The 230,677-nt window shown below is 49.7% G+C and overlaps 1 protein-coding gene and 1 long non-coding RNA gene across 13 annotated transcripts in view; both read right to left on the bottom strand.

Moving 5' to 3' along the window:
- Positions 1 to 28,523: 28,523 nt before the first annotated feature.
- Positions 28,524 to 154,937, bottom strand: LOC144737355 (NACHT, LRR and PYD domains-containing protein 3-like). Of its 12 annotated transcripts, XM_078620014.1 has the most exons (17): positions 154,761 to 154,937; positions 139,941 to 140,082; positions 132,880 to 133,019; positions 124,455 to 124,841; positions 119,060 to 119,479; positions 111,846 to 112,265; positions 110,221 to 110,280; positions 107,575 to 109,228; positions 82,343 to 82,426; positions 74,383 to 74,466; positions 73,048 to 73,134; positions 61,556 to 61,639; positions 60,337 to 60,423; positions 51,656 to 51,739; positions 50,098 to 50,184; positions 39,576 to 39,659; positions 30,926 to 31,266 (listed from the first exon to the last, which is right to left on the bottom strand). In XM_078620014.1, exons 4-17 carry the CDS (start codon positions 124,819 to 124,821, stop codon positions 31,185 to 31,187), a joined length of 3,684 nt encoding a protein of 1,227 aa, XP_078476140.1. In that variant the 5' UTR covers positions 124,822 to 124,841; positions 132,880 to 133,019; positions 139,941 to 140,082; positions 154,761 to 154,937; the 3' UTR covers positions 30,926 to 31,184. The 12 variants fall into 12 exon arrangements, with proteins under 12 accessions (XP_078476142.1, XP_078476147.1, XP_078476140.1 ...); XM_078620015.1 differs by lacking the exon at positions 139,941 to 140,082 and having other exon boundaries at positions 154,761 to 154,916; XM_078620016.1 differs by lacking the exons at positions 30,926 to 31,266; positions 132,880 to 133,019; positions 139,941 to 140,082 and adding an exon at positions 28,524 to 29,493 and having other exon boundaries at positions 154,761 to 154,916.
- Positions 154,938 to 229,993: 75,056 nt separating this feature from the next.
- Positions 229,994 to 230,677, bottom strand: part of LOC144737363 (uncharacterized) — a 4,508-nt gene continuing 3,824 nt past the window's right edge. Inside the window, exon 2 of the long non-coding RNA XR_013588962.1 lies at positions 229,994 to 230,677. This exon is cut by the window's right edge and continues 2,588 nt beyond it. This is a non-coding gene — a long non-coding RNA (uncharacterized LOC144737363).

Below are 230,677 nucleotides of genomic sequence, written 5' to 3'. Positions count from 1 at the left end.
GGAAACTCCTTGACGGGAACACACTTCTTTTATTAAATCTTGACTTGTAACGATACAACGCGTGGCCTCTCTTCTTCACAATGCGGTCACCATACAACGGTACAACTCGTGACCTCTTCTCTCCGCCCTACGCTTCTCTTGACTCTCTTAGATTCTGTGCTGCTGGCTCTCTGTGCCTCGTGTAGACTCCGCGCCTCGGCTACACTCTTCTCTCGTCTCGTGTAGACTCTGCGCCTCTGCTACACTCTCCACTCGCCTCGTGTAGACTTTGCATCTCTCTCTCTGGCTACACCGTATGCATACTCGGCTCGTGTAGACCTTTCTCTCTCTCTGGCTACACCGTATGCATACTCGGCTCGTGTAGACCTTTCTCTCTCTCTGGCTACACACTATACATCACTCAGCTCGTGTAGACCGTTCTCTCTCTCTGGCTACACACTATACATTACTCAGCTCGTGTAGACCGTTCTCTCTCTCTGGCTACACACTATACAGTACTCAGCTCGTGTAGACCGTTCTCTCTCTCTGGCTACACACTTATACCTTACTCTCCTCTACTCTCCATTACTCTCCATTACTCTCCTCTCCGGGCTCTATCTCTGCACCTTCGTCTTCATTCTTAGATGGTTCCACTTCCCCCCCTGCTCCTCTGTGCATCACCTTATATACCTCCTCTTCCCGGGAGACGGAGCGGATGCGGACCTCAACGTCGGCACCGCTCCTCAGTTACCCAATCCCCACGCGCTATCTCTACGATCCGGTTCCGCTCAGCGCGTGTTTCCACTCCCCGACCAATCACACCGCGCTGCTACCCGATCACTCCCTCTGGGCGCGTCACCGGCATACAGCCAATCAGCAGCACTACCCCCACCCGCGCACTGACGCCTGCTCCTCCCCGTCAGCGCGCGTCACCACACACACACCCGTACATACGCGCTGGCACACGACGTATACACCCAGCGCGTATCACCACTACATCACCCCCTCCCACATAGCTCGCAGCCGGCCCGGCTGCTAACAACAACCAACCGCTACGATAAGATGACAACCAACCAAAAAAAACCCCGTAACCTCCCAGTGTGCCCCGTAACATAACAACAAGAACAACAACAACAAGAACAACTATGTACAAATTGACAATGAACACGAAAAGTCAACAACAACACAATACAAGCAAATTCCAGAAAACGAACGCGCCCCGCGCCCCTGCGACTACACGCAGTGACGAGGCGCACCAACAGCCCCGACTCCTCACGAGGCGGGTCGCGCAAAGTAGCACGACTTGGCGCGAGTCCGTCTGGCTGGTCCGTCGTATGGGGCGGGACACTGACGACCGTCCGACGGTTCCGGCTGCTCCAGACGGCGCGGAACGGGCCTGAAAGGGCCGGCCCCGCCGCGGAGATCCGGCCGCCGGTGGTCGGCAGCTGTCAGATCCGAGACACCTGGGAGCAGATCAGGCGAAAATACGCGTGGATCAGGCAGAGACAATTCCCCCTGTGGGTCGCCGGTCACGTCACACGCTCGGCCATGACGACACAAGGGGAGGCCATATGGAGGCGAGAACGGTTTCAGTCGGGAGGGGTGAACGTACCAACGGCGCTTTCCCCACTTTATCTGAACGCACTGGGGTCGTGCAACGCGCACGACCTCCACGGGTCCCCTCCACGGTCTCAACAATTTAGGCGACGTAGCCAAGGGTGCCTGAGGGCAATGCAGCCAGGCCCTGTCACCTGGTTTCCAATCGTGCCCGGACACCTTCCGTGCCCGCAACCGTTCATTAGCAATTTGGCGAGCCCGCGAATTAAGCCGTGCGGCCTCCCTCGCCTCTGTCAGCTTGTGAATATTAAACTTAATATGTTCTGCCAATTTAGAATTAGTTCGTGGAGCGGACAGGCCAAGTTGCGTTTCCATTGGCGGGTCAGCTTCCCGACCGTACATCAAATAGAATGGGGAAAACCCCGTAGCTGCATGGGGGGCCATTCTATACGCGGCAAGGACTCCCGGGACCTGCAGGTCCCAATCTACATGTGCCTCGCACACCTGCTGGCACAGCATGGAAGTCAAAGTTTTGTGGAGTCTCTCCACCATCCCGTCTGTCTGCGGGTGGTACGGGGAGGTACGCACCTTCTTGGTACCCAACAGATCGTACACCTCTTGCAACAATTTACTCGAAAATTTTTTACCTTGGTCGGTCAGCAGGCGTTCGGGAGCCCCCTTGTCCAGGACATAGCCCTGGACGAAGGCGTCCGTCACAGCCGCTGCCGACTGGTTAGCGAGAGGCCACGCCATAGGCCATCGGGTAAAGTATTCGACCCCCACTAACAAATATTTATTCCCCCTCGGCGTGACTGGGAAGGGCCCCAAAATATCGAGTGCAACGAGCTCGTTAGTACGCGAGACCTGAATAGATTGCAGCGGTGGATTAGCTGCCACGGGCGGTGGTTTACGCCTGGCGCACTCAACGCACCCCTTCAGAATATTTACCACATCACTTCCCATTCCCGGCCAGTAATAGTCACGCTGAAGCAGGGCAAGCGTCTTGTTAACTCCCAAGTGCAAGAGGCGTTCGTGTGCCGCCAAGACAACCCTCCCCCTTACAGCGGAAGGCACCACGAGTGCGTTCCGCCGGGACAAACTGTCCCATCTCAATAACATGCCCTGCTCAAGTACATAGGAGCCGGTACGCTCCTGGTCCCCCTCGGGACCCCCAACCTTGCGGCGCAATGCTAGCAGCGAGCTGTCCGCCATCTGGAGACGGCCCCATTCGCTGAGCGACAACGAGAGCAGCGAGTCCCGACCCTGAGAGGCAGTGGAATCATCCACGATCGGTGCGCCCGCTGTCGCAGCCAGTGCCCCCATCTCCCCCGCAAGCGTCGGTTTACAGCGCGCCGATCCCGACAAACACGCGCATTCATCACAAGGCAACAACCGCGACAAGCAATCGGCATTTGTGTGTCGCAACCCCTTACGGTACGTAGTCGTAAACTGATAGTCCTGGAGGACTTCCAACCAACGCGACAACTGGCCCGAGGGTTGGGCGACCCTCAATGAATACTGTAGCGCCGCGTGGTCCGTTCGGACCGTAAAGTGACGACCATAGAGATATGGCCTAAACTGCTGCACAAAAAAGACAATGGCAAGCAGCTCGCGACGGGTGACGCAGTAGCGCTGCTCCGCCGGAGACAACACCCTACTACCGTAGGCGACAACTCTTTCGACACCCCCAACGACTTGGGATAGCACCCCCCCAATGCCCGTGTTGCTAGCATCCGTGTCCAGCAAAAAGGGACTCGCAAAATCGGGATAACACAAGGGTGGGGCACCCACCAAGGCGTCCCGGAGGGAGCGAAACGCGGCCTCCTCCTCCGGTCCCCATTTGAACTTCACTCCCTTCGCCGTTAGAGCGTGCAAGGGTTTTGCAATAGTGGCGAAGTGCTCAACGAACCGCCGATAATAAGAAGCAAACCCGATGAAACTACGCACGTCGGAAACGGACGTAGGTGTCGGCCACGAACCGACACAATCCGTCTTCGCGGGATCGGTGGAGATCCCCGAAGAATCGACAATGTGACCCAAGTATCTAACCGACTTCCGAAGGAGGTGACATTTGGCCGGTTTAAATTTCAGCTTAGCCGATCGCATTCGCAAGAACACCCCTCTCAATCGCTGGAGGTGTTCTTCAAACGTTTTACTGAAAACAATGACATCGTCCATATAAATCAAGCATGTATCCCACTGCAAGCCCGACAAAACCAACTCCATAAGTCGCTGAAACGTCGCTGGAGAGGAGTGAAGTCCCCTGGGTAACCGGTTAAACTGGAACAGCCCCCCTGGAGTCCGAAATGCTGTCTTAGGTTTCGACTCTTCGTCGAGCGGCAACTGCCAAAACCCCGATAACAAATCAAGAGTCGAAAAATATCGCGCACCAGACAATGCATCGAGGGACTCATCCATCCTGGGGAGCGGATACGCGTCAGCCACAGAGATCTTATTCAGGCGACGGAAATCAACGCAGAATCGCAGGGACCCGTCCTGCTTCTTAACCAGCACAATAGGCGCTCCCCACGGGCTAGAGGAGGGCGAAATAATATCGGCTTCTAGCATTTCGTTAACAGCCGACTGAACATGTTCCTTCTCCACGGGACTCAGTCGGAAGGGATTTAGCTTGACCGGCGCCGCATCGCCCGTTTCAATGTGGTGGTGCAACAAATCTGTGCACCCAATGTCATACTCATGTTTACTGAACACATCAGAGAATTCTATGAGCAACTCGCGCAGCGCACCCAACTGCGCCGCCGACAAATCGTCCGAGGCGGCGCATAGCGAATGGACCCACTCAAGGTCTTCCCTTGGCTCAACGTTCCGCGCGGGGCTCGAGCCCACCTGCGCAACCAACCCATCATCCACAGGGACCCGCGCCGCGTGAGCCAGCACGGTGCCCTGTGGAATGACAGCTGGCCGCGACCCCGCGTTCAAAACCATCACAAACGGATCCCTGTCAGCCCGCACCAAAGTGTGAGCCACCGATAAATCAAGACCCCCGACAGCCTTGTTAGAAGGACCCAAAAGCATACTTTGTTCCGAAGCCTCCCTCACCCATGGTTTCCGCAACCGGAGGGGAATCAACATCTGTGAACCCGGGGGCACATGCACGGTCTGTGTCGCCACCGCTTGTATCGTAGCGCACGCCGTCCGAATGTCAGTAGGGCTCGTCAAAAATGCAATCCGGCGACCCGATGGCAGTTCAATGCATCGTTGATCGATAAGAATTTTAATGGGCATTTTAGCCAAAAAATCAGTGCCCAAAAGACACGGAACCGCCAAAGAAGACGAAACGAAAACGGGTCCCGACAATTTGATATTTCCAATGCAAATGGACGCCCTAATCTGACCGATAATGCCCAACGATCCCCCATTAGCGGCGTAAAATGGCACATCCACTGGAAGCAGCGGACGACATTGGACTGGGAGAATATCATAAATGAGGTCCGATATAATAGTTGCCGATGCCCCCGTGTCCACTAACACCCTAATCTCGACCCCATCAATAGATCCCGTAACAACGGACGAACCCGCCAAAGCAGCCACAATTCTATGCCCCAATTCCGCCCATTCGATGTCTCCCTGGTCCCGGCCGAACCCCCCTCGCCGAACCGAATCCCCGAACCTTAACCGGCCCTCCTCCGCCGCAACGCGGCGTCCCATGTGTGCCGAATAAACAGGCCGAGCGTGTGAGGTGCCGCGACTTGCCGGGGATTGTAGAGATGACTTGGGATCTCGGTCGTCGTCCAGCCGAGCACCCATGGCGCGCTGACGCGGAGCGCGGCACCCGGACGCCACGTGGCCCGGGAGGCCGCAGTTATAGCACGTGACGAGGGTCGGAGTAGATCTTGGATGCTCCGACTTTCGGCCCGATCGCAGAGGCGACCGAGCCCCCGGCCTCCAGTCCCCTGGTCGTCCCGTGGCGAACGCCTCCTCTCGTGGGCTGACGACTTGGGGTTCGGTGACCACCGAACCCGGAGCTGCGACGACAGCAGCGTTGCAACCAACTCCTTGTTTCCGTTGTAGGGCCTCGTGCGCTTGAATACTCGTGGCGACTCTCAAAGAAGAAATATCAATCTCGTCAGCTGTGTTGATAGGGACCCCCAGGTCCTGCGCCAACTTAAGCAGCTGCTCCAAAACCATCGCGTCTTGGCCCTCCTCGTCCATCCGAGGGAACGCAGCATCAGCAAGAGCCAGCAACGCCGTGCGATAGGCCAGCGCGGTCTCCGTGGCCGCTTTCCGTCTTGCGTAGAAATGATGGCGGCACGCCGAGGGAGGTCCGTAGACCCTGGCCAACAAACCCAGCGCATCCTTCAGCGTGGAGCGGTCCGACTTCCGTGCAGACCTGAAGGCCGCGAGCGCGTCGTCGTCCAGCAGGGCAGGCAACGCCCGCAGCGCCGTAGCATCGGACCACGCTGACATCTCTTGATGCGCCAAAAACCTTCGCTGAAATTTGCCCCAGTCTCCGCCTTCCGCCTTGAAGGCTGACAACGTGGGCAGACGCTGCTGAAAAATGAAGTCATCCGCCTCGTGGTTCCTCTCCGCCTCTCCGTCGGTGTGTAAGATGGCGGCTCCAGCGGCAGACGTAAAATGGCGGACCCCCTCGCGCTGATGACGTCGATGCGCGCGCTTGGGAACCCACCACCACGTGGCGCTCGCCGTTCCCGCCAAAAGTAGGCCCAGGCGCAATGGCGGGAATCCCCCATTCGTTTTGGCGGGAATCTGCGGGGCGACCTTGTAAAATGTCCCCCACCGTCCCCGCTCCTCCCGACGAGCTGATCTCCGCCAAGATGGACGCGGCGGCGAGCAGCAGCTCCGCCAGTCGGGAGTGCGCCTCACGAAGCACGGCCTCGGTCCCCGGTCGCTCGGCCGGCGCCGTCGACGGATCCTGTAGCGTGGGCAAGTCTTCCTCCTCGCCCCCCGCCACCAGCGGCCCCGAGTCGTCCAGGTTTTCCTCGCGGTCAATCCCGTGGGTCCTACGGGTCTTCCTTGTCTCCATGCTTGGAAGCCCGTTTCACTTCTGACGCCAGATGAAGTATTGGAAAATGACGGCAGGAAACTCCTTGACGGGAACACACTTCTTTTATTAAATCTTGACTTGTAACGATACAACGCGTGGCCTCTCTTCTTCACAATGCGGTCACCATACAACGGTACAACTCGTGACCTCTTCTCTCCGCCCTACGCTTCTCTTGACTCTCTTAGATTCTGTGCTGCTGGCTCTCTGTGCCTCGTGTAGACTCCGCGCCTCGGCTACACTCTTCTCTCGTCTCGTGTAGACTCTGCGCCTCTGCTACACTCTCCACTCGCCTCGTGTAGACTTTGCATCTCTCTCTCTGGCTACACCGTATGCATACTCGGCTCGTGTAGACCTTTCTCTCTCTCTGGCTACACCGTATGCATACTCGGCTCGTGTAGACCTTTCTCTCTCTCTGGCTACACACTATACATCACTCAGCTCGTGTAGACCGTTCTCTCTCTCTGGCTACACACTATACATTACTCAGCTCGTGTAGACCGTTCTCTCTCTCTGGCTACACACTATACAGTACTCAGCTCGTGTAGACCGTTCTCTCTCTCTGGCTACACACTTATACCTTACTCTCCTCTACTCTCCATTACTCTCCATTACTCTCCTCTCCGGGCTCTATCTCTGCACCTTCGTCTTCATTCTTAGATGGTTCCACTTCCCCCCCTGCTCCTCTGTGCATCACCTTATATACCTCCTCTTCCCGGGAGACGGAGCGGATGCGGACCTCAACGTCGGCACCGCTCCTCAGTTACCCAATCCCCACGCGCTATCTCTACGATCCGGTTCCGCTCAGCGCGTGTTTCCACTCCCCGACCAATCACACCGCGCTGCTACCCGATCACTCCCTCTGGGCGCGTCACCGGCACACAGCCAATCAGCAGCACTACCCCCACCCGCGCACTGACGCCTGCTCCTCCCCGTCAGCGCGCGTCACCACACACACACCCGTACATACGCGCTGGCACACGACGTATACACCCAGCGCGTATCACCACTACACATACAATGAAACAAAAAAATGTAAAAATGAAAAAACAGAGCAATGTCATACAATACACTATTAGACATGATTGTAAGAAAAAAATAAAAAAATCCATCCTATGTCTTAGTGAATTTTAAAATATTTTAGGCAGGAAAGTCGTTTTCAAATTTAGATTTTTTTTTCTGGGGGGGGAGGACCCCAGACCCCCTGGAAGATTTGGTCCCCCCAATGTTGACTCCATGGCTACGGCCTTGCTACACTCAGATTGAGGGAAGCCAAGTGGTAGCGCACTCTCTATTTATTGCAGAAGTTCAAGGTACAAATCCGACAGGCACCCCTGGCTACTCCAGTTACATTTGTAGTGACATAAGAAGGGAGGGGCTGCTGGGGGCTCTGGGTCCCTGGGAGGGCCAGGCTCTTAATTCCCTTTGGCGCCAGGCGTGGGTTCTCAGGCGGGTCAGACGCTTAAGCCTCTTGGCGTCAGGCGTTGGGTTCCCAGGCACTTAATCCCCTTGGCGCCGCCAAAGGGGGGGGCTGTGTGTGCTCTGTGGGAGATCTGGGGGCGCACACGGCCCCACCCCTCGTTGGGGACTAGTTATAAAAGCGGAGCTCCCTGGACGATCAGTGCCAGTCGTAGCTCAAGACCCAAGACCCAAGACCAGCCATCGGAGGACCCTGGGACGATGTGAGAGCCAGTGGTGGGACTCTGGAACTCCCGATCCGACGACCTTGTGAGGGCGAGTTCCAGAGCGTAGCCAGAGTAGAGTATCTAGGCTGTGTACCTAGGCTGTGTACCTAGGCTGTAACAGAGTATCAGGACTGTTGGAGTGTTGTATTGTAATAAAGGAGTTACCTCTACAAGTGTCTCCGGAACCCATTACATTTGGCGTCAGAAGTGGTAATGGAGACAAGAAGTAAGCCACGTACCTTCAGTCCTGACGGCGATGTTGAAGAGCAAGCGGCGACGGGGCAGCCAACTCGGGCCGACAATGACGCCGCACCGCCGGCTGAGCAGTCGTCCACCACACCTGCCGATCCTCCTCCAGCGTCGGGAGCAGCAATGGAGGAAACGCTGCTTCGCCTCACCGAGCTGCTCCACGCCACCGTCTCCATCCTGGACATGCGTCGCTCACAGGCGGAGACAGGAGGGAGAGAGGCGGCACAGCGGCCGCGCCATTCCGCCGGCTCCCGCACAAAGATGGCAGCCGTTCCCGCCGCAAATACATCCGGGTGTGTCGTCACTTCTGCCGGGGGGGAGCAATGACCGCTGGGAGCGACGTCACTTCCGGGCCCAGCGTGGGCCAACCCGACGACGCCGCGTCATCAGCGCTGCGTCCCTCACCGCCGGGTGACAGCTGTTTGCAACCTAGCAACGCCGCGTCATCAGCGCTGCGACCTTCACTGCCGGACGACAGCTGGCTTCAACCTAGCATACCGCGTCATCAGCGCTGCGACCGGACAGTGAGGGCGCCATTCTTACTGTAACCGGCGCCGGGGCCGGCACATCGACCGACACGCTGGTCGCCGCCTTTGCTGCTCTGGCCAAAGGTTGGAGGTCGGGAGACCAGGCCCCTGACACTTCGTCCATTTACGCGCTCCGGATTAATGATTTTTTTTTTGACATTTTCTTCGTTGTCGTCGGGGAGTCGTGACTGTTGTTGGGTAAACTGTGTGGAGCTTCGCTCGTTGTCAATGTGTGTGCGAAACTTTGCTTGTGATTGTTAACAATGTATGGTTTGTATTGAGCTTTGTTCGTGATTGTTAATGTATAGCTTGTGCTGTCATTGTTAACGATGTATAGACTGTATGGGGCATTTATCTTGAGATGATGACATGCTGCCAAGGATTTGGAATTGTCAAGCTGGCTCTCAAATATCTTGGGGTGCAGATCCTGACCAGGATGGGCCAGCGGGTGTTGCGTGTCTAACACGAGAGTTGTGGTCCCGTCATGCTATGGCTGACGGCTTGACCTGACAGCCCGGAGATAGAGACACTCCGTGGCATGTCTAGCCTAGTGGGCTGTGTGCTCACATGGCTCGGAGAGTGTGGTCCCGTCATGCTATGGCTGACGGCTTGACCTGACAGCCCGGAGATTGAAACACTCCGTGGCATGTCTAGCCTAGTGGGCTGTGCGCTCACATGGCTCAGAGAGTGTGGTCCCGTCATGGAATCGCTGACGGCTTGACCTGACGGCCCGGAGGTTGAGACCCTCCGTGGTGCGTCTGGAGCAATAGGCTCGCCCTGACGGCCCGGAGATTGAAACACTCCAAGGCGCGTTGAAACAGTGGGCTGGAGATTCGTGGTGTTTAGGTGTAGTTGTCCCGTTACGTTGGGACTGTATCCCTCAGTTGTTAGGGTGCATGTTGTGCAGGGAGTGAACGATGGGTCGTCTCAGCTCGGTCGGTACAGCTATATGCTGCGATGCGAGTCTTGGAGAGAGATTGGGTCTCAGCTCGTTCGGTACAGCTATATTCTGCGATGCGAGTCTTGGAGAGAGATTGGGTCTCAGCTCGGTCGGTACAGCTATATGCTGCGATGCGAGTCTTGGAGAGAGACTGGGTCATCTCAGCTCGGTCGGTACAGCTATATGCTGCGATGCGAGTCTTGGAGAGAGACTGGGTCATCTCAGCTTGGTCGGTACAGCTATATGCTGCGATGCGAGTCTTGGAGAGAGATTGGGTCTCAGCTCATTCGGTACAGCTATATTCTGCGATGCGAGTCTTGGAGAGAGATTGGGTCTCAGCTCGGTCGGTACAGCTATATGCTGCGATGCGAGTCTTGGAGAGAGACTGGGTCGTCTCAGCTCGGTCGGTACAGCTATATGCTGCGATGCGAGTCTTGGAGAGAGACTGGGTTGAAATTCCCCCGATATGGCCGACGCGTGCTACTGGTTGTGACGCCGCGTCGGAAAGGCGGTGGGGTGGTAACACGGAAATTCCCCCCCGATATGGCCGACGTGCACGGTTTTAAGATGGAGACGCCACGTTGGAAAGGCGGGGGGTCCTAACGGTTGACATGTAATGTCAGTGGTGGTTCTCATTGAGGGCTGCTGGGACGCAAGCACGGGATGCCTTGGAGATGCGGTTCGCGCGTGCGGCCACCATTTCTGGGCAGTAGCAGGCAGATTTATTTTGTTTGTGTCATGTAAATTTTATATATATATTTAAAAATGTAGATACTGGAGCAGCCCTGAAGTGCGACTTCTTTTGCCCAGTACATGTGTAGAGGTGTAATTGTGTAGATGTATGGGCACGGATGGGTAACAAACACAAGGGGCGTGGTTAGGGCTGTACACGGAGGAGGTGCTCGCACCGACGTCCGCACCTACATCCCCCACGGGCCCCTCCCGGGGGCCGAGTGCTATAAAAGGTGGTGAGCCGGAGGGCTCGAGGTCGAGTGTTAGCTTTAACCAGCGAAGAGTGAAGACCAGCTAGAATAGGCCCCGGAGCTCCCCTGGCTCGCTGTCCTTGTCAGGACCGACCAGGGCAAGCCGGTGGCGTGGCCCCGAGAGCCCAGACTGACGTTCTTATAAGAGCCAGTCTGGAGACTCAGGGTGCCGGGATCCCAGCTTGACCAGGGCTGGGATAGGTAGCCCCCCCTAGCTCCGTAGTGGAGGACTCGGGCGTAGGTTAGCGGGGTTAGACGTTGTGTCTCCCTGTTAGACGAGTGAAGGGGACGATACCCTTTCAAGTGTTGTGTGTACCCGTTACTGTACACAAGTTCGTATTTATAAATAAGTGTGCCTCCGACCCCGTCGTCAAAGCCTCCTAAATACATGGGTCGACCCTGAAGTACGACACATGGGTCGACCCTGAAGTACGACTTCTTGACCCGGGACGTAGACAGACGTCCAGATTAGTGCGTGTAGAGGGATGCTCGACATGTTGGTCTTCGCCTTCTCTCCACCTGACGGATGGGAGGCTGGCAGGGTGGTGTGGAACCCTGCCATCCATGCGGTGGTTGTGCATCCAACGCGTCGGAATCTGTATATTTGTTGTTGTTAATTCCCCGTTTTCTATGCGGATCCCGAGGAGGGCTAGGTGTGCCGCGGGTCGTTTGTTCACGTGTCATTGCTTCACCTTTTTGTTGATTGATGCTTGTATATAGTGTAGAGTTGTACAGGTTGGTTATGGTATTTATGGTTGCTTTCTTGTTCTCTTTTCTTTTCCTGTTGAGGCTCGCGTATTTTTTTTCTCTCTCTCCCTTTCGTTAATTTAAACTTTCTAATTATTGACAGCCTGGATGGCTGGAGGCTACATAGAAGGGGGTAATGTAGTGACATAAGAAGGGAGGGGCTGCTGGGGGCTCTGGGTCCCTGGGAGGGCCAGGCGCTTAATCCCCTTGGCGCCAGGCGTGGGTTCTCAGGCGGGTCAGATGCTTAAGCCTCTTGGTGTCAGGCGTTGGGTTCCCAGGCGCTTAATCCCCTTGGCGCCGCCAAAGTGGGGGGCTGTGTGTGCTCTGTAGGAGATCTGGGGGCGCACACGGCCCCACCCTTCGTTGGGGACTAGTTATAAAAGCGGAGCTCCCTGGACGATCAGGGCCAGTCGTAGCTCAAGACCCAAGACCCAAGACCAGCCATCGGAGGACCCTGGGACGATGTGAGAGCCAGTGGTGGGACTCTGGAACTCCCGACTCGACGACCTTGTGAGGGCGAGTTCCAGAGCGTAGCCAGAGTAGAGTATCTAGGCTGTGTACCTAGGCTGTGTACCTAGGCTGTAACAGAGTATCAGGACTGTTGGAGTGTTGTATTGTAATAAAGGAGTTACCTCTACAAGTGTCTCCGGAACCCATTACACATTAACCAAAATATGCACTGTCTGCTTAACCGATGGATGTAAAACTGACTATTGTGTCCTAATAAACACAAAGGTCTTTGCATGTTGGTGTCATTGTCAAAATTTGGGTAATTCCAAATATTATCTAGAAATAACACAACTGAGATTACACATCAATTATAGCCCCCTACTGACAGACTCATGCCCACATGCAGGCTGGTACTGGGCCACCTTATGCCACACAGAAGCAGCTGCCACTTAGGGGTGCTCTTCGAGTGTTTGTGATGAGATATGATACAAAACTCCTAATTGCTGAGGCAATTAAGCAAGTTTAACACGTAGGCTTTCGCAACCAAAATCATCCAGAGTTTTTTTTGGGTTAGATCACATAATTATAAATGCGCTCTCTCTAGTCGTCTAGCCGAGTCTAAAAACAACCCTGACCATGTAACACCGATGGTGCTGACCAAAACAGCCAATTATCCGGCCGCGCAAAATCTTGCGAAGACGGCAGCGATGAAGGCAGCAAAGATGACAGCAACGACGATACGAGCCCACTCCCAGAACCGACAGGCCTAAGCTCCCGCTCTCAGCTGTTTTTATGCTACCCAGCGAAGCCTGGCTCTGCCTTGGCCGCGCCTCCCTTCTCAAACCCACTAGCAGGTTCCAGGGGCTTCCAGATGGGGTCTTCGTGACCCTTGCCCCAGTTCCTCTGCCCTGCCGACACACCCGTGTAAATGCTCACTGGCGTGTGTACTGTTTGTCGCTGCAGTTGCCGTTGCTGGACAACAGTCAGCATTATTACACTACACTAGTACAGCACACCGGTGTATTGGAGAATAAATCGCGTGGTGGCAGGTTTCACCAAACATTTATATTTATGCGATCTAACCCAAAAAAACCTCTATTATGGGCAATTAAGCACCATATAAATGCAAAGATTATTATCATAACATAGTGAATGATTGGGAGCTTATTGGCCCTGGCTCCTGGTTAGAGATCTATCCAACCCACAGGTCCACAAATACTGGCCGCTCTTACTCTGCAGGTTGAACTTAGGAATTGAGTGTTCAACTTCACATTGTTTCATAAAAGGTCTGTGACAAAGGTGAATCTATTGGAGCTTCATTGTCTCAAGCTTACACGTCTACCGGGTCTCAATTTGACTTTGTATTGTCTAAGAAGTCCAGCCACACGTCCACCTACACAAACTGGTGGGAGTTGCCTGGCTCTGCCTCAGTCATAATTCTCCTCTTGCTTCACATTGCCTCCATCGATGTGAAGGTCTGATTTTGGAGTTGAAGCTTCATCTTCACATTTTACCTTCACTTCTTCGCTCTTCACTGCCACTTCTTCACATTTCACCTTCGCCTCTTCATATTTCACCTTGATACCTTTTAAATTGTCTAAGCTAGGATTTTCTTTTATCATTAAGGATGGGCGCCTTGCAGCACTTTGACTTTTACAAGCCGATTTCAGACTCCGCTCCTTGGGGATGTTCTGAAAATTCCTTCCCTCACACTGCACTTGAAGGGTTTCTCTCCCGTGTGTGTTCTCTGGTGGTTCTGAAGAACTGATGACCGTGCAAATGTCTTCTCACACAGTGCACTTTAATGGTTTCTCTCCTGTGCGAGTTCTCTGGTGCTGTCAAATTTCCAGTATGATCCGTGCTGGTCATATCGTTGATTTTTTTGTACCGAGCTGGGTTGAGTGCCTTTGCTGCATCAGACCAATTCTGCAGAGCACAGTGGCAGGGGAAGCATCAGCTGCAGACAGAAAAAAATATCAACATCATCTATGTCAGTATCAAGTCATATATATACAGTCACACATGACTTACACGTCTGTACTTATTCATATACTCATATGAATATGTCCGACGTGCTGGGGCGCTTGGCTACGGAAACTGCACTCCAGAAGGAAGTTGTGCCGCCCACAGTTTCCACGCCTCCAAAGCCCGGGGTGTCCCAAGAATCCGTCACATGGCAAGGAACCGAACTCGGGAGCCCGCTCGAGTTCGTCAAGGGAGGCCGGGGATGAGCCCACATCCCTTAAGGGAGTTGAGTTTAACGCCCGGGACGGCACAAAATTCTGGAAAAGACAAGGGACCGGTATCGAGAACCCACTCAAAGTGCGTTAGTAGGCCCAAAACCAATCCAAGGACATTCAAGACCCCCCCCCCCCCTTGAGCTACGTGCGGATGGTTTGTTGTTAAATGGGTTGTTATTGGGTGAGTGGAGTCACACTACTTACCCCTTAAAATAGGCTGTTGAGCTCGCGATCGTCACACGTCCGATTACAAAATTCCTTAGTGAAGTTCTGCCCTAACGCACGGTCCCGCTAAAAATGGTTATTAACCGAGACGGATACTGTTTTTAAGGGGGGGGGGGGGTGATGAAAAGACTGTCAGCAAGTCTCGATGTGAAGACAGGGTATCAGCGAGGCTGGATGAAAAGACAAGCCGCCAGCAAGACTGGAGGATCATGGTTGGGAAATTCCCCCAGAGGTCCTTGGTTGGTAAATTCTCCAGAGTGCCCAAAATAAACAGCTGGGTAAATTCCCCCAGAGAATCCACGAGGATAAAAGCCGGGCAAGAAGGCATGTTCGGGGTTGTTGCGAGGGACTCGGGCCATCGTCGCTGTCTTCACGTCTTCACGTCGTCACTGTCTGCTCGGTCATACGATCTCCAAGTCGGCATTATCTCATGACGACGTGGTCCTAATCTACATTACGTGCAATAAAATAAACCTATAAAGCTCGAGTCCGGAGTCGTTACACAATGAAGGCTGGCCTGCCTATGATCCATCCTCTATTAATCAAGACTATATTATATTTTAAGCTTACATATCCTTAAGATATCAATATAGAATATAATCAGTGAGTCTCTTTGGCAGGCAAGGCTGCATTGGTTGGGTCATGAATCCTACATTCCCAGACACCGCATGCTCAAGCAGTTTCTGTTAGTCCATATATTATGAGTTAACATGTATGGCATTGGCTAGAGAAGAGATTGGAGGATGTGGAGGTGACCGGACCTGTCGATGACTGGTACCAGGAGTGTCAAGATTGGCCTCTGTGGAGGAGGCCCATGAGGTATGCTGCAGGGCAGTTGGAGGCATTTGCTGCGCAACAACGATGAGGTCAGAAGAGCGACGCTCACGTGATTGGGTGGAATGCTGGGTTCCTCAAACCCAGCAAGATAGTGGGGAGCACAGCTGGTGCAGCTGTCAGTCTTCGCTTGACACCTGGATCATTCCCATGACCTGCTGACACGTGATCACACTTACATGGCCTCAAATTGCACCTATCATTGCATGAGCACCTATTAATGCAGGAGCACTGTGACGAGGCTGCTTCCAATTCGTGATGGTGATTTTTGTTTATATCTGTTGCTTGTCCATTTGAAATGTATTTACATGTAAGAGTTTATCTATGTGGGGAGCGGTGACATAGTTATTTCACTATATTATGAACTCAACATTTAGAGTTTGATTATTGCCGACAGCAAAAATGATTAATAGGTGAAAACTGAACGTATTGTGGGCCTCTGCTATGTTGATTGATCCTCAATTAATTACATAGTGAAGTGAGGAAGAATTAATACTGAGCAGATTAAGGCAGCATGGCATGGTTCTGGACACACCACCACCTTTTTACCATGCCAATGTGCGACCGTATAAAGTTTGCATTTGCTGTCAAGTATATTAACTCTCTTGAACACGGAGGTTATATCATAATATTTATTTTGTTATTCTTTGGAAATGTTTGTATCAGAATGGAAACAGTCAGGAAATTAACACCTCACATATGCACAGCTCTAAGATGCGATTGAACATGAATTTATACATTTCTGCATAATACAAATCGTATTATTTTCTAGCTGATTTTTTTTTACACATTCCTTTCGTAGCTAGAAGGCTGAAATTGTATGCTTGGATTCTAGATTTGAAGCTTTCATGACTGCAAGGATTCATACTGTTTTTTTCAGTAAAGTCACGTTGGTAAAAATAAAATAAATGATTTAATTTAGTTGTTTTCATTTAATTTATTTTATTTTATTTTTTACCTAAGTGACTTTACCGACAAAACCAAAGAGTATGTATGCTTGGAGTTTTGGGTAAACATTCATTTTGAAGATAATAGAGCGTCCAGGCATATTTATGACCATTTGCCCTCTCATTGTGTGCCTTAAAAGCTCATGGGATGAATTTGGGAATGTCTTTCACTATATCATGAATATATATGAATAAGTATAGACGCTGGGCTGCAACGGTGCATCCTTTTGGGACATGCTTTAGAGGGTTTCGGTCTATACCCGAAACCCTAGCTAGCATCGCTGTAGTTTAGATTATGGTGGGGCTCCTGTTTCACACGATGCCCCAAATGCCCATGTGCGGAATATAAACAAGTATAACCCGTAAAAACAAAGTTTTTCACTATACATCCTTTATATGCGTGGCGGCTAGAGTCCTCTCGTCCTCTGGCTTGAGATGGCTGCCACCTATGGGTCAGATGATTGCATTGCACCATTAAGCAATTGGTAATTAAATATAATATTTTTGTCCTAAAAAGTGTAAAATTTTTGAAAATTTTTTTCACGAACATTAATTGTCACGCACAACGAGTCTGTGTGGAAAATGTCAGCTCGATTGGATCACGGGAAGTGGGTTAAAAACGACCGAAAGATTTACACGGTCGTAAGCAAGCAAGCAAGCAAGCGAACTTAATAGAAAGGATTTAAAAAAGACCACTGCCGGTATACTCCAGATTTATAGTGTTTTCTTAGAATTTAACTTTTATATAAGTTTTAAATTGTCAAATGGAAACAGGCCTGCTACTTCTCCGGAGGAGTGCACACATCACGAGCAATTATACCAACCCAAATGGCCCGTGCAACAGCACAACAGTCACACAACAACCCGACGGTCACGGCTTCACAGATTTCCTCCACCACGAACGCTGGTGGGAGAAAGCTGCCGAGCAACCCCCGAAGGTACGCACGAAATATCACCCGGCTCTGGAACGGACTAAACAAAACGTTCCAAACACCACCTCAGAGGATCACCTCCCTTCCTCCCCGCACACAGTCCTCACGAAGCAATTCCTTCACAGCAGCAGCAGGTGGTTCCCCATGGTGCTCCACCCCTGGCTCTAAAAACGATGGTTGCGGAGATGACCCACTGGTGAATGGACCAGCCGTCCACTGCAGAACCACGGTCGATCGCGCCCACCGGCCAGCATGTGGTCATCACCCCCAGCCTGGACTCCAAGGCGATGGTTGCGGTGCTGACCCACCAACACGGCGGGCTCCCGGGCCTTGGACGAGGAGGGGTTTCCCCGTGGTCGGCAGTCTCACGTCTCCAGCACAGTAGTGTACAATTAATTGTAGGTGTATCTTGTAATTTTATTGTTTGTTGCGGTTGCACCCAAATCAAGAGCCGAATGGCTCACAGGGTAAATCCTAGTAAATGAAACTAAATGAAACTGAAACAGAAGCCGCATCGAGCAGGATGATGAGCGGAATGGAATTCCCATCCCCGCAGTCTCCGCGGTGGGCCCTTTTATTGAGTCACAACTATAACCACAACTACCACATACACCACAACTATAACCACCACATCCACATACACCACAACTATAACCACTACAACCACATACACCACAACAATAACCACCACAACCACATACACCACAACTATAACCACCACACCCACATACACCACAACTATAACCACAACCACCACATACACCACAACTTAACCACCACAACAAACATAACGTTAATCACCACAGCACATTAATGTTAACACTTACACCAACTACACAACCACTGTATCAAGGCTATATGTCCCTGGGTGTGTACTCACGTGTCCCCGTGTGTACCCATGTGTCCCCTGATCTCAATGTGTCCCCGTTTGTCTCCACGTCTCCCCGTGTCTCCGTCTGTCCCCGTGTCTCCGGGAGCACAGTTTGTGCATCTGTCAGTCATCTCAGTCAGTTAACCTGTGGCACCTGCTGGGTCTGTTCAGCAACCTTGTGCCAGCCACTTAGTGGTGAAAGGCGGTTGCTTTTGTGGATTAGTGAGTGGGTGGATTAATTAGTAGGTGGGTGAGTGAGGCTGAGTCATGTCGTCTGCATGCCCAGCCATCGCATGCCGAAACAGTTTTTGTTCGGCCAGAGAGAGGGCGCTAAATGGGTGCGGAACGGGATAGAGAAGAGATGGAGTTATGTGGTACAAGAGGAGGTGGAGCTGAGTGGACTTACCAATAACTCCTACTAGCGATGTCAAGATCGGCCTCTGTGGATGAGGCTCAGTAAGGACGCTGATAGTGGGCAGTTGGAGGCAGTCGCCCTCCAGCAATGACAGAGGGCAGAGGATCAACGATCACGAAGAGCAGAGCGCCGGGTAGCTAAAGGACAGCAAGTTGGCATTTGACACTTCACGTCGCCTTAACGTGCACATAGCCTGGAGAGGTAGGAGTAGAGTACGTGGAGGTGGTGAGTGATGAGGTGAGAGTGGAGAGCTAGGAGGAAATTGCGTTGAGGTGGTGAGTGGTGAGGGGGGAGCTAGGAGGATAGTACGTGGAGTTGGTGAGAAGTGAGGTGAGAGTGAAGAGCTAGGAGTAGAGTGGTGGAAGATGGTGAGTGGTGAGGAGAGTGGGTGGAGGTGGTGAGTGGTGAGGTGAGAGCAAGGCGGAGAGTGCATGGAGGTGGTGAGTGGTGAGTGGAGAGCTAGGAGTAGAGTGGTGGAGATGCTGAGTGGTGAGGTGAGAGCTAGGAGGAGAGTGCGTGGAGGTGGTGAATGGTGAGGTAACAGGGTAAAGCTAGGAGGAGATTGCATGAAGGTGGTGAGTTGCTGAGTGGTGAGTGGAGAGCTATGAGAAGAGTGCGTGGAGGTGGTGAGTGGTGAGGGGAGAGCTAGGAGAAGAATGCGTGGAGGTGGTGAGTGGTGAGAAGAGAGCTAGGAGGAGAGTGCGTGGAGGTGGTGAGTGATGAGGTGAGAGGGGAGAGGAAGGAGGAGTGTGCGTGGAGGTGGTGAGGTGAGAGGGGAGAGCTAGGAGTAGACTGGTGGTAGATGGTGAGTGGTGAGGAGAGTGGGTGGAGGTGGTTAGTGGTGAGGTGAGAGCTAGGAGGAGAGTGTGTGAAGTTTGGGAGCGGTGAGGTGAGAGGGGAGCTCTAGGATTAGAGTGTTAGAGGTGAGAGGGTAGAGCAAGGAGGAGAGTGTGTGGAGGTGGTGAGTGGTGAGGGGAGAGCTATGAGTAGAGTGCGTGGAGGTGGTGAGTGGTGAGGTGAGAGCAAGGAGGAAAGTGGGTGAGATGATGAGTGGGGGAGAGCTAGGAGGTTAGTGTGTGGTGAGTGGTGAGGTGAGAGGGGAGAGCTAGGAGGAGAGTGCGTGGAGGTGGTGAGTGGTGAGGTGAGAGAACGGAGGAGAGTGGGTGAGATGATGAGTGGGGGAGAGCTAGGAGGTGAGTGTGTGGTGAGTGGTGAGGTGAGAGGGGAGAGCAAGGAAGAGAGTGCGTGGAGGTAGTGAGTGGTGAGGTGAGAGGGGAGAGCTAGGAGTAGACTGGTGGAAGATGGTGAGTGGTGAGGAGAGTGGGTGGAGGTGGTGAGTGGTGAGGTGAGAGCTAGGAGGAGAATGTGTGAAGTTTGGGAGCGGTGAGGTGAGAGGGGAGATCTAGGAGTAGAGTGGTAGAGGTGAAAGTGTAGAGCAAGGAGGAGAGTGTGTGGAGGTGGTGAGTGGTGAGGGGAGAGCTATGAGTAGAGTGCGTGGAGGTGGTGAGTGGTGAGGTGAGAGCAAGGAGGAGAGTGGGTGAGATGATGAGTGGGGGAGAGCTAGGAGGTTAGTGTGTGGTGAGTGGTGAGGTGAGAGGGGAGAGCTAGGAGGAGAGTGCGTGGAGGTGGTGAGTGGCGAGGTGAGAGAAAGGAGGAGAGTGGGTGAGATGATGAGTGGGGGAGAGCTAGGAGGTGAGTGTGTGGTGAGTGGTGAGGTGAGAGGGGAGAGCAAGGAAGAGAGTGCGTGGAGGTAGTGAGTGGTGAGGTGAGAGGGGAGAGCTAAGAGTAGAGTGGTGGAAGATGGTGAGTGGTGAGGAGAGTGGGTGGAGGTGGTGAGTGGTGAGGTGAAGGAGAGATTTAGGAGGAGTGGTGAGGTGTTGATTGGTGAGGGGAGAGCTATTAGTAGAGTGAGTGGAAATGGTGAAGTGAGAAGGGAGAGCAAGGGGAGAGTGCATGGAGGTGGTGAGTGGTGAGGTGAGAGCAAGGAGGAGAGTGGTTGAGTTGCTGAGTGGTGAGTGGTGAGGGGAGAGCCAGGAGGAGAGTGGGTGGAGGTGGTGACTGGTGAGGTAACAGGGTAAAGCTAGGATGAGATTGCATGAAGGTGGTGAGTTGGTGAGTTGAGAGGGGAGAAGGGGTGTGCGTGGAGGTGGTGAGTGGTGAGGGAAGAGATAGGTGAGTAAGTGGAGGTGGTGGGTGGTGAGGGGCGAGGGGAGAGATAGGAGAATAGTGAGTGGAGGTGGTGAGTGGTGAGTTGTGAAGGGAAGCTAGGATAAGAGTGCTGGAGATGGTGAGTGGTGAGGTGAGAGGGGAGAGCCAAAAGGAGAGTGTGTGGAGGTGGTGAGTGGTGAGCTAGGAGGAGATTGTTTGGTCCAGGGATAGGGACCCCCAGTAGGAGCTCCTGGTTCCCTGTATCAGGCACCATTTCGCGGCAGAGGGGGCAGAGTGGGAGAGACCGGGGGGGGGGGTAAAATTAGTTGACGACAATGGTGAGTGGGGATGAAGGTCGGCGAGTCGAGGAGTGATGATAACCGTGTCAAAGGCCAAGCGTCTCATTCCAAATGCACCTTGTGAATAGTCAACACTCTCCTTTACCTCCAGGTCCAGCTGCACATTGTTACACTCGCTGCACTTTTACTCTATCTCCCTGAACCCTCTATCGGCTGCAGATTGCAATGGCCCTTATTCGGTGCGCTGGCGTCACAAGGCCCATTGACTTACACGTGAAGTATGTGTTTTCTATACTCGATAAAGTTAATGTTACTCTTAAAATGTCACTCACACACTGACTCTCACGATAAAACACTATCTCAATCACACTCTCACATTCGAAAATGTATCTAATTTATATTTGTAGTGAATCAGTTCAGAGACACTAATAGGAAGAGGCACTCTCATTTATTCTAGCCATCACAGGAAACAGGGGATAACTATACTCAGGTCAGGACAGCTGGCACACTGCCTCACCAACAACGCCAAGAAGGTGAAGACGAGAATGAAGACTTGCGTAGCACGACGGGTTCTATTCCAGAAGACAGCCCCGACCCTGAGTTGGGGCCTCCTTTTTATCCCCCCAGCGTGGCCTGGTTCCGCCCTCGGCCACGCCCCCTTCTGGAACTTACCAGAAGGTTCCCGGCTTCACCTCACGTGTCTCTTTCGTCACCTTTACCCTACATCTCTTTCCCCGGCCTATCACGTGCCCCACTGGCAGACCGGGCTGCTACTCCCACAAATCCCCCTCTCTGCAAGTAATCAGCGCTACGGGCCCTAGTGGCCCATTTTATGTCACTACATGTGTATAAAGTGCCTACATTCATGGCAGTTGACATTGCTCAAACATTGCAGTGACAAAATTGAATTATATCGATGGCAGGGCCATGCAAGGATTGCGAAATGAGTTAGAGCTATATAGGGTACTTAGGGATCACAGGACTGGAAGGAGGGGAGGGAAGATGAAGAGAATGGCCAATGGAGAAGAGGGGAGGCTTTAAGAGAGGAATGGAAGGAAAGTTGATTCCAGTGCGAGGGAGAAGGACCGTAAACAGGATTGGACACAGGGAGAAGTGACTGAGAGAGACAGAGAGAACATTGGAATTGAAGAGGGCAAGAGGGGACATTAATGGAAATTAGAGGCGAGATAAGGTTGGGAAAAGTCATGGAGAGTTTTAAAGACGAGCTTCAGGTATTTGAAAAGACAGCGGTAGTAAACAGGAACCCAGTGGAGTTGAAGTACAGGCGAAGTGTGAAACTTAAAGGGGAGATAGAAAATAACTCGTTCAGAAGCAGTTTGATTTTGTTGGAGGGGAATGAGGGCAGAGGTAGGGAGACCAGTAAGAAGAAAATTACAGTATCCCAGAGGGATAAAGATCAGAGCATGAATCAGGAGTGGGGCTACTGGAGGAGTGGGCGGGACAAGTGATAGAGTGAGTGGGGCTAATGTTGGGAGTAGGCATGGCTCGTGGTGGAATGGGCGGGGCTCGTTGCAAAGTGGGCATGGCTAGGTGGTGAAGTGGGCAGAGTTACTGAAAAAGTAGGCAGGCCTCGTGGGGGTGGGCGGGGCTTGTGGCGAAGTGGACGTGGCGATTGCAGGAGAGGGCGGGCTAACGGGAGAGTGGACGTCGCTGGTGGTAGAGTAGGCGGGGCTAGTGCAGGAGTGGCTCTGTGTGAGTCTCTGGATGCCTTTGTAATTTTGTGGCTCTGTGTTATTCTAGGAGTCTCTTTGTGAGTCGTCTCAGCATCCCTGTGTATTGACATAAAAGGCATCACTATAGGGCAGCAACAGTACCAAGTGAAGAATGGTAGTGTAGGCAGAGGTGTAAAGTACTTGAGTCATTTTACTTGATTACTGTACTTAAGTATTATTTTTGGGGATTTTTACTCTACTTGAGTACGAATAAAAATCAATACTTTTACTTAATTACATTTTTTTTGAAAAAAAGTACTTTTTACTCCTTACAATTTTATTTACAGTCAAAAAGTACTTATTTTTTGGAGATCACTTCATTCTATTTTCCCTTGCTATTACCAAACCAATTGAATTGCGCTGATGCCCAGTTTAATTTAAATGTTATTTATTCTGCCTATGAAAATCGTTTTCACATTACATGAAATTGATTCTAGATTTGAAGCTTTCGTGACTGCAAGGATTCATATTCTTAGATTTTTTCGGTAAAGTCACGTAGGTAAAACATTGAAATTAATAAAAGTAAAATAAAATAAAAATCACGACGTTTCGGAGGCAACACAAGCTTCCGTCGTCAGGTGGAACCGTCACAGCCACGACAGCTGTATCAAGTAAATGAGAGATTGCAAGAGCTACCACTCCGTATATATAATGGTTGGAGAGGGGGGAAGGGCCAAGTACGGCACACTTTTTATTCATATGGTAAGGTGAGGCTTAAGAGGGTGAGCCTTTGTTATGGAGAGGTACGGTTTGTGACTACTTGATACAGCTGTCGTGGCTGTGACGGTTCCACCTGAAGACGGAAGCTTGTGTTGCCTCCGAAACGTCGTGATTTTTATTTTATTTTACTTTTATTAATTTTAATGTTTTACCTACGTGACTTTACCGAAAAAACCTAAGTGCATGAAATTGGTCAGACATGTTCATTGGTCCTTTGGAAGTGACGTCATGTCACATCTATTACCACAATGCACAGCACCTTGATCTAGAAATTAGAGAAATTATAACAGTCAATCAGTGGAAGAAAATGGAGGAAGAACGTGAGTCAGCTGCGAGCACAGTCCAAAATCAGCCACAGGATCAAGAGCACCCGTGGCCGTATCTTAGCGAATTCTTTTCTTTTAGTGGTATTAATAAGGATTCATTCAAGATGAAATGTGTCCTTTGTCTCCCGCTTAATAGGGAAATATCGGCCTTCAAAAGTCCGCCATCAAACTTAAGGAAGCATATTGAGGTAAGTACGTTAAGTATTTTGTTTTACTGATAGTTTTTTTTGCGTGTGCATGTTTTGACCTTGACGGCGCGCCTTTTATATGTGTAGAAGGCCTATTTTCACTAATGCATGCGATTGACAATATAAGGCTCACGTAATAAAATGCTAAAATGCATTTGTAATTGTAAATTATTTGCTATGGTAACGTTAGGTCCACGGGAAATTTGGCGCCTATAGCAGTATTGCTTTGAATCATCATTATCGTTCCGTGCTCTCATTGTGTTTGAATTCATGCACAACACAAGAAAACCAAGCGAGACATTTTTATTTTTAATAATTACCAAACATCATGTTGTATTGTCAAAACGGTAACACTTTACAATAAGGTTCATTAGTTAATGTATTAACTAGCATTAACTAACCATGAGCAATACATTTGTTACTGTATCTGTTAATCTTTGTTAACGTTAGTTAATAGAAATACAGCTGTTCATTGTTTGTTCATGTTAGTTCACAGTGCATGAACTAATGTTAACAAGATTTTAATAAAGTATTAGTAAATGTTGAAATTAACATGAACAAAGATTAATAAATGCTGTATATGTGCAGTTCATTATTAGTTCATGTTAACTAATGTAGTTAACTAACGAACCTTATTGTAAAGTGTTACCGTCAAAAATAATGTAATGAAATCAATTCACCCTGTCATGTCAGCCTTACAGTCCTGTGTTTTTGTCAATATAATCAGAAATAAAATTAATGTTTGATAGTCACTAAATGCTACTGTATTTCTAAAATCAACAAGTATTTAACATTATAAAGTGTGCAATTGGATGCAAATGTCAGTTTTATTAATGCTGTAATCAGAGAGTGCATGTGTAATTGTTACACCCAAATCACCTCAAAAACTACTCTAAATTGACAGCACAGAAGAGAAAGATCGGGACCTCCACCCATGCTTCCAGCAGTAAGCAACTGAAAGTTGACTCAGTTTTCCCAGTCAAACATGTGTCTCCAGTCACTGTGAACAAAGCTATATTAAGGTACATCATTCAAGGACTTCATCCTTTCAGCACTGTTGATCTGCCATCATTTAAAGAGCTGATTAGTACACTGCAGCCTGGCATTTCTGTCATTACAAGGCCTACTTTACGCTCCAAGATAGCTGAAGCTGCTCTGATCATGAAACAGAAAGTGACTGCTGCCATGAGTGAAGTTGAATGGATTGCAACCACAACGGATTGTTGGACTGCACGTAGAAAGTCATTCATTGGTGTAACTGTGATGCCGCCGCCACGAAGCCGTTCGGCAGGCACCCCATCCCCGACCTCACCACCACCAAGCGACGGAGCCAACCCCTCGTCCCCCTCACCTCACCTCACATGAACACACCCGCACGCATTCCCCCCCCCCCATAGAGCTGGAAGGGGAGGACACCTGATCGACCGGTTGAAATACGTGACAAGGTTGTTTGCACAACCACAGACAGTGGTTCCAACTTTCTGAAGGCTTTCAGAGTTTTTGGTGTGGAAAACAATGATATCGAGACTGAGGCAAGAAGGTGTGAAAGTGATGATACTGATTCTGAAGGCTGTGGTGAGGGAAGTGATGGTGTGGAATTCCAAGATGCCTCTCGAGTCCTGGACCAAGACGATGGCTTCGAATTCCAGCTACCAAAACATCAAAAGTGTGCCTGTCACTTACTTAACCTAGTCTCAAGCGTTGATGCCCAAAAAGCTCTCTCAAATGAACACTACAAGAAACTCTACACATCTGTCTTTGGCAAATGCCAAGCTTTATGGAATAAAAGCAGCCGATCAGCTCTAGCAGCTGAAGCTGTTGAAGCAGAAATCAGGCCAAACCAAATGCGGTGGAATTCAACTTTTATGGCTGTTGACAGAATTCTTCAAATTTGCAAAGAAGCAGGAGAAGGCGCACTTAGGGATATATGCACCTATCTTGAGGTTCCAATGTAAGGGTTTTTCCCCTCTATTGATGTAAACAAATGTGGGTTGTTGTTGTTGTATACTCGTTGATTATGCCGATTTCTCCTGTAGGTTTAATCCAGCAGAAATGCTGTTCTTGACAGAGTGGGCCAACACAATGCGTCCAGTTGCAAAAGTACTCGACATCTTGCAAGCGGAAACGAATACACAGCTGGGGTGGCTGCTGCCTAGTGTCCATCAGTTAAGCTTGAAACTTCAGCGACTCCACCATTCTCTCAGGTACTGTGACCCACTTGTGGATGCCCTACAACAAGGAATCAAAACACGATTCAAGCATATGTTTGAAGATCATGAGATCATCGCAGCTGCCATCCTTCTCCCTAAATTTCGGACCTCTTGGACAAATGATGAAACCATCATAAAACGAGGTAAATGAATGCAAGCAACATACACTTGACGAATTCTAATCTGGGCAACATTTGAGCCATACCAATATTTTTTATTTGTTTGCACTTTTTAGGAATATTATGATCCGATCCTTGGCTGTGATCTCAATATGAATATTGATGTATAGTATTCTTGCAGCAGGTTGTAGTTATCCCTCAGTATTTCTTGAAACAAAACTCTCGTATCATATGTGGCTTGGAAATGCTGTTAGAATTTATGCTAATGTAATAACAGCCACAGAGGGTTCACGTGGGGATTGGCTTGCCGGTCTTGCTTGTAGCCAATAAGGGTTGAGATAGGGACCATGGCCCATGCGTCATCATGACAGGCCATCAGGGGGATGGGCTTAGCCATCCGGGGCCCCAGCTAATGGGGAGCCGGATGAGGGGCGTGGTCCCGGGATTGACAGGGAACCATCGAGAATGGTCGGAGCTGTCCATGGATGATTGGCTGGGGGAACCACGTGATGAAGGTGTTAAGAGCGAGGGGAGGAGAACGATCGGGAGCAGACTGGAGCAGGAGAGCAGGGTCACGCGCGGACGGGGCCGGGGGTTGCCACGTGCGCGGCGGGGACTTAGTGGGTGGTCTGTCCTCTCTCCGTTGTCTGCCAGCAACGGAGAGTGAGTGAGCAAGGTGTATCGTGAAGTGAAAATAAAAAGGACCGATTCCGAAGCCGTCTCCTGAAGGATTATTACACTAAAATAAGGTATTTTCATGATTTTAGACATTTAGATGTAGATGACTGCACGTAAATGTAGTTAATGACAAAATCCATAAAATTTGTTCCCAGTCAGAAGCCCCTCAACCAAACCTTTGTTTGTGTCTGCTCACTCTGCTTGGAGGCATGGACTACATCAGAGTGCATCTGGAGCCTTTGGACCACAATAAAGAATTGGCCAACAGTTCATCTGATGATGAAGATTTTTGCTTCTTTGAAACCGACAACACATGAAGCCAGCAAAGAGTTGGATGGATATCTGGCCTGTGTTTCAGACACCAGGGAGTCTCTGCTCACGTTCCCTGCTATTTGCAGCCTCTCTATCAAGACTAATACACCTCTTCCTGCATCGGCTGCCTGTGAGAGGCTTTTCAGCACTGCAGGATTGCTTTTCAGCCCCAAAAGAGCTAGGCTTGACACTCACAATTTTGAAAATCAGCTTCTGCTTAAGTTAAATCTGAGGTTTTACAACTTTGAGTAGCATGTTGCATACTGGCATTAGATAGACTTATAGTTTGATAATTAAATACAAACAGTTCTAAAGCAGGATAAAACATTGTATGCATTTCATTTAATGTTTTTTGAGATTAAAAGCTGAAAAAAGAATCTCTAGTTTTCATTCTTGCTGTTACTTTTACTTTTTTAATACTCAAGTACAATTTTAATGTGGTACTTTTTTACTTTTACTCAAGTAAGATTCCAGCCAGATACTTTTACTTTTAATTGAGAAAAATTTTCCCTTAGTACTTGTACTTTCATTTGAGTAACATTTTTGAGTACTTTTTACACCTCTGAGTGTAGGGGCGGAGCCTTTCTCTAGCACCAAGGGTGTGGATGCCATGGAAGGGTTATCTAGGGGGAATAGCCCTGGCAATGGTGAGAGATAGGGCGGGCAAGGACATGGCGCTTTTGGTGAACCCGAGAGGGCACGTGACCCGGTGCGGGGAAGCAGGTGCGGCTGTCCTTGAGAATGGAATCCGCCAGCCAAGCCTTCGGTCTTCGATCTTCGGGCATCGGACAAGCCATCGGGAGCCAGGCAGCATGTTAGCTGACCTGGCCGATTATATAGTATTCCCCTGTATGGTTATGTAGTTCAATGTGGTGGTCACCACCCTTCATCAGCATCCCGTGTGTGGTTATGTATCAAAATCCCGTGTCGTTACCCCGTTGGGTCCGGAATAAATGTGCTGCCTCCAGGTTTGAGCGTGGACCTCAATTCAGCCCACTACACCTGTACGACTAGATGAGTGTGAGTCTGTATCTCCGTTAGTCTGTCCCTGTAAGAGTCTTTCTATCTCAATGTGAGTCTGTGGAGCTGTACGTGAGTTTATGGGTCTGTGCCTGGGCCTTAATGTAACTTGAAGGCATTTGTGTGGGCCAATGATTATCAAAAAGGATCACGCTGCTCCGTAAGATTTCCAAACAGATTAATTATATTTATCAGTCTCGTGATGCCGTTAGCACAATCGATGATAGCATGGAGTACAATGACAAAAAACATTTAATGTTTTAAAATGTACAAAGCAACGCCGCATGAGTAACCAGGAGACTTCATCTTGTGAGTTACACTGAAATTGTATTCTTCAGTACGTAGTCCATGTGAGACTTTCGAATGCATGACAAGCAAGAGCAGTGAGTGATGTGAGACAACCACTCAGCACGTTCGATTATGGGAGGCGGAAGAGTAGGAGACATTGGGAGTGAGTCTCTTTCTTCTGTTTTCCCGCATTTTACCATACCATCACCACATACAACACGGTTGTCCCCCACACATGAGTACAACATAAATCTCCCATGAACGCAAAAACCACACACAAGGCAAACATACACAGATCCCCCGATGTAGCCTACAGAGGCTGTTGGGGAAAATACAGGTCTTGAGCACCTAATCAGGCTGACAAGGCACACGAGAGTGTGGAATGGCCAGGAAGATGCTCAGTCACCTTTGTCTCCCCAATGTTTATGTTTACATACAGCAACGGGTACCCATTGAAGGCTGAATATATTCAAATATCCACATAACAGCAATAACAGGCAATTAAGGCAAGTGTTGTAAAATGAGTACATTCTGTATATGGACATATTGGCGGTGCACGGCATAACACACCGATCCTAATAAGTCTGAAATCTATATTTTAATCAGCAAATCTATTTTATCGGTCGTTAATTGACCCTGTTGTCAAGTTTGATGCGATTCGAAGGTGTATTCAGTCCACTGAGACTTGTAAGAAAAAGGTCAATCTTTACCATTGATTTGGGTCCGGGGCACGCAATTTTGTTGGGCCGACCAGGAGGGCGAGCACCTGGAGCAACAGCAGCTTCATTGCGTTGCCTTACGAGCCTGGGGTGGCACTGGAGCATCATCTTCGTTGTCGTCTTGAACCGCTGATGGATAGTATGAAAAGTAGAGCTTTGAGATCGTTAGCGTTATGGTTATTGTGTAATGAGAGAGCACACCGACGGGTGACAGAAGGCTGCATAGGCGTTGCCTCATCGGCGATAGCAAATCAGGGCTCTGGGTTCCATCTGGGCCGAAGTTCACGGGCGGAGCTCGCGGGGGTATGCGGGAACCATCGGGAAGGTTCTGAGGGGGCATGGTTAGAGGTGGGGCTTCGCTCCGCCGGGAGAGATATAAGGGGAGGCGAGAGGGGGACTCAGGGTTCGGACTGCGTCTCCTCTGCCTCGTCAACCATGTGGCAGCCTCGCGGACAGTGGGCGAGTGGTCTCCGACACCACCACGAAGTGGGGTGCGGGGAACGTGAGGGCGAGAGAAGCAGCGAGCGCGTGCCACGGTGTGAAAAAGAGAGAGAGACCATCTGGGGAGAGGGTGTGAAGCCAAGCAGTCGCAACTAATAAAGAAAGACGCAAGTCACAACAAGTGGTAGAAGTCGTTTATTACAATTGTAATGGCAACAATAAATGAGGGTAAAATATAAATCTGTCGTGAACAACCAAATGCTATTTAAGAACAATATCTTCCAATATAGGCAGAATGGTTCATGAAAGGTCAGAGTTCGTATTTCTCTAACCATAACCTAATCCTAATCATCCGAGCAAGTTAAGGGCACGAGTCAAATCTGTGGAAGGCACAAGTCAAAACATGGAGCCAATCGTCATCAGGTTGGGTGTGAAACGACAACAAACTGGGATACTTCGTGTTCAGCTGTTCATAACATTCGTCTTATGACTGCTTCGACATCACGATAACTGATTTTGATGCAACATCACCCCGCAAATAAAATAATTATTGCGAAAAATGTGCTTTTTTATACCGTGTACCGCTGTACGGCCAATACGTTCATATAGATATGTATACATAAAGATAGATATAGCAAGTTTATTGATTTAACAAGGTTTTTTTAAGGTGACTTGGATAGCCTCATTTGCAGCGTGACCTGGGATACCAAAATTACAAAAGCAAAACAAATACATTATAGCAATGAAGCAAAGATAAATCAAGAGCAAAACTTACATGCGAGAAATCGACAGTATTGCACAAACATATTCATTAATACATTCCCTGTAGCGCAACTTGGCCTGAACAGATTATTTTTAGACCAATCATAGCGCAATAACGGATATAAAAATACATAAATATAAAACAGATATAGGGTGGCTAATTGGACTTATACATAAAGAGACAAGGAAATGTGTACGACTATGTGTATACACCCCCTGTGTACACACATCCATGCAAAACATTCGGACTCGGAGTGAAACCAGGGCGAGCTGCCAGAGCTTTTAAAATCCATCCTCCCTCCACCTCCTCCTACCTCCCCCATCACCCCTCCCCTACATCCCCCTTCAACTCCTCCCCTATATCCCCCAACACTGCTCCCCTATATCACATGGTCATAAACAAACGTACACATCATCATAGTCATCATCATCATCATCACCATAATTTCCAGTATCATGAAGCCACATTCACCCTCGGCTCCATGTGGAGCTCACAGGGCTCCCGCTCGTCTTTCGGCGATCAGAGCCCCGGGAGTGAAATGAGCCGGACTGCTGTGTGAGTCGCGTGTGGGGCAGCTCCGTCTGCTGCAGCGTCAGCGTCGCCTCTCAGCTTAAATCTAAATATTCAGGTCTCTTCTGTGAGTCCATTTTAACTTCATCTCATTCATCTTCTTCTCACTGAAGCCATTCTCTTTGATCCTGCAGCACAAAGAGAGAGGCTCACGCTGACACAGGGTTCACGCCGGAGCCTCAGGCATCCCCTCACAGCTTGTAACCAGCGCAACCTCAACAACAACCACACTCGATGAAGGTCTCCCCACGCTATTGGAGCTGCTTTGCCATATTTCACCCCGTGGGACAATGCAGGTCGGTGATGGCAGGGGCCACAGATTTGGCACCATAGTACAGTACAATGGTGTACTGTACTGTAAATTGCACTTTGTTGCCCACAGTGTAGCATTGCAACCTATAACACCTGTTTTTAATGACCAGTAGTCGCCCATCCAAACATTATCCAGGGACAATCCTGGTTATCTTCCAGTTTTGATGAGATTGGGTGCATTTAAAGTGGTTTTGTCACGTGGCAGGGTCTGATATAATGAATATTAAATGTGTAATGTAGTAACTCGGCGGGAGACGACTTCACGGGTAACACACTCTTTATTTTATCAAACTTGGTTACAGGTGACTAACACCTACTTTGTATCTCGGGTGACAAACACCCACTTAGCTACTTGGCGACTAACGCCCACTGAGCTACTCGGATGACCAACATCCACTTAGTACTCGGGTGACAAACACCCACTTAGCTACTTGGCGACTAACGCCCACTGAGCTACTCGGATGACCAACATCCTCTTAGCTACTCGGCGACTAACGCCACTGAGCTACTCGGATGACCAACATCCACTTAGTACTCGGGTGACAAACACCCACTTAGCTACTTGGCGACTAACGCCCACTGAGCTACTCGGATGACCAACATCCACTTAGCTACTCGGCGACTAACGCCACTGAGCTACTCGGATGACCAACATCCACTTAGCTACTCGGCGACTAACGCCTCTGAGCTACTCGGATGACCAACATCCACTTAGCTACTCGGCGACTAACGCCACTGAGCTACTCGGATGCACTAGGTCTTCAGCTCCGTCTTCGGGTCTTCAACTGGGTAACTCTCCCCGAGTGCTCTCGCGCGTCCCCCTTTATACCCCACCTGCGGACGTCGCTGCGAGCACCCACTTATTCGACCAATCGCCGGGCGCTGGTTACGATCCTCATTTCCCACATCTCATCGTGCCTCACCACTCACTCCGCGCCGCCCCGTCATCTGTCACTCCCGGCGCGCGCGTCCACACCACGCCCACAACGCGTGCCCAACCCCGCACCCCGCGCCGCCCCGTGATCCATCACTGTCACAGTCGGCGCACGTCAATACCACCACTACATCACCCCCTACCACATAGCTCGCAGCCGCCCCGGCTGCTATAAAAATATACAAACCCCCCCTGTGTGCCCCGTAACACAACACAACAACAAGAACAACAACTAAGCTAACAACACAACACGACGCGAACACTACCATCCGCAACCCTCAACCAATGCCACCGCGACAATAGAACAATATATACAAACCGGCGAGTGACAATAGCAATGTGTATGCAAAAAAAAATAAATGGAAATTTTTTTTTTTTCTTCTTTCGACTCGTGCAGTGTCCCCTTTTCTTCCGAGCGTCCCTACAACGGGACATTACCCCGGCAGAGGGGAACACCGGGCGAGCTCGGTGTAGAGCAAAAAAACGTCTTCATGAAAATTGTTGAGACCTAGCCCGAGTCCGCCTTGCCGGTCCGTCGTACGGCACCAGACGCGGTTGAACGTCCGGTGGTGCCGGCGGTTCAGGAAGACATCGGCCAGGCATCGAGGACTCGTGCGTGCCCCGGGGTTCAGGCTCTCGACGGTCAGCAGCCGTCAAGCCCGAGGCACCTGGGGGTGGGTCAGGTGGAGACACGTGAGGAGCAGCCTGCGACACCTCCCTCCCCGAGTCGACGGTCACATCACACGCCCGGTCGTCACGGCACAGAACGGGGTCACACGGTGCCGCATAGGGCTTCAGTCGGGAGGGGTGCACATACCAACGGCGTTTCCCCCATTTAATCTGTATACTCTGGGGTCGTGCAACCCGCACAATTTCCACCGGTCCCCTCCAAGGTCTCAACAACTTGGGGGACGTAGCCAACGGTGCATGTGGACAATGCAGCCAGGCCTTATCGCCTGGTTTCCAATCATGCGTATGCACCCTCCGCTCATGCAATTTCTCGTTTGCAATTTGCCGCGACCGCGAATTCAACCTTGCCCCCTCCCGCGCTTCAGTCAATTTGGCGATATTAAATTTGATGTGGTCTGCCAATTTAGATTTTGCACGTGGCTGGGAAATCCCCAGTTGGACGTCCATGGCCGGATCGGCCTCCCGCCCATACATAAGAAAAAATGGGGAAAACCCTGTCGCCGCATGAGGGGCCATTCGATAGGCCGCGAGTACCCCCGGCACCTGTAAGTCCCAATCAACCTGATCGTCGCAGACCTGTTGGCACAACATAGACGTAATCGTTCTGTTCAGACGCTCAACCATCCCGTCAGTCTGCGGGTGGTAGGGGAAGTACGCACTTTCTTTGTACCCAACAGGTCGCACACCTCGCGCAACAAAACGCTCGAAAAATTCTTCCCTTGATCCGTCAGCAAGCGTTCGGGGGCGCCCTTGTCCAACACATAACCCTGGACAAAGGCGTCCGCCACCGCCGCAGCCGACTGGTTGGCGAGCGGCCATGCCATAGGCCATCGGGTGAAGTATTCCACGCCAACCAGCAGGAACCTATTTCCCCTTGGTGTAACCGGAAAGGGCCCCAAGATGTCCAACGCTACCAATTCGTTTATACGCGAAACCTGAATGGATTGCAGCGGTGGATTAGCTGCCAATGGTGGCGGTTTCCTTTTGGCGCACCCTACGCATCCCTTAAGAATATTCGCCACGTCGTTACCCATCCCCGGCCAATAATAGTCTCGCTGGATTAGGGCGAGCGTTTTGTGAAAACCCAGATGCATGAGCCGTTCATGAGCTGCCAGAACAACCCTACCCCACATAGCAACAGGCACAACGAGCACGTGACGCCGGGACATGTTGTCCCACCTCATCAACAGGCCCTGTCTGCACACCCAGGAACCGACCCGCGCCTCCCCTTGTTCGGGAGCGCCAACTTTCCGACGCAGCGTAAGTAGGGAGCTGTCAGACATCTGGAGGCGGCCCCACTCAATGAGGGGCAACGACAACAGCGAATCCCTCCCCGTGGGGGCGTCCTCTCCCGGGGTGTCAGTGGCGGCGAGCGCAACTCCCGGGGTGCCGGCGACCGGGGGTTTGCACCGCGCTGATCCCAACAAACATGTGCAGTCCGTGCCCGGCGGCAACCGCGACAAGGCGTCCGCGTTTGAGTGCCGCAACCCCTTGCGGTAAATCGTCGTGAATTGGTAGTCTTGAAGGACCTCCAACCATCGGGACAATTGGCCCGATGGCTGTGCCACGCGCATAGCGTATTGTAGAGCCGCATGGTCCGTCCGGACCGTAAAATGACGGCCGTAAAGATACGGCCTGAATTGCTGTGTAAAAAACACAATGGCTAACAATTCACGACGAGTTACGCAATAGCGTTGTTCTGCGGGGGAAAGAACCCTACTACCGTAGGCGACCACCCGTTCAACCCCCCCGACCACCTGTGAGAGCACCCCCCCGATACCCGTATTGCTGGCGTCCGTGTCAAGCAAAAACGGTAGTGTGAAATCGGGGTAACACAAGGGGGGAGCCTGCACCAAAGCGTCACGGAGGGAGCAGAACGCATCCTCCTCCTCTGCCCCCCAGTGAAACCTCACACCCTTAGCCGTCAAAGCGTGCAGGGGCTTGGCTATGGTGGCAAATTGCTTGACAAAACGACGGTAATAGGAGGCAAAACCAATGAAACTACGAACCTCCGTGACCGAGGTTGGCGTTGGCCATGAGCTGACGCAATGCGTCTTAGCAGGGTCCGTCGAGATCCCTGAACGACTCACGATATGGCCCAAATACCTGACCGATTCCCGAAGCAGAAAACATTTAGCCGGTTTAAATTTTAGCTTAGCGGAACGCATCCTGAGGAACACCGCTCTCAGTCGCTGGAGGTGCTCCTCGAAAGTCCGACTAAAGACGATAATATCGTCAAGATAAATCAAACAGGTATCCCATTGGAGGCCCGACAAAACCAATTCCATGAGTCTCTGGAACGTGGCGGGAGCGGAATGTAAGCCCATGGGCAAACGGTTGAATTCAAATAGGCCCCCAGGTGTCCGGAAAGCAGTTTTAGGTTTTGACTCGTCATCGAGTGGCAATTGCCAAAATCCAGAAAGCAGATCGAGTGTGGAAAAAAACTGCGCTCCCGCCAAGGCATCCAGCGACTCATCCATCCTGGGGAGCGGATACGCATCCGCCATCGAGATTTTGTTTAAGCGGCGGAAATCGACACAAAAACGCAAGGACCCGTCCTGTTTCTTTACTAGGACAATAGGAGCACCCCACGGACTAGAAGAGGGCGAAATGATATCGGCCGCCAACATATCATTAACCGCCGATTGCACATGTTCCTTCTCGGCCGGGCTGAGCCGGAAGGGATTCTGACGAATAGGGGCCGCGTCCCCTGTAGCTATGTGGTGGCGCAACAGGTCAGTGCAGCCGATATCGTACTTATGTTTGCTGAACACGTCAGCAAACTCGATGAGCAAACCCCTCAATGCTCCCAATTGCACCCCGGACAAGTTAGCAGAACCCGCACACAGCGAGTCCAACCACTCAGTCCCCTCATCACTTTGAGGATGCGACTCGACAGTAAAATCTGCTTGAGCCACGAGCCGTTCCTCAACGGGCAGCGGCGCGGCGTGAGCCAGCACCGTTCCCTGCGCAATTACGGCCGGCCGCGACCCCGTATTCAGGACCATTACGAACGGCTCACTGTCCCCTCTCACCACGGTTTGAGCAACCGCTAAGTCGAGGCCCTTACTGGCTCTGTTTGACGGCCCCAACAGCACCCCCTGTGCCTCCGCACCCACCTCGAGTGGCTTCCTGAACCGAAGGGGTACTAACATTTGCGATCCCGGGGGTACCCGTACAGTGTGAGTCGCCAGCGCCTGCACCGTCGCACAAACCGTGCGCACTTTGATAGGGCTCGACAAGAAGGCAACCCGCCGACCTGACGGAAGCTCTATGCAGGCCTGATCAATAAGAATTTTTATGGGCATTTTTGACAAAAAGTCCGTACCTAGCAAACAGGGAACGGCCAGCGATGATGATACAAAAATAGGGCCCGCTAATTTAATGTCCCCAATGCAAATAGTCGCCCGAATCTGGCCGATGATCCCCAGGGATCCCCCATTCGCCGCATAAAATGGCACGTCTACTGGCAGAAGGGGTCTACTTTGGACGGGAAGAATGTTATAAATAAGGTCCGAGATGATGGTGGCCGACGCACCCGTGTCAACAAGCACCCGGACCTCAACCCCGTCAATGAACCCCGTTATCACGGACGACCCGGCTGACGCAGCCACGATCCTGTGGGCCAATTCGGACCACTCGACTGCTTGCGGGCCGCGTACGGACCCCCCTCGCTGAATTGAACCCCCGGCACCCAGCCGCGAACCCCCCACCGCGAAGCGGCGACCCGAATGTGCCGTGTTTGTGGACCGAACGTGTGAGGTGCCGCGACTCGCCGGGTTTTGTTGGGATGACTTGTGGCCCTGGTCGTCGTCCCGACGTGGTCCTGCGGCGCGCTGACGCGGGGCCCGGCACCCGGCTGCGACGTGACCCCGAAGGCCGCAGTTGTAGCAGACGACGGACGTCGTAGGTTTCGGTTGCTCCAGCTTGCGGGGCGAACGTGTGGGCGAACGACCTCCCGTTCTCCACTCCCCCGGACGCGATGCAGCGAAGGCCTGCTCCTGCACCGCAGCTGGCTGAGGTTCGGCGATCGTGGCGGCCAGTGCCGCGTTCCCCGGCCATTTGCAGACGACCCCCGGCTTGCGTTTGAGGACCTCGTACGCGTGAATGCTCGTGGCGATCGCCAGGGAGCAGATCTCCATCTCGTCTGCCACGTTGATGGGGACCCCCAACTCGTGGGCCAACACCAGCAGCTGCTCCGTCACCATGGCGTCCTTCCCCTCCTTATCCATGCGGGGAAAAGCTGCGTCCGCCAAGGCGAGTAGTGCCGTGCGGTAGGCTAGCGTCGTTTCCCCAGCCACCTTCCGCCGATCGTAGAACTGGTGGCGACACGTGGAGGGCGGCCCGAACACCTTCGCCATCAGGTGTAGTGCGGCCTGGAGCGTAGAGCGGGACGACCTTGCAGCAGATGTGAAGGCTGCAAGCGCGTCGTCGTCAAGCATCGCTGGCAACGCACGCAGGGCAGTGGTGTCGGACCACCCCGACATCTCCTGATGAGCGAGGAACCTTCGTTGGAAGGCTCCCCAGTCGCCCCCATCCGCCTTGAACGCCGACAGCGCGGGCAATCTTTGCTGGAGGACCCGATCGTCGTCGACGTCGGAGAGATTTTCCCGCGCTCCGCTGGAGTTGTGTAAAATGTCGGCTCGGTTGTCAGGCGCAAAATGGAGGGCTCCGGCGCGCGCTGATGACGTGGGCTGCGCTGCGCGGAGGTGTCCGGCCACGTGGCGTCCGTCTTTCCCGCCAATCAATGGCGGCCCCTCAAAAACGGCGGGAACTCCCAGACTCTTGGCGCGAAGCGCCTTTTGGCGGGATCCCGCCAGCCTCGCTCCTTCCTCCAACCCTGCAGCCGTTTTCCCGCCCGCTGGAACGGAGATCTCGGCCAAGATTTCAGCGGCGGCGAGCAGCAACTCCGCCAACCGGGAGTGTGCGTCTTGGAGGCTGGTGTCGGAGGCAAGCAGAGCGTCGGCCATCACCGCGAGGTGCTGCATCGGCGGCCACTCCTCGTCCTCTCCTCCCGAGGTTGGTGTCCCCGGTACGCCGTCGTCGTCCCGACCTCGCTCGTGGGTACGGGTAGTCTTCCTTGTGTCCATACTTCTTGAAGACAGGTTTACTTCTGACGCCAGTTGTAATGTAGTAACTCGGCGGGAGACGACTTCACGGGTAACACACTCTTTATTTTATCAAACTTGGTCACAGGTGACTAACACCTACTTTGTATCTCGGGTGACAAACACCCACTTAGCTACTTGGCGACTAACGCCCACTGAGCTACTCGGATGACCAACATCCACTTAGTACTCGGGTGACAAACACCCACTTAGCTACTTGGCGACTAACGCCCACTGAGCTACTCGGATGACCAACATCCTCTTAGCTACTCGGCGACTAACGCCACTGAGCTACTCGGATGACCAACATCCACTTAGTACTCGGGTGACAAACACCCACTTAGCTACTTGGCGACTAACGCCCACTGAGCTACTCGGATGACCAACATCCACTTAGCTACTCGGCGACTAACGCCACTGAGCTACTCGGATGACCAACATCCACTTAGCTACTCGGCGACTAACGCCTCTGAGCTACTCGGATGACCAACATCCACTTAGCTACTCGGCGACTAACGCCACTGAGCTACTCGGATGCACTAGGTCTTCAGCTCCGTCTTCGGGTCTTCAACTGGGTAACTCTCCCCGAGTGCTCTCGCGCGTCCCCCTTTATACCCCACCTGCGGACGTCGCTGCGAGCACCCACTTATTCGACCAATCGCCGGGCGCTGGCTACGATCCTCATTTCCCACATCTCATCGTGCCTCACCACTCACTCCGCGCCGCCCCGTCATCTGTCACTCCCGGCGCGCGCGTCCACACCACGCCCACAACGCGTGCCCAACCCCGCACCCCGCGCCGCCCCGTGATCCATCACTGTCACAGTCGGCGCACGTCAATACCACCACTACAAATGCACTGGATATACTCCACTACGACTCCCACTTCAGGCAATGGCCCTTCTTTATAGCAAACAAACGTGCTATGAAGACGGGCCATTTGTTTTTAGGAGTAGTAATAATGAATAATAATAATAACAGTGCATTAGAGTCTATATGCACCGTTAGTGAACTAGTGGCCATGGGAGGTAATGACAAGGGAGTCAGCCGACAGTGCGAATGCACTAGTGGCCACGGGAGGTAATGACAGGGGTATCAGTTGTGAGTGCGAAGGGACTGGTGGCTACGGGAATGATCGAGAAGGGAGCGTGGTCAGGTGACGGAAGAGTCTGCCGGTGGAGCGAGCGTCCAGAGTGAGCAAGAATGATCGAGAAGGGGGGTGTGGCCTCAATTGGTATATAAGAGAGATGTGCAGGAGACTCGGGGCTGTTGCAGTGGGGTCTCCACCTGATGTCAAGTGTCTTCAATAAGACAAGTACCATCTCAAGGGAAGTGTGTCAAGTCGTTATTACACTTACATAAAACATGTGCGAGATATGAGCAGCAGAGCTTACCAAAGACTCCTCAATGATTTGTTGGTGCTGATGATGGCACGGAGGGCCGGGATCGATTTGTCCGTCAGTGAACAACGCTGCAGACTAGAGGGAAGAGAAGAGACGTTGAGTGGGGGCTGAGAGAAGTAGTGAGGGTTGTGAATCGAGTGGGGGGTGGGGAGGGGTGAGCGTGTGAGGGGCTTGGTTGTGTAAAAATGTGGAAGATTCGTGTGTGTCATTACCTACTGTGTGTGATCATTGCATGCCAGCTTTAAAAGGGCCAGCTTGAAAAGAGAAAATTGCTGTTGAGGTTAATGGGGTTAAACTGTGATATTTGTACACGTGTGTGGGGGTGTGTTCATGTTTCTTGACAACTGTGTGAATCTGCATTTGTATGTGTGAATGTGTGTGTAATAAAGGTCGTGGAAGCGACTTCTGGAATCGGGTCTTTATTTGTCTTTCGTTCACAACACTCCTGTCTTACTCCTTCACGCTGCTAACAGACAGCGTGAGAGGGAGAAAGAGAGAGACACGCGCGGCCACGTGGCAGCCTGGACCCCGCTCCAGCGTGACCTCACCCTCCGTTCGTTCCAGATCTGACCACGTGTTGTCCGTCTCCACCCCTTTTAATACCCGGGTCACGTGGTACCTTTCCACCAATCCTGGTTAACCTCCATGGAATCTTCTAGACTCCATCATACGATCCCAGGACCGTGCCTCTGACTCGTCCCCCCATTGGCTGTGGCTAAATCCAGCAGATCCAATCCTCTACTTACAGATGTCACCTTCCCATTACGTCAGTGACACGCCCCTAGACTTCCCCCCATTGGCTATGGGCCAGGACTGGTAGAGCCAATCATCGTAACGAGGCGTGATCCATCAACCACCCGGATATATCCTCACATTACATCACCCCCCCCCCCCCCCCGATGTAAAAAGTCAGCCGTCTCGGCTGGGGAAAGAGTTATAGCCCGAAACCTTTGAATAACATCTTAGGACATCCATGACGCATTAACAAGGTAAGGGGAGTAGGGCACCAACGCGCAGAGGAATTAAAACATTACAACCGTAAAAACAACCGACATACATTAGGGTGCCCCTGTAGCGCAGTAACACCAGGGCCACAGACCGCAAGGACAACAGTATTAGCGAAATGGGAGAGACTTCGACCGCGTACGCGACGCCGGACCCTCTCCTCCCCTTGCGCATGGTTGCCTCGCCGACTGTTCAGCAGGAGGTGGGTGTAGTGGAGAAGAAGAATATTTTTCGGTTTCCGTTTATGTCTGGGACAGGCCCCGCTGGAGGTGGAACGTCCGGGGTCTCGTCATCCAAAACCTGTGCGTCTGCGGGGGGTAGAACACGGCCCCGCTGAGGATCAATCGGCGAGGCAAGTGGCACATTCGGCATGCCAGACCCTGGCAGGTCAACAAGTGGGGATGAAGGGCCAGCACGTGGGTCAACATAGGGCTTGAGCCGCGACGAATGAACATACCAACGACGTTGGCCGTACTGGATGCGAACACTCTGGGGATTCCGAATGTCCACCAGCCTCACAGGCCCCCGCCAAGGCCTGTGCAGTTTAGGGGACGTACCCACTGGCACCTGAGGGCAATGGAGCCATGCCATATTGCCCACCGACCAAGGAATGTCAGTTCGTGATCGACGCGCACACCTCTCATTCCTTGCCTGCGTACGGGCCGTCGCACATTTGGCGGCCTCTCGCGCCTCCGTAACCCGTTTAAGCGAGTCTCGCTCATGGTCAGGCAAGGAAGGGGACGGTTGTTTCCCCGCTGCACCAAGTTGCACATCAATCGGGGGTACATTCTCACGGCCATAGATCAGAAAAAATGGCAAATATCCTGTGGACGCGTGCAGAACCATGCGGTATGCCGCCAGGACGCCAGGTATTGTGACAAAGCATGACCGAAAGGGTGCGGTTAAATCGTTCCACCATGCCATCCGTTTGCGGATGGTAAGGGGAAGTGTGGATTTTCTTTGTACCCAAGGCAGAGCACACGTCTTTGAGCAATTTAGAGGAGAAGTTACGTCCTTGATCCGTGAGCAGCCCTTCAGGTGCTCCCTTATCCATGACGTACCCATTCAAGAAAGCCTCGGTGATGGATGAGGCCGTTTGGTCAGGTAGAGACCAGGCCATAGGCCAGCGAGAAAAGTATTCGACCCCGACCAAAAGGTATTTATTGCCCCTAGCCGATGGAGGGAACGGCCCAGGATATCCAGAGCAACCAGCTCATTAATACAGGACACCTCGATCGATTGTAGGGGCGGGACATAATTTTGACGTGGCGGTTTCCGCTTCGCACAATCATGGCATGACCGGATAAAGCTAGTGACATCCGCCGTCATGCCTGGCCAAAAGAAATCCTTCTGCATCGCGGCCAATGTTTTCTGCACGCCAAGGTGCATCAGCTTGTCGGCGTGCAGCGCCCGGATCAGATCGTGGCGAAGGGACGTCGGCACAACCAGGCGTGAACGGTCCGACAACCCATCCGTACACATTAGTAATCCCGCCTGGCCCAGAAACAACTGCCATTTCCATCCTGCCAAATGAGATCTCGGTTTCCCGACCAATTCCCACAGTGGGGCCAAAGAGGCATCAGCCTCTTGCTCGTGTAGCCACACCAAGTGCGGAAAATGCAGCGTATTGTCGGTGCCAACGGGTTCATCCTGGCCTTCATCCTTTGACATCGCCCCCATGACCGGACAGGGCGGGGTAGGCAGCGCCGCACAGCGGTGCGTACCCATCAGACAGGCGCAGGGAGGGGTCGCGGGCAACCAGAGAGAGCATCCGCGTTGCCATGGTGAGTACCCTTGCGGTACGTGATCTCGAAAGAAAACTCCTGCAGCGATTCTAACCACCGAGCCAATTGACCGGATGGTTGTTCCAATTTCAAAGAATATTGCAAGGCAGCATGGTCAGTACGCATGAGGAATTTCCTTCCATACAGATACGGCCGGTACTGGCGAACAAAATGGACGATTGCCAGCAATTCCCGTCGCGTCACGCAATAGCGCGTCTCGGCAGGAGACAGAACCCTGCTGCCGTATGCCACCACTCGCTCGACCCCGTCTTTCCGTTGCGACAAAACGGCCCCTATGCCGATGTCGCTAGCATTCGTGTCAAGGATGAACGGCTGGGAAAAGTCTGGGTAGTCGAGTGTTGGAGCGGTGGCCAGGCGATCCCGGAGAGATTGAAAAGAGTGCTCCTCTTCTGGGCCCCATTTCAATCTCTGATTCTTCCCTGTCAGAACATGCAGCGGCTTAGCCAGTGTCGCAAAATTCTTAACAAATCGGCGATAGTAGGATGCGAACCCTTTAAACCGCCGTACGTCGCCCACTGAAGTGGGCGTGGGCCACTCTCGGACATAAGACGTTTTCTGAGGGTCCGTGGACATACCGTCAGAGCTGACGATGTGTCCCAGGTAGTGGACAGATCGTTGCAAAAGGTGGCACTTCTTTGGTTTAAATTTAAGGTCAGCCGACCGCATCCTTTGAAAGACAGTCTCCAGCCGTTGGAGGTGTTCTTCGAAGGTGCGACTGAATACAATTATAATCCTCCAAATATATGAGGCACGTTTCCACTGCAGCCCCGTTAGCACCAGTTCCATCAGGCGTTGGAACGTCGCCGGTGCTGCATTCAAGCCCATAGGTAGGCGGTTAAACTCAAAGAGGCCCTGCGGCGTGCGGAATGCCGTTTTCGGTCTGGACGCGTCATCGAGGGGAAGCTGCCAAAACCCAGACGACAGGTCAAGAATAGAGAAGAAATTTGCCCCCGACAAAGCGTCCAACGAGTCGTCCATCCGTGGCAAGGGGTATGCGTCCGCCACGGATATCTTATTCAATTGGCGGAAGTCTACACAAAACCTCATTCTGCCATCCTTCTTTTTAACCAACACCACCGGCGCACCCCAAGGACTGTTGGATGGCGAAAATGTATTGGCCGCCAACATGTCGTCCACCACGCCATGCACGTGTTTCCTTTCTGCAGGGCTCATGCGATGCGGGTGCATACAAATCGGTCCCGCCGCACCGGTGTCGATATGGTGTGACAAGAGCGAGGTATGGCCCAAATCCAAATCGTTTTTACTGAAAACGTTAGCGTACTCTGACAATAGTGAATGCAAGGCACTCCGCTGCGTGGCCGACAAGGACATATTTTCCCGGCACAATTCTGCGATCCATCGATCGCCCGAACGATCAGATTGTGGCATGCCAGCGGCCATTTTTGTGGGTTGGTGGCTCTCAAAGCTGGTGAAATCGGTAGTGACGTGAGCCAATACCGAGCCAGCCGGAACGACCACCCGGTCCGGGCCCCCATTTAACACTGACCAGGCCGAACGATAGTTTGAGCCGCCATTAGGGAAAACGACTTAGCCACAGAGTTTGACGGGGACAACAACACACCCGTCGCATCGTCCATGGCTTCCAACCGCTTTCGGTAACGCAGCGGAATAAGCATTTGTGTGCCCAATGGTACTTCTACCATGACGGCAACAATCGAGTTAACAGCGTTTCCTGGGGGCAAACGGCCCAGTAGGGACAGCAGGAAGGACATTCTATGGCCCCCTGGCATTTCCAAGCAACCTTGATCGACGAGTATTTTAACGGGCATCCGACGAAGAAAACGGTGCCCAATATGCATGTGACGGTCAATGAACGCGAGATCAAAACTGGTCCCACCGCGGTGATATTCCCTATAACAATGCGCACATCTACTCGTCCCAAAATACCCATCCTACCCCCATTCGCAGCAACGCATGCATCGTCAGCCGGTCGGATCCGCGACGTAGGAATGGACAGGAGATGAAAAATAACATCGGAAATGATGGTTGCAGACGTACCGGTGTCCACCAAAATACAGACATCGATCCCATCAATAGTGCCCCGTACCGTCGAGGACCCCGACGTGGCTGCCACCAACTTTCGAGCCAATTTTTTCCATTGTGTAACCGAGTGCGGCATCGACCCAGGTGACTCACAATTCCCTTCAGGAGTGGAAACATGGGTGCGAGTGGATGCGTGATGTGTCAAGACCTGCCGGGTGTCCGATATGTGCCGACTTGCCCGAGGGTGCCGTGGATCCGCGTCCGGTGGAGGAGATGGAAGTCGGCCCGACGGGAGCTGAGGAGGTTGAAGTTGGCAGCGGCAATCCCGGGCGAAATGGCCTCGTTGGCCACACTTGAAACATGTGGCCGCCTGCGCTCAGCGGTCGGTCGCTCCGGTCCCCGTTCGTGGACGTCCGGCCCCGTCACGCTGCTCGCGCGGCCGGCGTTTCGGGACCCAGCGAGGAACGGCTGCAATAACCTCGTCGTCGCTAGAGTCGTTGGAGCCATGGACGACACGACGTGGAGCCCATCCCAACGGTGGCCCGTCTATCTCAGGATCTCCCGTCCATGCAGCCATCTGGTCCCAGCGTTTGAGGTTGAACTTGGCGTCCAAACAGCGCGCCGCCCATCGAGACGTTAGCGGTTCGTGGCCGCACACCGGTAATGATATGTTAAGTTCCTGGGACAACTCAATCATTCTAGAAAGGATGAGAGGATCCAGGAGATCGGCTGACGAATCGGGGTAGGCGGCCATGGCAAGCGCCAACAGCGCCCCTCGGTAGGCCAAGGGCGATTAATCCGCTCCTCGATGCCGCTGCATTAATTTTCTGGTAGCCGCCGTCAGCGGCTTATAGAACTCCGCCATTTCCGCGAAAGCGTCACGCAACATTTTTTTCTTACTCGCCGGGATGGAGCGGAAGACTGCCAAGGAGATGTCGTCCAATAGCGTGGGCAAAGTCTCCAGCGCTTCTGCCTCCGTCCATCGCACCGACCGAAACGCTGACTCGAACCGCCAAGTGAACGCGCTCCAGTCGCCCCCGGCGACAAATTCTTTAATTTGAGGAAGGCGATGGCCGCGGTGAATATCCGAGGCCTCGGGCGTGTCAGATCCCGCTCCCTGCGTGGCAGCAACCCCGCCCAAGATGGCGTCCAGTGGCCGCGTGGCAGCAGCCCCGCCCAAGATGGAGGCCTCCCCCTCCATGGCAGGAGTAATGGTGGATGACGTTTCCCGCTGAAGATCATGGTCATCGGCCCTTGGGTGAGTTCCACGTGGCCGACCGAGGGCCGCAGATGACGCGACTGCCGTTGCAAGATTTAGCAGGATCGCACGGAGCGACTCTATCTGCTCCGCCACCCGACGCCACCCCTCGTCCGCAGCCGGAGACGCCTCATCGCCAGCCTGTCGTCGATGCGCGGCGTCGGGGAGAGCGGCAGACGGCGGTAGAGGACGCGTGGCTCCCAGCAGCTCGTCCTCGTCCGCCTCGACATCTTCATCCGACGGAGGGTCCGGTGGGTTTCTTTTCTTGAGGTGCTTGGACATTTTTAAAAATAATTGTCGAAACAGTCTCAAGAAGCACATCTGTCACCAATGTATTAAAGGTCGTGGAAGCGACTTCTGGAATCCGGTCTTTATTTGTCTTTTGTTCACAACACTCCTGTCTTACTCCTTCACGCTAACAGACAACGTGAGAGGGAGAGAGAGAGACACGCGCGGCCACGTGGCAGCCTGGACCCCACTCCAGCATGGCCTCACCCTCTGTTCGTTCCAGATTTGACAACGTGTTGTCTGTCTCCACCCCTTTTAATACCCGGGTCACGTGGTACATTTCCACCAATCCTGGTTAACCTCCATTGCATGTTCTAGACTCCATCGTACGATCCCAGGACCGCGCCCCTGACTCGTCCGCCCATTGGCTGTGGCTAAAGCCAGCAGATCCAATCCTCTACTTACAAATGTCACCTTCCCATTACGTCAGGGCCACGCCCCTAGACTTACCCCCATTGGCTATGGGCCAGGACCGGTAGAACCAATCATCGTAACGAGGTGTGATCCATCAACCACCCGGATATATCCTCACATTACATGTGTATGTGTGTATATTTCTCAGTCAGTCGACCCGTGGCACCTGGGTCTGCCCTCCTGCCAGCGGGCGTTCGACACTTCATGTGGCCTCAAGGTGCACCTAGCCTGGCACAAGCGTCATGGTGATGTCACCACCACTTAGTGGCGAATGGCGGTTGTTGTTATATACCGTTTAGCAGTTAGCGTGCTGCACTACAAACCCGGCGATCCGAGTTCGATTCCTGCTCAACACCAGTGATGAGTATCTGAATCGGTCATGGGCATCCCCTAGGTCGACTCAGCTTCAAATGAGTAACTGGTGCTATGTGTAAACATTGCCATGAGGGAGAAAACGGCAGCCGGGCATGATGCTGGCCACAAAAAGCCACGAGTAGTGGCCAAGTGGAATGTGTGAACATTCGCTGTGGAGGAGGGGCTGACACTCCTGTGTGGGGAGCTGGACTGGTACTGCCTCGATCTCTGTGGCAGATGACATCTGCCTCAGTAGCCCGTGATCACTAATAATTATTTAATTGAATAAAACAAGTCAATGGTAGTGCCATACCTATCACCACCCAGAACCCACAGGATGGGTTCTGCAGGACTGGAACGTAGCCCTGGTGGAATGCATGTTTAAAAAGAGGGACTGTATTAATTGCAACAACTGCTGGGACATATCACTTTGCCAAACATGCTGAGGAGAGGTTTGCGGAGCCCCAATGTGGTTTTAGAACGGGGCTGTCCAGCAGGAGTGTAGGGAATTTCAGCAGGACCTACATCGCTGCTTTATTGACCTGGACAAGGCCTATGATACCATCAATATAATGATACCATCAATATGATGATACCATCAATATGATACCATCTCTCCCCCACCCATCCACCGCAACGCTGCAACACTCGAATTGAGGAAAACAGTCGCCTCAATACCGTCCCTCGTCAGCACTTGAAGTCATGCCAAGCCCCTTTGAACCACATGCGCTTAACCTGACATAATGCGAATTCAATCCTGATGAAGCTTGGCGAGCTGAATAGAGTTCAAAAGAACTCACAAACAAACACCTTGTGAAAGACCCAACGCAGAAGATCCCAGGGTTTGATCTTCCACGAAGCTCATGGTCCACCCTAAACCGCATCCACTGCACAGATCATGGCAGATGTGGATACCTGATGCACAACTGGAAAATTATAAACTTTCCAGTGTGTGACTGTGGTCATCCAGAACAGTCCGTTCAACGTGTAATGATATAATGCCCTGATCCACAAATACGAAGGAGATATCACAGCGATACACTCTGCTGGCTTGACCACCTGAATTTGCAGTTGTTGCTGTGCATCTACATCAGCCATACTAAAGAAGATGACCATCAATAGGCCTGGGCTCTGGGTTATTCTTCGTGGTGTTGGGGTACCTGACTCTCTGCTCAGACTCAATAAGGACCTTCGTGATGGTGGGCAGGCCTGGATAAAGCTTCGTAGCCAGGAGTCAGAGCCATTTCCTCTTCACATTGGGGTTTAACAGGAATGTTCTCTGGCTCCTACATTATTTCACATATTTTTGATCACATAGATCTTAGGGAATTTCCATCTGTTATACATACAATGGTCAACCGTGTTATGTATGTTGACCTTTAAATTGCTGTTGACTTTGAGGAGTTGGAAAATCTGCTGCTAAATCTTGTGCCACTGAGAGATGGAACCTCACCATTAGCCACACAAAAAAGCACCTCCCTGGGTATTGTGTCAATTGAACACTCCATCCCCTCAACTCCTCAAGAGCGGTGAGGCAGTTGAGGAGATAATGCAGGAGTTCTCATACTTGGACAGTGTGCTCATAACTATTTCCAGTTTGGCAGCAGAGGGTTCAATACAAATCAGTCGAGCGGCGTTATATTTTTATCATTTGCATCATGCTGCGTCGAAGCTGCCTGGCCTGACGCTCCACACAAAGCTCCAGTCTTCTCAGCTCCAGTTATGCCCCTCCTTCTCCATGCTTGCTAAATCTGGACCCCTCTGAGGGAACATCTGCACTGGTTTGACACATTCAGGCCAGCCTCCCAACAATCCATCCTGTGTTTAATTAGGCTGGATTGTGCGAGGAACTCGCATATTCTTAAAAGATCTGGACACAGTCTCATCGGTGAGCTATTCTGGCAGGCAAGGCTGCGTTGGCTATGTTATGTAACCTGCATACACACCCACTGCATGCGCAATACGTTTTTGTTGGCCAAATACATGGGGATAAACAGCTACTGCACTGGCTAGAGAAGAGATGGGCTGATGTGGTACAGGAAGATGTGAAGCTGTGTGGACTTGCTGATGGATAGTACCAGTGGTTCAAGATCTGCCTCTATGTCATAGGCTGGTGTAGGCTGCTACAGGACAGTTTAAAGCAGTTTCCCTCCGAAAACAATGGAGGGCACATAAATCGATGCTCACAAAAATAATCTGATTGGCGGCCAGCTATAACGCAGCGAGATGGCATGGAGGTGCAATTGCCATCCATCTCGATACGTCAAACCATAAAACCTGGGTCTATTAAAACTCAACTATTTCTTTTTACAAGGAAAGGCCTACTGTCCTATGTAGCTCTTTTTCAGAAGTGACCTAGCCACAAACGATCACTGAACGAAGTGGCTTATTACGTGCGAATATATAGCAGCCAACCATTCTAAATGCATAATGTTGATTCTAAATGTGGAGGAAAAAAACGGAGAAACTGTAAAAAAAATGGAGAACCTGGAAAAACAACCCACACGACCATGGAGAGAACATGCAAACTCCAAATATATATTCTAGATTTGAAGCTTTCGTGACTGCAAGGATTCATACTCTTAGTTCTTTCGGTAAAGTCACGTAGGTAAAAAATGAAATTAATAAAAAATAAAACAATAAAAATCACGACGTTTCGGAGGCAACACAAGTCTCCGTCATCAGGTGGGACCGTCACAGCCAGATTTGCTGCATCAAGTGAGGCAAGGATTCAAGATATAATCCCTTAAATGCAAGTTGAGGGGGGAGGAGAGGGGGGGGGAGCTCATCAGAATGTGGTAGACAATGAACGGAACGTATCGGGAGGGAGGGGGCGCGGCTAAAAGAAGGCACGAAGTGCTACGTAGAACGTATCGGAAGGGGGAGAGGGCAGGGCCAAAAGAATGCACGACGTGGTACACGAGAGTCGGCGACGTGGACGTGGTTGTGCGCAAGCAACTATTGTTGCACACGCCAACGTATTGGACGGAGAGGGGGAGGGGAGGCCAAAAGAGAGTGTGGGGTGCAAGTGTACGTGGACATGTGTATGTACAAGCACCTGTTGATACACATGATAGAAAAGAACGAAAATGCCCATGTTTATACCAGTGCTGGCTGAACAATAAAGAGAGTACTGTTAAACACTGGGGATGTTAACACTCGGTAAAGTAAAGTAGGCGTCAGGGTCAGTATCGAACCCACAACCTTCTGTATAACAGGCAAGATAGTTAACATCTTGCCAGCGTGACGTCTGTCCAGTGATCTCCTCTCAGCAATCCTTCAACACCTCACAAACGATGTGGCAACATCACCCCAACTTAGTAATGAATGGCGACTGGTGGTTGTTTCATAAGTACGTTTGTGTGTGCATCAGAGCAATACTCACTCTAACGTTTCCAAACTTCCTTCTCTCCCCACCATTCCGTCTGCCAAAAATTTGAGGCCGCTGTCTGTAATCTTGTTGTCACTCAGCCTAAAACCACATGGATAGGAAAATCATACTAATAACATACTAATCAATACACAACCAAGTTCCACCTTGCATTAGAAACATACAGATCAAGCAAAACAACAGATCACTTTGCTCTTCAATCCAAACACTCCTGCAACCACCTAAACCCATTAAAAAAACACGAATTTGGATGGATCTTTCTAATTTGCAGCACCACACCTCTGGAACAACCTCCCCGAAGCAATCCGCACACTCGACTGCATCACTACATTTAAGTAACAACTCAAAATCCATCTCTGTGCACTTGCATACAAAAACGAACTCACAACTTGATTTTTTTTACTGTAGATAGTTTGTATACATATATTCTTATTGTTTAGAATCTTTATAATTTATGTTGAGTTTGAGTTTCACGTAATTGTGCTTCTGAGTGACAGATTTGTGCCAGAAAGGCACACACTTTTTTTACTGTAGAGAGTTTGTAAAACATTTTTACTTGACTTATACGTTAAGATGTTTTCAGCCATATAGACAGTGTGTATACATGTTGGAGGGAACCAGGGTACTTGGGGGACAAAAAACCTACGCATGCGAGAGTTGAACATTCTATCCTATACAGAAGAGACAAAGGATATTCGGCCGCGAACTTTGTTGTACCTCTTTCTGTTGGCAACCCCAGGATATGCCTCCTCGATGACCATGGTGAGTTTCACAACATGTCGTTTTGCCCGATCTTCTAAACCCTCGCCTCCACCCCCCTCCACAGTGCTGGATTACAGGCATGTGGAATTATCTCATCTATACGTTGCTATACGTTGATCAAGTGGAGGAAATTTGAGATTTCTATGCAAAAAAAAGCGTTGAAATGTGAGACCTGTATGCTAATCAAGTGAAGGAAACTGAAGATCTCTATGTGAGTAAAGCGTCGGAAGTGTTATATCTCTATGATAATCAAATGTATTCATCAAAGAAGTACAATACCACAATGGATTTCGCTGCCCTTGCCTCTAGAGCCTATAAAACCTTGTTATGCATGGTGGTCACCCATCCAAGCTATATGAAGGCACAATTCTGATTCAGTTCAGGGATCTGAAGAGATGCGATTTGTTCTGAGTTAATAATATTGTTCAGGTTTTCCGGTTTTTGCTTTCCAGATTTAGAAACATGCGTTTATATTAATTGGCTGCTATAAATGCCAATATATGATAAGCCACTTCGATGAGCTATTATCTGCAAAAGAGCTAATATCTCAGTTGGCTTTACTCGATAAATAAATAACACAGTCCAGTATCCAGGCTCTATCCAGATTCACTCCGAATTCAGTTCTGAATCTGAAGCGATTGGTGCATTCTAGGCGATTACTCAGCTTTGTCATGTAGAGGCAGCAGGATTGCTGCATTCATATTTCAATGTTTACTTCTGAACGTGTTGCACCAATCATAACCACGGTGTGCACACAGGGCACGTGTGAGAAACGAGCAGCAAAGCTTACGCGAGATTCTTCAATCCTGTGTTGGCCACGAGGATGAGGCCGAGCGAAAAGACCGACTTCTCCGTCAGTGAGCATCTCACCAAGCTACAAATAGAGAAGAGATGCTGACTGGGGGGTTAAGAGGAGGGATGGGGGGTTGTGGGCAGAGAGTAGGGGATGATGAGGTGTGAAGAGGGGTGAGTGGTGGTGGTAAAAAGGGGTGAGTGGGTGAGGGGCCTGGTGGTGGAAACAGTAGAAGACTCACGTCTTTGTGTGTGTTTGTATGTCAGCACCTATGCGGGGAGCAGTAGTGCAACGGTTAGCCTGCTGTGCTACGGACCAGGCGACCCGAGTTCGATACCTTTCTCATGCCCAAGAGAATCAGTTCTGGGCCCCCCCTAGGTGACTCAGCCTCAAATGAGTACCTGGTGCGATGTGTAAACATCGCCATTGGGGAGACAAAGGTGGCCGGACGTGGTGTTGGCCTCTCACCTCTTCGTGTGCTGTGCCAGCACTTGCCCCAACAGTCTGTTAAGGCTACACGGGGGAGATTTGTCTTTATGGGTGATCACTGCATGTTTGCTTTAAATGGTACTTGCAAAACAGCAATTATTGTTCGTGTTTAAGGGGTTTAATAATGATCTGTGCCTTTGTTTTTGTTGTTCATTTTGTTGACAACTGTGTGAATCTGCATGTGTGTGTGTGAATATAAACGGCTGAGTCGACCTAATTAGCTAAAGTACATGTTTGTGTGTCTATATTCGTTTTTTATGTGTTTTTGTGTGCATGAAATAGGTACAATGGGTTCAAATCTGACATTTGTGTGTGTATGTGTGTACAGATATGAGTACATTCATGTTTGTGAATCGTGAATCTGCATGTGTTTTTTTATGTACGTGTGTACGTGGGGATCAATAGTGGTTATCACACCGCCCTAAGAATCTGGCGACCCGAGATTAATTCCTGCTTAGGGTCAACACCAGTGGCGGTTATCTGAACCGGTCCTGGACCTTCCCTAGGTCGACCCAGCCTCCAATGAGTACCTGGTACGACGTGTGAATATCACCACTTGGGAGACAAAAGTGGTTGGGCGTGGTGCTGGCCACCCACTTCCTCGTTGCCGTGCTGACCTTCATAGGTGCTACTCGCTAACAGCACTTACTGCAAAAGTCTAAAGCTATACGGGGCATCTTTGTCTTATGGCTGTGTGCACTTGGCACAGCGCTTAGCACATTTGACTATGAAGCAGTCTCCGATATGTGCTTTACATCACATCTTCTCAACACGGTTGAAAAGGAACCCCCAGTGGAGTTGTCACTCTGGGCACAAGATAACTTTGCATATGGCCATTTCCTCTGCAACGCTTCCAATTTCAAATTCTCTCTCTAATGCCTCCCGTTTCCTAATTCCTATTTATCTGCGTACGAGTGTGCATGCATGTGCAGAAGGAATGGTGGTGTAGTGATTGGCGCATGGAGCTACAAACCCGGCGACCCAAAATCGGTCACCGCTCACGGCCAATATCGGTGATGAATATATGAACTGGTCTTGGACCTCATCTAGGTCGATTTAGGCTTAAATGGTAACTGGTGCAGTGTGTAAACATCAGCATAGGGGAGAATAACATGGCTGTAGATGGTGCTGGTCATCCATTCCCCCGTGTGTCATGCCGGCCATATTACGTGCTCGGCCACAGCACTTGCCTGTCAAGGCTATAAACAAGATATGTGTATATGTGTAGGTGGCTTGTATGTGTAGTGGTGGTGTTGACGCGCGCCGGCAGTGAGAGATCACGGGGCGGCGCGGGGTGCGTGGTTGTGCGCGCTGACACAAGGTGGGAAATAGGATCGTGGGCAGCGCGCAATGATTGGTCAACTGGGGTGGGTGCTCTCAGCGACGTCCGCAGGAGGGACTATAAAGGGGGACGCGCGGGAGCACTCGGGGTTGTTGTTAACCAGTTGAAGATCGAAGACGGAGTTGAAGAAGTAGGGCCCTGAGACCCTTAGTCCCGCTGTCCTTGTAAGGGCTGGGACCCTGTGTGGCTCGGAGGCGAGACTGTGGGACCCGTGGTCTGACGTCCATGTGGGACGAGGCTGTGGGACCCAGAGTCGAGATGGACACCCCAGTCGGGTGGGTTCCGAGAAGCTACGGGGCGTAAGAGCCCGTGTGGGTGTAGCCAGGGGAACCCCGTGGGTTAGGCTGCAGTTAGCCACCTGTGTAATATAAGTTGGTGTTAATAAAAGAGTGTGCTACCCGTAAGGTCGTCTCCCGACAAGTTACTACATTACAACTGGCGTCAGAAGTAAACCTGTCTTCAAAAGGATGGATACTAGGAAGACTACCCGTACCCACGGGCGAGATCGGGAAGACGACGGCGTACCGGAGCCACAAGCCTCGGAACGCGAGGATGAAGAGTTGCCGCCGATGCAGCACTTCGCGGCGATGGCCGACGCTCCGCTCGCCTCCGACACCGGCCTACAGGATGCACACTCCCGCCTGGCGGAGTTGCTGCTCGCCGCCGCTTCAATTTTGGCAGAAATCACCGTTTCAGCAGGCGGGAGGACGACTACGAGGTTGGAGGAGGGAGCGCGGCCGGAGAAATCCCGCCAGAACGCGCTCCACGCCGAAAGTTTTGAAATTGGCGCCATTTTTGAGGGTCCACCATCGATTGGCGGGAAGCGTGGACACCACGTGGTCAGGGACCTCCACTCTACATGGCCCGCGTCATCGGCGCACGCCAAAACTCTCCACCATGCGCCTGCCGACGGAGCCGACATTTTCGTCAACCACAGCGGCGCGCGGGAAAAGCATTCATCGGAGGACGACGACCAGGTCTTCCAACAAAGACTGCCCGCGCTGACGGCGTTCAAGGCAGACGGGGGCGACTGGGGGGCCTTCTAACGAAGGTTCCTCGCACATCAAGAGATGTCGGGGTGGTCCGACACCACTGCCCTACGCGCGCTGCCGGCGACGCTCGACGACGACACACTTGTGGCCTTCACATCCGCCCCAAGGTCGTCCCGCTCAACGCTCCAGGCCGCGTTACATCTCATGGCTAAGGTGTTCGGACCGCCCTCGACCTGTCGCCACCAGTTCTACGAACGGCGTAAGATGGTTGGAGAAACTACGCTCGCCTATCGCACGGCGCTGCTCGCCCTGGCAGACGCCGCTTTTCCCCGCATGGACAAGGAGGGGAAGGACGCCATGGTGACAGAGCAGCTGCTGGCGTTGGCTCACGACCTGGGAGTCCCCATCAATACGGCAGACGAAATGGACATTTGCTCCTTGGGGGTTGCTACAAGCGCAAGCGGGCAGTCGTCTGTGCATCGGCGGGGATCGCGACACCTGCCGCGACGGTCGCCGAGCCTCAGACTGCTACGGCTCGGGAGGAGACCTTCACCGTGTCGAGACCGGGGGAGTGGAGATCGGGAGGTCGTTCGCCCATACGATCGTCCCGCAAGCTGGAGCAACCGAAACCTACGACGTCCCTCGTCATGTGTTACAACTGCGGCCTTCGGGGTCACGTCGCGTCCGGGTGCCTGCTCCACGTCAGCGCGCCACGGGACCACGTCCGGACGACGACCAAGGCCCCAAGTCGTCCCAGCTAACCCCGGCAAGTCGCGGCACCCCACACGCTCGGTCCACATACACGGCACACTCGGGTCGCCGCTTCGCGGTGGGGGGACCGCGTATGGGTTCCGGGGATTCGGTTCAGCGAGGGGGGTTCGTACACGGCCCGGGAGCAGTCAAATGGTCCGAGTTGGCCCACAGGATAGTGGCTGCGTCGGCCGGGTCGTCCGTAGTAACGGGTTTTATTGACGGGGTTGAGGTCCGGGTGCTGGTGGACACGGGTGCGTCGGCCACTATCATTTCGGACCTTATTTATAACATCCTCCCCGTCCAATGTCGACCCCTTCTTCCGGTGGATGTACCGTTTTACGCGGCGAATGGGGGTTCTTTGGGAATCATCGGACAGATTCGGGCGACTATTTGTATTGGCGATATCAAATTGGCGGGCCCTATTTTTGTGTCATCATCTCTGGCAGTTCCTTGTTTACTGGGTACGGACTTTCTGGCTAAAATGCCCATTAACATTCTCGTCGATCAGGCCTGCATTGAGCTTCCATCGGGTTGGCGGGTTGCATTTTTAACGAGTCCTACCAAAATACGCACGGTTTGTGCAACGGTTCAGGCGCTGGCAACTCAGACTGTGTGGGTGCCCCCGGGATCGCAAATGTTGGTACCCCTTCGATTCCGAAAACCCCTCGGGGTGGATGCGGCGGAACAAGGTGTTCTGTTGGGGCCGTCAAACAGAGCTGTTGGGGGCCTCGACTTAGCGGTAGCTCAGACCATGGTGCGGGCGGACAGGGATCCGTTCGTTATGGTTCTGAATACGGGGTCGCGGCCAGCTGTAATTACACAAGGCACGGTGCTGGCTCACGCGGCGCCGCTACCCGTCTGAACAGCTCGTTGCACATGCGGATTCTAGCCTCGATACGCATCCTCCATTGGAGGAAGGGACAGAATGGTTGGACTCGTTGTGTGCTGGGTCTAGTAACTTGTCTAGTGTGCAGTTGGGAGCGTTGAGGAGCCTGCTACTCGAATTCGCTGACGTGTTTAGCAGACACAAGTACGATATTGGCTGCACGGACCTGTTGCGCCACCACATAGCGACGGGTGACGCGGCCCCTATTCGGCAGAATCCCTTCCGGCTCAGCCCAGCCGAGAAGGAGCATGTGCAGTCGGCTGTTAATGACATACTATGAGATCTCTTTTACCAGTGGCAAAATATAATGGTAGGTTTTTACCCTTTTAACTGGTACAAGGAGGGGAAGGAATAAAGGTGTCAGTTTTGTACCAGTTAAAAGGGTAAAAACCTACCATTGTTAATGACATGTTGGCTGCCGACATCATTTCGCCCTCTTCCAGTCCGTGGGGTGCTCCCATCGTCCTTGTTAAAAAACAGGACGGGTCCTTGCGGTTTTGTGTGGATTTCCGCCGCCTAAATAAAATCTCGATGGTCGACGCGTATCCACTCCCCAGGATGGATGAGTCGCTGGATGCCTTGGCGGGAGCACAGTTTTTTTCGACGCTTGACCTGCTTTCAGGATTTTGGCAATTGCCCCTCGATGAGGAATCGAAACCAAAGACCGCCTTCCGGACACCAGGAGGCCTATTTGAATTCAATCGATTGCCCATGGGCTAACATTCCGCTCCCACCACGTTCCAGAGGCTCATGGAATTGGTTTTGTCAGGACTCCAATGGGACACCTGTTTGATTTACCTCGATGATATCATCGTTTTCAGCCGGACTTTTGAGGAGCACCTCCAGCGATTGAGAGGGGTGTTCCTCAGGATGCGTTCCGCTAAATTAAAATTTAAACCGGCTAAATGTCACCTGCTTCGGGAATCGGTCAGGTACTTGGGGCATATCGTTGGCCGTTCAGGGATCTCTACAGAGCCTGCTAAGACGCACTGCGTCAGCTCATGGCCAACGCCAACCTCAGACACTGAAGTCCGCAGCTTCATAGGATTCGCCTCCTACTACCGCCGTTTTGTCGAACATTTTGCCACCATAGCCAGGCCCCTACACGCTTTGACGGCTAAAGGGGTAAGGTTTCACTGGGGGCCGGAAGAGGAGGCTGCGTTCTGCTCCCTTCGGGACGCCTTGGTGCGGGCTCCTCCCTTGTGTTACCCCGATTCACGCAACCGTTCCTGCTTGACACGGATGCCAGTAACACGGGTATCGGGGGAGTGCTCTCACAGGTGGTCGGGGGGGTCGAACGGGTGGTCGCCTATGGTAGCAGAGTTTTGTCACCTGCGGAACAACGTTACTGTGACACGTCGTGAATTGCTAGCAATCGTTTTTTTTATACAGCAATTCAGGCCGTATCTCTACGGCCGTCATTTTACTGTTCGTACGGACCACGCGGCTCTCCAATACGCAATGCGGGTGGCGCAACCCTCCGGCCAATTGTCCCGATGGCTGGAGGTCCTCCAAGACTACCAATTCACGACGATTTACCGTAAGGGATTGCGGCACTCGAATGCGGATGCCTTGTCGCGGTTGTCGCCTCGCTCGGAATGCGCATGTCTTCTGGGATCGGCGCGGTGTAAACCCCCTGTCACCATCCCCGCGGAAGTTTTGCTCACCGCCACTGACGCTTCGGGGGTCGACGCGCCCGCCGCTCCCACGGGCGGGGACTCGTTACTCGCGTTGCCTCTTATCGAGTGGGGCCGTCTCCAAATGGCCGACAGTTCCCTACTCACGCTGCGTCGGAAGGCAGAGGCTCCCGGGGGGGGGGGGGGGAGACGCGGGTCGGTTCCTGGGTGGTCAGACAGGGCCTCCTGATGAAGTGGGACAATATGTCCCGGCGTCATATGCTCGTTGTGCTATCTGCTATGCGGGGTAGGGTCGTTCTGGGTGCTCACGAACGACTCATGCATTTGGGATTTCATAAAACGCTCGCCCTACTCCAACGGGACTATTATTGGCCGGGTATGGGGAGCGACATGGCAAACATCCTCAAGGGATGTGTGGGGTGCGCTCAAAGAAAACCGCCACAAATAGCGGCTAATCCACCACTACAATCCATTCAGGTTTCGCGCACGAACGAACTGGTTGCGCTCGATATCTTGGGGCCCTTTCCCGCTACACCTAGGGGTAACAAGTACCTGCTGGTTGGCGTAGAATATTTCACCCGATGGCCCATGGCGTGGCCACTCGCCAACCAGTCGGCTGCGGCAGTGGCGGACGCCTTTGTCCAGGGCTATGTTTTGGACAAAGGCGCCCCCGAACGCTTGCTGACGGACCAAGGAAATAATTTTTCGAGCGTTTTGTTGCGCGAGGTGTGCGACCTGTTGGGTACGAAGAAAGTGCGTACCTCCCCGTACCACCCGCAGACTGATGGAATGGTTGAACGTCTAAACAGAACGATTACTTCTATGCTGTGCCAACAGGTCTGCAACGATCAGGTTGATTGCAACTTACAGGTACCTGGGGTACTCGCGGCCTATCGAATGGCCCCCCATGCGGCGACGGGGTTTTCCCCATTTTTTCTCATGTATGGGCGGGAGGCCGATCCGGCCATGGATGTCCAACTGGGGATTTCCCAGCCACGTGCGAAATCTAAATTGGCCGACCACATCAAATTTAATATCGCCAAACTGGCTGAAGCGCGAGAGGCTGCGAGGTTGAATTCAAGGTCTCGCCAGATCGCTAACGAAAGATTGCATGCACGAAAGGTGTATACGCACGATTGGAAACCAGGCGATAAGGCCTGGCTGCACTGCCCACATGCACCGTTGGCTACGTCCCCTAAATTGTTGAGACCATGGAGGGGACCGGTGGAAATCGTGCGTATTGCACGACCCCAGAGTATCCAGATTAAATGGGAAAAACGCCGTTGGTACGTACACCCCTCCCGGCTGAAACCCTTCGCGGCACCGCATGACCTCCCTTTGTGCCGTAACGACCGAGCGTGTGATGGGGCCGTCGACTCGGGGAGGGATGTGTCGCAGTCTGATCCTCACGTGTCTCCACCTGACCCACTCCCAGGTGTCTCGGACCTGACGGCTGTTGACCGTCGTGAATCGGAACCCCGAGGCACGCGCGGATCTCCGATGCCTGCCCCGTGCCTTCCTGGACTGCCGGCACCACCGGACGGTCAACCGCGTCTGGTGCCATACGACGGACCGGCCAGGCGGACTCGTGCTAAGACACGACACTTTTCATGAAAAAAAAAGAAAGAGGGGAGGGCCCGAGATTGCAGCTCGCCGCCGCGTTCCCCTTCTGCCCGGTATAATGTCCCGTTCAAGGGGCGCTCGGAAATGAAGGGACGCTGCACGAGTAATTTTTTTTTTCATACACATTTATTGTTTCCGCTCGCCGGGTTGTACATATTGTACATATTGTTCTTGTTGTCACGGTGGCATGTTCTGATTCTTGCGGATGGCGGAGTTCTTGTTGTGTTGTGTTGTTGTGATTGTTGCTTGTGTTACGGGGCACACACGGGGGGGGGGGGGTAATACAATTTTTTTTATAGCAGCCGGGTCGGCTGCGAGCTATGTGGTAGGGGGTGATGTAGTGGTGGTGTTGACGCGCGCCGACAGTGAGAGATCACGGGGCGGCGCGGGGTGCGTGGTTGTGCGCGCTGACACAAGGTGGGAAATAGGATCGTGGGCAGCGCGCAGTGATTGGTCAACTGGGGTGGGTGCTCTCAGCGACGTCCGCAGGAGGGACTATAAAGGGGGACGCGCGGGAGCACTCGGGGTTGTTGTTAACCAGTTGAAGATTGAAGACGGAGTTGAAGAAGTAGGGCCCTGAGACCCCTAGTCCCGCTGTCCTTGTAAGGGCCGGGACCCTGTGTGGCTCGGAGGCGAGACTGTGGGACCCGTGGTCTGACGTCCATGTGGGACGAGGCTGTGGGACCCAGAGTCGAGACGGACACCCCAGTCGGGTGGGTTCCGAGAAGCTATGGGGCGTAAGAGCCCGTGTGGGTGTAGCCAGGGGAACCCCGTGGGTTAGGCTGCAGTTAACCACCCGTGTAATATAAGTTGGTGTTAATAAAAGAGTGTGCTACCCGTAAGGTCGTCTCCCGACAAGTCACTACATTACATATGTATGCAAGTGCAAATTGTATTATGCGCAAAAACATATATGTGGTTTGTGTGCGGGTGTTTTGCATCAGGACATGACTCACTCTAATTGCTCCAAGCTCCATTCTCGTCCAACCATCCCATCCACCAAAAGTTGAAGGCCACGGTCTGTAATCTTGTTGTCACTCAGCCTAAACCCACGTGGACGGGAGAAAGGGACAGCCCCTGAGCCTCCACGTGAACCGCGGGGTCAAACATGCGGTGAGTGGACATTCAAAATCCTGGTGGACATGACCCGCCCACACACGTTCATGAGCTAGCTGCTACCTGTTTATGCAATTGTTATGCATTTGATATATAACAGGTGACCATCAAAGGTATCACGATCCTCACAATCATTTGTAATCTTATATGGCACTGTACCATTATAATCTGGAAGGGTTTGCGTTTGTATGAATACAATGTGAAGTTATTTTGCATCCAAGAATACATGGACTTTTTTTACACGAATAAAATAAATGCTTCTGCGATCAACATGTTGTGAATTTACAGACTGCTTTAATATTACATAAGGGTGATGGTGAAACCTCCTGAAGTTTGACTCTGGTAAGCAGGAATTGAGGGTAAGTCAGAAGCCTCCCAAAAATAAATAACACATTATGCAAAAAACTTTTTACCCAAAAACATCTCAGTAGAAAACTGTTCACATGTGCATCAAGCTGCGCAAGGTAGTTTGCAGCATTCGTTGTGCCAATCAACTGTAGGGCATGGGAGATCTCTAAATTAATAAAGTGTAGAGAAAGTATGCAATCTCTATGTTAACAAAGTGCAGGAAGTATAAGCTCTCCATGCTTACAAAGTGTAGGAAATTACAGATATCTGTGCTAATCAAGTGTAATAATTTGTATACATTTGCGAATACAATGTAGAAAATGTGAGATATCTATGCCAATCATGTCTAGTAAATGTGTGCTAACTGTGGTAATCAAGTGTAGGATATTGTGAATGTCTATGCTCATCAAGTTTAGTAAATTAAATGTATCCCTGTTCTTGACAGAATTACAAAATAACTCTCTCAACTTTGATTCCCTGCCCTCAAGCACCCACAGAGTTTCCCTTTAGCCTATCCGGACAATTTTGATTCAGTTCCGGGATGTGCATTCTTAATGACGTGATCATTGTCTATAATATTGTTCATACTTGTAACATAGAAATTAATATTGCTGTGCTGATGTTTAAATGTTACATCACAACGTGTTGCACCAATTATATGCACAGTGTGCACACACAAAGCGCGTGTGAGAAACGAGCAGCAGAGCTTACTCGAGCCACTTCATTCCTGTGTTGGCCTTGAGGATAACACTGAGAGAAGAACCCGACTTGAACGTGAGTGAGCACCGATCCAGTCTACCGGGAAAGAAGAGATGGTGAGCGGGGGAGGGAGGGAGTCAGGCAGGGAGGGAGCCAGGGAGGGAGGGGATTGTGGACAGAGAGTGGGGGATCGTGAGGGCTGGTGGTGGGTTATCAGCATATTTGTGGAGACAGTTTGTGAGGAGCTATTAAAGGCATGCCCACTTTAATAGCAGCTCGCAAATGGCAATCGCTGTTTATGTTTATTGGATTAAAATGTGATGTTTGTTTTGTGTGAAAGTCTACTATATGTGTTAGCGTTTGTTCATCTATGCGTTTGTATGTGGACCTTTTTGCATGTGCATGTAAGTGCCTATGTTTAAATTTCGATTTAAAGCTTTCGTGACTGCAGGGATTCATCTTCTTGGTTCTTTCGGTAAAGTCACGTAGAAGGGAAATAATAAAGTAATAAAAATAATTTTATTATGTTTAATTTATTTTATTTTATTAATTCCCTTGAGCAACAAACATGTACAGTGAGGGAAAAAAGTATTTGATCCCCTTCTGATTTTGTACGTTTGCCCGCTGACAAAGAAATGATCAGTCTATAATTTTAATGGTAGGTTTATTTGAACAGTGAGAGACAGAATAACAACAACAAAATCCAGAAAAACACATGTCAAAAATGTTATAAATTGATTTGCATTTAATGAGGGAAATAAGTATTTGACCCCCTCTCAATCAGAAAGATTTGTGGCTCCCAGGTGTCTTGTATACAGGTAACGAGCTGAGATTAGGAGCACACTCTTAAAGGGAGTGCTCCTAATCTCAGCTTGTTACCTGTGTAATAAAGGACTCTTCCACAGTGTCGATCTCCGTTGTCCTTTATTTGGGTTCGTGTAAAGCTCGCTCCCACGGCGTCCTCGCTCAGGCCCACGTCTCCTCCGTCGAGCTCTCCGCAGCCACACTGCTGCTCCGGCCTGCAGCCACCCTGCTGCTCCGCTCTGTAGCCACACTGCTGCTCCGCTCTGCAGCCACACTGCTGCTCCGCTCTGCAGCCACACTGCTGCTCCGCTCTGCAGCCACACTGCTGCTCCGCTCTGCAGCCAGCCTTCCACAGCCCACTAGCCCCCTGCGCCCGGACACCGATGGCCGACGGTGCCGAGGTCTCCCAACACGTGGCGATCGCGCCACCCTCCCAGTACTGCCCAGCGTGGCCTCCTCCCGTTTTCACTCCGTCTTAACTCCCCGATCCCCTTCCGGTTCTCTCCCTGAATCCTCTCCCCCACGTGACCCTAACTCCTCCCTCTCCTCACGTGACCCAGACTCCGCCCCCCTCAATCCTTGCTCGCATTACACGACCCCCCCCCCCCCCTGATGAAAAACCCAGCCGTCCCCGGCTGCAACAGAACAAAATAATGCGAGCAACTTTCAACCATCGGGCATCACCGGACAACGGAGATTATAACAAGACGATAACAAAGAACAACAAAGAACAAGAACAACAATCAACGAAAGGAATGGGATTTGGAACGCGTGCGGGTCGCCGGCCCGTCCCGAACGGGCGGCGGCCCCCCCACAGACCGAGAACGCGACGGGGTTTTAAGAGTGACGGGATTAGAACCGCCCGCCGCTGTTGGAGGCCCGTCAACGCCAAGGTCCCATTCCCCAAAGAGACCCGAGTCCGGGGTCTCCCGCAACCGTGTCTGTGGTGGGATTGGAGGGGCAGCGGGGTCAAGTGTCCCCATCGCCGTAGTAGGCCCACCCAGAGCAGGATTCGCTGGATCCGCCTGTGTCACGGCCGGTTCGTCTGTAGAAGGCACGACAGGCGCGCTTGCAGGGTCAACAGGCAAAGGCAGAGGTGCGTCGGATGCAACAGACACCGGCAAGGCAACATCAGGAGATGACGCATCCTTCAGCGGGGCCACATAGGGTTTCAACCGAGACGTATGGACGTACCAGCGCCGCGATCCGAACCGAACACGCGCGGACTGCGGGTTAGGAACCTCAATAAACTTAACCGGCCCCTGCCATGGTTTGTGCAGCTTAGGGGAGGTCCCCGCCCGCACTTGCGGGCAGTGCAGCCAGGCCATGTCCCCCACTCGCCAGGGGCATTTCCCATTCGAGCGCCGAGCGCAACGTTCGTTCCGGGCCTGGGTCTTGGCAGTAGCCAATCGGGCCCCCTCCCGTGCCTCGGTGACGCGTCGAACAGTGTCTTGAATGTACTCGGGGAGAGGCTTAACAGGACCCTTCGCCCCCGTACCCAGCTGTACGTCCACCGGCGGCACATTCTCGCGGCCGTACATTAGAAAAAATGGAGAATACCCTGTCGACGCATGAGGCGTCATCTGACACGCGGAGAGTACCCCAGGGATATGCAAATCCCAATCAGCTTGTTTCTCGTTAACCGTGTGACATAGCATGTCCGACAGCGTCCGATTAAGCCGTTCCACCATGCCATCCGTCTGCGGGTGGTAGGGAGACATACGAACCTTCTTGGTTCCCAGAGCAGCGCACACTTCCGCCAACAATTTAGAAGAAAAATTTCGCCCTTGATCCGTGAGCAGCCTTTCCGGCGCCCCTTTGTCCATTACATATCCAAACAGGAAGGCGTCCGTGTTAGACGCCGTCGACTGGTCGGGTAAGGGCCAAGCCATCGGCCAACAGGAAAGATATTCCACCCCGACCAGCAAAAATGTATTGCCCCTAGCGGATGGCGGGAAGGGTCCCAAAATATAAAACGCCACCAACTCGTTAATCCGAGACACCTGTATAGACTGCACTGGCGGCACATATGGGTTTTTAGGCGGCTTCCGCCGGGCACACTCGGGACACGCCCGAATGTGTCCGACAACATCCGTTCTCATGCCGTGCCAGAAGTAGTCTCGCTGCAACGTCAACAAGGTTTTCTGCACCCCGAGATGTAATAGTGTCGCAGTCCGAATCAATTCGTACCGTAACGACGACGGTACTACCAGACGCCAGCGATTGTGCAACCCCTCCCTCCACATCAGCAACCCATCCCGGAGAGCGGCCCCCGGCGTCCCACCGGACAGCAGTCCCCCCGTTCCCTTCGCAGCCCGACTCCGTAAGGCCCCCACACAGTCATCAAGCAACTGCTCGCGAATCCATACCAAGCGCGGCAGGTTCAGAACCCCATCGGCCGGTCCCGGGCATACGGGAGCCTCGGGCACCTCGACAGCTGACACAACAGGCCGAGGGGGTTGCTGAACCGGCGTACACCTATTCGTACCCGAAGAGCAAGCGCAAGGGGACCCCTGCGGCAACCTGGAGAGCGCGTCCGCGTTCGCATGACGCGACCCCTTCCGGTACTGAATTTCGAAGGAAAATTCCTGCAGGGTTTCCAACCATCGTGCCAGTTGGCCAGATGGTTCGTCAACTCTCAGGGCATATTGCCAAGCCGCATGGTCCGTGCGAACAATAAACGACCGGCCGTATAGATACGGGCGATATTGGGGGAGAAAGTAGACAATAGCCAATAGTTTGCGGCGAGTAACGCAGTAGCGGGTCTCTGCCGGCGACAGCACGAGGCTACCGTAGGCTAGCACGCGTTCCACGCCGCCCTTGGACTGTGACAGAACGGCCCCGATCCTAGTGTCACTAGCGTCCGTATCCAGAATAAAAGGGCGATCAAAATCCGGATAGTCCAATGTCGGCGCCATCGCCAAACAATCGCGTAGGCCTTCAAATGCCGCTTCCTCCGGCGGGCCCCAACTGAACCTCCGGCCCTTCCCCGTAAGGAGGTGCAGGGGCCTAGCGATCGTAGCAAAGTTCGGAACGAACCTGCGATAATATGAAGCGAACCCAAGGAAGTGACGTACGTCCCCTACCGAGGCTGGGGTTGGCCAGCTGCGAACGCACGCCGTCTTCTCTGGGTCCGTGGCCACCCCGTCCGCACTGACTATGTGTCCCAAATAGCGCACGGATCGTTGCAGTAGGTGACACTTTTTGGGTTTAAATTTCAAATTGGCGGAGCGCATCCTAGCAAACACCGTTTCCAATCTCTGTAGATGTTCATCAAACGTGCGGCTAAAGACGATAACATCGTCTAAATATATCAAACATGTCTCCCACTGCAGACCTGTTAACACCAGCTCCATCAACTGCTGAAAAGTGGTGGGGGCAGCATTCAAGCCCATAGGAAGACAATTAAACTGAAATAAGCCCTGCGGCGTACAAAAAGCCGTCTTTTCCCTCGAGGACTCATCCAGGGGAAGCTGCCAGAATCCCGAGGAGAGATCAAGATCAAGCGTAGAAAAAAATTTCGCCCCTGACAAGGCATTGAGGGAATCATCCATACGCGGCAGGGGGTACGCGTTTGCCACGGACACTTTGTTTAACTTGCGAAAATCGACAAAAAACCGCAATTTCCCATCCTTTTTCTTCACAAGGACCACCGGCGCGCCCCACGGACTGTTAGACGGGGAAATTATGTCAGCAGCCAGCATGTCCTCCACTGCGCCGCGAACATGATCCCGCTCCGTCGGGCTCAACCGATGCGGGTTCATCCAAATCAGAGCAGCATCCCCTGTATTAATGTGGTGGGAAAGCAAGGAGGTGCGTCCCAAGTCAAAATCATCCGAGCTGAAAACGTCGGAATAGCTTAGCAACAGCGCGCGAAGCGCGGACCGTTGTTCCCCAGTTAGGGATGAATTTTCCCCGCACAACTCGGCAACCCAGCGATCATCCTGCTCCGTGGGGCCCGAAACCCCCCCTACCAGGTCCCGGCGGCCCCGGTCGTCATGGGCTGTGAAAGCAGTCGTGGCGTGAGCCAAAACCGTTCCGGCTGGTACGCTAACATTATCCGCACTCCCATTCAGCACTTGTAAAAACGGAGGCTGACCCGGCCGGACAATCGTCTGTGCCCCGACCAGCGCCGAGCCGGCCGTTATAGCCATGGACGGCGATAACAAAACACCCACCGCTCCCTCAATGCCAGGCACTGGTTTCCGATACCTCAACGGAATAAGCATCTGCGAACCAGGTGGAATATCAACAGATACCTCGGACAGCGCCTGCACCTGGCAGACAGGGGAAGACTGGCCCCAGGGCGACGGCAAGAACGAAATTTTCCGACCCCCTTCCAATTCAATGCAATTTTGATTCACCCTTATTTGAATGGGCATTTTTGCCAGGGAATCGATCCCCAACAAACAGGGCACCGCGAGGGACCTGGAAATCAACACGGTCCCTGAAGCCGACACCCCCCCGATCGATATGTTGGCGTCCACCTGGCCCACAATGCCCATACTTCCCCCGTTCGCCGCTATGCAAGAGTCATAAACGGGTCGCACCCTTCCCGGCAGAATGCCTAAGAGATGAAAAATGACGTCTGAGATAATGGTCGCGGACGCACCTGAGTCCACCAAAATGCGCACCTCGACCCCCTGAATAGAACCAGGCACAGTGGACGACCCAGTAGCGGCCGCAACCACCCTCTGTGCCAATTTCCGCCACTGCGTCAGCGAGCGACATGGGTCAATCGGCGGCCCCCCGTTGTTAATGACACACGGACCCCACGGCGATGGTGATGCATGAGGTGACAGGCCTTGCCGGGTGTCTGATGCGCACCGACTTGCCTGTCCTGGATGGTCCTTTCACGTCATGTCCGTGGCAGAGGCCTCCTGCTGGGGCGGCCCCGGGATGCGAGCCCAACAATCCCTGGCGAAGTGGCCCTTACGGCCGCAGCGGAAACACTCCAAGTCGTTTCGGCGCGCAGCACCCCCTCTGTCCCGACGCTCCCGCGTCGGCGGCCCGGAGCGCACCCCTGCTCCCCCTCGAGCAGGCCACTGGGCGGACGCGGCCGTCAACTCCTGCGGACCCCTGTCGTCAGGAACGTAGACAGCCTTCTTGGGGTCCCACCCTGTAGCACCGCCTTCGACGATGGGGCCCCCCATCCAAGCCGACACCTGTTTCCACCGTCGAAGGTTAAATTGGGCATCCAAGCACCTAGCCGCAACACGGGACGTCAACTTCTCATGGCCACACACCGGCTTGGGAATCCCCAAGTCCCTAGATAACTCCAGCATCTTGCCCAATATGAGGGGTTCCAACAAATCAGGCTCCGTTTCAGGATACGCAGCCATAGCTAGCTCTAGAACGGCGCCTCGGAATGCCACTGGCGATTCTTCCGGCGCCCGTTGCCGCTGTACGAATCTGCGATGAGCATCGTCCGGAGGCTCATACGCGTCCGCCATTTCCTCAAAGACCCCCTGTAGCGTCCTCTTCTTTTCGGCCTTGATGGAGTGGAAGAACCTGACGGACTCGTCGTCGAGAAGTGTTGGCAGGACCTCCAGGGCCTCCGCGTCCGTCCATTTGGCGGATCGTAGAGCCACTTGAAAACGACAGGCAAACGCGCTCCAATCTCCGCTGATGGAGAATTCTTTAACAGTCGTTAGATGACGGCTGTGGGTCCTTGCTCCGCCGTCCTCCATCGATGGTGACTCGTGCGGCAGCGACAAGATGGCGTCACTCCGCAACGTGTTCAAGATGACGGCTCCCCGCGGTGGAGGGCGTAAGATGGCGGCTTCCCACCGTTCCTCCTCGGCCACGCCCAAGATGGCGGCTTTGTGCCGCGTGGTGTTCCCCGCTGGGCCTCCACGAAGTCGTCGCCGGCGTCACGAGGTCGCACAACTGCGTCAACACCGCCTTCAGTGCCTCCAGTTGGGCCGCCACCTGTCGCCATCCTTCGTCGGCGTCCACTTGCGCGGATGGACCCACCGAAGCGGCAACGTCCTGCACCCCCGGACCGTCGCTCGTCCCTGCGTCGCTTCCCCCCTCCATCGTCAGTAGCGCCACCGCCGGAGGGAGGTCGTCTTCAGAAGATGCTGCAGAAGATGGTGCAGGGACATTCTTTCTTCTGAGCTGTTTTGACATGCCGTTTCACTTCTGACACCAATGTAATAAAGGACTCTTCCACAGTGTCGATCTCCGTTGTCCTTTATTTGGGTTCGTGTAAAGCTCGCTCCCACGGCGTCCTCGCTCAGGCCCGCGTCTCCTCCGTCGAGCTCTCTGTAGCCACACTGCTGCTCTCGGCCTGCAGCCACCCTGCTGCTCCGCTCTGCAGCCACACTGCTGCTCCGCTCTGCAGCCACACTGCTGCTCCGCTCTGCAGCCAGCCTTCCACAGCTCGCTAGCCCCCTGCGCCCAGACACCGATAACCGACGGTGCCGAGGTCTCCCAACACGTGGCGATCGCGCCACCCTCCCAGTACTGCCCAGCGTGGCCTCCTCCCGTTTTCACTCCGTCTTAACTCCCCGATCCCCTTCCGGTTCTCTCCCTAAATCCTCTCCCCCACGTGACCCTAACTCCTCCCTCTCCTCACGTGACCCAGACTCCACCCCCCTCAATCCTTGCTCGCATTACACCTGTATAAAAGACACCTGTTCACAGAAGCAATCAATCAATCAGATTCCAAACTCTCCACCATGGCCAAGACCAAATATCTCTCCAAGGATGTCAGGGACAAGATTGTAGACATACACACGGCTGGAATGGGCTACAAGACCATCACCAAGCAGCTTGGTGAGAAAGTGACAACAGTTGGTGCGATTATTCGCAAATGGAAGAAATACAAAAGAACTGTCAATCTCCCTCGGCCTGGGGCTCCATGCAAGATCTCACCTCGTGGAGTTGCAATGATCATGAGAACGGTGAGGAATCAGCCCAGAACTACACGAGATGATCTTGTCAATGATCTCAAGGCAGCTGGGACCATAGTCACCAAGAAAACAGTTGGTAACACACTACGCCATGAAGGACTAAAATCCTGCAGCGCCCGCAAGGTCCCCCTGTTCAAGAAAGCACATATACATACCCGTCTGAAGTTTGCCAATGAACATCTGAATGATTCAGAGGACAACTAGGTGAAAGTGTTGTGGTCAGATGAGACCAAAATGGAGCTCTTTGGCATCAACTCAACTCGCCGTGTTTAGAGGAGGAGGAATGCTGCCTATGACCCCAAGAACACCATCCCCACCGTCAAACATGGAGGTGGAAACATTATGCTTTGGGGTGTTTTTCTGCTAAGGGGACAGGACAACTTCACCGCATCAAATGGACGATGGACGGGGCCATGTACCGTCAAATATTGGGTGAGAACCTCCTTCCTTCAGCCAGGGCATTGAAAATGGGTCGTGGATGGGTATTCCAGCATCACAATGACCCAAAACACACGGCCAAGGCAACAAAGGAGTGGCTCAAGAAGAAGCACATTAAGGTCCTGGAGTGGCCTAGCCAGTCTCCAGACCTTAATCCCATATAATATCTGTGGAGGGAGCTGAAGGTTCGAGTTGCCAAACGTCAGCCTCGAAACCTTAATGACTTGGAGAAGATCTGCAAAGAGGAGTGGGACAAAATCTTTCCTGAGATGTGTGCAAACCTGGTGGCCAACTACAAGGAACGTCTGACCTCTGTGATTGCCAACAAGGGGTTTGCCACCAAGTACTAAGTCATGTTTTACAGAGGGGTCAAATATTTATTTCCCTCATTAAAATGCCAATCAATTTAGAACATTTTTCAGGATTTTTTTGTTGGTATTCTGTCTCTCACTGTTCAAATAAACCTACCATTAAAATTATAGACTGATCATTTCTTTGTCAGTGGGCAAACGTACAAAATCAGCAGGGGATCAAATACTGTATAAGGTGGTGGTGGCTTATACTCCCACCGAAGGTCAACATGTTGTGGAAGAATGCAGGCAAGGTCGATGAGCCAGATGCCTTCTGTGGCCTCCTGTCACAGGTGCTAGCTAAAGTGGCCCCTCGGGATACAGCCATCCTTTTAGGAAACTTTAATTCCAGAGATGGTCATGGCACAGGCACCTGGCCTGGAGTGATTAAAAGGCATTGGCCAGATCAGCTCAATAACAACGGTAGAAGGCAGCTAGACTTCTGTGGAGCCTATTAGTTTGTAATTACCAACACGCTGTTCCAGCATCGGTGCATCCACACAACATTATGAACGTTTTCCGGGTCCAAGCATGAACATCTGCTGGACTATATAGTAATGGAACAGCATATGCGGGCCCATGTCCTGCTGACTTACGATCGTCTTGTGATCTGTAAAATACACGTGCCATTCTTCGACTCTGGTGGTGGGTGTACACCCAGGACCCCATTCAAACCTACAGTCGCCTGGTCTCAAATAGCTGAGACTAGGCCACTTTTATCATCGCTTGCAGCTGGGGTTGGCATTGTCCCCCTCCTCCTGATGCCGAGGGGAAATAGGTGAGGTTTAAGACTGTGGGTCATGCAGCTGTAATGGGTGCTTTGGGTACGAGGTCCAGACTTTCCCAGAGACCCTTGCTGGCAGAGGTGTTCCAGCTGGCTGAGAAAAAAGACAGGCCCACTCCCATCGTCTACAGCATCCTACGTCAGAGAATGAGGAGGTTTCCGCAGCCTTTGCTCTGAAGTTCGGACGGTCATGCGATGCTACAAGGATGAGTGGTGGTTGCGGGTTGCTGAGGAGATGCAGTCTGCCTCAGTAGCCTTCGATAACAAATCACGACTTTTACATAAAGCGTAACTTGCAGTGCCACACCAAACAGCATCTTCTGCGGAAATAAAGGTGATCCGATTGCTGACTCCCAGGAACATGTTTGCAGGTTTGTTGAGCATTTCTGTGAGATCTTGGGGGAGAGGAAATACCTCAGCCAAGGAAACATCATGGGGCATGGTAGGGATGAAGTAGTCACCCCCTACTATGAGTGGTTGATTGAGGTGCCATCTGTTGTGGAAGTAAGAAAGGTGATCCAAAGTCTGAGACCAGGAAAAGGGCTGGGCAGAGATGATCTCCCAAGAAAACTACTGAGGGAAGGTGACATGTGTGCAGACTGCCCTGTTTGATATCATTATAACACTGCACCACTGAATGGGTTCTGCAGGATAAGAAGGACACAATGATAGCCCCCCTCTTTCAGAGGGGGTACCGCACTATGTATGTATATTGAACTTCTTTCACACAGTACGTAGCCAACCATGCTAATCAGAGGTGTTACAACAATTGTAACATCTACTGCGGAATCTCCTCAATGTGCTGGGAAAGGTCCTGGCAAGGTGTATTCAATATCACCTTACCAGGTACGCTGAGGATTGATTTGTGGAGCCCCAATGTGGTTTTTGAGGACATTTCCATGGCTGTACCAGAGGGATATCCATCTGGTACAGATATAATGGGAGGTTGATTGATGCCTGGGTGCAGTGAATGGATGGGTCCCTATTGCTCAACCACGTTATGTATGCGGATGATTTGATAATTGCTGCTCACTCTTAGAGGGGTTGGAGAATCTGCTGCTGAACCTGGAGCATGCCATTTAGAGATGGGGCCTTAATATAAGCCTAGGACTGGTTCAAATATTTGCCACAGATATTGGTTATGGGCAGGAATCAAAATTGTGTCTCTGGTGGTGTAGGGCAGTGCGCTATTACAAATGTCATTCACCACTAAGAGTGGGAGGATTTAGAGAGGGAATGGAACAAGTTTTATGGAATAGGAGTCATAGAGGAAATTGGAGCAATCAGATAAAAAATTAGTTTAAGGGGAAATATAGTTGTGATGAGTGTGGAGAACATTCCAGACCTGGAAAATATGCTCATGAACATGTCTGGTTTGGCAGCAAAGGTCTCGTGCCAAATCAATTGAGCAGCACCATATTTTCATCAGCTGCGGAACACTCTGTGGAAGCTGCCTGGACTGTCGTTCCACATGAAGTTTCGGGTCTTATCAGCCAGTTATGCCCTCCCTTCTTTATGCTTGTGAAACATGGATCCCTCTAGTAGGACATCTGTGTTTCTTTGAAACATTTAGGATGGCCTACCTATAATCCATTCTCGGTTTAACTAGGCTATATTGTGTGAGCTCACAGATCCTTGAAAGATCCCACCAAAGAGCTCCTCCAGCAGGCAAAACTCGGTTATGTAGCCTGCATGTCTAACCACTGTATGCTCAAGCAACTTCTGTTTGGCCAGATGGAGGGGGTTAAATGGGCACAGCACGGGTTAGACAAAATAATGGATGTGGTACAAAAGAAGGTGGAGATTAGTGGACTTACCAAATACTGGTACCAGTCGTTTTCAGATTTGGCCTCTTGGAGGAGGCTCGTGAAGGACGCTACAGGGCCGATTGGAGGCAGTTGCCCTCCAACAACAACGGATGGCAGAGGACTGATGCTCACCGTAATGAGTGGAGCGCCGGTCGCTAAAATGTAGTAATTTGGCAAAATTGGAAACACGGGGGTGCATCTGCTATCCATCTCAATCAGTCAACCAATGCCATCTAGGTCTATCCTGTGAACTCCTTTCAGTGTACCTTCGACGCTTCATGTGTCCTCAAAGTGCACATCACTTGGGACAAGCCCTAAGGTGACGTCACCACGACTGAGTGGAAAATGGCTGTTCATTATTGTTGATGATGATGTTGTGTGTGTGCATCAGGACATCACTCACTCCAACTCCTCCAAATGCACTTTTCTCCCCGCCATCCCGTCCGCCAGATGTTGGATGCCGCTGTCTCTTATCTTGTTGCCACTCAGCCTAAACCCAAGTGGACAGGAGAAGAGACAGCCTTGATGCAATGATCCCACGTGATGGATACGTGGCGAGTAACGGACACTTACACTCTAGGTGAACATGACCAACACGCACACACGCATGTTCATGGGACAACTACTTATTTGTTAATAATTTAATATTGAACAGGCAACATTCACAAGCTTCATTCTCCTCACGATCATTTGTATTTTACTGCACTGTACCTTAATAATTTGGAAGAGGGTGCGTTTATATGAACACAATGTTGCATCAGTGGCTTCGAGAGGTGTTTATGATGAATGCATCTGCTATCAATATATGGTGAATTTGAAGATAGCTAAAATAAATGTGAACATGACAGTAAAACATCTTGATAGTGGAATCGAGTAAGTGGGAATTCTGGTAAGCCAGAAAAGCCTGTGAAAAATAAATACCTGATTCAGATTTTAAAAATTGGATATGCCTCGCCAGAGTCTTCTCAAATTGTATGTCTTGGCCAGAGTCAAATGCCACCTTCAAATCAATGTAAACAATGTACAGGGGTAGCTTGAACTCTGAGTGTAGTTCAGAGAGCAGGCAGAGTGAAATAAGAGCATCCATCTTGGACCGAACCAACATTAATCTATGGTAATCAAGAGTGGGAAATGATATTTATAAAATATGCTAATCAAGATTGGAAATTGGATATCTCTATGCTATTGAAGTGTAGGAAATGTAAGATATCTTAATCAAGTATATAAAATAAAATACCTCAATGCGAATGACGTCTATGAAATCGAGATGTCAATGTTTATCAAGTGTTGGACTTTCGAGATCAGAGAGATAAAATATAGCACTGGATATTGCTTCCCGAGCTCGCAAAATGCCCCTGTCGCCTATATCGCTGTGTTACTACATTGTGATCATCCATCCAGGGCGTCACGGTGGCGAATAATCTCCCTCAACCTGTATATTAAGAGTTTGCACATTCTCTCTCAGTGGTCATGTAGATTTTTCTTCGGGTTCTCCGGTTTTCCCCTCCATATTTATCTCTATGTGTGGATAGGTCGCCTCTTGAAAAAGAGCTAATATCTCAGTTGGCTTTACCTGGTAAATAAATAAAACAGTCAAGTGAGCAGTGCATTCTAGGCGATTTGATCATTGTCAATGATATTGCGTTCATATTTCAATATTTACATGACACTGTGTTGCACCAAAAATAAGCACATTGTGCCCAACGAGCGCATGTGAGAAACGAACGGCAGAGCTTACACCAGCTTCTTCAATCCTGTGTTGGCCTTGAGAATGTCTGTGAAAGAAGAGCTCGACTTGTCCGTGAGTGAGCAGCACTGCAGACTGCGGGGAGAGATGAGACGGTCAATGGGGGCGAAGGGGAGGGTGGTGATGGGTGGTGAGGGGTAGTGGTGGGTCAGAGGAGTGTGGTTGAGGGGTGTGTTTGTGGAGACTGCTTGTGAGTAACTATTAAACCCATGCCCACTTTAACAGCTGACAAACAGCTACCACTGATTAGGTTCATGGGGTTAAATTGTATTGTGTATGTGTGTGTACACAAATGTGTGTGTGTGTGTAGTAGTGTAGTATAGTCCGGCAAAACAACCCCCTACCTCCTCGTGGTGCCGGACGGGCTCACGCTGTCGTGGACAGTACTGTGGTGGAGGGCCAATTCCGATTGGCCTTTCCCCTCATGGCGTTTGTAACCACCCCAGCGGCCAAATGGGGGCTCTGGACGGGTGCGAGGGGCTGGAAACCCCTCCACCTTCAATGAATTACCACTACACCACGACGACAAAATTTTATAAATAAGCTTGTGCCGGAGGCCCCGGGGGGACAGGCGTCTATGACGTCTCCTGGCCAAACCCCATTTGGTGGAGCCAGGAAACTGAATCCTTACCCTCGGGGCTCCTCCAGAAACAACAAAAAAACACTTTGTGTGGCCATGTGGAATGTTCAAACGCTCACTGCAGAGGAGAAGCTGCCACTCCTCTGTCGGGAGTTGGACCGGTACCGCCTGGATCTCTGTGGTATTCATGAGGTCCGGTGGACTGGCTCTGGCTCATGCCACCATGAGGGGTGGACAGTCCTCTACTCGGGGCAAGCGACTGCCTAACAACAGGGTGTGGATCTTCTTCTGAAAAAGTAATGCAGGGGGCGTGGGAGCGTGGCGGTGAGGTGTGAGAAAATGCGAGGAGTGGTGGTCATGGTTACTTATGCCCCCACTGAAGACGAACATCCGTGGAGGGATGCAGGCAAAGCCGATGAGTCAGATGCCTTCTATGACCTCCTGTCACAGGTGCTAGCCCCTCGAGATAGAGTCATCTTGTTGGGTGACTTCAATGCCCGAGTTGGTCATGATGCTGGCACCTGGTCTGGATTAACTGGAAGGCATGGGCCAGATCAGCTCAATAACAACGGCAGGAGGCTGCTAGATTTTTGTGCAGCCCATGGGCTTGTAATTACCAACACGCTGTTCCAGCATTGGCACATCCACACCACATCATAGATGCATGCCGGGTCCAAGCAAGAACATCTGCTGGACTACATAGTGACGGAACAGCGGATGCGGGCCCATGTCCTTTATACCAGGACCTACCGTGGAGCTGATCTGCCCACTGACCATCGACTTCAATCTTAATTTGGAGCTTTCGTGACTGCAGGAATTACTCTTTGGTTCTTTCGGTAAAGTCACGTATAAAGATAAAATAATAAATTAAATAATAGCATACTACGACGTTTCGATTGCAACACAAGCAATCATCATCAGGTATAAAAGAAAGAAATAGCAACAAAAATCTAACCAGAAAACTATAGACAGACATATAAGCAGACAGATATCACAAAGATACACAGAGAGAGGACACGCATCGGCACAAAGAGAGAGATCGTCTCTGTGACGGGGCCTTAAATAGAGAGAGGGGGGGGCGGGGTCGGAGAGAGGGAGGGGGCAGAGGAAAAATTAGCATGTCAATGAGTAGGGCGACATGTGGTACGGTACGCAAGCTTGAAAATTCGGAGAAAGGGAGAAAGACACACTAAAATTAAATAACCTAGCAAAATATCGAAATGTAATGTAATGCAACACAGAGAGTCGGTCAACACACAATTAACGCATAGCCTGGTCGATTACGTATTTCAAAGATTGCTAAGTTAGAATTTAAGTGTGAAAATTCCAAAGAGAGGACACAAGCAGAGAGAGAAAACAAAAAACCCAGAGAGAGAGAATAAATAAACTTAAAACTTCCCCGTAGAAGTGGTTCAATCTTAATTTGGAGCTTTCGTGATTGCAGGAATTACTCTTTGGTTCTTTCGGTAAGATATCTGTCTGCTTATATGTCTGTCTATAGCTTTCTGGTTAGATTTTTGTTGCTATTTCTGTCTTTTATGCCTGATGATGATTGCTTGTGTTGCAATCGAAACGTCATAGTATGCTATTATTTAATTTATTATTTTATCTTTATACGTGACTTTACCGAAAGAACCAAAGAGACCATCGACTTGTCATGTGTAAGATGCGCCTGCCATTCTTCCACTCCGGTGGTGTGTGTACACACAGGACTCCATTCGAACCCTTAGTGGCATGGTCTCAGCTAGCTTACCGCAGCCTTCGCTCGGAGGTTCGGAGAGCCGTGAGGTGCTGCAAGGATGGGTGGTGGTTGGGTGGTGGTCGCGGGTTGCTGAGAAGATGGAGTCTGCCTCAATGGCCCGCAATCACATATCGCTCTTTAATTCCATAAAAAAGTAACCTTCAGTGCCACACCTATTACCATCATTAGAGGAAAGAACGGTGATCCAATCTCCGACCCCCAAGAACAGGTTTGTTGATTTGCTGAGCATTTCTGTGAGGTCCTGGGGGAGGATAAATCCCTCAGCCAGGAAAGCAACGTGGGACAAAGTGGGGATGACCCTGCCGTGGCTGCGGTGCCTCAAATATTGGAAGAAGAAGTCACCCCCTCTGAGTGGTTGGCTGAGGTGCCAACTGTGGAGGAAGTACTGAAGGCGATCCAGAGTCTGAGACCAGGAAAGGCACGGGGCAGAGATGATTCCCAAGTGAAATGCTGAGGGAGGGTGGCATTTGTGCACAGACTGCTCGACATGACATCATAAAAACAGTCTGGACCACTGGCCGGGTCCCGCAGGATTGGAAGGATGCCCTGGTAGTCCCCCTCTTTAAGAAGGGTGACCGCACAGACTGTAACAACTACAGGGGCATTTCACTCCTCAGTGTGCCGGGAAAGGTCCTGGCGAGGATTATTCAACATCGCCTTGCTAGGCACACTGAGGAGCGGCTTGTGTAGCCCCAGTGAGGTTTTAAGAAAGGGCGGTCCTGCACAGATGCCATATTTTCTGTCCGTCTGCTACAGCAGAGGTGTAGGGAATTCCAATTGTACTGACATCTCTGCTTTATTGAACTGGTCAAGGCCTATGATACCATCAGTCGGCCTGGGCTCTGGGTTGATCTTCATGCTTTCGGAGTCCCTGACCCTCTGCTCACGATCATTAAGGGACATTCACGATGGTGAGCGGGCCCAGGTGAAACTACATGGCCGGGAGTCAGATCCATTCCCTATACACCTTGGGGTGCGACAGGGATGTCCTCTGGCTCCCACATTATTTAACATCTATTTATGACCACGTAGTTTGTGAAGCCTTCAATAGCTGTACCGGAGGAATTTCCATCTGGTACAGACATGATAAAACACTTCGACGACAATTGACTGTGTCTTATTTATTTATTTATCCGCGTTCTTCCACACTATCTCCGTCGCTCTGCGTGACGCAGCGTGAGTTGGTATCCTTTGCGCACGCTCGCTCACTCTCTCGCTTCCGTGCACCGCTGGCAGACGGCGCGCAGGGCGACCGTCTCTGGACCGCCACGTGGCTGATGGCGTCCCGGAGGCGCGAGACGTGGTTCCGCTTCTAGACTTCCCACACTGATCCCGAGTCCCTTCCGGCTTCCCCTTATAACCCGCTCCCGCGTCACCAAGCCCCACCTCTAGCCACACCTCCTTACGAACCTTCTAGATGGTACCCCACTAGCACCCTCGGGCTCCGCCCTTGAACTCTAGCCCAGATACTACCTGTCACCCGATTGGCTTAGAGGCTGAAGCGCCGAAGCTTATCCCACCATTCGGTGACCATAAGCGTACGCTCGCATGACACAGATACAGTGGGAGGCTGATCGATGCCCGGGTGCGGTCAAGGGATGGCTCCCTATTGCTCAACCATATACCGATGATCTGATAATTGCGGCTCACTCAGAGGAGAAGTTGGAGGCGCTGCTGCTGAACCTGGAGCTTGCCACGAAGAGGTGGGGCCTTACCATCAGCCTCACCAAAACCAAGCACCTGCTTGGGTATTTGTACCATCGGGTACTTCACCCCCACAACTCCCAATTGGTGATGGGGCAGTTGTGGAGAGTGAAGAGTTTCCCATACCTGGGCAGTGTGCTCATGCCCGGCTCCGGTTTAACAGCAGAGGTCTTAATCCGAATCAGTCGAGCGGCATTATCTTTTCATCAGTTGCGTAACGCTGTGTGGAATCTACCTGGTCTCTCGCTCTGCACGAAGCTTCGGGTCTTCTCGTCCACAGTCATTCCCTCCCTTCTCTATGCTTGCGAAACGTGGATCCTCCTAATTGAGCGTCTTCGCCAGTTGGAAACATTTAGGCTGGCCTGCCTATGATGCATCCTGGGTTTAACCAGGCTGGATTGTGTGAGCTCACAAATCTTTGAAAGATCTGGACAAGGTCCCATCGGTGAGCTTCTACGGCAGGCAAGGCTGCGTTGGCTGGGCCATGTAGCCCGCATGCCTAGCCACCGCATGCCTAAATAGCATTTGTTCAGCCGGATCGAGGAGGCTAAACGGGCGCAGCACGGGCTAGTGAAGAAATGGAGTGATGTGGTACAGGAGGATGTCGAGCTGAGTGGACTTGCCGATGACTGGTACCATCGGTGTCAAGATCGGCCTCTGTGGAGGAGGCTCGTGAAGGACGCGACTGGGCAGTTGGAGGCAGTCGCCCTCCAACAACAATGGAGGGCGGAGGAGCGATGCTCACAACAACGAGCGGAGCGCCGGGTGGCTAAAGCACAGCAAGTTGGCACAGTAGGGGGCACAGGTGGTGCATCAGCCAGTCGAATCAGTAGGTCGCCCTGTGGCATCTGGGTCTGCCCTGTGACCTCCTGCCAGTGGGTGTTCAACACTTCACGTGGCCTCAAGGTGAACATAGCCTGGCACAATCATCGTGGGGTGATGGCACCACCACTTAGTGGCGAATGGCGGTTGTTGTTTCTTATTAGACAAATAGCTTTAGTTAACAATTAACAGGTTTTTTTTTTAAGTGTGTCAGTTTTAACTGTTTATGTTTCCATGCATTTTGTGAGCATGTGTCATAGGTGTGAGTTAAAGTGACCCCTTGAAATATAGTTATCATTTTGCCTACTCATCTGAAGAGGGGGAAGGTGGGCTGAGCCCCTCCTCTTTCTTACCACCCATTTCATTGTCATTGTCATCATCATGGTTAATATTAATGGAATAAAAATGTACTGTAATCCATAATACAGTTTTTTTGGGTTAGATCGCATAAATATACCAATGTGTCGTTAAACCCACCACCACCCGACACAGCCAATTCGTTACTAGCACATCGGTTGTGTTGGACAGCAAAGCCACAACATTGACCATCCGATTACAACGTTTCGCCAGTAATTACAACTAGCTTTATAAGGTGACAGCCAGATTTGTGTAGAAATCCTCCTGTTTCATTCCTTAAATAGAGGGGTAGATGTGATGACATCACTTGTGAGCCCTTCTTGAGCGAAGTGGGGGGGGGATTTATGAATGCATACAAATAACAATGGGTATCAATTGCCAGTGGGTTATTTTTTGCTAATCAACGTAATTTATGCATGTGAATTATGCAAGCCCATTGTTCTTGTACCTCCTGTCGATTGTGTGCACTAAAATAGCAGTACCTGTTATTTTCTGTTCAACGGTAATCCCCATTGAATAGGCATGCATTTAAACAATGTATTATTTGATGATTCGCTTCCAAGCAGCACTAAGCCTGTAGCTATCCGAATAGTTAAAAAAATGTTTCTATAGATTATCTAATTAGTTTTGGCCAGTAGTAACTGTTTTGCACATAACTTCAACATTATCAAAATCAATTGAGTGTCCTTGTTGGCACGCTTATTATGCCCCTGCCAACAGTTGTATTTGGGAGTATTTCATATTCCTTTGGTGTTCTTTTAGTCCCGTGCTGATCATTCGTCCTGTCTAACAAACATATTTTTTTTTCCACAAGAGCAATTAATCCGGTACAAACCTTGTTGATCGCTTCGATAAATACATATTTTGTACCAGATATTAACGTCTGTATTTTATGTACTGTGCCAAATCTGACTTGGATGTTTTGTTTTTCCAAACATCTGGCCAGTTTATCAGTTACTCCCGCAATGTACAGTATTTTAAAAAGTTTTCATTATTTGGTCAGTTTCAACGCTCGTGTTATTTGATTAGGTTTTGGCATGCAGTGCCCTGTTGATTTGTGCATCATTGTGTAATAAAGGGTGTTGACAACACACAGCTTGGTCTCCGTCTCTGTCTTTATTCTTGTTATGCCGCTCACACTCCGTCGGTCCCGACCGTGGACCGGCTGTTCTACTGGCGCGCCCCGCGCGCTTTCTGTCAGTTGCACTCCCCTCTCCTCCCGCACATTGTTGGCTGACAGTGTGCTTGGAGTCGTCTCCAGCCACGTGACCAATGGCGCCGGAGACCTCCCACGGCTCAACGTGGTCCCACCTCGTGTCTATCCCAACTGCCTCGAGCCACTTCCGGATCCCCCTTATAGTCCCCTCTGACGTCATCCTGTTTCCACCTTCCACCACGCCCCTTCCGAACCTTCCAGATCACGCCCTTCACTTAGCGCCCCCCCGGCTCCGCCCCTAGGCTCCGCCCCTGATCATCCGGGCATCTGATTGGACCGGAGGTGGGCGGCGGACCTCCCCATACGCCCACCTTACTGGGCCCCGCCCCCAATACTCCGGGCCGTCTGATTGGCCCAGAGCTGAGCGGCGAAACCTCGCTTACGCTCGCATTACAATTGTAACCGTTCAATTGCAGCGCTTCTTTAACATGTTTAATTTAACTTCTCAGACTATCACCATCTGACACTTTCTTATCCCACTGTATGAGCGTCTTGATGAGAGAGGATTTCTGGGTGGGGTAATGGTCCGACTGCATTCAGATAGGCGTCAGTGTGTGTTTTATTTCGGTAAACGCTGTGTTATTTTGCCATTTCGACCGCACCCGAGCAGAATATCCAGAAATGGCAGAGTTATGTCAGCTTCCACTTCCGTGGTGAACTAGATGGACGGGTTTTGCGAGTTGAAATTATTTAGAAATTCGTTAAGTGTATCTTTGCCTTCTTGGTTCTTTCGGTAAAGTCACGTAGAAGGGAAGTAATAAAATAATAAAAATAAAACAATAAAACAATTCTCACGACGTTTCGGCCACAACGCAAGTAGCCGTCCTCAGGTGAAAACCAGGTCTGTCGAGGCGACAGCGTCTCAATGAAACAGCACACGTGCTTGGAGCATGTATATAAGCTGGGTTGGAAGGCGCCCCTTTCCCCCCCTACCAAACCAGCTTATATACATGCTCCAAGCACGTGTGCCGTTTCATTCAGACGCTGTCGCCTCGACAGACCTGGTTTTCACCTGAGGACGGCTACTTGCGTTGTGGCCGAAACGTCGTGAGAATTGTTTTATTATGTTTTATTTTTATTATATTATTACTTCCCTTCTACGTGACTTTACGGAAAGAACCAAGAAGATGAATCCCTGCAGTCACGAAAGCTTTAAATCGAAATGTATCTTTGCCGTGTGGCCAGACCACCAACGTGTCATCCATATGTATTATGGATGATATTGGTTGCGAAAGCCTACATGTTAAACCAAGTTAATGTAATGTTTAGTTAGATTTTATTATGTTATTGTATAATGTACTGTATTTCATTTGGTGTTTAGTTAATAAACAGGCAAGTTAGTTAAGCTATGACAAGTTTCACCATGGCCCTGGTTTCCCTAACCGCCTATACTTTACCAACCATGGATTTGCCTACCACGGCCTTTTCTAGGAATCTAATGCCTGCAGTTGGCGAGGGATTACTATATATGCGTACATGTCTGTGTGCATTGTATCAGGAGATCACTCACTCTAACTTCTCCAAACTTCCTTCTCTCCCCACCATCCGGTCCGCCAGAAATTGGATGCCGTCCATCAGGTTGTTTTCAATCAGCCTAAACCCAAGAGGACAATAGAAGGGACAGCCCTGACTCACTGTGTCCACGTGACCTGCAGGTTAAATACATGGCGAGTGATGGACACTCACAATTCTGGTGAAGATAACCAGCACATACACTCTTTGGCTCTTTCGGTAAAGTCACGTAGAAATAAATAAATTAATAATAGAATACGACATTTCGATTGCAACACAAGCAACCATCATCAGGTACAAATCTATGAGAAAACAAACTTAGTAAACTTGGAAATATAATGCAATACAACACACAGAGTGGGCCAACAAAACAGTCAACACCCCAACTGGTTGATTACGTTCCTCCAAAGATTTCTAAATTTGAGAGAGAGACAAAACATTGACACGGAGACACACAGACAGACACACAAGCAGAGAGAGACTCACACAGAGACAAACAGAGAGACACACACATAGGCACACAGAAAGACAACGTCTCTGTGCCGAGGCCTTAAATAGGGAGGGGGGGGGCAGAGGGGGAGTTGTGTGGAATTCCTGCCCATATAGCGGACGGACGAGAGAATGGACTTAAAAACAAGAAAGGTAGAAAGCAAATTTTTAGTAAAATTACTAAGTGTAATGCAATGCAACACAGAGAGTCGGTTAGCACACAGTTAACGCATAGCCTGGTTGATTACGTTCTTCCAAAGATTGCTAAATTAGAAGTTAAGTGTGAAACACGGCAAACCCTCCCCATAGAGGTGGTTCAAACTAGATTTGAAGCTTTCGTGACTGCTCACCGACTCTCTGTGTTGCAGTGCATTACACTTCCTAATTTTACTAAATTAACTTTCTACCATGCTTGTTTATAAGTCCATTCTTTCCTCCGGCCGCTGTGGGCAGGAATTCCACACAACGCTCCGTGCTTGTTTGTTTAGAAGTCCAGTTTCCAGCTCATCTGTCCCCTATGGGCAGGAATTACACGCAACTCCCCCTCTGCCCCCCCCTCTCTCTCTATGTAAGGCCTCGATACAGAGACGTTGTCTTTCTGTGTGCCTATGTGTGTGTCTCTCTATTTGTCTCTGTGTGAATCTCTCTCTCTGCTTGTGTGTCTGTCTGTGTCTTCGTGTGTCTATGTTTTGTCTCTCTCTAAAATGTAGCAATCTTTGGAGGAACGTAATCAGCCAGGTGGGGTGTTGACTCTTGTGTTGGCCGACTCTCTGTGTTGTATTGCATTGTATTTCCAAGTTAACTATGTTTGTTTTCTCATTCATTTGTACCTGATAATGGTTGCTTGTGTTGCAATCGAAACGTCATATTCTATTATTTTATTTTATTTCTTTCTACGTGATTTTACCGAAAGAACCAAAGAGTAATTCCTGCAGTCACGAAAGCTTCGAATCTAGTTTCAGCACATACATGTTCATAATCCACCAGCTCATTATTTAAGGCAAGTTTGGTATACATTGAGAAAAACAGGTGACCATGGCAAATATCACGATACTCAGTCATTTGTAATCTTACATGGCATTATATATAACTGATAACATTCAAACACTTTACTCACATTGTTTTACTATTTCACACAATACACAAAATGTACAAATATAAAAACCATCAAAATTCCTACGTGGTCCTCTTGTCTTAGGTTATAATAATAACCTCTATTTTATAAAGCACTTGTCATATCGAAATATATCAAAGTACTATCCATAGAAAGAATATTTAACTACACTCACACGTATAGATAAAATATAGGCGAATTATAAAGCTGATAATAACAATATCAATGACAACTACAATCGAAATGCAATAACAATTAAGAACAAAACTATGATAAAAGCGAAAAAATATCAATTACACAGTAATCCAATCAGGAAACAGCATTAGGTACCACACTGGTGCTAAGTGATTCACTCATTATAGACATTGACCAGGGGACAAAGTGACATGAAAACTGATAACAAACAGAGCAGTTCGTATGGGATCTAGGGAATAAGTTGCAGGTTTTACTTTGAAGGTAAGGTCTAAAAAGTATTATGGGGGTAGCATGGTGAATGCAGTCAAAGGAATATCAGAAAAAATAGAAGATTGTATACACGTGACTCAGGAGTGGAGGGGCAATTAATGTTTTTCATAATGGTATCAATTTTGGAATGAAAACATTCAAGAAACGTATTAAATGTGGTGATGGAACCAGGTAAGATTCGTTTCGAATTTCATTTTAACATTTGATCAATTGTAGACAAAAGTGTTCTTGTGTTCTATAGCCACCTTGAATGAGCATAGAGTAAAATGGGGGCCTTGCGGAATTTAATGCGTCCCTATATATGTAGTGGCATAGCGCTTGCTGCTGGCGAAAAGGGTAACTGCAGTGTATGGCAGTACCCACGTCAGCAGGCCACGATAGACACGAGAGGGGGACATCTAGGGGAAAGGTCACAGAGGGGGGCCCATCGGGAAGCCTCGGGAACCCGCTAGTTCCAGAGAGGGGGCGTGGCCGGGGCGGAGCGAGGCCACGCTGAGAGTATAAGAAAGGCCCCTGTGAGGGACCTCGTGGCTGTTACTGGAAGTAGGCTCCCCATCGTGCAGTTCAAGATCATCGTTACCATCTCGTCGTCGCCATCGTTGCTCTCGTCTCGTCACCATCGCCGCTGCCATCTTCGCTCGATATTGCGCTGCTAGATAGTTATTGGCTGTCTCCATTCAGCGCCGTCAGTGTTAGACGGTTAGTGTTGTGTATAGGCTAGCAACAGTAATAGTGTGTACCCACGTAGGGTGTGTATTATCCCGATGGTGCTCGTTAAATAAAAGAAGTGGCTCCAAGTCTTACTGCCTTCCGAGTTAGTCACGACATATACACTGATGTTGCTTCCAGATCTGAAAATGAATCTCCAGATCTGTATCCTTCCATCTATGCTCAAGCTCTCTCCCAGATATTTTTAAGGAGCGCAGACGATCAATATACAAAGGAGATTTCCGATTGCAGGAAACAAGATGTGATTTAATTGGCACCAAAAAGTTAAGAGTATTGGAAAATGTTGAATTATAAAGAAGAACCTTATGGTTATTTCGGTAAAGTCATGTAGGTACAATAAAATATAGATCACGACGTCTTCACCTGAAGACGATTGCTTGTGTGGCGATTGAAACGTCGTGATTTATTATTTTTTCTACCTACGTGACTTTACCGAAAAAAACAAAGAGTATGGATTCCTGCAGTCACGAAAGCTTCAAATCAAGAAAGAACCTTATCCTCCAAAGAAATAAACTGAAAGTTTGACTAAGCAAACTTAGTTGTATTTAAAAATTAAAAAGTTCCATACTTGATGGTACGTTTGATTTCAATAAAGAAAAGTGGCAAATCAAGTTAAAAAGAATGCAAAGTATTCAAATACAGCAACATTGCACAAAATTAAATGTGATATGGCCAAGCCAGACGTAATAACTAGATCAAGCGTAGAACGAAGATTGTGAGTGGGAAAATTTACATGCTGGGAGATATGAACACAATTCAGAAGGGCAAAACATTTGATCCCTGCAGAGGAATAGTTCGGAGAATTGACGTAAAAATTAAAATGACCTAAGAGTAATATCCGATTGTAAGTAGGATATAAAAATTACAATAAGTTGAAAAACTCTATAAAAAATATGGCTTTAGACTTTGTTGGGCAATAAAGTTAAAATAAAGCTGAAAGGCACTGTGCATGTTACCTTCAGGGCCAAGCACTCAAAGGAATTAGAAACCGGAGTATGTCAGGGGTCAAATTTAAATCAGGACAATAGATGACAGTGAGGCTGCCACCTTGACCAGAAGATTGCGCCTTTAATAATAATCAGAGCTGGCTAATTGATTCAGCAGGTAAAAGTAATCCTGCCTGTGCCATGTTGCAGTCAGACAGAACAGGTCACACCTGTGGTCGAGAAAAAAATAATGAAGTAGTAACATCACCATTAAAAACAATTTGAGTGAATGTGACTGAGAGCAGCAGGAGTAATGCTGTTGATAGACCATTGTGTGCAAGTTTCATCCTTAGTAGGACTCATCAGCACAACTATACACCAATGCTCACTGCTGCAAAGTTTTCCTCTGGATGACCATATCTAGGGTCCCAACTATCACAATATGGGGCCCATTATCTATGGACCCTATATTTCCTAACTACCTAGACATCTCCAATCTGCACTGTGACATTAACCTTTTTGCAGATGACAGCCCTTATGTGCGTGGAAGTGTTTTAGTTTATGTAACTATATGTAAGGCTGTGTATGGCAGTTTATTTTATGTATTTATGTGTGTACTTTGAGTCGTTTTTTCTTCTTCTCGTATGCTGTGCATGCTTTTGTAGAGGAGTAGAGGAGAGTAGTGGCGTCGTGTGCGATGTCCGGTGCGATGACGTCACGGGACGTGGGGTCACGCGCGCTGGACAGTGCACATGACGACACAGCTCCTCGATGTTAAAAGGGGGACCCCGTGACGTAAGCGGGGTCGTAGCTGGAGTCACGGGTCGAGAGAGTGTGAAATGGGGAGCCAGGGTCAAGAGGGTAGGGACAGTGGAGATAGCACAGCTCCAGGGCTGGACGTGGCTGTGCTCCTCAGTCGGCCGTGTTGGATGATCCCACGGCCAGCGCAGAGGAGACAGCACAGGGCAGCCGGCTGTGTTGGGACCCAGTGGGACCTATCCCGGGACCCCTAACCCCTGGGAAGTGGTTCACCCCTCCCGTGTGTTGTGTAGCCCTTTAATAAACGGCGGAAGCCCTTAACCTCACCTCCGTCTCCAAATGAGTCGTTGCCAGCTCAACACTTTTACCAGGACATGTGAGAGGCTGGTAACCCCTACATTTTTATCAAATGTATCCATAACCATGTTGTAACACGATACTAAGCTTGTGCAGGGACCAAACCCCATTTCGTGAAGCCAGGAGAGACTTCTGTGCAGCCCATGTTCCAACACTGGCACATCCACATGACATTATGGATGCATGCTAGGTCAAATAAATAATATCTGCCTACGTGTTAAACTAACATTTGCTGACACCGTAGAGTTGACCATCAGCTTATCATCACACCAAACGTCACCAATGCAGCTGTGGGACTCACCAGTAAACTCGGCGCAGCATCCAGCGGTTCATCCTACGAGTTCTGCACAACACTGGGCTACAATCTGCTGTGGAAATGCTGACCCTGACCCGACCATGCATGTCACTTGCTGCAATGCCTCGCAAATGGTTGTGCTGCAGATCTGGTCAGTTCTTCTTCCTCCCCATAACCACACGATCACAGAAGAGTGCCTTCATCGCCATTTTTCTGCTGATGTCGGGTATTGACCCAAACCCTGGAGCAGGGCTCCTCAACTTCGGAATAATCAATGCACTCTCCATAGTCAAGAAGACAGCACTGATAAAGGATCTGATCAACAATTGGGGACTCGAGATATTGGTTGTTCCCAAAACCTGGGTATATGATTACTCACCGGATGTCAATTAGCATGAGACTGCACCCTAAGGGATACACTATTGTACATCAGCAACGTCGCAGGAAGCCTGGCACTGGCAGCCCACATGGTGGTGGTATCACACTGATATACCGTGGAGACATCTACGTGAAAAATCCTGAGACACTGAATATCACGACTTTTGTGCAGCCCATGTTCCAACACTGGCACATCCACATGACATTATGGATGCATGCTGGGTCAAATAAATAATATCTGCCTACGTGTTAAACTAACATTTGCTGACACCGTATAGTTGACCATCAGCTTATCATCACACAAACGTCAGATCTAATATCATGCGGGAGTTTACAATCGCTGTCATCTATCAACTGCTGTCTTCACCCGCTGTCAGAATAATTTCTTGAGTTTTCCGGTCTGCTGGACTGTCGGTCACTTGGCTCTCGCTATGTCATCTGTGGTGACCTAAACTGTTCCAGACTGACTGGTTCTTGTAGTAAAATCAATAGTGATCTCGCCGAGATAATCGACAGTCACAGTTTAACCACGCACATCAGCGGTGCATCATGTCATTCGGGAAATGTGCTGGATTACATTTTCACATCCACCGACACCATAACTATGACCAACGTTGTTATCAAAGACATGAGTATTTAAGATCACAGTCTTGTGACATGCAAAGTGGCATGAGCAATTAAGTATTTATACTCTTAGGTTTTTTTCGGTAAAGTCACGTAGGTAAACATTTTAAATTAATAAAAGTAAAATAAAACAAGTTAAAAAATTCACGACGTTTCGAAAGCAACACAAGCCTCCGTCTTCAGGTGGAACCGTCACAGCCACGACAGCTCGTGGCTGTGACGGTGAATTTTTTAATTTGTTTTATTTTACTTTTATTAATTTAAATATTTTTACCTACGTGACTTTACCGAAAAAACCTAAGAGTATGAATCCTTGCAGTCACGAAAGCTTCAAATCTAGAATTAAGTATTTGCTCACCCATCACAATACTATACAGAGACTGAAAACAACTGGACCATGATGCTTTCCATCAGATGACCTGATCATCAATCCTGCATCAACGGTCTATTTATTTGCAGCTCCATTATAAAATGACATCACTGCTTTTCTTTGATGAAATAGTGGCCACTTGAAAAGCACAAAAAGAGCAGGAAAAGCGCGCGGTAACTTGCTGTCACCGGATGCAATTACTGCAAAGCAAAAGCAGAGGAGGCTGGAATGTATTTGGAACAAAACTGGTTTCGAGACTGTATGACTTGCTTACAGAGCAGCCTGCAGATCTGCTAACCGACTCATTGTTGGAAATGTATAAATTGAAGGCAACGCATTCTCTCGGTCTGCCATCTGAGTTGATCAACTGGGAACCACTTTAAAACTCGAGATCCTGGTACGAGCATCAGTGGCAGAGGTGTTGATGTTCAAAGCATGGCCACACAAATAAGACATCGCCGTTCGACTCCATCCACACGGCGATTCTCAGATCATGCTCAGATAGCGCTTGTGCTGTCGATTGTCCACCTGGCAAATCTTTCATTCAACGAGGGCTGTTTTCCAGACCAGCTAAAAATGGCGCAGGTAGCATCGCTCCTAAAAAAGTTCGCTTGAGCCAGTAACCCCGCAAACTATTGCCCAATCTCAAACCTGAGTGCTATTTCAAAGGTCATAGAGCACCTTTTTCTGAAGCAATTATTTCCCAACGTCGCTTCAACGGGAAGATTCAACCCATTGCAGTTGGCGTACTGGAAGTTCCACAACACTTAGACAGCTCTACAAAAGATCACTTATGACCTCTACAAGATCATGGATGACTGGTGCACCACAACATTAGTTGGCCTCGATCTCTGATCTGCCTTTGACATTATTGACCATGATATACTCATTGGGCAGCAAAGGTCAAGGTTCGGTGTATCAGGTACAGCACTGGGGTGGAAACCTACATGGTCGATCACAGTTCGTCAAGCTGGGCGACGAACAGTAAACACGTATGAAGGGAGGGCGCCTCCCCTTGAGATAGCAAACACCATGAAGAAATTCCAAACCACAACGGAAGGGCTGTAAACATCGCTCAATACATACCTTGAGCCACTTGCAGAGTCAAAACTTCATAAAGTTGAAAAACTAGTAAAACACACTTAGGGGCAATTAAAAGAATCTGTTTCCACAGATGGCGAGATGGCTGGAGGAAGGGGACAGGAACCAGGCCTTGATGTGACTTAACAGATTACTTCAATAAATTAGAACAGACACACACACCCGGACAAACAGCTGCCCTTTGTGAGGAGGCGAGCCGAGGTGGGAGATTTTAGAATATAATGACGAGCAGAAACCACGCACTTCAGTCTTGCTGCGGCGAGCACCAGGGGTGGGCCCCGCAATCGACTATGGATGACGAGGCTTGCAGAGGAGCGACGTGTCGCCGAGTGTGAGTTCGGTGCTGACAGATGAAGTATCGCTAACAGTTTTATTCTACATTGAGTGCCAGCTCCCACCAGCAGCTACAGCAAGAGAGAAAGAGTGACAAGCAACGACAAGCAATCAACCTGGAGAAAGGGCGGAATGCGCCAAACATCGACCAAGCGAGCATCGCACAGGACCAGCAGCAGCAGCGGCTAACGACTAACCACGAGCATCCGGACTCAGAAGCCGAGCACACTCCTGCAAAGGTCGAGGCTACGAGGATCAACCGTGCCTGGTGCAAGGGAGAGAGCGTGACCGGCGCAACCGAGAAAAAGTGTCGGCGCTAGCGACCAGCGGACGAGCTGCAAGCGCTATCGGGCACCACTGAAGGCGAGCATTGCGCCGACTCAACAATCACCTAGCAGTTAAATTTCGATTTAAAGCTTTCGTGACTGCAGGGATTCATCTTTTTGGTTCTTTCGGTAAAGTCATGTAGAAGGGAAGTAATAAAATAATAAAATTAAAACATAATAAAATAATTCTCACGACGTTTCGGCCACAACGCAAGCAGCCGTCCTCAGGTGAAAACCAGGTCTGTCGAGGCAACAGCGTCTGAATGAAACAGCACACGTGCTTGGAGCATATATATAAGCTGGGTTGGAAGGGGGGGAAAGGGCGCCTTGACAAAATAATTTGCATATCAAGAGGAATTTAGCATATTTATGGGAAATACAGGTATGTGATTAGTACTACTTATGCCCGTGCACTATGCAGGAAAGCAGCATCAAAGGGAGGGGATATGGGAAATGCATGTATGTGAATAGTACTAATTATGCCCGTGCATTATGCAGGATTAGCAGCATCAAAGGGAGGGGATAGGGGTAGCATTAATAAAGGGAAGGAGTGTTAATAGTATGTAGCTGCAGTAACTAAAACCACCACGTAAACAACTAAAGTATAAACTACATAGTATCATCAGTATACTAAATATACTCTACAATAAGCTGAGTTACTAACAGTAAGTAATACATTACAATTCTACGTCGTAAAAAAATATATAATATGCTTCCATCTAAATTTTATTCTCTTACATCACACGAGTCTACACCGTACTATATACTTCCATAGACAAACCCAACATTAAATTACATACTGTATTGCTATAAACCACCTTATACATTGTAAATTTACACTATGTATTATTCTACCCACCCTAATGTATATCACACTGCTGTATATTCACTATACAATTACGATACTATATATTACTTTGTACATTGTATTAAGCATATAAATGCTATACTATTTGTTATTATACACTGTACCATTGACCGTCGTGTGAAAGATACTAAGAGGAAGCAACGAAATATGTCAATGGGAGAGTAATAGTAGGAAACTTGCAGCGGAGCAAAGAATCCTTTCCCTGCGGAGAATACAATGCCAGTGAGTGGAACGCGGTCTGAAAGTCACCGTAAACGTGAACACAATCAGTTAAGATCCGAAATGGTTTATTACGTCCTTCCAATGATTGCTAAGCCAGAATCCATATTCTCGGTTGAAATTTTCTCTGTGTTTGTATATGTGGATCGCCTCATAAACGAATCTCTCACGGTAGCCAGATGGCTTGCAGAGAACCTCTGTCCACATATACAAACAGAGACAATTTCAACCGAGAAGATGGATTCTGGCTTCGCAATCATTGGAAGGACGTAATAAACCATTTCGGATCTTAACTGATTGTGTTCACGTTTACGATGACTTTCAGACCGCGTTCCACTCACTGGCATTGTATTCTCCCTTCCAACCCAGCTTATATATATGCTCCAAGGACGTGTGCTGTTTCATTCAGACGCTGTCGCCTCGACAGACTTGGTTTTCACCTGAGGACGGCTGCTTGCGTTGTGGCTGAAACGTCGTGAGAATTATTTTATTATGTTTTATTTTTATAATTTTATTACTTCCCTTCTACGTGACTTTACCGAAAGAACTAATAAGATGAATCACCTAGCAGTGGAGAAAAGAACGTGACCAGCGCAACCGAGAAAGAGTGGCAGCGCTGGCGACCAGCGGCCGAGCTGCGAGCGCTATCGGGCACTGCCGAAGGCGAGCATCGTGCCGACTCAACAATCATCCATTAGTGGAGAAGCCTGGATCTGCTGTGTGTATGAGAAAGCGCCGTGTGTATGACACGCCCACACACGCCCAGCAGGGGTATTTTTAGTACAAGGAACGCCCCACCTCGGCGCCCGCTTAACACAAAGTGTTGAGCATGAAAACAATACACCCGCACACACATAACGCACATATCGGGACTAAAAAGATTGCTCCAAAGTTTTTCTGGTGGTTCGAAAAGGGCCATCCTAAGGTGTCGCGCGTTAACTATTAGCTGATCGTGAAAAACATTGTTCGGTCCATTGAGCTGCATGAATATGGTTATTTCGAAGTATTTTAGTCATTCGGTGTGTTAATTGCATAGCTTTACCAATGAATCCATCGACGCTAAAACTTTAAAAGCATCGATGTCACGAATCTACACACTCACAGGAATACTATTGTGTTGAGATTTCTTTCTTTTGATCACAGAATCTTGCCCGCGAATCAATTGAAGCCCATTAGCCAATTGATAAGCATCTATTAGGCAAACAGGTACACTGCCGCACATTATTGTTCAGGGGCATTTAGTTAATTGCATAATCTTACCAATGCATCTTCTTGGTTCTTTCGGTAAAGTCACGTAGAAGGGAAATAATAAAAGAATAAAAATAAAACATAATAAAATACAATTCTCACGACGTTTCGGCCACAACGCAAGCAGCCGTCCTCAGGTGACGAACAAGTCTGTCGGAAAGACGCTGTCTACACTGCCGCACACCATTGTTCAGGGGCATTTAGTTAAATGCATAATCTTACCAATGAATCTTCTTGGTTCTTTCGGTAAAGTCACGTAGAAGGGAAATAATAAAATAATAAAAATAGAACATAATTAAGTACAATTCTCATGACGTTTCGGCCACAACGCAAGCAGCGGTCCTCAGGCAAAGAACAAGTCTGTCGGAAAGACAGCGTCTTTGTTCGGTCCATTGAGCTGCATGAATATGGTCGTTTCGAAGTATTTTAGTCATTCGGTGTGTTAATTGCATAGCTTTACCAATGAATCCATCGACGCTAAAAGACAGCGTCTTTCCGACAGACTTGTTCTTCACCTAAGGATGGCTGCTTGCGTTGTGGCCGAAACGTCGTGATAATTATTTTATTATGTTTTATTATTATTATTTTATTATTTCCCTTCTACGTGACTTTACCGAAATAAACAAGATGAATCCCTGCAGTCACGAAAGCTTTAAATCTTAACTTACCAATGAATTCATTGAAAACTACTTTTGCCTTGGGCACATGTTTCTTTACTACTGTTCCTATGAATAGTGTCACATTAATTGAATATTGTATGAATATTGTCACTTTTTCCTATCACCGTGTATGATCGCTTTACTCTGAGGAATTAACCGATTGTTTTGTTACCCAGTTTAACAAATGTAACCATGGAGGGTTAATCAATGAGTAGGACATCTCCAGGAGTACTATGTTGACAATTCCTAGCATAAGTGTTAGCATATTAGAGTGTTTTGTTTTTCAATATTAAAGTTTCTTAACACAGAAGAGTCTGAGTGTCCCTTCCTAAGTTCATGCGTAATAATTTTAATTATAAGAACTGTATCCTGCGGTGAGATCTGAATTCTGAGACCTGACATAAAACACTAACACATAATCAGTAAAAGTTAAATCGAGAATCATTGTATTATTATAATACAATTGAGAATACAACCCTAGACAATGAAGCCGAACCTAATTAGCATAATTACTGCACTTGCATAACGTCATACATTTACACCTTCATTTTATGATCACGATTGATAATACCCCGAGACATTAGGAAGAACCTAATTAGCATATATGCATAATTAGCATACTTACATGCGTTTGCATAATTCAGTAAAATTACATTTCTATTAATTTTCAAGACCTAATATATATGTAGTGAGTCGCAGGCGTTGTCTTGGGAGCAACACTATTTATTCAATAAATCAACATAACATAACACAACCTACACTTGGGTGTTGAATGCTCATCTAGCCACGCTAAGGCAGAATTAGACATGGTTCCCTATCCCGGCCTAGACCACAAGCTGTGTCCCGGACCACGTGGCTAGAGGCTTCTTTTACCCAACGTGGATCTTCATCACCAGCAACACGAAGAACCCCCGAGCCCCTCACGGAGCTCCCATTATATCGGCCTGGGCTGGGGCTGGTTCCACCCCTCGCCCCGCCCACCTTCTAGATCTCTCGAGCTCTTTCCCGAAGGCTTGCCGAGAGCTCTTTTATACCACGTGACCGCCCACTGGCCCTCGTCCACCGGTGGCCCCTCTCCAATCTCATCTGGTCACGTGTCGGCAGGTAAACCAGCGTATTATGCCCCAACGTAACCCTGGATGGCTGACACTCCCTCTCCCTCCCTCACCGGGAGCCCGCACCGCACACTGTACGTGGTGCCTCCGCGCTGACCAGCGCTCACCCAAGCCCCGCCAGGGCTGGGTCTACGCCCAGTAAGCGGGCTACACATACTGCCAACACATTATCCGCCGTGGCTTCGTAAGCCCGGCACCACACAGTGACAATCACAGTCACTACATATACAACAAGGCTTTGTTAAAATTAACTTGGCAGATAATATCAGGACCTGGGTAATTATGATAAATATCGCTACCAGAGATAAATGCATTGCATACCCTTTAACACTTGACGAACAAATGCAAGATCCATTACGCCAACCCATCTGCTACAGTAATAACCAACGGACTACTATCTCCAGGCTTTCCTCTAGTCAGAGGCACCAGGCAAGGATGTCCCCCTCTCATCTCTCTTTAGAAGCAACGAGAATGTGAAGGGAGTATGCAAGGGGGCAAGCAAGAAAAAAATTAATCTATATGCTGATGACATCTTAGTTACATTAATATAGCAAATGACCTATATCCGTACTGTCTTATCTCTGATCACAGAATACGGATAAGCCTCAGGCTATGAGTTAAATTCAACAAGATTTGAGCTAATGTCCCTCTCCCCTGTCTTATTTAAACCCCCGGAAGGACTTTCATCACTCAGATGGTGCCCGAACAAATTAAATACCTCAGGGGTTACAATATCTTCCCATTAAACTCGTTTATGTTAACATGCCAATCTCTCACTTTAATGCAGCTGCTGTGCATGCAGCGACGTTGCTCGTGTGCAACGACGGGGCTCATTTCCCATTATACTCGTTTACATTAACGTGCCAATCTCTCCCTTTAACACAGCTGTTGTGTGTGCGTACGGCGACAGGACTCCTTTCCATCTCTGACCCCGTCTACTTACCCTTGGGTGACACCCACCTCAAACCTATATATATAACCTCTTGTTGCAGCAGCTTTTCCTGTTCAGCAGTTCTACTGCTGTATCTTACCACCTGATGACAATTGCTTGTGTTGCGATCGAAACGTCGTGATTTATTTTTTTATTTTTCTACCTACGTGACTTTACCGAAAAAACCAAAGAGTATGGGTTACAATAGCTTCCTCACTCGCATATCTCTTCCAGAGAAATGCCCCAACCCTGCTTCAAGAGACAGTGACATTGTGATGCCGCCACCACGAAGCCGTTCAGCAGGCGCCCCATCTGCGGCCTCGCCACCACCAAGAGACGGAGCCGACCCCACGTCCCCCTCAACTCACCTCACATGAACACACCCGCACGCATCCCCCCCCCCATAGAGCGGGAAGGGGAGGACACCTGATCGACCGGTTTTTATCCGAGAAACCCTTATCGGGATTAACTCTCACGGTTTCCGGCGATCAGGGAATTGGATGACCTCCCCCGACGCTACGTTGCACCGCGGCGCTGCGACCGGCCTTAATATGGTGTGGCCGCGGCGAGGGGCATTCGGCCACCACGGTTGAAACGCATCCCCCACACACACCCCCCCCCCCATGCGTCGACGAGGCCAGCAGGGGAAGGACGGGACAGCATGAGTAGCAGGACCGCAGGGGCTCTTGCGCGCAGGCACAATTGTTGGGGAGGGTAAATGATTGAGCTGAAGGTATGAATAGATCGGGAGAGGGGAGGCGCGCGGGGAGCCTGTGCACAGATTCCCACGGCAAGCCTTTGTGACGGACGCCGCCGCATGAACTGCAATAATGGGGGGGCCTGCGTGAGAAAGGGATTGATTGGAATTTGCGCCGCGCAGGTTGAGCATTAATTAGCATATCAAAAGCGCCCGGAACCGCCGTGCGCGTGCCAGAGGGTCGCGAGCCTATTGTTCAGAGCCGCATCCCTTTGAGGTAGGGAGGATAAATAGGGAGCGCAAAGGGGAAATCGCGCTCTTGTCTCCAGCGCCAGAGGACCAGCAGCAGCTCCAGCCAGCGACCCGGACGTCCGAGCGACGCACCGAGGTACGCTGTTAGCACAAGGATCAGCGGACCGCCGTGGACACTTGACGGTGAGTGGGGAGGTGAAGTAGGATAATAGCCGATAGATAGGGAATAGGTACAGGTTTAGTGGAACAGGCCAGCCTCATCGACTCACTGATTTAACATCAATTACCAGGTAGCAGATAATAAATCATTAATAGCGAAGCGTGGCCTCGCGTGATCTTGTCGAGCAGTGTGAGCGTGTGGGTACGCGGGTGTACACAGTGGTTCGCCACGTGAGTGAGCGCTGCGCGGAGCTGAGCGCGTGGGTGAGCGTGTGTACACAGTGGTTCTGTAGTGCTGCGGCTCGCCTCGGGGGAGCGCTGCGCAGAGCGGTGCGAGAGTGGGTGTCGCGTGTGTTCACTCCGTGTGTGATACAGGTGCGCGATCATAACGCGAGTATTCAGTGGTGAGTGAGTGCCGTGGAGAGCTGTGTGGGTGAGTGCGCATACGTTCGTTACGTGTCGGATACGGATGCGCATTGGTAACGTGGTTATTCGACGTGGAGGCGAGTGCCGCACAGGGCTATAGACGGGCACACGCTCGCAGTGTGCGAGAGCTGTACGTAGTGGTGTAAAGAGGGGGAGTGTGGCGTTTGATTGATGATGCTGTGCGCACGTATGCTCGCAGCTTGGGAGCGCGGCGCGAGGCTGTAACAGTAGGGGCGTCGCGTTCGAATGCCGGCGAAACCGTAGCGGGGAATAGGGAGGTGGGGTAACGTAAACGGAATAGGGGATGCAGGCGGGAGGGACCCCGGGGGCCAACGGCCCCCACAACATCACCTGAGGTCTAGAAGACATACCTCTCTCCCTTTCTAATCGAGCCCACTTGATGAAAATTGTTATCCTTCCTCCTATACCACCTACGACTGCTCTTTACCCACATTCCTAACGTTTTTTTTGTCCATTCACGTTTTGCTTCATTCATATGGAACCACAAGATAGCGAGAATTGACTTTCACTCACTTTCACTCACCAAGAAGGAGGGGGGCTTGGCCCTCCCCGATTTTCTTAAATATCACTGATCAGTTGCCCTCCTCAATATTAAACACCAGATGAACTCAGAAATTAGGGGGTAATGGAAGAAATGATAAAAAAAAGTTCCGTCAGTCACTGGACTCTCGCAGGGATTACTTTAGCCCCTACTAAAGATAGTAGGGGCTAAAGTATGAGCAGCAGCGCACTGGGGGAGGAGGGAGTGGGCAGAGAGCCCACTACGGAGCCGCCACCCCTCCCCGGGCGTGTTATGTGTGCGATCGGCGAGGGCATCTCAGGAGGGACTGTCCTCAGGTCGCCCGAGCTAGACAAGAGCTAAGGTCAAACACTAAGGCCCCCCTAGAGAGGGGACCACTGGGGGGTCAAATCGACGTAGCCCCGACACAAACAAGCTGTGAGAATAATGGCGAGCGAGTGATCTCCACACAGGTTCCAGCAACAATGCCAACGGAAACGGTGACTCATGGCGACTGGCTACGGGAGCTGGTGGCGGGGATCACGGGGGCCACGTCGCTGGTGGAAGGGGAGGTAAACAGAGTGCGTACCCGAATCCTGCTGGACACGGGGGCGGTGGCCTCGCTCGTGAGCGCAGCGCACTGTAGCGCGATCGGGGTCGACGTGCGTCACCTGCAGGCCCCGGACCGCGCGCTGCACACGGCGAGCAGAGCCGGAATGGGGTTGCTGGGGAGAACCACCCTAGAGGTCCACATAGGCAGCCAGGTGTGCACCCAGGAGTTCTACGTGTCGAGTGCGTTGTGTCACGAGTGTATTGCAGGTACCGACCTCTTAGAAAAACTGGGACTCAACGTGCAACCCCGCCAGCGATGCGCCACCATGGAGAGCAACGGCGAGCGGATTCCATTCCTGGGATGAGAACCAACGCTCCCCCGCTTCGCACCTGTGGCCGCTATCCTGGCGACGGCAGTCACCATCGGGCCGCTCACCGAGATGCTGGTGCCGGTGGCAACATCCCCCACCGACCCCGCACTCCGACCATCAGGAGAGGTAATGCTAACTCCTCACCCGGAGTTGGCAAAACGGTATGGGGTCGTGGGATCTGCCACGTTGGTAAACGCAGATGGGGACCGATTGTTTATGCGGATGTTTAACCCGCACAATACCCCAGCGATACTGCGACGGCGCACCCCGATCGCCACTGTACACCCCCTGCACGCACGCCACTCTGACGAATCGGTGTTCGCACTCTGGGCTGAGGACCCCGGTCGTTCGGAGGGTGACCAGGACCTGGCCTGGCGAGTCGGCCCGACTCCCCGAGCCGAGGTCGTCCCCCTGCTCGACGCGTTACATGTGCCATGGGCGGATTTACCTAAGGGAGAGGCCGATCGGCTGCGCGAGTTACTGCGGGAGTATGCCGACGTGTTCAGTGAACACGACTCGGACATGGGTCGGACCGACCTTGTTAAGCACCAAATTGACACCGGTGCAGCCCGACCCATTAAACTCCCTGCGTACCGAGTGGGCGCACCCGAACGCGCCCAAATCAAAGAGGCAGTTGGGGACATGCTTCGCGATAACATAATTCAGCCCTCGGCGAGCCCCTGGTCAGCCCCAGTGGTACTAGTAACGAAAAAGGATGGGTCAACCCGGTTCTGCGTCGATTACCGTAAACTGAATGCAGTCACGCTCGGCGATGCCTTCCCCATACCCCGCATCGACGACACCTTCGACAGCCTCGCCGGAGCGCGATATTTTTCCACCCTCGTTCTCGCGTCCGGGTACTGGCAGGTGGAGATGGCGGAGGAGGATCGGCCGAAAACCGCATTCGCCACCCCGATGGGGCTATTCGAGTTTCGAGTACTCCCGTTCGGACTCACCAATGCGCCCGCGACGTTCCAGCGGCTGATGGAGTTGGTGATGTGGGGCTTGCAATGGGAACAGTTCCTGATTTACTTGGACGATGTGATCGTGTTCAGTAGATCTTTGTCTGAGCATTGGTCCAGGCTACGAGAGGTGTTCCAGCGACTGCGAGCGGCTCATCTCAAGCTCAAGCCACGTAAGTGTTACATCGCACAACGCGAGGTGGGGTACCTCGGGCATCGCGTCAGCGAGGCAGGCGTGCGCACCGATCCGGAGAAGGTACGCGCCGTAGTGGAGTGGCTACGGCCAAGGAATCTGACGGAGATCAGATCATTTTTGGGGCACGCCACCTATTATCGTCGATTTGTAAAGGGATTCAGCGAGATTGCACGCCCCCTCACCCAACTCACCTCCCCTAAGCACCCCTATCAGTGGACGGGGGCCTGCCAGACGGCCTTCACCACTCTCAAAGACCACCTCACCCACGCCCCCACCCTCGCTTTCCCAGATTTTACCACCGATTTTATTTTGGACACCGACGCCTGCAGCAGCGGGCTGGGCGCGGTGTTGTCACAGGTACAGGATGGGACGGAACGAGTCATCGCGTACGCCAGCCGGACCTTGAGTGGGGCCGAGCTGAACTATTGCGTGACCCGCCAAGAGTTGTACGCCGTGATTTTCGCATGCAAACAGTTCCGGCCGTATTTGTACGGCAGGAGATGTCGCGTACGCACTGACCATTATGCTCTGCAGTTCCTTCTTACATTCAAGGAGCCACGGGGGCAGATGGCCCGGTGGTTGGCGCAGTTGCAGGAGTACAACCTGCAAATCGAGTATCGGGCTGGCCGGACGCATGCAAACGCGGACGCCTTGTCGAGGCGGCCCACGGTGTACGCCGAGACAAGGGCGGAGGAGGCCTGCCCGTGTTTCACGGGGGGACGCTGCCGGCAGGCAACAGACCCCCGAGAGGCCGCGGCCACTGACCTTCCCCCAGCGAGAGAGAGTGCAGTGTGCGCCACAGAGACCCTCACAGGTGGCACCAAGGATCCCGTCGACCGCCCGGCAAGCCCGGGACCCGCGGCTCGGGACCCGATTGGACGATCCAGGAGGACGTCGGCTGCGCCTTCCCGGGCCTAAACAACGAGCAGCTGAGACAGACCCAGCAGCGAGATCCGGATCTGGCGGCAGTGGAGGCGGCACTGCGGGAGGAAAAAAGCGCCCTACCAGGACCCTGGAGCGGTTTGTATGCCCGGTTGTGTGTGCAGAACGGAGTGGTATGGGAGTTAACCGAGGCCGGCCAGCCGGGGTGTATCTGTGTTCCTGCCCAGGTGCGACCCCAGCTGCTACGGCTGGTGCATGACCACCCACTCGGGGGCCACGATTGGGAACGACGCACTCGAGAGACCCTGCGTCGTCAATATCTCTGGCCCAAATTGGCACAAGACGTGGCGGCCTGGGTACAGGGCTGCCGCGCCTGTCAGCAGTGCGGGCAGAAACCGGCACGATACCAGGTACCCCTAAGGCCGTTCCGCGTCAGCCGCACGAATCAGCTGGTCGGGATCGACCTACAGGGGCCATTCCCGCGATCCCATCGAGGCAACCGGTATATCCTGGTCGCAGTAGAGTATTTCACCCACTACCCCGTGACAGTGGCCATCCCTGATAAAACGGCCTTGGTGGTGGCCCGGGCATTTGTGGAACATTACGTACTGAAGCACGGGATCCCAGAACGAGTCCTCACCGACCAGGGTAGCGAGTTCGAGGCCGAGCTGTTCCAGGCACTGTGCCGAGAATTCGGAATCCAGAAGGACCGAACCACAGCGTACCACCCCCAAGCGAACGGTATGGTAGAGCGCATGAATCAGACCCTAGCGGGGAAACTCAAACGTATGGCGGCCGCAAATCAACGGGATTGGGACGAACACCTCCCCTACGCCCTTTTCGCCTACGCCACCACCGTACACACGTCGACGGGACAAACCCCGTTTTTAATGATGTTCGGCCGTGAGTCTCGTTTACCCGCAGATCTGCTATTCGGCGTCCCTTTTCCCCCAGCCGGAGGAGGGAAGCCGCCCCGTGGAACACCTGTTGGAGACCCTGCGAGAAGCCCGAGGCCGAGCATACCCGCAAGGGGAAGCCGCGCATCGGCGGCAGGAACAGGGCACCCGACCCCGCATGGAACCCCCCTTATTCCTGACAGGCGCTAAGGTGTGGCTACACACCCCTCGCGTCGGGGCCGGGCAGGTGGGGAAACTGACGACCTACTGGCGGGGACCCTGGACCGTGGTGCGACAGATCTCCCCCTGGACGGTACTAATTTATGGCGGGGAGAGGGATCGAGAGACGGTGGTCAACGTCCGCCGCTTAAAACCATGGAAAGCGGCCCCGGCGAGAGAGAACCCCGTCACCCGAAGGCCCCCGAAATCCCGGAGTACCCGCACCCCTCGTGTTGGGGGGCCTCGCACCCTACATGGGCCTCGCCGGGCCCCCGAGACGCCCCGATCCAGTCAGGAGACAACGCGGACGACGGCCCCTAAACCCTTCCGCTGCTGAGTTTGTGCCCCAGCCCACAGGTGCCGGAGGACGGGGAGAGCCGCTGGAGTGGAGGAGGAGGCCGCCGCAGGAGCTACAGAGGACGGAGCCACCCGCCCCGAGACAGCCACCAGGTCCGGACGGATCCCCCGGACCCCACAACGTTTCCTCGTGGGCGCGGCCCAAGCAATGTGCTCCAGTCAACCCGGGATGGGGACTGGCACCTCGGGGGGCTATGTGATGCCCCCACCACGAAGCCGTTCAGCAGGCGCCCCATCTGCGGCCTCGCCACCACCAAGCGACGGAGCCGACCCCACGTCCCCCTCACCTCACATGAACATACCCGCACGCATCCCCCCCCCCCCATAGAGCGGGAAGGGGAGGACACCTGATCGACCGGTTTTTATCCGAGAAACCCTTATCGGGATTAACTCTCACGGTTTCCGGCGATCAGGGAATTGGATGACCTCCCCCAATGCTACGTTGCACCGTGGCGCTTCGACCGGCCGTAATATGGTGTGGCCGCGGCGAGGGGCATTCGGCCACCACGGTTGAAATGCATCCCCCACACACACCCCCCCCCCCCCATGCGTCGACGAGGCCAGCAGGGGAAGGACGGGACAGCATGAGTAGCAGGACCGCAGGGGCTCTTGCGCATAGTCGCGGAAGGTTGGGATAGTTGCGCTTGAGCGCGCAGGCACAATTGTTGGGGAGGGTAAATGATTGAGCTGAAGGTATGAATAGATCGGGAGAGGGGAGGCGCGCGGGGAGCCTGTGCACAGATTCCCACGGCGAGCCTTTGTGACGGACGCCGCCGCATGAACTGCAATAATGGGGGGGCCTGCGTGAGAAAGGGATTGATTGGAATTTGCGCCGCACAGGTTGAGCATTAATTAGCATATCAAAAGCGCCCGGAACTGCCGTGCGCATGCCAGAGGGTCGCGAGCCTATTGTTCAGAGCCGCATCCCTTTGAGGTAGGGAGGATAAATAGGGAGCGCAAAGGGGAAATCGCGCTCTTGTCTCCAGCGCCAGAGGACCAGCAGCAGCTCCAGCCAGCGACCCGGACGTCCGAGCGACGCACCGAGGTACGCTGTTAGCACAAGGATCAGCGGACCGCCGTGGACACTTGACGGTGAGTGGGGAGGTGAAGTAGGATAATAGCCGATAGATAGGGAATAGGTACAGGTTTAGTGGAACAGGCCAGCCTCGTCGACTCACTGATTTAACATCAATTACCAGGTAGCAGATAATAAATCATTAATAGCGAAGCGTGGCCTCGCGTGATCTTGTCGAGCAGTGTGAGCGTGTGGGTACGCGGGTGTACACAGTGGTTCGCCACGTGAGTGAGCGCTGCGCGGAGCTGAGCGCGTGGGTGAGCGTGTGTACACAGTGGTTCTGTAGTGCTGCGGCTCGCCTCGGGGGAGCACTGCGCAGAGCGGTGCGAGAGTGGGTGTCGCGTGTGTTCACTCCGTGTGTGATACAGGTGCGCGATCATAACGCGAGTATTCAGTGGTGAGTGAGTGCCGCGGAGAGCTGTGTGCGTGAGTGCGCATACGTTCGTTACGTGTCGGATACGGATGCGCATTGGTAACGTGGTTATTCGACGTGGAGGCGAGTGCCGCACAGGGCTATAGACGGGCACACGCTCGCAGTGTGCGAGAGCTGTACGTAGTGGTGTAAAGAGGGGGAGTGTGGCGTTTGATTGATGATGCTGTGCGCACGTATGCTCGTAGCGTCGGAGCGCGGCGCGAGGCTGTAACAGTAGGGGCGTCGCGTTCGAATGCCGGCGAAACCGTAGCGGGGAATAGGGAGGTGGGGTAACGTAAACGGAATAGGGGATGCAGGCGGGAGGGACCCCGGGGGCCAACGGCCCCCACAACATCACCTGAGGTCTGGAAGACATACCTCTCTCCCTTTCTAATCGAGCCCACTTGATGAAAATTGTTATCCTTCCTCCTATACCACCTACGACTGCTCTTTACCCACATTCCTAACGTTTTTTTTGTCCATTCACGTTTTGCTTCATTCATATGGAACCACAAGATAGCGAGAATTGACTTTCACTCACTTTCACTCACCAAGAAGGAGGGGGGCTTGGCCCTCCCCGATTTCCTTAAATATCACTGATCAGTTGCCCTCCTCAATATTAAACACCAGATGAACTCAGAAATTAGGGGGTAATGGACGAAATGGTAAAAAAAAGTTCCGTCAGTCACTGGACTCTCGCAGGGATTACTTTAGCCCCTACTAAAGATAGACCATGGGGCCTTAAACCACTATGGACGGTCTCTTACACTCTGGGAATTTACAGAGACAGGCAGATCCCGATTCTCCCTTTTTTCCACAACCCTCTATATGGGGATATCCATCCCTTAAAATAGAGAGCAAAGGTAGTAAAAGGCCGACATAAATAATGGCTATCATTGACAAGAAAGGGGACTTACTGATTTAAGATGAGACAATTTACTCATTCAGGGATGCCAATACCAAAAAGAAATACGTTGCTATCAATACCCACTCCATACTTACTCCCCTTCGCACCCTATGGGGCATAAGGCCGCAACAAGCCCACACCATGCTGGACGGTATTTAGCAGCTTTCTCTGCTTCACCCCAAGACAGGCCCCATAATAGACTCATTATTGGGAGGAAAGGAGACGTATAAACGAGCAGATGCATATCATCTCAAATCTTGCGAGTAACGATTCATATAAAAATTTAAACATTTTTGGGAAACGCTGATGGGTCATGACATCCCATCGCATGTCATGACCCAGCTGAGCCCCGGTAGCTGGCCTCAGATTACTCGTATGCATGGAACTTACCTGACTAACGAGAAGGCAACATTTTCTTATTCTACCCCAGATAGCCTGAGGTGCCCACGGGGGACCACTGCACATGCCTTCTGGCTGTGCCCAGATATCACCGAATTCTAGGAGGACATTGCCTAGTACTTTAATTCTATATATGACACACATGTTAGGCTCTCAGTAGATTCATCCCTATGGGGCTTGAAACCCACAGGGGTATCCAAGCACCAGAACACGTTACTCCAAGCCTTCAACATAATGGTGAGGAAAAGTATCTTAGGCAATTGAAAGGACCACGAACCCCCTTCTGGGAGACCCTGAAATACAGTGAGGGAAAAAAGTATTTGATCCCCTGCTGATTTTGTGCGTTTGCCCACTGACAAAGAAATGATCAGTCTATACTTTTAATGGTAGGTTTATTTGAACAGTGAGAGACAGAATAACAACAACAAAATCCAGAAAAACGCATGTCAAAAATGTTATTAATTGATTTACAATTTAATAAGGGAAATAAGTATTTGACCCCCTCTCAATCAGAAAGATTTCTGGCTCCCAGGTGTCTTTCTTACAGGTAACGAGCTGAAATTAGGAGCACACTCTTAAAGGGAGTGCTCCTAATCTCAGCTTGTTACCTGTATAAAAGACACCTGCTCATAGAAGAAATCAATCAATCAGATTCTAAACTCTCCACCATGGCCAAGACCAAAGAGCTTTCCAAGGATGTCAGGGACAAGATTGTAGACCTGCACAAGGCTGGAATGGGCTACAAGACCATCGCCAAGCAGCTTGGTGAGAAGGTGACAACAGTTGGTGCGATTATTCGCAAATGGAAGAAACACAAAAGAACTGTCAATCTCCCTCGGCCTGGGGCTCCATGCAAGATCTCACCTCGTGGAGTTGCAATGATCATGAAAACGGTGAGGAATCAGCCCAAAACTACACGGAAGGATCTTCTCAATGATCTCAAGGCAGCTGGGACCATAGTTACCAAGAAAACAGTTAGTAACACACTACGCCGTGAAGGACTGAAATCCTGCAGCGCCCGCAAGGTTCCCCTGCTCAAGAAAGCACATATACATGCCCGTCTGAAGTTTGCCAATGAACATCTGAATGATTCAGAGGACAACTGGGTGAAAGTGTTGTGGTCAGATGAGGCAAAAATGGAGCTCTTTGGCATCAACTCAACTCGCCGTGTTTGGAGGAGGAGGAATGCCGCCTATGACGCCAAGAACACCATCCCCAGCGTCAAACATGGAGGTGGAAACATTATGCGTTGGGGGTGTTTTTCTGCTAAGGGGACAGGACAACTTCACTGCATCAAAGGGACGATGGACGGGGCCATGTACCGTCAAATCTTGGATGAGAACCTCCTTCCCTCAGCCAGGGCATTGAAAATGGGTTGTGGAAGGGTATTCCAGCATGACAATGACCCAAAACACACGGCCAAGGCAACAAAAGAGTGGCTCAAGAAGAAGCACATTAAGGTGCTGGATTGGCCTAGCCAGTCTCCAGACCTTAATCCCATAGAAAATCTGTGGAGGGAGCTGAAGGTTCGAGTTGCCAAACGTCAGCCTCGAAACCTTAATGACTTGGAGAAGCTCTGCAAAGAGGAGTGGGACAAAATCCCACCTGAGATGTGTGCAAACCTGGTGGCCAACTACAAGAAACATCTGATCTCTGTGATTGCCAACAAGGGTTTTGCCACCAAGTACTAAGTCATGTTATGCAGGGGGGTCACATACTTATTTCCCTCATTAAAATGCCAATACATTTTTTACATTTTTGACATTCGTTTTTCTGGATTGTTTTGTTATTATTCTGTCTCTCACTGTTCAAATATACCTACCATTAAAATTATAGACTGATCATTTCTTTGTCAGTGGGCAAACGTACACAATCAGCAGGGGATCAAATACTTTTTTCCCTCAGTGTATATCATTATCTACTGTGGCTGCGATGGAGCACCTTCGTTATAAGTTTAAGGGAAAAGAACGGGATTTCTAGACATATTGCATGGAGCACCTGAGGGTAACATAATAGATAAATGGGAACCAATGGGAAAGATGAAGAGGTTGGGGAATGGGCCACAGGCAGAAGATGCACACACCAAATATACAGGCATCAGGGTCAGGATCAAACCCACGACCTCCCGCATACCAGGCGAGGGAGATGACATTTCGCCACCGCGGCGGTTACCTGAGAGTCATACTTATGGTTCAACACATTTTCCAAGCACATAAACTTTCCAAGAAAAAACTAAGCCTACATTTTAACTATAGTATAAGAAATAATAAACTATTGTACAGAGGTATTCACTACTCAATTGTAGAGCACTCTAAGTTGATTGTAGAGTAGTGTATCCGTTTAGAATACAGTATACAGTACTGTATGTACAGACTCTGGCTAGCGCCACCAATTGGTAGTGCCCTGAATCTTCGGTAAACAATATATATGATAAGCACACGGCAAGATGCCTGATGGCTGTTGGAATTTTTCCAGATATGTGAAGGAAGATTTGTATTGCTGTCTATGACAGATGCCGGTTAATAGAGCATTACAGATGGTTAAGTGCCAGATAAGATAGCTTATGCTGTATACAGTTTTCTCTCTCTCACTTACACATGCATCATTTGTGAAGTAGTGAACTTTAGGTATGCGACTCTTACCATAGCTCTTTACATTTCTGCAGTGCAGGCTGGAGTCTCTTCATTTCCTCAGTGCCAATGCCGCAGCTCTGCAGGTTGAGTTTCTCAATAGGTTCCTCTCGATGCTGCAGGATCCAGGAGAGGACAGCGCAGTCTTGCAGGGACAGCTTTGTGTATGACAGGTCTATCTCGGTCATGGGTCGAGTAATATCACTCACGGCCTTGTGATCCTGCAGCTCGTGCAGGGAGTGCAGGAGACTAATGAGCCTGTGTTTGTTTGTATTCTGAGTATCCACTCTGTGCTTGAGCCACTCAACGATCTCTTTTGGAGAATTCCCAGATGGAGGATCCAGGATACCCTCAAAGATCTTCCAGGGAGCATTTGATGCCAGCCCACAAAGAAACCTCTGAAACACATCAAACCTCCCATCTTTGCTGTCTTCAATCGCCTTGATGATGTCACTCACTGACCGGGTAGGATGTGACAGATGCATAGCTATGGCTGCGAAGAATTCCTGTATTGTCAAGTGTGAAAACGAATAACAACTCCCTTTTCTAATTCCCTCACATGTGAACACTTTGTTGAGGAATGTACTGCCTAGTTCAGAAGAACTAACACCAAACTCTTCTAGATCTCTTTCGCTGAACATCTGGACGTTTTGTTGAACCCCCTTCAAAGCCATGTTAGCAAGAGCCGATACGACTTCCTTGGCGTCACTCCTGCTACGTCCATGGTGTTCTATGAGCCCACACAGGTACTGTGTGAAAAGGTCAGTCGTTGATTTTAGACTAATGTCAGAGTTTGGATGCTTTTGTAAATGTTCCATCAGTGTAATGGCTGTTATCTGACAGAATGAGGGGTTATGGCACAATATATTCACCGTTTCACTTTGCTGCAATAGCTTGAGTGCTCCTTCTGTGAGACTCTTGTCTTTGTAAAATTTGTTGAAGAATTCTATTTTATCTTCTTGAGAAAACCCGGTGATTTCAACAGCTCGATCAACATTCGCTTCACTCAGCTGCTCCATTGTAATGGGTCTGGTCGTCATCAAGACAGACGCTTTAGGCAAGAGGTTTCCAATCACTAAACTAGCGATGATGGCTTCTATGGTTGTGGTCTCATGTGGATCAGTGCATGCCGTGGCATAGTCAAGGCGCTTTCCAAACTCATCCAACCCATCCATCACGAAGAGGGCTCTCTCTTGGTTTGCGAATACCTCATCAGCCCTCTCTCCCAAGCACGAGTGCAGAAGAGAAAACATCTCTGCAAGTGATGTCTCTCCAAGATTATTTAACTGCCTGAATGCTATGAGGACAATGTGCTTGAATCGTCGTGCAAACACCCTCCGACCTAACAGCAGGCTGTGCACAATGAATTTGCTCAACATGGTTTTACCGCTGCCTGGAGTCCCAACTACAACAACCAATCGGGGGTGTGTTTTCTTCCCCATTGGACCAATGAGATCAAAGAGCTTCTTGTAAGTCATCCCTTCTCTCTCAGCTCTCTCCATCATCTCCTCGTGCTTTTTGCCTCTCGCCATTAAATCGTGGTAGTAAAGAACCAGAATCGGCTTCACCAACCTCTCCAGCAAAAACACTGCAGCTTCTCCAGGTCGTGCGTTGTAATCTCGTGTTAATGACGTCAGCTTCAATAACGATTCTGTGTAGTTATCATCTGGTTAATCGAAATAAAACACATGGAACAATATTAAACATACCTATACGCATTGTCCATTGGTATGCTAAATTCCTCTTCATATGCACATTCTTTTGTTAAGGCGCTCCTCCTCGCTACACCTATATAAGCTCCTAGCTTGATAATGTTCTCATTCTTCGCCTGAGGACGGCTGCTTGCGTTGTGGCCGAAACGTCGTGAGAATTGTTTTATTATGTTTTATTTTTATTATTTTATTACTTCCCTTCTACGTGACTTTACCGAAAGAACCAAGAAGATGAATCCCTGCAGTCACGAAAGCTTTAAATCGAAATTTATACCTATAGCAGAAGAATCGGTTTAAATTAAAAACAAATGATAAGCACATTGAGTTTGTTGACCACGTACATCACTGATTATTGTGTGAGGAAGTGTGTCCGTCGTTTTCTACATATATATGTACGGCAATCCCTCACCAACTAGAGAGGTTAGGTTCCTGGAAAACCTGGAAAAGGCCGCAGTAGGCAAATCCATGGTTGGTAACGTACAGGGTTTATGGGAAATAGGGGGTGGGGGAACCACGGCCACGGTCAGACTCGTCATAGCCAAGTTGCATATTAACTAAACACCGAATAAAATGTAGTATATTACACAACATAATACAAATAAACATTACATTAACTTTACATACCTTTAATATGAACGATGATGATGACAATGAGATGATGGGGGAATGGGTGGTTAAAAAGATCATGTCCCCCCCCTCGTCTTCTGGGACACCAATGACATATGAATGGGCAAGTGTACACATCATCGGAATGGGCACAGAGGAGAATCGCTGCCCTACCAAATTTGTAAGTGCGTGTTGTGGACCCGTGCTTACCCGTGGAGACTCAAATTTTCAGACCACGGTTGTTACATTGGTATAAAAATAGTGAACCGTGTATACATGAATCCGCAGTAGGCGAGTCCGCGAGGGATTGCTGTATATGCAAATGTAACAATCACTGTACCTTCGGATTTTTTTTTTCTTTTGACAAATTTCTTCCAAGTACTTGGATTCTTTGTTGTACCTGTAAAAAGAGTGTCAACACGTGCAGCATTACGATGCATTACACAAACGTATTCCGTATTCCCTGAATGGGAATAGTCCCATGATCATGTTGACTTCTACCCTTCAGAGTTGACTGTCCGAGCCACCCTGTGGATACGCTTGCTCTATGCTCCTCTTCTGCTTGCCCGTCATCATTTATCATGGCATCATGTGCGCATAAAATGTACTGCCGACTACTCCTACAATGTTTTTTTGTTTATTGGTTAGCATGTTGCGGAATGTTGTTTCTTGGTTATCTTTCACTTGCGTTGGGGCTGTTTTTCCCTGTACACCTCCTGACTCCTGCTATTCTGCAGCATTTCCCCCCTTTCTTCCCTCAGGGACGGCTTGAGTTGCACCACAGCGCTGTAAGAGCTCTGCTCGGGTTTCCACAGATGCAGGGGTGCGGGAGCCTCTCCTCCAGCCTTCATCACGTGGCATGGGGACACTGCTGGGACCAGCTTGGATGACATTGTGAAAGCATATATTTTTACATTTTAACCTTTACGAACTTCCCAAACTGGTGTTTTTGAACTTAATACTAATAATGGCAGTGATCTCTACTGAGATAAGGCTTCATCATGTGCACATACATTTCACAATAACAATATCCACTGCACTTTGACACAGGGGAATTTGACCATTTAAGTTTTAACTTTAATTAGTGTACATTTACTTTGATTTTTGAAGACGTTGTTTGACATCAGGCTCTAGCAGAAGTAAGCTACACAAATGTCAATTCAAAACCGAAAAATAACTGTGTTAACATTATGTGGTGATTTTCCAAAGCCCCGTATTGTAAATTTTGATGTCCAACTATGAGTCAATCAATCTGTTGTGCGAAAGGGCACTTACTGAAAATATGGCATTTGTGAATAAAGGTGCAATAGTTTGCAGTAATTTAGTTACAGATGCACATATACAACTACACAACACTGTCAAGATAATTGCCATATTTTTAGCGACATTTAATTGAGTAAACATTTATTTTATGAGGGTCCTGGACTGGAATTTTTACCAGTTCTTTCATGTAAATAAGGTTTGTAGGTGGAAGGAAATGCAAATGCTCTGTGAAATGCCACACATATGAGAGAATAACAAGTAACCGGCCAGATGTGTCGTGTGGTTTAGACTCCCATCTCTTGCAAGCCTCTCATCTTACAATGCAATACAATATGGGTTTATATGGTGAATATGTGCAACTGCATCTTAATTCATATAAAGAAGCAGTCCGTCAGACAAAGTAAAAAAATGTCTTCAGCCTGGACTCTATCATAGGCAGGAATTCGACAGCAAAATATCTGGGGAAGAGTGGATTTCTGGTAATTTCGCAAATCTACACGACCCACCAGACTTTTTGTCCAAATTTCTGAGCCCATGTACGTGTCCTGGTGGCATGTTAATATCGACTTAATGATGTCGATACTCACGTGTGGTAGTGGTGCAGTTTGCAAATATCACATCCCAATGAATCCCAGTTCAAAGCCATTACCGAAAGACACGTAAGACATGGAAACAGTAGGGCTGAAAAGAGGCATAACTCACGGGAATCTGCTCCAGAAATGTGTGGAGTGGGGGATGATGCTGCTCCAGGGATGGCTGTGTTCCCGCCCCTGTTCAGGTCGATGCCAATCTCCTTTATGTGCTGTTCATTCTCTGATATCCACTGATCCAAAAGAGGTATCACGATTCTCATCACCACCAGCACAGCCTGCAAAAACTTCATGCAGACTCCGTTTCCCTTGCCGAGCACCAGGTCAAACAGGCCCCGTGTTCTTTCAACAGGGTTAGTCTCACTTTTAAGGGACCTGTATTCTTGATCATCCACTATATCTGCTTGAAGCGAATGGTCAAGTGCGTCTGAGTACTTCGCTTGGAGGTATGTTTGTAGTTTCACTTTGTTGGATTTAATTATCTGATATGCAGGACCGTTTGCTTCCATCACCACCAATGCTCCGAAGTCATCTAAAGAGGAATACAAATCCTACTTGTTAAACAAACCACAGGTTCTTTTCAATTTCCCCTTTGTGTATTATTTAAGCACTGGTATGGCATTATAACTTGATTCATGTGCATGATACTTGTCTGCGCACAACAACAATAACAACAGTGTGTATATTGCCCTGCTTCGTATCTTAATGGATAGCAAGCACTTTCATATTTTAACCAATGTAGTTAAACTATCACCCACCAAAGCATTCGACTGATACTACAGAAATACATGAACTCACTCGCACTCAGCAGCCGGCATGTACAAAGTAGACTTGATTATACCACGTGTATGCATGAGCTCACTCACTCCAGGTGTCACCATTAATGCAGCTGCAGAACCTCAACACATTCCTGCGGAGGGAACTGGTAGGAACGTTGGGTTGCTCGGTCAATGGCCAGGGTCAATGGCAGCGTGGTGTATTCCGCAAATATGGCCAATTGTGAGCTGGCGTGAGTAGGTTATGACCAGCCCCTCCCCACCCAGCCCGTCCCCACCCTCCCCTCTCCACCCAGTCCCACCCCTCCCCTTTTTGGATGCACGACGGACGGACAGACACAATAATCCCCTGTGGGCTGGTGATCCTTTTTGGCCGGACTCAGGGGTTAAGGATTTTGCCGAATGGTGGCTCAACAGAGATGTCCGACCGATATCAAATTTAGATTTACTAAAAATGCATCTTTGGGTCTGGACCCAAAGTTGTACGGGGACGCCGGCAGGCAGAGGACGCGTCCCTCCTTAAGTTGCGCCAGCGTGTCAAGAAGACCGCAGATGGTATGGCTCCACGGGATGTTAATTAGTTTATGCTGCGGGGAGGATTGCTCATGTGTAGTGACATAGAATGGTCACTACTGTGTCGGCCTGTACGAGGGCTGGGGGCCCCAAGGGGGTGCCTGGGGGGTCACGTGCTGGAGGGATCCAGACCTTCCCAGAGGTGGGGGAAGTGAGGCGTGTCCTGGGAAGGGAGGCGTGGCCTGAAGAGAGCCAGCCACGCAGGGGCGGAGCCAGCCACGCCAAACCAGATATAAGCGTGGTGTGAACGCAGAGCGGGGCTGTTGTACTGTACTCCGAAGTGAAGACATCATCGGTCGTCAAGTCCCGAGTCGTGGTCCTGGGCCAGGCAGGCCGTTGCCTGCCTGGTCCAGTCTGTGTCGCGTTCCAGAGTGTTAGTGAGTTGAGGAAGGTGGTCACCACCTCATGTACAGCGTTATGTTACTTACCGTTTAATAAATAGTGTTGCCTCCAAGCTGCGTGTGTGTGCACCTAATTCGAACCCACTACACATGTATAGGGACAGAGGATTGCGCCGTTACGCTGTTGTTGTCCCTACCGCCATGCGGGGCGGGGTTGTGTGGGCTGTGCATAGACAGCTGTTGCACCTCGGAGTGGATTTTTATTGGCCGGCCATGGCCTCCGACGTTGTGGAGGCCATGGCCGGCAATGTGGGATCACAATACTCTGGTTAACACGTAGTGATTCGTTCCTTCATCCATACAAAACACTGTCTGCGAGAGATCCCGGCGAGCCACCCATTATGTTGTATATGCCGGATTATGAAATTTTAAAAAATGCGTAATTCGCATGAATTATGTTAATGTATGTAATTATATGCATAAATTATGATAATTACTGATATAATCGTATTAATGTATGTGTAGTAAGTTGCAAGAGGCTTGGACGATGGGGTCGGAGGCACACTTATTTATTAATACCAACTTGTGTACAGAAACGGGTACACACAGCATTTGAAGGGGTATCGTCCCCTTCACTCGTCTAACAGGGAGACACAACGTCTAACCCCGCTAACCTACGCCCGAGTCCTCCACTACGGAGCTAGGGGAGGCTACCTATCCCAGCCCTGGTCAAGCTGGGATCCCGGCACCCTGAGTCTCCAGACCGGCTCTTATAAGAACGTCAGTCTGGGCTCTCGGGGCCACGCCACCGGCTTGCCCTGGTCGGCCCTGACAAGGACAGCGAGCCAGGGGAGCTCCGGGGCCTATTCTAGCTGGTCTTCACTCTTCGCTGGTTAAAGCTAACACTCAACCTCGAGCCCTCCGGCTCACCACCTTTTATAGCACTCGGCCCCCGGGAGGGGCCCGTGGGGGATGCAGGTGCGGACGTCGGTGTGAGCACCTCCTCTGTGTACGGCCCTAACCACGCCCCTTGTGTTTGTTACCCATCCGTGCCCATACATCTACACAATTACACCTCTACATATGCAAAAGCTTGCGATTATGTTAATGTGTGCAGTTATGATAATTAGGCGTATCTTCGTTATCCAGAGTTGTATCACTCAGGATAACCGATTATCTTTGATTAAACATTTATTGATTATCTTAGTGTGTTTATGTTATGTTAGGTCTCCAAATTCATATCTCATCGCAGGTTACAGTTCTTATGAATAAGACAGTTTTGCATGGACTGGGAAATAAGCACTCGAACACTTGGTGTTAAGCAATTTTAATTCTAAACAAACATATGACACTCTAATATGCAAAGGCAAAAGTATACGTCAATAGATTCATCGGCAAGATTATGCAAATAACGAAAATAAATGACTCAAACATTTCTTAGTCATGTAACTCGACGGCAGCAACTGCTTTGCACGATCAGTTGATATTGAACGCACCACCTTGAAATGGCAACCCTTTTTGAAACACAAAGATAACTTTTTGAAAGTCTTATTCGTGTGCGTGTTGTGTGTGCGTTGTCCCCTTGTAAAATTAATATTTTAAGCAGAGGCAGGGCGCTGTGTCAGAGCTTGTGGGGTGGGGGAGGGGATACAACCCGCTCTTCAAAGGTTACTTCTCGCTTGGGCGTGGCCGCAGCGAGCCCGTCCTGCTTTCTCTCTCCACTGCTAGATTGAGCGGCGTCGGTACGACGCTCGCCGTCGTGGCGCGCGATGACTCCGCCGTCGGATAGCGCCGTTCCTCCGCAGCTGGATGACGAGTCGGCACGACGCTCGGTGACGCCCGGGTGTGCTGCCTGTGCACTCTCTCTCTCCACTGCTTGATGAGTGGCGTCGGCACGACGCTCACCGTCGTGGTGCGCGATGATTCCGTCGTCGGATAGCGCGCAGCTCCTCCACCGCTGGATGACGAGTCGGCACGACGCTCGCCGTCGTGGTGCGCGAGGATTCCGTCGTCGCTGCTGGACGTCTTGTCTGTTCTCACTGGGTGTTGGTCGGTGTGTGTGTGTATCAAACACACGGCGCATTCGATGGCACTCTCTCTCTCTCTCTTGGTGGCAGCTCCAGTCTTCTCCACTGCTGGATGATTGTTGAGTCGGCACGATGCTCGCCTTCGGCGGTGCCCAATAGCGCTCACAGCTCATCCGCAGGTCGTCCGTGCTGACACTCTTTCTCCCTTGGCATGCAGCTACCAGTTTCACGCGGGTACTCGCTGATGCCTCTCCCGCCCTCACTTCAGGGGTTTCGTTGGTTCAGGTTCTCTCACGAGAATGATAGCTGGAATTTCGCAAGCTTCACTCGCATTTAACCACACCTCGCCACTTCGTTCTGCGAGAAGCGACACCGGCCATCGGTATCGGTGTTTGTTCCCTCACGACGCTCTGCCAGCCGGAGCACGGCTGAAACCCAGCCTCGACCTAGGCTGAACTCAGACTTCTGCGACACGAACGACCCCTCCTCGTTCCATCTCTTCTCGAGGCACGACTCGCCCCAGCTCCCTTGCGATGCCCCGTCGCAACGCCGCGTCGCAAGCCGAGTTGCAAGACTGAGTGCGACTCGAACCAGACTGCACACAGACTTCTGCGCGTTTGTGCTTAAACTCAAAAACGTGACTCCCCTCTGCGCATCTCTTGCGAGAGAAACAACATACCGAAAAAAAACAGACACCCTCCCGACCCCTCCTCGCGACCCTTTCTAACCCCCTAAGTATTTATGGTGCCATCTGTTTGTGCCGGACCGTTGGAGACAAAGGTGGCTGAGGAGATTTTGACGTTTGTTGTCTATCTGTATTCAGGGATTGCACTGTTTTACTCGAGTTATATTTTAATGTCCTGAGGTTAAGTGTAACTAAGTTTCCACTTAAGCTTTCTTGACAGCTGGAATTCGTATTCTTTAGTTTTTGGTAAGGTCATGTAGATAGAAACATACAATACAAAATAATATATATGCAGTGAATACGAGTAAAATAAGGGAATTACTAATAAAAAAAGCCCCTATTGTAGGCTGCAGTCTTATACCGTTGCTTGATTCTTTTGTTAAGTTTCTACTTTTCGTTAAGGAAAACGTTAAAGAAAACGCGAGTTGCAACAGTTGTTTTTCTCTGCTCTGCACGTTATCCGTGCATCTCCAGACGTCTTGGGAAGGTTAGGCCATCGACCTTTTGTCCATCTGGATGTCTCTGACCTCTCTGTGCTCCGAAGTCTTACCGTTTAATGGCCCTCCCCGTTTCACAGATTCCTGGTGTGCTTGTGAGGAGTAGGGGCTGTTTTCATTATTTAATGAAAAAAAAAATATATAAAAAAAAAAATTTGGCCTAATTATTCTTAATATTAATTTTTGAGAAAAGGGGCAAAGATACAACAATCACCCGCAAACGGATGGCATGGTCGAACGCCTACACCGGACTCCGACCTCCATGTTGAGTCACTTGGTCAGTGAGTCAGAGGTCAATTGGGATTTGCATATCCCTGCGGTTCTTGCCCCTTATAGGATGACCCCTCACACGTCCACCGGCTACTCTCCCTTCTTTTTGATGTATGGGAGAGAGTATTATCTTCCCATCGATGTTCAGTTGCAGGCTGCGACTGCCCCAAATGTGTAAAAAAATTCTGACACAATTCGGTTCATGATGGGAAAACTTTAAGAGGTTTGGTAAGCCGCCAGTGTTAACTCTCGGGCCAGGCAGCTGGCCAACGAGCGGCTCAAAGGTGTCAATGGGATTGGTCGCCGGGGGACAGGGCCTGGTTGCATTGTCCACAGGTGCCAGTGGGCACATCACCTAAATTGCTGCAACCTTGGAGAGGACCAGTTGATGTGGTTCGGTTTGTGCGGCCACAGTGTGTCCAGGTTCGGTTTGGTAAGCGGAGCTGGTTTGTGCACCCCTCTCGCCTTAAACCGTTTATCACGCCGTGTGAGTTTGTTTCATCTCCATATCGAAAGGGCCGAGTGTCGGGTGTGCCCAATGAGATGGGGCGTGTGTCTGCCAACGTGGGTTTCTGTTCCGCCCCCGCGTTACTGATGCCTTGTACGTGGCCGCTCGTGTCAGCCTCGCGTGCTCAGACATTGAGGACCCGACGACCCGGCCTACTGCTCTCCGTGAGGAGCCAGCTTCATCGGGTCGATTTATTGCCCCCCCGGCCCTACCAAGGTGGTCGAGCCCAACCCGTCTGGAGGACCGGCGTCACAGCCTTGTTGATTTGCGTAACTCCCACACCGTCATGGGCTGTCGCGTTCGCGCGAGTCGTGGTGAGTATTTGGCTGATCCTGCTCGCCATCGAGCTCACGGGTGTTGTTACACGTTGTAGGTGGGAGATGTTGATTGTGGGGATTTCGTGCGCCGCGATTGTTGGTTTGACCGTTCGTTTTTTTGTGTATATATTGTAAAGTTGGGTTGGGTAATTTATTGCTTTGTTATGTTGTTGGAGCACACTTGTTGTTATGTTCTGTTGACTATACGTTGGTTGCTTACTTGGGGGGGAGTTGGCAGCCAGGATGGCTATAACCTACGAAGGGGGGGGGAGGGGGTGATGTAGTGAATGTGCTTGTCACTGTATGGTGTCGGGGCTTACAAAGCCACGGTGGGTAATGTGTTGTCATTATGGGCAGCCCGGGTTACGGGATGTAGTACCAGCCCGAGCGGGGCTTGGGTAAGCACTTGTTAGCACGGAGGCACCGTGAGCAGTGTACGGTGCGGGCTCCCGATGAGGGAACGAGAGGGAGCATCAGCCAGCCAGGGTTACCTTGGGGCATGATACGCTGGTTGACCTGCTGTCACGTGAACAGATGATATTGGAGGGGGGCCACCAGTGGACAGGGGCCGTGAATAGTCATGTGGTCCAAAGGAGCTCTCGGGAACCTTCAAGAAGGAGCCCGAGAGACCTGGAAGGTGGGCGGGGTGAAGGGCGGAGCCAGCCCCAGCCCGGGGGCATATAACGAAGGCCCCGTGAGAAGCTCGAGGTTCTTCGTATGCTGGTGTTACAAAGATCCACGTCGGGGAAAAGAAGCCTCTAGCCACGCTGTCTGGGACCCTGTTTGTGGTCCGGACCGGGATAGCAAACCGTGTCTAGTTCTGCCGTAGCGTGGTTAGATGGTCATTCGAGACCCGAGTGTCGATTGTGTTATGTTACGTACTGTTGTGTTGCTCCTAAGATAACGTCTGGGACTAAGTTGGACTCATTACACAAGCCTCTTATCTTACAATGCAATAAAATCTGGATTTATATGGTGACTATGTGCACTGAATCTGATTTAATATAGAGAAGCAGTCCGTCATAGACAAATAAAAAAAAGTATTGAGCCTAGACTCTAACATAGGCAAGAATTTGACAGAAAAATATCTGGGGAAGAGTGGATTTCTGGTAATTTCGCAAATATACATGACCCACTAGACCTTTTTTCCAAATTGCTGATCCCCAGTATGTGTTCTGGTGGCATGTTAATACCCGCTTAATGATGTCAATACTGCTGTGTGGTAGTGTTTCAGTTTGCAAACATCACATCCCAATGAATCCCAGTTCAAAGCCATTACCTAAAGACACGTAAGACATGGACACAGTTGGGCTGAAAAGAGGCATCACTCACGGGAATCTGCTCCAGAAATGTGTGGAGTGGGGGATGATGTTGCTCCAGGGATGACTGTGTCCCCGCCCCTGCTCAGATCGATGCCCATCTCCTTTATGTGCTGTTCATTCTCTGATATCCACTGATCCAAAAGAGGTATCACGATTCTCATCACCACCAGCACAGCCTGCAGGAACTTCATGCAGACTTTGTTTCCCTTGACGAGCACCAGGTCAAACAGGCCCCGTGTTCTTTCAACAGGGTTAGTCTCACTTTTAAGGGACCTGTATTCTTGATCATCCACTATGTCTGCTTGAAGTGAATGGTCAAGTGCGTCTGAGTACTTCACTTGGAGGAATGTTTGTAGTTTCACTTTGTTGGATTTAATTATCTGATATGCAGGACCGTTTGCTTCCATCACCACCAATGCCCCGGAGTCATCTAAAGAGGAATAAAAATCCTACGTGTTAAACAAACTACAGGTTATTTTCAATTTCCCATTTGTGTATTATTTAAGCACTGGCATGGCATTATAACTTGATTCATGTGCATGATACTTGTTTGTGCACAACAACAATAACAACAACGGTGTGTATATTGCCCTGCTTAATATCTTAATGGTTAGCAAGCACTTTCATCTTTAACCAATGTAGTTAAACTTCCACCCACCAAAGCATTTGACTGATACTACACAAATACATGAGCCCACTCGCACTCAGAAGCCGGCATGTGCAAAGTAGATTTCTTTATACCACGTGTATGCATGAGCTCATTCACGCCAGGTGTCACCATTAATGCAGCTGCAGAACGTCAGTTCGGTAGACTGGCCTTGGTGGAAACCAGATTGTCGTGGAGACCATTGTGGGAGAGGTGTGTGAAGTGGTGGAAGAAGATTCATATTTCGAGGGATTTTCCAAGGTAGGTTTGTGATAGGACAAACTAATGCAGAAATGTCTTGATCTAGTATTTAATGTTGGTAAGCTTCACAAATCTGCATGATCCACCAGCACAAACCTCAAAATTGCTGATCAGAGGTAGGTTCCCCTATTAGGTGAAAGGGACCACGTGGGGCGAGACCAAGGCAACATAGGGGCCACAGTGAGTAGGGCGTAAAGGTGGCAGATTCCCGTGCTCTTCACAATTTCACCTGCAGATTCCAATACCCTGCCACTAATGTCAACAGTTCCGTGTCGTAGGGGTGCAGTTTATATAAAATTACTCAGGTGGCTCGTCCCTACTTGACATCCTATGAACAAATTCACCCAGTAAATGTTAAAAAGTTGGATTCTTAGGTATCGATCTCAGTGACCAGGTCAATATCTTTGGCATTCAGTAAACAAAAAATATATAAAACACCTTATGAAATAATTATAAAATTATCATTGAAACGGTTTAACCGTCAAGCATTTATACACAACACTCTCCATTTTTCTTCTTGGTTCTTTCGGTAAAGTCACGTAGAAGGGAAGTAATAAAATAATAAAAATAAAACATAATAAAATAATTCTCACGACGTTTCGGCCACAACGCAAGCAGCCGTCCTCAGGTGAAAACCAGGTCTGTCGAGGTGAAAACCAGGTCTGTCGAGGCGACAGCGTCTGAATGAAACAGCACCATGCTTGGAGCATATATTTAAGCTCGGTTGGAAGGGAGGGGAAAGGGCGCCTTGACAAAATAATTTGCATATCAAGAGGATTTTAGCATATTTATGGAAAATGCAGGTATGTGATTAGTACTACTTATGCCCGTGCATTATGCAGGATTAGCAGCATCAAAGGGAGGGGATAGGGGTAGCATTAATAAAGGGAAGGAGTGTTAATAGTATGTAGCTGCAGTAACTAAAACCACCACGTAAACAACTAAAGTATAAACTACATAGTATCATCAGTATACTAAATATATTCATAATCAACGTTTTTGGGTTTAGATCGCGTTATTTATAAATGTGTCGTAACCCTCCACCACCCGACACGGCCAATCAGTAAAAAAGTGTCACGTTGACAAAAGACAAATTAGTTCACTGCTTAAGCCCACCGGTGTGTTGAAGCGTGAAACCACAACATTTACAATTTGAGTACGACGTTTCGCTGGTAATTGCATCCAGCATCATCGGGCAATTCGCCCGATGATGCCCGATGATGCTGGATGCAATTACCAGCGAAACGTCGTACTCAAATTGTAAATGTTGTGGTTTCGCGCTTCAACACACCGGTGGGCTAAAGCAGTGAACTAATTTGTCTTTTGTCAACGTGACACTTTTTTACTGATTGGCCGTGTCAGGTGGTGGAGGGTTACGACACATTTATAAATAACGCGATCTAAACCCAAAAACGTTGATTATGAATAATATTGGTCGCGAAAGCCTACGTGTTAAACATACTAAATATACTCTACAATAAGCTGAGTTACTAACAGTAAGTAATACATTACAATTCTACGTCGTAAAAAATATAATATGCTTCCATCTAAACGTTATTCTCTTACATCACACGAGTCTACACCGTACTATATACTGCCATAGACAAACCCAACATTAAATGATATACTGTATTGCTATAAACCACCCTAAACCTTATACATTGCAATATTACACTATGTATTATTCTATCCACCCTAATGTATATAACACTGCTGTATATTCACTTTACAATTACGATACTATATATTACTTTGTACATTGTATTAAGCATATACATTTTATACTATTTGTTATTATACACTGTACCATTGACCGTCGTGTGAAAGATACTAAGAGGAAGCAACAAAATATGTCAATGGGAGAGTAGCACGGGAAACTTGCAGCGGAGCAAAGAATCCATTCCCTGCGGAGAATACAATGCCAGTGAGTGGAACGCGGTCTGGAAGTCACTGTAAAGGTGAACACAATCAGTTAAGATCCGAAATGGTTTATTACGTCCTTCCAATGATTGCTAAGCCAGAATCCATCTTCTCGGTTGAAATTGTCCCTGTTCGTATATGTGGATCGCCTCATGAACGAATCTCTCATGGTAGCCAGATGGCTTGCAGAGAACCTCTGTTTTGGAGAAGTCAATATCATGTGAGCCCACTGAATTGTAACAGTGATCTGCCATGGCTGAGGTGTTTGTCCCATCGTGTTTCAAGTCTGCTTTATGTTCACGGATGCGGTCCGAGACATGTCGTTTGGTTTCTCCAATGTGACTGCTACCACAGAGGCAACTTAGTTTGTAGACGCCAGGGTACTGTATGTCTGGAACCACATCTTTTACAGACGGGACCAGATCACGGATTTTATGTACTGTGTTGAATCGGACCTGGATCTTGTGTTTTATCAGGATTTTGTAGATCTTTTTTGTGACCCCAGCAATGTAGGATCCTTCTTGATGGTTGGAGTGATGGCTTTGCGGATTGTGTAGTCGGAGTAACCATTAGCCTTTAGAGCTTGGCGTACGTGTTTGAGTTCACTGGCAATGTGTTCCTGGTCGGATATGCATTGGGCTCTATGGTATAGAGTCTTGATGAGGGAATTCTTCTGGGATGGATGTTGGTGGGAATCCGGTTATAGGTAAGGATCCGTATGGGTGGCTTTCCTGTAGACAGAGTGGCTCATTGAACCATCAGGTCTCCTTTTAATTAGGACATCCAAAAGGGGTAGCTTGCCATCTTTTTCGACTTCCATGGTGAATCTGATGGCTGGGTGTATGGAATTGATGTGGTCGAGAAATTGGTCTAGAGCAGGCCGGCCATGTGGCCAGAACACAAAAGTGGCATCTACGTACCTCTTCCATAAGGTCGGGCATAGAGTGGCAGTCTGGATGGCGTCCGTCTCAAATTTCTCCATGAAAACGTTGGCTACAACCGGAGATAGGGGGGAGCCCATTGGGGTGCCCTCAGTTTGCTTGTAGAAAGTTCCATTCCAGGTGAAGTATGTATTGGTTAAGCAGTGTCTCACCAGGGGGGGTACCCCAGTATTCAGTCCTTGATGAACCAAGTCTTCAATGATTGCGATGGTGTCAGGTACAGGAACTTTGGTGAATAAGGAAACCACATCAAAACTGACAAGCAGGTCGTCTGGGGACAGGAAAATCCCCTTGATTGTCGATACCAGGTCAGTAGAGTTTAGTACCGCAGAGGTGGTTTTTCCAGTGAAAGGCCGTAGGATTTCAGACAAAAACGACCCAGTTTGTAGGTGGGGGAGTTGATAGTAGAGACAATGGGACGAAGAGGTATATCTTCTTTATGTATCTTTGGCAAGCCGTATAATCTTGGTGGCCTGGCTGCAGAAGGTTTCAACGAGAACTGTTTGGTCTGATCAATTAATGCCGTTGAATCAGAAATGATTTTGTTATTAGTTGCTGCGGCGCCATATTATTAACATTCCTTCCCTTTATTAATTCTAACCTTACTCCCTCCCTTTGATCCTGCTAATCCTGCATAATGCATGGGCATAATGACTTTAAACCCCTCGCCAAACCTCCTACGCATTTCACAAGTAGTACTAATCGCATATCTGCATTTCCCATAAATATGCTAAATTCCTCTTGATATGCACTCCGCAGGGAATGGATTCTTTGCTCCGCTGCAAGCTTCCTACCACCACTCTCCCATTGACATATTTCGTTGCTTCCTCTTAGTACCTTTCACGCGACGGTCAATGGTATAGTATATAGCATATTGTATAATAATAAATAGTATTAAAGTGTAATGTTTAATACAATGTATAAGGTAATATAGAGTATCGTAATTTCATAGTGAATATATAGCAGTGTGGTATACAATTGGGTGGGTAGAATAAAACATAGTGTAATATTACAATGTATAGTCTATAAGCATATTAGTTGCTGCGGCGCCATATTATTAACATTCCTTCCCTTTATTAATTCTAACCTTACTCCCTCCCTTTGATACTGCTAATCCTGCATAATGCATGGGCATAATGACTTTAAACCCCTCGCCAAACCTCCTACGTATTTCACAAGTAGTACCAATCGCATATCTGCATTTGCCATAAATATTCTAAATTCCTCTTGATATGCAAATTATTTTGTCAAGACGCTCTTCGCCCCTCCATCCCAACATAAATAGTCGCTCCAAGCCTGGGGCGTGCCATTCAGACTGTCTACATGACAGACCTGTTCTCCACCTGAGGACGGCTGCTTGCGTTGTGGCCGAAACGTCGTGAGAATCATTTTATTATGTTTTATTTTTATTATTTTATTATTTTCCTTCTACATTACTTTACCGAAAGAACCAAGAAGATGAATCCCTGCAGTCACGAAAGCTTTAAATCAAAAACCAATTATCACATTTAGTGACATTTTACCATGTTTTCATATCCCATACTGTACAAGCATATCTGCGAAAAGTGATCTGTCTAAGTGTGATCAATGTGCACAGGCCACGCGTTCAGTCATGTTCACGGGCAGCGTTCACTCACAGAAGGCCGCTTCGTAGAGGACCTTGTCGCCATCTCTGCCGAGCGTCAGGCCCAGTCTGCACAGCAGCTCCTCATTGCACGCGACCCACTCCCTCAGTTGGGGGATCTTGGACCCAAGTGGCAGAAGCACCTCCCGCAGGAACTGGGTGCAGCTTTCCTCCCCCTTGTCGAGCACCAGGTCAATGAGGCTTCTGATTTGGTTAATGGGATCCTTTTCTATCATGAGTTTTGTGTATTCTCTGCGCCGAATTATGTCGCCTTGATCTGAATGGCTAAGAACATCTGCCGCGAATGGGTAAAGGTGGTCTTCAAAATATACTCGGTGCTTTTGAATAATTTTCCACGTGGGACCTTCATTTGAGGCCATGGTAATCAGATGAGCATCTCCTAAATGAAAACACATTGAGAAATTCTCAATTAATATTACAATTTTTGTTTAGATTCTGTATAGATGACGCAATCTTTTTTCATAATCAACGTTTTTGGGTTTAGATCGCGTTATTTATAAATGTGTCGTAACCCTCCACCACCCGACACGGCCAATCAGTAAAAATGTGTCACGTTGACAAAAGACAAATTAGTTCACTGCTTTAGCCCACCGGTGTGTTGAAGCGCGAAACCACAACATTTACAATTTGAGAACGACGTTTCGCTGGTAATTGCATCCAGCATCATCGGGCAATTCGCCAGAATGGTGAGGCTCTGCTGTGTCTCCCGTTCTTATATAGAGCAGCAGCAGGGTGACGTCATCATTAACTCATTAACTCATCAGGTGCAAAGATTTGAGGGGGGAGTTATTGTAATTATATACTATATTAGTAATCAGGCTATTGTTACGATGCGAGTTGTAGATTAGTAATCATTTGGAATGTGTTTTATTGTGATTATGCTACATTAGTAATCAGTTAGTGTTTGTTTCCCTTATAAGGAATTGTAATGTATCTTATTTAATAATACGCTTTCAGGCCGCACTAAGCCTGTAGCTGTCTGAGCGATTAAAGTTATTTCTGTTTCTCTCAATTTCAATCGATTCTCTAATTAGTCTTTGCCAGTAGTTACTAGTTTTACACAGCACTTCAACGTTGTCAAAATCAATTGAGTGTCCCTGTTGTGATGCATGTTCTGCCACTGCCGACAGTTGTGTTTGTGATAATTTAATATTTCTCTGGTGTTCTTTTAGTCTTACACTAACGTTACGCCCTGTCTGTCCAATATAGCATCTGCCACATACACAATTAATCCGATATACACCTTCTGTTGATAATTTAGGTAATTCGTCTTTAGTGCACGTTACTAGTTGTTGCATTTTGTGTACTGTACCAAATCTTACTGTAATGTTTTGCTTTTGCAAAACACGGGCTAATTTGTCAGTTACTCCTGAGATAAATGGTATTTTTATTGTTTTAATAATCTGATCGCTTTCAGCAGTGTTGCTTTGCGATCGTGATTTGGCATTTAGTGCTCTGTTAATTTGAGCATTATTGTAGCCATTCTGTCTTAGTGCTTCTTTAACATGTTTAATCTCTCTCACTAGACTTTCACCATCTGACACTGTTTTAGCCCGATGTATGAGCGTCTTGATAAGAGAGGATTTCTGAGCTGGGTGATGATGCGAATCTGCATTCAGATAGGCATCAGTGTGCGTTTGCTTTCTGTAAACGCTGTGTGTTATGTTACCATTTAGGCCATGCCCAAGTAAAATATCCAGGAACGGGAGTGTGTTATTCACCTCCATTTCCATGGTGAACTGAATGGCCGGGTTTTGTGCATTGAGATGATTTAGAAAATCGTTAAGTGTATCTTTACCATGTGGCCAGACAACCAAAGTGTCATCCACATATCTAAACCAAAAGGATGGTTTTAATGTGCTCGAGGCAAGTGCTCTGGTTTCAAAGTTTTACATGTACAAATTTGCTATAGCAGGAGATAAAGGAGATCCCATTGCTGCTCCCTCCCTTTGTTTAAAGAATTCGCCTCTCCATAAGAAGTAAGTGTTATTTAAACAATGGTCTGCGAGTTTCGGAATATCTTTTGGTAAACCTGTATTATTTACCAGTGTATCAAGTAATTTAAGCGACTCGCTCACTGGAACCTTAGTGAATAGCGAAATCACATCAAAACTCACCAAAATATCATTAGGGTTAAGTTTAATATCTTTGATCATATTCACAAGATGTTCTGAATTTCTTATGAATGATGATGTCCTACCGATGTAAGGCTGTATTTGTTTAGTTACATATTTTGCTAATTTACATGTGGCAGAGCCAATTGTACTGACTATGGGTCGTAAAGGGATGCCGTAATGAACTTGACTAACACTGATTTAACCACTGACATGATTTCTGTCCTTTCTAAAGGCCTTAACTTTGCCGTTACCCCACGCACAATTCCAGTGGATGAGATAATTGCTGAGGTAGAATCAGCAGTAAGACTCCTTCCACATAATGAGGCAGAGATGACTAGACACGAGGTTGCCAAAATAATTGAGAATAGTAAAGTACCAAAAGTAAATATTAGCTCGAACGAGGCAAAAGCTTTAAGAGAGCTTCGTCTAAACAAAGATATTCAAATCCTAGCAGCTGATAAGGGCCGCACTACAGTAGTGATGTCACGAGGCGATTATGATAATAAAATTAAATATTTATTAGAGGAAAGTACCTACATTAAAATTAAACGAGATCCAACTAATACTTTGGAACGTAAGACTACTGCAATCATTGCAAATTAATTAATCCCAAAAAATGAGCAATTCCTAATTAAGCCAAGGGCTTCAAAACCACCTAGACTGTATGGGCTACCAAAGATCCATAAAATCGGCATCCCTTTACGACCCATAGTCAGTACAATTGGCTCTGCCACATATAAATTAGCAAAATATGTAACTAAACAAATACAGCCTTACATCGGTAGGACATCATCATTCATAAGAAATTCAGAACATCTTGTGAATATGATCAAAGATATTAAACTTAACCCTAATGATATTTTGGTGAGTTTTGATGTGATTTCGCTATTCACTAAGGTTCCAGTGAGCGAGTCGCTTAAATTACTTGATACACTGGTAAATAATACAGGTTTACCAAAAGATATTCCGAAACTCGCAGACCATTGTTTAAATAACACTTACTTCTTATGGAGAGGCGAATTCTTTAAACAAAGGGAGGGAGCAGCAATGGGATCTCCTTTATCTCCTGCTATAGCAAATTTGTACATGTAAAACTTTGAAACCAGAGCACTTGCCTCGAGCACATTAAAACCATCCTTTTGGTTTAGATATGTGGATGACACTTTGGTTGTCTGGCCACATGGTAAAGATACACTTAACGATTTTCTAAATCATCTCAATGCACAAAACCCGGCCATTCAGTTCACCATGGAAATGGAGGTGAATAACACACTCCCGTTCCTGGATATTTTACTTGGGCATGGCCTAAATGGTAACATAACACACAGCGTTTACAGAAAGCAAACGCACACTGATGCCTATCTGAATGCAGATTCGCATCATCACCCAGCTCAGAAATCCTCTCTTATCAAGACGCTCATACATCGGGCTAAAACAGTGTCAGATGGTGAAAGTCTAGTGAGAGAGATTAAACATGTTAAAGAAGCACTAAGACAGAATGGCTACAATAATGCTCAAATTAACAGAGCACTAAATGCCAAATCACGATCGCAAAGCAACACTGCTGAAAGCGATCAGATTATTAAAACAATAAAAATACCATTTATCTCAGGAGTAACTGACAAATTAGCCCGTGTTTTGCAAAAGCAAAACATTACAGTAAGATTTGGTACAGTACACAAAATGCAACAACTAGTAACGTGCACTAAAGACGAATTACCTAAATTATCAACAGAAGGTGTATATCGGATTAATTGTGTATGTGGCAGATGCTATATTGGACAGACAGGGCGTAACGTTAGTGTAAGACTAAAAGAACACCAGAGAAATATTAAATTATCACAAACACAACTGTCGGCAGTGGCAGAACATGCATCACAACAGGGACACTCAATTGATTTTGACAACGTTGAAGTGCTGTGTAAAACTAGTAACTACTGGCAAAGACTAATTAGAGAATCGATTGAAATTGAGAGAAACAGAAATAACTTTAATCGCTCAGACAGCTACAGGCTTAGTGCGGCCTGAAAGCGTATTATTAAATAAGATACATTACAATTCCTTATAAGGGAAACAAACACTAACTGATTACTAATGTAGCATAATCACAATAAAACACATTCCAAATGATTACTAATCTACAACTCGCATCGTAACAATAGCCTGATTACTAATATAGTATATAATTACAATAACTCCCCCCTCAAATCTTTGCACCTGATGAGTTAATGAGTTAATGATGACGTCACCCTGCTGCTGCTCTATATAAGAACGGGAGACACAGCAGAGCCTCACCATTCTGGCGAATTGCCCGATGATGCTGGATGCAATTACCAGCGAAACGTCGTTCTCAAATTGTAAATGTTGTGGTTTCGCGCTTCAACACACCGGTGGGCTAAAGCAGTGAACTAATTTGTCTTTTGTCAACGTGACACATTTTTACTGATTGGCCGTGTCGGGTGGTGGAGGGTTACGACACATTTATAAATAACGCGATCTAAACCCAAAAACGTTGATTATGAATAATATTGGTCGCGAAAGCCTACGTGTTAAGCAATCTTTTTTGTGATCCGATTGCGCGATTACATTAACATTGTGTGTCCTACACCCTATCTAGCCCTGAAACAACCAAAGAAAGGTGTTATGTGGATGAACACGCACATGTGCACACACATAAACAAACACACAGATGCTATAAAATATTTACACAAAAACAACCGCCGTTCGTCACAAGTGTCAGTGATGTCGCCACAGCGCTTGTGCCAGGCTAGGTGCACTTTGAAGGCTCGCTGACAAGTCATGGAAGAGACCCAGGTGCCATGGGTTGACGGTGATGACTGGCAGATGTACCACCTGTGCTGCCCACTATGCCAACTTGCTGCATGTTAGCCGCTCAGCACTTTTTGTTGTGAGCGTCGCTCCGCCACACTCCAATGTTGCTGGAGGGTGACTGCCTCCAACTGCCAAGAAGCTTCCTTCACAAATCTTCTCGACAATGCCGGTACCAGTCATCGGCAAGACCAATCAGCTCAACATCCTTCTGTACCACATCAGTTCATTTTTGTAGCCCATACCACTCCCGCTTAGTCTCCTCTATCCAGCAAGAGATGCTGTTGGGCATGTGGTGCCTGGGCATGCGGGCTACATGACCCAGCCAAGGCAGCTGTGATGCCGCCGCCGCGAAGCCGCTCTGCGGGCGCCCCATCTACGACCTCGCCACCACCAAGCGACGGGGCCGACACTGCTTCCCCCTCACCGCCCCCCACATAAACACACCCTCACACATTTCCCCCCATAGAGCTCCGAGGGGAGGTCACCTGGCCGACAGGTTTTCACCCGGAAGCCCTCTCATAGGGATAATCTTCACGGTTTCCTGCGTCCAGGGAATTGGACGATCTTCCCCGATGCTAACTCACACCGCGGCGCTGTGACCTGGGTTGATATTACATGGTCACGGCGGGGGCTATCCAGCCACCACGGTTAAAACGCACCCCCACACACGGATCGGCAGGCAGGTAGGGGGTCGCAGCCACGAACGGCGAGGAAACCAGGGTGGGCGGTTGATTAGCATAGCAAATGTGCTTGTGGACCACCGCCGGCGCCCCAGTCAGCGGCGGGCCCTTTGTTATGGAAACTGGGCGGTGGACGGCGATGCAGAGCACGAGTGCGGCTGAGCAAGCACAGCGATCTGATTGGCCGAGAAGGCCCTCGGATCGGCGGCGGCTTTCTTTGATGTGGGTTAGCCATAAAAGGGGGGCGCAGAAAGGTAGAAGCTCTCTTGCTCCTAAGGTCAGCGCCCAGTACGGTCCCCAGTTCGGCCACTCGAACGTCCGTGCGACGCATCAAAGTGTGCAGCGAGGACGAGACCACCGGAGCGCCGTACGCATCGAACTGTGAGTAAGAGGAAAGAGAGTATTGGGATTGAGTCTAGAGAAACCAAAACCACTTAGAGCCCATCAAATTAGAAAAATCGGGTACAGACCCTCGGGCGATAGTGTAGGCCTGCCTTGCCGATTCCTACTGACCCAACAGCGAATCACAGTCAGCCGGTAATAAATCATTAATAACTAATCGCAGCCTCATGTGGTTTCGACGAGCGTGTGAAAGCGCGAGGTGCTGTGTGTACGTACACTCACAACGTGTGTAGTCAGTGCTCCACGGGTGTGCGCTTCCTCTTGCCGCTGCGGACCCCCGCACCGCGTACGGACTAACCCCCCTTGCGAACGCCCACCTCACAGCCCTTTAAACCCCCCGTAACTAAAACCCCAATCGGCAATGCAGACGCGAGCAACGTCATTCACCCTCCGACCCCTGATCCCCCGTTCAGAGCGTGTGATTGCTGCGCGGGGCTGTGTGAGGGGAGGCGTCGAGTTTGAATGGCGGAGAGGCAACGAAGTGTTTACAGGCGAACTTGTGGGGGTGCGACCCAAGGAGGGGAGCCGTCGGGCGACAGCCCTTATCCCGCGAGCGATGAGCCCAGCGGCGGCAGCAGCTGTTCGCACACCAGCGAGGGATTGGGAGATGGCGGGACCCCTGCAGCCGGCGCCCAGCAGGGAGAGGCCTCGGGGGCCAGCGGCCCCAACACAGCATCACCTGCTGAAGGAGCTCGCCGATGAGACTGTCCAGATCTTTTAAGGATATGTAAGCTCCGCACACAATCCAGTCTGATTAAACCCACGATTGTTCGTAGGCAGGTCAGCCTGAATGTTTCAAACCAGTGAAGATGTTCCTTTTAGGGGGCTCAACATTTCACAAGCATAGAGAAGGGAGAGCATAACTGTGGCCGAGAATACCCGGAGCTTTGTGTGGAACGATATACCAGTTAGCTTCCACACCGCACTACACAGTCAATGAAAAAATTATACTGCTCGACTAATTCGAAGTGAGACCTCCACTGCCGAACCAGAGCTGGTCATAAGCACACTACCCAGAGGTATGGAAACGTCTCCACTCTCATCCTCATCACTCATGGAGTGTGGAAGGAGGGGAGCATTCGATGATGTAAAATACCCAGGTATGTTCTTTGTTTTTGCTCCAGGTTCAGCAGCAGTGCCTCCAACTCCTTCTCTGAGTGAACAGCAATCACCATCAGCATACATAACATAGTTGACCAAAAGAAAGCAATTCCTCGACTGCACCCAGGCATTGATCAGCCTCCCATTGTATCTTTACCAGATGGAGATTCCTCCGGTACTCTCATGGAAGGCATCTTGAACTGTGTGGTCGAAAAAGATGTTCCATAATGTGGGTGCCAGAAGACATCCCTGCCTAAGGTGAACGTGGAATGGAAGTAGCATCTCCTACTCAGAGTGTGTATGTGGAGGGGTGGGTGGTTAGGGGGTGGGTGGCGGTGCTAATTAATTGCAGACAATGAGTGCAGGAAGTGGCACATCATCTCGGCATCCCCGCATCGTGGCTATGAACCCAGAAACCCTGGTTCTATTCCCAGCCACGATTAACACCAGTGGCGAGTGATATTTGAACCGGCGGTTCTGCATGGTCCAAAACGAACATCATCTACTACCCTTCAAACAACATAAATGCCAGGCGCCTGCAAGCACTTTGATTAGCGCATCGTGTAGAGCACGTCAAGAGAAATAGATTGCCGTATCGTTCGCCTTCAACAGACATAAAAGGACGTCGCAACGCAGTTTATGCGAGAGCCGGAGGCTTATGGGACCCCGGGATCCCGCCATAAGGTTAATTTACACGTTAATTTCTCAGAACCATGTTGGGTCAGCCAAAGGGGGTACTCGATTGAAACACCATTCAACCAGGGGGGTACAGCAGTTGCCAAATAAGGTTGAGAATAACCACTGATCTAGACCAGCCTGCTGTGAACGTGTCTGCTGCTCTTTGCGAGTTGGTCACGCCACGTGCGTTCAGTATTTGTCTATTGATGGTGGTGGGCATTACTAACAGATGTCGATTCTCCTGTCATTTGCTTTTTCTTTTTAACACGTAGCAGGCTTTCGTGACCAATATCATCCATAAGAGGTTTTTTGGGTTAGATCGCGTAAATATATAAATGTGTCGTTAAAACCCGCTACCACCTGACACAGTCAACAAATAAGAGTTGTCACGTAAACAGAACGTGCCAATTCGTCACTAGTACAGCACTAACCAGTGTGTTGGGGAGACCAGCCACAACATTTACAATCTGAGTACGACGTGTTTTCTTGCTCTTGGAATCTGATGATCTATGAAGCTCGTTTTCACAACCTAAATGAAGATAAAACACCCTGATTCTGATAAGAGCTAAGCAATTCCCAAACCTTGAGCCGCGTTCTCGCCGCTCACCTGAAGTGTCTCTACACTCAGCCGCGCCCTCCCCGTCACTTCTTCAGTGCTTTACGAGCGGCTCCTCCACTTCAGAGGCAATGCTCCAAAGCTTCAGGATCCCATAGAGTCACAGGATCCAGAGACAGAGAAGGGTCCAGCTAAAAAGAAAACACATACACAGGAGTGAAACCCACTCGTGACTCTATAACTCCAGACATCTCCGTGAACTCATAGCAGCAGCAGCTGCATGGATTAGATTTTCTTGCAATGTTTATTGCACCCGCAGTCGCCACTCTTTCTTACCCTCCACCCCTCCCGCCGTCTGTTTCAGAACATGGAATGTGGTACAGCCACATCCACTCGACGTGTACAGCGTTTCTGTCTACCCACTGGCTTCAACAAAGAGGACTGGTAAATAACTTATGTCGCACCTACGATTAGCACGGTTGGCTACGGACGGTGTGAAAGAAGTTCAACGTACATGCGAGGCGAATTTGTGCTGAAGCAGCCAGACAGGCGGGTGCAGGGGCCCTACGGTGGCTAGAAGATGTTAACTACCTCACCTGGTATGCAGGTACCTATTTGAGGCCAAGTCGACCGAGGGGAGGCCAAGTCGACCTAGGGGAGGCCCGGAACCCATTCAGATAATCGTCGCTGGCATTGGTCGTGAGCGGGAATCGAACTCGGCTCATCAGGTTTATTAGCACAGCGTGCTAACCATTGCGCTGCCGTTCCCCACACCCACACACTTGGGCACACCCACGTGTGTGCGCACGCACACAACAACAACCGCCATTCACCTTAGGCAGGTGCCAGAAGACATCCCTGCCTAAGGTGAACGTGGAATGGAAGTAGCATCTCCTACTCAGAGTGTGTATGTGGAGGAGTGGGTGGGTGGTTAGGGCGTGGGTTGCGGCGCTAATTAATTGCAGACAATGAGTACAGGAAGTGGCACTCCATCTCGGCACCCCCACATCGTGGCTATGAACCCAGCAACCCTGGTTCTATTCCCAGCAACGATTAACACCAGTGGCGAGTGATACTTGAACCGGCGGTTCTGCATGGTCCAAAACGAACATCATCTACTACCCTTCAAACAACATAAATGCCAGGCGCCTGCAAGCACTTTGATTAGCGCATCGTGTAGAGCACGTCAAGAGAAATAGATTGCCGTATCGTTCGCCTTCAACAGACATAAAAGGACGTCGCAACGCAGTTTATGCGAGAGCCGGAGGCTTATGGGACCCCGGGATCCTGCCATAAGGTTAATTTACACGTTAATTTCTCAGAACCATGTTGGGTCAGGCAAAGGGGGTACTCGATTGAAACAACATTCAACCAGGGCGGTACAGCAGTTGCCAAATAAGGTTGAGAATAACCACTGATCTAGACCAGCCTGCTGTGAACGTGTCTGCTGCTAGATTTGAAGCTTTCGTGACTGCAAGGATTCATACTCTTAGTTCTTTCGGTAAAGTCACGTAGGTAAAAAATTAAATTAAAATTAATAAAAATAAAATAAAAAATCACGACGTTTCGGAGGCAACACAAGTCTCCGTCATCAGGTGGGACCATCACAGCCAGATTTTCTGCATCAAGTGAAGCAGGGATTCAAGATGCAAGCTCTTAAATACAAGTTGAGGGGGGAGGAGAGGGGGGTGAGCTTATCAGAACGTGGTAGCCAATGAATGGAACGTATCGGGAGGGGGGGGGGGGCGGGGCTAAAAGAAGGCACGAAGTGCTACGTAGAACGTATCGGGAGGGGGGGGGGGCTAAAAGAAGGCACGAAGTGCTACGTAGGCATCGGCGACATGGACGTGTTTGTGCGCAAGTAACTATTATTGCACATGCTACGTATTGGACGAGGAGGGGGGGGGGGCTAAAAGAGAGTACGGGGTGCAAGTGTACATGGACATGTATATGTACAAGCACCTGTTGATACACATGATAGAAAAGAACGAAAATGGCCATGTTTATACCAGTGTAATAAAGGACTCTGTCAGGTGATGTAGGTCTCCGTTCGTCCTTTATTGGGTTCTTGTCTCGCACCCCGCGGCGTCCTCGGTCGGACCCGCGTCTCTTCTCCCGTACACACCGCGCACGCTCCATGTGCCCCGCACACTCCGCTAGCTCCTCACACTCCGCTAGCTCCTCACACTCCGCTAGCTCCGGCTACCCCACGTACACTGCTGGCCGACGGTGCCGTGGCCTCCGACCACGTGGCAAATGGCGCCACTCCTCCACCACTGCCCAGTGTGGCTTTCCCCAATTTCCACTCTCTTACAACTCCCAGATCTCTTCCAGCTCTCCCCCTATATCCTTCCCATCACGTGACCCTGACTCCTCCTTCTCGTACTGCCCCCGTCTCCGCCCCCCGTTCACCCCGTCTCCCATTGGAGCCGAGGTGAGCAGTGGCTCCTCCCACATGCCCCACTGACCAGGCTCCGCCCCCCAATACTCCGGCCTGCGTGAGTGGCGCGGAGGCCAGCACCCACCCTGTTCTTGCTCGCATTACACCAGTGTTGGCTGACAATAAAGAGAGTACTGTTAAACACTGGGGATGTTAACACACGGTAAAGTAAAATAGTGCCTGTCAGATAAGATGGTCCAAAAATGTGTAGTTAAATAAGTTTACATGGTTAATAACATCTTTCCAATGATTACTAAGTTTGTACCCATCATCACGGTTGAAATTATGTCGGTGTTTGTATATCTGTATATCTGAATGGCTTCGTGTACAAACGTTTGATGGTAGCCAGAGGGTTTGCAGAGCACCTCAGATATACAAACACCGACATAATTTCAACCGTGATGATGGGTACAAACTTAGTAATCATTGGAAAGATGTTATTAACCATGTAAAAAAGATTTAACTACACATTTTTGGACCATCTTATCTGACAGGCACTATTTTACTTTACCGAGTGTTAACATCCCCAGTGTTTAACAGTGCTCTCTTTATTGTCAGCCAACACTGGTATAAACATGGGCATTTTCGTTCTTTTCTATCATGTGTATCAACAGGTGCTTGTACATATACATATACACTTGCACCCCGTACTCTCTTTTAGCCCCCCCCCTCCTCGTCCAATACGTTAGCATGTGCAACAATAGTTACTTGCGCACAAACACGTCCACGTCGCCGACGCCTACGTAGCACTTCGTGCCTTCTTTTAGCCCCCCCCCTCCCGATACGTTCTATGTAGCACTTCGTGCCTTCTTTTAGCCTCGCCCCCCCCCCTCCCGATACGTTCCATTCATTGGCTACCACATTCTGATAAGCTCCCCCCCCCCCTCTCCTCCCCCCTCAACTTGTATTTAAGGGCTTGCATCTTGAATCCCTGCTTCACTTGATGCAGCAAATCTGGCTGTGACGGTCCCACCTGATGACGGAGACTTGTGTTGCCTCCGAAACGTCGTGATTTTTAATTTTTAATTTTATTTTTATAAATTTTTATTTCATTTTTTACCGACGTGACTTTACCGAAAGAACTAAGAGTATGTGTCTGCTGCTCTTTGCGAGTGGGTCACGCCACGTGCGTTCAGTATTTGTCTATTGACGGTGGTGGACATTACTAACAGATGTCGATTCTCCTGTCATTTGCTTTTTCTTTTTAACATGTAGCAGGCTTTCATGACCAATATCATCCATAAGAGGTTTTTTTGGTTAGATCGCGTAAATATATAAATGTTCATCTTCTTAGGTTTTTTCGGTAAAGTCACGAATAAAGTAAAATAAAATAAAAATAAAAACAAAAATCACGACGTTTCGGAGGCAACACAAGTCTCCGTCATCAGGTGGGACCGTCACAGCCAGATTAGCTGTATCAAGTGAGGCAATTATTCAAGATGTAATCCCTTAAAAGCGAGTTGAGGAAGAAGGGAGAGGGAGGGGGGAGCTCATCAGACTATGGTAGCCAATGAAAGGAACGTATCGGGAGGGAGGGGGGGGCGAGGCCAAAAGGGTGGGCGATGGACGTGGAAGCGCTTGTGCCCAAGCGGCCAATTACTGCACACGCCAACACAATGGAGCGATTGTGCGCAAGCGGCCAGCCACTGCACCCGCCAACACAATCGGCAGAGAGGAGGAGGGGGAGGTCTAATACACATGATAGACAAAAGAACGAAAATGATGATGGGTACAAACTTAGGGGGAGCTCATCAGACTATGGTAGCCAATGAATGGAACGTATCGGGAGGGAGGGGGGGGGGCGGGGGGGGGGGGGGGCGAGGCCAAAAGGGTGGGCGACGGACGTGGAAGCGCTTGTGCGCAAGCGGCCAATTACTGCACACGCCAACACAATGGAGAGAGAGGGGGAGTGGGGGGTCTGATACACATGATAGACAAAAGAACGAAAATGCCCATGTTTATACCAATGCTGGCTGAACAATGAAGAGAGTACTGTTAAAATAACTGGGGATGTTAACACTCGGTAAAGTACAGTAAAATAGTGCCTGTCAGATAAGATGGTCCAAAAAATTTGTTATTAAGTCTTTTTTGCGTGGTTGATAACATCTTTCCAATGATTACTAAGTTTGTACCCATCATCACGGTTGAAATTATGTCTGTGTTTGTATATTTGTATGTCTTCGTGTACAAACCTTTGATGGTAGCCGGGAGGTTTGCAGAGAACCTTGGTCTCGGAAAAGACAATTTCATGAGAGCCCACCGAGTTGTAGCAATGATCGGCCACGGCAGAAGAATCAGTTCTGCCGTGTTTCAGATCTGACTTGTGCTCGCGGACACGATCAGAAACATGACGTTTCGTTTCTCCAATGTAGCAATCACCAAAAATGCAACTCAATTTGTAGACTCCAGGATACTGTAAGTCAGGAACGACATCCTTCACAGATGGAATCAGATCACGGATTTTATGCACTGTACTGAATCGGACTTGGATCTTATGTTTGTTTAGAATTTTGGAGATCTTTTTGGTCACGCCAGCTATGTATGGTAACGTGATGGTTTTGGTCGGAGTTTCATGGCGTCTGATTCAAACTTTTCCATGAATATGTTGGCTATAACTGGTGACAGACATCCACCCTGCGTCCTTCCCTGTGGAAGAGATATGTGGATGACACTTTCGTCATCTGGCCACATGGCCTCCCAGCATTGAACCACTTCTTTGACCACATCAATTCTAGACACCCATCCATCAGATTCACCATGGAAGTGGAGAAAGACGGTAAACTACCATTCTTGGATATTCTGTTTGAGAGGAGTCCTGACGGTTCCTTGGGACATTCTGTCTACAGAAAAGCCACCCACACAGACTCCTACTTGAAACCGGATTCCCACCACCACCCATCTCAAAAGAACTCTCTCATCAAAACGCTATACCACAGAGCACATGGCATTTCTGACAAACACCACCTGACCGGTGAATTAAGACATGTACATCGGGCCCTCAGGATGAACGGATACTCTGACCGTACTATCCGCCAAGCTGTCTCTCCCACCACACAGAAACAGCCACATGAAACTCCGACCAAAACCATCACGTTACCATACATAGCTGGCGTGACCAAAAAGATCTCCAAAATTCTAAACAAACATAAGATCCAAGTCCGATTCAGTACAGTGCATAAAATCCGTGATCTGATTCCATCTGTGAAGGATGTCGTTCCTGACTTACAGTATCCTGGAGTCTACAAATTGAGTTGCATTTGTGGTGATTGCTACATTGGAGAAACGAAACGTCATGTTTCTGATCGTGTCCACGAGCACAAGTCAGATCTGAAACACGGCAGAACTGATTCTTCTGCCGTGGCCGATCATTGCTACAACTCGGTGGGCTCTCATGAAATTGTCTTTTCCGAGACCAAGGTTCTCTGCAAACCTCCCGGCTACCATCAAAGGTTTGTACACGAAGCCATACAAATATACAAACACAGACATAATTTCAACCGTGATGATGGGTACAAACTTAGTAATCATTGGAAAGATGTTATCAACCACGCAAAAAAGACTTAATCACAAATTTTTTGGACCATCTTATCTGACAGGCACTATTTTACTGTACTTTACCGAGTGTTAACATCCCCAGTTATTTTAACAGTACTCTCTTCATTGTTCAGCCAGCATTGGTATAAACATGGGCATTTTCGTTCTTTTGTCTATCATGTGTATCAGACCCCCCACTCCCCCTCTCTCTCCATTGTGTTGGCGTGTGCAGTAATTGGCCGCTTGCGCACAAGCGCTTCCACGTCCGTCGCCCACCCTTTTGGCCTCGCCCCCCCCCCCCCCGCCCCCCCCCCTCCCTCCCGATATGTTCCATTCATTGGCTACCATAGTCTGATGAGCTCCCCCTAAGTTTGTACCCATCATCATTTTCGTTCTTTTGTCTATCATGTGTATTAGACCTCCCCCTCCTCCTCTCTGCCCATTGTGTTGGCGGGTGCAGTGGCTGGCCGCTTGCGCACAATCGCTCCATTGTGTTGGCGTGTGCAGTAATTGGCCGCTTGGGCACAAGCGCTTCCACGTCCATCGCCCACCCTTTTGGCCTCGCCCCCCCCTCCCTCCCGATACGTTCCTTTCATTGGCTACCATAGTCTGATGAGCTCCCCCCTCCCTCTCCCTCCCCCCTCAACTCGCTTTTAAGGGATTACATCTTGAATCATTGCCTCACTTGATACAGCTAATCTGGCTGTGACGGTCCCACCTGATGACGGAGACTTGTGTTGCCTCCGAAACGTCGTGATTTTTGTTTTTTATTTTTATTTTATTTTACTTTCTACGTGACTTTACCGAAAAAACCTAAGAAGATGATTCCTTGCAGTCACGAAAGCTTCAAATCTAGAAATATATAAATGTGTTGTTAAAATCCGCTACCACCCGACACAGCCAACAAGTAAGGGTTGTCACGTAAACAGAACGTGCCAATTCGTCACTAGTACAGCACTAACCAGTGTGTTGGAGAGACCAGCCAGAACATTTACAATCTGAGTACGACGTGTTTTCTTGCTCTTGGAATTTGATGATCTATGAAGCGCTTTTTCACAACCTAAATGAAGATAAAACACCCTGATTCTGATAAGAGCTAAGCAATTCCCAAACCTTGAGCCGCGTTCTCGCCGCTCACCTGAAGCGTCTCTACACTCAGCCGCGCCCTCCCCGTCGCTTCTTCAGTGCTTTACGAGCGGCTCCTCCACTTCACAGAGGCAATGCTCCAAAGCTTCAGGATCCCGTGGAGTCACAGGATCCAGAGACAGAGAAGGGTCCAGCTAAAAAGAAAACACACACACGGGAGTGAAACCCACTCGTGACTCTCTATAACTCCAGACATCTCCGTGAACTCGTACACAGAAGCACTCATAGCAGCAACAGCTGCATGGATTAGATTTTCTTGCAATGTTTATTGCACCCGCAGTCACCACTCTTTCTCACCCTCCACCCCTCCCGCCTTCTGTTTCAGAACATGGAATGTGGTACAGCCACATTCACTCGAGGTGTACAGCGTTTCTGTTTACCCACTGGCTTCAACAAAGAGGACTGGTAAATAACTTATGTCGCACCTACAATTATCAGTGTGAAAGAAGTTCAACGTACATGCGAGGCGAGTTTGTGCTGACGCAGCCAGACAAGCGGGTGCAGGGGCCCTACGGTGGCTAGGAGATGTTAACTACCTTACCTAGGGGAGGCCCAGGACCCAGATAATCGTCACTGGTGTTGGTCGTGAGTGGGAATCGAACTCGGCTCATCAGGTTTATTAGCACAGCGTGCTAACCATTGCGCTGCCGCTCCCCACACCCACACACTTGGGCACACCCACGTGTGTGCGCACGCACACAACAACAACAACCGCCATTCACCACTAAGTGGCAGTGACGTCACCACGACGCTTGTGCCGGGCTATGTGCACCTTGAGGCCATGTAAAGTGTCGAACGCCCGCTGGCAGGAGGTCACTGGGCAGACCCAGATGCCACAGGTCGAATGACTGAAACGACTGGCTGATGCACCCACTTGTGCCCCTTACTGTGCTTTAGCCACCCGGTGCTCTGCTCATTGTTGTGAGTGTCGCTCCTCTGCCCTCAGTTGTTGTTGAAGGGTAACTGCCTCCAACTGCCCAGTAACATCCTTCACGAGCCTCCTCCACAGAGGCCGATCTTGACACCGCTGGTACCAGTCATTGGCAAGTCCACTCAGCTCCACATCCTCCTGTGCCACATCACTCCATCTCTTCTCGAGCCCGTGCTGCGGACATTTCGCCCCATCAATCCGGCCGAACAAAAGCGGTTTAGGCATGCGGTGGCTGAGCATGCGGGCTACATGGCCCAGCCAACGCAGCCTTGCCTGCTGGAGGAGCTCGCCAATGGAACTTTGTCCAGATCTTTCAAGGTTTTGTGAGCTCCTCACACAATCCAGCCTGGTTAAACCCAGGATGGACCGTAGGCAGGCTAGCCTAAATGTTTATAACCGGCGAAGATGTTCCATTTGGGGTGGTCCACGTTTCGCAAGTGTAGAGAAGGGAGGGAATGACCGTGGCCAAGAAGACCTGAAGCTTCGTGCGGAGTGAAATACCAGGTAGCTTCCACAAAGCGTTACGCAACCGATGAAAAGATAATGCCGCTCGACTGATTCGGAGTGAGACCTCTGCTGTTAAACCGAGCCAGTCATGAGCACACTGCCCAGGTATGGGAAACTCTCCGCTCTCTCCACAACTGCCCTACTAATTGGGAGCTGTGGGGGTGGAGTGTCCAATGGTACAAAATATCCAGGCAGGTGCTTAGTTTTGCTGGAGCTGATGGTAAGGCCCCACCTCTTAGTGGCAAGCTCCAGGTTCAGAAGCAGCGCCTCCAACTCCTCCTCTGAGTGAGCCGCAATTACCAGATCATCGGCATACATAACATGGTTGAGCAATAGGGAGCCATTCCTTGACCGCACCCGTGCATCGATTAGCCTCCCATTGTACCTGTATCAGATGAAGATTCCTCCGGTACAGCTATTGAAGGCTTCACGAACTACGTGGTCGAAATAGATGTTAAAAAGTGTGGGAGCCAAGGGAACATCCCTATCGCACCCCAAAGGTGAAAAGGGAATGGCTCCGACTCCTGGCCACGTAGTTTTACCTCGGACCGATCACCATCATGAAGGTCCTTAATGATCATGAGCAGAGTGTCAGGGACTTCGAAAGCACGAAGAACTACCCAGACCTACTGATGGTATCATCGATCTTGACCAAGTCAATAAAGAAGAGATGTAGGTCTTCTTGGAATTCCCTACAACTCTGCTATAGCAGACGGACAGAAAATATGGCATCTGTGCAGGACCAACCTTTCCTGAAACCGCATTGGGGCTCTGCAAGCCTCTCTTCAGCGTGCCTAGCAAGGCGATTTTGAATAATCCTTGCCAGGACCTTTCCCGGCACACTGAGGAGTGAGATACCCCTGTAGTTGTTACAGTCTGTGCGGTCCCCCTTCTTAAAGAGTGGGACCACCAGGCATCCTTTCAGTCCTGCGGAACCCATCCAGTGGTCCAGACTGTTGTTATGATGTCATGTAGAGCAGTCTGTGGAAAAATGCCACCCTCCCTCAGCATTTCGCTTGGGAGATCATCTCCGCCTGGTGCCTTTCCTGGTCTCAAACTCTGGATTGCCTTCAGTTCTTCAACAGATGGCACCTCAGCCAGCTACTCACAGGAGGTGACTTCTTTCAATATTTGAGGCACTGCAGCCTCGTCAGCATCATCCCTACTTTGTCCCACGTTGTTATCCAGGCTGAGGGATGTCCCCTCCCCCAGGACATCACAGAAATGCTCAGCAAATCCGCAAACCTGCTCCTGGGGGTCGGAGATTGGATCACCGTTCCTGGGGGTCGGAGATTGGATCACCGTTCTTTCCCCTACTTTTTTGATGGAATTAAAGAGCGATTTGTGATCGTGGGCCATTGACGCAGACTCCATCTCCTCAGCAATCCGCGACCACCAGCCATCCTTGCAGCCCCTCACGGCTCTTCAAACCTCCAAGCGAAGGCTGCGGCAAGCCTCCTCATTCTCCTACGTGGGATGCTGTAGCCGATGAGAGTGGGCTTGTTGCTTTTTTTCAGCCAGCTTGCACACCTCCTCTGTCACCCAGGGTCTCTGGGGAGGTCTGGACCGTGTACTCAAAGCAGCCATTGCAGCTGCATGAGCCACAGTCCTAAACCTCGCCCATTTCTTCTCGACATCAGGAGGAGTGGGGACGATGCCAACCCCAGCCGCAAGCGATGATGAAATTCTCGCTTGCAACTTTCATCAGCTAACTGAGTCCATGCCACTAAGGGTTTGAAATGGGGTCCTGGGTGTACACCCACCACTGGGTGGAAGAATGGCAGGCGCATCTTTCAGATGACAAGTCGATGGTCAGTGGGCAGATCAGCTCCATGGTAGGTCCTGGTGTCAAGGACATGGGCCCGCATCCGCTGTTCCGTCACTATGTAGTCCAGCAGATGATCTTGCTTGGACCCGGCATACATCCATGATGTTGTGTGGATGCGCCGATGCCGGAATCAGCGTATTGGTAATTACAAGCCCATGGTCTGCACAAAATCTAGCAGCCTCCTGCCATTGTTAATGAGCTGTTCTGGCCCATGCCTTCCAATCACTCCAGACCAGGTGTCAGCATCATGACCAACTCGGGCATTGAAGTCACCCTACAAGATGACTCTATCCCGAGGGGCCACTTTAGCTAGCACCTGTGACAGGAGGTCATAAAAGGCATCCGACTCATTGGCCTTGCCTGCATCCCTCCACAGATGTTTGTCTTCAGTGGGGGCATAAGTAACCATGACCACCACTCCTCGCCTTAGGTTGATGGGAAGGTGAGCCCAAAGTAGCCTGGGGCTTACAGCTTCCCACACCTCACCGCCACGCTCCCACGCCCCTTCATTCTTTTGTTCAGAAGAAGAGCCACACCCTGTTGTTTGGCAGTCTCCTGCCCCGAGAAGAGGACTTTCCACCCCTCATGGTGGCAGGAGCCAGAGCTGGTCCACCGGACCTCCTGAATACCACAGAGATCCAGGCGGTACTGGTCCAGCTCCCGACAGAGGAGTGGCAGAATCTCCTCCGCAGTGAGCGTTCCAACATTCTACGTGGCCACATGTAGTGGTTTTTTGTTGTTTCTGGAGGACCCCCGAGGGTAAAGATTCAATCTCCTGGCTCCGCCAAATGGGGATTGGCCAGGAGACGTCATAGACGCCTATCCCCCCAGGGCCTTATTAATTACAATTTTCCGTCGTAGCGGTAATTAATTGAAGGTTGAGGGGTTACCAGCCCCTCGCACCTGTCCAGAGCCCCCTTTTGGCCGCTGTGGTGGTCACAAACACCATGATGGGAAAGGCCAATCTAAGTTGGCCCTCCCCCCACAGAACTGCCCACGACAGCGTTGCCCGTTCGGCACACACATTCAATCCCATTACATCACTACATCTCACGGAGGATTGCTCCGCTGAACAAAATAGTTCCGTGGTTAAATTTTCAAGTGAGAGTTCGCATTTTCAGTCGATGTTAAAACATTTTCATGGAAGCTGATTCATAAGTACGGGTGTTCGTAAGTGCGGGTGTAATTGCAGAATGTTTGTAAGTGCGTGGTGTTCGTAAGTTAGGGTGTTCGTAAAGTGCAGGTTGTCGCAAGTCGGACGTTCGTAAGTCAAGGACTTTGTTTTACATAGCACAGTACCTCGTCTTAACCTACGAGATTTACCAACTTAACAATTTAGCCCGAAATGTTTTACTTTCCACGGCGAGCCATTCAGGCACCAAATGGCGCCCAAGTGTTAGCATCTCTGACTGGCGATAGTCTCTTTCATGTGTCCTCTATTAAAAATGTTTTCCCCACTCGATTTATGGGGACTATTTTAATGATAATATATATTTTGTTTACATTATAAACAACTAATTATACATATAGTATAATAGAAAAGGTAACATACCTTCGCATATCAATAATATACACTTTCACATAGATGTTTGTATAGTATACATAGGAACTTAGTTATTGAGCATCTTATGTATAGGTACTGTACCACGTTAGGATCCACCATCCCATCTTGAGTAGCACTACTACGAGTAGTAGCTTCTGTACCACGTTAGGTTCGGTGCCATGTTAGGATCTACCATCCCATCTCTTGTAGTATTACTACTAGTGTAGTAGGTTCCAGGAGACTTGGACGACGTAGTTGGAGGCACACTTATTTATTAAGCACAAAGTACATAACAGGCCGAGATGTACAACACTTGAAGAGGTATCGGCCCCTTCACCAGTCTAACTGGGAGATCAACACTCTATGTCACAGCTAGCCTACTCCTAGGTCCTCCACTACCGGGCTAGGGGAGGCTAGCTAACCCAGCCCTGGTTAAGCTGGGATTACGGCACCCTGAGTCCCCAGACCGGCTCTTACAAGAGCATCGGCTCTGGGCTCTCGGGGCCACGCCACTGGCTTGCCCTGGTCGGTCCTGAGAAGGACAGCGATCCAGGGGAGTCCCAGGGCCTATCTAGCAGGTCTTCTTGCTTCACTGGTTAAGGCTGAACACTGAACCCCGAGCCCTCTGGCTCACCGCCTTATATATCAACTCCCCCACTGAGGAGTGGGGCCGTGGGGGATCCCAGCTCCGCGTCAGCCCCCCAGGTCGAACGGTGCGGACGTCGATGTAAGCGCCTCTCGGCGTACGGGCATAACCACGCCCAGTATGTTTGTTAAGCCCTCCATAACACCTCTACATCACCCCCCCCCCCCCTGTACAGCCCGCAGCCATCCCGGCTGCAACAAAATCTCAATAAAGATGCATTCCCCAAATCCGTGTGTGCCTCGCGTAATTTAACAAGAACAACAACAACAAGAAAGATAAAAATAACCCGACGCACCCCCCCCCCCCCGAATAAATACCTCATCCCATAAAAAAAACCAACATATATACAATTTCCAGGACCCCCCCCCCCCCCACTCCGCGACCCCCCGCAAGGGCTGCACAAGCGGCCGTCCTCACAAAAGTCTGCGCATTTTGGCGCGCGTTCTTGCAGCGGGGCCGTCACAAGGGGCAACCCCGGTTGGCCCAGTGGTGGGTGTCAACAGTCCGGGTGCGAGAGAGTCAGGCTTCGCTGCTGAGCGACCCCCGACCCCCCCGGGAGGGGTTGGCGGTCGTGAGCACGTCAATCCTGGTGCACCTGGAGGTGGAACAGTTGGTGGCAAGTTAGGCGAAAGCAGCGAAGTCGGACTCCGGGAGTTGGTGGACCCCTCACATGTTTGGCCATGCGTGTGTGTGGTAGGAACATGGGGCGCAACGAACGGTTTCAACCTGGAGGGGTGCACGAACCACCGACGCTTCCCCCACCGGATATGCACACATTGTGGCCGCAAGACCTGCACAACTTCCACGGGCCCCCGCCACGGCCGCACCAGCTTAGATGAGGTCACCAGTGTTATTTGGGGACAGTGCAACCACGCCTTGTCACCCGGTTTCCACTGGAGCACATGTGCTCGACCCAGCCTGAGCCTCTCATTCGCCTTTTGGCGAAGTTCTGAATTCTGGATGGCCGCCTCCCGCCCCTCTGTCAATTTAGCGATGTTGAATTTGACATGGTCGGTCAATTTAGATTTAGCATGCGGCGTGGAGATCTGCAGCTGAGTCGCGACAGGTGGGTTAGCCTCGCGGCCATATATTAGGAAAAAGGGCGAAAATCCGGTCGCCGAATGCGGAGCCATTCTGTATGCCGCCAAAACCCCCGGAATATGAAGGTCCCAATCGGTCTGGGATTCAGAGACCTGTTGGGACAGCATGGACGTGATAGTCCGATGCAGACGCTCCATCATCCCGTCAGTTTGCGGATGATATGGGGAGGTACGAATTTTTTTCGTTCCCAGGAGCTCGCATACTTCGTGGAGAAGTTTACCCGAAACATCTTTACCCTGGTCGGTCAGCAGCCGCTCCGGAGCACCTTTGTCGAGGACGTAGCCCTGGACAAAGGCCTCCGCGATGGCTGCTGCCGACTGGTTGGCGAGGGGCCAGGCCATAAGGCCATCGCGTAAAATATTCTACCCCGGTCAATAGGTATCTATTTCCCCTAGGTGTAGCGGGGAATGGGCCCAGAATATCAAGTGCAACGAGCTTGTTAACCCAGGAAACTTTGATAGACTGCAATGGTGGGTTGGACCCCCATGCTGGTGGCTTCCGTTGCGCGCACTGAGTACACGACCCTAAAAGCTCATCCACGTCCCTTGCCATGCCCGGCCAAGAAAAATCCAGCTGGAGCATGGCAAGGGTTTTGTGAGTCCCCAGGTGAAGGAGTCGCTCGTGCGCAGCCCACACCACTCTACCCCTCAATGCGGAAGGCACCACCAGCCGGTGGCGGCGGGATCTCCCGTCCCAATGCATCAAAAGACCCTGAAATAACCCCCACGAGTCGACATTTTCCGCCCCCCGACCAACTCCCCCGATGCGACAGCGCAAAGCGAGGAGGGAGGTGTCCTCCATTTGGAGGCGCCCCCACTCCGCAACAGACAATCCCAGCAAAGAATCCCTCCCTTCTTGCTCAATAGGACCGGTAATCAAAGGTGCATCAGCGGCGGCCACAAGGACCGAATCAGAGATCATATTCGGAGGTCTGCAACGCACCGAACCCAGGAGGCAAGCGCACTCGGAGGTGGGCGGCAAACGCGACAGAGCGTCTGCGTTCGTGTGGCGAACGCCCTTACGATAAGCAGTTTCAAAATCGAAATCTTAGAGAATCTCCAACCATCGAAACAATTGTCCCAATGGCTGTTGAACCCGCAATGCGTACTGCAGCGCCGCATGATCTGTGCGGACGGTGAAATGTTGACCATACAGATATGGGCGATATTGCTGAATGAAGTAAACAATTGCCAATAGTTCCCGACGGGTAACACAGTACCTTTGTTCCGCCGGAGACAACACCCGACTGCCGTACACAACCACATGCTTTACGCCCCCAACAACCTGCGAAAGCACGCCCCCAATGCCCGTGTTGCTTGCGTCTGTATCGAGCAAGAAGGGTTTTGTAAAGTCAGGGTAACTCAATGGCGGAGCCCCCACTAGGGCGTCCCGGAGGGAGCGAAAAGCAGCCTCCTCCTCCTGACCCCAATGAAACTTGACCCCCTTGGATGTCAAGGCATGTAAGGGTTTCGCAATCGTAGCGAAATCATCGACAAACTGTCGGTAATATGACGCGAATCCAATGAAACTCCTGACCTCCCCCACCGAGGTGGGAGTCGGCCAGGAGCTGACACATTGCGTTTTGGCGGGATCTGTGGCAATACCTGAACGTCCGACAATCTGACCCAAATACCGCACCGATTCGCGGAGCAAATGACACTTCTGGGGCTTGAATTTCAAATTAGCAGCCCGCATTTTGAAAAAAACGGCACGCAACCTCTGGAGGTGTTCATCGAATGTTTTACTAAAGACGATGACATCGTCTAAGTAAATTAAACATGAATCCCATTGCAACCCAGCCAGGACCAATTCCATTAATCACTGAAAAGTTGTCGGCGCTGAATGTAGCCCCATCGGCAAGCGGTTAAATTGGAAAAGGCCGTGCGGCGTACGGAAAGCAGTTTTCGGTTTAGATTCATCATCCAGAGGGAGCTGCCAGAACCCGGACAATAAATCCAATGTGGAGAAGAACCGCGCTCCCGCCAGGGCATCAAGCGATTCATCCATCCGAGGAAGCGGGTATGCGTCGGCTACAGAAATCTTGTTTAGCCGACGAATATCAACACAAAACCGCAATTAGCCGTCATGTTTTTTAACTAAGACGATCGGCGCACCCCAAGGGCTGGTAGAAGGGGATATAATATCAGCAGCTAGCATGTCGTCTACGGCCGATTTGACATGATCCTTTTCGGCGGGACTCAACCGAAAAAGATTTTGGCAGATTGGCACGCTGTCACCCGTGTCAATATGGTGTCGCAGCAGTTTAGTACACCCAATATCGTATTTGTTTTGACTAAAAACGTCGGAAAACTCGCGCAGGAGGATTCGATGATCCCGCACAAAGCGCATCCAGCCACCCCTCATCACGGTCCGAATGCGGTCGCGTCGGCGGAGCGGCGCTCACCTGACCAATGACCGGTTCCTCACAGGGTACCGGCGTCGCATGCGCAAGCATGGTCCCTTGAGGAACCACAGCCGTTCGCGATCCCACATTGAGGACCGCAATGAAGGGGTCCCCGTCCCCTTTCACAATGGTCTGGGCTGCTATCAATTCGGGTCCGTTGACACCGGCCCTAGATGGTCCCAACAGAACCCCCCGATCCCCAACGCCCTGGGCAAATGGTCGCCGCAGCCTAAGAGGCACGAGCATCTGAGCTCCCGGCGGTACGCGTACCGTCCTCGCAACCAGCGCCTGTACCGTCGCAAATGCCGTATGGACAGTAGCGGGGGAGGACAAAAACATCATACGTTGGCCCGACGGGAGTTCGATGCAACCCTGGTCGACCAAGATACGAATCGGCATTTTGGCCAAGAAATCCGTCCCCAACAGGCACGGAACCGCCAGCGAGGAGGAGACCAATATCGGGCCAGATAATTTGATGTCCCCAATACAAATTTGCGCACGGATCTGTCCAATAATGCCCAGCGAGCCCCCATTAGCAGCGTAGCATGGAACATCAACGGGGAGCAAAGGACGGCTTTGAACGGGGAGAATGTTATGAATCAAATCGGACACAATAGTTGTCGATGCTCCCGTATCAACTAAGACCCGCACCTCAACCCCATCAATATGCCCTACAACGACCGACGACCCTGACAACGCGGCGACAACGCGATGGGCCAACTCGGACCACTGGCCTGGTTTGAACGCACTCCCCACTGTGGCACATTTCGGCGCGATGACAGGCAATTTTTGACCCCCGTTCATTGCAGTGCGTGAGTGTGTCACAGGTGTGTGCGTAGGCCAAACATGTGTGGTGCCACGACTTGCCGGAGTTTGCTGGTGAGGCTTGGGCCCGACGTCCGGCCGAGGCGTCGCCCCACGCTGTCGAGGAGCCCGGCATCCCGAAGCCACATGGCCCCGGAGGCCACAGTTGTAGCAGCGCGTGAGCGCCCCAGACGGCTTGGGCTGATCCTGGCGGCTCGGTCCGTCCCGAGCCTGTCGTCCCCCGGCTCTCCACTCCATCGGGCGATCCACAGCGCAGACCTCTTCCGATGGGAGGGTGGTTGTAGCCACGGTATGCCCGGCCGCCGCCTTGCTGGCCTTGCGACGCTGGGACAGCAAGTTAGCGTAGATGTGCCGCGCGGCCCACAGGGAACACATCTCCGTGTCGTCTTGCGCCAAGACGACAATGTCCAAATCGTCCGCCAACAGCAGTATCTTCTCTGCCACCATGGCATCCACCCCTTCCTCGTCCATCCGAGGAAAATCCGCCTTCGCTAGGGCAGGAGAGCTGTGCGGTATGCCAGAGGCGATTCCTTGGCGCCCCGCTGGCGATCGTAGAACAGCTGCCTGCAGTCCGAAGGTGGTCCATAGACTGCAGACAGGAGTTGAAGCGCCATTTGCAGCGTGGCGCGCTTCGCCCTTGGCGCCGAGGTGAGGGTAGCGAGGGCGTCACTGTCGAGCATCGCCGGTAGCGCGCGTAGCGCCTCGTCATCTGTCCATCGTGCCATTTCTTGGTGAGCAAGGAAGCGTCTTCGGAAGCCTCCCCAGTCACCGTCTTCCCCCACGAACTCCTTGAGAGGTGGTAATCGCTGCTGTAATGCGGCGTCCGCAGTTGAAGATCACGCCCCGTCGTTCCCGCCACTCCGTACAGTTTTGGCGGGAAGGGCGGGTGCCATCGGCGGTCGCTCTCCTGGTGACACACCGGCCGCCATTGACAACGTGGCGGTTCCTGGTTGGCGAGAGTCGGTCGCCTGACGTAGCCCGGCCCCGCCCTCAGCACCCATTGTACTGATGGCGGCAAATCCGACTTCCAGGCCCGTAGAAATGGCGGGAACCGGCGCCACGTGTCGTCCGTCGTCACCCCGTGCCGCTCCTCCAGCCCCCAGGCGAGTAATTTCCTCCAACGTGGCGGCTGCCGCGTAGAGTAGCTCCGCCAGGCGGGAGTGAGCCAGCCGTAGTCCATCAGCCGACGGTCCCCACCCGTCCTGCCGTTGCGGTGTGGGTGGACTCGGCCCCGGTTGCTCGGATTCGCCCTCTGCAATCTCAGGCTCTGAGTCGGCTGAAGTTTCCTCCTCCCCCGGTTCCCTGGTACGAGCCGTCCGTCTTGTATCCATCCTTAGAAGACCACTTCTGACGCCAGTTGTAGTAGGTTCCAGGAGACTTGGACGACGTAGTTGGAGGCACACTTATTTATTAAGCACAAAGTACATAACAGGCCAAGATGTACAACACTTGAAGGGGTATCGGCCCCATCACCCGTCTAACTGGGAGATCAACACTCTATGTCACAGCTAGCCTACTCATAGGTCCTCCACTACCGGGCTAGGGGAGGCTAGCTAACCCAGCCCTGGTAAAGCTGGGATTACGGCACCCTGAGTCCCCAGACCGGCTCTTACAAAAGCATCGGCTCTGGGCTTTCAGGGCCACGCCACTGGCTTGCCCTGGTCGGTCCTGAGAAGGACAGCAATCCAGGGGAGTCCCAGGGCCTATCTAGCAGGTCTTCTTGCTTCACTGGTTAAGGCTGAACATTGAACCCCGAGCCCTCCGGCTCACCGCCTTATATATCAACTCCCCCACTGAGGGGTGGGGCCGTGGGGGATCCCAGCTCCGCGTCAGCCCCCCAGGCTGAACGGTGCGGACGTCGATGTAAGCGCCTCTCGGCATATGGGCATAACCACGCCCAGTGTGTTTGTTAAGCCCTCCGTAACACCTCTACACTAGTAGTAGGTTCTATACCATGTTACGATCCACCATCCCATCTCTAGTAGTACTACTAGTAGTAAGTTCTGTACCATGTTTGGATTCACCATCCCATCTCTAGTAGTACTACTACTAGTAGTAGATTCTGTACCACGTTACAATCCACCATCCAATCTCTAGTCGTACTAGTGTAGTGTAATAGCACCGGCTGGTGGACAACAGCAGCAACTGTGGTGGACGGATAGTGCACACGCCGGTGAGCGTGTGCACCGTGTGTTGGCAGGGCGGAGAAACTGGGGCAAGGGTCACGGAGGACCCTGTCTGGAAGCCCCAGGAAACTGCTAGTGGGATCGAGAAGGGAGGCGCGGCCAGGGCGGAGTTAGGCCGCGCTAATAGAATAGGAGCTGAGAGCAGGAGCTCGAGGCCGCCGGTTCTGGGATTTGATTCGTCTCGTCGTCGCTGTCGTCTCGTCGCCGTCGTCACCGTCGTCGCTGCAATCGTCGCTCAATATTGCGCTGCCAGATATTTGTTGGCTGTCTCAGTCAGCGCCGTCAGCGGTAGATGGTTAGCATTGTGTATAGGCTAGGCTAAGCAACTGTAGAGAGTGTGCAAGCGAGACTGTGAATGTTCTAAATAAAAAAGGTGCCTCTTACAAACCTCGTCTCCGATTCATTGACACTACACTACTACTAGTTGTAGGTGCTGTACCACGTTACGATCCACCATCCCATCTCTAGTAGTACTACTACTAGTAATAAGTTATGTATCACGCTACGATCCACCATCCCATCTTTAGTAGTACTACTACTAGTAGCAGGTTCTATACCATGCTACGATCCACCATCACATCTCTAGTAGTACTACCACTAGTAGTAGGTTCTCTACCACGTTACAATCCGCCCAAAAATTATTCTATTTACGTAGGGCAATTCCCCAGTTTATGATGTCAAGGATGTGTTCCTGAAAGGTGCGATGACGAATATCGAATGAATGTGAATCAAAGCATTTTTTTTCATAAGAACTAAACAAAAACAACAGAGGGTATAGTGACACTGTGTATTTATGCGTGCATCTTCATTCTAGAGACCTCCACGTACCCACAACGTCACATTAAATTACAAAAAATACTGTACTCAACAAGAGTGTACAATAGGACATTTTAACACAAATTATACAAGGTACAATAAGATACAGTACAATATTTTAAAAATTTACAAAATGCAGTACATAAATAATATATTGTACTCTGTACAGCAGAGTGCATTTATTTACGCGCGACGCTAAATAGTTCGCATGCAGGGTTAGTAGCAGGTGGAGGTGAAGGCTGAGAGGCGACGGATAACAAGAAAGGACGAACGATGCCATCAGCGACCTAAGTGTGTGGGCTTGAGGCGACGCAAATTGGGTAGCGATGTTAAGAACAAAGTGACGACGTATTTTCGAAATGACGCAAAAGGCGGGGGGGGGGGGGGGTAGAAACGTAAATTGGGGTATTGTTGTACTTTTGACGTATTGCTGGGCGTTGAGCGAGTGGAGGGGAGTAGAGAGATGAGATGGGGGGTCAAGAGAGTACTGGGTTGGTGGAGGGGGAGTGAAACGAGAGGGGAGCTGAAGGCAGGAACGAGTCCATGGAGGATCTTAAAGACAGCGAGGGTGATCCTGTACTTGATCCACTAATTAATCGGGAGTCAGTGGAGGGATCATAAACAAGACCACAACTTTACCAACGAACATAAAGGTAGAAATGAGGATCATGAAAAATACTCCCAGTTATATGGCACCATACTCCCTAAAGTGGCACTTTATATTAAATTTTCGGGTGTTACAGTGGTGAGATGTTAACTACCTCACCTCATATACAGGAGGTCGTGGGTTCGACCCTGACGGCTGTATATTTGTAGTCTGCGTGTCTCTCTCCCCGTGGTCGCATGGATTTTTCTCTGGGCCCTCCGAGTTTTCCCTCCACATTTAGAATCAACATCACGCGTTTAGAGTATGTGGCTGTTATACATTTCCACGCGATAAGCCACTTTGTTGAGCTATAATTTGTGATAGCCAGGTTCGTTTCTGAAAAAGAGCTTTATAGCTAGCTCAGTGGGCCTTATCTGGTTAAAAAAACAGTTTAGTTTAATTAAAAAATACTAAAAACAGTTAAAGCGAGGTAGGTTTCACTCCACTTGACGAAGACTTCTGAGTGGGAATGAACCGCCTCCTTCACCACGGCGCAAAGGGGGAAGTGGTGGCACTCGCTCCCTCACCTCACTGACTGGGGGTGTGAGTAACAGAGCTCAGCCTCTGTTGACGACCTCTGCGAAAAGGGAGGTATAGGAGCCTACGTAGCTAATTTTTCAATTGCAAAAAGCGTTAATTTTGGATAGGCACAATTTCCTGGTAAATTCCAATTGCCCGTACGTTAGCATTCCAAATAAATGCATCATCCCAATGTGAACAACCACAACATCCTCTGATAAGAATACAGTGATATAAACGATACCAAGTATGCTGTACCAAGATAGCGTCAGATTAAACTCGCATGGCAAACAGCAAATCCAGTGCACGTTAGAATAAATGTACTATGTGTATGTAAGTTTAACTTCTTTCACACCGTACATAGCCAACTGCGCTAATCCGAGGTGTGGATCCAACCGTGCCATATATGTAAATGCGCCTGATTAAAGCAGAAAACATCTCGTGCAAGATTCAACAAAGAGACAACTATATAAATCCAATCGACAAAACAGACCTGGATGTGATAATGTACAATCTTGCTGCTAAAATGCCTTCCCATGCCTTATCGGTAGTTGATCGGGGGGTTTTGAGTAACCACCTCGCTGGCCAGTGCGGGTTTGTGAGGGGCAAGACTGGTTGATTTAATTATTTATTGCTCGCCACCGATTTCAGGCCATGTGTTTGTAGTGCAGCGCACCAAGTATCGCGCAACTGCTCCACTTCCATACGCCCTGGGCATCACTACTGCACCACACACAGACATTTATGTACACAACATGAAAAATCGCCCGTGTGGACTCCCGCAGTGCTACACGGACCACATCACCCATTGCCCTCCCTTCTTAGGCGCTCGCTCACACCCCACGACACCATGAACTCACCACACGCCGTCATCTCTCGCCACCCGACAGCCGCATGGACACGAACCCCGCTCCCCGCGACCGACTCCTCTGCGCTCTCAGCCTCAGGCGCCCGCCGACGCCCGCCGCCGACGCCATAAGTGGCATCGGGAAGTCTCCTCCAGCAACTCGGGAGCAGCTCGGGGGTCACCGCCTTCTGGTGGGCCACCTCCACGGCAGCCAATTAGATCCACGCGTTCTACCGCGTCACTCTCCCCCCCCCTCCGTCATCCTCAAGCGGCCTCGGCAGTGACACGTGGCACGGACGCTGGCCATTGTCGAGGTTTACAATCGTTTCAATGGAGATTGAAAACTAATTTCTTTAGAACTGCTTTTTGGTTTGTTCATTTTGTCCTTCGCCCCGCACCTCCGATTAACACCGTTGGCTATGTACAGTGCCAAAGAAGTGTAACATACTACACTATACACTACTTTATACACTACTGTATTAAACACTATACACTCATTATTCTAAACGCTACTATATACAACACTGTACATTACTATATACTACTCTCTACACTACTATGGACTCTTTACTACGATACACGACACGACGATGCTAAATGTAAAACTAATTTCTTTAGAACTGCTATTTTACTCTTTGGTTCTTTCGGTAAAGTCACGTAGAAAGAAAATAAATTAAATAATAATAGAATACGACGTTTCGATTGCAACACAAGCAACCATCATCAGGTAAGAATTAATGAGAAAACAAACATGGTAAACTTAGAAATATAATGCAATACAACACAGAGAGTCGTCTAGCACAACAGTCAACACCCTACCTGGTTGAATACGTTCTTCCAAAGATTGCTAAATTTGAGAGAGAGAAAAAACACAGACATGGAGATACATAGGCAGACACAAGCAGAGAGAGAGACACACAACCTAGGGAGGTACAGCCTCTGGGCTAACGTACCCGAGCCACTGGGGCTAACTGCTCCTGTAGCCCTCCGGCTAGCGGGAACTGGGGGAGGCTGACTCGACCCAGCCAAGGTGCAAGTCAGGACCCTGGCCCATCCAGACCCAGCCCTGAGAAGGACGTCGAGTTGAGGGATCCTCAGGGTCCTAGCCTATTGACCACCGGCCTCATTGAGCCCAGGCCCTAACAATAGAACATAGCAGCGGGTAATGAGGAACACACAGGGTGCCGCTCCCATTGGAGTAGAACCACCTGAGGTTGGTCAATTAATAGAACAATAGATCCATATAACAATAGATTGGCATATTCTTTTACGTGACGAACCGTACTAATTGGCTGTTTCGGGTAGTGGCAGGTGTAATGACAAATTCATTTTCATACGATCTAACCTATTTATATTTCATCTTGATTTGAAGCTTTCATGACTGCAGGAATCCATACTCTATGTATATTTTTACGAGCGAGAAGTACCCGCCGTTGCCCGGGTTTTCAAAATATTTTAAAACTACTCTTAGAAAATCTAACAGCAGTGCGTACTGACTGTGGTGGTACCTGCTATGATTACAGCAGTGCATACTGTTGTGGTACCTGCTATGATTACAGCAGTGCATACTGACTGTGGTAGTACCAGCTATGATTACAGCAGTGCATACTGTGGTGGCACCTGCTTTCACTGCAGCAATGCATACTGTGGTGGTACCTGCTATGATTACAGCAGTGCATACTGACTGTGGTAGTACCAGCTATGATTACAGCAGTGCATACTGTGGTGGCACCTGCTTTCACTGCAGCAGTGCATACTGTGGTGGTACCTGCTATAATTACAGCAGTGTATACCGACTGTGGTGGTACCTGCTATCACTACAGTAATACATGCTGAATCTATAGCAGTATTTATCGACTCTATAGCACAAAGTACTCACCTGACGGAGTGGCGTGGTGAGGCCTAGTCCCATGCAAAGCCTCCGGCCTCGCCTAGGTTGTCCAGCCGGCCGAGGTGGCACCGTGGCAGGCTGGGGCTGGGCTGCTACCTCTGACCCCTCCCCCACCATCACGATCTCCCCGGCCGCTCTACAGTAATATCTACGGCCACTAGTGGTAGCATCTAGCGACTGTATAGTAGTAATAACTGCACGCATCGGGGTGGGGGGACATCACACAGTAAAGAATTAACGTCAGCGTTTAGTGTATTTTTATAGCATTTTTAACGCGAAAGAAAATGTCCCCCTCACTCCCACCGAAGGCGTGCGACTTGGCATGGGCCATCCCCCCCACCAAAGTCGCGTAAGTTGGTATGGTCATGCATGCGTCATAAATAAATAAGTAAATGCTAAGCACACAAAAATCACACTAAATCGCTAATTAAACCAATTTTAATTTGAAAAAGGAACAGCGCTTGCTCACCGCGGGGCATACGGCTTGATACCTATTTTTTTTACTTAAATTCCACCGTTGGAGAGGCAAATCGTTTACAAGCGCGCGAACAGACACAAACCCACAAATAAACCCACAAACAGACAATGTTTATCTTTTATATATGTAGATTATGGATATTGATTCTAGATTTGAAGCTTTCGTGACTGCAAGGATTCATATTCTTAGGTTTTTTTCGGTAAAGTCACGTAGGTAAAAAATAAAAAATAAAAATTTATAAAAGTAAATTAAAATTAAATGAAAATCACGTTTCGGAGGCAACACAAGCTTCCGTCTTCAAGTGGAACCGTCACAGCACGACATCTGTATCAAGTAAATGAGAGATTACTAGATACCACTCCGTATATATAATGGTTGAGGGGGGGGGGGAAGGTCCAGGAACGGCCCACTTCTTATTATTATGGTAAGGTGCGGCTTGAGACTACGGCTAGACTACATAACAAATAACTGAGCCATTATTATGGAGAGGAGCGGCTTGAGACTACGGCTAGCCTACATAACAAAATGCTGCAAATGAGACCGAGCCTCTGTCATGTAGATGGTAAAAGCACAAAAGCAGGTCAGGAAGAAACAGCCTCCTGCTATGTTGTTTGTTGAGTAAAACTTATAGCAGGAAACCAGTGTGTGAAAAAAGAAGCTAAACCTGGTAAAACAAAACTGGCTGTCTATCAGTAACCTGTACAGTAACTCAAGAATAGTTGTCTGTCAAATAAGATGGTCCAAATAAGTGTAGTTAAATCTTTTTGCATGGTTAATCACATCTTTCCAATGATTACTCAGTTTGTAACCATCATCACGGTTGAAATTATGTCTGTGTTTGTATATTTGTATGGCTTCGTGTACAAACCTTTGATGGTAGCCAGGAGGTTTGCAGAGCACCTTGGTCTCGGAAAAGACAATTTCATGAGAGCCCACAGAGTTGTAGCAATGATCGGCAACGGCCGAAGAATCAGTTCTGCCGTGTTTCAGATCTGACTTGTGCTCGCGGATACGATCAGAGACATGACGTTTCGTTCTCCAATGTAGCAATCACCGCAACTGCAACTCAGTTTGTAGACTCCAGGATACTGTAAGTCAGGAACGACATCCTTCACAGATGGAATCAGATCACGGATTTTATGCACTGTACTGAATCGGACTTGGATCTTATGTTTGTTTAGAATTTTGGAAATATTTTTGGTCACGCCTGCTATGTATGGTAACGTGATAGTTTTGGTCGGAGTTTCATGTGGCTGTTTCTGTATGGTGGGAGAAACAGCTTGGCGGATGGTGCGGTCAGAGTATCCGTTCATCCTGAGGGCCCGATGTACATGTCTTAATTCACCGGCCAGGTGGTGTTGGTCAGAAATGCCATGAGCTCTGTGGTATAGCGTTTTGATGAGAGAATTCTTTTGAGATGGGTGGTGGTGGGAATCCGGATTCAAGTAGGAATCTGTGTGGGTGGCTTTCCTGTAGATAGAATGTTCCAAGGATCCGTCAGGCCTCCTCTCAAACAGAATATCCAAGAATGGTAGTTTACCGTCTTTCTCCACTTCCATGGTGAATCTGATGGATGGGTGTCTAGAATTGATGTGGTGCCATTCCAGGTAAAATAAGTGTTGGTGAGGCAATGCCTAACCAGCGCAGGTACATCAGAATTCAATCCATGTTGGACTAAGTCCTCAATTATTGTTAGGGTGTCCGGTACTGGGACTTTGGTAAACAGAGATACTACATCAAAACTGACGAGGATGTCATCAGGAGATAGTACCATGTCCTTAACCACAGAGACTAATTGGGTTGAGTTGAGTACTGCCGAAGAGTTCTTGCCTGTGAAGGGAAGCAGAGTATCTGATAGAAACCGGGCTAGTTTGTAGGTAGGAGAGTTTATCGTCGACACGATGGGCCGTAGCGGGGTGCCTTCTTTATGGATCTTGGGAAGACCATAGAGTCTGGGAGGTCTTGCCGCCGATGGTTTTATAGAGGGACGTTTGGTTATTTATTTTTATTTTACTTTTATTAATTTTAATTTTAATGTTTTACCTACGTGACTTTACCGAAAAAACCTAAGAATATTATGTATATTGGTTGTGTTAAACTAACAATAGATCCAGAGGAGTTTAAAAGGGGACCCCTGCCCCCTGAATGGGGCGGCAGGGGCTGGCTGAGCGCTCTGCGTGTTGCTGGCTGGGCTCCATGCTGCGGTTTAGCGGATTTTATCGCGACGTTTTTACACACCTTTATTGAACTTGCCGTCTTGTCTGTTTATATTCTTTTTTATTATTTTAAATACATGCTTTGATGATGATGGTGGTGAACCCCTAATCTGCTGTTGTCGCTCTGGAGAGCTCTTAGCTGACCGACCTCATAACACTTCTTTCCTGTGCAACATGTATCACCGCCCCCTTTCACGCCTTTCTTTCAGTCATCTTTCTGTCATGGGTTTTTTTTTCTTCTGGGCGTGGGCCCTGATAGTCCCGCAGAAGATGTCAGGGTGGGGTAAGCGGACACCGTGGCGCTAGGTGGGCAATATAAACGTGTTAAATAATATTATGCGTGAGAGTCATCGGGTAAATAATCACGAGTGTATGATTATGCCAAATATAAAATAACCACGAGAACATTTAAATCCATACGGTAACCTAGAACAATATATAGAAGACCTTTCGAAACTCAATAATCGTAAACCACGTGGTTTACAAGATTACGTGCAGAGCGTCCATTGTATTTTTTGTTATTTGCTTGCGGTTACAAGCGAGTTAGGATACACCACAAAAAATGGACAAAGAAACCTTATGGTGGGACCTCGGGGTCAAGAATAAACGGAAGTAAAAATTGTAATTAATATATTTATTTTTGGCGACTCTGTCCCACCACGCACATAAACGCCTCGACCCACCGGAAATCAATCCTCTCGTTCTTCACCGAGCATCCGTCGTTGCCAAATTTGCCGTAGTCATAAACAGAGGAATATATTTCCGTATTGTTTGCCTTCAACAGACATAAAATTACGTCGCAACGCATTGTATTCAAGAGCCGGGGGCTTATGGGACCCCAGGGTCCCGCCATAAGGTTCAAAACGTATGAGTAATGAACATATTGATGTTCATTACTCATACGTTTATTTCTCAGAACCATGTTGGCAAAGGGGGTACTCGGGTGAAACTAAATTCACGGGGGGGGGGGGGGGTACAGTAGCAGCCAAACAAGGTTGAGAATAACTACTGCCTTACACTTTACTTCAATCCTGGCGTGTCTCGCACAACCCTATATCACCCCCTCCCTCCATACGCCGTCTCTAGCTTTCTCAACCTATCCTGCTCTAACTCCCATGGGAGTTAGGGACGCCTCGATGGCGAGATGTGGGTTTGACCCGATCCTGACCCTTGTTGTATATTTGTAGATTGTGTGTCTCCCCGTGGTCGCGTGGATTTTTTTTACCCGGGTCCTCCGGTTCTTCCCTTCACCTTTAAAATGAACGTGCGTTTGAAGTATTTGGCCGCTATACATTTCCACGTGATAAGCCACTTTGTTTAGCTATCATTTGTGATATCCAGCCAAAAACAGCGATACAGGCTCACTGGGGCGTACCTGGTAATAAAAAAAGTTTAGTTTTAGTTTGATGGAGTGTAATGCCCCTCGAATGTATACTTTGTTTTGACCTAACACGAACGCAAGGGAAAAACATACCAGGCACATGAAGATGAGGATAAAACCGCACAACGCGACACTAAGCCATGTGCATCCTCCCCTGATAAGCCCGTATTTCACAACAAAAGAGGAAGATGAAGAGAGAGAGAGCAAAATAGAGAAGAGAAAATAACTAATCCATCTCTGACAATTTTAACACCGCAACATCATCCCAACTCAACATTTTACGAGAAGCCCCTTAACTTCATAATTGAGGTTTTTTTAGTTGGATCGCGCAAACATAAATGCGTCGTTGACCCCACCATTACCCAACACAAACAATTAGTAAGGTTCGTCGCGTGAATAAAACACGCCAATGCGTTACCAGCTCAGTACACCGGAGTCCACCCGTCAGGACTCGGCTTGCACAAAGTCCACCAGTGAGGACCCAAAGTCCACCTGTGACGACCCGGAGTCCACCTGTGACGACCCAGAGTCCACCCGTGATGACCCGGGGTTCACCCGTGAGGACCTGAAGTCCACCTGTGTTGACCAAGCCTCCATGGAGTCCACCCCCGAGGACCTGGCCTGCGATGACGAGGTGTTGACGAGGTGTTGACGAGGTGTTGACGAGGTGTTGTTCGATGTTGATGGAGCCGTCACCTGTGACGGAGAGAGAGACGTGGACATACATAGATAAGAGATGCAGGTTTTGCGTGCGGCTGGCGGCCCTCGCCCCTTCTCGCCGTGATTCGTCCTGCCCAGGCCCTGCTCACTTCTCTTAACAAATCGTTTGGTGATGCTGTGGCGGCTGACGTTGGAAATGGTGAGAAAAGGACAAAAAACACGAAACTCAAAACATTAATCGATAACACCATGTGTGTGTGTGCGCGCGGTCTGGAAAGGAACAATATATAATAGTCAACTTTTGAGCATTGGCCCTTCTTTAGAGCATATGATTTTAACATTGAAAGTGATGATCTCACGAGACTAATGCACGTGTGTTCTCTCATCCGTGTGTTCCTCAATCTGTCGAAATTACAAGCATGCATCGTCATCATCATGATGTAGCCACTTCTTTCTGGACGAAGATCAACATGATGGCTTATTGTATTATATTCCCAACGGTTCAAATGTAACAGAAGTTGAAAATGACACTGCAAATTACTCAATTGGGATTACACATGGCAGCAATCATTGTCTTATACTGGCAGATTAATGTCAACTTACCAGACAGGCGCCAGGTAGTCACATTGTGCCGCACAGGCACAGCTGCCATTGGGGATGCCCTTTGAATTGCATTGAGATGAGACATGATGCGTGCATCTGTGTGTACAGCTGTCTGCATCTCTGTGGTTACTGCATGTCTGCATCTCTGTGGTTACTGCATGTGTTCATCTGTGCGCGTATCTGTGTGTATCCGCATGTGGATTTACCTTCGGAGATTTCCTGAGAAATAATTTCTACCATTTCGATCGGGACGAGGAGAGGCATGGCTGTGACGAGTCGGGGACGAGCGGCAGTGTGGAGTTGGCCGTCACACACGATTCAACAGAAGGAAGGGGGAGTTCAATGCTCCTCCTGCTCCTCCATGCTCCGGTGCTGGATAGTTGTCTGCGGCAGCAACAGCGTGGGAGGCTTTATGCAGGCAGAGATACAGAGACAATGCGAGAGAGAGAGACACGCCGTGATGTAGAGCGAGACACAGATGTTGTACTGCATCCAGGGCTGAATATCTCACTCGATGTTTTAGTGCTGCTGGGCTGGCTGACATCGGGATTAAAGAGTAAGGCACCACCACTAGAGTGCGCGGTGCACCTTTCCATACTAATCCTATACAGTATTATATAACCGTTTATTCTGGTCACCCTATGATCCGATGAGAGCCCTCCTATACACCCGACAGCAATGTATATGTGTATTTATTTATGCCCTGGCCTGGCACAAGCGTCGTAGTGACGTCACCGCCACTTAGTGGCGAATGGCGGTTGTTGTTCTTTATGCCCTGTCTTTGTGGATGTGAGCTAACACATGCGTTTGTGTATTTTACGTGGCTTTGTGTCTGTGTGTTTTGTGTATCTGTGTGTGTGTGTGTGCCTGTGTATGGTTACATGTGCGTTTTTATGTATTTTATGTATTGTACTGGACCCTGCAGGAGTGTGCAGTAGTGTGGTGTGGCTTACTGTATAGTGTTCAATAGCGTGGTGTATTGTAGTGTGTGGTATACTGTAGCATGTGGTGTACTGTAGTGTTTGGTGTACTGTAGCTTGTATAGCATAGTGTTTGGTATACTACAGTGTGTATAGTGAGGTGCAGACTGTGTGTGTGGTACAGGCTTGACTTGCATCCCACTGGGATTTTTTGCACACAGCGTTGAAATGCGATGTTTTTTCTGGAAGACTTTGCTGTTTTTTCCAGGATTTTTTTTCTGTTGCGTGTAGTCACTTTAAGATGTTTCTTGTTCATGTTTTTGTTTTGTTGCGGTTGTACCCGAGTCAAGAGCCGCATGGCTCATAGGGTTATCTCCATATATATAAAAGTCAAAGTTGTGAATGTGTGTCTGTTCAAAATGTTTAGCGTAAATTTGTATTTAAAGCTTTCGTGACTGCAGGGATTCAAGAATATGTTTAGCGTACTTCCCGACATGCAACAAACTGATATTTGCCATGTGGGTACTTTCCAGACTGTACACCATGCGTAAATTATGAAAATACACTTTAGTTTTTTTGTCGGGGGGGGGGAGCTCAATAATGCATATATTTTTTGCACGGCAAGTGAGCTGTGACGTCAAATCTGTCATGTGACCTGGGCATGTGGAAGCGTAACGCATTTTAGTGTAGTGGTTAGCGCGCCACGCTACGAACCCGGCGACCCGAGTTCGATTCCCGCTCACGGCCACCACCGGTGACGATTATTTGAACTGGTCCTGGGCGTCCCCTAGGTCGACTCAGCCTCAAACGAGTAACTGGTGTGTGAACATCGTCACTGGGGAAACAAAGGCGGCCGGGCGTGGTGCTGTCACCCACCCCCTCGTACCTAATAAATTAAACTGAAAAATGTGTGTGTGTGGTGCAGGCTACATGTGTGTGGGCCGTGATGGTGTATGAGTGGGGGGGAGTGTATGTGATTAGTGTGTGAGAGCGCCTGGTAACCCCTCCACCTGGCACTTCTTTTTTTCAAACACCACGGTGGAAACACCAAAATAAGCTCGTACTGGAGGCCGCAGGGGACAGGCGTTAGTGACACCTACTGGCCAAACTCCATCTGGCAGAGCCAGACTGAACCCCCCTCTCCCCCCACACATTTTCTCGGGGTTCCTCCAGGAATAGAAGACGATTGGGATGTTCAAACTCTTGTTGCAGGTGTAGTGACATAGAATGGTCACTACTGTGTCGGCCTGTACGAAGGCTGGGGGCCCCAAGGGGGTGCCTGGGGGGTCACGTGGTGGAGGGATCCGGACCTTCCCAGAGGTGGGGGAAGTGAGGCGTGTCCTGGGAAGGGAGGCGTGGCCTGAAGAGAGCCAGCCACGCCGGGGCGGAGCCAGCCACGCCAAACCAGATATAAGCGTGGTGTGAACGCAGAGCGAGGCGGTTGTACTGTACTCCAAAGTGAAGACATCATCGGTCGTCAAGTCCCGAGTCGTCGTCCTGGGCCAGGCAGGCCGTTGCCTGCCTGGTCCAGTCTGTGTCGTGTTCCAGAGTGTTAGTGAGTTGAGGAAGGTGGTCACCACCTTATGTACAGTGTTATATTACTTACCGTTTAATAAATAGTGTTGCATCCAAGCTGCGTGTGTGTGCACCTAATTCGAACCTACTACATTTGGTGTCAGAAGTTGTGGAAAAATAAATATTGCTAGGTGTTATCCTAGGGAAGTAAAATGGGCACACGAAAAACAAATATAAAACTCACCTGGACGCCTTCGTACGACGGGGACGGTGTGACGACCATCCTTTGGACAGCCCCGGGGATGGCAGCCCCGGTGACAGAGAGAGAGAGAGAGAGATGGCGCTGCACGCGGAGCGGTGGGACTTGCATCGCACTGCTGCTTTGCCGCCATCGGGAACGGAGCGACGGAGCCGCGGGGAGAGGACACCATCGTCGCTGCGGGGGCTGGCGGGGGAGGCCCGGGCATGCGGGCCACGCGGTGGGCCCGCCATTTCGGCGGCGGGTCGGGGCGCTGTTCCCGCCAAAACGCCGCTCCCGCAATTTCGGCGGCGGGTCGGGGCGCTGTTCCCGCCAAAGCGCCGCTCCCGCCATTTTGGCGGCGGGTTGGGGCGCTGTTCCCGCCAAAGCGCCACTCCCGCCATTTCGGCGGTGGGTCGGGGCGCTGTTCCCGCCAAAGCGCCGCTCCCGCCATTTCGGCGGCGGGTCGGGGCGCTGTTCCCGCCAAAGCACCGCTCCCGCCGACATCAACGCCTGCGGAGGGGGAGTTCCACACGTGCAGGTGGCGCCCCCGTCTTGTGGATGGGGGTTCGCAAGAGCAGGCCGTGTTCACCATGCAAGATTCTTCGGGGTGTCCCAGTGCTCCACCTTGCTATTCACTATTCACAGTTTGCCAGGCGAGTCGTGACATGACAAGCACCCGGCCTCAAGAAAAATAATAATAACTTCACCCATCTTGCGTGTGCCGGGTTGCGATCGCGGGTGTTTTTTTTTTAACTCGCTGGTTTGCGGAGCGTGTTCGTCCGGTTGTGTGCGTGATAAAGTGACGCGGCGACCATGTGGGTTTCTGCTTGTAACAGTGTTGTTGTTAATTACGGCGTCGAGATCGGTATCTTCTGGGTGTAGTTAATGATTAATTCGTTGTTGGTGTCCCGAGCTCCGTTTATATCCTGTATGTTGCCGTGTTAATGACTCGTGTTGTTACATCGTTGTGTTGCGAAATCGCCATTGTTATTGTGTATACTGTTTGGAGTTTCGCTCGTGATTGTCACTTATAACTGTCAGAAACTTTGATCGTCATTGTTGCCAATGTACAGACCGTATGGAGCTTTGCTTGAAATTGTTAACAGTGTATGGACTGTTGGGTACTTGCTTGTGATTATTTACTATGTACGGATTGTCTCGAGTATTGATTGTGTGTGTTGCCATCTGGGGACTGGATGGAGCATTGCGCCAAATGATTGACTGTACGAACTTCGTATACTGCATATACTGTATTAATCAATTCGGCTATTTTTGACGTTTGTGTCTAGTTTTTTTTTTGCTCTCAAAATTCGAATGCCCTGAGTCCCATGGTTAATGTTGAAGGGGATTTTGAAATGACAGGTTCGGTTTGTTTCAAACTCACTGGTTGGTTCCTGTCCGTTGTTGCACAGATGATGTCTTTTGTGCGGGAATGCTCCTTATGTTCTACATGGATCGGGGGTGCGTTTCCGTTAATTGCCGTCAAATTGCGATGCTCTCTCCACTCGGTTGGTACAGCTGCATGCTGCCATGCGAGTCTCGGAGATGATGTGTACGGATACGGGATGTGAGGTGTATTGTTGTGACCATTGAATATTCGGGATTGTCACAAATTGTGCGTACCTGTTCGGCATTGGATCAGTTCTGTGGGGGATCATAATTCAAATTGTATGTGTTGTGATGGTGTTAAATTGCGATGGTGACATGCTGCCAGGGATTTGGAATTGTGCTGCTGGCTGTCACCTATCTTGGGGCGCAGGTCCTGACCAGGATGTCCCAGTGAGTGTTGCGTGTCTAACATGAACGTTGTGGTCCCGTCATGCTATGGCTGACGGCTTGACCTGACAGCCCGGAGATTGAAACACTTCGTGGAATGTCTAGCCTAGTGGGCTGTGCGCTCACAGGGCTCGGAGAGTGTGGTCCCGTCATGCAATGGCTGACGGCTTGACCTGACAGCCCGGAGATTGAAACACTCCGTGGCATCTTCTTGGTTCTTTCGGTAAAGTCACGTAGAAGTGAAGTAATAAAATAATAAAAATAAAACATAATAAAATGAAATAATTCTCACGACGTTTCGGCTACAACGCAAGCAGCCGTCTTCAGGTGAAGAATGAGACACTACCAAGCTAGGAGCTTAAATATAAACTGGGTTGGAGGTGGAAGAGCGCCTTAACAAAAAAGACTGTGCATATGAAGAGGAATTTAGCATATTCATGGAAAATGCGTAGGAGGTGGGCGGGGGGGGGGGTTTCAAAGGCATATTATGCCCATGCATTATGCAGGATCAACAGCACCAAGGGGGGGTGCAGGGAGTAGCATTAACAAAGGAAAGGAATATTATTGATATGTAGCTGCAGTTACTAAACATCCACGAAGAAAACTAAAGTATAAACTACATAAAAAACTAAAGTATAAATTGCATAGCACCATCAGTATACTTACTATACTCTACAATAAGCTGAGTTACTAACAGCAAGTAATACATTACAATTCTACGTCGTAAAAATTATATAATATGCTTCCATCTAAACTTTATTCTCTTACATTACACGAGCATATACCGTACTATATACTGCCATAGATAAACCCAACATTAAATTATATACTGTATTACTATGAACCACCCTTTACCTTATACATTTCAACATAACACTATGTATTATTCTACCCACCCTAATGTGTATCGAAATGGTTTATTACGTCCTTCCAATGATTGCTAAGCCAGAATCCATCTTCTCGGTTAAAATTGTCTCTGTGTTTGTATATGTGGATCGCCTCATGAACGAATCTCTCATGATAGCCAGATGGCTTGCAGAGAACCTCTGTCTTGGAGAAGTCAATGTCATGTGAGCCCACTGAGTTGTAACAGTGATCTGCCACGGCTGAGGTGTTTGTCCTACCGTGTTTCAGGTCAGCTTTATGTTCACGGATGCGGTCCGAGACATGTCGTTTGGTTTCCCCAATGTAACTGCTACCACAGAGGCAACTTAGTTTGTAGACACCAGGGTACTGTATGTCTGGAACCACATCTTTTACAGACGGTACCAGATCACGGATTTTATGTACTGTATTGAATCGGACCTGGATCTTGTGTTTAATCAGGATTTTGGAGATCTTTTTTGTGACCCCAGCAATGTAGGGTAAGGTGATGGTCTTGAAAGGCTCATCAACAGGATCCTTCTTGATGGTTGGAGTGATGGCTTTGCGGATTGTGTAGTCGGAGTAACCATTAGCCTTAAGAGCTTGGCGTACGTGTTTGAGTTCACTGGAAATGTGTTCATGGTCGGAGATGCATTGGGCTCTATGATATAGAGTCTTTATGAGAGAATTCTTCTGGGATGGATGGTGGTGGGAATCCGGTTTTAGATAAGCATCCGTATGGGTGGTTTTCCTGTAGACAGAGTGGCTCATTCAACCATCAGGTCTCCTTTTGATTAGGACATCCAAAAAGGGTAGCTTGCCATCATTTTCGACATCCATGGTGAATCTGATGGCTGGGTGTATGGAATTGATGTGGTCGAGAAATTGGTCTAGAGCAGGCCGGCCATGTGGCCAGATGACAAAAGTGTCGTCTACGTACCTCTTCCATAAGGTCGGACGTAGAGTGGCAGTCTGGATGGCGTCCATCTCAAATTTATCCATGAAGATGTTGGCTACAACCGGAGATAGGGGGGAGCCCATTGGGGTGCCCTCAATTTGCTTGTAGAAAGTTTCATTCCAAGTGAAGTATGTATTGGTTAAGCAGTGTCTCACCAGGGGGGGTACCCCAGCATTCAGTCCTTGATGAACCAAGTCTTCAATGATTGCGATGGTGTCAGCTACAGGAACCTTGGTGAATAAGGAAACCACATCAAAACTGACAAGCAGGTCGTCTGGGGACAGGGCAATCCCCTTGATTGTCGATACCAGGTCAGTAGAGTTTAGTACTGCAGAGGTGGTTTTTCCAGTGAAAGGCCGTAGAATTTCAGATAAAAAACGAGCCAATTTATAGGTGGGGGAGTTGATAGTAGAAACAATGGGACGAAGAGGTGTATCTTCTTTATGTATCTTTGGCAAGCCGTATAATCTTGGTGGCCTGGCTGCAGAAGGTTTCAACGAGAACTGTTTGGTCTGATCAAATAATGCGGTTGAATCAGAAATGATTTTGTTGGTTTTAGTGACGAGGCTGTTGGTGGGGTCTCTTTTTATTTTTGTATAGCTGCCATCGTTGAGTAGTTCTTGAATTTTGTTGTTGTATTCTATTTTGTCCATGATGACAGTGGCATTGCCTTTGTCGGCTGAGAGGATGACAATGTCATCCCTCTTTTTTAATTGAGCTAATTCAAAACGCTCATCTTTGCTGATGTTGCTAGCTGGCATCTTAGCGTTTTTGAGGGTTGCAGAGATTTCGGATCTTGCTACGTCTGCAGCGATGTGACTCAAGCCCTTGAGAGCTACATCTACTCGAGCAATTATATCATTAACTGGTATGTGTCTAGGTGTGACTGCAAAGTTTAGTCCTTTAGCTAAAACGGATTTCAAACCTTCAAAAATAGAACTGTTACTGCGATTAATTACGACTTTGTTAACATCTAGCTTTTCAATGTGTGGGTCCGGTTTCTTGTTTGAGAGGCGGTTGAATTTGGAAATCAAGTTGTCCTTACATTTAGTCGACATAGCGGCAGCTGAAGAGGCAGTCATTTTTTCCACATGTTCCCAATCCGATGTGGACATTGTTGCACTCAAAGATAAGTGTGATTTGTAGAGTGTCTTGTCTAACTGATCTAGTTCGGTGCGCGTAAGTCTGATTTCTAGACAGAATTCGTTTCGCATTAGAAGAAGTTACAGCAGCAGATGTTAGTGTAAATGCGTTTGGTATTACCTTAGAGTCGCGGCATCTCTTGAGAAAGGTGAGAGACTCGATTAGCTGAGCCTTCTTATCACGGAGCTTGTTGAAGGATCTCAAAGTTATGTGGAAACCCTCCCCGTAGAGGCGGTTAAATTTCGATTTAAAGCTTTCGTGACTGCAGGGATTCATCTTCTTGGTTCTTTCGGTAAAGTCACGTAGAAGGGAAGTAATAAAATAATAAAAATAAAACATAATAAAATGAAATAATTCTCACGACGTTTCGGCTACAACGCAAGCAGCCGTCTTCAGGTGAAGAATGAGACACTACCAAGCTAGGAGCTTAAATATAAACTGGGTTGGAGGTGGAAGAGCGCCTTAACAAAAAAGACTGTGCATATGAAGAGGAATTTAGCATATTCATGGAAAATGCGTAGGAGGTGGGCGGGGGGGGGGTTTCAAAGGCATATTATGCCCATGCATTATGCAGGATCAACAGCACCAAGGGGGGGTGCAGGGAGTAGCATTAACAAAGGAAAGGAATGTTATTGATATGTAGCTGCAGTTACTAAACATCCACGTAGAAAACTAAAGTATAAACTACATAAAAAACTAAAGTATAAATTGCATAGCACCATCAGTATACTTACTATACTCTACAATAAGCTGAGTTACTAACAGCAAGTAATACATTACAATTCTACGTCGTAAAAATTATATAATATGCTTCCATCTAAACTTTATTCTCTTACATCACACGAGCATATACCGTACTATATACTGCCATAGATAAACCCAACATTAAATTATATACTGTATTACTATGAACCACCCTTTACCTTATACATTTCAACATAACACTATGTATTATTTTACCCACCCTAATGTGTATCGAAATGGTTTATTACGTCCTTTCAATGATTGCTAAGCCAGAATCCATCTTCTCGGTTAAAATAGAATACAACAACACAATTCAAGAACTACTCAACGATGGCAGCTATACAAAAATAAAAAGAGACCCCACCAACAGCCTCGTCACTAAAACCAACAAAATCATTTCTGATTCAACCGCATTATTTGATCAGACCAAACAGTTCTCGTTGAAACCTTCTGCAGCCAGGCCACCAAGATTATACGGCTTGCCAAAGATACAAAAAGAAGATACACCTCTTCGTCCCATTGTTTCTACTATCAACTCCCCCACGTATAAATTGGCTCGTTTTTTGTCTGAAATTCTACGGCCTTTCACTTGAAAAACCACCTCTGCAGTAATAAACTCTACTGACCTGGTATCGACAATCAAGGGGATTGCCCTGTCCCCAGACGACCTGCTTGTCAGTTTTGATGTGGTTTCCTTATTCACCAAGGTTCCTGTACCTGACACCATCGCAATCATTGAAGACTTGGTTCATCAAGGACTGAATGCTGGGGTACCCCCCCTGGTGAAACACTGCTTAACCAATACATACTTCACTTGGAATGAAACTTTCTACAAGCAAATTGAGGGCACCCCAATGGGCTCCCCCCTATCTCCGGTTGTAGCCAACATCTTCATGGAGAAATTTGAGACGGACGCCATCCAGACTGCCACTCTACGTCCGACCTTATGGAAGAGGTACGTAGACGACACTTTTGTCATCTGGCCACATGGCCGGCCTGCTCTAGACCAATTTCTCGACCACATCAATTCCATACACCCAAGCCATCAGATTCACCATGGAAGTCGAAAATGATGGCAAGCTACCCTTTTTGGATGTCCTAATCAAAAGGAGACCTGGTGGTTCAATGAGCCACTGTCTACAGGAAAACCACCCATACGGATGCTTATCTAAAACCGGATTCCCACCACCATCCATCCCAGAAGAATTCTCTCATCAAGACTCTATATCATAGAGCCCAATGCATCTCCGACCATGAACACATTTCCAGTGAACTCAAACACGGACGCCAAGCTCTTAAGGCTAATGGTTACTCCGACTACACAATCCGCAAAGCCATCACTCCAACCATCAAGAAGGATCCTGTTGAGGAGCCTTTCAAGACCATCACCTTACCCTACATTGCTGGGGTCACAAAAAAGATCTCCAAAATCCTGATTAAACACAAGATCCAGGTCCGATTCAATACAGTACATAAAATCCGTGATCTGGTACCGTCTGTAAAAGATGTGGTTCCAGACATACAGTACCCTGGTGTCTACAAACTAAGTTGCCTCTGTGGTAGCAGTTACATTGGGGAAACCAAACGACATGTCTCGGACCGCATCCGTGAACATAAAGCTGACCTGAAACACGGTAGGACAAACACCTCAGCCGTGGCAGATCACTGTTACAACTCAGTGGGCTCACATGACATTGACTTCTCCAAGACAGAGGTTCTCTGCAAGCCATCTGGCTATCATGAGAGATTCGTTCATGAGGCGATCCACATATACAAACACAGAGACAATTTTAACCGAGAAGATGGATTCTGGCTTAGCAATCATTGGAAGGACGTAATAAACCATTTCGATACACATTAGGGTGGGTAGAATAATACATAGTGTTATGTTGAAACGTATAAGGTATAGGGTGGTTCATAGTAATACAGTATATAATTTAATGTTGGGTTTATCTATGGCAGTATATAGTACGGTATATGCTCGTGTGATGTAAGAGAATAAAGTTTAGATGGAAGCATATTATATAATTTTTACGACGTAGAATTGTAATGTATTACTTGCTGTTAGTAACTCAGCTTATTGTAGAGTATAGTAAGTATACTGATGGTGCTATGCAATTTATACTTTAGTTTTTTATGTAGTTTATACTTTAGTTTTCTACGTGGATGTTTAGTAACTGCAGCTACATATCAATAACATTCCTTTCCTTTGTTAATGCTACTCCCTGCACCCCCCCTTGGTGCTGTTGATCCTGCATAATGCATGGGCATAATATGCCTTTGAAACCCCCCCCCCGCCCACCTCCTACGCATTTTCCATGAAGATGCTAAATTCCTCTTCATATGCACAGTCTTTTTTGTTAAGGCGCCCTTCCACCTCCAACCCAGTTTATATTTAAGCTCCTAGCTTGGTAGTGTCTCATTCTTCACCTGAAGACGGCTGCTTGCGTTGTAGCCGAAACGTCGTGAGAATTATTTCATTTTATTATGTTTTATTTTTATTATTTTATTACTTCCCTTCTACGTGACTTTACCGAAAGAACCAAGAAGATGAATCCCTGCAGTCACGAAAGCTTTAAATCGAAATTTAACCACTCCGTGGCATGTCTAGCCTAGTGGGCTGTGCGCTCACATGGCTCGGAGAGTGTGGTCCCGTCATGCAATGGCTGACGGCTTGACCTGACAGCCCGGAGATCGAGACACTCCGTGGCTTGTCTAGCCTAGTGGGCTGTGCGCTCGCATGGCTCGGAGAGTGTGGTCTCGTCATGCTGTGTCTGACGGCTTGACCTGACAGCCCGGAGATCGAGACACTCTGTGGCTTGTCTAGCCTTGTGGGCTGTGCGCTCACATGGCTCGGGGAGTGTGGTCCCGTCATGCTATGGCTGACAGCTTGACCTGACGGCTCGGAGGTTGAGACCCTCCGAGGCGCGTTGAAACAGTGGGCTGGAGATTCGTAAGGTTCAGGTGGAGTTGTCCTGTTACGTTGAGATTGTATCCCTCAGTTGTTAGGGTGCATGTTGTGCAGTGAGTGAACGATGGGTCGTCTCAGCTTGGTCGGTACAGCTATATGCTGCGATGCAAGTCTTGGAGAGAGACTGGGTCGTCTCAGCTCGGTCGGTACAGCTATATGCTGCGATGCGAGTCTTGGAGAGAGACTGGGTCGTCTCAGCTCGGTCGGTACAGCTATATGCTGCGAGGCGAGTCTTGGAGAGAGACTGGGTAGAAATCCCACCGATATGGCCGACGCGTGCTGCTGGTTGTGACGCCGCGTCGGAAAGGCGGTGGGGTGGTAACATAGAAATTCCCCCCCCCGATATGGCCGACGTGTGCTACTGGTTGTGACGCCGCGTCGGAAAGGCGGTGGGGTGGTAACATGGAAATTCCTCCCCCGATATGGCCGACGTGTGCTACTGGTTGTGACGCCGCGTCGGAAAGGCGGTGGGGTGGTAACATGGAAATTCCCCCCCCGATATGGCCGACGCGTGCTACTGGTTGTGACGCCACGTCGGAAAGGCGGGGGGGTGCTAACGGGTGACTGTCATTGCATGCGTGATTCTAACGGGGGGGGGGGGGCTGTGCTGGAGCGTAAGTGGGTTAGCCAGTTTTCATGTATATTTGTTGTTAATTCCCCGTTTTCTATGCGGTTCCCTTTTACCCTCGTCGATTCTGTATATATTTCGTGATTGTATTTCTTATCGGTCGCCGGTCATTTATTGATGTTGCTGGTTCGGAGGCACACCTTTTCGATTTTTCACAGTTGTGTTACAGCCGGGGACGGCTGTGTGTTTATACAGGGGGGGGTGATGTAGTGACATAGAATGGTCACTACTGTGTCGGCCTGTACGAGGGCTGGGGGCCCCAAGGGGGTGCCTGGGGGGTCACGCGGTGGAGGGATCCGGACCTTCCCAGAGGTGGGGGAAGTGAGGCGTGTCCTGGGAAGGGAGGCGTGGCCTGAAGAGAGCCAGCCACGCCAGGGCGGAGCCAGCCACGCCAAACCAGATATAAGCGTGGTGTGAACGCAGAGCGAGGCGGTTGTACTGTACTCCAAAGTGAACACATCATCGGTCGTCAAGTCCCGAGTCGTCGTCCTGGGCCAGGCAGGCCGTTGCCTGCCTGGTCCAGTCTGTGTCGTGTTCCAGAGTGTTAGTGAGTTGAGGAAGGTGGTCACCACCTTATGTACAGTGTTATATTACTTACCGTTTACTAAATAGTGTTGCCTCCAAGCTGCGTGTGTGTGCACCTAATTCGAACCTACTACACAGGGGACAGGCTGCCATTCTTCTGTCAGGAATGGCCCTCCGTGGAAAACAGGGAGTTTTGTGGGCAGGTTCTTGCTCCAGTCATCATGAGGAGTGGACAGTTCTCCACTCGGGTAGGAAACTTCCAAACAACAGAGAGTGGCATTGCATTTAAACAAAATAATGAAAGGGGTGTGGGATCGTGGATGCGAGGTGTGAGAAGCTGTGAGTCCCAAGCTGCTGTGGGCTCGCGTCCCCATCAACAAGCGGGACGAGGAATGGTGGTGCTGGTTGCTTATGCCCACACTGAAATCAAACATCACTGGAGGGATGCAGACAAGGCCCATGAGTAAGATGCCTTCTATAATAATCTCTGTCTCAAGTGCAAGCTAAAATGGCCCCTTGGGATAGTCATCCTGTGGTGCCATGACCGCGGAGCAACTCAGCAAGCGCCGCAATTCCCTCCCGGCCCCTGCACTAAACAGACACCCGCACGCAGTGCACACATGTAGTGTGCTGGCGAGGGTTTTAATCCGAAGGGTCTCTAGAAGGGAAGTCCCACAGTTTCCCGGTGCCCAGAGATTAGCCGACCCTTGCAGGACAGGTTACATTGTGGTGCCGCTAAAATTGGCTTAAACGTGTATGGGTGCAGAAAGGAAAGGTTCCCTGGGCCAACCGCAAGGAATTACAACATTGGGAGGAGGACAGAGCGCGGAATATTAAGCAGGCAAAAGCGCGAGAGCCCTTCCAGACAAAGTGACCATGGGTGGCCGCCGTCCCCTGCAGCCGCCACGCAGCACTGGAGGGAGGACACGGTAACGGGGGGCGGTAACCGCAGGTAAGCGCATGATTGGCCGCGCGGTACAATGGCACCCCGGGCCTTTGAAGTTAAGAAAATAAAAAGAGTAGCCCAGGACGATTTGAGTCAGTTGTCTTCAACCTCCGGGCCATCAAGACCCACTCCCTGCTGTTCTGCCTCCTCGAGCCGCTCGCAGCCATCCGTGTGATGCCAGCAAGTGCTGCTATGAGGCAGTGATAGGTAAAGTTTTCTCCCGTCCTTCTCCCTCCGACTCTCACAGTGTCCGTGCAATGCCGTGAGCCCAGCTTCGAGGTACGTGGTAGGATGCTTGAGTGACTGGGTTCGTAGGCAGTCAGGCTAAGCTTGCGAAATATTCCCCCTCCAGGTAGTGTTAATTTACGCCGTTAATAAACTTTAGTATAAACTATTGGTGCAGTGTGATTTATGTGTGTGTGGGTAGAACATCGGCGTGGTGTCTTCTATTTGTATGTGGTGCGACTGCGCGACGAGATGGTGTGCGCGAGAGAGCGAGCGCAGGGCTGCAGCGTCGGTGTGGTGTTGGTAATTTGAGTGTGTGGGTGAGGCGCGCGCGTGTATTAAAACATAGATGGCCGCCGATGTGCCCGTGTCCAAGAAGCTGTGCCGCGCGAGTATTAGAGCAGGGGCGGGGTGCGTTATACCTGCTCGCCGACGCTCGCGCGTGTTCACACTAGAAACAATAGCATTGACGGCAAGGTGCATGCGCAGATTCACGCAGCCCTTTAGCGCTAGCCTTTGTGTGCAGGCGGATTAGGGCTTAACCACCCGGAGGTGCGCGCGCATATTCATACCGCCGTTTTTTGCCCTAGCCTTTGTGTAAAACCAGCGCCTTCAGGGGCGCGTGCGTGCATGCAGCTGACTTCGTATTAGTGGTAGTGTACAGAGGCGGTGGCGACATAACCACAGACGGTGGTGAGCCAGCCACTTAACTATGTCCCTCAAAGAGGGGGCTGGCACTGGGGGGCCAATCAACCGATCAGCGGGGGCCTGGCGAGAGGCGGGTGACGAGGAGAAGGGGGGAGTGGAGGGGGTGGACGTCGTGCCCCGCCCGCTCACAGGGAGCGGAGAGGCGGGCATCGGCCCTCACAGAATGGTGTCAGAAGTGGTACGACCCCCCACGCCTCCAAGAGAGAGAGGCGCCCCACCCCAAGCGAAGGTAAGATGTGTATTCACCGGGCAATGGATTCTGTCATGAAAGTCGTTTGCCCGCAACCTCACGTACGCCAAATATATTAACGGCTGGATGGACGCGCAAGCCCTGCAGCAGCTAAATATTAATTTAGATGGGTGGGCAGCCGACTTTGTGGAAACGTTACCCACAAGCACATTGAGGAGAGGTAATGCACCGCTTCGGCCAATGCTTCTGTGCGTATGACCGTGAGGAGGCAAAGGCAGCATTAAATGTGTGCTGCCGCCAGCCCGGCGAGGACCTCCGCAACTATGCCGAGGACGTGCGCTCGCTAACCCAGAGCGCATACCCAGGGTATGCTGCGGAAATCATTGAGGACCTCGCCGCCGAGAAGGTCCAGCGATATCTGACTGGCACCTCGTGGTGGCAGCCAGATGTGAGCTGAGCGCACCTCCCATTTAACGCCCTTGTTGAGCGCGCACGTGTATGCGAGAGACTCGCTAACGAGCGCTCTCAGTTCGAGGGCTGGGATGGGAGTGCGCCATTGCGACTTTACCAAAAGAACCAAGAAGATGAATCCCTGCAGTCACGAAAGCTTTAAATCGAAATTGCGAGCCTTCTTCCAGAGGAGGAGGAGCTCGCCTGGACGGTGAGGGGGGGGCAAGGGAGCCTCCGGGACCCAGAGAGGCAGCCCCAGGATGGGTGGTAGGGCTACAGACTGGCATAGGGGATATCGCTGGCCATGTGACCCATTTGCACGAAGAGGTGACCCAAGTACGCGGGGAGGCGAACCAAAGTATGGACAAGCTGGGGTCTATAGTGGAGACAGTCCAGGCCGAGGTAGGGGGGATAACCGGGCGAGTGTCCTAACTAGAGGCAGAACTCGAACAAATGTGCACTGGGAGGGGGAGGGAGCAAGGGGCCTCTCATGGAGCCACCGCCCTTCCCCGTGCGTGTTATATATGCGACCAACGGGGGCATCTTGTGAGAGACTGCCCCCAGATCGCCCGCGCTAGACAAGCGCCAGGGTTAAACACCAATGCCTCTCTAGAGAGGGGACCACCGAGGGGTGCAATCGACGTGGTCCCAACACAAATAAACTGTAATGATAATGGCGAGCGAGTGACCCCGATGCAGATGCCGGCAACAACCCCCAAGAACGCGGCGACTTCGGGCGACTGGCTGTGCGAGCTGGTGGCAGGAATCACGGAGGCTACGTCGCTGGTGGAAGGGCAAGTGCTGGACATAGGGGCGGTAGCCTCACTCGTGAGTGCAACACACTGCAGCGTGGTTGCGGTTGACATGGGCCACCTACAGGCCCTTTGGGCTGAGGACCCCCGACGACAACCAGGACCTGGCGTGGTGGGTCGGCCCGACCCCCAGGGTGGAGGTCGTCCCTCTGCTTGATGCGCTACAGGTACCCTGGACAGATCTACCCAAAGGGCAGGCTGATCAACTGCGAGGGTTACTGCGGGAGTACGCTGACGTGTTTAGTGAGCATGATTCGGATGTGGGCCGGACAGACCTCATTAAGCATCACATTGACACAGGTGCCACCTGTCCCATGAAACTCCCCACATACCTTATAGATTTGAAGCTTTCGTGACTGCATTGATTCATATTCTTAGGTTTTTCGGTAAAGTCACGTAGGTAAAAACATTAAAAAGTAAAATAAAATAAAATACAAATAAAAATCACGACGTTTCGGAGGCAACACAAGCTTCCGTCTTCAGGTGGTATCGTCACAGCCACGACAGCTGTATCAAGTAAATGAGAGATTGCAGGAGTTACCACTGCGTTTATATAATGGTTGGAGAAGGTGGTGGGGCAAGGGCCGCATACTTATTATTAATATGGTATGGTGAGGCTTGAGACTAAGAATAGACTGCATAACAAAGGCTGAGCCTTTGTTATGGAGAGGTGCGGTTTGTGACTCAACCTGTAACAGGGAGACCACCACTAAACATGGTAAAACAGTAATGGTTGTCTGTCAAATAAGATTGGCAAATAAGTGTAGTTAAATCTTTTTTGCATGGTTAATCAAATCTTTCCAATGAATACTCAGTTTGTAACCGTCATCACGGTTGAAATTATGTCTGTGTTTGTATATTTGTATGGCTTCGTGTACAAACCTTTGATGGTAGCCAGGAGGTTTGCAGAGAAACTTGGTCTCGGAAAATACAATTTCATGAGAGCCCACCGAGTTGTAGCAATGATCGGCAACGGCCGAAGAATCAGTTCTGCCGTGTTTCAGATCTGACTTGTGCTCGCGGACACGATCAGAAACATGACGTTTCGTTTCTCCAATGTAGCAATCACCACAAATGCAACTCAATTTGTAGACTCCAGGATACTGTAAGTCAGGAACGACATCCTTCACAGATTGAATCAAATCACGGATATTATGCACTGTACTGAATCGGACTTGGATCTTATGTTTGTTTAGAATTTTGGAGATCTTTTTGGTCACGCCTGCTATGTATGGCAACGTGATAGTTTTGGTCGGAGTTTCATGTGGCTGTTTCTGTATGGTGGGAGAGACAGCTTGGCGGATAGTGCGGTCAGAGTATCTGTTCATCCTAAGGGCCCGATGTACATGTCTTAATTCACCGGCCAGGTGGTGTTGGTCAGCAATGCCATGGGCTCTGTGGTATAGCGTTTTGATGAGAGAATTCTTTTGAGATGGGTGGTGGTGGGAATCCGGTTTCAAGTAGGAATCTGTGTGGGTGGCTTTCCTGTAGACAGAATGTCCCAAGGATCCGTCAGGCCTCCTCTCAAACAGAATATCCAAGAATGGTAGTTTACCGTCTTTCTCCACTTCCATGGTGAATCTGATGGATGGGTGTCTAGAATGGATGTGGTCCAAGAAGTGGTTCAATGCTGGGAGGCCATGTGGCCAGATGACGAAAGTGTCGTCCACATACCTCTTCCACAAGGAAGGACGCAGGGTGGATGTCTGGATGGCGTCTGATTCAAACTTTTCCATGAACATGTTGGCTATAACTGGTGACAAGGGGGAGCCCATAGGCGTACCCTCATTCTGTTTGTAGAAGGTGCCATTCCAGGTAAAATAAGTGTTGGTGAGGCAATGCCTAACCAGCGCAGGTACATCAGAATTCAATCCATGTTGGACTAAGTCCTCAATTATTGTTAGGGTGTCCGGTACTGGGACTTTGGTGAACAAAGATACTACATCAAAGCTGACGAGGATGTCATCAGGAGATAGTACCATGTCCTTAACCATAGAGACTAATTGGGTTGAGTTGAGTACTGCCGAAGAGGTCTTGCCTGTGAAGGGGAGCAGAGTATCTGATAGAAAACGGGCTAGTTTGTACGTAGGAGAGTTTATCGTCGACACGATGGGTCGTAGCGGGGTGCCTTCTTTATGGATCTTGGGAAGACCATAGAGTCTGGGAGGTCTAGCCGCCGATGGTTTTAGAGAGGGACGTTTGCTTGGTTCGATTAGGGAAGTCGAACTCGTGATGATACTGTTGGTTTTTGTCGTTTAGGTTTTTAGTGGGATCGTTTTCAATTTTGGAGTAACTCCCATCATTAAGAAGGTCCAGGATTTTGTTGTTGTATGAATCTTTATCCATGATGACCGTGGCATTGCCCTTGTCTGCCGAGAGGATGACTATATCATCTCTCTTTTTTAGGTCCGCGAGTTCAGAGCGTTCGTTTTTGCTGATGTTACTTGTGGGTTTCTTAGCATTCTTAAGAATAGTAGCTATTTAACTCTTGCTACATCCGCATGGATGTGTCCTATGCCTCTGAGGGCTACATCAATCTGAGAAATCATATCCTCTACTGGTATATATTTAGGGGTGACGGCGAAATTTAGTCATTTGGCCAGTACCGTTTTTAGATTGTCAGAAATTGGGATGTTACTCTGATTAATCACGGTCTTGTTAACATCCAGCTTTGCGATGTGTGGCTCTGGTTTCTTCTTAGATAGGAGGTTGAATTTAGAAATCAGGTTAGCTTTGCATTTGGCTGACATTGAGTCAGCAGAAGCAGAAGTCATGTAATCAACGTGGTTCCAATCGGAAGGTGACATTTTTTGTGTTAACATTAAATGTGTTTGTAAGAGAGTCTTGTCTAAATTATCGAGTTCAGATCGGAGTAACCTTATTCTCTCCGAGATTAGTGATAGGCTAGCTTTAAATAAGATCTGTTTAGAGTTCGGTGAGGGCACAGCAGCGGATGTGAATGTGAAAGCGATGGGTATTACCTTGTTATCTCGGCATCTCTTGAGGAAGGCCAACGTCTCGAGAAGCTGTGACTTCTTGTCTCGTTGTCTGTTAAAAACTCTAACAGATAGGTGGAATTCCTCCCCGTAGAGGGCATTAATTCTAGATTTGAAGCTTTCGTGACTGCAATGATTCATATTCTTAGGTTTTTTCGGTAAAGTCACGTAGGTAAAAACATTAAAAAGTAAAATAAAATAAAATAGAAATAAAAATCACGACGTTTCGGAGGCAACACAAGCTTCCGTCTTCGGTGGTACCGTCACAGCCACGACAGCTGTATCAAGTAAATGAGAGATTGCAGGAGTTACCACTGCGTTTATATAATGGTTGGAGAAGGTGGTGGGGCAAGGGCCGCATACTTATTATTAATATGGTAAGGTGAGGCTTGAGACTAAGAATAGACTGCATAACAAAGGCTGAGCCTTTGTTATGGAGAGGTGCGTTTGTGACTCAACCTGTAACAGGGAGACCACCACTAAACATGGTAAAACAGTAATGGTTGTCTGTCAAATAAGATTGGCAAATAATGTAGTTAAATCTTTTTTGCATGGTTAATCACATCTTTCCAATTGTAATGCGGGCGTAAACGGCTTCGCGGATATGACGTCATGGGGGGGAGGAGTTAGGTCACGTGTGAGAGAGGGGTGAGGTCTTAAGGGAAAGATACCGGAAGAGACGAGAGAGTGTGGGAGATAGAGTTAGAGTGAGGCCACGCAGGGCGGAGGTTGGAGAGTGGCGAGATCGCCACACACGCAGAGTAAGACTCGGCACCGTCGGCCAGCGGTGACCGAGCACGGAGGAATGAGGAGCAGCGGTGGAGCTGCAGTGAGGGCAGCCGGAGGACTGCACAGGGGATCTGCAGCGGAGCTGCAGGAGCGAGGAGGCTACGGGAGCGAAGGCAGCTGTGGAGTTGCCAAGCGGAGGGGCTCTGAGCGAGGGCCGTGTGGGACAAGTGTAAGAACCCAAATAAAGGACAACGGAGACAGACCCAGTGATCGAGTCCTTTATTACACTGGTGTCAGAAGTGAAACGGCATGTCAAAACAGCTCAGAAAAAAGATGATTCCTGCGCCATCATCTGCATCATCATCCGACGACGACGACCTTCCTCAGGCGGTGGACTTGCCTGCGATGGAAGAGGAGATCCGTGCGGGAACGAGTACGGGTCCGGGAGTCCAAGATGTCGCCGCGTCGGTGGACCTGTCTGCACCAGGGGACGCGGATTGGCGATGGAGGCAGATGGCGGCGCAGCTGGAGATGCTGAAAATCGTGCTCGCGCAATTGTGCGAGCTCGTCACGCCGAGGACGGCGTTGGGGAGAGCCGATGGAGGTCCGCAGGTTGCTGCCTTGCCTCCGCTGTCGGCGCCATCGGCCTCGCGGCAAGAAGACGCCATCTTGGGCGTGGCAGGAGAAGAACGGCGGGAAGCCGCCATCTTGTGCTCTCCGCGGCGAGGGGCCGCCATCTTGAACACGTTGCGATGTGACGCCATTTTGAATATGCCGCCTGGTGAGTCATCGGCTGAGGACGGTGCAACAAGGAGTCGCAGTCGTCATCTCACGACCGTTAAAGAATTCTCCATCGGGGGCGATTGGAGTGCTTTCGCCTGCAGATTTTTGGCGGCGGTACGCTCAGCAAGGTGGACGGACGCTGAGGCATTGGAGGTTTTACCGACTCTTCTCGATGACGAGTCGGTGAGATTCTTCCGTTCTATAAAGGCCGAGAAGAAGAAAACATTGAGAGGAGTTTTCGACGAGATGGCAGATGCATATGAGCCACCGGATGATGCTCATCACCGGTTTGTTCAACGTCAGCGAGCACCCGAGGAGTCGCCGGTGGCATACAGGGGTGCGGTATTGGAGTTGGCCATGGCTGCATACCCGGAGACGGAGCCTGATCTGCTCGAACCTCTCATCTTGGGCAAGATGCTCGAGCTGTCCCGGGATTTGGGGATTCCTATGCCGGTGTGTGGCCACGAAAAGCTCACATCCCGGGCGGCCGCTAAATGTCTTGATGTCCAGTTCAACCTGCGCTGTTGGAAGCAAGTCACGGCGTGGATGGGGGGGCCCATCGTCGATGGAGGTGCCGCGGGTTGGGATCCCAAGAAGGCGGTGTACGTTCCTGACGGGGGGGGGGCCCGCAGGAGCTGACGGCCGCCTCTGCTCAGTGGTCGGCCCGCAGTAGGCCGGGGCCGCGATCTGCGCCGCCGCCATGGGAGCGTTGGGACGGGGGGCCTGCGGCGCGGCGCAACGACATCGACTGCTTCCGCTGCGGCCGTAAAGGCCATTACGCCAGGGACTGCTGGGCCCGTGTCCCGGGTCCGCCCCAGCAGGAGGCCTCGACAGCGGACGTGCCACGGAAGGATCCTCCAGGACAGGCAAGTCGGTGCGCACCAGACACCCGGCAAGGATTGACACCTCACTCATCACCGTTGTCGTGCGATCCGGGTGTTGTTAATAACGGGGGGAGGCCATCGACTGGGCCACGTCGCTCGGTAACGCAGTGGCATAAATTGGCACGGCGGGTCGTCGCGGCCGCTACTGGTTCGTCCACTGTACCTGGTTCTATACAAGGGGTGGACGTGCGTATTTTAGTGGATTCCGGGGCGTCCGCGACCATTATATCGGATGTAATTTTCCATCTGTTGGGCATCCCACCAGAGGCCGTGCGTCCGGTTTACGATTCCTGCGTCGCCGCGAACGGGGGTAGCATGGGCATTGTGGGCCAGGTGGACGCTCAAATATCTATCGGGGGAGTGTCGGCCTCGGGAATTGTGTTAATTTCGAGGTCCCTTGCAGTTCCTTGTTTGTTGGGAACTGATTTTCTGGCCAAGATGCCCATTCTAATCAGAATTAATGAAAACTACATTGAATTACCGGGTGGGCGAAAAATTACATTTCTACCGTCGCCCTGGGGGCGGCCTGCTCCGGTCGCTCAGGAGCAGGCGCTGTCCGAGGTATCTGTTAATATTCCACCTGGCTCACAGATTTATCCCCTTGCGATATCGGAAGCCTGTACCTGGTCGTCAGGGTGCAATTGGGGTTTTGTTGTCGCCGTCCGCCACCATAACGGGCGGAGCGGCGCTCGTTGGGGCGCAAACTATTGTCCGGCCAGACCAGCAGCCGTTTCTGCAGGTGCTTAATGCAAGTACCGAAAATGTGTGTGTGCCGGCTGGTACGGTTGTGGCACATGCCACTACGGCGTTTACGGCACAAGATCATCTGGGCAGCCAGGTCATGGTTGGTGGTGTTTCAGGTCCTGGTGCCGCAGATAATCGCTGGATCGCCGAATTGTGTGGGGAAAATTCTTCCCTTTCCGGTGAACAACGTTGCGCGCTTCGTAAATTATTATTGAGTTATTCTGATGTGTTTAGCTCCGACGATTTGGACTTGGGACGCACCTCGTTGCTTTACCATCATATTGACACAGGGGACGCTGCCCCTATTCGGCTAAACTCGCATCGGATGAGTCCGGCGGAGCGAGATCAGGTTCGAGGGGCAGTGGATGACATGTTGGCTGCGGACATAATATCTCCATCTAACAGCCCATGGGGCGCGCCTGTTGTTTTGGTTTTTAAAGAAGAATGGCAAATTGCGATTTTGTGTCGACTTTCGAAAATTGAATAAAGTGTCTGTGGCAGATGCGTACCCCCTGCCGCGTATGGACGACTCCCTCGATGCCTTGTCGGGGGCGAAGTTCTTTTCAACGCTAGATCTCTCTTCGGGATTTTGGCAGCTTCCCCTTGACGAGCCCTCGCGGGAGAAGACTGCTTTCCGTACGCCGCAGGGGTTATTCCAATTTAATTGTCTTCCGATGGGGTTGAATGCTGCCCCTGCCACATTTCAAAGGTTGATGGAGTTGGTGTTAACGGGGTTGCAGTGGGAGACATGTCTGATATATTTGGATGATATTATCGTCTTCAGCCGCACATTTGATGAGCATTTATTGCGGTTGGAGGCGGTGTTCGCCAGGATGCGTTCCGCAAATTTGAAATTTAAGCCTAAGAAATGTCACCTACTGCAACGGTCCGTGCGCTATTTGGGGCATATCGTAAGTGCGGACGGGGTGGCCACGGATCCGGACAAGACAGCATGCGTCCGTGACTGGCCAACCCCGGCCACGGTGGGGGATGTACGTCGGTTTTTGGGGTTTGCCTCATATTATCGGAGGTTTGTTCCGGATTTCGCGACAATCGCGAGGCCCTTGCACCTCCTTACGGGTAAAGGAAGGAAATTTGCTTGGGGATAGCCAGAAGAGTTGGCGTTTCAGGGCCTGCGCGATCGACTGGCTACGTCACCGACGTTGGATTATCCTGATTTCGATCACCCCTTCATTCTGGATATGGACGCGAGTGACACGGGCATTGGGGCCGTGTTGTCTCAGTCAAAAGGTGGTGTGGAGCGCGTGGTGGCGTATGGTAGCCGGGTTTTGTCTCCCGCAGAAACCCGCTACTTCGTCACACTCAGGGAACTTTTGGCAATTGTTTTCTTTCTCCGCCAATTTAGACCGTATCTCTACGGTCGTTCGTTTATTGTACGCACGGATCATGCGGCCTTGCAGTATGCTCTCAAAATGGACCAACCATCCGGCCAGTTGGCGCGGTGGTTGGACATGCTGCAAGAATTTTCCTTCCAAATTCACCATCGGAAGGGGGTGCGTCACGCGAATGCGGACGCGCTTTCTAGGTTGCCGCAGCGATCCCCTTGCGCGTGCGCGTCTGGGACGCATAGATGTGCGCCAATTCAGCAACCCCCTCAGCCTGCTGCGTTGGCGGTCGACGTGCCTGAAGCTCCAAAGGAGCCGGGACCGGCTGATGGGATTTTGAATCTTCCAAGGGCTGTGTGGATTCGGGAACAAATGTTGGATGGTTCATTGGTCACGTTACGGAATCGGACTGCGAAGAAGAGTGGGGGACTGGGTATGGGGGGTATGCCGGAAACCGCTCTCCGCGATGGTCTGCTGATGTGGAGGGAAGGGTTACAGGAACGCTGGCGTCTGGTTGTACCGGCATCCTTGCGGTACGAATTGATTAGGACTCTGCATGGGGACACGCTTTTACATCTGGGGGTGCAGAAGACCCTATTGACGCTGCAGCGAGACTATTTTTGGCACGGCATGACAACGGACGTCGTCGGTCACGTTCGCGCGTGTCCCGATTGTGCCCGGCGAAAACCACCTAAACAACCATATGTGCCGCCCATACAGTCTATTCAGGTGTCTAGAGTTAACGTATTTGTGGCGTTGGACATTTTGGGAACCTTCCCGCCATCCGCTAAGGGTAATAAATACTTGCTAGTTGGGGTGGAGTACCTCTCCCACTGGCCGATGGCCTGGCCTTTGCCAGACCAGTCAGCGGCGTCTATCACAGACGCCTTTCTATTCGGGTACGTGATGGACAAGGGGGCGCCGGAGAGGCTCCTCACAGACCAAGGCCGGAATTTTTCTTCTAAATTGTTGGGGGAGGTGTGTGCGGCTCTTGGAACTAAAAAGATACGGACATCTCCCAACCACCCACAAACGGATGGTATGGTCGAACGGCTAAATCGGACTTTGTCCGCCATGTTGTGTCACACCGTGAGTGAAAAACAATCGGATTGGGATTTGCATATCCCTGGGGTACTTTCGGCATACCGAATGACGCCGCATGCGGCTACAGGATATTCGCCGTTTTTCCTTATGTACGGTCACGAGAACGTGCCGCCAATGGATGTGCAGTTGGGAACTGGAGTGAGGGGACCTGCTAAGCCTCTTCCTGATTACATTCAGGATACCGTTCGCCGGGTTACTGAGGCGCGGGAAGGGGCCCGCATGGCTACTGCCAAAGCCCAGGCCCGGAACGAGCGGTGTGCTCGACGCTCAAAGGGGGAGTGCCCCTGGAAGGTGGGGGACATGGCCTGGCTCCATTGCCCGCAGGTGCGGCCAGGTACCTCTCCTAAATTACACAAACCATGGCAAGGGCCGGTTCGCCTCATCGAGGTTCCCAACCCACAGTCCGCGCGTGTTCAGTTTGGATCTCGGCGTTGGTTCGTTCACACGTCGCGCTTGAAACCATATGTGGCCCCCCGAAACGATGCGTCATCTCCTGATGTGGCCTTGCCGGGGTCTGTGGCTGCCGACTCATCCTTGCCTGTGCCTGTTGACCTTGCAAGAGCACCTGTCGTGCCTTTTACAGACAAGCCGGCCGTGACATTGCTGGAGACAGGAGACTCTGCTCGGGGTGTGCCTACCACGGCTGCGGGGACTCCGAGCCCCGCCGCCCTTCCGACCCCGTCGCAGACACGATTGCGACGCACCCCCGACGCTGGGCCTTCAGGGACACGGGACCGGGACGTTGACGGGCCTCCAATAGCGACAGGAGGACTTCATCCTGTCGCTCCTAAAACCCCGTCACGTTCCCGGTCTGCAGGAGGGCCGCCGCCCGTCCGGGACGGACCGGCGACCCGAACGCGCTCAAAGTCCCTTACATTTCGTTGAATTTTACTGTTGTGTTTTGTTGTTGTTGTTATATTTATTGTATGCTTCGTTGTCCTTGAATGTGTGATGGTTGTGTTCGCTCGCATTACTTGTCTCGTTATTGTTCAGCCGAGGTCGGCTGGATTTTCTCTACGGGGGAGGGTGGTGTAATGCGGGCGTAAACGGCTTCGCGGATATGACGTCATGGGGGGAGGAGTTAGGTCACGTGTGAGAGAGGGGTGAGGTCTTAAGGGAGAGATACCGGAAGAGACGAGAGAGTGTGGGAGATAGAGTTAGAGTGAGGCCACGCAGGGCGGAGGTTGGAGAGTGGCGAGATCGCCACACACGCAGAGTAAGACTCGGCACCGTCGGCCAGCGGTGACCGAGCACGGAGGAACGAGGAGCAGCGGTGGAGCTGCAGTGAGGGCAGCCGGAGGACTGCACAGGGGATCTGCAGCGGAGCTGCAGGAGCGAGGAGGCTACGGGAGCGAAGGCAGCTGTGGAGTTGCCAAGCGGAGGGGCTCTGAGCGAGGGACGTGTGGGACAAGTGTAAGAACCCAAATAAAGGACAACGGAGACAGACCCAGTGATCGAGTCCTTTATTACACAATGATTACTCAGTTTGTAACCGTCATCACGGTTGAAATTATGTCTGTGTTTGTATATTTGTATGGCTTCGTGTACAAACCTTTGATGGTAGCCAGGAGGTTTGCAGAGAACCTTGGTCTCGGAAAATACAATTTCATGTGAGCCCACCGAGTTGTAGCAATGATCGGCAACGGCCGAAGAATCAGTTCTGCCGTGTTTCAGATCTGACTTGTGCTCGCGGACATGATCAGAAACATGACGTTTCGTTTCTCCAATGTAGCAATCACCACAAATGCACACAATGGCTAGACCTCCCAGACTCAATGGTCTTCCCAAAATCCATAAAGAAGGCACCCCGCTACGACCCATCGTGTCGATGATAAACTCTCCTACGTACAAACTAGCCCGTTTTCTATCAGATACTCTGCTCCCCTTCACAGGCAAGACCTCTTCGGCAGTACTCAACTCAACCCAATTAGTCTCTATGGTTAAGGACATGGTACTATCTCCTGATGACATCCTCGTCAGCTTTGATGTAGTATTTTTGTTCACCAAAATCCCAGTACCGGACACTCTAACAATAATTGAGGACTTAGTCCAACATGGATTGAATTCTGATGTACCTGCGCTGGTTAGACATTGCCTCACCAACACTTATTTTACCTGGAATGGCACCTTCTACAAACAGAATGAGGGTACGCCTATGGGCTCCCCCTTGTCACCAGTTATAGCCAACATGTTCATGGAAAAGTTTGAATCAGACGCCATCCAGACATCCACCCTGCGTCCTTCCTTGTGGAAGAGGTATGTGGACGACACTTTCGTCATCTGGCCACATGGCCTCCCAGCATTGAACCACTTCTTGGACCACATCAATTCTAGACACCCATCCATCAGATTCACCATGGAAGTGGAGAAAGACGGTAAACTACCATTCTTGGATATTCTGTTTGAGAGGAGGCCTGACAGATCCTTGGGACATTTTGTCTACAGGAAAGCCACCCACACAGATTCCTACTTGAAACCGGATTCCCACCACCACCCATCTCAAAAGAATTATCTCATCAAAACGCTATACCACAGAGCCCATGGCATTGCTGACCAACACCATCTGGCCGGTGAATTAAGACATGTACATCGGGCCCTCAGGATGAACGGATACTCTGACCGCACTATCCGCCAAGCTGTCTCTCCCACCATACAGAAACAGCCACATGAAACTCCGACCAAAACTATCACGTTGCCATACATAGCAGGCGTGACCAAAAAGATCTCCAAAATTCTAAACAAACATAAGATCCAAGTCCGATTCAGTACAGTGCATAAAATCCGTGATTTGATTCCATCTGTGAAGGATGTCGTTCCTGGCTTACAGTATCCTGAAGTCTACAAATTGAGTTGCATTTGTGGTGATTGCTACATTGGAGAAACGAAACGTCATGTTTCTGATCGTGTCCGCGAGCACAAGTCAGATCTGAAACACGGCAGAACTGATTCTTCGGCCGTTGCCGATCATTGCAACAACTCGGTGGGCTCTCATGAAGTTGTATTTTCTGAGACCAAGGTTCTCTGCAAACCTCCTGGCTACCATCAAAGGTTTGTACACGAAGCCATACAAATATACAAACACAGACATAATTTCAACCGTGATGACGGTTACAAACTGAGTAATCATTGGAAAGATGTGATTAACCATGCAAAAAAGATTTAACTACACTTATTACCCTCGGCGACGCCTTCCCCTTCCCCCGCATCGACGACACCTTTGACAGCCTCGCGGGGGCGCGGTATTTTTACACCCTCGATCTAGCATCCGGGTACTGGCAGGTGGAAATGGTGGAGGAGGATCGGCCAAAGACCGCATTTACCACCCCGATGGGACTGTTCGAGTTCCGAGTACTTCCGTTCGGACTCACTAATGCGCCTGCGATGTTCCAGCGGTTGATGGAGTTGGTGATGCGGGGCTTGCAATGGGAACAGTGCCTAATTTATCTGGATGATGTGATAGTGTTCAGTAGGTCCCTGTCTGAGCACTGGTCCAGGTTATGGGAGGTGTTCCAACGACTGAGAGCAGCCCATCTCAAGCTCAAGCTGCGTAAGTGTCATATTGCGCAGCGCGAGGTTGGGTACCACGGACACCGTATCAGCGAGGCAGGGGTGTGCACCGACCTGGAAAAGGTACGCACCATAGGAACCTGACCGAGATCAGGTCATTTTTGGGGCTAGCCACTTACTATCATCGATTTTTGAAGAGATTCAGCGAAATTGCACGCCAGACGGCCTTCACCACCCTCAAGGACCACCTCACCCATACCCCAACCCTGGCTTTCCCTGACTTCTCCACAGATTTTATCCTGGACACCGACGCCTGCAGCAGTAGGCTGGGCACTGTGTTGTCACAGGTGCAGGATGGGATGGAGAGGATCATCACATACATTAGCCGGACCCGTTAGGAACTGTATGTCATGATTTTTGCATGTATGCAGTTCCGGCTGTATCTGTACGGCAAGAAATGTCGCGTGTGCACTGACCATTATGCTCTGCAGTTTCTGCTCACATTCAAGGAACTGCGGAGTCAGATGGCCCAGTGGCTGATGCAGCTGCAGGAGTATAACCTGCAGATCGAGTACAGGGCCGGACAGACGCACGCAAATGCGGACGCATTATCAAGGCGACCAGCAGTGTGTGCCGAGACCCGGGTGGAGGAGGCTTGCCCGTGTTTCACGGGGGGACGCTGCCAACAGGCAAGGGCCCCCCTGGAACGCCCTGAGACTAACCCCCTCCATTGAGAGAGAGTGCTGTGTGTGCCACAAAGGTCCCTGCAGAAGGAGCCGGGGGCCCGGTGGGCCGCCAGGTGGGCACGGAGCCCGCACCCAGGAGCCCGACGGATCTAAGAGGACATCGGCTTTGCGTTCCCAGGCCTGGACGACAAACAGCTGCGACAGGCCCAGCAGCAGGACCCGGACCTGGCGGCAGTGGAGGCGGCCCTGCGGGAGGAAAAGGTCGCCATACAGGGACCCTGGAGTGGTTTGTACGCCCGGTTGTGTGTAAAGAATGGGGTGGTGTGGGAATTAACCAAAGCCGGGCAGCCAGGGGGCATCTGTGTTCCTACGCAGGTGCGGCCCCAGCTGCTACGGCTGGTGCATGAACACCCGCTCGGGGGCCATGATGGGGAAAGGCGCACTCGAGAGACCCTGCGTTGCCAATATCTCTGGCCCAAAATGACGCAAGATGTGGCCACCTGGGTACAGGGCTGCCGCGTTTGTCAACAATGTGGGCATGAAACCGGCGCGGTATTAGGTGCCCCTGAGGCCATTCCACTTTAGTTGGGTGAACCAGCTCGTTGGGGTCGACCTACAAGGGCCATTCTCACGATCCCACCGAGTCAACCAGTATATTCTCATAGCGGTAGAGTATTTCACGCGCTATCCAGTGGCAGTGGCCATCCCCGATAAGATGGCCCTTGTGGTCGCCCGGGTATTTGTGGTGCATTATGTGCTTAAACATGGGATCCCAGAATGAGTCATTACTGATTAGGGTAGTGAGTTTGAGGCAGAGCTATTGCTGTGCAGGGAGTTCGGAATCCAGAAGGACCGAACCACGGCATACCACCCCCAGGTAAATGGTATGGTGGAGTGCATGTGTAATGTGAGGTTACACCTGGATTATAAATGGGTTACACCTGGATGATTCATTGGTTACACCTGGATGATAATGATGGACTCTACCGACCTCAGCCCACAACCAATGGGGAGTCGAGCCAGGGGCGTGGCCCTGATGTAATGCGAAGGTTACACCTGGAGGATGATGATTGGCTCTGCTGGCTTCAGCCCGCAACCAATGGGGAGTCGAGTTAGGGGCGTGGCTCTGGGGCCATACAGTGGGCTCTGGAAAGTTCCAGGGATGTGGCTGAGGATTGGCTGCGGGGCATCAGGTGGGCCAGGGATTAAAAGGGGCGGAGACGGACAGCACGGGGTCAGAGCTTTGTTGTATCTATGCCCTGTTTTCCGTTATTAATTTTAATAAAAAAAAAAAAAAATTATTATATCTATATATATATATATTTAATTAAATAATGAAAACAACCCACTACAAGCACACCAGGAATCTGTGAAACGGCCATTACACACAAGGTTAGAAATGATTTTAAACAACTGAGCCTGGTAGTGATTCGGAAGTTTAGAGAATATTCAACACTCACTGAGGGGTTTTATGTGGTAAAATCGATGACCCAGGGCATGGACCAATACCCACGTGACTACCTTTTACAATTTAAAAGAGCGTATTATGCAGGCGATGTGAATCAATACCACGAAGGAGATAAAATGTTCAAAATTATGTTTTTTGAATCCTTGAGCCCAGAGATTACAGAAAGGGTGAGAATGGTTTTGAATCCAGAAACCGCATCCTTACGCCGCATAGAGAGCAAGGCGTACATGGCATGGTTATACAGAGCTAAGAATCATAATTCGGATCCAGAACACAGGGAGAGGGATAAGGAACCCAGCCTCTCAGAGAAGAATAAAAATCACCGAGCAGTCCCACAATGCAGGGAGGAGCAAAGACGCACGCACACATGGCAAAATAACCCAGAGAGAGGGGGGCACGAGAATGAGAGCGGCACAAAGGCGAACATTCAGGAGAATCGCAGGGGGAGGTTCAGAGCAGAACCATATCAACACCCCATGCCACGACACACGCAAGATCAAAATTACTCACAAAGATGGCGAGATAACTATCTAGCGAGAAGGTGGTACACAGACTGCGGAGGTACGGAGGCGAACATTCAGGAGAATCGCAGAATGTGGATACCAAGGGCAGAATCATATCAACACCCCATGCCACGACATACGCAAGGTCAAAATTACGCACAAAGATGGCGAAGTAACAATCCAGGAAAAATTTGGCACCCAAATGGGAAAAACACTGGGCCAAAAATGTACGAGAATCGTAGGAGGGAGAGGTTCAGAGCAGAACCATATCAACACCCCATCCCACGACACACGCAAGGTTCAAATTACACACAAAGATGGCAAGATAACCATCTAGCGGGAAGGTGGTACACAGACTGCGGAGGTATGGATGCGAACATTCAGGAGAATCGCAGGAAGGGAGGTCAAACACAATCGGTCCAATTCCGAACAATTCCTCCACCGGCTATACCAGAAGGGAATAGAGGAATAACACAGAATGCGGTCCAAATACATGATGAACCACCCACAGTGATTGAGAGCGAGCAGCCCATACGCGCCACGCACGCTGAAGTTTTGTTAAACCCTGGCCTCATTGGGAAATACAAGCAGGCTGCAAGTGACAGGGCGGGCAAATACCACCACGACCGGGAAACATCAAATGCATACGATGCGGTAAGAAACGCGGACAGTGCTCCCGTAAATGACGCGCAAATCGAATGCAAGGACAGGGCTGAATTGAAGCGTGATCGGACAGTAGATAACAGACAGCAGAGACAGAGAGAGCGCACAGGAAAAACAGTGCCACGCGTCGCAAAAGAGAGCGATAATGGTGTAGGGAGAGGGAACACAGAGACCCACCCTGGGAAGTACAGACGTGAGCCTCTGAATGGAAAATATCCAAATGAAACAAAAATTAATGTGGATCGGAGTGCTGAAATGGAGAGTGAGAGGGGAAATTACAAAAACGAACCGGAAAACCGTGATCGAATGATCAAAGTGATAAGTGGTAAACCAGACACTCGGAGCTTGGAAAAATTATGGCGACGAAGTAATATGAGGAAGGTAACGCATAAATGCGTTCGAAACCGCTACCTAGCGTTTCCCAGGATTTAACAAAAACAAATAAAATTAATATCCGCCGTAGTTATGATGGTTGAGAATCAATGTAACTTGTGGTGTTGATGTTTAACGTTTTGTTGTATTTTCCTTGCTTATTTCAAATGTAACCATGTTAAGATTGTGATACATATGCGCGCGCTTTGGAAGGAATGCGTTATGGATTAGTACCAATGTTTAACGTTGTGTTTTATTTCTTTGCTTATTTCAAATGTAACCATGTTAAGATTGTGATACATACGCGCGCGTTGTGAGAAATAACCGCCGAGAGTGAGGGCGGCTGATGGATTTATAACGAAAAAAACAGGGCATTTACTTTGTTTAAAAATTCGCCAGTGGCCGAATCAACCACTGATAATTTTTAAAAGGGCGGATTGTTGTATCTATGCCCTGTTTTCCGTTATTAATATTAAGAATAATAAAACATTAATTTTTTTATTTTATCTATATATATATTTTTTAAAATTAAATAATGAAAACAACCCACTACAAGCACACACAATCTGTGAAACGGCCATTAAACTGGTAAGAAGTCGGTCACAGAGAGGTCAGAGACATCCAGATGGACAAAGATCGATGACCTGAACTCCCAAGACATCTTGAGATGCACGGAGGGGGTGCAGAGCAGAGTAAAGGATAATAACGGTTGCCACTCGCGTTTTCTTAACGTTTTCCTAACTGAAAAGTAGAAACTTAACAAAGAGAATTAACCAACAAACCATAGGTTTTTTTTTTTAGTAATTATCTTATATTACTCGTATTCACCGCATACATATTATTTAGAATTATATGTTTCCTATCTACATGACCTTCCGAAAAACTAAAGAGTACGAATTCCAGAAAGCTTAAGTGGAAACATAGTTTCACTTAACCTCAGGACATTAAAATATAACTCAGAATAAAACACCAATCTCTGGAGAACTAAACTTGGCGAAGCCCCAAAATAATAATGTGACGAGGATCATTACGAATATTCATTAAACATAGACGAATGATAACCACGATACTAAGACCGAAGGAACTCATAAAATATAATTCAAGAATAAATGTAACACACAGGACCACATAAGGATTACATACATCTCCTCGACCACCTTTGTCTTCCAGCGGGGTCTGACCTCAGAATGACCCACGCAGGGCAAGCAAGAAGGGAGCAGAAAGGTCACAAAGGGGGGGGTTTGTGCTGACATTCGAGAACATCTGGTTTTTTTTCTGTTTGTTTTCTCTCGCAAGAGACGCGGAGAGAGGAGAGGGTGCTCACGTTTGAGTTAAACACGGCCGTCTTTGTCTCCCCGCAGCACAAACAGATGGCCCATGAATGCTTGGAGGGTTAGGAAAGGTCGTGAGGAGGGGTCGCGGGGGTGTCTGCTTCTTCTCGCTCTGTTTGTGTTTTTTTTTGTTGCCCGCTTGCAAGGAACGGGCAGAGAGGGGATTCACGTTTTGAGTTAGGCACGGGCGCACACAGCGAACAGGCAGTCTGGGTCGAGTCGTGCTCAGTCTTGGGACTCGGCTTGCGACGCAGCTTTGCGAGGGAGGCTCGTGAGGGAGTTGGGGCAGAAGCTTGCCAGCAGGCACCGACACCAACCATGGGTGTCGTGTCTCGCAGAGAGGAGGGACGAGGTGTCGGCATGAGCCGAGAGAGTATCGCTGAAAGTTCTCTTCTACAGTTATCCTGATGTGTTGAGTTGCTCGCAAAGTCAAGGATTGCGATAAGTTGATTGTACTAAGTTTTCACAGTCGGCTAAGAGGTGTGCAAATACAATTATAAATTTTGAGAGCGAATGCCAACAGCTGCAGCTGGAGTTGCGCTAACGAACAATCAGCCGGGAGAAAGAGAAGGAGAGCGCCAGTAGAGCTGCGCCACCGAGCGCCACCGAGCGCCACCGAGCGCCACCGAGCGCCACCGAGCGCCACCGAGCGCCACCGAGCGACACCGAGCGACACCGAGCGACACCGAGCGCCACCGAGCGACACGAGCGACCGAGCATCTTCAAGGGCAGCATCGTACCAACTCATCATCTAGCAGTAGAGGGAGAGAGAGCGCAAGAGCAGCACGACTCGGACGTCACCGGGCGTCACCGAGCGTCGTGCCAACTCGTCATTTAGCAGTAGAGGGAGAGAGAGCGCAAGAGCAGCACGACTCGGACGTCACCGGGCGTCACCGAGCGTCGTGCCAACTCGTCGTCCAGCAGTGGAGAGAAAGAGAGCGCACAAGCAGAGACACGCCGAGCGAGGGAGCAGCAGGGGCTCGCGGCGGCCACGCCCAACCCAGAGAAAACTTCTGGCCGCTGTTTGTATCCTCCCACACCACACAAGCTAACGACACAACTCCCGGCTCTAAGAATTAATTAACATTACAAGGGGATAACGCACACACAGCACGCACACGAATAAGAAAACAAAAAATTGTCATTGCGTTTCAAAAAGGGTTGCCATTTCGAGGTGGTGCGTTCAATATCAACTGATCGTGCAAAGCAGTTGCTGCCGTTGAGTTACATGAATAAGAAATGTTTTAGTCATTAATTTTCGTTAACTGCATAATCACGCCAATGAAGAAGTATTTTTAGTCATTCATTTTCGTTAATCGCATAATCTTGCCCATGAATTTATTGACGTATACTTGCTTTCGGATAAGAGAGTGTCATGTGCTTGTTTAGAATAAAATTGCTTAACACCAACTGTTCGAGTGCTTCTTTCCAAGTCCATGCAAAACTATCTTATTCTTGATAACTGTATCTTGTGATGAGATATGAAAATGGAGACCTAAGCTAACATAAACACACTAAGATAATCAGTAAACGTTTAATCGATGATAATCGTGTTATCCTGATTGATATAACACTGGATAAACGAAGCTAAGCTTAATTATCACAACTGCTCACATTAACATCATCGCAAGCATCCGCATAAATTACTACGATTATCTCAGCGATTATCATAATGTATGCATATAATTACACACATTATCATAATTTATGCATGTTAATACACACATTAACATAATTAATGCGATTTGCGCATTTTTCGGAAAATTATTAATTTTTATTATTTTTATCAAAATTTCATAACCCAACACATACAACAGCTTGGAGGAACGAAGGTGGAAGCCACGCTGGTGCCGTGGTCCGGAGCCTGCCACGTGGCGGGCCGCGGCAGTCTCTCTCTCCCTCTCTCTCTCTCCCTGTCACACTGTCTGCCAACAGCGTGAAGGAGCCATAGAGTAGAGGAACGGATATAGTGAGTGCTGTGGAAGAAACTTAATAAAGAATACTGAATTCCAGACGTTGTCTCAACGGTCTTTATTATACATGAACCAGACCTTAGCCGGGAAGCTCAAACGTATGGCGGCCGCCAATCAGCAGGATTGGGACGAACACCTCCCCTACGCTCTGTTCGCCTACACCACCAGGGTGCAAACAACGCAACTAACCTCTGCTGCTGTAACTTCTTCTAATGCTAAACGAATTCTGTCTAGAACTAGCTTAGCTCTTATCTCAGAGAAAATCAGACTTACGCGCACCGAACTAGATCAGTTAGACAAGACACTCTACAAATCACACTTATTTTTGACTGCAACAATGTCCACATCGGATTGGGAACATGTAGACAATATGACTGCCTCTTCAGCTGCCGCTATGTCGACCAAATGTAAGGACAACTTGATTTACAAATTCAACCGCCTATCAAATAAGAGACCGGACCCACACACTGAAAAGCTAGATGTTAACAAAGTCGTAATTAATCGCAGTAACAGTTATATTTCTGATGGTCTGAAATCCGTTTTAGCTAAAGGACTGAACTTTGCAGTCACACCTAGACACATACCAGTTAATGATATCATTGCCCGAGTAGATGTGGCTCTCAAGGGCCTGGGTCACATCGATGCAGACGTAGCAAGATCTGAAATCGCTGCAACCCTCAAAAACGCTAAGATGCCAGCTAGTAACATCAGCAAAGATGAGCGTTCTTAATTAGCTCAATTAAAAAAGAGGGATGACATTGTCATCCTCTCAGCCGACAAAGGCAATGCCACTGTCATCATGGACAAAATAGAATACAACAACAAAATTCAAGAACTACTCAACGATGGCAGCTATACAAAAATAAAAAGAGACCCCACCAACAGCCTCGTCATTAAAACCAACAAAATCATTTCTGATTCAACCGCATTAATTGATCAAACCAAACAGTTCTCGTTGAAACCTTCTGCAGCCAGGCCACCAAGATTATATGGCCTGCCAAAGATACATAAAGAAGATACACCTCTTCGTCCCATTGTCTCTACTATCAACTCCCCCACCTACAAACTGGCTCGTTTTTTTAGTCTGAAATCCTGCGGCCTTTCACTGGAAAAACCTCCTCTGCGGTACTAAACTCTACTGACCTGGTATCGACAATCAAGAGAATTTCCCTGTCCCCAGACAACCTGCTTGTCAGTTTTGATGTGGTTTCCTTATTCAATAAAGTTCCTGTACCTGACACCATCGCAATCATTGAAGACTTGGTTCATCAAGGACTGAAATCTGGGGTACCCCCCTGGTGAGACACTGCTTAACCAATACATACTTCACCTGGAATGGAACTTTTTACAAACAAACTGAGGGCACCCCAATGGGCTCCCCCCTATCTCCGGTTGTAGCCAACGTTTTCATGGAGAAATTTGAGACTGACATCCAGACTGCCACTCTACGCCCGACCTTATGGAAGAGGTACGTAGATGACACTTTTGTCATCTGGCCACATGGCCGGCCTGCTCTAGACCAATTCCTCGACCACATCAATTCCATACACCCAGCCATCAGATTCACCATGGAAGTCGAAAAAGATGGCAATATACCCTTTTTGGATGTTCTAATTAAAAGGAGACCTGATGCTTCAATGAGCCATTCTGTCTACTTACCTAAAACCGGATTCCCACCACCATCCATCCCAGAAGAACTCCCTCATCAAGACTCTATACCATAGAGCCCAATGCATCTCCGACCAGGAACACATTGCCAGTGAACTCAAACACGTACGCCAAGCTCTTAAGGCCAATGGTTACTCCGACTACACAATCCGCAAAGCCATCACTCAAGCCATCAAGAAGGATCCTGTTGAGGAGCCTTTCAAAACCATCACCTTACCCGACATTGCTGGGGTCACAAAAAATATCTCCAAAACCGTGATTAAACACAAGATCCAGGTCCGATTCAACACAGTACATAAAATCCGTGATATGGTACCGTCTGTAAAAGATGTGGTTCTAGACATACAGTACCCTGGCGTCTACAAACTAAGTTGCCACTGTGGTAGCAGTTACATTGGAGAAACCAAACGACATGTCTCAGACCGCATCCTGAACATAAAGCAGACCTGAAACACGGTAGTACAAACACCTCAGTCGTGGCAGATCACTGTTACAAATCAGTGGGCTCACATGACATTGACTTCTCCAAGACAGAGGTTCTCTGCAAGCCATCTGGCTACCATGAGAGATTCGTTCATGAGGCGATCCACATATACAAACACAGAGACAATTTCAACCGAGAAGATGGATTCTGGCTCCGCAATCATTGGAAGGACGTAATAAATCATTTCGGATCTTAACTGATTGTGTTCACGTTTACGGTAACTTTCAGACCGCAGTCCACTTACTGGCATTGACTATATATCTTGTTTTCTCCACAGGGAATGGATTCTTTGCTCCGCTGCAAGTCTCCTACAACCACTCTCCCATTGACATATTTCGTTGCTTCCTCTAAGTATCTTTCACGCGACCGTCAATGGTACAGTGTATAACAGATTGTATAAACAGTATAACATTGTAATGTTTAATACAATGTGTAAGGTAATATACAGTATCGTAATTGTATAGTGAATATATAGCAGTGTGGTATACAGTAGGGTGGGTAGAATAATACTTAGGGTAATATTATAGTCAAAGGTATAGAGTGTGTATAGTAATACAGTATATAATTTAATGTTGGGTTTGTCTATGGTAGTATATAGTACGTGTGATGTAAGGAAAAAAGTTTAGCTGGAAGCATATTATATTTTTGCGACATAAAATTGTAATGTATTACTTACTGTTAGTAGCTCAGCTTATTGGAGAGTATATTTAGTATACTGATGATACTATGTAGTTTATACTTTCGTTTTTTACGCGGTGGTTCAGCAACTGCAGCTGCATACTATTAACATTCCTTCCCTTTGTTAATGCTACCCCTTATCCCCTCCCTTTGATGCTGCTAATCCTGCATAATGCACGGGCATAATATGACTTTGAAACCCCCCACCCACCTCCTACGCATTTCCCATAAATATGCTAAATTCCTAATGATATGCAAATTATTTTGTCAAGGCGCTCCTCTTCTCCCTCCAACCCAGCTTAAATATACGTTCCAAGCTTGGTGGTGTTTCATTCTTTACCTGTGGATGGCTGCTTGCGTTGTAGCCGAAACGTTGTGATAATTATTTTATTATGTTTTATTTTTATTATTTTATTATTTCCCTTCTACGTGACTTTACCGAAAAAAACAAGAAGATGAATCCCTGCAGTCACGAAAGCTTTAAATCTAAATATTTCGGTATCGTCACGTAGGTAGAAAATAAAATAAATCATGACGTTTCGGGCGCAACACAAGCGTCCATCATCAGGTGGGAAAGCATGGTCTGCTGCTGAGGCAGAGTGTTTTAAAAGGTTTGAAATGGGTGTAGCTCAAGGGTTATAAAGAAGTGGCCGGGACTAGTGATGTTAATGTGAGAAATTAGCATGTAACTGTAAGATAGGAGAACGGCCTCCTCGACGAGGGCACGGAAGTGGCTATGTTAATGCGAGGGATTAGCATGATGTTAATGTGAGAAATTAGCATGTAAAAGTAAGCTAGGAGAGCGGCCTCCTAGACGAGGACACAGAAGTGGCTATGTTAATGTGAGGTATTAGCATGATGTTAATGTGAGAAATTAGCATGTAACTGTAGAAAAGGAGAAAAAGAGCGGCCTCCTAGACGAGGGAGTGCAACCCAACGTGTGTAATTCGAAGGGCCTGTGAGTAATGAGAGTGCAATCCAAAAGACATGCGAGCATGAGAGTGGAATCCGAAGGCATGAGAGTGCAATGCAACGGACATGTGAGCATGAGAGATCTAAGAGAGAGGCATAAAGAGAGACAGAGAGTCTAAATAACAGCTGATATATGCAGGTTGGATGGAAACATCACAGTCAGTTAAGACTTTACTTGGTTAATAACGTCCTTCCAATAATTGCTCAGTTTGTACCTATACTCTCGGTTGAAGTTGTGTCCAAGTATATCTGGATGGCTTCATGAACAAATCTCTGAAGGTAGCCAGTAGGTTTGCAGAGTTTTCAAGGCGAGCTCTGACTCAGTCAGGGTTGCTGCGATCTGGAATGAAACTCGTCGTGCCGTCGTCATCGTGATCTTCGCCCTCTTCAAGCTGTGGCTCTGGCAGAATGTTGGCTGTCCCGACCCGGTATGTAGTTATGCCCTAAGGCTGTGAAGGCCGGAATAAAAGAGAAAGTACCTCATACTAGTGTCTGTGAATTATCACACTACACAAGTGTAATGCGAGCGTAAATGGGGTTGTTGCTGGCCTCTGGTCCAATCACGCGGCCCGGGGCATTGGTGGGCGGAGCCTGGTCTGCGGGGCGTGCGGGAGGGGCCACCATTCACCTCGGCTCCAATAGGAGGCGAGGTGAATGGGGGCGGACGCAGCGGGGTAGTATGGGAAGGCCGCATCTGACGAGGCGGGAGTCAGGGTCACGTGGGGGGAATGGATATAAGTGGGAGCCTGGAAGAGATCGGGGCAGTCGGGGAAGTTAAGAGACTGAGCCACGTTGGGTGGTGAGGAAAGAGCCGTGCCATCGGCCACGTGGCCGAAGGACCTCAGCACGCCGTCAGCCAGCGGGGTGCTGAGGGCGAGAGCGTGTGTAGCACGCGAGAGAGAGAGAGCGTGCGTGGCACGCGAGAGGGAGTGTGCGCGGGGCGCGCGCGAGACGACACTGGTCTGAGAGGAGGCCAGTGGGGGGTGCAGAGAAGAGCCTGAATTAAAGACAAACGGAGACCAGCATCGCCTAACGGAGTCTTTTATTACACTGGAGTCAGAAGTGGAACGAGATGTCGAAACATCTAAAGAAAAAAAATATACCTGCACCATCTTCAGAAGATGAAGAGGACCTTCCTCCGGTGGTGGCAGTCCCGACCATGGAAGGCGTGGGCGAAGTGGCGGCGAGCGACACGACAGGAGTACAGGATGTCGTCGGGGCGGCTGGGCCGTCTGCGTCGACGGGCGCCGAGGACAGCTGGTGACACGTGGCAGTCCAGCTTGATTCGCTGCGGGCCGTTCTGCTGGATTTAGTCACCCTGGTGGCACCAGCGACGATGCCGGATCGGCCACGCGGCGGGCCTTCAAGCGGGGAGCCATCGGGTGGGGCCGAGCCGTCTGCCATTGGGGCCTCTGCGACGCTTCCCACCCTCTCCGACACGCGGCAGGACGCCGCCATCTTGGGTGTGGTCGCGGACGAACGGCGAGAAGCTGCCATCTTGTCGCTGCCGCGGCGGGAAGACACCATCTTGTCGCCGCCGGAGGGGACGCCTGCATCAGAAGACAGCAGCTCATCGCCTGACGACGATTAAAGAATTATCAATTGGAGGAGATTGGAGCGCATTTGCGTGGCGTTTTGAGTCGGCCGTCCGATCCGCCAAGTGGACGGATGCGGAGGCCTTGGAAGTTCTGCCGACGCTCCTGGACGACAAGTCTTTGAAATTCTTCCGTTCCATCAAGGCCGCGAAGAAGGCGACGCTGAAAGGGGAGTTCGACGAAATGGCGGAAGCGTACGAGCCTCCGGATGACGCGCACCGCAGATTCGTCCAGAGGCAACGGGCACCCGAGGAATCGCCTGTGGCTTTCCGGGGCGCTGTGCTTGAGCTGGCCACGGCCGCGTATCCAGAGACGGAGCCCGACTTGTTCGAGTCCTTGATACTGGGTAAGATGTTGGAGCTGTCCAAGGACTTGGGCATTCCGATGCCAATATGCGGCCATGAGCAGCTGACCTCCCGGATGGCAGCCAAGTGCCTCGACGCGCAGTTCAACTTGCGCCGTTGGGCACAGGTGACCTCCTGGATGGGGAGCCCGACCGTGGAGGGAGGCGCCACCGGGTGGACTCCGTCAAAGGCCGTCTTCGTGCCGGACGAGAGGGGGCCTGCCGATCTCTCTGCAGCGGCGGCCCAGTGAGTTCCTCGAGGGGGAGGGGAGTCACGCTCCGGACCACTGCTGAGAGATTGTCGAGACGGGGGGGGAGCCGGGTGGCGGGCCGACTCGTCGTGTTACCACTGCGGGAGTCTTGGACACTTCGCGCGAGACTGTCGGAGTCGCCCTTGCCCGCCTCTTCAGCCGGAGTCCCCGGCCAAGGATGCGACGTCAACGCCGGAGAGTCAACCGTGTCAGGCAAGGTGGTACGCATCAGACACCCGGCAAGGCCTGTCATTTCATTCCGGGGGCCTGTTCTAACGGGGGGACTTTAAGGGATCCGCATCGCTCGCTGACACAGTGGCGGAAATTGGCACGGAGGGTGGTCGCAGCCGCTACTGGGTCATCGACCGTGCCGGGTTCGATACAGGGGGTCGACGTGCGGATTTTGGTAGATTCGGGCGCGTCCGCAACTATCATCTCGGACGTGATATTCCATCTCCTGTCCATTCCGCCGTCGTGGGTACGACCGGTTTACGATGCATGTGTTGCAGCGAACGGAGGGAGTATGGGCATCGTTGGTCAGGTGGAGGCGCGTATTTCGGTTGGGGGTGTGTCGGCTTCGGGGACGGTGTTAATCTCCAGGTCCCTCGCTGTGCTGTGTTTGTTGGGGACCGATTTCCTGGCAAAGATGCCCATTCAGATAAGGGTTGATCAGAATTGTATTGAGTTACCGGCGGGCCAGAAAAATTTCTTTTTTGCAGTCGCCGTGGGGACAGTTCGCTCCGGACCATCAGGTGCAGGCGCTATCCGATGTTTCGGTCGACATTCCACCTGGCTCGCAGATGCTTATCCCACTGCGTTATCGGAAGCCCGTGCCTGGGCCGTCCAGCGCGGTTACGGATGGTCTGGCGCTGGTCGCGGCACGAACAATTGTTTGGCCGGGTCAGCCGCCGTTTTTGCAAGTGTTGAATGGAGGCACGGACAATGTCGTCGTGCCGGCCGGAACGGTTTTAGCACATGCTACGACCGCCTTCACGGCCCATGATGATCCGGCCCACCGGGGCCTCGTAGGGGGGGTTTCAGCCTCGACGGCGGAGGACGATCGATGGATCGCCGGGTTGTGCCAGGAAAATGCTTTCTTGACTACGGACCAGCGGTCCGCGCTTCGCGCGCTGTTGGAGAAATATTCTGATATCTTTAGTAAAGACGATTTCGATCTGGGACGCACCTCGTTGCTCTCCCACCATAATGATACCGGGGATGCTGCTCCCATTTGGATGAATCTACATCGGTTGAGCCCAGCGGAGAGGGATCATGTACGCGGCGCGGTGGATGATATGCTAGCTGCTGACATGATCTTTCCATCCAACAGCCCATGGGGTGCTCCGGTGGTCCTGGTAAAGAAAAAGGATGGTAATTTACGGTTTTGTGTCGATTTTCGGAAGTTAAACAAGGTGTCGGTTGCGGAAGCTTACCCCCTGCCACGTATGGATGATTCCCTCAATGCCTTGTCTGGGGCGAAATTTTTTTCCACTCTTGACCTCTCTTCGGGGTTCTAGCACCTCCCCCTGGACGATTCCTCGAGGGAAAAGACAGCTTTCCGTACGGCGCAAGGCCTGTTTCAGTTTAATTGTCTTCCCATGGGGTTCAACGCCGCCCCTGCTACGTTCCAGAGGTTGATGGAACTCGTGTTGACGGGTCTGCAGTGGGACACGTGCTTGATATATGTGGATGATGTTATTGTGTTCAGCCGTACGTTTGAGGAGCATCTTCAGAGATTGGATGCTGTTTTTGCTAGGGTGCGTTCCGCCAATTTGAAATTTAAGCCCAAATTTAACATCAAGCGCTGGGATCAGATGGCGGCATGGACAGGGAAACCCGAAATCGACGGCCCACCTTTAGGGTGGTCTCCACGACGGGTCGTCCACTGCTCTGACGACTCCGGCGATGACGAGGTGGTGGCTGCTGTTCCGCACTGGATCCCGAGACGGCGGCTGCGCGACCAGAGTGGTGACTACGCAAGCCGACCACGTGCGGGGGCCGGGTCGACCGACCGCCGGCCGACGACGGCCACATGCTTCAAGTGTGGCCGACGAGGCCATTTTGCCCGCGACTGCCGCTGCCGACCTCTGCCTTCGCCGCTTCCGCTGAGTGGGCCTCCATCTCCTCCACCGGGCGCGGAGCCGCGACACTCTCGGGCGAGTCGGCGCAAATCGGACACCCGGCAGGTCGTGTCACATCATTCATCCACTCGCACACATAGTTGCACTTCCAATGATAATTGTGATTCTTCGGTGTCATTACCACGCTCTACTACACAATGGAAAAAATTGGCTTATAGGGTTGTGGCTGCGGCGTCGGGTTCGTCGACGGTACGGGTACCATCGAGGGCATCGACGTCCGTATTTTGGTGGACACTGGCGCGTCTCTCACCATCATTTCAGATGTTATTTTTCATCTTTTGTCTATTCCCACGTCGCGAATCCGCCAGGTTAATGATGCGTGTGTAGCCGCAAATGGGGGTAGCATGGGTATTTTCGGTCAAGTCGATGTGCGTATTGCTATCGGTAATATTACCGCCAAAGGATCGGTGTTGATCTCGCGCTCACTGGCCATCCTATGCCTATTAGGCACCAATTTCTTGCGCCGCATGCCACTTAAGATACTGGTCGACCAGGATTGTTTAGAAATGCCAGGGGGTTGTAGGATGTCGTTCCTGCCTTCCCTGCTGGCCCATTCGCCACCGGGTAACGCTGTTAACGCCATGGTCGCAGCCACAGTAGAAGTTCCATCAGGCTCACAAATGCTTATTCCGCTGCGTTACCGTAAACCCCTTCAGGTTAAGGATGGTACGATGGGTGTTTTATTATCCCCGTCGAATTCGGTGTCTAAATCCTTTTCCTTGGTGGCAGCCCAAACGATCGTACGGCCGGGTCAATCCCCGTTCATACAGGTGTTGAATGGGGTGCCAGACCGGGTCGTTGTCCCGGCTGGATCGGTATTGGCTCACGCGACTACCGATTTCGCCACTTTTGACGGAAAGCTACAAATTAAAACACCCACCGATGGACCGCCACGCGATCGTTCACAGGAACGGTGGATCGCGGACTTGTGCGGGGAAAATTCATCTTTATCAAACGCGCAGAGGACTGCTTTGCATTCGTTGTTATTACAGTATGCTGACGTTTTCAGCAAAAATGATTTGGATCTCGGCCGTACGTCGCTTTTGTCGCACCATATTGACACCAGTGCGACACCTCCGATTTGTATGCATCCGAATCGCATGAGCCCTGCAGAAAGGGAACACGTGCGCGGCGCGGTAGACGAGATGTTGGCGGCGGATATTATTTCGCCGTCCAACAGTCCGTGGGGCGCGCCGGTGGTACTGGTTAAGAAAAAGGATGGTGGGACGAGATTTTGTGTAGATTTCCGCCGGTTGAATAAGATATCCGTGGCAGACACATACCCTTTACCACGGATGGATGACTCATTGGATGCTTTGTCAGGGGCAAAATTCTTCTCCACCCTCGATCTGTCCTCGGGCTTTTGGCAGCTCCCCCTCGATGACGCGTCGAAACCCAAGACGGCATTCCGCACGCCACAATGCCTCTTTGAGTTTAACCGGTTACCCATGGGCTTAAATGCGGCTCCGGCGACGTTCCAACGCCTGATGGAACTGGTACTGGCGGGACTACAGTAGGAGACATGCCTCATATATTTAGACGATATTATCGTTTTTAGCCGCACGCTCGAGGAACACCTCCAACGCCTGGAGACTGTCTTTCAGAGGATGCGGTCGGCTGACCTAAAGTTTAAACCAAAGAAATGCTACCTTTTGCAACACTCCGTCCGTTACTTGGGTCATATTGTCAGTTCGGACGGCGTGTCCACTGACCCTCAGAAAACGCGATGTGTCCGAGAGTGGCCTACACCCACTTCGGTGGGCGACGTTCGGCGCTTTATTGGGTTTGCATCCTACTATCGCCGGTTTGTTAAGAACTTTGCCACACTGGCTAAACCACTGCATATTCTGACGGGCAAAAATCAAAGGTTTAAATGGGGTCCGGAGGAGGAACGCTCTTTTCACTCGCTCCGGGATCACCTCGCCACGGCGCCTATGCTCGACTACCCAGACTTTTCCCAGCCGTTCATCCTTGACACGGATGCTAGCGATATCGGCATCGGGGCCGTTTCATCGCAACGTAAAGACGGAGTTGAACGAGTGGTTGCATACGGCAGCAGGGTTCTGTCCCCGGCAGAAACACGATATTGCGTGACAAGGCGGGAACTTTTGGCGATCGTGCATTTTGTTCACCTTTACCGGCCGTACCTGTATGGAAGGAAATTCCTCATTCGCACTGATCACGCGGCTTTGCAATACTCGTTGAAATTGATCCAACCATCAGGCCAATTGGCTCGGTGGTTGGAATCATTACAGGAATTTTCCTTCGATATCACGTACCGCAAGGGTGCTCGCCACGCGCTCTCCAGGTTACCACCCATTCCCCCGTGCACTTGTCTGATGGGTATGCACCGCTGCGGGGCGCCGCTTACCTCGCCCTGTCCGGTTATGGGGGCGATGTCGAACGAGGATGGCCAGGATGTGCCAGTGGATACTGATGATACCCTGCGGCTGCCGCACTCGGTTTGGCTACGCGAGCAGGAGGCCGATGCCTCTCTGGCTCCGCTGCGGAAATTGATCGGGAAACCGAGAGCTCATTTGGCGGGATGGAAGTGGCGGATGTTTCGGGGCCAGGCGGGACTATTAATGTGTACCGATGGATTGTCTGACCGACCACGCCTGGTCGTGCCTACATCCCTTCACCATGACCTGCTTCGCGCTCTGCACGCTGACAAATTAATGCACCTCGGCGTGCAGAAGACTTTGGCCGCAATACAGAAAGATTTCTTTTGGCCCAGCATGACGGCAGACGTCAACGGCTTTGTCCGGTCATGCCATGATTGTGCGAAGAGGAAACCGCCTCGGAAACATTATGTGCCGCCATTACGTTCCATTGAGGTATCCCGCATAAACGAATTAGTTGCTCTGGACATTCTCGGGCCGTTCCCTCCATCGGCTAGGGGCAACAAATACCTTCTGGTCGGGGTGGAATATTTTTCTCGATGGCCTATGGCCTGGCCTCTGCCTGACCAGATGGCCGCGTCCATCACCGATGCTTTCGTGAATGGTTATGTCATGGATAAAGGAGCACCCGAGAGTCTGCTCACGGATCAGGGACGTAACTTCTCCTCCAAATTGCTCAAGGATGTTTGCGATGCGCTGGGCACAAAGAAAATCCGCACTTCCCCTTACCATCTGCATGGTGGAACGATTTAACCGCACCCTTTCGGCTATGCTTTGTCACACGGTGAGTGAAAAGCAGACCGATTGGGACTTGCACATACCGGGCGTCTTAGCGGCATACCGCATGGTTCCGCACGCGTCCACATGATATTCGCCATTTTTCTTGATGTATGGTCGTGAGAACGTACCCCCCATTGATGTACAACTGGGTACGCCGAGGAAACAGCCGTCCCTTTCCTTGCCTGATCACGTACGGGACTCACTTGAACGGGTTACAGAGGCGCGAGAGGCCGCCAGATGTGCGACGGCCCGTACGCAGGCAAGGAACGAGAGGTGTGCGCGTCGATCGCGTACCCACATGCCCTGGTCGGTGGGCGATCTGGCATGGCTCCACTGCCCTCGGGTGCCGGTGGGCACATCCCCTAAACTGCACAGGCATTGGCGGGGGCCTGTGACGTTGGTGGACATTCGGAACCCACAGAGTGTTCGCGTCCAATACGGAAAACGTCGGTGGTACGTCCATTCGTCGCGACTCAAACCCTACGTTGACCCGCGTGCCGACCCCTCATCTCCACTTGTTGACCTGCCGGGGTCTGCTGTGCCGAATATTCCGCTTGCCTCGCCCGTTGATCCCCAGCGGGACTGTGTTGTGCCACCCGCAGATGAACAGGTTTTGAGGGCTTATGAGACTCCCGCCGTCCCTCCTCCAACGGGACCTGCCCTGGACACGACCGAAATCAGACATCCTCCTTCTTCTTCTTCATGCCAAACACCTCCTGTTGATCCGGCGACAAGGCGACCGTGCGCAGGAAGCGGAGAGGGTCCCGCGTCGCGTACGCGGTCGAAATCTCTTCTGTTTCGATAGCATTGATTGCCTTGCAGTCCCTTCCCTGTTATTACCGCGCTGCAGGGGCGCCCTAATGTATGTCTGTTTATTCATGGGTGAATTTTAAATTTTGTTCGGCGCATAGACGCCCATTTCGCCCTTTCATGGTAAATGCGTCTTTGACGCCCTAATAAGCAATTTTATGGAATCGGCTTGGCACCCTTTTCCCAGCCGAGACGGCTGACTTTTTCACCGGGGGGGGGGGCGGGGGGTGATGTAATAAAAGCCTATGTCGGATTCACGTGGTGATCGGCTTTGCCGGTCCCGCTTCACAGCCAATGGGGGGAGAGCCTGGGAGCATGGCCTCGGCGTGATCACGGGATGTCAGCTAGGTGATTGGTTTTGCTGGTCTTGGCCTCAGCCAATGGGAAGACAAGTCAGGGGCGTGGTCCCAGGAGTTGATGGGGAATCTGGAACATTCGGCGCAGGCTATTGAGGATTGGCTGGAGTATACCACGTGACTCAGGCGTTAAATAAGGGGAGAGAGGAGAGACACGTGGTCAGACACGGAAAGAAGAGAGAGACCACGCGCGAGTGGGGCTTCGGGTGCCACGTGGCGGTGTGTCTCTGGTGGCTGTCTGCCCGCTTCCCGTTGCCTGCTAGCAACGGGGAGTGTTTGTGAACTGCAAAGAAGTGAAATAAAAGGACCGATTCCACAAGCCGTCTCCAGCATAAGAGTTCGCATATTAGAATGTCATTTTATTTTTTGATTAAAATTGCTTAACATAGAAGAGTCTGAGTGATGAGAAGAACTATATCCTGCAGTGAGATCTGAATTTTGAGACCTGACAAAAAACACACTAAAACATAATCAGTAAAAGTTAAAGCGAGAATTATTGTATTATCCTGATTGATAATACATCCCTAGACAACAAAGCTGAGCCTAATTAGCACAATTACATGCACTTGCATAGCTTCATACAATTACACCTCCTTCATTGTATTATCCCGAATGATAATACAACCCTAGACAACGAAGCCAATGTATAAATTAGCATAATTATTTACACTTGCATAATTTAATACAATAACACATTCCTAATCAGCATAAATGCACAATTTGCATAATTACATAAATTAGCATCGTTTCAGGAAATTACAGATTGCTCAATTTTCATTTATTTTTATATTTTTTATATATTTTTCAAGACCGAACACCAACGGCAATGTCTGCAGCCTCCGCTTCTGAGCCTCTAGACACGGGCGCGCCGGTTGATAGCGTGTTGCAGCTTCCTCGCGCCGTATGGATGCGCAAGCAGCTGCTTGACGACTCCTTAGGGGATCTGCGGCGTCGGGCAGGGCACACGCAGGTGACTTCTGCTTCTGGCGAGGGTGGTCGGTTGACTCTTCATGATGGCCTTTTGATGTGGAGGGAGGAAACATTGGATCGTTAGCGGGTTCTCGTTCCTCTTGCCCTCTGGGGCGGTTTGGTTCATGCGCTGCATGGGGAAAAATTGTTACACCTTGGAGTTCAGAAGTCACTGTTGACATATTCTTAGGTTTTCGGTAAAGTCACGTAGGTAAAAAAATTAATAAAATAAAAATAAAATAAAAATCATGACGTTTCGGAGGCAACACAAGCTTCTGTCTTCAGGTGGAACCGTCACATCACGATAGCTGTATCAAGTAAATGAGAGATTACAAGAGATACTATCCCGTATATATAGTGGTTGAGGGGGGGGAGGATGGGCCAGGAACGGCCCACTCTTTATTATTATGGTAAGGTGCGGCTTGAGACTACGGTTAGTCTACATAACAAAGGACTGAGCCTTTATTATAGTAAGGTGCGGCTTGAGACTACGGTTAGTCTACATAACAAAGGACTAAGCCTTTATTATGGTAAGGTGCGGCTTGACCCTACAGTTAGTCTACATAACAAAGGACTGAGCCTGAGAGGGGGGGGGGGGGGGGTGCCAGAGTTGTTCAAAGTGCAACTGCTGCTAATGAGACCGAGCCTCTGCCATGTAGATGGTAAAAGCACAAAAGCAGGTCAGGAAGAAACGGCCTCCTGCTATGTTGTTTGGTGGGTAAAACTTATAGCAGGAAACCAGTGTGTAAAAAAAGAAGCTAAACATGGTAAAAAAAACTGGCTGTCTATCAGTAACCTGTACAGTAACTCAAGAATAGTTGTCTGTCAAATAAGATGGTCCAAATATGTGTAGTTAAATCTTTTTTGCAGGGTTAATCACATCTTTCCAATGATTACTCAGTTTGTAACCATCATCACGGTTGAAATTATGTCTGTGTTTGTATATTTGTATGGCTTCGTGTACAAACCTCTGATGGTAGCCAGGAGGTTTGCAGAGCACCCTGGTCTCGGAAAAGACAATCTCATCCCACAGAGTTGTAGCAATGATCGGCAACGGTCGAAGAATCAGTTCTGCCGTGTTTCAGATTTGACTTGTGCTCGCGGACACGATCAGAGACATGACGTTTCGTTTCTCCAATGTAGCAATCACCACAACTGCAACTCAGTTTGTAGACTCCAGGATACTGTAAGTCAGGAACGACATACTTCACAGATGGAATCAGATCACGGATTTTATGCACTGTACTGAATCGGACTTGGATCTTATGTTTGTTTAGAATTTTGGAGATCTTTTTGGTCACGCCTGCTATGCATGGCAACGTGATAGTTTTGATCGGAGTTTCATGTGGCTGTTTCTGTATGGTGGGAGAAACAGCTTGGCGGATGGTGCGGGCAGAGTATCCGTTCATCCTGAGGGCCCGATGTACGTGTCTTAATTCACTGGCCAGGTGGTGTTGGTCAGAAATGCCATGAGCTCTGTGGTTTAGCGTTTTGACATTGGTCGGGGATGACAGCCGATGTCTCCAAATGGATCTAATCTTGTACAGCATGTGCTCAGAGGAAACCGCTGCAGCAGAAATGTCACCTGCCGCTGCAATCTATTTCGGTCTCGCGTATCAACGAGTTGGTGGCACTCGATATCTTAGGGCCCTTTCTAGTCACATCTAGAGGGAACAAATTCCTTTTGGTGGGTGTTGAATATTTTTCTCGCTGGCCGATGGCTTGGCCGCTACCGGACCAGTCGGCAGCCTCCATTGCCGATGCGTTTTTTAACGGGTATGTTATGGATAAGGGTGCTCCCGAACAGCTCGGAACTTCTCCTCTAAATTGTTGACCGAGGTCTGCAATGCTGTGGGCACTAAGAAAATCAGAACGTCGCCATACCACCCTCAGACAGACGGAATGGTCTAACGTCTAAACAGGACCCTGTCCACCATGCTCTGTCAGACGGTGGATGCCAAGCAGGCAGATTGGGATCGGCATGTGCCGAGCGTGCTCGCTGCGTATAGGATGGCCCCGCACGCTTCTACGGGATTTTCGCCGTTTTTCCTTATGTATGAACGGGAGAACGTACCCCCTATTGATGCCCAATTGGGTGCGCTGATTGCTAACGCAAAATCTAAACTGCCGGAACACGTCCGCGATTCCCTGCGATGGATCTTTGAGGCACGAGAGGCGGCTAAAATCAACACCGCCAAGACACAAGCACGCAATAAACGTTGTGCGCACAGATCTGACCATCACGTGTCATGGTCCGTCGACGACAGGGCTTGGCTACATTGCCCTCAAGTGCCCGTTGTCACCTCCCATAAGCTGCATAAGCCCTGGCATGGACCTGTGGAGGTGGTCGAAATAAAACGTCCACAATGTGTGCGTATCCGGGCGGGCCGCCGTCGTTGGGTCGTCCACCCCTCGTGGTTGAAGCCGTTTGTCCCTCCTTGCCTTGCTCCTTCATCTCCACAAATTGGACTGCCGAAGTCTGAAGTGTCTGACTAACCTGAGGCGACGCGGTTACGTGATGATCACCCAAAGGGCTCTGTTTAACCACCCACAGTATCCGAGCCCCTGACTGCCGATGTGAACTGCGACCCCGACCTGGCCGACCCTGCTGCAAAGGAGCCCGCCGCTCCGCCATCGCTTATCCTGCCGCCCGGCGTGCCGACCACGGAAGAGCAAGAGGCAGTTTCTGTCGCCGGTCCAGCGTCGCGGACTCGCTCCAAGACGCTTATATTTCGTTGAATTCCCCACACATTGTTCTTATACCCTTGTTTTGCTGTGTTCGTTCGTTTTATTCTCTTGTTAATGGTTATTTTTTGTTATGGGCCCTCAACCTATTGGGTGCAACCCCTCTGCACACACACCACATGTTTCCCACGCTTGCGTCTCATTACTTATATTGGGTTCATCTCTAGCCGGGACGGCTAGTCTTTTTATTATGGTGGGGGGGGGGGGGGGGTGATGTAATGAGAGAACGCCATCCGGGGGGGGGGTGCCATAGGGTAAAGGGTACAGGCTCCATTAAGTAATCAGCATCAAATCCGAAGGGGGGATAATATCTAGCTCAGAGAGGACGGGCAGAGTCGCCCAGCTTAGCTCCCCCGGCAGGGATAAAAGGAATTCATAATATAGGTTTTTGGGTCAGATCGCGTTATTTATAAATGTGTCGTAACCCTCCACCACCCGACACGGCCAAACAGTAAAAAATGTGTCACGTTTTTCAAAGGACAAAATAATTCACTTTTTTAGCCCACCGGTGTGCTGAAGAATCAACAGCATTTTAAAATATGAGTACGACATTTTCGCTGATAATTACAATCAGCTTCATCGGGCAAGAATGGTGAAGCTCTCCTGTTGCTTCCGGTCTTAAATAGAGCAGCATCAGGGTGACGTCATCATTTAATTCAATTCAATCTGGTGCAGTGATTTGAGGCAAAGAGGGGGAGGGTATTGTAATTATATAGATTGGTAATCATTCAATTGTTATTCATTGGCAATTGTTTCCCTTATAAGGAATTGTAATTGTATTTATTTAATGATACGCTTCCAGGCCGCACTAAGGGATATAAGGAAGATCGGGGCAGGGCTCGAGTTCGGTGTGGGAAGCCTGGGTTCTGGACCGCATCGCAGCTCATCCCCTCCTCGCCACGGGCCACGTGGCGGATCCTCCAACGGAGCTCACCCCTCCTTCCGGCACGCCGTCTGTCAGCGCCGAGGCCGGGAGAGTGGAGTGAACCGCGGGGGTGCTCGGAGAGGGACGCCTCGTCTACGGTGTTGAGAAGAGGGAAATCACCCGGAGGGGGAGGGAGCGGAGCTGTGCCGTACTACCGTTAATTAAAGAAGCACTCTGACAAGCATCGTCGTGGAAGTCTTCTATTACACATGGTTCATTGCCGATCGTCAGGAAACAAAATTAACAATTAGATATTTAAATATTATTATATACAAAACAAAGGCAAAGACTCTCCGTTTTAGCCTTAACAGATTGTTGGGGCAAGTGCTGTTTGCGAGCAGCTATGAATGCCAGCATGGCACAAAATGGAGTTGGTGGCCAGCTCCACGCCCGGTCGCATTTGTCACCTTAGTGGCGATGTTTTCACATCGCACCAGGTACTCGCTTGAGACTGATTTGGCATTCGTTTCCCCACCTTATTCTCGGCAGTGTTTCTAAAAAAATTCGCCCACAAACCACCCAGCTCTTCCACCCCCGGTGACAAAACGCATTCTCTTCTCTCTAAATACCAGCAATGAAATATATTCATATTTGCAGAAGGTAAAAACATATTTTTTTAAATGCAGCTTTAATGGGGGTGGGGGGGTCCCATTAAATATAAGATATGAATTGTCTGAAACAAAAGGGATTAAGTCATTATTTCCAGATCAACCTGCATTTGCATTAGCCCCGTGGACCATCTGTAGGATTGTCGCGGGCGACTGGTCGTGCGGGGACCACATTTTGAGAATCACTGCTCTAGGAGTATGTTTCCCCATGTTAAAACAATGGTAATCTCTTTTAATGTTCGTTAAAGGGCATTTGTTTCCACATGTTAGTTTGGGGGCATTCCTTTCCATTGTTAGTCTAAGGGCTTTTGTTTTTTTCCTAAGTCTAGCATTTGGTTTATTGTCTCTTTGTGTTGTTGCGTGTTTTGTCGTGTGTCTCTTTGTGTGTGTGTATATGTGAGTTGATTTGTATGAGGGTATTCTATATGAATGAATGTACCTGTATGTTTTTGCCTGCATGATCTTTTAATCAGCTGCATAATGCTGTGCAGAAGCTACTTAGCCTGTCGCTCCATACAACGCTCCGGGTTTCTCGGCTACAGTTATGCCCTCCTTTCCCTATGCTTAAGAAACGTGGAGCCCTCTAAAGGAACATCTGCGCCAGTTTGAAACATTCAGGCGAGCCAGCTTACGATCCATCTTCGGTTTAACCAGACCAGATTGTGTGAGGAGCTCAGAGAACCTTGAAAGATGTGGATAGTCCCATTAGTGAGCTCCTCCGATAAGCTAGCTGTGTTGGCTGAGTCATGTAGCCCGCATGACCAGCCATCGCATGCCAAAGCAGCTTCTGTTTGGCTGGATGGGACTAAACGGGCACGGAACATAAGGATGTGGGGCTGATTGGACTTATTGATAACTGATACCAGCAGTGTCAAGATTGGCCTCTGTGGAGGAGATTCGTGAAGGACGCTACTGGGGAGGCAGTCGCTCTTCAGCAACATCGGAGGGCAGAGAAGCAGAGTGCCGGGCGGCTGAAATACAGAAAGTTGGTACAGTGGGGAGCACAGTAGGTGCATCTGCCAGTTATCTCAGTCAGTCACGCAACCCATGCAACCTGGGTCTATTCTGTGACCTCTTGCAAGCAAGACTTAGATAATTCACGTGGTACAGTAGGGGGTACAGGTGGTGCATCAGCCAGTCATCTCGGTCATCCAAGTCAGTCGACCCGTGGCATCTGGGTCTGCCCCGTGACCTCCTGCCAGCGGGCGTTCGACACTTCACGTGGCCTCAAGGTGCACTTGGCCTGGCACAGGTGCCGTGGTGACGTCATTGCCACTTAGTGGTGAACAGTGGTTGTTGTCTGGAGATGGACTGGTATTGCCTGGACCTGTGTGAAATACTGGAGGTCTGGTGGATCGGTCCTGGCTCCAGTCACCTTGAGCGGTGGACAGTTCTCCACTTGGGGGGGGGGGGGGGGGAGGGAAAGTGTCTAACACCAGGGAGCTGCTCATCTTCTGAATAAACGAATGAAGGCGGGAATGGGGAGCGTGGCAGTGAGGTGTGGGCTCTCTTCACCATCAACGAGAGGTGGGGAATGGTGGGTGGTGCTTGCTTGGGCCGCCCGGCTGTTGCTGTTATGGCAGCCGCTCGCGGCGGTTGCCATGGGCCGGCTTCTGCTGCTGCTGCTGAGAGCGGCCCGAGTGCTACCTGTAGCGACCACAGTTTCAGTTTCATTTATTACGTATAGCCCTGTGAGCCATGCGGCTCTTGACTCGGGTGCAACTGCAACAAAAAAAACATGAACAAAGAACACCTTAAAGTGACTACGCGCAACAGAAAAATCCAGGAAAAAACAGCAAAGTCTTCCAGAAAAAACACCGTATATCAACGCTGTGTGCAAAAATCCCAGTGGGATGCAAGTCAAACAATAACAACCGTAAGACAATTTAGATTAAAGTTATCAGGCTAACTCTGTACTTCAAGACACAAACATGGCTAAACCATTAGTTTTCGAAATCACCAAAATAAAGCTATAAAAACAATGCAAGTGATCATAGGAACTGTGATTCAAATTTAACAATAAACGATATACATAACATGTACGACCAAGCTTTGCAGCCATAGGTGGCAGCATGAGTCACTCAATAACAGCAAGAGTATCAACATTTTTCAATGCACCTTTAAAGATCAGCACACGATAATCAAAACTCAAGATCATAATTTGCAGCGGTCATCCAGGGCGATGCATTTGATTTCAGGCCACTCTGCATAGCAGTGGCAGCTAGGGGTGTACAGCTCCTAAAGAGCAGTTTTGAGTGAAGATCTCATAGGTAGTGATCCAAGTTGCAGTTTATTGGCGATAGCATTCCAGAGCCTGGGAGCATCAACAGCAAAGGCCTTTCCTTCAGTATTTGTACAGCAATAAGGAATGTGAAGCTGGTAAATGAGCGAGGACCTTAGGTCACATTTGTTCTTCGAAACAGTGAAGAGATCCAGCAGGTAGTCTGCCGATTTCTTGTAAGTACATCGTGAACAAATAAGATCTGATGCACAAGCCGTCGATCATTAAGAGATGTTAAGTTTGACTCAATGTAGAGATCCTGTGGAACCCCCCTTTTGTTATCTTAACACTGTTTGACCTCCAACCATCTATGAATACAGTTTGGGTGCGAGAAAATATGTAATTTTTTGACCATTCCACTGCGTGTTTGGAGAAACGGAGGCAACTTATACTAAGCAGGGTGTTGTGGTCGACTGTATCAAAGGCTTTGGACAAGTCAGGAAAAAGACTGGCGCAGTACTGCTGATTATAAATGCTACTGTAAATGTGATTTAGAGAGTCTAATGTAGCAGATGTGGTGCTGTATTTTTTTCGGAACCCAGATTGGTTTTGATGTAAGAGATTGTTGTCGGACAGGAAACTGATAATTTGTAAGTTCAATAATTTTCTAAATTTTTTATCAATGGGGACAAAATTGAGATAAGTCGGTAGTTATTTGGATCATGTTTAGGGCCCCCTTTGTGAAGTGGATGAACATAGGAATGTTTCTATTCTAGAAGTACTGATGCTTCTTTGATGGACAGCTTGAAAATATGGGCTACAGGTTTGTATATTAGGTGACCAATTGTTAGCAGAGCAAGGACGGGAATACTATCCACTCCGGTAGAGGAGAACTCTTTGAGGTAGGACAGTTGTTTCAGAACATTACTTTCGTGAATTGGCTGCAAACTAAATTCGTTTAATATTTAGACAGGGGTGTAGGAAATAGCATGAGCTGGGGTGACTCCCAATACATTATCAAAAAGATCACCAGCTTCAGAAAAATTAAGATTAAAATTGTCGATTCTTTGGGCTCTGCAAAATAGTCCCCATTTCGGTTAAGCGCAATAGGAAGATTATATGTTAGATGCCTTTTCGATACATTTTGCTGTTTTCCAGAAGATCCTGGCATTTCCATGCGATTCCAGGAGAGTTGAGGAAAAGTAAGCATTTTTTGCATGCCGTATTATTTTACACATCTATTCCTTAAAATTCTGCACTCTTGCTAGTCATTGACCAAATAACTTTTCTGAGCACAAGCCCAAGCCTTGTCCCTAGTTTTCATGAGCTTAGTAATCAAAGGATCAAACCATGGTGGGCAGTTGCCTTTAATTTTAAATCTAACCAACGGAGCATGTTTGTCAAGAATTTGGAGAAACGTGTACCTGAAGGTCTCCCAAGCCGGAGTCAGGTTGGGGATATCGCAGACCTTGTCAATATCAGAATGAAGCACATAATTAGTAAATGCCTGTATGCTGAAGTGTCTCATGAAGTGCTTATCAACCAATTTAGGGGGGGCTTTGGGTCTGGCTGATGATCTCACCCCAAACACGAAAGAGTGATCACTAAGGTTATTATCCAGAACACCAGTAAGTGGGAAATTGTGAGGGGCATTAGTCAATAGGACGTCAAGCAGAGATGACTGACCCGGATTTTTTAGGTTGGGTCTTGTGGGGACATTTATTAATTGAAATAGGTTAAATTCATTTGCAAAATTAGTTTCCACGGTCGGCGGGTTTAGCCAATTCCAAGTCAGATCACCCACTAGTGCAGTCCCAGCTTCAACATCCTTACCACTAGGTGGTCTATAGCAGCACACTACAAAAATCAGTTGATTTTTAGGGAGAGTGATTCTGAGAGCCAGACCTTTAAAGCAACATTTTTTTTACCAAGGAATGAGCTGGTGAACATACAATAGTACTCCGAACATAGATGGCAATTCCACCTCCTTTAGACCCTCAGTCAAGCCGAAAAAGGTTGTAGTTGTCAATCGTAATCTGCAAGTCATTGACGGCCGGAGTGAGAAATGTTTCTGTAAGGCAAAACAATGTCTGGGTCCAGATTTGCCACTTATAGTTTTAGTTGACTTAATTTAATCACAAGCCCTCTGATGTTGACGTGGAGAACACCAACACTTTTTCTGCCTGAAAAATCTACATAATTATGAGTTTTTACATTTGGGCCAGGGTGAAGCTCAATACCTCCCAAAAATAAGAAAAGTAGAATTAATAATTTGCACAGGTATTTTCTGTGAAAGGATGAAGAGCGGCGAACCTTGGACGAATAGCAGCAGCTCGCAGGCGACACTTCTAAGAGCAGAATGAAGTTTGTAAGGAGTGCTGGTGAAGTAATGGGACAGAGATAGGGTTTAAAAGGATACAATGATGGAGTGTAGAAGTGGCTATAAGCTGTTTCACTAGCAGGTGTAGTGGCAAATGGAGCATCATGTACGGACGAGAAATAACGAGGGTTTCCGGAGGTAGAGTTGAGTGTGGCACTAGATATGGCCGGGAGGGATAACAGTAAGATACACAGTAGAACTGCCATCTTTAAAATAACAAAGGTACACACAGTTAAACACACAAGTGAAAACGTACAGGTAGGCCGAGTGCGAGAAACGTCTTGCCGCACTCGTCGCGCATGTATGGCTTCTCATATTCTTAGGTTTTTTCGGTAATGTCACGTAGGTAAAAAATTAAAATGAATAAAAGTAAAATTTTAAAAACACGACGTTTCAGAGGCAACACAAGCTTCCATCTTCAGGTGGAACCGTCACAGCACGCTTGCTGTATCAAGTAAATGAGAAATTCCAAGAGATACTACCCCGTATATATGCTGGTTGAGGGGGGGATGAGCCAATACAGGCCCCCTTTTTATTATTATGGTAAGGTGCGGCTTGAAACTACGACTAGTATACATAACAAAGGACTGAGCCTTTGTTATGTAGTACCTACGTTATGTACTTACGTGACTTTACCGAAAAAACCTAAGAATATGAATCCTTGCAGTCACGAAAGCTTCAAATCTAGTATGGCTTCTCGCCTGTGTTCTTGAGTTTATGGAACTTGAGCGACCACGTGCAGTTGAACTTCTTGCTGCACACGCCGCAGGCGTAGGGCAGGTACGAGGGCTGGGTTAAGCTGCCGACCTCCAGCGAGGTCAAAGAGAACATCTCACGCTCGTGAAACCCCAGGGAGAAGGAGCGGTCTCGGTAGCTGGGGTGAGATCACTATCACAGCCGTCGCCACCGGCTGATGCCGAACAGCTACTTGAACTTAGGAAGGCAGAACTCAGGGATGCTCAGATCCAGCATCTGCTTCGTCTCCTCTCCAGCGAGATCAGGGAGAACGTCTTACGCTCGTGCAACCCCGGGGAGAAGGAGCAGTCTCGACAACTCATTTGCTCGGCGTTTACGAGGCGTTCCATTCAGAAATGTGAGCAGCTAGATAGACTTGAGTGTGTTCCAGGCCCGCTAAAGCGTGTCGTTTTTGGAATCTTTAACGAGGTGAGGTTAAACCTGAAGACTTTTATAATTTTATGAGGTAAAAAAAAGAGTTCAAGAAAAGTCCGCCGATCGTTGATACTTGTCATGGTTGTGACGTTCTAACGATAGTGTCGTTAAAAAAAAATACGTGGTGAGGTGAAACTTGAAGGGTTTTGTAATTTTATTTACTGAATTAAAATTTTCTTAAAATAAAGTCCGGCGATGATGCTGCTGGTGGGGATGACAGTGGTGGCGTTCTAAATTTAGCGACTTTTTTTGTATCATTGTATTGTATTTATCGTAGCGGCCTACCTCGCTTCATGGGGAAAAAAAGTCTTGCCTAGATCACCTGTGGGGTTTGGAGCACCCTGAGGTGGCCGGTCCGCTTTCTCTCGCCCTTGCGTCGCGAAACCCTTTCTTAATCATGACGGTCATAGAAGGTTGTAGTGCTATACACTACTATAAACTACTACGCTACCATATAAACTAAGTACTATATAAACTACTGTCTACTCTCTAAGCTACTCATCTTAGTGAGTGTTTATAAACTAATTTCACAACTCTCTACTAGGCCCCACCGATCTTTCCCATTAATTTCGCGAAGCCTGCCTCTTGCCTGATTCGCCCATCTCGACGCCTCTTGCTGGCTGGCTAGTTGCTGGCTGGCTAGTTGCTGGCTGGCTAGTTGCTGGCTGGCTAGTTGCTGGCTGGCTAGTTGCTGGCTGGCTAGTTGCTGGCTGGCTAGTTGCTGGCTGGCTAGTTGAGTGGCCCGTAAGTCGCAAAGCCTGCCTCTTGCCTGAATCGCCCGCCTTCTATGCATCTATGTTGCAATACACTACAATACACTACTATAAACTACTACTACACTACTATATACTACTATATAAACTACTAAGTACTCTATAAACGACTACATTTAATCTAACCTGATTCCTGCAGTACATACACTAGAGAGTGGGGAAGGCGACTAACAATCCACCAATCAGGTGATATATACCTGACTCAAGTCTTAGTTAAGCTGCCATGTTCACAGGCAATGATGTAATGCAGTGACGGGGCGCCCCTAAATCGTTCCCTTTTGATTCTGGCAAATCCCCTTTTTTCCAGCACATTTAAAGCATTTAATTTCTGTATTAAAATCCCTCATATTTTGCTCCCTATTATCAAAAAATAATCGATGTGGTTGTTGCTGATTTAAATTGTGACTCCAGTCGGCTTATATGAATTTAAAGCTATGCTTATGGGGTTGCATAATGTTCCTGCTGATGAAAGGAGTGTTAACTGGACTTCTATTGGAGTCTTGATATCATTTTAGTCACATATCGTATGAACATTTGATCCGATTACAACAGGGATTTTTTTAAAGTTTGAGGGAGTTGAACCTTCAATGAAATCCAAATAAATGTTTTCTAATTCAAAAGGAGGTAATTAAGTAATTAGTGGCCTGTGGTAGCAGAACATTTACGGATCCTAACCAGAAATCTATTATTAGCATTAGTGGATTTTATTAGACTTTTCAGACGATATTTGTATGGTAGACCATTCTTAGTATGCACAGACCACGCAGCATTACAGTATGCTCTTCGTTTAGAGCAGTGGTTCTTAACCTGGGTTCGATCGAATCCCAGGGGTTCGGTGAGTCAGTCTCAGGGGTTCGGCAGAGGTTAAGACACACACCCGACTCATATGATTCGTGATGACACGTCCGGCTTGGCCATCATTGGCTGCAAGTGATCACGCTACATCGCTTGGTCTATCTGTGCTGCAGGGAATTTGGTGCGCTCGGTAGTCGACTTGTGACTGTCGTGATGGTACGTCGTGTGATTTCTTTCTTAATATTTTAATCCCTTCATACTATGTCGAGCAAAAAAAGAAAGTGGTCGGACGAATATGTACAATATGGATTCACATGTATAACGGAACGTGATGGGAGTCAGCGTTTTAACTGCATGATTTGCAAAGCCAAGTTGAGCAATTCTAGTCTAGCACCGGCAAAACTAAGAGAACACTTCCTTAAGCTGCATGGAGATGGGGAATACAAGAACACACCGCTCGCTGAATTCAAGGTGAAGAGAGCCACATTCGATGAAAAGGCTACTCTGCCTGTTCTCGGCTTTGTACCCATCAACAAACCGATCCTCACAGCATCGTACGAAGTTGCTTACCTGATCGCAAAGCAGGGCAAACCACACACCATTGGTGAAACACTCATAAATCCAGTTGTGTTGAAGATGGCGAATATCATGCTGGGAAAAGCGGCTGAAGTTAAGTTATCCCAAATTCCTCTTTCAAATGACACCATCAGCGACAGAATAGTGGACATGAGCAAAGACATCTTGGCTCAAGTAGTTGCAGATCTGATTTCAAGCCCGGCAAAATTCAGCCTCCAACTCGACGAGACCACAGACGTTTCCAATCTAAGCCAGCTTGCTGTATTCGAGCGCTATGTGAAAGACGACGTGATAAAGGAAGATGTTTTATTTTGTAAGCCTCTTGCAACAACAACTAAGGCAGCCGATGTGAAGAAACTTGCGGATGACTTCTTCAATGACGACAATCTTTCGTGGGATATGGTTTCTGCAGTTTGTTCGGACGGAGCTCCAGTCATGCTGGGAAGAAAGTCTGGTTTTGGTGCGCTAGTGAAAGCCGATGCACCACACATCATTGTTGCGCATTGTATTCTGCACAGGCATGCGTTGGCAACAAAAACCTTGCCTCCAAAACTGACAGAAGTATTAAAAATTGTAGTGGAATGCGTGAACTATGTGCGAAATAGTGCTCTGAGGCACCCGCATCTTCAGTGAGCTGTGTAAAGAAATGGGCTCTGAATTCGAGGTACTTCTGTACCATTCTAACGTTCGGTGGTTATTCCGGGGACAGGTGCTGAATCATGTTTTTGCCATGCATGTGGAATTAGCCCTGTTTTTGCAAGAGCACCAACATTGTCATGCAGATTGCTTAAAAAATTCTGAGTTCATTCTCATTTTAGCGTACATGGCTGATATCTTCGCAGCTCTCAATCATCTCAATCAGCAGATGGAGGGCGGTGGAGTCAACATCATTGAAGCGGAAGAAAACCTGAAGGCTTTTCAAAAAAAGCTACCGTTATGGAAACGACGAACAGAGAACGATAACTTCGCAAACTTTCCCCTGCTGGACGACTATGTAAGTAAGATCGAAGATGTATCTGGAATTGGAGACATTTCTGTACCCGCGGAACTGAAGCAAGCAATTGCCACGCACTTAGATGAGCTTGCAAAGTCTCTCGACGGATACTTCCCTACAAGAGAGTCATATCCAGCATGGGTGAGACAGCAGTTCACGTTTAGTGTTGAGACAGCAGATGTCAATGATGAATACCTCGACGAAATCATTGAAATTCAGCAGAGCCAGGTTCAACAGCAACTCTTCAGAACAACGCTCTCAACTTTTGGTGTCAACAAATGATAACGTACCCTGTTATTGCTAAGAAAGCCCTGGAGATTTTGATACCATTTGTTACAACATATCTTTGCGAGCAATCCTTTTCGAGGATGCGGCACTTAAAAACGAAGAAAAGGAACAGACTTGCTTGCGAAAATGACATGAGAGTGGCACTTGCCAAGGTGAAGCCGCGCATTTCTGAACTGGTCTCTGAAAGGCAACAGCAGAAGTCACACTGATTTGCAGTAAGTATTTGTAACAGGTTCCGGAGACACTTGTAGAGGTAACTTCTTTATTACAATACAACACTCCAACAGTCCTGATACTCTGTTACAGCCTAGGTACACAGCCTAGGTACACAGCCTAGATACTCTACTCTGGCTACGCTCTGGAACTCGCCCTCACAAGGTCGTAGAGTCGGGAGTTCCAGAGTCCCACCACTCGCTCACACAACATCCCAGGGTCTTCAGATGGCTGGTCGTGGGTCTTGGGTCTTGAGTTACAACTGGCCCCGATCGTCTAGGGAGCTCCCCTTTTAATGCCTAGTCCAACGAGGGGTGGGGCCGTGTGCGCCACCAGACATCCCACAGAGCACACACAGCCCCCCCCCGTTGGCGGCGCCAAAAGGCTTAAGCGCCTGGGAACCCAACGCCTGGCGCCCAGAGGCTTAAGCGTCTGGACCCCCTGGGAACCCAGAGCCCCCAGCAGCCCCTCCCTTCTTATGTCACTACATTACCCTCCTCTATGTAGCATCCAGCCATCCCGGCTGTCAATAATTAGAAAGTTTAAATTAACGAAAGGGAGCGAGAGAAAAAAAATACGCGAGCCTCAACAGGAAAAGAAAAGAGAACAAGAAAGCAACCATAAATACCATAACCAACCTGTACAACTTTACACTATATACAAGCATCAATCAACAAAAAGGTGAAGCAATGACACGTGAACAAACGACCCATGGCACACATATCCCTCCTCGGGATCCGCATAGAAAACGGGGAATTAACAACAAATATACAGATTCCGACGCGTTGGATGCACAACCAACACCGGTAATCGAACCGAAATCACACAATCACCGCATGGATGGCAGGGATCCACACCACCCTGCCACCCTCCCATCCTTCAGGTGGTGAGAAGGCGAAGACCAACATGTCTATCACCCCTCTACACACACTTATCCTGTCTACGTCCCAGGTCGAGAAGTCGTACTTCAGGGCCGACCCATGTACTGGGCAAAGAAGTCGCACTTCAGGGCTGCTCCAGTATATACATTTTTAAATATATATATAAAATTTACATGACACAAACAAAATAAATCTGCCTGCTACTGCCCAGAAATGGTGGCCGCACGCACGAACCGCATCTCCAAAAGGCATCCCGTGCTTGCGTCCCAGCAGCCCTCAATGAGGACCACCACCGACATTACATGTCAACCGTTAGCACCCCCCGCCTTTCCAACGTGGCGTCTCCATCCTAAAACCGCGCACGTCGGCCATATCGGGGGGCTTCAACCCAGTCTCTCTCCAAGACTCGCATCGCAGCATATAGCTGTACCGACCGAGCTGAGACCCAATCTCTCTCCAAGACTCGCATCGCAGCATATAGCTGTACCGACCGAGCTGAGACCCAATCTCTCTCCAAGACTCGCATCGCAGCATATAGCTGTACCGACCGAGCTGAGACGACCCATCGTTCACTCCCTGCACAATATGCACCCTAACAACTGAGGGATACAGTCCCAACGTAACGGGACAACTACACCTGAACACCACGAATCTCCAGCCCACTGTTTCAACGTGCCTCGGAGTGTTTCAATCTCCGGGCCGTCAGGTCAAGCCGTCAGCGATTCCATGACGGGACCACACTCTCCGAGCCATGTGAGCACACAGCCCACTAGGCTAGACATGCCACGGAGTGTCTCTATCTCCGGGCTGTCAGGTCAAGCCGTCAGCCATAGCATGACGGGACCACAACTCTCGTGTTAGACACGGAACACTCGCTGGCCCATCCTGGTCAGGATCTGCACCCCAAGATATTTGAGAGCCAGCCTGACAATTCCAAATCCTTGGCAGCATGTCATCATCTCAAGATAAATGCCCCATACAGTCTATACATCGTTAACAATGACAGCACAAGCTATACATTAACAATCACGAACAAAGCTCAATAAAAACCATACATTGTTAACAATCACAAGCAAAGTTTCGAACACACATTGACAACACTCACGAGCGAAGCTCCACACAGTTTACCCAACAACAGTCACGACTCCCCGACGACAACGAAGAGAATGTCAACAAAAAAATCATTAATCTGGAGCGTGTAAATGTACGAAGTGTCAGGGGCCTGGTCTCCCGACCTCCAACCTTTGGCCAGAGCAGCAAAGGCGGCGCCCAGTGTGTCGGTCTGTGCCGGCCCCGGCGCCAGTTACAGTAAGAATGGCGCCCTCACTGTGCGGTCGCAGCGCTGATGACGCGGTATGCTAGGTTGAAGCCAGCTGTTGTCCGGCAGTGAAGGTCGCAGCGCTGATGACGCGGCGTTGCTAGGTTGCAAACAGCTATCACCCGGCGGTGAGGGACGCAGCGCTGATGACGCGGCATCTCCGGGTTGGCCCACGCTGGGCCCGGAAGTGACGTCGCTCCCAGCGGTCATTGCTCCTCCGGTGGAAGTGATGTCATTCCCGGAAGTATCCCTCACATCCGTGGGGGGGACGCCGGTGGCGGGAATGGCGGCGGCGTCCACCATGTTTGTGGCGGCGGCGGCGGGCTCGGGCGAGCGCCGCGCCTCCTCTCTCCCTCCCGCCATCGCCCGCGAGCACCGCATCTCGCCCAGGAGGGAGGCGGTGGCGCAGAGCAGCTCTGCGAGGCGAAGCAGCGCCTCCTCCATACCTGCTCCCGATGCTAGAGAGGGGACGGTCGGCGGAGCAGACAGCTGTTCAGCCGGCGGTGCAGCGTCGCTGGCGGCCGGCGTTGGCCGCCCCATCGCTGCTTGTTCCTCGACATCGCCGTCAGGACTGAAGGTACGTGGCTTACTTCTTGTCTCCATAGCCACTTCTGACGCCAAATGTAACAGGTTCCGGAGACACTTGTAGAGGTAACTTCTTTATTACAATACAACACTCCAACATGATAATTGGTTCTTTACCCTTCTATCTGGCAACAAAACTGACACCTTTTTACAAGGAGTCATGTTTGCATAGACCGCAATACCTGCAGTCATAATACAAACAAAAGAACATAACTCTGATAATGTGCACTGTCCTTAAAGTTGATTGATCCACACCCGAGACAGCTTTCCTTAGAGCCAAGTCTCATATGGGTTGGACCAGATGACGCCAAAAGGCGCACAACTCAAAGACAATGCACCATTAGAGTATGAGAGCCCGGGGCAAGCATCTACACTATGGGAACCTCATTTGCCAGTAAAAATATGATAATTGGTTCTTTACCCTTCTATCTGCCAACAAAACTGACACCTTTTTACAAGGAGTCATGTTTGCATAGACCGCAATACCTGCAGTCATAATACAAACAAAAGAACATAACTCTGATAATGTGCACTGTCCTTAAAGTTGATTGATCCACACCCGAGACAGCTTTCCTTAGAGCCTAGTCTCATATGGGTTGGACCAGATGACGCCAAAAGGCGCACAACTCAAAGACAATGCACCATCAAAGTATGAGAGCTCGGGGCAAGCATCTACACTATGGGAACCTCATTTGCCAGTAAAAATATGATAATTGCTTCTTTACCCTTCTATCTGCCAACAAAACTGACACCTTTTTACAAGGAGTCATGTTTGCATAGACCGCAATACCTGCAGTCATAATACAAACAAAAGAACATAACTCTGATAATGTGCACTGTCCTTAACGTTGATTGATCCACACCCAAGACAGCTTTCCTTAGAGCCTAGTCTCATATGGGTTGGACCAGATGACGCCAAAAGGCGCACAACTCAAAGACAATGCACCATCAGAGTATGAGAGCTCGGGGCAAGCATCTACACTATGGGAACCTCATTTGCCAGTAAAAATATGATAATTGGTTCTTTACCCTTCTATCTGGCAACCAATTATCATATTTTTACTGGCAACCAATTATCATATTTTTGGGTTCACTATCAAGAACAAGATGTAGACATAGGAAAATTAAGAGCAAATTTCGACTCATGAGATACGTGGAGTGGCAGGGACTGACAATGTATATCGATCCATTGACAAAAGGTAGACATTGTTCTACCGGAGGTACTGCGCAAACGTGTGTTGTATCATGGACACAACCAAATTTATGCAGGGTATCATGGGTTACATCGTACATATGGTCACATAAATAGATATTATTCATGGCCTGGTATGTAGAAAGATGTAGAATGGGCTGCACTGTGTAATAAATGTAGACAAAAAAACCAACCTCCAAAACCCAGACAGGTTCCGTTGAAATCTATTTCAGTATCAAGAGTAAATGAAGTAATCACAATGGACATATTGGGACCCTTACCTAAAACCAAGAACAGAAATCAGTATTTACTCGGAGCAATGAAATATCTTACAAGGTGGCCAGTAGCATAGCCCCTAATATACCAAAAATGCCACGACCATTGTGGACGTATTTCTTAATGGTTATGTTTTAGATCAGGGCCACCCAGAAAAACTGTGAAATGACCAGGGTGCTCATTTTTAATATACATGACTGAAAGCCGTTTGCACACAATAATGGCACACGTAAGATTCATACATCACCATATCATCCCAAACGGTTGGTATGGTTAAGAAATTTAATCAGACTCCATCGACTATGTTTTCTCACATAGTGAATTATAAACATAAGGACTAGGATGAGCATGTTGCCCGAGTACTGTTTGCTTATTGAACAACTCTACATATGGCATACATGCATGCACACACAAACACAAAATAAAAAGATCATCCAATAAGTCACCTCCACCTTTAAGTGTTGATACTGTCAAGCACACATTAGAACTGGCACCACAATGATAGTGTTCTACACTATACTAATACTCAAAGTACACTAATACCGAAGTCTACACATTACAATCTCACTCAGAGCATAGTCACGCAATATTGAGAAAGCACAAACATTACACAATCTCAATGACACACACATACAATAGTTTAGGTTATTTTGATTTGTTGCATGGATGATCCCGTTTAGCCAGTTGCCCAGCTATTTAAAAATTGAAACTTAACTATTTTTATTTCACCAGGTAAGGCCCACTGAGCTGTAAAGCTCTTTTTCAGAAGTGACCTGGCCACAAATGATAACTCAACGAAGTGGCTTATCATCACGTGAAAATCTATAGCAGCCAAATACTCTAATCGTGTGATGTCGATTCTAAACGGAGGGAAACCTGGAGGATCCGGAGAAAAACGACCACGGAGAGAGACACAACGCACACTATTTTACAAGGGAGATCCGTGGTGCATGAGCACAGCAACAAAAGCGTCAACATTGCAGAGACCGAGCGCGGGATCCTTAAGAAATATCGCACGATGATATGCATACACATCACAAACTCTTTACTCAAACGCTCACTTACAATAAGAGCAGAAAATTGGCGATGTCACCACAAAAAATACACACATTTGTAATGTGCACGGATTCTTTGCTATTATTCAAAGGCGCAGGAAACCACAAACAGAAAGGCAGGCCAGCCAGCCAATTGCTAAAGCTCTGCGATCCTCTCACAGACAATTAATGTTGATGCATGGGATAGGAATCCGGAGCACACGGAGAAATCCCACACACACGCGAGGGGGCAACATTACAATTCCATACAGATGCAACAAAGTCCACACTTTCCTGCACAGCCTTCTCCAGGAAATCCTGTTGAAAGTTTCACATCTATGTTTTATATTTGTAGTAGCTTTACTACCCGGCTTCGCCCGGGACTTGGATTATTGTCTTGGATTAATACACGGCCTACACGGAGGGTGGGGGAGGGGGTGCATGACGTCAGCAGGCACACTGCGTAACGCTGGTAACGCTGCCGCATGCGGGTGACATCACAGATGTGACGTCACCGCTCACTTGCCGTGCAAAATATACCCAAAATACAAGCCTATTTATACTTTTTGCATTGTGTACAGTCTGGAAGCTACCCACATGCCAAATTTAAAGTTTGTTACATGTTGGGAAGTATGCTAAACATTTCAAACACACATTCACAAATTTCCCTTTTCTACATATAGATGATCCACCAACCCTCACCTTCAGAAGAGCTGAACAACAGGTGCGAGTCACAGCACAGTGCTTGTGCCAGGCAAGGTGCACAGTGAGGGCCACGTGAAGTGGCGAAGGCTCGAGGGCAGGGCACGGGACAGACCCCAGGTGCCATGCGGTTGACCGAGACGACTGGCAGATGTGTAGTGAGTTCAATGAGACGTAGACGACGTAGTTGGAGGCACACTTATTTATTATACATTACACTCAACACAGGCCAATGTATACAACACTTGAAGGGGTAACAGCCCCTTCACCCGTCTAACAGGGAGACCCCACTAACACTAGCCCGGCTAGCCTGCTCCCAGGTCCTCCACTCGAGATCTAGGGGAGGCTAGCTGATCCAGCTCTGGCCAAGCTAGGATCACGGCACCCTTAGCCAACCAGACCGGCTCTTACAAGAGCATTGGCTCTGGGCTCTCAGGGCCACACCACTGGCTTGCCCTGGTCGGTCCTTAGAAGGACAGCGAGCCAGGGGAGTCCCAGGGCCTATCTAGCCGGTCTTCACTCTTCACTGGTTAAGCTGAATACTGAACCCCGAGCCCACCGGCTCACCGCCTTATATAGCAACTCCCCCCCGAGGGGTGGGGCCGTGGTGGATCACAGCGCCGTTACAGCCCCCCAGGGCTAACCGATGCGGACGTGGATGTAGGCACCCTTCCGCGTGCGGGCGTAACCACCCCTTGTGTGTTTGTTTGCCCTCCCGTAACACCCCTACAGATGCATCACCTGTGCTCCCCACTCTGCCAACTTTGACCGGTGTTCTGCTCGTTGTTAGTTTCGTTTAATTATTCCGCCTATAATGGGCAATTGTCCAGTGGCAAACAATGCACTTAACAAAATGTAATCCTGAACAAAT

This window comes from Lampetra planeri, chromosome 68, assembly GCF_965212315.1.
Source record: "Lampetra planeri chromosome 68, kcLamPlan1.2.h2, whole genome shotgun sequence".
Lineage (NCBI taxonomy): Eukaryota > Metazoa > Chordata > Hyperoartia > Petromyzontiformes > Petromyzontidae > Lampetra > Lampetra planeri.
The sequence above is the reverse complement of the archived record's forward strand: the minus strand, read 5'-3'. Positions and strand labels throughout refer to the sequence as shown.

What these genes read in the sequence shown, in the direction of transcription:
- LOC144737355 (XM_078620013.1), bottom strand. An exon ending in CATTTCTGGAGCAGATTCCC is followed by an intron (nt 110,281 to 111,845) that starts GTGAGTTATGCC and finishes CTCTTTTTACAG; the next exon opens with GTACAACAAAGAATCCAAGT. An exon ending in CAGAAATGTAAAGAGCTATG is followed by an intron (nt 82,427 to 107,574) that starts GTAAGAGTCGCA and finishes TCTTGGGTTTAG; the next exon opens with GCTGATTGAAAACAACCTGA.